This window comes from Anomaloglossus baeobatrachus, chromosome 4 (genome assembly GCF_048569485.1).
Source record: "Anomaloglossus baeobatrachus isolate aAnoBae1 chromosome 4, aAnoBae1.hap1, whole genome shotgun sequence".
Classification (NCBI taxonomy): Eukaryota; Metazoa; Chordata; class Amphibia; order Anura; family Aromobatidae; genus Anomaloglossus; species Anomaloglossus baeobatrachus.
The window spans coordinates 634065993-634354350 of record NC_134356.1 but is presented as its reverse complement, the minus strand read 5'-3'; the positions used below and the strand labels follow the sequence as shown (position 1 = coordinate 634354350).

Genomic DNA, 288358 nt, shown 5'->3' with positions numbered 1-288358 from the left:
GACCATCAACCCCAAAGTTCCGGTTTTAAATACTCGCGCTGATCAGATGAGTCCGGAAGCTCACAAGCGGCGCATGCGCCGGCTCACAGGCAAGTCCCACGAGACCGCCGCCGTCACGTCATGATTGCGCATGCGCGGGAGCGTGGACGCGTCGCCATAGCTCCCGCGCAGGCGCGAGACAGCCAGACGGCAGCGATCCAGCAGGGACGAGCATGTAAGCCGGCGCACGCGCACAGGGACCACCGGAGCTCACTGGGATCGTAACAAAATATGAAGGCGCTGTATTACAGGTACACGAGAATCAAAATTTGCAGAAGGTGACAGCCTAAACAGGCATCATGACGTTATTTATATTTCACAGGAAACATCCTTTTCATCTTCATTCATCCATGTGGATATCTTGTCACACTTCCACCAGTGATGGGTTTCTATCAAATTAACCTATAATCACAAAGAGTATAAATGAGTCTTTCCGGTATTTGGGATAGATGGACAGAGAGGAGTGCAAGTTAAAAAAGATTAAAAATGATAAGATTATAGGTGGTTAGGAAGAAAAAGGTGGTATCACAATCAAAGAGTGAGACGGAGGAGATATATGCAATTTATCTATCCCTACAGGATTCATCCATAGGGCTGCATATACCCTCATGTATATATGCACGTATGTACTCATATGCATTTCTTAGATAGTGTCACAAGAAGGGTGAATAACTAACGGCCTCATTGAGACCTCTATGGACCAGAGTGTCCAAGGTAACGATCCATTTCGTCTCGCATTGTGCTAGACGCTTTCTGAGGTCACCCCCCCTAATTCCTCCCACTACGGCTTCAATGCCTCTGATTTTGAGTTTGGAGGGGTCACAGGAGTGGTGAGATCTAAAATGTCTAGGGAGTGTTTTCAGGACACTTGGATCAACCTCTGATTTGGCCGCAGCAATGTCCTGACATGCTCCCAGACCCTAATGCAGAGCTCACGGGAAGTAAGCCCCACATAGGTCAGGGGGCATGTACACGTAGCGAAATATATCATGTGTGTGCTACCACACGTGATATATTTCGCTACGTGTGGTGGTCCCTGTGCGCGTGCGCCGGCTTACATGCTCGTCCCTGCTGGATCGCTGGCGTCTGGCCGTCTCGCGCCTGCGTGGGAGCTATGGTGACGCGTCCATGCTCCCGCGCATGCGCGATCATGACGTGACGGCAGCGGTCTCGCGGGACTTGCCTGTGAGCCGGCGCATGCGCCGCTTGTGAGCTTCCGGACTCATCTGATCAGCGCAAGTATTTAAAACCGGAACTTTGGGGTTGATGGTCAGAATACCTCTACCCCGATGAAGATTTTAACAGACTTTTTTCGAAACGTACGTCGCTTTTCCTGTAGTTGCCCCTGTGACCAGGCTGGGGCATACCACCCCACCATTAATCACCCCACCAATCTATTTTTGCACGTAACAACTCTTGGTCCTCTTGCTTATGTATCATGCTTTTGAGTTTGTGCCAATTGTGGGGGTTTATACTACATTATCCCCACATACAATTACGTTGTGCTCTTTGGAGTGTTTTTCTAATACATGTACATCATTGTGAATAGATTTATTTCATAAAATAACCACTTTAAAGGGAAAAAAACACCTTTCATAGAAAAGTTTGGAATAGTGAGTTGAAATGAAAAAAAAAAAATGCAAAGGGCGCCCTGCAACTAAAGGTCTTGTCCCGATTCACTTTTTTCATTCGAATCCATGTGTAACAAAACAAGAAAGTTTAGTAACACTACATGAGTTCAGAAGTGTCTACATCAAGACATTAGTCTCTTCCAGCCAATCAGTGACCTCAGCAACTTGTTCCAACTACATCGGATGAGCCACGGAGATCTGTGATTGACTGCAGCGATGTTGACGGGATGTCACAGCTGCAGCCAAGCAGCATAGAACACCACTGCAGTGAAGACCATGCTCAATCTGGTTTGGGACCGTTAGGCTATGTGCGCACGTTGCGTATTTTCATGCAGTTATGCTGCGATCTGCAACGCAGTGGAACTGCATGCGTCCTGCGTCCCCAGCACAATCTATGAAGATTGTGCAAATTCCATCCCCACGTTGCGTTTTAGAACAAAGCGTTTCGGCTGCTGCCAAGATGCTGCGTTCTGGCTGCTGCCAAGACGCTGCGTTCTAAAAAGCAACATGTCACTTCTTTTGTGCGTTTTGGTTGCAATGTCGGTCTCTCTCTCTGTCTCTCTATATCCCTGTCGGTCAGTCTTTCTCTCTGTCGGTCTATCCCTCTCCCCACTCTCTCATACTTACTAATCACTGACCGATCACCGGCGCGGTGCTGCACGGTTGTCACACTGCTCCGGGCCTTCTCCTGATTTGAAAATGCCAGCCGCTTATTCAATCTCGTATTCCCTGCTTCCCCCGCCCACCGGCGCCTATGATTGGTTGCAGTCAGACACGCCCCCATGCTGAGTGACAGATGTCTCACTGCAACCAATCACAGCCGCCGGTGGGCGGGTCTATGTAGTGCAGTAAAATAAAGAAATAAATAATTAAAAAAAAACGCCGTGCGGTCCCCCCCAATTTTGATACCAGCCAAGATAAAGCCACACAGCTGAAGGCTGGTATTCTCAGGATGGGGAGCCCCACGTTATGGGGAGCCCCCCACCCTAAAAATATCAGCCAGCAGCCGCCCGGAATTGCCACATCATTTATATGCAACAGTCCCGGGACTCTACCCGGCTCATCCAGAATTGCCCTGGTGCGGTGGCAATCTGGGTAATAAGGAGTTAATGGCAGCAGCGCAGAGCTGCCACTATGCCCTACGTTAATCATTGCAGGTGTCTATGAGACACCCGCAATGATTAATCTGTAAGTGAAAGTAAATAACAACAAACACCCCAAAAAATCCTTTATTTGAAATAAAAGACAAAAAAACCCCCCTCTTTCACCACTTCATTAACATCCCCAAATACCCCTCCAGGTCCGACGTAATCCTCACGAGTTCCCGCGACGCATCCAGCTCTGCTACATGAAGCTGACAGGAACGGCAGTAGGACACCGTGGCTCCTGTCAGCTCCATGCAGCAACTGAGGTTATCCGGGCTGCCAGCGGAGACGGCACTCAGGTTACCCGCGGCCACAGGTCTCAGGTGGAGGACTCCAGCTGGCCGAGGGTAACCTGAGTGATGGCACGATGATCGCGCGGCTCACTGCAATCACTCAGGGGATTTGCGGTCACCGGTGAGTCCTTCACGTGTGACCACAAATCAAGCCGCAGCACACACACAGAGCCGCACGATCACAATGAAGTCAGGTGAAGTTCATCCGAGTTCATTCTGATTGCGCGACTGTCTCCCGCAGCCAGCCATGCTCTTTTTACAGTGCGGTCCCACTCGGCTGCAAGTCTATGGGGATGCTGCGGAGCCAAATGGGACCGCACTGTCAAAATTGTGCGTTCTGAAAGCATCCAGAACGCATGAATTCAGCAGGAATTCTGCAGTCACAATGCGTCTCAGAACGCAGCTTTTCGGATGAGTTCTGAGACGCACATGCAGTGACTTACACGCTGCGTAATAGAACGCAGCGTGCGCACATAGCCTTAGGGTATGTGCACAGTCATTGTTTGCAGCATTTTGCAAGTAGCTTGTTTTTCTCCATTCAGAATGCTACGTTGTACATTACAAGCACAGTGGAAGGATTTATAGAAATCTTCTGCCCACGGTGCTTCTGTGGCGCCCTGGACAAGCCAGGGGCCACAGAGAACAACACCAACACACCCCACACTCCCGGTCAGGCACACCGAAGTCAGACAAAATCCTTGTTGCCTTCCTCCAGGGGCTGATGTCCACACCAGGGGGTGGAGCCAGGCGGTTGGTCTCCGCCCACCGAAGAGTTCTCAGTCCTGGAGGCGGGAAAACAGTGAGTTTTAGTTGAGTTGTAGAGGAGATAGAGTGAGGAGGAGGAAGGAGAAAGTGAAAGGAGGTGAAGTGGTAGAAGAGCAGCCTGAACTTGGTCCGGGTGTGTGGCCCGGACGGATCAGCAAGGTTGGCAGACGGTGGTGACCGTCTGCAGGAGTTTGTCGCAAGGACCGTGGACGGGCGGTGGCCCGGCGGTACCGGACCGGTACATAAAGAGAAGTCAGCACCATCTGGCAGGGGCTTACGGACCCCGGCAAGGCTAGGAGTCGCCGTGAATTTGCCAAATTCGTTAGCGAAGGGAACCTCCTGGGTTTCCCAGAAGCCAAGTCCCGACAGAAGGCAACAGTCCAACCAAGAGAGGGAAACACAGCCACCGCCAAGGCTACCGTTCCCAGGGCCAGAGCCTGCGGGCAAAAGGGGCTCCTCTGGCCCATATCGAAGCCGGGGAGTGGGTTACCGGTGGGAACCCATCGGAACCGTTACACTACATAGGTGCAGGGAAAGGCAGTCACCATCAACCTGCCGGGAGTGGTGCCGAGCCCACCTCCGAGTCCGAGAGGGCGAGTGAGCGTCCCCGCTATGAAGGAGACCCGGTGGTTTTCTACACCCCACGCACCGGTGGGAACGGATACCGGGCACCCCTGTTACCGCAGGCATGTCACTGCATGTTTGATATGCTGGTGGCGGAGGATGGGGCCGCCTCAGCCAAGGAATCAGAATGATGGCAGCGGAGTCCCGTTGCAATTGTCCCCCGTTGGGACTTTGTGTGTTGAAAGTACCGTTTGCAAGTTTTGAAAATGATAAGAAGTGAATGATACCGTGAAAGTTACCTGATTGACAACTTGATTGGAACCGGTCGTTGCCGGCAACTGGTCCCCGTTGGGACCCCCTTTTCAAATTATGCGTAGAAACTACTACGAACAGGCCCGAGAACTAGCAGGGTAACCACAAACTTGTGGCTTGTAAATAAATATGTTGTTGGCTTTACCGTTACCGCCTCCGGAGAGGCAGATTGGAGGAAGGGCCCGCAGTGGAGTAGGCTGGGGCCCAGCCACCACCGGAACCGGTGGCGATCCTCTGGAGGGGTTCAGGGGTTCCCCATGGACGTGGGTCCTCTGAAAAGGACAGAACCCGCTCGGGCAATCTGATGCAGGACTGGGGTCAAGGAGTGCTGCCCACTTGCTTAGGGGCAGCATCAGGGCCAGGTTGCTTGGGTGGGAGAGAGCGGAAGCCGTACCGTTTAGTAACGTTTAAGTAAGAGTACCTCCCAATGTGGGAAGATGTTATTATATTTGTAACTTGTTTTAACGTTTATCTTTTCCAGTTTGTGAAAATAAAACCGGTGATGGACGGGCAGCCCGCGGACGGTCTGCATTTTACTAAGGGGGAATGTGGCGCCCTGGACAAGCCAGGAACCACAGAGAACAACACCAACACACCCCACACTCCCGGTCAGGCACACCGAAGTCAGACAATATCCTTGTTGCCTTCCTCCAGGGGCTGATGTCCACACCAGGGGGTTTAGCCAGGCGGTTGGTCTCCGCCCACCGAGGAGTTCTCAGTCCTGGAGGCAGGAAAACAGTGAGTTTTAGTTGAGTTGTAGAGGAGATAGAGTGAGGAGGAGGAAGGAGATAGAGTTGGAGGAGAAAGTGAAAGGAGGTGAAGTGGTAGAAGAGCAGCCTGAAGTTGGTCCGGGTGTGTGGCCCGGACGAATCAGCAAGGTTGGCAGACGGTGGTGACCGTCTGCAGGAGTGGCCTATCGGAGTTTACCGCAAGGATCGTGGACGGGTGGTGGCCCGGCGGTACTGGACCGGTACACAAAGAGAAGTCAGCACCATCTGGCAGGGGCTTACGGACCCCGGCAAGGCTAGGAGTCGCCGTGAATTTGCCAAATTCGTTAGCAAAGGGAAGCTCCTGGGTTTCCCGGCAGCCAAGTCCCGACAGAAGGCAACAGTCCAACCAAGAGAGGGAAACACAGCCACCACCAAGGCTACCGTTCCCAGGGCCAGAGCCTGCGGGCAAAAGGGGCTCCTCCGGCCCATATCTAAGCCGGGGAGCGGGTTACCGATGGGAACCCATCAGAACCGTTACACTACATAGGTGCAGGGAAAGGCAGTCACCATCAACCTGCCGGGAGAAACAACACCGCAGCCGTCTGTGGGACCCGTCCATCCAGCCGTGTGTTTTACCAAGAACTGTGTCTTCATCATTGGCTGAGTGAGTACCACCGTGCCGTGCGGCACAGCGCTGCCCCCGCGACCCTGCACCTCACCAGGCCCCGCAACCCGCCTGCTATCCATCCCTACCTACCCCATCACCGGGCCCCGGGACAACCAACCCCCTACCCACGGAGGGGAGAACTAACATCAAAGCTGCTCCCTGTCACCGCTCCCGGGATCCCCGTCCAGAGCAGCGGTGGTGTCACAACCTCACCACAACCGTGGGTGGCGTCACAGGCAATATCCAAAACCCCCACAATCAATCCCCCTTTTCACTCACGGGCGAGGAACGCCGCTCGAGTCCCCGGGATCCGGCCCACCGCTCGAGCCACCACCGAGCAGCAGCCGCAGCAGCAGCGGCCGGACCCGAGCAGTGGGAGAGCGTAGCGTCACCTCCTCCGCCCGCGACATTTCTTTTCTCCACTCCGTAAACTGACATACGGCACGTCTTTCCAAGCTGCAGAATGTCAATTTCTCTTCCTGTGGCCAGAATGTTCTCCATAGGGACAAAAAAAAGAAAAACTAGGTAGCACACCGAACACTGATCGTAGGCATGGACTGCTGAATTCTCCTGCGGAGCACACTCACATTTCCACAAGCGGGCTGACATGCTACTGTACATGCAACCTAAGAGCTAACTTTGTAGTCTTCCACATCACTTAGTCTATGTGAAAAAAATGAATTTGAACACTTTCAAATCTAGTACTACTAATATACTAATCGCATATTGATAGATGACAGACTGAACATGAGTCAACAGTGTGATGCAGCAGCAAAAAAGACAAACACAATTGTGCAATGTATTTACAGAAGCACAGATCACGTGAAGTAATTATCACCCTCTACTCCTCTTTGGTCAGACCCTCATCTGCAATTCTGGGCACCTCGTCTTAAAAAAGACATCAACAAATTGCAGCAAGTTCAGAGAAGAGCAGCCAGAATGGTGAACGGTCTACAAACCATGTCCTATGAGTAACGGTTACTGAATTTGGGAATGTTTAACTTGGAAAAAAAAAGAAAACAGAGAGGAAACTTAATAGCAGTCTAGATTTTAGAATAAAAAACCTTTTGACAGTGAGGGTGATCAATGACTGGAACCACAAGAGGTTGTGAGTTCCCCTTCAATGAAAGTCGTAAAAAGGAGACTGGACAGACACCTGTGTGGGATGATACAGTATAGGGAATCCTGCTTTGAGCAGGGAGTTGGACCTGATGACCCAGGAGGTCCCGTCCAAGTATAACATTCTATGATTCTACTGCAGATAATCTACAGATACAGTAAAAATAAATCCCAATTCGCGTAGTGACATTGTTTTTAGCCAAGTGTGTCTATTTTAAAAATCTCCTAGGGACCTGGTCCTTTATTCCTCTAGAATTTAGCTTTCTCATAGAGAACAGGCTAAATCCCAGTGGGCAGAAGGACCTGATCCTTTTTTCCACTAAGAATTGTATTAAAACACTTATTGGAACCTGGTCCTTTAGCCCACTAGGAATTAGCCTTCTTATGTAGAGCAGTCTAAATCCCAGTGGCCAGAAGGACCCGATCCTTTTTTCCCCACTAAAAATCGTATTAAAACACTCATTAGGACCTGGTCTTTTAGCCCACTAGGATTTAGCTTTCTTATAGAGAGCAGGCTATATCCCAGTGGGCAGAAGGACCTGGTCCCTTTTCCCACTAAGAATTGTATTAAAACACTCATTAGGACCTGGTCCTTTAGCCCACTAGGATTTAGCTTTCTCATAGAGAGCAGGCTATATATCCCAGTGGCCAGAAGGACCTGGTCCCTCTGCCCACTGGGAAATATCTGGCTCTGGATAGAGAAAGCTAAATCCCAGTGGGCAGAGGGACCAGGTCCTTTAGCACACTGGGATTTAGCTTTCTCTCTATAGAGTCGGCCATTTCCCAGTGGGCAGAGGGACCAGGTCCTTCTAGCCACTGGGATTTAACCACGACCATTGGTGGATGCAGTGCAAAGTTTCAGTTTCTATTCCTGCTCCTGATGAAACCCATGAAAGGAGGAGTTACTACTAGAGAAAAAGAAAAAAAATGACAGACAAGCAGCTAAGAGAGCGACAGAGGCAGAAGAAGCAGACGGTTCTCTATTGAAGCAGAAAATGGAACAAGACTTCTGGTAGGAATAGTTTTTAGGTTATCACAATGTATCCCTGATAAATGCCCCCCCCCCCCCACCCCTCTCTCCACAACAACGCCATCACTCTTTGTTGCTTTCTGGAATAACCCTGATGGTCAGTGGGGGTCTCTGATGGGACAACAGCTTTAGAGAATTTCTCTTTTATGCCCCTTTCACATGTCAGTGATTCTGGTATGTTTGTGCTTTTTTTTTTCACGTACCAGAATCACTGACATACGCACACCCATTATAATCAATGGGTCTGCTCACACATCAGTGTTTTTTCACGGACGTGTGTCCATGTTCCGCACATGCGTGTCTGTGATTTCCGCAAAGAGACATGTCCGTTTTCCCCCAGCATCACGGATGTTTAGTTTCAATAGAAATCAGTGGGTCAGTGAAAATCACGGATGGCACATGGAGTAACATCCGTGTGTCATCCGTGTGCGTTTTTTTTTTTTCCCCAAAGAAGACTAACTTTGTTCTGCCCCTTTTTTAAACAAATGACTCGCCCACCCCAGGACTATGGGACACCCGGTGCCGGGCCGGACTAGTCTGGGGGTAGTCAGTGGTGGCGGGGCCTGACTCCGTGGCCCTAGTGGGTGTCAGTTTTGAGTATGGCTTCAGACTTGGGGTTTGAATAAAGTTTGTGTTCGTGACGCCACCTGTGGTATGTGGCTATTAAGCCGCCGCTGCTGTGTAAGGCCTCCGGGGTGATGATATGGCAGCAATGGTGGTACTGCTCCCCACAGGTGGAGCGGTGCCCCGGGGACACTGTTGGTGCTCGTGAGAGTCTATGGTGTGATGGAAGGCTAAGCAGATAAAATAACAGAGACCACTCCAAGGGTGCAGTTCAAGTTCTTTACTCACAATTCTTGTCAAAGCCGGCAGGAACCCTTGGACTGCTGGGACCACTGTCAGGGACCTCCGCCGTTTCTGGGTGATTCTTGGAGCAAAACCCGGTGCCCTTCTCTTAAGTGACTCTGTCTTCCGCTGTCTTCCTAAGCCTTGCCTTTTGTAGGATAAACCTGGCTTGGCCTCCACAACAGCCTCCAGGCTGGTGGGTCACCTGTCGGCTGATTACCCCTTTTCTAGAAGTTCTGCTGTGGGCTGTGGCCCGGGGAGTTTACAACTTTCCCTGGGCCTCGGTTTTTACTGTTTGGAGATGATTTTGCACTCCTCCGGTTTCTAGGGACCGTCCCCTGTTGCAGCTTGATCCCTCCACTGATGTTCCTGTGGAGCAGGCCACCGCAGCTCTACAGCTACCCGTGGCCCTGGGACCCCTTCTGTCTTCTGCTTGGTGTCACTTGGACCCTCTGAGTCCCAGGATCTTCACCAGGAAGCGTCTCTTTCTTCGTTTCAGCTCCTGACTGACTTGGAGCTCTCTTTCCTTTCACTTCTCCTCCTTGCCTGCCTCCTGCAGACCTCCTCCTCCTTCCCCACACTCTCTCTATCTCTATCCCCTCACACTAGACTTTCCTTTCTGTGTCTACCCTCATGTGGCTCCTCCCACCTCCCCAGTTGCTCTGATCTACCCTATAGGAGCAGGGATGGGTCTTACGGCCCCTCCCAGCATGCAGCATGGGAGGGTTTCTGCCACTATCCCTGGTCCCAGTGTGTTCCTAGCAATGGGTGTAGTGTAGATTTACCAGGGGACCGGTGTTCACTCCCTTCCTCACCCAGAATGGGCATCACACCGCTGGATGGGGTGCAATGACCTGTGGCGACGGAAGCCTCAGGGGCGCCACACTCCCCCACAGCGAATCCCAGCACGTCCTCGGGCTGAAAAGACAACAAAACATGTGGAAAAACTGCAAAAACATTTTTGTTATGCATAACAATAAAACAATTAAACATTTCTTCCCTTTATGGGAGGCACAAGTATTTGAACGTTGCAAACTTCTTATAAAGAAACTTCTAAGTGTGCACTTTCAGTCTATTGCACAGTTTGGGCACATCCCCCATAATTCTGGTAGGGGGCACAACTGGTGCAACTATATACATCTTGGCTACAACAAGTCCAGTAGCCTGGCAGTTCGTTCAGCTTCCTTAAGCTACAAAAACAACATACCAGCCACTAAGTCCAGTGGCCTGGTAACACATGACACATAAACATTCACTGGGGACCACATTCCAGTTCCGTGGCCCGGTACATATAAACAAGGGGGGTGACTTCTTCGAAAAGCACAAGGGGCAGTAAGGCAGGGCAGGGTGTCATCTTAAAAAAGAACATTAGGGCAGCACAAAAGGGACATCTTCACAAAGAATGAGGGGCAGACAGGGGCTATTTACAGTTCAGCATCTTCTTACTTCTTTACATGTAGGGATTCTTCTCCGGCTCCCCACCTGGCAGCAGGTAGACAGCGGTCAGCACAGTCTGCGTCTGCTGGTCTTGGCGGGCCGCGCCTGGCATGGCGGCGGCCTGTATTGGAGTCGCTGCTGTGACCGATTCTTGACGGGCCGCACCTGGCGTGGCTGCAGCCTGGGCTTGGCAGGCCGCATCTGCGGCGTGGATTAACGTCGCCGCTGCGACGGGATCTTGTTTGTCCGAGCGGGGTATCGCTGCTGGGGCCTGAGCTGGACGGGCCGGGCTTGGCGTCGCTGCTGCGGTGTGGATGGGCGTCGCTCCGGCGGCGAAATCTTGGCGGGCCGCACCTGGCGTGGCTGCGGCCCAGATCGGCGTCGCCGTGTCGGGCATCTCTCCAGGGACCGCGGGCATGGTAGCGGGGGTTGGGGCACTGGCGCCGGCAGGGGCATTAAATGACTCACCCCTCAGTAGCATCTCCGGTGTTCTGGCGGTCGCTGCTCCGCGCGTCGCTTGCCGGATCTGCTGCATCACCTCCGCCTGCAGCCTTTCACACCACTGGTCCATCTCCCAGCCCCACCAGTCAGCGGAGTCTAGCTCTGGATCGCTGCGTGTGGACGCCATTCTCTCTGCGTCTCCTTCTGCACGATCTCCCAGCAGCAGACTCGTCGCTTCTTCTAGTAGCAGACTTTTGATGTTGCTCAGCAGCAGTCTGGTAACTTCCCGCTCCTTCATCCTGTCAGCCATCCTCCCGACCTCAGCCTTTGGCTCAGCGGCGGTCACAGGCCTGATCCAGGTAAGCTCTTCCTGGCCTCCGCTTACAGGAGCCATCTTCTCTCTTCCTCTAGGCAGCATTCTTAGCGCGCCATTTTTCATCCGCTGCTCTGCATAGCGGGCACTGCTTCGTGCTCTTTCTGCCAAGACCAAGGGGGCGGGGCTTCTCTTCGCACCCTTTCTTCTGGCACGCCCCCCTTCTTCCCGCTCTCAGCAGCGCTAATGGCGGCGGTTTTCACTGTAAAACACACAGTTTTGTCACACGGTTCTTCAGGCGCACAGTACCCGGTGGTCGCCGGGCACGAAATCCTGTTCGTGACGCCAAAAGTTGACTCGCCCACCCCAGGGCTATGGGACACCCGGTGCCGGGCCGGACTAGTCCGGGGGTAGTCAGTGGTGGCGGGGCCCGGCTCCGTGGCCCTGGTGGGTGTCAGTTTTGAGTATGGCTTCAGACTTGGAGTTTGAATAAAGTTTGTGTTCGTGACGCCACCTGTGGCATGTGGCTATTAAGCCGCCGCTGCTGTGTAAGGCCTCCGGGGTGATGATATGGCAGCAATGGTGGTACTGCTCCCCACAGGTGGAGCGGTGCCCCGGGGACACTGTTGGTGCTCGTGAGAGTCTATGGTGTGATGGAAGGCTAAGCAGATAAAATAACAGAGACCACTCCAAGGGTGCAGTTCAAGTTCTTTACTCACAATTCTTGTCAAAGCCGGCAGGAACCCTTGGACTGCTGGGACCACTGTCAGGGACCTCCGCCGTTTTTGGGTGATTCTTGGAGCAAAACACGGTGCCCTTCTCTTAAGTGACTCTGTCTTCTGTTGTCTTCCTAAGCCTTGCCTTTTGTAGGATAAACCTGGCTTGGCCTCCACAACAGCCTCCAGGCTGGGGGGTCACCTGTCGGCTGATTACCCCTTTTCTAGAGGTTCTGCTGTGGGCTGTGGCCCGGGGAGTTTACAACTTTCCCTGGGCCTCGGTTTTTACTGTTTGGAGATGATTTTGCACTCCTCCGGTTTCTAGGGACCGTCCGCTGTTGCAGCTTGATCCCTCCACCGATGTTCCTGTGGAGCAGGCCACCGCAGCTCTACAGCTACCCGTGGCCCTGGGACCCCTTCTGTCCTCTGCTTGGTGTCACCTGGACCCTCTGAGTCCCAGGATCTTCACCAGGAAGCGTCTCTTTCTTTGTTTCAGCTCCTGACTGACTTGGAGCTCTCTTTCCTTTCACTTCTCCTCCTTGCCTGCCTCCTGCAGACCTCCTTCTCCTTCCCCACACTCTCTCTATCTCTATCCCCTCACACTAGACTTTCCTTTCTGTGTCTACCCTCATGTGGCTCCTCCCACCTCCCCAGTTGCTCTGATCTACCCTATAGGAGCAGGGATGGGTCTTACGGCCCCTCCCAGCATGCAGCATGGGAGGGTTTCTGCCACTATCCCTGGTCCCAGTGTGTTCCTAGCAATGGGTGTAGTGTAGATTTACCAGGGGACCGGTGTTCACTCCCTTCCTCACGCAGAATGGGCATCACACCGCTGGATGGGGTGCAATGACCTGTGGCGACGGAAGCCTCAGGGGCGCCACACAAACTTGATTACATTCTGGTGTGCACTTCCAGTGTGGAGTTCAGGATTATGAGAATAGGTGTTTTAACATTGAGCTGTGTCTTATCTTGCAAAAATGGCCCCCCGTGTGGACCCTGAACGGCTAATTGCGTTAGTGGAAACCCATCCAGTCTTGTGGGATACCCGGGTTGAGGGGTATCACAATAGATTAACCACAGAGCAAGCATGGCTTCAAATAGCCGAAGAACTATATACTGGGGGTGGATGGGCAAATTTGTCTACTACAAAGCGTACAAAGTTTGGTAAGTGGTGCCATGATTGTGCCTTTTTGTCAATTTTTTAATTGTTTAAATTATGTTTTAAAAATGTGATGTAAAATATTTTATGTTTAATCTTTCTTTATTAAAGTAAACAAGAGAAATTTACAGGAAGAAAAAAAAAGAAGATTCAAATACGTGATTACTTCATGTCAACTTACAGAGAAGAGTATAAGCCACATCCTAACTAACACCTCTTCTCTTACTATCATAAGGCACGCATGTAAAATATTTTAAAGAAGGGTTGTACATTAATATTGTCTGTCCCTTTCCCAGTAATGGCCATACATATCAGTTTACTCAGAACTATATTGAAATGTGTTTCTGACCTAAAATTAGTGTTTTTACATTGCTTTAAACACTATAAAAACAAAAAAAATTAATACAAGCTGGCTGTGTGTTTGCTAGCATGTATTGTTAGCCACATTTTCTGACATGTAAGCTTACACCATATGGCTATGTGCCCCGCTGCGGAAAATGCGCGGATTTTGCCGCGGATTTCTCGCAGAAAAGCCGCAGATTTCCCGAAAATCTGCAGCTCAGGCACTTCCCAGCCATTTCTATGGCATTTTGGAAATGCTGTGCCCATGCAGCTAGGACCCAGGAGGAGAGCTGAACAGGGTGTGCAGGCAGCTAGGACCCAGGAGGAGAGCTGAACAAGGTGTGCAGGCAGCTAGGACCCAGGAGGAGAGCTGAACAGGGTGTGCAGGCAGCTAGGAGCCAGGAGGAGAGCTGAACAGGGTGTGCAGGTCGCTAGGACCCAGGAGGAGAGCTGAACAGGGTGTGCAGGTAGCTAGGACCCAGGAGGAGAGCTGAACAGGGTGTGCAGGTCGCTAGGACCCAGGAGGAGAGCTGAACAGGGTGTGCAGGTAGCTAGGACCCAGGAGGAGAGCTGAACAGGGTGTGCAGGCAGCTAGGACCCAGGAGGAGAGCTGAACAGGGTGTGCAGGCAGCTAGGACCCAGGAGAAGAGCTGAACAGGGTGTGCAGGCAGCTAGGACGCAGGAGAAGAGCTGAATAAGGTGTGCAGGCAGCTAGGACCCAGGAGGAGAGCTGAACAGGGTGTGCAGGCAGCTAGGACCCAGGAGGAGAGCTGAACAGGGTGTGCAGGTAGCTAGGACCCAGGAGGAGAGCTGAACAGGGTGTGCAGGTAGCTGGGACCCAGGAGGAGAGCTGAACAGGGTGTGCAGGTAGCTAGGACCCAGGAGGAGAGCTGAACAGGGTGTGCAGGCAGCTAGGACCCAGGAGAAGAGCTGAACAGGGTGTGCAGGCAGCTAGGACCCAGGAGGAGAGCTGAACAGGGTGTGCAGGCAGCTAGGACCCAGGAGGAGAGCTGAACAGGGTGTGCAGGCAGCTAGGACCCAGGAGAAGAGCTGAACAGGGTGTGCAGGCAGCTAGGACCCAGGAGGAGAGCTGAACAAGGTGTGCAGGCAGCTAGGACCCAGGAGAAGAGCTGAACAGGGTGTGCAGACATCTAGGATGCAGAAGAAGAGCTGAACAGGGTGTGCAGGCAGCTAGGACCCAGGAGGAGAGCTGAACAGGGTGTGCAGGCAGCTAGGACCCAGGAGAAGAGCTGAACAGGGTGTGCAGGCAGCTAGGACCCAGGAGGAGAGCTGAACAGGGTGTGCAGGCAGCTAGGACCCAGGAGAAGAGCTGAACAGGGTGTGCAGGCCGCTAGGACCCAGGAGGAGAGCTGAACAGGGTGTGCAGGCATCTAGGACCCAGGAGGAGAGCTGAACAGGGTGTGCAGGCAGCTAGGACGCAGGAGAAGAGCTGAATAAGGTGTGCAGGCAGCTAGGACCCAGGAGGAGAGCTGAACAGGGTGTGCAGGCAGCTAGGACCCAGGAGGAGAGCTGAACAGGGTGTGCAGGTAGCTAGGACCCAGGAGGAGAGCTGAACAGGGTGTGCAGGTAGCTGGGACCCAGGAGGAGAGCTGAACAGGGTGTGCAGGTAGCTAGGACCCAGGAGGAGAGCTGAACAGGGTGTGCAGGCAGCTAGGACCCAGGAGAAGAGCTGAACAGGGTGTGCAGGCAGCTAGGACCCAGGAGGAGAGCTGAACAGGGTGTGCAGGCAGCTAGAACCCAGGAGGAGAGCTGAACAGGGTGTGCAGACATCTAGGATGCAGAAGAAGAGCTGAACAGGGTGTACAGGAAGCTAGGACCCAGGAGGAGAGCTGAACAGGGTGTGCAGGCAGCTAGGACCCAGGAGAAGAGCTGAACAGGGTGTGCAGGCAGCTAGGACCCAGGAGGAGAGCTGAACAGGGTGTGCAGGCAGCTAGGACCCAGGAGAAGAGCTGAACAGGGTGTGCAGGCAGCTAGGACCCAGTAGGAGAGCTGAACAGGGTGTGCAGGCAGCTAGGACCCAGGTGGAGAGCTGAACAGGGTGTGCAGGCAGCTAGGACCCAGGAGAAGAGCTGAACAGGGTGTGCAGACATCTAGGATGCAGAAGAAGAGCTGAACAGGGTGTGCAGGCAGCTAGGACCCAGGAGAAGAGCTGAACAGGGTGTGCAGGCAGCTAGGACCCAGGAGGAGAGCTGAACAGGGTGTGTAGGAAGCTAGGACCAAGGAGGAGAGCTGAACAGGGTGTGCAGGCAGCTAGGACCCAGGAGAAGAGCTGAACAGGGTGTGCAGACATCTAGGATGCAGAAGAAGAGCTGAACAGGGTGTGCAGGCAGCTAGGACCCAGGAGGAGAGCTGAACAGGGTGTGCAGGTAGCTGGGACCCAGGAGAAGAGCTGAACAGGGTGTGCAGGCAGCTAGGACCCAGGAGGAGAGCTGAACAGGGTGTGCAGGCAGCTAGGACCGAGGAGAAGGGTTGAACAGGGTGTGCAGGCAGCTAGGACCCAGGAGGAGAGCTGAACAGGGTGTGCAGGCAGCTAGGACCCAGGAGGAGAGCTGAACAGGGTGTGCAGGCAGCTAGGACCCAGGAGGAGAGCTGAACTGGTTGTGCAGGCAGCTAAGACCCAGAAGGAGAGCTGAACAGAGTGTGCAGGCAGGTAGGACCCAAGAGGAGGGCTGAACAGGGTGTGCAGGCAGCTAGGACCCAGGAGGAGAGCTGAGCAGGGTGTGCAGGCAGCTAGGACCCAGGAGGAGAGCTGAACAGGGTGTGCAGGCAGCTAGGACCGAGGAGAAGGGTTGAACAGGGTGTGCAGGCAGCTAGGACCCAGGAGGAGAGCTGAACAGGGTGTGCAGGCAGCTAGGACCCAGGAGGAGAGCTGAACAGGGTGTGCAGGCAGCTAGGACCCAGGAGGAGAGCTGAACTGGTTGTGCAGGCAGCTAAGACCCAGAAGGAGAGCTGAACAGAGTGTGCAGGCAGGTAGGACCCAAGAGGAGGGCTGAACAGGGTGTGCAGGCAGCTAGGACCCAGGAGGAGAGCTGAGCAGGGTGTGCAGGCAGCTAGGACCCAGGAGGAGGGCCGAACAGGGTGTGCAGGCAGCTAGAACCCAGGAGGAGAGCTAGGACCCAGGAGGAGAGCTGAACAGGGTGTGCAGGCAGCTAGGACCCAGGAGAAGAGCTGAACAGGGTGTGCAGGCAGCTAGGACCCAGCAGGAGAAATGAACAGGGTGTGCAGACAGCTAGGACCCAGTAGGAGAGCTGAACTGGGTGTGCAGGCAGCTAGGACCCAGGAGGAGAGCTGAACAGGGTGTGCAGGCAGCTAGGACCCAGGAGGAGAGCTGTACAGGGTGTGCAGGCAGCTAGGACCCAGGAGAAGAACTGAACTGGGTGTGCAGGCAGCTAGGACCCAGGAGGAGAGCTGAGCAGGGTGTGCAGGCAGCTAGGACCCAGGAGAAGGGCTGAACAGGGTGTGCAGGCAGCTAGGACCCAGGAGGAGAGCTGAACAGGGTGTGCAGACATCTAGGATGCAGAAGAAGAGCTGAACAGGGTGTACAGGAAGCTAGGACCCAGGAGGAGAGCTGAACAGGGTGTGCAGGCAGCTAGGACCCAGGAGGAGAGCTGAACAGGGTGTGCAGACATCTAGGATGCAGAAGAAGAGCTGAACAGGGTGTACAGGAAGCTAGGACCCAGGAGGAGAGCTGAACAGGGTGTGCAGGCAGCTAGGACCCAGGAGAAGAGCTGAACAGGGTGTGCAGGCAGCTAGGACCCAGGAGGAGAGCTGAACAGGGTGTGCAGGCAGCTAGGACCCAGGAGAAGAGCTGAACAGGGTGTGCAGGCAGCTAGGACCCAGTAGGAGAGCTGAACAGGGTGTGCAGGCAGCTAGGACCCAGGTGGAGAGCTGAACAGGGTGTGCAGGCAGCTAGGACCCAGGAGAAGAGCTGAACAGGGTGTGCAGACATCTAGGATGCAGAAGAAGAGCTGAACAGGGTGTGCAGGCAGCTAGGACCCAGGAGAAGAGCTGAACAGGGTGTGCAGGCAGCTAGGACCCAGGAGGAGAGCTGAACAGGGTGTGTAGGAAGCTAGGACCAAGGAGGAGAGCTGAACAGGGTGTGCAGGCAGCTAGGACCCAGGAGAAGAGCTGAACAGGGTGTGCAGACATCTAGGATGCAGAAGAAGAGCTGAAAAGGGTGTGCAGGCAGCTAGGACCCAGGAGGAGAGCTGAACAGGGTGTGCAGGCAGCTGGGACCCAGGAGAAGAGCTGAACAGGGTGTGCAGGCAGCTAGGACCCAGGAGGAGAGCTGAACAGGGTGTGCAGGCAGCTAGGACCGAGGAGAAGGGTTGAACAGGGTGTGCAGGCAGCTAGGACCCAGGAGGAGAGCTGAACAGGGTGTGCAGGCAGCTAGGACCCAGGAGGAGAGCTGAACAGGGTGTGCAGGCAGCTAGGACCCAGGAGGAGAGCTGAACTGGTTGTGCAGGCAGCTAAGACCCAGAAGGAGAGCTGAACAGAGTGTGCAGGCAGGTAGGACCCAAGAGGAGGGCTGAACAGGGTGTGCAGGCAGCTAGGACCCAGGAGGAGAGCTGAGCAGGGTGTGCAGGCAGCTAGGACCCAGGAGGAGGGCCGAACAGGGAGTGCAGGCAGCTAGAACCCAGGAGGAGAGCTGAACAGGGTGTGCAGGCAGCTAGGACCCAGGAGGAGAGCTGAACAGGGTGTGCAGACATCTAGGATGCAGAAGGAGAGCTGAACAGGGTGTGCAGGCAGCTAGGACCCAGGAGGAGAGCTGAACAGGGTGTGCAGGCAGCTAGGACGCAGGAGGAGGGCTGAACAGGGTGTGCAGGCAGCTAGGACCCAGGAGGAGGGCTGAACAGGGTGTGCAGGCAGCTAGGACCCAGGAGGAGAGCTGAACATGGTGTGCAGGCAGCTAGGACCCAGGAGGAGAGCTGAACAGGGTGTGCAGGCAGCTAGGACCCAGGAGGAGAGCTGAACAGGGTGTGCAGGCAGCTAGGACCCAGGAGGAGAGCTGAACAGGGTGTGCAGGCAGCTAGGACCCAGGAGGAGAGCTGAACAGGGTGTGCAGGCAGCTAGGACCCAGGAGAAGAGCTGAACAGGGTGTGCAGGTAGCTAGGACCCAGCAGGAGAAATGAACAGGGTGTGCAAACAGCTAGGACCCAGTAGGAGAGCTGAACTGGGTGTGCAGGCAGCTAGGACCCAGGAGGAGAGCTGAACAGGGTGTGCAGGCAGCTAGGACCCAGGAGGAGAGCTGTACAGGGTGTGCAGACAGCTAGGACCCAGTAGGAGAGCTGAACTGGGTGTGCAGGCAGCTAGGACCCAGGAGGAGAGCTGAACAGGGTGTGCAGGCAGCTAGGACCCAGGAGGAGAGCTGTACAGGGTGTGCAGGCAGCTAGGACCCAGGAGAAGAACTGAACTGGGTGTGCAGGCAGCTAGGACCCAGGAGGAGAGCTGAGCAGGGTGTGCAGGCAGCTAGGACCCAGGAGAAGGGCTGAACAGGGTGTGCAGACATCTAGGATGCAGAAGGAGAGCTGAACAGGGTGTGCAGGCAGCTAGGTCCCAGGAGGAGAGCTGAACAGGGTTTGCAGGCAGCTAAGACCCAGGAGGAGGGCTGAACAGGGTGTGCAGGTAGCTAGGACCCAGGAGGACAGCTGAACAGGGTGTGCAGGCAGCTAGGACCCAGGAGGAGAGCTGAACAGGGTGTGCAGGCAGCTAGGACCCAGGAGGAGAGCTGAACAGGGTGTGCAGGCAGCTAGGACCCAGGAGGAGAGCTGAACAGGGTGTGCAGGCAGCTAGGACCCAGGAGGAGAGCTGATCTGGGTGTGCAGGCAGCTAGGACCCAGGAGGAGAGCTGAAAAGGGTGTGCAGGCAGCTAGGACCCAGGAGGAGGGCTGAACAGGGTGTGCAGGCAGCTAGGACCCAGGAGGAGAGCTGAACTGGGTGTGCAGACTGTACAGACATGAATCAACACTATACCCTCTAAAACACATCCCCATCCCAACAGAAAACACACAGACACAATATTTGGCAGGTATCGGTCACAGCTTTACTTGGATATATAAATTTTTTATAAAATTTTTCACTCCGTATAAAATGTAAACATCAACAAACAACTTCGGAGGTGAGAAGGGATCTCAGACACACGACCGTGGACTTCCGCTCTCCCACCAAACTCCTGTTTAAACATGCCGCTGTGACTTCACTTGAGAAAATGTTATTAACTGTTGACAACAGAAAAGAGAATAATGTCATAAACAATGAAAACGAATAGCAACAGGGAGGGAGGGAGGGACGAGCTGCTGCCGGATCCTGGAAACCCCCAGGGGAAGAGGGGATAACCCCACCCCCGACTCCCTATATATAGGAAAGGGGCACGTGATATAATGGGGCTCAAACTCTAAGGAGGAGCTGGGAGGAGTCCCCTCCTCCCCAGGGAGAGCAGGATCCAGGGATGTGGATGAGGCTGACAATTACAACAGCAGCAGGATTAACCCCTTGCTGCACAGTCTGGGGCAGTATCGTTAACCACTACACCGCCCTCCAGGCAGCTAGGACCCAGGAGGAGAGCTGAAGAGGGTGTGCAGACATCTAGGATGCAGAAGGAGAGCTGAACTGGGTGTGCAGGCAGCTAGGACCCAGGAGGAGAGCTGAACAGGGTGTGCAGGCAGCTAGGACCCAGGAGGAGGGCTGAACAGGGTGTGCAGGCAGCTAGGACCCAGGGGAGAGCTGAACAGGGTGTGCAGGCAGCTAGGACCCAGGAGGAGAGCTGAACAGGGTGTGCAGGCAGCTAGGACCCAGGAGGAGAGCTCAACAGGGTGTGCAGGCAGCTAGTACCCAGGAGGAGGGCTGAACAGGGTGTGCAGGCAGCTAGGACCCAGGAGAAGAGCTGAACAGGGTGTGCAGGCAGCTAAGACCCAGGAGGAGAGCTGAACAGGGTGTGCAGGCAGCTAGGACCCAGGAGGAGAGCTGAACAGGGTGTGCAGGCAGCTAGGACCCAGGAGGAGAGCTGAACAGGGTGTGCAGGCAGCTAGGACCCAGGAGGAGAGCTGAACAGGGTGTGCAGGCAGCTAGGACCCAGGAGAAGGGCTGAACAGGGTGTGCAGACATCTAGGATGCAGAAGGAGAGCTGAACAGGGTGTGCAGGCAGCTAGGACCCAGGAGGAGAGCTGAGCAGGGTGTGCAGGCAGCTAGGACCCAGGAGAAGGGCTGAACAGGGTGTGCAGACATCTAGGATGCAGAAGGAGAGCTGAACAGGGTGTGCAGGCAGCTAGGTCCCAGGAGGAGAGCTGAACAGGGTGTGCAGGCATCTAGGACCCAGGAGGAGAGCTGAACAGGGTGTGCAGGCAGCTAGGACCCAGGAGGAGAGCTGAACAGGGTGTGCAGGCAGCTAGGACCCAGGAGGAGAGCTGAACAGGGTGTGCAGGCAGCTAGGACCCAGGAGGAGGACTGAACAGGGTGTGCAGGCAGCTAGGACCAAGGAGGAGAGCTGAACAGGGTGTGCAGGCAGCTAGGATGCAGAAGGAGAACTGAACAGAGTGTGCAGGCAGCTATGACCCAGGAGGAGAGCTGAACAGGGTGTGCAGGCAGCTAGGACCCAGGAGGAGAGCTTAACAGGGTTTGCAGACATCTAGGATGCAGGAGGAGAGCTGAACAGGGTGTGCAGGCAGCTAGGATGCAGGAGGAGAGCTGAACATGGTGTGCAGGCAGCTAGGACCCAGGAGGAGAGCTGAACAGGGTGTGCAGGCAGCTAGGACCCAGGAGGAGAGCTCAACAGGGTGTGCAGGCAGCTAGGACCCAGGAGGAGAGCTGAACAGGGTGTGCAGGCAGCTAGGACCCAGGAGAAGGGCTGAACAGGGTGTGCAGACATCTAGGATGCAGAAGGAGAGCTGAACAGGGTGTGCAGGCAGCTAGGACCCAGGAGGAGAGCTGAGCAGGGTGTGCAGGCAGCTAGGACCCAGGAGAAGGGCTGAACAGGGTGTGCAGACATCTAGGATGCAGAAGGAGAGCTGAACAGGGTGTGCAGGCAGCTAGGTCCCAGGAGGAGAGCTGAACAGGGTGTGCAGGCAGCTAGGACCCAGGAGGAGAGCTGAACAGGGTGTGCAGGCAGCTAGGACCCAGGAGGAGAGCTGAACAGGGTGTGCAGGCAGCTAGGACCCAGGAGGAGAGCTGAACAGGGTGTGCAGGCAGCTAGGACCCAGGAGGAGGACTGAACAGGGTGTGCAGGCAGCTAGGACCAAGGAGGAGAGCTGAACAGGGTGTGCAGGCAGCTAGGATGCAGAAGGAGAACTGAACAGAGTGTGCAGGCAGCTAGGACCCAGGAGGAGAGCTGAACAGGGTGTGCAGGCAGCTAGGACCCAGGAGGAGAGCTTAACAGGGTTTGCAGGCAGCTAGGACCCAGGAGGAGAGCTGAACAGGGTATGCAGACATCTAGGATGCAGGAGGAGAGCTGAACAGGGTGTGCAGGCAGCTAGGACCCAGGAGGAGAGCTGAACAGGGTGTGCAGGCAGGTAGGACCCAGGAGGAGAGCTGAATAGGGTGTGCAGGCAGGTAGGACCCAGGAGGAGAGCTGAACAGGGTGTGCAGGCAGCTAGGACCTAGGAGGAGGGCTGAACATGGTGTGCAGCTAAGGGTATGTTCACACATCAGGTTTTTGCTGTGCGGCACAATCCGGCGCTTTGCGGGAAAAACGCATCCGGGTTTTTTTTGCCGCCGGGTGCGGTTTTACCACATAGACTTTTATTAGCGCCGGATTGTGCCGCATGTACTTACGTTTGATCCGGTTTTTGCCGGATGCGGCAAAAATCGTCACTTCGGCGGCCGCACAGGACGCAGAGAGGAACGTTTTTTGCCAGCGGCAAAAAAATGCATAGCGCCGGGTGCGGTGCTGTGCGGCATGGTGCATACTGAAAGTCTATGCGAGTCGGATACGGTGTCATGCTTCAAACGCCGGAAGCATGTACCGTATCCGATTTTTACTTCTGAGCATGCCCAAAAGTGATATAAATTCATTGCTTGTCAGAAAATCAAACAATGAATCCCTCACTCTCTCTCAAACTCTCTCACTCACTGACTGACTCACTGACTCATTCACTCACTCTCACCCACTCACCGATCACCGGCGCGGGGCTGCACGGCTGTCACACTGCTCCGGCGGCTTCTCCTAATTTGAAAATGCCGGCCGCCCATTATTCAATCTCGTATTCACACCGGCGCCTATGATTAGTTGCAGTCAGACACACCCCGACGCTGAGTAACAGCTGTCACTACCAATCACAGCCGCCAGTGGGCGGGTCTATATTGTGCAGTAAAATAAATAAATAACTAAAAGAAAAACGGCGTGCGGTCCCCCCCCCCCAATTTTGATACCAGTCAAGATAAAGCCACACGGCTGAAGGCTGGTATTCTCAGGATGGGGAGCTCTACGTTATGGGGAGCCCCCCAGCCTAAAAATATCAGCCAGCAGCCGCCCGGAATTGCCGCATCCATTAGATGCGACAGTCCCAGGACTCTACCCGGCTCTTCCCGAATTGCCCTGGTGCGGTGGCAATCGGGGTAATAAGGGGTTAATCATGGCAGGCGTCTATGAGACACCCCCAATGATTAACCTGTAAATGAAAGTAAATAAATACATACACCCAAAAAAATCCTTTATTTGGAATAAAAGACAAAAAAAACACCCTCTTTCACCATTTTATTAAAATCCCCAAATACCCCTCCAGGTCCGACGTAATCCACAGAGGTCCCGCGACGCTCTCAGCTCTACTATATTAAGCTGACAGGAACGGCAGTAGAACACCGCCTCTCTCTATCAGCTCCACGCAGCAACTGAAGGGAGTCGCGCTGTCAGCGGTGATGTCACTGAGGTAATGCCGGGTTGTGTGTGGTGAAGATGCGTGCAGAGTAATGCCTGCGTGTGCGGTGATGATGCGTACTGGGTAGTGCAGGGGTGTGCGGTGATGATGCGTGCTGGGTAGTGCCTGCGTGTGCGGTGATGATGCGTGCTGGGTAGTGCCTGCGTGTGCGGTGATGATGTGTGCTGGGTAGTGCCTGCGTGTGTGGTGATGATGCGTGCGAGGTAGTGCCTGCATGTGTGCGTGTGGGGTTTCTCTCTCTCAGCATAAAACAAAAAAACGGATCCGTCGCATCAGTTTTTTCACAATCTGAGACGGATCCGTTGCATCAGGCACAAACCAGATTGTGCCTGATTGGAAAAAACTGATGTGTGAACAGCAGCTCTGCCAGGCAGGGGTTCAGTGGTCGGTAGCTGATAGAAGCATTGCAAATGCTTCTATCTTTTCATATTACCGGCCAGTGCTGTTCACCTGCAGGAGAGGACACAAGTGGTAAGTACACACTGTCCTCTCCCCAATGTCCTGATCTACCGTGGTGTGCCTGTAGCATTGAGATGCAAACACTGTTTGATTCTCAATGCTGCAGGGCAGGCACACACGATACATAAGGACACATGGGAGTCAGAGAAACACTGCCAGAGGATCTCACGCTCCGGCCGGGGGCGGGGGGAGGGGAATCAGCGCTGGGGAGATTCAGTTTTCATACCTTAGCAGCAGCACAGACCAAAGAGCAGACAGAGACTAGTTTCGGGCAGCGCGCTCCGCTCTGTTATGCTCACGTCACGTGTTAGGATGGTAGGAGGGAAAAGCAGCGAGGCAGGGAGAGAGTGGGTGGGCGGAGCCACGGGATACGGACCTCCCGCCCGGGGCAACGGGACAAACAATGCAAATCGTGATAGTCCCGCTGTATCCGGGACAGTTGGGAGGTATGGTGTACTTCAAAACGTAACCTCTTCTAATGTTTATCTTTAAGTTACATTAAAAATCAGGTATGATGTTGACACCTATCTGCCTGTTGGGGCTGTGCGGCTGATGCATTTTCTGCCCACAAAAAGCAGCTTATTAGGCTAACATTTCAAAAACCAAATATTGTTTTTCAGCCTCAAAACTCTGTAGACAAGGCATCATAATCAACATCATGCTGTTCTCTTTTGATCACACCCATGAAGTCAGTATAGAGGCGCCCGTGACTCCGCCATGATGTTGATAATGATGTTCTGTCTACTAAACAGAATGCTTCACTACAAACCAATGAAAAATGTAATTATTATTTGGTGGGTGAGTAGGAGTTTGTTGCTTAATCATCTGATATACAACACAGCAACAACCTACAGGTATGTTTCAACTTCATACCTTTATTTGCTTGCCCAATATTAAAAAAAAAATAAAAAATAAATTTGTCAACATATCCCTAGCCCACTCATTGACAAAGGTTGAGATATCCGTTGCCTCCTCTTAAAACATTTTGCACTGAGGCGTTGTATTGTTGGACACAAAAATTTTACACAAGTGCAAATTTTTAGAACAAAGTAAATTAAATGATGTCATTGTGGCAAAAGCTGACAACAGCTGAAGCAATAGTAACATCATGATGGAGAATATGGCCAACAGGTCAGCAGGTAGTTAATATATTTAAAGGGAACCTGTCATCAGAAATTTGGCTTTCAACCTAAATGTTTCCCCCTCTGCAGCTCCTGGGCTGCATTCTAGTAAGGTTTCTATACTTTTTGTGCCCCCTTTTAAACCAAAATAAATACTTTATAAACTTGTACCTTTCGGTTTGAAAATCTTGTAAATCATCCATGGGGGCGGGCCGTGTGGCGTCCGTTGCTGTATCTTACGCCGTCCCCCATGCTCCAAATCATCCCTCAGGACGCCGCCCACTGCGCCCGAGGTCCCGTGCACGCCGGGACACCTGGTGACGTGGTCGCAGGCACGAGAGTATGGGCGGCGCTGTGATTGCATCGCAAGTGCCCGCCCATACTCTCGTGCCTGCCCTTTCCCCACTGCCTCCAGTGTTCTGCGCCGGCCCGACGTCACCTCCTCCCCATTGTACCCTGCAGCAGGAAATAGATGGGAGGAGCGGAGCAGGCCACTACAGGAGAAGCGGAGAGGATCTGAGCGACGTACAGAGGGGAGAGCGCGCCCACGAGAGTATGGGCGGGCACTTGCGATGCAATCACAGCGCCGCCCATACTCTCGTGCCTGCAACCACGTCACTAGGTGTCCCGGCGTGCACGGGATCTCGGGCGCAGTGGCCGGCGTCCTGAGGGATGATTTGGAGCATGGGGGACAGCGTAAGATACAGCAACGGACACCAGACGGCCCGCCCCCATGGATGATTTACAAGATTTTCAAACTGAAAGGTACAGTTTTATAAAGTATTTATTTTGGTTTAAAAGGGGGCACAAAAAGTATAGAAACCTTACTAGAATGCAGCCCAGGAGCTGCAGAAGGGACAACATTTAGGTTGAAAGCCAAATTTCTGATGACAGGTTCCCTTTAACTTGCCAACGTTAACTTTGTAAAAAAACAAGCACTGCTTTTCCAGACTGTTTCTGTGTTTAAATTTGGTTAATATTAAAGCCTGTTTAATGTATTCTCTTTTTTTGGACAGTTGAAATATTGAAACGGCGCTGGCGCTCATTTAGGGACCAATATAGACGAGAGTTTAACGCTCTCCTTTCAACATCCAAGAAGAGGCCGTATATCTATTATCACAATTTGCAGTTTCTTCGTCCAGTTATGGAATTAAACCAGTAAGTGATTCTACATAGGTTGGCAATGTTTAAACCATTTAAAAAATTTAACTAAGTCTAAAATTTAAATGTATAAGGCTAGGTTCACATTTCCGTTGTTTTGCATCAGTCACATGCGTTGCTTGACGCATGTGACTGATGCATTGTACAATGGATGTCAATGAACAGAAATTCATTGTCGGACTCCGTTGTGTGCGGGGGGCGGAGTGTGGGGGGCGAAGTGCGGGGTGGGTGGAGCCGAGGGGGGCTGTGGAGCTGAGGACGTCAGTGCCGCGGTCTGCATGGTGAGACATGGTGACAGTGCCACGGTCTGCATGGGACAGGTGAGTGTGAGTGTGTACTGTGTGTGTATGTGTATACATGCGGATTGCGGGAGGGGGCGGAGCCGAGCGGGGAATTGTCGAGCTCCTTGCACACGTAACCAGGGTAAATATCGGGTAACTAGGCAAAGCGCATTGCTTGGTAACCTGATGTGTATCCTGGTTACGTGTGCAGGGAGCCAGAGAGAGCATGCGCAGCGAAATTCTACCGATTGCCCTGCTCCAAAATGTTACAAGCTGCGTTCCTTCCGCCCCGCGGTCAGTCGTTCCACGACTGATCAGTCGGACGGAGGATGCAACGCAGCATCATCAGTCACAATCTGCCGCTCATATAAGTCTATGGGAACAACGGAATCCGCCAAACGGATTCCGTTGTTTACCAGAGCAGCAGATTGTGACTGATTCTATTTAACGGAAGTGTGAACCTAGCCTTATGTGAAAACAAAGCAAAGGCGTATGTAATTCTTGGTGTATGTAATTTCATATGATCATATTTTTATTTTGCATAGGATAGATGATAATCTGGATAAATCAGAATCTGAGTCTGCTACAGCCGGACCCTCCACCCGTATTACCTCGCAATCAGAGACAGATACACAAGTGGAGGCAGAGACAAGTCAAGGCAACGAGCCACAAGTAGATGCAGATGCTGGAGAGGGCCCAAGTGGAGCTGCTGTCAACACTAGACAGCCAGCAGGTCAATTGGCATCCGATTCTGCATCCCAAGTCCCAACCCAACGTGTGCTCCCTAGGCCCAGTGTTGCTTTATTTAAAATTCGACGGATGCGACGTTCAAAGGAGATTACCTCTCTGCCAGACTTAATAGAAAGCCGTGTTCTCCATATCCTAAATAGTCAAAACCCTGAAACAGATGCCGAGCAGTTTTGCAGGTCCCTTGGCCCACATCTCACTTTGGTTCCAGCCAACCGGCAGGTCCGAGTAAGGGCAGGTATTCTGCATCTGCTTGAGGCCAGCCAGGAAGGGAATGACCCAACCAATGTTCTAAATATGCTAAGACACTGGTGGGATGAGCAGCAGGCAAGCTATGAGACCACCGTGGCCACCAGCAATTCACCAACTCATCATCATTCTGCTGGGACATCTGTCCCAACAACAACTGGCCAGACATATGGCCTTGAGCAGCCCATGACATCCTATAACCCACAACAATCTACTGCTGGCTCTTTAACTGGGCAGCAATTGCCTGCGCCAGCCATTTCCCAGCAACCTTCTGCTCCCACCTACTTGCCTTTGTCCCAGTAGGAACGGCCAGGCCAATATGCTAATTATGGCTCATCATTTCAATACAACCAACAACCCCCCCCCTCCTCTGCCATCCTCCTACTATGGAGAAGGAAAAAGCTGTGGAGAGAAAGCACAAAAATAGGGTCTTACCCCAGTATGTACGGGGTGGAGGGGGGGGGTGAAACTACTCACCAAGTGTCGTTGTGAAAGTCACAACAACTGTAATCGCATGTAGTATTTGATCATAGGCTGCAGCCACCCAATGGCAGATAACAGAGAACACAAGAGAGAGGGGTGTTAGATACTGTGCCAAAAGATCACTTGGACAGATGTTCAGATTAATGTATCTTTTTGAGATCTGAACATCTGTCCAAGTGATCTTTTGGCACAGTATCTAACACCCCTCTCTCTTGTGTTCTCTGTTATCCTCCTACTATGGTTCATCTAGAGAATCATATAATTACCCACACTCTGTTGTTCCTTTATCCCACATGCTACAGACAACCACACATGTTACCCAACCCACAACCACCCAGAGCCAACGTACTCAAAGGGCCACAAAGTCCACCCCGAGCAATCAGGCCTGCTCCCAATCACAAACTGAGTGATTGGCTTAGTCACTAAAATATTGTAGTTGACTTCTTGCAGTTATTATTTAATGTTTATCAAAATCCCAATAGTTTGTTTCTTCTAACTCACATTTCATACCCAAAATTAGGGAGGAAAGTGAGGGGTGCGTTTTATAATCAGAATGTAGCTTACCGGGGGTGGTGGAGAGAAGTTGCACGTGTCTGGGGAAATGGTTGGGGCGACTGTGCAAAGGCTGTAGTGGATGGGCTTGTGATGCTGCTGCAACTGGTCCTGGGGCTGCGGCAGCTGGGCGGGTTTGGTGTCAGCTGGTGCAGGGGCTGTAGCCCTGTGGGGCAGCCAATAATGACTTCAAATAATGTTGCCAGGAGTCAGTGCGTGCACAGATGGAGCTCTTGGCTAAAGTATTTTTCAGCACATGCGCCACCTCCGCTCCATTCATCTGTCAGCAGTGGACTTAATAAGAAGGTGTGCAGAGGTGGCGCTTAAGCATATGATATCTCTGCTTGCTATAGAGCCAAGAGCTCAATCTGCTCACGTGCCGACTCCAGCCGCCATTTCTTTGAAGCCCTCTCCGCCCACCAATGCTGCAGCCCAAGCCCCAGCACAGCTGCTCAAGCACCATCACAGCTTCCCCTTCAGCCACCACTTCACCAGCACAGCTGTCAGTTTGTTGAACAGCATGTGGGAGAACCACTGCCCTTGCAACCTGTGACCCCAAGCGACCACCGCTGCCACCTCCTCCGGTAATACACCACCAGACTATAAGACAAAACCCATTCTTTTGTTTAGAACCTTTTATAGTTTGATTTTGTGGAGCATCATATAACCTAATGTGTATTTTTTAAAAAAAAAATATGGTAATACCATTTTTGTTTGGTTATGTAACCAAAATATTAGTGGTGCATTTGAGTTTAAATGTTTTTGTTTGAATAAAAAAATTTGAGCAAATTTTTTGACGTATGGCTTTATATCTAAATTTTTGTGTAAAAAAAAATGTGGCCAAAATATTTTGGGGCAGAGGTAGGCCAACATTGCCCTCTGTCATGGGGCCATTATAACAGGAGAGGCCTATGTGACGGAAAGTGCCAGAACATGTATAATGGAAGCAAGCAGCTTCTTAGGTTTGCAATGACTAAATTTGTCTTGGAATAAAAAAAAAAAGAAGGAGGATGTGCTGGATAGCACCTGGTGGTAAGGCAGAACTGGGATAATGCCCGAAGGCTAATCACCTTAGAAGGTTGTGCACCCTTGCACAACCTCGGATAATGAATTCAAAATCCACAGGGGCACGCAAGGATCCCGGGAAGCCGGTGCATGTCAATTCCTTCCAGGCTGGCCATGGGGCCACGAGCAAACGGACATCACCGCAGCTCATGAACAGCCGGAGCAAGCCAGAGCAAGCTCAGAACAGCCAGAGCAAGCCCAGTATCAGCAAGTGTGGGTCCTAGTAAGTAATGTGTGGCACTTATGTGACGCCCTGGCACAGCCAGGTTGTCACAGAAAGAGTTAATCCTCCTTGGTAATCTGATCTCACACCGGTGCAGCCAGACAAAGCACAGCCCCCAGGGTAAGAGAAAAGCAGAGGAGAGGGGAGGGGCTGGAGCAGAGAGTGTGTGGAGAGGAGACAGGACGGAAGTCTGAGGTGGTAGCTCCCAGTCTGGGAGTGAGGTGAAGCGTGCTCTGAAAGGGCCGGGACAGGCCGTAGTGAGGAAGGGGCCAGAACAGGTAGCCGGAGCAGGGCGGTGGCCCCTCGGTACCTGGGTACCCGGATCACTACAGGAGAGTGGATTCCCCGTTCCCGGCTGAGGAGAAAGAGGAAGAGAGTGGAGAGAAAGACACTTGGCTGCAGGGAAAGAACAACAAGGGCTGCTGCACCGTGTGTGGGACACTAACACCCCCGTACCGAAGGCTGCGGACACCGGCAATTCCTAGTTTACCAGTGACTCCGTGTGACTTTCTTGTGAGTACACCCGTGCCCTCGGGCACCGCACTGCGCCCTGCTCCCTGCCTACCCCATCACCGGGCCCCGGGACAACCAACCCCCCCCTACCCACGGAGGGGACATAACAACTACGCTGCTCCCTGTCATCGCTCCCGGGATCCCCGTCCAGAGCAGCGGTGGTGTCACAACCTCACCACAACCGTGGGTGGCGTCACGGACAATCTCCCTTACCCAAATCCCCTTTTACTGTGGAGCCTGGGATCACAGACCGGGTCACGCCACCGTGATACCCACAGAACTGACCCTGTGGCCCGGATCTGAGTACCCCTGGTCCCCGGGCGACACACTTACTTACTTACTTACTTACTTACTTTGCAGAGCAGCTCCTGCCAATAATCCCACAAGCAGATATTACAAGTGAAGGTAATGGGGTGACGGTCAATTAGGAGTGCTACGAAACAGGATGAGTAGGGGAATTACAATAGATGGACTTTTTAATAATTTAAATCCCTCTAATAGCCAGTATAAAGTCCTTGTATTTTGAGTCCCCTAGTCCTCTTGTTTTCTAGCGCTCCTAATAGACCGTCACCCTGTTACCTTCATTAAATTTGTCTTGGGACAGGGCAACGCATGCCTTTGGTTTATCCACCCATATTAAGCCACCTGCTGGGATTAACCATTATCGCCATGTGGTTTGGTTATTTTTTAAAGATAAACAAAAAAAAACATGGTCAATACAATTTTTTAATATTTTTTCATAAAAATTAGTCTAACAATAAATGATTGTGATAAAAATCATGAGGTATTTGTTGATTTCTGTGTTTAACATTGGTCAAACAAGACCCTTTAAATAGAAAAACACAAAATCTTAAGCTCGCAACCCACGTCAAGGGTCCTCATTTTCTTGCGAGTCCCTAACTAAACCAAATTTGTGAAAATAAAAAAGCCAAATCAAAAAGGAGACACAAAAAGCCTAAACTTTTAAAACAATAATTACAGATTCTCCTGCAATTGCCATGGTACAAAGCCCTCGGGCAAAACAAAATAATCTGCAAAAATATTCCGGACATGAAGACCAGAAGGGCTTTCTTGTGTACCATGTTGTATGTCCTGTTGTAAGGGCATGTTTAACTCCCTCAACGACTCCTCATCAGCCAAGAATTGATCCTAGAGACAACAAAAATTATGAAGAAGAACAGCTGCCTTCAAGGCAGCTTTGACATTTTCAGGATGCATTTGAATTGTGCTCAGGAAAAGACGCCATTTCGAGGTAAGTATCCCAAAAGCACACTCCGCAAAACGACGGCTTTGGTCAGTCATTGGTTAAAAATGCGCTTGCGGGTGTCCATACCTCTACGTGGAAATGGCCGAAGGACATGTTTCGAGAGCGCAAATTCCTCATCAGCAACCATAATAAAGGGTTCAAGCAGCCCAGAGGTCTGTGGAAGTGCACGTGGCTGTGGAAGGGCAAGGTTCATGTCATTAAGACGACGTGCAAACCTGGAAGCACGAAAGATGCGAGCATCAGACGCACACCCATAGGCACCGATATCTGCAATTACAAAACAGTATTTACTGTCAGCCAAAGCCATAAGAATAACCGAAAAATACTTTTTGTAATTGAAGTAACGGGATCCTGAATTTGGTGGCTTTTTAACACGAATGTGCTTGCCATCTAGTGCTCCAATACAGTGTGGAAATTTTGCTGCTTCCATGAAACCATGGGCAATCCTCACCCAGTCATGTGTGGTTGGCTGAGGCATCACCCAGCTCTTGAGATTGTCCCAAATTACATCACAGGTATTGCGCACAATCCCAGATATAGTTGATGTGCCAAGGAGAAACTCAAAATGGAGTGAAACAAAAGAATTGCCAGTTGCGAGAAATCTGAAATTGTTAAAAAACAAAAAAATATATAAATTAGAAAAACAAATGCAAAAAAGTAAGTTAACCCCTTCAGCCCCAAGCCTATTTTGACCCTAAAGACCAGGCCATTTTTTGCAATTTTGACCAGTGTCACTTTATGAGGTTATAACTCTGGAACGCTTCAACGGATCCCGGTGATTCTGAGACTGTTTTCTCGTGTCATATTGGGCTTCATGTTAGTGGTAAATTTAGACCGATATTTTTTGCGTTTCTTTGTGAAAAAAACGAAAATTTCGCGAACATTTTGAAAATTTTGTAATTTTCAAACTTTTAATTTTTATGCTCTAAAACCAACGAGACATATGACACAAAATAATTAATAAATAACATTTCCCACATGTCTACTTTACATCAGAACAATTTGGGGGAAAAAAAAAAAATGTAAGGAAGTTATAGGGGTTCAAAGTTTATGAGCAATTTCTCATTTTTACAACAAAATTTACAAAGCCACATTTTTTAGGGACCACATCACATTTGAAGTGATTTTGAGAGGTCTACATGACACAAAACACCCAAAAGTGACACCATTCCAAAAACGGCACCCCTCAGGCTACTCAAAACCACATTCAAGAAGGTTATTAACCCTTCAGGTGCTTCACAGTAACTAAAGCAATGTGGAAGGAAAAAATAAACATTTTACTTTTTGCAACAAAAATGTTAATTTAGCCTCAAATATTGCATATTCACAAGGGTAGTAGGATTAAATGAACCCCCAAAATGTGTTGGGCAATTTCTTCTGAGCACGCAGATACCTCATATGTGGCGAGAAAACACTGTTTGGGCGCACGGCAGGACTCGGAAGGGAAGGAGCGCCATTTGACTTTTTGAACAGAAAATTAGCTAGAATCGTTAGCCGCACCATGTTGCGTTTGGAGAGCCCCTGAGGTGCCGAAACAGTGGAGCTCCCCCATATGTGACCCCATTTTGGAAACTAGACACCTCATGGCATTTATCTAGATGTTTATTGAGCACTTTGAACCTCTGGGAGCTTCACAAAAGTTAATAGAGTTGAGCCGTGCAAATAAAAATTTTTTTTTTTACCACAAAATTGTTACTTCAACCAGGTAACTTTTTTTTTCACAAGGGTATCAGGAAAAATTGCACCATAAAATGTATTGTGCAATTTCTCCTGAGTACACAGACATCTCATATGTGGTGGAAATGAAATGTTTGGGCGCACAGCAGGGCTCAGAATGCAAGGAGCTTCATTTGACGTTTCAAACGCAAAATTGTCTGGGATAATTAGCATATTCCATGTTGTGTTCGGAGACCCCCTGAGGTGCCGAAAGAGTGGAGCTCCCCCACATGTGACCCCAGTTTGGAAACTAGACCCCCATGGCATAGAAAAAAAAATAGGGCGCACACACAAATGTTCTGCAAAAAAGGGGGGGGGGGGGACTAGGTGGGATGGAAAAAAGAAGTCCTGTCCAAAGTCGAGTACGACTGCAGGACGATTGCTGATCAGGTACCTAATTGTACATGTTTTATTTGGGGTGCACAAAAAAAAGCAAAAACTAGAGCAACAATTACGTACCTGATCAGCCAATCACGTAGCTGTTCAGCAATTGGCGGCAGGCAGGTGGGGGAGGAGGGGGGGGGAGAGGGAGTGGGAGATGCGATTGGGGATAGTTAGAAAAGAGCCACGAACAATACTTACAGGATGGATCAGAACAGCGGCAGATTGGGGGGCGGCAGATTAGGAACAGCGGCATATAAAGGGAACATCTGTGAATGTGAGATGGCGGCGGCTGGGATAGGGTGGGGGCGGATGGGAGAGTGCGCAGTGGATGCAGGAGCGGCAGAGGATGGGGGGAGGGGGGATGGGAAGGAAGGGGAGTGGGAGGTGAGATTGGGGATAGTTACCCTACAGGATGGATCTAGGCAGCAGGATCACAGGAGATGAAGGAGGCAGCAGATCGGGGAGGGTGAGAGGTGGGAGAGGGAGCGCAGCGCAGATCACGGGGGAGACAGGTGAGCAGAGCATAGATCACGGGGGTGAGAGGTGAGGGAGCGCAGATCACGGGGGAGACAGGTGAGCAGAGCACAGATCACGGGGGTGAGAGGTGAGGGAGCGCAGATCACGGGGGAGATAGGTGAGCAGAGCGCAGATCACGGGGGTGAGAGGTGGAGGGAGAGCGGACAGCAGATTACGGGGTGACAGGTGAGGGAGCACAGATAACGGGGGTGACAGGCGAGGGAGCACAGATCACGGGGTGACAGGTGAGGGAGCACAGATCACGGGGGTGACAGGGGAGGGAGCGCAGATCACGGGGGTGACAGGGGAGGGAGCGCAGATTACGGGGGTGACATGTGAGGGAGCACAGATCATGGGGGTGACAGGGGAGGGAGCACAGATCACGGGGGTGACAGGGGAGGGAACACAGATCACGGGGGTGACAGGTGAGGGAGCACAGATCACGGGGGTGACAGGGGAGGGAGCGCAGATCAAGGGGGTGACAGGTGAGGGAGCACAGATCACGGCGGTGACAGGGGAGGGAGCACACATCACAGGGGAGGGAGCACAGATCACGGGGGTGACAGGGGAGGGAGCACAGATCACGGCGGTGACAGGGGAGGGAGCACACATCACGGTGGTGACAGGGGAGGGAGCACAGATCACGGGGGTGACAGGGGAGGGAGCGCACATCACGGCGGTGACAGGGGAGGGAGCGCACATCACGGCGGTGACAGGTGAGGGAGCGCACATCACGGCGGTGACAGGGGAGGGAGCGCACATCACGGCGGTGACAGGGGAGGGAGCGCACATCACGGGGGTGACAGGGGAGGGAGCGCACATCACGGCGGTGACAGGGGAGGGAGCGCACATCACGGGGGTGACAGGGCAGGGAGCGCACATCACGGGGGTGACAGGGGAGGGAGCGCACATCACGGCGGTGACAGGGGAGGGAGCGCACATCACGGCGGTGACAGGGGAGGGAGCGCACATCACGGCGGTGACAGGGGAGGGAGCGCACATCACGGCGGTGACAGGGGAGGGAGCGCACATCACGGCGGTGACAGGGGAGGGAGCGCACATCACGGCGGTGACAGGGGAGGGAGCGCACATCACGGCGGTGACAGGGGAGGGAGCGCACATCACGGGGGTGACAGGGGAGGGAGCACACATCACGGGGGTGACAGGGGAGGGGGCGGGTAGCTGACCACGGGGGTGAGAGGTGGGGGGAGTGTGCAGCACATCACGTAGGGGAGGGGGCGAGCAGCACATCACGGAGGGGAGGGGGCGGGCACCGATCACGAGGGGGAGGGGCCGGGCTGCAGATCAGAGGGAGCGGTGGCACTGTGGCAGAAGGAGGGCGGCGGCAGCGGATCGGGAGGTGTGGGGGTGAGGGTGCGGGCAGCAGATACGAGGGGTGGGGGTGCGGGCAGGAGATCGGGGAGACAGGTGGCAGATCACGGAGGGCAGCGGCGGCGGCGGATCGGGAGGCTTTTCGCCGGTTTCATACAGTGCAACGGCAGCGCGGCAATTTCCGGGTCCCATGCTCCGGTCTCATAACAGCATGGGACCGGAGCTTGTCGCCCTGCCATTGCACTGTGTACACTCACTGTGCTGGCGTGCTGCAGGGACGACAAGTGAAGCTGATGGGGGCGGTCACCGGCAACAGGTCCACTGTGATTGGAGAAATCGGTCACAAGGCCGATCTCTCCAATCAGAGCTACTGGAGCTGGGGGAGGGTGATCCAGTGAGGTCACCCAGCTCCAGCCAATGGCCAGTGCTACAGCTGCACTGGCCAGGGCTGGATTTCAATGTTTCAGTCATTTTAAATGGCTGGAACATTACAGTGGCTGTGATTGGTTGAGCGGCGTTCGTCAGCCAATCACAGCCTCCGTATGTCCGGGGAGGAGGCACCACCCCTCCTGAGGTCAGGAACAGGTCCCCTCCTCCCCGAATCTGCGGTTTTTGTTAGCCGATCGCAGTCACCGGAGGCTCCGGTGCCGCGATTCCGCCATGACGGAAAGATCCGTCCTTGGTCGTGAAGGGGTTAATAGGGGAAGTCAGTTGAAAAGACTGTTAACAAATACAAAATGAAACAAAATTAAAAAAATATTGCCTTGAATACAGGGAGGCAAAAAGACGTGCCAGTATAAAACTAGAATTTTTACCCTAGCCGTGGAATCACCAGTAGGCTTGCAATTTGTTTTTTTTTTTGTTTTTTTTTTAATTGTTTGGATAAAATAAAACACCACTACAATTTGTTGACTTGATGCAAATTTTGACCCAGTAAATGGAAAACATGCATGAACAAGATCCAAATAACTTGATGGTTTTGACTTAACTGATCCCTTTAATTATGAACAAATGTTTTTAAAAAAACCCACACAATATCCTTTAAAAAAAAAATTGAAAAAAAAGACAAACCCATAAAGGGACAAATCTAAACCAAAAATATTGGCTTAAGTAGTTATTGAGTTTTGTAGGCCCTTTTCAAAAAATGAGTTTGAGCGTGCACTAAACTTTTACATTTTGCAAGATTGCCTGAGCATTGCACAGGCCAGAAGTAAATCACCTGCACATGAGACGGTCACACCACCTGGTCTACATTAGGTTCTCAAATTCATTTTAAAAATTTGGCTAAGGATGGATAGAGTTAGGCTAGTTTCAGACTTGCGTTGTTTTGACGCAAACGGAATCCGTCAGTAATGTAGTACAGTTCATTTATTTACAGTGGAAGCGCGTTACTATGCTGCGTGTGTGTGTCATGCAGTACCCGTATGTGTCCACACGATGTCACGCTTCCACTGTAAATAAATGAACTGTACTACATTATTGACGAAACCCGATTCCGTTAAAATAGCGCAAGTGTGAAACTAGCCTTAGTGATAAGGCATCCCAAAGCCAGACTAAATTTAATCCCTTTAAATTGTGGTGAAGATATCAGCACATACTAGTTTTATGAAAAATGTAAAGGTGCACAGTGGATCACTGGGTGTCTAATCTTTGCAAGCCAACTTGCCACATAGTTAATTCCCATATATGTTCAACATTCACTGTCTTGCACTGAAACAAAAGCCATCTGGAAACAAAGAGTTTATCAGATGAATTTGGGCCCAAAACATCAGATTGGAAGGTCAAGTGTAATGATTAAGCTCCCCCTTGATGACCATGCACTTATTTTTATTTGAGTTAGGCTACTTTCACACTTGCGTTGGACGGCGTCCGTTGCTATCCGCAGCCTTGAGGAATTACGGTAACCATTGCAGGAAACCGTTATATGCCTCATAGACGTCTATTAGCTACGGATAGCAATGGATGGTCTTGCATTGCATCCGCCCCGCGGCGCATCAGTTGTTTTGACGCTGACCGTCAGTGACCGTCGGGCGGATGGAACGCTGCATGTAGCGTTTTTCTGCACTTCAAAAAAACGCAACCTGCAGGATTCCGTTGGTGTCCGTTGTTTTTATAATGGACGCCTATGGTGGCGGATTCCGTTAGAATCCGTCATTTGACGGATTCCGTTAACGCATCCGTCTTTACACAACTGCGCATGCTCAGATGTGTAAAGTCAAGGAAAAAAACCTATAACGGATTGCGTTATTTTGTACGATCCGTAGCATCCGTTGTGCCACTATATGCAACACATCCGTTACATCCGTCACACAACGCAATGCTACGGATCCCGTCCAACGCAAGTGTGAAACTAGCCTAAGACATTCAATGTTGAATGTGTACCTTTAAAATTGACAAACAGACCCAGTAGGTATTACATTTTGAAAGGCAATATGATTTTTTTTGTTGTTAGCTTTGATGTTCAGCTGACATCTCATTTTCAAGGTGGCAGTAGTTGCTAGAAAATGTAACAAATTTTCTATCATCCAAAAACACAAATCAAAAAACCCACCCAGAAGGAAAAAAAAAAGGTAAAAAGCCAAAAAAAAGTGTGGTTAGAAGTAAAGTATATCCTGCAAAACCAGGATAAAATAAGCCCCCACCCACACAAAAACTAAACATAGTGCAAACATGGCACAATGTTCAAGATGTACATACCTCAGAGTCACAAGCAGACACTCCTCAGGAGAAATGCTTAGTCGCATGCAAGTATCTTGCCGGACAAGATCAGGGCGCAAAAGATCAAGCAGTTCATCAAAACTATGAATTGACAGGCGACAAAAAGCATGAAACTTCACAGGAAATTTGCGAAGTTCACCATACAATGTGTGGAAATGGCCATATGCTTCACGTTGCAAGACTAAGGGGTGAACCCATAGTCTTTTGGGCTGCTGAGGTTGTCCCCTAATCATATTGCGCCAAACCAGGGCCGTATTTGCCACTAGGCAGCCGTGGTCCCGTGCCTAGGGCGGCACGTTGCGGGGGGCGGCACTTTCTGGCAGCAAAAAAAAAAAAAAAAAAAAAAAAAATAAAAATATATATACATTTTTTTTTTTTTTACATCCCCGCCCCCTGTCCCTCCCTCCGTTACACTCGGCTGTGTTCCGGGGGGGGGGGGGGGTGTTGGCAGGGAGGACAGGCGCACTTCTGCTGTCTATTTAAATACATGGCGGGCGCCAGGCATAGTGAGCTGACTAACCCCGGAAGTTCCATGGCCTGCACTTCCGGGGTCAGAGGCGCGCGGGCGCGACAGTCAGCTCACTGCCCCGTGCTGCAGCGTCCAATCCTGCAGATGACACACGCCGCGGAGGAGGACGCGTCTGCAGCTGGAGCAAGCCAGAAGAGGAGCCAGCCAGAGCAGGGCGGCGGGCACCGGAGCAGGTAAGGCAGAGGCAGAGCCTAGAATGTATGGGCTCCTTACAGGTTAGTTGATGATCGTTGCAAATTGCGATGCCTCTTTTTGTCCACTGTAATCATGCAAGGGGAGGCTGGGAAGAGAGAGAGGCTGGGGGGAGGCTGGGAAGAGAGGGAGGCTGGGAAGAGAGAGAGGCTGGGGGGAGGCTGGGAAGAGAGAGAGAGGCTGAGGTTGGGAAGAGAGAGGCTGAGGGGAGGCTGGGAAGAGAGAGAGTCTGAGGCTGGGAAGAGAGAGAGACTGAGACTGGGGGGAGGCTGGGAAGAGAGGCTGAGGCTGGGGGGAGGCTGGGAAGAGAGAGAGGCTGAGGCTGGGGGGAGGCTGGGAAGAGAGAGAGGCTGGGAAGAGAAAGAGGCTGAGGCTGGGGGGAGGCTGGGAAGAGAGGGAGGCTGAGGCTGGGGGGAGAGAGGCTGAGGCTGGGGGGAGGCTGGGAAGAGAGGGAGGCTGAGGCTGGGGGGAGAGAGGCTGAGGCTGGGGGGGAGGCTGGGGGGAGAGAGAGGCTGAGGCTGGGGGGAGAGAGAGGCTGAAGCTGGGGGGGAGGCTGGGAGAAGAGAGGCTGATTCTGGGGGAGGCTGGGAGGGGGAGGCTGATGCTGAGGGAGGCTGATGCTGAGGGAGGCTGATGCTGGGAGGGGGAGGGGGAGGCTTGGAGGAGGGAAGCTGATGCTGAGGGAGACTTGGAGGAGGGAGGCTGGGGGAGGAGGGAGGCTAAGGCTGGGGGAGGCTGATGATGGGGAAGGCTGGGAGGAGAGAGGCTGATGCTGGGGGAGGCTGGGAGGGTGAGGCTTGGAGGAGGGAAGCTGATGCTGAGGGAGGCTTGGAGGAGGGAGGCTGATGCTGAGGGAGGAGGGAGGCTGATGCTGGGGGAGGCTGGGAGGAGAGGCTGATGCTGGGGGAAGCTGGGAGGGTGAGGCTTGGAGGAGGGAAGCTGATGCTGAGGGAGGCTTGGAGGAGGGAGGCTGATGCTGAGGGAGGCTGATGCTGGGGGAGGCTGGGAGGAGGAAGGCTGATGCTGGGGGAGGCTGGGAGGAGGGAGGCTGATGCTGGGGGAGGCTGGGAGGAGGGAGGCTGAGGCTGGGGGAGGCTGGGAGGAGAGAGGCTGATGCTGGGGGAGGCTGGGAGGGGGAAGGTGAGGCTTGGAGGAGGGAGGCTGATGCTGAGGGAGGCTGGGAGGAGGGAGGCTGATGCTTGGGGAGGCTGGGAGGGGGAGGGGGAGGCTGATGAGGAGGGAGGCTGATGAGGAGGGAGGCTGATGAGGAGGGAGGCTGATGCTGGGGGAGGCTGGGAGAAGGGAGGCTGATGCTGGGGGAGGCTGATGCTGGGGGAGGCTGGGAGGAGGGAGGCTGATGCTGGGGGAGGCTGGGAGGAGGGAGGCTGATGCTGGGGGAGGCTGGGAGGAGGGAGGCTGATGCTGGGGGAGGCTGGGAGGAGGGAGGCTGATGCTGTGGGAGGCTGGGAGGAGGGAGGCTGATGCTGTGGGAGGCTGGGAGGAGAGAGGCTGATGCTGTGGGAGGCTGGGAGGAGAGAGGCTGATGCTGTGGGAGGCTGGGAGGAGAGAGGCTGATGCTGTGGGAGGCTGGGAGGAGATAGGCTGATGCTGGGAGGAGGGAGGCTGATGCTGGGGGAGGCTGGGAGGAGGGAGGCTGATGCTGGGGGAGGCTGGGAGGGGGGAGGCTGATGCTGGGAGCAGGGAGGCTGATGCTGGGGGAGGCTGGGAGGAGAGAGGCTGATGCTGGAGGAGGCTCATGCTGGGGGAGGCTGGGAGGAGAGAGGCTGATGCTGGAGGAGGCTCATGCTGGGGGAGGCTGGGAGGAGAGAGGCTGATGCTGGAGGAGGCTCATGCTGGGGGAGGCTGGGAGGAGAGAGGCTGATGCTGGGGTAAGCTGGGAGCAGGGAGGCTGATGCTGAGGGAGGCTGGGGGGAGAGAGGCTGATGCTGGGGGGAGAGAGGCTGATGCTGGGGGACGCTGGGGGGAGAGAGGTTGTTGCTGGGGGAGAGACTGTTGCTGGAGGCGGGGGGAGAGAGGCTGCTGCTGGGGGAATGGGAGAGAGGGACCAATGCTAGAGACAGAGGACAAGGGTTGAGGGATACAGCAATGACAATATCGATGGGGGGGGAGTGTAAGGACTCAGAATAAGAGGGGGGCAGCATTGGGAGCTCATTATGGAGAAGGGGCAGCATGTGTGGGCTCAGTATGGAGTGGAGCAATGTAGGGGAGTCAATATCAAGAGTGGGGTAGTGTGTGTGTGTGTGTGTGGGTCTCAGCATAAGCGCTAGTGTGGTGGTCTTAGTATGATGAATGGGGCAGCATGGAGGTGTCATTATGGAAAAGAGGAAGGCAGCATTAGGAGCTCATGGAGAGGGGCAGCATGCACGGGACACTGTGAGGAGGGGGCAGCATGCACGGGACATTGTGAGGAGGGGGCAGCATGCATGGGACACTGTGAGGAGGGGGCAGCATGCATGGGACACTGTGAGGAGGGGGCAGCATGCATGGGACACTGAGGAGGGGGCAGCATGCATGGGACATTGTGAGGAGGGGGCAGCATGCATGGGACATTGTGAGGAGGGGGCAGCATGCATGAGACACTGTGAGGAGGGGGCAGCATGCATGGGACACTGTGAGGAGAGGGCAGCATGCATGGGACACTGTGAGGAGGGGGCAGCATGCATGGGACAATGTGAGGAGGGGGCAGCATGCATGGGACATTGTTAGGAGGGAGCAGCATGCATGGGACATTGTGAGGAGGGGCAGCATGCATGGGACATTGTTAGGAGGGAGCAGCATGCATGGGACATTGTGAGGAGGGGGCAGCATGCATGGGACACTGTGAGGAGGGGGCAGCATGCATGGGACACTGTGAGGAGGGGGCAGCATGCATGGGACATTGTGAGGAGGGGGCAGCATGCATGGGACACTGTGAGGAGGGGGCAGCATGCATGGGACACTGTGAGGAGGGGGCAGCATGCATGGGACAATGTGAGGAGGGGGCAGCATGCATGGGACACTGTGAGGAGGGGGCAGCATGCATGGGACACTGTGAGGAGGGGGCAGCATGCATGGGACATTGTGAGGAGGGGGGAGCATGCATGGGACACTGTGAGGAGGGATCAGCATGCATGGGACACTGTGAGGAGGGGGCAGCATGCATGGGACACTGTGAGGAGGGGGCAGCATGGTGTGAGGTCAATGTGCAGATCACATTTCATAATTGAGGAAGGTGTGGTGGGTATAATTTATAAGGGAGGGCAGTGTGTAGTTTATTAGGGGCAGTGTGACAGTCACAGTATATAAGTGGGGACGGTGTGGTGGGAATATTTTATACTCATGCTATGTTTTGATGTGCCCGTGGTGATCCCCATTGGGGGGGGGGGTTAGTGCCCTTCGTTTCTCATTGATACTTTTTAGGCTATGTGCGCACGTTGCGCAAATACATGCAGTTACGCTGCGCTTTGTAGCGCAGCGTAACTGCATGCGTCCTGCGTCCCCTGCACAGTCTATGGAGATTGTGCAGGGGCCGTGCGCACATGGCGTTTTAGAGCGCACCGCTTCAGCTACTGCCGAAGCGCTGCGTAAAAAGAAGTGACATGTCACTTCTTTCCTGCGCTTTGCCGGCAGCTCCTGCTCTGTCTATGGGAGGAGCTGCAGGCAGAGCGCATGGAATCGGCGCTCACTATGGACATTTTCTGCAGCGATTAGAAGCGCACATGTGCTCTTCAGATCGCTGCAGAAATTTCTGCAGTGAACTGTACGCAACGTGCGCACATAGCCTTAAAGTGTTTTACAGAGTAGATCTGCCTTAAACAGATGTCGTGTGCGAAAACTCAGTTTTACGTTGTCAATAAGGGGCGTGACCACTTAAAGTGCCTAGGGCAGCACGAAGGCAAAATACAGCCCTGCGCCAAACTCTTATTCGCCGAGACACCAACCAGCACAACCACATCAATGCCTCATTTGAAAGTGACATATCTGCAAAGCAGCAAGTACCGAAAACACCACCAACACACAAATGTTAACTGAAATGACCAGGTGAAAGCCTCTGGGCAGGTCTTTAAACACTAATTCCTAATTTCATACACATTTTCTAGATAAAACACTAAATTACAACATCATCCGTTTTTTTCTGGCACCGATTTCACGAATGACACACGGACGTTAAAAAAACGGACTCACGGACAGCACACGGATGACACACGGATGACACATACGGACACACGGACGTATAAAACGGACCATGAAAAACGTCCTATGAAATCACTGACGTGTGAAACGGGCCTAAGTTAATACTTTGTAGCGCCACCTTTTGCTGCGATTACAGCTGCAGTGGCTTGGGGTATGTGTCTATCAGTTTTGCACATCGATAGACTGAAATTCTTGCCCATTCTTCCTTTGCAAACAGCTGGAGCTGAGTGAGGTTGGATGGAGAGCGTTTGTGAACAGCAGTTTTCAGCTCTTTCCACAGATTCTCGATTGGATTCAGGTCAGGACTGTGACTTGGCCATTCTAAGCCTTGGATACGTTTATTTGTGAACCATTCCATTGTAGATTTTGCTTTATGTTTGGGATCATTTTCTTGTTGGAAGACAAATCTCCATCCCAGTCTCAAGTCTTTTGCAGAATCCAACAGGTTTTCTTCAAGAATGGTCCTGTATTTGGCTCCATACATTTTCCATCAATTTTAACCATCTTCCCTGTCCCTGCTGAAGAAAAGCAGGCCCAAACCATGATGCTGCCACCACCATGTTTGACAGTGGGGATGGTGTGTTCAGGGTGATCAGCTGTGTTGCTTTTACGCCAAACATATCGTTTGGCATTGTGTCCAAATAGTTTGATTTTGGGTTCATCTGACCAGAGCACCTTCTTCCACATGTTTGGTGTCTCCCAGGTGGCTTGTGGCAAACTTTAAAAAACACTTTTTATGGATATCTTTGAGAAAAGGCTTTCTCTTTGCCACTCTTCCATAAAAGCCAGATTTGTGCAGTGTATGACTGAATGCTGTCCTGTGGACAGACTCTCCCACCTCAGCTGTAGATCTCTGCAGTTAATCCAGAGTGATCATTGGTCTCTTGGCTGCATCTCTGATCAGTCTTCTCCTTGTTTGAGATGAAAGTTTGGATGGACGGACGGGTCTTGGTAGATTTGCAGTGGTATGATTCTCCTTCCATTTCAATATAATCGCTTGCACAGTGCTCCCTGGGATGTTTAAAGTTTTGGAAATCTTTTTGTAACCAAATCCGGCTTTAAACTTCTCCACAACAGTATCACGGACCTGCCTGTTGTGTTCCTTGGTAATGATGCTATCTGCGCTTTAAACAAAACACTAAGGGGTACTTTGCACGCTGCGACATCGCAGGCCGATGCTGCGATGCCGAGCGCGATAGTACCCACCCCCGACGCAGCAGCGATATCCTTGTGATAGCTGCCGTAGCGAACATTATCGCTACAGCAGCTTTACATGGACTCACCTGTCCTGCGACCGTCGCTCTGGCCGGCGACCCGCCTCCTTGTTAAGGGGGCGGGTCGTGCGGCGTCATAGCGACGTCACACGGCAGGCGGCCAATCGGAGCGGAGGGGCGGAGATGAGTGGGATGTAAACATCCCGCCCATCTCCTTCCTTCCACATATCCTACGGAAGCCGCGGTGACGCCGGTAGGAGATGTTCCTCGCTCCTGCGGCTTCACACACAGCGATATATGCTGCCGCAGGAGCGAGGAACAACATCGGACCGTCGCATCAGCGTAATTATGGATTACGCCGACGCTGCACCGATGATACGATTACGATGCTTTTGCGCTCGTTAATCGTATCATCGAGCCTTTACACACTACGATGTCGCATGCGATGCCGGAAGTGCGTCATTTTCAATTTGACCCCACCGACATCGCACCTGCGATGTCGTAGTGTGCAAAGCCCGCCTTAGACTATCTCAGAGCTTCCCTGATGAAGCTGTTCGCAGCGATACGCGTGGGGCCGGCCACGCTCCCCCTGGTGTTGCCATGACTCTCATTCCATGCTCCATACTGGGTAGTATATTTTGACTGACCTACTAGGTGATGACTACTTACTGCATGACCCTCACTGTGTTATCATCAGATTCCATTGTTTGACTCTGGTGGATTATGCCCTATAGGACACCTGGGACACCATTGATACCCTTTGAATGGCTCACTATTTATAGCTTGTTCATGTGATTATTCAGGTCCCACTACTAGGGATATATTATATCTGCACATTGTGTATTCATGGTCTGATAATTCCTTACCTATAATCCTTGAGGGTACATGTGCTGTCATTATTCACCTGTTCTACATCACCAAATCTATGAGTTATGCAATAATCATTGATAGATATAAAGGAGGTATAGACAATTAATCCTGGTTATATATACGAAGTTTTTTTGCATGACTCCATGTATGGCTATCTTTTTCCACCTGATCCCAGAGGGAACGTGTTTGTACCTGTGCTATTCTGCACATTTTTAATTGGTTTTATGACAATGTTTTTCTTGTTGTGTGTGTTTTTGGACCTAATAAAATTGCATTTATACTAGTACATGAACCAGTCACTGACTATTTTTACATGATTGGGTTGCGCACCGGTTATGCATGAGCTTTCTGCTTTTTCCCCTTATCACAGAGCAGGTGCATTTATACGGAGACTTGATTACACACAGGGGCTTATATTTATCATCATCAGTCATTTAGGACAACATTGGATCATTCTGAGATCCTCAATGAACTTCTCGAATGAGTTTGCTGCACTGAAAGTAAAGGGGATGAATAATATTGCACGCCCCAATATTCAGTTTATTATTTTTTAAAAAAGTTTAAAATAAGCAATAAATTTCGTTCAACTTCACAATTGTGTCCCACTTGTTGTCGATTCTTCACCATAACATTAAAATTTTTTTGTTTATGTTTGAAGCCTGAAATGTGGGAAAAGGTTGAAAAACTCAAGGGAGCCTGAATACTTTCGCAAGGCACCGTATATATATATATATATATATATATATATATATATATATATATACAGTACAGACCAAACGTTTGGGCACACCTCATTCAAAGAGTTTTCTTTATTTTCATAATTCTGAAAATTGTAGATTCACATTGAAGGCATCAAAACTATGAATTAACACATGTGGAATGAAATACTTAACAAAAAGGTGCAAAAAACCTGAAAATATGTCTTATATTCTTGATTCTTCTAAGTAGCCATCTTTTGCTTTCATTACTGCTTTGCACACTCTTGGCATTCTCTTGATGAGCTTCAAGAGGTAGTCACCGGAAATGATCTTCCAACAGTCTTGAAGGAGTTCCCAGAGATGCTTAGCACTTGTTGGGCCTTTTGCCTTCACTCTGCGGTCCAACTCACCCCAAACCATCTCGATTGGGTTCAGGTCTAGTGACTGTGGAGACCAGGTCATCTGGTGTAGCACCCCATCACTCTCCTTCTTAGTCAAATAGCCCTTACACAGCCTGGAGGTGTGTTTGGGGTCATTGTCCTGTTGAAAAATAAATGATGGTTCTACTAAACACAAACAGATTGCATAGCATGCCGCTGCAAGATGCTGTGGTAGCCATGCTGGTTCAGTATGCCTTCAATTTTGAATAAATCTCCAAGAGTGTCACAAGCAAAGTACCCCTACACCATCACACCTCCTCCTCCATGCTTCATGGTGGGATCCAGGCATGTAGAGTCCATCCGTTCACCTTTTCTGCGTCGCACAAAGACACGGTGGTTGGATCCAAAGATCTCAAATTTGGACTCATCAGACCAAAGCACAGATTTCCACTGGTCTAATGTCCATTCCTTGTGTTCTTTAACCCAAACAAGTTTCTTCTGCTTGTTGCCTGTCCTTAGCAGTGGTTTCCTAGCAGCCATTTTACCATGAAGGCCTGCTGCACAAAGTCTCCTCTTAACAGTTGTTCTAGAGATGTGTCTGCTGCTAGAACTCTGTGTGGCATTGACCTGGTCTCTAATCTGAGCTGCTGTTAACCTGTGATTTCTGAGGCTGGTGACTCGGATAAACCTATCCTCTGCAGCAGAGGTGACTCTTGATCTTCCTTTCTTGGGGCGGTCCTCATGTGAGCCAGTTTCTTTGTAGCGTTTGATGGTTTTTGCCACTGCACTTGGGGACACTTTCAAAGTTTTCCCAATTTTTCAGACTGACTGACCTTCATTTCTTAAACTAATGATGGCCACTCGTTTTTGTTTATTTAGCTGCTTTTTTCTTGTCATAATACAAATTCTAACAGTGTATTCAGTAGGACTATCAGCTGTGTATCCACCAGACTCCTGCACAACACGACTGATGGTCCCAACCCCATTTATAAGGCAAGAAATCCCACTTATTAATCCTGACAGGGCACATCTGTGAAGTGAAAACTATTTCCGGTGACTACCTCTTGACGCTCATCAAGAGAATGCCAAGAGTGTGCAAAGCAGTAATCAAAGCAAAAGGTGGCTACTTTGAAGAACCTAGAATATAAGACATATTTTCAGTTGTTTCACACTTTTTTGTTAAGTATTTCATTCCACATGTGATAATTCATAGTTTTGATGCCTTCAATGTGAATATAATTTTCAGAGTCATGAAAATAAAGAAAACTGTTTGAATGAGAAGGTGTGTCCAAACTCTTGGTCTGTACTAATATATATATATATATATATATATATATATATATATAGAGAGAGAGAGAGATATCATATATATATATATATATATATATATATATATATATATATATATATAGATAGATAGATAGATAGATAGATAGATAGATAATGTGTGTTTTTTTGTTTTGTTTTTTTTTTTACCATCCTCTCACCGAAAAATAGTGTTTACTTAGTCGTTACTTCGGTCTCGGAGTGGTTAATCGGACATGGGAGGATCTTGTTTGCGGGGTGTGGGTACAGCAGTCTATAGGGCATGTCAGTGTTTTACTGAATGCACCCTGACTGCTGTGCCCTGTAGTAAGGGGTTAAGTTCCCTCTCATGTCCGATTCTCCCTCCTCCCCTTCCAGGGGTGTTATCCAATGGGAATGTTCCCATGATCCCACTCTTTCCCCTATAAATATTCTCCCTCTTCCTGGTTCCGGTCTCTCCTCACCTTGTGAGATCCGGACGCTGCTGTCGTTCCCGGTGAGAGATGGCTGACATGCTGGACAAGGCTGTCAGGGACAGGATCAGGAGGGAGGCTGACGCGTGGCTTGCTGCTATTATAGGTGAGCAGCGTTCCCCTCCTCCTGAGGCTCAGACATAAACTCCGGCCGGCCGGCGGCCTGCTTGTCTAAGCCGCCCACCGGAGCGTCTGAGTCACACACTGCGCACGCGTGCGGGGCGGGCGCGCGCCCCACGTGCCCGCGAATCACGTGCGCGCCGTGCACGTTCCCACGCTCAGTAACGCCCACATGCCCGACCACAGTAACACGCGCGGCGGCCGCAAGCCTCTCCTGTCCTACAGGCAAAGCGGCGCCGCTGTAATTAATAAATCAAATCCCTGCGCTCCGGAGGCAAGGCTTAACCCCATCCTTGCTGCTTCAGCCCAACACTCCACCTGTAATAGCGCCCCCACACACGGCCATGGGAGGAAATAATAGCTGCAGATCCTCCTCAGCAGAGGAGTTTGCTAGTAGTATGCAATTATCTACTCTTACCTCCCCTGCCACAATGCACTAATGGAGAAGCAGGCAGGGTGGGGGCAGCTGCTCCCTCAACTACAATGTTATCTCCCAGTTGTCTCTTCAACACATAGACATGAGTGGGGGAATGACTTCGCCCCCTGCGGCGGCAACAGTGATGGCTCTGGCTCCTGCAGCAGCTGCGGTGATGGCTTTGCCGCTTGCTGCTCCTGCAGCTACTGTTGGGATGGCTTTGCATCCTGTTGCTCCGCAGGTGCTGGCATTGCCCCCAGCGGCACCAGAGGGGATAGCCTTGCCTCACGCATCACATACAGTGTCGACCTTGCCCCCGAAGCTGCAGAACCTACCCCGGGTCCTCCCTGTCCACGATGCAGCGGGTGCTGGAAGCACGGCCCATGGTAGGCGACGCCTGGGCGCGGACACCGCTCCGCTGCCTCCAACTCCTCTGACTCCTCACATTCCCGTAGCCTATATAGACGCAGGCGATCCAGTAGGGATCGCGATCGCCGCTCTGCCTATTCTGAGCGACGGTCCACATCCTCTCGCAGAAGCCGTCGGTCTCGGTCATCAGGATGGCGTTCGCCATCAACCATGGCTGATTCATCCGACGACTCCAGGACATCCAGCAGGCACTCTCGTCGCAGATCATGCCGCAAGAGAGATGCCGAACCCTATGTGGCTCAACCACATGCCGCCGGATCGGTAGCGGCTCAACATATATCGGTGAATCCCACGGATGCTCCAGCGGTCGGTGAGTACAATTATACTAGGGCTTGGGGAGGTGCCGATGTCGCGGGCGAGGAGGAGGGTGTCAGCACACTACGCTCACCCCCACTGCTCGGGTCCGGCGGCTGCTGCTCAGTGGTGGCTCGAGCCGTGGGCCGGATCCCGGGGGTTTCTCGAGCGGCACTCCTCGCCCATGAGTGAAAGGGGTTTGTTGGGTGTGGGGATTGTTTATTGTCCGTGACGCCACCCACGGTTGTGGTGATTTCACCACCGCTGCTCAATATGGGGATCCCGGGGATGGTGATGCGGAGCAGCCAGGTGTTGTGTTGCCCCTCCGTGGGTAGGGGTTGGTGATCCCGGGGCCCGGTGATGGTTGGAGAGGTGCAGGGCCTGGTGGGCGCAGGGACGCGGGGGCAGCGCTGTGCCTTGCGGCACTGTGGTACTCACTCAGCCTGAGACGTTGACACAGTTTTACGGTAAACCACACGGCTGGAAAGACGGTTCCCACGGACGGCTGCACTTGCTCTCCCAGTAGGTGACGGTGATGTCCCTTTTCCTTGTCCCCCATTGTTCTATGTTGGTAGCGATGGGTTCCCACCGGTAACCCGCTCCCCGGCTTCAAGCTGGACCAGGGGAGCTCTACTCTTTGCCCGCAGGCGCTGGCCCTGAGAAACTGGTGCCTTGGCGGTGGCGGTGTCTCTCCTACACTGGTTGGGCTGTTGCCTTCAATCGGGACTTGGTTGTTGGGAGATCTACGTCCCCTTCACTGACGGATTTGGCAAATTCTGGCGACTCCAAGCCTTGCCGGGATCCGAGAGGCCCCTGCCCTGGTGCTGACTGTCCTTCGGAACACTGCTCCAGACCACCGGGCCACTACCCGTCCGCGGTCCTTCCAGGAACTTCCAAACGGTCCCACTCCAGACAGTCACCGCCGTTGCTGACCTTGCTGACCTGTCCTGCACACAGCTGGACTACTTCAGGCTTTCTCTCTATCACCACTCTTGCTTTCCTCCTTTTCCACTTTACTTCCTTCTACTTGCAACCTCTTAGTTGCCCTGCCTGGGCTAAACTTCACTCCTTCCACTTCCTCCTCCAAACTCTATCTGCTCTTCACTCTAGCCCTGCCTGGGCTAATCTGCCTGGTACTTCCTGCCTCCAGAGCTGTGAACTCCTCGGTGGGCAGAGCCAACCGCCTGGCCCACCCCCTGGTGTGTATCATCAGCCTCTGGAGAAAGGCAACAAGGATTTTTGGTTAGCTTTGGTGTTCCTACCTGGGATGTAGGGTGTGGTGGTGTGTGACCTGTGTCCCCTGGCTTGCCCAGGGCGACACATTCCCCCTTAGCAAAATGCAGACCGTCCACGGGCTGCCGTCCAACACCGGTTTTATTTTTCTGTAAAAGATAACATGGTAACGGTAACATAAATACATTTTTAATAAATCTTCCCTTAACGGGAGGCACTTTTACTTTAACGTTGCATAACGGTTTACGGTTACGGTTTACGCTCTCTCCCACCCAAGCAACCTGGCCCTGATGCTGCCCCTAAAGCCCAGGCAGCACCCCTTGACCCACAGTCCAGCACACGGTACCCGAGCGGGATCTGTCCTTCCCTCCAGAGGGTAGCCACCGGTTCCTTTGGTGGCTGGGCCCCAGCCTGCTCTGCTGAGGGCCCTCCCTCCAACCTGCCTCTCCGGAGGCGGCATTGCGGAAACGGTAACGGCAAACAACATATTTACAAGCCACTTAACGTTTGTGGTTGCCCTGCAAGTTCACGGGCTTGTCCATGGATAGTTCCCATGCAAAAACTTTTTAAACGGTCCCCACGGGGACAACGGTGCCGGCTCCGGCCGGTTGCAAATCACACAGTCAATCAGGTGAGGTACTCGGTATCATTTTCATCATTAGCAGAACTTTCAAACTTTTTTTAACAACAGTTCACACAACTTTCTGACGGTCCCAACGGGGACGGTGCAACGGGCATCCGCTGCCCTACTCCAGACTTTCAGGTGACGCAGCTCCATCCCCCTCCACCAGCATATCCAACATGCATTGACACACCCGCGGTGACAGGGGCACCCGGTACCCATTTCCACCGGTACACGGGGCATGGACGACCTCTGGGGCTCCTACACAGTGGAAACGCTCACCTGCTCCTTCAACTGCAACAGCGGACCCGGAGCTGGGGCAGGAGTCGTCATCTCTGGTTCCTGCGTCAGGCGGGTTACCGCCAGCTGCCGCAGCCTCCTGGTCTCCAGCATCCAACACTTCAGCCCCTTCTGCGGTAGCATGGAGCAGCAGAGTAGGCGAGCTTATACTGAGGCGCCCCATGAGTAACGGCAAGGGCGATGCATAGGCCGAGACTAGGCCGGGCCCCTCAGCCGCAGCGGCCGGTCCAGGTAGGACATAGGGACGTGGGTCACCAGTCGACTCTGCTACATCCATTCCCCCTCCGTACTTCGGGGTAGTCGTAGTCAGCATCTCCACCTCGCTGGTCCACTGCTCCATCATCTGGAGGATTTGTTCCTGTTGACGCTGGTGGAACTGAATCACCCGGGCCCTCATCCAGGCCACGGTCCCGGGCTCAGGATCTGGCACAGTCTCTACTGGGACTTCGGGCACCACGCTGTTAAGAGGCCACGGTTCTAGTGGTTCCCCTTGGTGCACTTCAGGACCGTCTTGGACGTCTGCAGCCGGCTGGTCCGCCGGAGCGGCTGGGCAGGGTATCGCTACCGGTTGGGCAGGTAGCGGGCCTAATGGTGGGGCGGCAGCAGCTATCACGGGTAGCGGGGAGAGAGGCAGGGTGAGCGGAAGCCGGCCGGGCCCCTCAGCTCCAATGGCCGATCCCTCAGGAATACAGGGGCGTGGGTCGCTTACCCGCTCCTCCAAATCCTCTTCTGCCTCGCGTCTCCACATAGCAGCCACCCCATCCGCCATGTCGGTCTCCCACTCCTCCAGGAGGAGTTGCATATGGGCCTGCAGACGATTACTCAGCGGGACGGTCCGGTCCCTCAACCACGTCGCCGTGCCGGGCGCGGGGGCTTCCTCGTTGGGAGTTGGGTTGTACATCTTGGCAATCGTGCCTTCCAGGAACCCGGTATTGCTGCAGAGTCCTGGCGTCCCTGCTTTTATAGCTGCAGCTACATGCGTCCAGCCGCCATCGCGTCCCCCTTAGCTCTTTTCGGCCCCTCCTCTCTTGGGGCGGGGTTTTGGCCTTCGCGCCTCTACTACTCGAGAAGACGCTCGAGCGGGAACTTTTCGCGCCAAAGATGGCGGCTTCTGAAATTTTTCTGCCGGATACCTCCGGCGGTAACAAGGCGCACCTCTACCAGACGGCAGAGCGGTAAGATCCTGTTCGTGACGCCAAGTTGTCGCGGGCGGGGAGGAGGGTGTCAGCACACTACGCTCACCCCCATTGCTCGGGTCCGGCGGCTGCTGCTCAGTGGTGGCTCGAGCCGTGGGCCGGATCCCGGGGGTTTCTCGAGCGGCACTCCTCGCCTGTGAGTGAAAGGGGTTTGTTGGGTGTGGGGATTGTTTATTGTCCGTGACGCCACCCACGGTTGTGGTGATTTCACCACCGCTGCTCAATATGGGGATCCCGGGGATGGTGATGCGGAGCAGCCAGGTGTTGTGTTGCCCCTCCGTGGGTAGGGGTTGGTGATCCCGGGGCCCGGTGATGGTTGGAGAGGTGCAGGGCCTGGTGGGCGCAGGGACGCGGGGGCAGCGCTGTGCCTTGCGGCACTGTGGTACTCACTCAGCCTGAGACGTTGACACAGTTTTACGGTAAACCACACGGCTGGAAAGATGGTTCCCACGGACGGCTGCACTTGCTCTCCCAGTAGGTGACGGTGATGTCCCTTTTCCTTGCACCTTTGTTCTATGTTGGTAGCGATGGGTTCCCACCGGTAACCCGCTCCCCGGCTTCAAGCTGGACCGGGGGAGCTCTACTCTTTGCCCACAGGCGCTGGCCCTGAGAAACTGGTGCCTTGGCGGTGGCGGTGTCTCTCCTACACTGGTTGGGCTGTTGCCTTCAATCGGGACTTGGTTGTTGGGAGATCTACGTCCCCTTCACTGACGGATTTGGCAAATTCTGGCGACTCCAAGCCTTGCCGGGATCCGAGAGGCCCCTGCCCTGGTGCTGACTGTCCTTCGGAACACTGCTCCAGACCGCCGGGCCACTACCCGTCCGCGGTCCTTCCAGGAACTTCCAAACGGTCCCACTCCAGACAGTCACCGCCGTTGCTGACCTTGCTGACCTGTCCTGCACACAGCTGGACTACTTCAGGCTTTCTCTCTGTCACCACTCTTGCTTTCCTCCTTTTCCACTTTACTTCCTTCTACTTGCACTTCCTTAACTCCTCTTAGTTGCCCTGCTTGGGCTAAACTTCACTCCTTCCACTTCCTCCTCCAAACTCTATCTGCTCTTCACTCTAGCCCTACCTGGGCTAATCTGCCTGGTACTTCCTGCCTCCAGAGCTGTGAACTCCTCGGTGGGCGGAGCCAACCGCCTGGCCCACCCCCTGGTGTGTATCATCAGCCTCTGGAGGAAGGCAACAAGGATTTTTGGTTAGCTTTGGTGTTCCTACCTGGGATGTAGGGTGTGGTGGTGTGTGACCTGTGTCCCCTGGCTTGCCCAGGGCGACACACCGATACTACAGCTATGTCATTAAAAACTCTGTTAGCCCATTTAATACCCCAAGTAAAAAAAAAAAAAAATATTCTGGTTAACCCTTTATTACTCTGAAATCAACCTGAAAAGAGAGATACGAGCCCCCTCCTAGGGCTGATATACATAAGGATACATTATTTTGCGGTATCCCTCCCCCCTTAGACTCTCACCTTGACCCAGAGAATGTAAAAAAAAAAAAATTTGGGCAAATGATTATATAGACATTTGGTCGCTTGTTTCCACTGATCAATTACTGTAGACAAGGAGAGGGTTCTGCTGAACGGCCTTTTAAAAAAAAAAAAAAACAACAAAACCCCAGGGTTGCAAATACTATTAATAATTGACTGCAAGCCTTTTTCGTATTAGGGTGTGCATGGGTCAGAAACATCCTGACCGTTGTCCTGAGCTTTTTATATATGTTGACTTGTTAAAGCTACGGACATGATGACTCCTAAAGTCCCCTTTCATGTCGCGGCCCCTGGCAGCTCGGCCGGTTCCAGTTCAGTGGCCGTGCGTAGACCCAGCGGCACTGCCGATTCTTTGGTCTCTGCAGATATAAGCTTGAATGCTCTACCTGCGAAGGCCCCCATGGAGCAGAAAAATGCTCCCGCCTTCGGCAAAATTGCCAACAAAGTCGTCAAATTCACCTGAAAATTGAGACACCAGTGAGCGTATCAGAGACGGGGCTGTGGCTCGATCGGTACCTCAATAAAGAGGCGGCAGCTCAGCTGCACTTCGGCTTCACTTTTGGATTCTTTACCCCCTTTTTAACCTTAACAGACAACTCGTTTTTGTCCGGAATCTAAAGTCGGCGACGGAACTCCATGAGGTTTTGCTTGATAAACTAAACAGCGAGTTAGATAAAGGCAGGTTTAAGGGACCCTTTAAGGTGATACCTTTTTTACAACTTTCGGGTGTCTCCGTTTGGGGTCATTCCTAAGAAAGAAACAGGAAAATTCCGTCTAATTCATCACCTGTCTCACCCGAGAGGTTCATCCGTCAACGATAGTATACTTGAATTGGACACGTCAGTCATGTAGGTCTCTTTTGACAAAGCTATGGGTTTAGTTCGGCAAGCGGGGGGGCGCTGATGGCCAAGTCAGATATTGTGTCGGCTTTTCGCCTCTTCCCGATCCACCCTGATTGCTACCAGTTGTTGGGATGTTTTGCAGACGGTTGTTATGACTACGATACGTGCCTTCCTATGGGATGCTCAATCTCTTGTTCCTATTTTGCGCTATTTAGTTCTTTTTTGGAATGGGTTGTACAAGTTGAATCCGGTTCTCAATCCGTTACTCATTATCTTGATGACTTCTTTTTGTAGGCCCCCAAGATTCCACTCACTGCCACTTTCTATTACATACGTTTTGCAGCTTGATGTCAAGATTCAGTGTCCCGTTGTCAAAGGAAAAAACAGTCGGTCCTTTGCCGGTCCTTTCTTTTCTTGGTATTGAGATAGATTCAAATGCGATGGTTTTTTCATCTCCCAGATGACAAGGTATTGAAGCTGCGCTCACTGATCATGGGGTTTTTGTTCGGTCCGTAGAGTGACCCTCCATCAGATGCAATCTTTCTTGGCCCTTCTAGTATTGCCTGTCTCATCATGCCAATGGGTCGAGTTTTTCCCGGAGGTTATCACTGGTTACAAAAGGCGTTTGGCTTCCCCATCTCCGTACCAGGATTACATCCCGCCTATGGGCTGATTTGTTCATTTGGAACGATTTTGTATCCAGGTACAATAAGCAAACTTGTTTCTAGGATAACTTTGTCCCCAATGAAGAGCTATCACTCTTTTCCGACGCATCTGGATCGTTGGGTTTTGGTGTTATTTCCGGTGTTCAATGGTGTGCTGAGCATTGGCCCCAATCTTGGCACGCCAATGGTCTCGTGTCCAATCTAACGCTCCTCGATTTATTCCCCATTGTGACAGCGGTCGCCATTTCGTGCCCGCCCTTCAGAAATAAACGGATTTGATTCTGGACTGACAACATGAGGGTGGTGTACGCGATAAATCACCTGACTTCATCCTCTTTGCCAGTTACAAAATTACTTAAATTTTTGTGCTTCAAGTTTTGAGCTCAATATTTGGTTCCGGGCTCGCCATGTGCCTGGCAGGTGCAACACTATCGCCGACTCACTTTCCCGTTTTCAATTTCAGAAGTTCCGACAGCTCTGTCCTTGCGCCCAAACAGAGGGAATATCGTGCCCACACAGCATATGGGATCTGTTGGAATGCAGCTGATGCCGTTGGTGACGTCTTCAGGGGCCTCGGCTGGCTTACGGTAAGGCATGGGAGGAATGGTTAGTTTTTTCGCAGCAAATTACACGGTTTCTACATTTGATTCTGCTAGATTCGATGTTACCTGCCAGTACCTGTATCACCTGAACTATCTGTCGGGGCTTGCTTTCCATTTCAAACTACGAGGTTGGTTGGACAATTCTAAATTTTTTATAGTCCAACAAGCAGTTAAGGAGTGGGGCAGGGGGCAGCCTAGAAGGGAGCGCAGAAGGCCAGTTTCTTTTAGCCTTCTTCCTAGTATCATCTGACACATCTCCGCCGTTTGTCCTCCTCCTTTCGAGTCTGCTCTTTTCTCTGCTTCTTTTGCTATAGCCTTTTTGGCGCATTGCGCATTGGTGAGTTGCTTTCTCCTGCCGGAGGCACCCACGGGGGCCTTCGGCACGACGACATCACATCGGGTAATGGGGGTTTAAGGATAAGAATTCGGCAATCTAAGACTGATCAAACTGGGAATGGCTGCTGGTTATTTTTGTTTCTATTCCTGGCCCAGTGTGCCCTGTTAGACTGATCCGTAACTACATCACTTTGCGCCATGGTAACTCTTCATTCTAGTCCATGAAGACGGTTCCCCTCTGACGAGATTCCAATTCTTAGCGTTTTTTTCGTAAATGTTTAACGTTTCTGGGTCTGCCCGCCAGCGAGTTTGGTACTCACCCCTTTGGATAGGGGCGGCGACTGAGGCCGCTTGGACGGGATTGTCCAATGCATAGGCCGGTGGTGTTCTGCATGTTTTGCGAAATGTATTAGTCCGGTATTATTGCTTCTTTAATCAATTACTTAAACAGGTTTGCCTTATTGTATACGTGTCACTAACAGTTTTTTCCTTTTAGGCGCGGCTAAGTCTGTAATTTGGTTACTGGGCCACTCCTATATTTGGCTTCGTGGCTTCGAGGTGAATTGGAGAGGCATCAGGGGTCTCATATGGGCTCAAGTTATACCTGAAGTTGTGGAGATTGCCAGGTCTGCCTTAACTCCAGTGGTCCTCGTCATTCACGCCGGGTGAAATGACCTCGGTTCCCGCCACAAGATGGTATTGAGCAGGCTTTGTTCTTTATGGGTGGGGGACAGAGCACAGTCCAGGGCCTCTGCTCCTCCGTGGCGGTTTTGAGCCAAACAGTTGTTTGGTTACGAAAGCTAAAGTGCGCCGGAAGTCCGGCCTGGCACAAAGTTTCGTTTGAAAGTATTGATTAATAATGGTTAATTGTGCTGTGACCGACCTCCATCCACAATAAAAGATGAGAGTTGTTTAATTTTGATAAAGCTCTCCTAATAAAGTTTGTATTTTGGTTACTTTGGTCTCGGAGTGGTTAATCGGACATGGGAGGGTCTTGTTTGCGGGGTGTGGGTCTCAGCAGTCTATACATATATGGGTGTGTGTATATATATAGAATTTGTCTCCTTTACTGGAGAGACAATTTACATATAGATGTTAATATGAAATAATAATATAAATAATAAAGTATTGGTGGATGCAGTGCAAAGTTTCAGTTTCTATTCCTGCTCTTGATGAAACCCATGAAAGGAGGAGTTACTACTAGAGAAAAAGAAAAAAAACGTCAGACAAGCAGCTAAGAGAGCGACAGAGGCAGAAGAAGCAGACGGTTCTCTATTGAAGCAGAAAATGGAGCAAACATTCTGGTAGGAATAGTTTTTAGGTTATCACAATGTATCCCTGATAAATGCCCCCCCCCCTTCCCTCCACAGCATCGCCATCCCTCTTTGCTGCTTTCTGGCATAACCCTGGTGGTCAGTGGGGGTCTCTGATGGGACAACAGCTTTATAGAACTTCTCTTTTAATGGAATTTTGCTGACAGATTTCCATCCCACAAAAAAAAAAACTAGATCAAAGATTTATTAGTATTACTTTTGCAGTGCTGAAGAACCGTGGTGTTAAAGATACAAGGTCAGGTCGGGAATTTCATGGCCCGATAATGGCAAAATATTCGGACCCCCCCCCCACTGTAGACTCCACTCATGCTCTACCCCAGCTCTGCCTTCACTCCTCGAACCTTCCACAATCCCACTGCCTACTACAAAAATTCTACTTCTGCATCACATCCTCACAAATCACACATTAACAGTTCCCATCTAACTCCATATCATGTACATAGCCATTAGCTTTTATATTATTATTAATAATAATAATAATAATAATAATAAATAATATAATGCACCCCATAGTCCTCCATATATAATACGTCAAACTACATAGTTCTCCATATATGATAATCTACCGCCCCATAGTCCTCCCTATATGATTATGCACTCCCCATAGTCCTTCATATATGATAAGGCACTCCCCATAGTCCTTCATATATGATAATGTACCTCCCCATAGTCCTCCATAGATGATAATGCACCCTCATAAGCCTCCAAATAGTATAATATACCCCACAGTCCTCCATATGATAATGCACCCCCATAGTCCTCCAAATTGCATAATGCACCCCATAGTCCTCCATATATGATAATGCACTCCAATAGTCCTCCATTTATTATAATGCTTCCTCCATAGTTCGCCATTTATCAAAATGACCCACCATAGTCCTCTATATATTATAATGCACCCCCCATAGTCTTCCATGTATTATAATGCACTTTCCATATATGATAATGCCCCCCTTAGTCCTCCAAATAGTATAGTGCAACCCATAGTTTTCCATATATATACCTTAATCAATCTCTCATTACTCAGTAGTCTCAGCATTTCTTTTCCAGCCTCTCCCTTTACTCAGTAGTCACAGTATTTCTTTTCCTGCCTCTCCCCTTACTCAGTAGTCACAGTATTTCTTTTCCTGCCTCTCCCCTTACTCAGTAGACGCAGCATTTCTTTTCCTGCCTCTCCCCTTACTCAGTAGTCACAGCATTTTTTTTCCAGCCTCTCTCACTATTCAGTAGCCACGCCATCAGGGCCGCCATCAGGGCATTACAATCATTACGGGGCCTGGTGAAGGGGGGGGGCTGAGCCCGAGGTAATTACTTTACACTTAATTAATATTCGGCCCTGCCCCCACCTCTTCACCAAGCCCCACTATGCCTAACTCGGCCCACCACCAGCTCCCCTGGCCCCGCCCCCCACCTCTTCTCTGGACCCCACTGCAGTTACCGCCACGGTTGCCAAAGTAGGGGGACCGGCAGAGTCTGATATCTTCAGTGACAGCAGACGCTGCCAGCCGGCCTGCTTTTCTTCATAAGGTTTGTACTGCACATGCGCTAAACTGGCTGCCATGCGCAGTACAAACAAGAGCTCACTGGAAAAGAGGATCCTGCAATCACTGCCAAGGGCACCAGGATAGCGAGTATGATCTTTGTGTCTCTGCTTCCTGTTCCCGGCTCATACACATCACCATAGTGCATATACAGGTCCACACTATAGCCTGTATTACAGTGTGTCTGTATATAGTGTGGATCTGTGTATACAGTATGGTGCTGTGTATACACTATATACATCCCACAGCCTCCATAGTATATGCAGCCTCTATTGTATATGCAGTCCAAAGCCTCTTGTGTATACAGGCTCAATTATATATGCAGCTTCTATTGTATATGCAGACCACAGCCTCTGTTGTGCATTCTGCTTCTATTATATATGCAGCCTTTATTGTATATGCATGAGTACAATTGCTTTGGCAAATCAAATGAGAAGGGAAAAATTTGATTAAAAAAACTCGCTATTTATTGATAAGGCATACGTGAAACAAAAAGGTCCAACGTTTCGACCCTTTAAGGGTCTTTATCACGGACATATGATCTAGACAAAGTAAAAGGAGACATAACATAGTCAATTCCAACATGTGTAAAGCAAAACAATACATAAAGATAAATACACCAATAATAATACAGGATATTAATCGACAAGTGGGTACATGAACACATGTATACAAAAGAATTTCCACGTCTTCCATACAGAATAATGATCTGAGGGATCATAGAATGAGAGTAAGGCCTAGTGACTTCCTGCATACGCCGCTCGCTTTCTTGGTTTGATCTCACCACTATATACTGGGTAAAGCATTATTTTATTTCCTCTTAGCCCATGTTCGATTATCGTTCACTAGAGCTCACAATGTGTATTCTATGTACGTTTCTATAGATTATTCCTCGACACTTGAGATACTCTGGCTAAGTCTCATTAGACACTGGAGCAGTGATGGCGAACCTATCGCATGCGTGCCAACCGGGGCACGCAGAGCCCTTTCTGCCGGCACGCGCGCTGTCGCCTGACCCTGCCGCTTTGAACTGCTGGCGCGGTCGCGCTGGCAGCTCAAAGTTGTGTTGCAGCGGAGGGACACTCCTCCTCTCCTAGGCCGCAGGTCTGTTGCCTAGGAGACGGAGGAGCGTCAGTAAGTGGCGCCGGCATAATGACATCTTCTGGCCACGCGGGAATTGAGGAACCAGCGGCGCGCAGCAGTGGAGCGGGTGCTGGAAGGTGAGTTGTGGGGTTTTTTTCGTTTTTTTTAAACTCGTGTGTGGCTGTGTCAAGGTGAGCACGGGGGAAACATACATGCCAGCACGGGGGAGGCAGTGCCAGCATAGGGGAGACATACATGCCAGCACGGGGGAGACATACATGCCAGCACGGGGGAGGCAGTGCAAGCACGGGTGAGACATACATGCCAGAACGGGGGAGGCAGTGCCAGCATGGGGGAGACATACATGCCAGCACAGGGGAGGCAGTGCCAGCACGGGGGAGACAGTGCCAGCACGGGGGAGACATACATGCCAGCACGGGGGAGACAGTGCCAGCATGGGGGAGACATACATGCCAGCACGGGGGAGACATACATGCCAGCACACGGGGGGCAGTGCCAGCACGGGGGAGACATACATGCCTGCACGGGGGAGGCAGTGCCAGCACGGTGGAGACATACATGGCAGCACGGGGGAGGCAGTGCCAGCACAGGGGAGGCAGTGCCAGCACGGGGGAGAGAGTGCCAGCACGGGGAAGACATACATGCCAGCACGGGGAAGGCAGTGCCAGCACGGGGGAGACATACCTGCCAGCACGGTGAGGCAGTGCCAGCACGGGGGAGACAGTGCCAGCATGGGGGAGGCAGTGCCAGCACGGGGTAGACAATGCCAGTACGGGGGAGACATACATGCTAGCATGGGGGAGGCAGTGCCAGCATGGGGGAGGCAGTGCCAGGACGGGGAGACATACATGCCAGCATGGGGGACGCAGTGCCAGCACGAGGGACGCAGTGCCAGCACGGGGGAGGCAGTGCCAGCACGGGGGAGACATACATGCCAGCACGGGGGACAGGGCTGTATTTTGCCTTCGTGCTGCCCTAGGCACTTTAAGTGGTCGCGCCCCTTAGTGACAACGTAAAACTGAGTTTTCGCACACGACATCTGTTTAAGGCAGATCTACTTTGTAAAACACTTGAAAAAGTATCAATGAGAAATGAAGGGCACTAACCCCCCCCCCCCAATGGGGATCACCACAGGCACATCAAAACATAGCATGAGTATAAAATATTCCCACCGTCCCCACTTATATACTGTGACTGTCACACTGCCCCTAATAAACTACACACTACCCCTAATATACTACACACTGCCCCTAATATACTACACACTACCCTCCCTTATAATTTATACCCACCACACCTTCCTCAATTATGAAATATGATCTGCACATTGACCTCACATCATGCTGCCCCCTCCTCACAGTGTCCCATGCATACTGCCCCCTCCTCACAATGTCCCATGCATGCTGCCCCCTCCTCACAATGTCCCATGCATGCTGCCCCCTCCTCACAGTGTCCCATGCATGCTGCCCCCTCCTCACAGTGTCCCATGCATGCTGCCCCCTCCTCACAGTGTCCCATGCATGCTGCCCCCTCCTCACAATGTCCCATGCATGCTTCCCCCTCCTCACAATGTCCCATGCATGCTGCCCCCTCCTCACAGTGTCCCATGCATGCTGCCCCCTCCGCACAGTGTCCCATGCATGCTGCCCCCTCCTCACAGTGTCCCATGCATGCTGCCCCCTCCTCACAGTGTCCCATGCATACTGCCCTCTCCTCACAATGTCCCATGCATGCTGCCCCCTCCTCACAATGTCCCATGCATGCTGCCCCCTCCTCACAATGTCCCATGCATGCTGCCCCCTCCTCACAGTGTCCCATGCATGCTGCCCCCTCCTCACAGTGTCCCATGCATGCTTCCCCCTCCTCACAATGTCCCATGCATGCTGCCCCCTCCTCACAATGTCCCATGCATGCTTCCCCCTCCTCACAATGTCCCATGCATGCTGCCCCCTCCTCACAATGTCCCATGCTTGCTGCCCCCTCCTCACAATGTCCCATGCATGCTGCCCCCTCCTCACAATGTCCCATGCATGCTGCCCCCTCCTCACAGTGTCCCATGCTTGCTGCCCCCTCCTCACAGTGTCCCATGCTTGCTGCCCCCTCCTCACAATGTCCCATACATACTGCCCCCTCCTCACAATGTCCCATGCATGCTTCCCACTCCTCACAATGTCCCATGCATGCTTCCCACTCCTCACAATGTCCCATGCATGCTGCCCCCTTTTCACAATGTCCCATGCATGCTGCCCCCTCCTCACAATGTCCCATGCATGCTTCCCCCTCCTCACAATGTCCCATGCATGCTTCCCCCTCCTCACAATGTCCCATGCATGCTTCCCCCTCCTCACAATGTCCCATGCATGCTTCCCCCTCCTCACAATGTCCCATGCATGCTTCCCCCTCCTCACAATGTCCCATGCATGCTTTCCCCTCCTCACAATGTCCCATGCATGCTTCCCCCTCCTCACAATGTCCCATGCATGCTGCCCCTCCTCACAATGTCCCATGCATGCTGCCCCCTCCTCACAATGTCCCGTGCATGCTGCCCCTCTCCATGAGCTCCTAATGCTGCCTTCCTCTTTTCCATAATGACATCTCCATGCTGCCCCACTCATCATACTAAGACCACTACACTAGCGCTTATGCTGAGACACACACACACACACACACACACACACACACACTACCCCACTCTTGATATTGACTCCCCTACATTGTTCCACTCCATACTGAGCCCACACATGCTGCCCCTTGTCCATAATGAGCTCCCAATGCTGCCCCCCTCTTATTCTGAGTCCTTACACTCCCCCCCATCGATATTGTCATTGCTCTATCCCTTAACCCTTGTCATCTGTCTCTAGCATTGGCCCCTCTCTTCCATTCCCCCAGCAGCAGCCTCTCTCCCCCCACCTCCAGCAGCAGCCTCTCCCCCAGCATCAGCCTCTCTCCCCCCAGCCGCCCCCAGAATCAGCCTCTCTCCCCCCAGCCTCCCTCAGCATCAGCCTCCCTGCTCCCAGCTTACCCCAGCATCAGCCTCTCTCCTCCCATCCTCCCCCAGCATGAGCCTTCTCCAGCATCAGCCTGTCTCCTCCCAGCCTCCCCCAGCATGAGCCTCCTCCAGCATCAGCCTCTCTCCTCCCAGCCTCCCCCAGCATCAGCCTCCCTGCTCCCAGCTTCCCCCCAGCATCAGCCTCCTTCCTCCCAGCCTCCCCCAGCATCAGCCTCCCTCCTCCCAGCCTCCCCCAGCATCAGCCTCCCTCCTTCCAGCCTCCCCCAGCATCAGTCTCCCTCCTCCCAGCCCCCCTCCTCCAAGCCTCCCCCAGCATCAGCCTCCCAGAGCATCAGCCTCCCTCCTCCCCCTCCCAGCCTCCCCCAGCATCAGCCTCTCTCCTCCCAGCCTCCCCCAGCATCAGCCTCCCTGCTCCCAGCTTGCCCCAGTATCAGCCTCCCTCCTCCCAGCCTCCCCCAGCATCAGCCTCCCTCTTCCCAGCCTCCCCAAGCATCAGCCTCCCTCTTCCCAGCCTCCCCCAGCATCAGCCTCCCTCTTCCCAGCCTCCCCCAGCATCAGCCTCCCCCAGCATCAGCCACCCTCTTCCCAGCCTCCCCCAGCATCAGCCTCCCTCTTCCCAGCCTCCCCCAGCATCAGCCACCCTCTTCCCAGCCTCCCACAGCATCAGCCACCCTCTTCCCAGCCTCCCACAGCCTCAGCTACCCTCCTCCTAGCCTCCCCCACCCTCCTCCCAGCCTCCCCCAGCATCAGCCTCCCCCAGCATCAGCCTCCCAGCCTCCCCCAGCATCAGCCTCCCAGCCTCCCCCAGCATCAGCCTCCCAGCCTCCCCCAGCATCAGCCTCTCTCCTCCCAGCCTCCCTCCTTCCAGCCTCCCCCAGCATCAGCCTCCCTTCTCCCAGCCTCCCTCCTCATCAGCCTCCCTCCTCCAAGCCTCCCCCGCCCCGCCACCCCTAGCATCAGCCTCTCTCCTCCCAGCCTCCCCCAGCCTCAGCCTCCCTCCTCCCAGCCTCCCCCAGCCTCAGCCTCCCTCCTCCCAGCCTCCGCCTCCCTCCTCCCAGCCTCCCCCAGCCTCAGCCTCCCTCCTACCAGCCTCCCCCAGCCTCAGCCTCCCTCCTCCCAGCCTCCCCCAGCCTCAGCCTCCCTCCTCCAAGCCTCCCCCCAGCCTCAGCCTCCCTCCTCCCAGGCTCCCCCAGCATCAGCCTCCCTCTTCCCAGCCTCCCCCAGCATCAGCCTCCCTCAGCATCAGCCTCCCCCAGCATCAGCGTCCCCCAGCATCAGCCTCCCCCAGCATCAGCCTCCCTCTTCCCAGCCTCCCCCAGCATCAGCCTCCCTCTTCCCAGCCTCCCCCAGCATCAGCCTCCCTCCTCCCAGCCTCCCCCAGCATCAGCCTCCCTCCTCCCAGGCTCCCCCAGCATCAGCCTCCCTCCTCCCAGCCTCCCCCAGCATCAGCCTCCCTCAGCATCAGCCTCCCTCCTCCCAGCCTCCCCCAGCATCAGCCTCCCTCCTCCCAGCATCAGCCTCCCTCCTCCTAGCCTCCCCCAGCATCAGCCTCATTCCTCCCAGCATCAGCCTCCCTCCTCCCAGCCTCCCCCAGCATCAGCCTCCCTCCTCCCAGCCTCCCCCAGCATCAGCCTCCCTCTTCCCAGCCTCCCCCAGCATCAGCCTCCCTCTTCCCAGCCTCCCCCAGCATCAGCCTCCCTCTTCCCAGCCTCCCCCAGCATCAGCCTCCCTCCTCCCAGGCTCCCCCAGCATCAGCCTCCCTCCTCCCAGGCTCCCCCAGCATCAGCCTCCCTCCTCCCAGCCTCCCCCAGCATCAGCCTCCGTCTTCCCAGCCTCCCCCAGCATCAGCCTCCCTTCTCCCAGCATCAGCCTCCCTCCTCCTAGCCTCCCCCAGCATCAGCCTCCCTCCTCCCAGCATCAGCCTCCCTCCTCCTAGCCTCCCCCAGCATCAGCCTCCCTCCTCCCAGCATCAGCCTCCCTCCTCCTAGCCTCCCCCAGCATCAGCCTCCCTCCTCCCAGCATCAGCCTCCCTCCTCCTAGCCTCCCCCAGCGTCAGCCTCCCTCCTCCCAGCATCAGCCTCCCTCCTCCTAGCCTCCCCCAGCATCAGCCTCCCTCCTCCCAGCATCAGCCTCCCTCCTCCCTCAGCTTCCCTCCTCCAAGCCTCACCCTCCCCCTCCCAGCCTCCCCCAGCATCAGCCTCCCTCAGCATCAGCCTCCCTCCTCCCAGCATCAGCCTCCCTCCTCCCAGCCTCCCCCAGCCTCAGCTTCCCTCCTCCCAGCATCAGCCTCCCTCCTCCCAGCCTCCCTCAGCATCAGCCTCCCTCCTCCCAACCTCCCCCAGCATCAGCCTCCCTCCTCCCAACCTCCCCCAGCATCAGCCTCCCTCCTCCCAGCATCAGCCTCCCTCCTCCCAGCCTCCCTCAGCATCAGCCTCCCTCCTCCCAACCTCCCCCCAGCATCAGCCTCCCTCCTCCCAGCCTCCCTCAGCATCAGCCTCCCTCCTCCCAACCTCCCCCAGCATCAGCCTCCCTCCTCCCAGCCTCAGCCTCCCTCCTCCCAGCCTCCCTCAGCATCAGCCTCCCTCCTCCCAGCCTCCCTCAGCATCAGCCTCCCTCCTCCCAACCTCCCCCAGCATCAGCCTCCCTCCTCCTAGCCTCCCCCAGCATTAGCCTCCCTCCTCCCAGCCTCCCCCAGCATTAGCCTCCCTCCTCCCAGCATCAGCCTCCCTCCTCCAACTCTCCCTCAGCATCAGCTTCCCTCCTCCAACCCTCCCCCTCCCAGCCTCCCCCAGCATCAGCCTCCCTCAGCATCAGCCTCCCCCAGAATCAGTCTCTCTCCTCCCAGCCTCTGCCTCTCTCCTCCCCAGCCTCAGCCTCTCTCTCTCCCCAGCCTCCCCCCCAGCCTCAGCCTCTCTCTCCCCCCAGCCTCCCCCCCAGCCTCAGCCTCTCTCTCCCCCCAGCCTCCCCCAGCATCAGCCTCTCTCCTCTCAGCCTCTCCCCCCAGCCTCCCCCCCAGGTTCAGCCTCTCAGCCTCTCTCTTCCCCCAGCCTCAGCCTCTCTCTCCCCCCAGCCTCCCCCCCAGCCTTAGCCTCTCTCTCCCCCCAGCCTCCCCCCCAGCCTCAGCCTCTCCCCCCCCAGCCCCAGCCTCTCTCCCCCCAGCCTCAGCCTCTCTCTCCCCCCAGCCTCAGCCTCTCTCTCCCCCCAGCCTCTCTCTCCCGCCAGCCTCTCTCTCCTGCCAGCCTCAGCATCTTTCCTCCCAGCCTCCCTCTCCCCCAGCCTCAGCCTCTCTCCCCCCAGACTCAGCCTCTCTCTCCCCCCAGCCTCTCTCTCCCGCCAGCCTCAGCATCTTTCCCCCCAGCCTCCCTCTCCCCCAGCCTCAGCCTCTCTCCCCCCAGACTCAGCCTCTCTTCCCAGCCTCCCCCCAGCCTCAGCCTCTCTCTCTTCCCAGCCTAAGCCTCTCTCGCTTCCCAGCCTCAGCCTCTCTCTCTCTTCCCAGCCTCCCCCCAGCCTCAGCCTCTGTCTCTGCCCAGCCTCCCTCTCTTCCCAGCCTCCCCCAGCCTCAGCCTCTTTCTCTGCCCAGCCTCAGCCTCTTTCCCCCCAGCCTCCCCTTGCATGATTATAGTGGAAAAAGGCATCGCAACGATCATCCACTAACCTGTAAGGAGCCCATACATTCTAGGCTCTGCCTCTGCCTTATCTGCTCCGGTGCCCGCCGCCCTGCTCTGGCTGGCTCCTCTTCTGGCTTGCTCCAGCTGCAGACGCGTCCTCCTCCGCGGCGTGTGTCGTCTGCAGCATTGGACGCTGCAGCACGGGGCAGTCAGCTGATTGTCGCGCCCGCGCGCCTCTGACCCCGGAAGTGAAGGCGATGGAACTTCCGGGGTTAATCAGCTCACCATGCCTGGCGCCCGCCATGTATTTAAATAGACAGAAGTGCGCCTCCCCTCCCTCTCAAACCCCCCCCCCCCCCCCCGAACACAGCCGAGTGTAACGGAGGGAGGGACGGGGGGCGGGGATGGAAAAAAAAAAAAAAAAAAAATTTTTTTTTTTTTTGCTGCCAGAAAGTGCCGCCCCCCGCAACGTGCCGCCCTAGGCACGGGACCACAGGTGCCTAGTGGCAAATACGGCCCTGACGGGGGAGGCAGTGCCAGCACGGAGGAGACATACATGCCAGCACGGGGGCGGCAGTGCCAGCACGGGGGAGACAGTGCCAGCACAGGGGAGACATACAGTCATGGCCAAAAGTTTTGAGAATGACACCAAAATTATATTTTCACATGATCTGTTGCCCTCTGGTTTTTAATTGTGTTTGTCTGATGTTTACATCACATACAGAAATATAATTGCAATCATATTATGAGACCAAAAGGTTATATTGACAGTTAGAATGAGTTAATGCAGCAAGTCAGTATTTGCAGTGTTTACCCTTCTCCTTCAGGTTGCTCTGCAATTCTCCCTGGCATTCTCTCAATCAACTTCTGGACCAAACCCTGACTGATAGCTGTCCATTCTTGCATAAGCAATGCTTGCATTTTGCCAGAATTTGTTGGTTTTTGTTTGTCCACCCGTCTCTTGATGAATACCCACAAGTTCTCAATGGGATTAAGATCTGGGGAGTTTCCAGGCCATGGACCCAAAATCTCTATGTTTTGTTCCATGAGCCATTTTGTGATCACCTTTGCTTTATGGCAAGGTGCTCCATCATGCTGGAAAAGGCATTGTTGGGCACCAAACTGCTCTTGGACAGTTGGAAGAAGTTGCTCTTGGAGGACATTCTGGTACCATTCTTTATTCATGGCTGTGTTTTTAGGCAAGACTGTGAGTGAGCCGATTCCCTTGGCTGAGAAGCAACCCCACACATGAATGGTTTCAGGATGCTTAACAGTTGGCATGAGACAAGACTGGTGGTAGCGCTCACCTCTTCTTCTCCTAATAAGCTGTTTTCCAGATATCCCAAAGAATCGAAAAGGGGATTCATCTGAGAAAATGACTTTACCCCAGTCCTCAGCAGTCCACTCCCTGTACCTTTTGCAGATTATCAGTCGGTCCCTGATGTTTTTTCTGGAGAGAAGTGGCTTCTTTGCTGCCCTCCTTGAAACCAGGCCTTGCTCACTGAGTCTCCGCCTCACAGTGCGTGCAGAAGCACTCACACCAGCCTGCTGCCATTGCTGAGCTAGCTCGGCACTGCTGGTAGTCCGATCCCGCAGATGAAACAGTTTTAAGATACGGTCCTGGCGTTTGCTGGTCCTTCTTGGGCGCCCTGGAGCCTTTTTGGCAACAATGGAAGCTCTCTCCTTGAAGTTCTTGATGATGCGATAGATTGTTGACTGAGGTGCAATCTTTGTAGCTGCGATACTCTTCCCTGTTAGGCCATTTTTGTGCAGAGCAATGATGGCTACACGTGTTTCTTTAGAGATAACCATGGTTAACTGAAGAGAAACAATGATACCAAGCACCAGCCTCCTTTTAAAGTGTCCAGCGGTGTCATTATTACTTAATCATGACTGATTGATCGCCAGCCCTGTCCTCATCAACACCCACACCTGTGTTAATGGAACAATCACTAAAACAATGTTAGCTGCTCCTTTTAAGGCAGGAATGCAATGATGCTGAAATGTGTTTTGGGGGTTAAAGTTAATTTTCTTAGCCAATATTGACTTTGCAAGTAATTGCTGTTAAGCTGATCACTCTTTATGACATTCTGGAGTATATGCAAATTGCCATTAGAAAAACTTAAGCAGTGGACTTTGTAAAAATTAATATTTGTAGCATTCTCAAAACGTTTGGCCATGACTGTACATGCCAGCACGGGGGAGACATACATGCCATCACGGGGGAGACATACATGCCAGGATGGGGAAAACATGCATGCCAGGATGGGGAAAACATATATGCCAGTATGGGGAAACATACATGCCAGGATGGGGAAACATACATGCCAGCATGGGGAAACATACATGCCAGGATAGGGTACATTTACCAGAATGGTGGAACATGTCGGGATGGAGTACATTTACCAGGATGGGGAACATGCCGGGATGGGGTACATTTACCAGAATGGTGGAACATGTCGGGATGGGGTACATTTACCAGGATGGTGAACATGCCGGGATGGGGTACATTTACCAGGATGGTGAACATGCCGGGATGGGGTACATTTACCAGGATGGTGGAACATGCCGGGATGGGGTACATTTACCAGGATGGTGGAACATGTCAGGATGGGCAATATTTACCAGGAGGGGGGAACGTGTTGGGATGGGGAACATTTGCCAGGAAGGGGAACATTTTACCAGGATGGGGGAACATGTTAGGAAGGGGGATTTTTACCTGGATGGGGGTACATTTACAGTGCTGGCCAAAAGTATTGGCACCCCTGCAATTCTGTCAGATAATACTCAGTTTCTTCTTGAAAATGATTGCAATCACAAATTATTTGGTATTATTATCTTCATTTAATTTGTCTTCAAAGAGAAAAAAAAATAAAAATTGTCATAAAGCCAAATTGGATATAATTCCACACCAAACATAAAAATGGGGGTGGACTAAAGTATTGGCACTGTTTGAAAAATCATGTGATGCTTCTCTAATTTGTGTAATTAACAGCACCTGTAACTTACCTGTGGCACCTAGCAGGTGTTGGCAATAACTAAATCACATTTGCAGCCAGTTGACATGGATTAAAGTTGACACAACCTCTGTCCTGTGTCCTTGTGTGTACCACATTGAGCATGGAGAGAAGAAAGAAGACCAAAGAACTGTCTGAGGACTTGAGAATCCAAATTGTGAGGAAGCATGAGCAATCTGAAGGCTACAAGTCCATCTCCAAAGACCGAAAGTTCCTGTGTCTACGGTGCGCAGTGTCATCAAGAAGTGTAAAGCCCATGGCACTGTGGCTAACCTCCCTAGATATGGAAGGAAAAGAAAAATTGACGAGAGATTTCAACGCAAGATTGTGCGGATTGTGGATAAAGAACCTCGACTAACATCCGAACAAGTTCAAGCTGCCCTGCAGTCCGAGGGTACATCGGTGTTAACCTGTACTATCCATCGGCGTCTGAATGAAAAGGGACTGTATGGTAGGATACCCAGGAAGACCCCACTTCTTACCCCGAGACTTAAAAAAGCCAGGCTGGAGTTTGCCAAAATTTACCTGAGAAAGCCTAAAACGTTTTGGATGAATGTTCTCTGGTCAGATGAGACAAAAGTAGAGCTTTTTGGGAAAAGCCATCAAGATAGAGTTTACAGGAAAAAAAAAGAGGCATTCAAAGAAAAGAACACGGTCCCCACGGTCAAACATGGTGGAAGTTCCCTGATGTTTTGGGGTTGCTTTGCTGCCTCTGGCACTGGACTGCTTGACCGTGTGCATTGCAACATGAAGTCTGAAGACTACCAACAAATTTTTGCAGCATAATGTAGGGCCCAGTGTGAGAAAGCTGGGTCTTCCTCAGAGGTCATGGGTCTTCCAGCAGGACAATGACCCAAAACACACTTCAAAAAGCACTAGAAAATGGTTTGATAGAAAGCACTGGAGACTATTAAAGTGGCCAGCAATGAGTCCAGACCTGAACCCCATAGAACACCTGTGGAGAGATCTCACAATGGCAGTTTGGAGAAGGCACCTTCAAATCTCAGGGACCTGGAGCAATTTGCCAAAGAAGAATAGTCTAAAATTCCAGCAGAGCCTTGTAAGAAACTCATTGATGGTTACCGGAAGCGGTTGTTCGCAGTTATTTTGGCTAAAGATTGTGCAACCAAGTATTAGGCTAAGGGTGCCAATACTTTTGTCTGGCCCATTTTTGGAGTTTTGTGTGAAATGATCAATGATTTGATTTTGGTTTTATTCTCTTTTGTGTTTTTTCATTGCAAGCAAAATAAATGAAGATAATAATACCAAAGAATTTGTGATTGCAATCATTTTCAAGAAGAAACTGAGTATTCTCTGACAGAATTGCAGGGGTGCCAATACTTTTGGCCAGCACTGTACCTGGATGGGGAATATTTACCAGGATGGGGGAACATTTACCAGGAATGGGGTATATTTACCAGGAATGGGGTACATTTACCAGGATGAGATACATGTCGGGATGGGGGAACATTTACCAGGATGAGGAATATTTACCAGGATGGGGCCATGATGAGGACAAATATACCAGAATGTAGGAAATTTATATATATATATATATATATATATATATATATATATATATATATATATATATATATATATATATATATATATATATATATCATGATGGGGGACATGTTTACTAGGAAGTGGCCCAGGAAGGGGGACATAACTACACAATGAAAGGGGATTGTAGCAACTCGTACGAATTTATGGGATTTCAAGATATTCAGACTTTGAAATGTAGATGTGGATTGGGTGAAATCTGATTGCATTCCATGCTAAAATCTCTGTCTAATATTGTTGCGGGCGGAGGAGGGGACGCCGCGCTCCCCCACTGCTCGGGTCCGGCTGCCGCTGCTGCCGCGGCCGCTGCTGCTCGGTGTCTCGAGCGATGGGCCGGATCCCGGGGACTCGAGCGGCGCTCCTCGCCCGTGAGTGAAAAGGGGATTGGTTTTGGGGATTTATTGTTGTCCGTGACGCCACACACGGTTGTGGTGATTGTGTGGACACCACCGCTGCTCTGTATGGGGATCCCGGGAGTAGTGGTATGGAGCAGCTAGATGTTGGCCCTCCCCTCCGTGGGTAGGGGGTTGGTGGTCCCGGGGCCCGATGATGGGGAGTTAGGATGGTTGACAGGCGGGTTATGGGGCCTGTTGCGGTGCAGGGACGCAGGGGCAGCGCTGTGCCGCACGGCACGGATGTACTCACTCAACCCAAGGATGATGACACAGTTCACGGTAAACAAGCGGCTGGTTGGACGGGTCCCTCGGACGGCTGCGGTGTTGAAGTTCCCTGCAAGTTAGCGGTGACTGTCTCTTCCCTGCACCTAAATACGGTTGTTGGTAGCGATGGATTCCCACCGGTAACCCGCTCCCCAGCTTGGATATGAGCCAGAGGAGCCCCTCTCTTGCCCGCAGGCGCTGGCCCTGAGAAACTGGTGCCTTGGTGGTGGCAGTGTCTCTCCAATATGGTTGGACGGTTGCCTTCAATCGGGACTTTGGCTGTTGGGAGACCTGGAGGTCCCCTTCACTGACGGATTAGGCAAATTGTACGGCGACTCCAAGCCTTGCCGGGATCCGAAAGGCCCCTGCCAATGGTGCTGGCTTCTCTTTGTGTACCGGCCCGGTACCGCCGGGCCACCACCCGTCCACGGTCCTTACGGTAGACTCCAATAGGCCACTCCTGCAGACGGTCACCGCCGTCTGCCAACCTTGCTGTCTCAGTCCGGGGCACACACCCGGGCCAACTTCAAAGCTCTGTTGCTGTCACCTTCTCCTTCACTTCAACTCCTTTCACTTGCTCCTCTACCACTTCCCTCTCACTTCCTTCAACTCTCAAACTAATCTGTCTGGTTTTCCCGCCTCCAGGACTGTGAACTCCTCGGTGGGCGGAGCCAACCGCCTGGCCCACCCCCTGGTGTGGACATCAGCCCCTGGAGGAGGGCAACAAGGATTTTGTGTTCTGACCTTGGTGTGCCTGCAGGGAATGTGGGGTGTGTGGTGGTGTCATGACCTGTGACCCCTGGCTTGCCCAGGGCGTCACAATATGCTGCAATTTTTTCCAGAAAGATCAATCTAACTGCTGTGTCTGGAAAGGGCAGTGGGAGAGGCTGAGCTTCAATGTGTGGTAAGCATGCATGAGCGTGATGCCCCCTGCTGAGGAGAAGACTGCAAAGGTAAGGTTAAAATCCATTATTTACATAATAGGATTGGTTGGCACTTCGGAAAAAAAATTGGGTCTAGGGCTACAGTTTGGGCACTCTGCCTGTGAAAGGTTCGCTATGACTGCACTAAAGCCTTTGCCTATTCATTCCTAAGGTATGCCTTTGACGTCTTACGGTTGTAACCTGGGTGTGTATTCTATTCATTTCCCTAATCCCCGTATGTTCATGTGCCTTAGGCATATATTTCAAAGATCAACATATACAGTACCTCCTGTAGAGATAGTATATGCACACGTACTTGAATAGGTATGTGTGGAGACACGGGGGTCAGTGGCTGCTCTTGTCCTCTGGCCCGGCTGCCTTTAGAAAGACAGCATTGCCCATAGTGAGAACTGTGAACTCATTGCCATAGAGGTAGGGCTGCAATTTTTTCAGGGCCCAGACTATGGCCAGGCATGCTTTTTCTATGGTGGCGTAAGCCCTTTCTCGGTCCAACAGTTTCCGGGAGAGGTAAGCTATCAGATGTTCCTCACCATTATCCCCTACTTGGTAAGTACAGCTCCTAGTCCTGTGTCCGATGCGTCTGTTTGGATGATGAACCTGCGATGTCAGGAGCAGACAGGACTGTGCGGTTCCGATGTGGGGTCCGACTTGATGCGAGGCCCCGGATCCTATATGGCACTGTGCTGTTATGCACTGTGTGGGCAGGGAAGCTTGAAACTTTCCCTGTCCAGGCGGATTCTGGAAAACCAACGTGAAGTATGATCTTCCCTAAGGTCCTGCCGCCCTGCGTGGCGTCAGTTCCGAGGGGAGCAGGTTCACTCTCCTCACGGCAACCGTGTGACCTTTCTCCTCCTTCCCACCGTAGCACCTGTGAGGCACGTCTGTGCCGCTGCTCTACTGCTGGAGAACTCACTAACTGTTGTTTTGGCTCCTGACTTCCCCTGCTGGCTGCTCCTCCTCCCTCCCAGGTCCTAAGCTAGTGGGGGGGCCCCTGTTGAGGACATCCTATAAATGCCACTCTGTCGGCGACCACTTTATTACCCTACCCTAGGCCAATCCCCAGTGGGAACAGGGCAAGCTGGTGTGTATTTGAGTGTGTAATGTGGTGAAACTGATACTGACCGCCTCAGGAACCGGGTTTAGCATTACACCCAATGTTGGGTGCAATACTCTGTGGCGACTGAAGCCTCAGGGGCGCCACACATCCTCTATCGTAAATGCAGCTTACAGCCTATGTTGTGTATGCAGCATCTATTGTTTATGCAGCCTCTAATGTATATGCCGCCTCTATTGTATGTGCAGCCTCTATTGTATATACAGCCCACAGCCTCTATTGTGTATACAGCCAGCACACTCTATTGTGTATGCAGCCAGAACCTTTATTGAATAAATAGCCCACAGCCTGTATTGTGCATACAGCCCACAGACTCTTGTGTATGCAGCCTCTATTGTGTAAACAGCCCATAGCCTTTATTGAGTATATAGCCCACAGCCTCTATTGTGCATACAGCCTGCATGCTCTTGTATATAGCCCACAGCCTTTATTGAGTATATAGCCCAGAGCCTCTATTGTGCAGACAGTCAGCAACAGCCTCTATTGAGCATACAGCCTGGGCCCTACTGCATTTACCGCCGTGGCTGCCGAAGCAGTGGGGCCGGACCAGTCTGATATCTTCAGTGACAGTAGATGCTCTTTACACCATTAGGTTTGTACTGTGCATGCGCTAAATAGGCTGCCATGCGCAGTACAAACAAGAGCTCACCAGTAATGAGAATCCAATCACTGTCAAACGTGGCAGGATGGTGAGTATGATCTTTGTGTGTCTGTCTTCCTATGCCCGACTCACATACACATCATCATACTGTATCCTGTATTACAGTGTGTCTATATCTAATGTGAATCTGTATACACTATACTATATACACCCCACAGCCTCTATTCTGTATACAGCTTCGATTGTGTAATACAGCCTGCAGTAGCCTCTATAATATATACAGCCAGTGTACTCATGCATCGCCCCGAGAGGGGCCCGGCTGCTTCCTCCGCTTGCTCGGGCCGAGCCGCTCGAGGTCCGGGCTCGGGTGGTCGGTGGCACGAGCGCCTCCGGACCGGGGGCCACATCACTCTTGTTAAGGGAGAGGCAGTGGGGATGGTGGTTTTGTAATGGGTCGTGACACCACCCACGGGTCGTGGTGACGGGGGATGCACCACCGCTGCGGCTGAAGTGATGGCAGGCTCGTCCGGGATCAGTGTTGCGGCCGCAGCCGAGATGTTAGCCCCTCCGTGGGTAGGGGCGGTGTGTCCCGGGGCCCGGTGGTGGGGGACTGAAGGGGTTTTGACGTTGTTGTTGGGGTGCAGGGCGCCATGCCGCGGTGTAGTGTGTCAGCCAGGGCACGCAGAGCCCTTTCTGCCGGTACGCGCGCTGTTGCCTGACCCTGCCGCTTTGAGCTGCTGGCGCGGTCGCGCTGGCAGCTCAAAGTTGTGTTGGAGCGGAGGGACACTCCTCCTCTCCTAGGCCGCAGGTCTGTTGCCTAGGAGACGGAGGAGCGTCAGTAAGTGGCGCCGGCATAATGACGTCTTCTGGCCGCGCGGGAATTGAGGACCCAGCGGCGCGCAGCAGTGGAGCGGGTGCTGGAAGGTGAGTTGTGTTTTTTTTTTTCGTTTTTTTTAAACTCGTGTGTGGCTGTGTCAAGGTGAGGGGAGACAGTGCCAGCACGGGGGAAACATACATGCCAGCACGGGGGAGGCAGTGCCAGCATAGGGGAGACATACATACCAGCACGGGGGAGACATACATGCCAGCACGGGGGAGGCAGTGCAAGCACGGGTGAGACATACATGCCAGCACGGGGGAGGCAGTGCCAGCACGGGGGAGACATACATACCAGCACGGGGGAGGCAGTGCCAGCACGGGGGAGGCAGTGCCAGCACGGGGGAGACATACATGCCAGCACAGGGGGAGGCAGTGCCAGCATGGGGGAGACATACATGCCAGCACAGGGGAGGCAGTGCCAGCACGGGGCAGACAGTGCCAGCACGGGGGAGACATACATGCCAGCACGGGGGAGACATACATGCCAGCACGCGGGAGGCAGTGCCAGCAAGGGGGAGACATACATGCCTGCACGGGGGAGGCAGTGCCAGCATGGTGGAGACATACATGGCAGCACGGGGGAGGCAGTGCCAGCACAGGGGAGGCAGTGCCAGCACGGGGGAGAGAGTGCCAGCACGGGGGAGACATACATGCCAGCACGGGGAAGGCAGTGCCAGCACGAGGGAGACATACATGCCAGCACGGTGAGGCAGTGCCAGCACGGGGGAGACAGTGCCAGCACGGGGTAGACAATGCCAGTATGGGGGAGACATACATGCCAGCATGGGGGAGGCAGTGCCAGCATGGGGGAGGCAGTGCCAGGACGGGGAGGCGTACATGCCAGCACGGGGGAGGCAGTGCCAGCACGGGGTAGACAATGCCAGTACGGGGAGACATACATGCCAGCATGGGGGACGCAGTGCCAACACGGGGGAGGCAGAGCCAGCACGGGGGAGACATACATGCCAGCACGGGGGAGGCAGTGCCAGCACGGAGGAGACATACATGCCAGCACGGGGGCGGCAGTGCCAGCACGGGGGAGACAGTGCCAGCACAGGGGAGACATACAGTCATGGCCAAAAGTTTTGAGAATGACACCAAAATTATATTTTCACATGATCTGTTGCCCTCTGGTTTTTAATTGTGTTTGTCTGATGTTTACATCACATACAGAAATATAATTGCAATCATATTATGAGACCAAAATGTTATATTGACAGTTAGAATGAGTTAATGCAGCAAGTCAGTATTTGCAGTGTTGACCCTTCTCCTTCAGGTTCCTCTGCAATTCTCCCTGGCATTCTCTCAATCAACTTCTGGACCAAACCCTGACTGATAGCTGTCCATTCTTGCATAAGCAATGCTTGCATTTTGCCAGAATTTGTTGTTTTTTGTTTGTCCACCCGTTTCTTGATGATTGCCCACAAGTTCTCAATAGGATTAAGATCTGGGGAGTTTCCAGGCCATGGACCCAAAATCTCTATGTTTTGTTCCATGAGCCATTTTGTGCACACCTTTGCTTTATGGCAAGGTGCTCCATCATGCTGGAAAAGGCATTGTTGGGCGCCAAACTGCTCTTGGACAGTTGGGAGAAGTTGCTCTTGGAGGACATTCTGGTACCATTCTTTATTCATGGCTGTGTATTTAGGCAAGACTGTGAGTGAGCCGATTCCCTTGGCTGAGAAGCAACCCCACACATGAATCGTTTCAGGATGCTTAACAGTTGGCATGAGACAAGACTGGTGGTAGCGCTCACCTCTTCTTTTCCTAATAAGCTGTTTTCCAGATGTCCCAAACAATCGAAAAGGGGATTCATCTGAGAAAATGACTTTACCCCAGTCCTCAGCAGTCCACTCCCTGAACCTTTTGCAGAATATCAGTCGGTCCCTGATGTTTTTTTCTGGAGAGAAGTGGCTTCTTTGCTGCCCTCCTTGAAACCAGGCCTTGCTCACAGAGTCTCCGCCTCACAGTGCGTGCAGAAGCACTCACACCAGCCTGCTGCCATTGCTGAGCTAGCTCGGCACTGCTGGTAGTCCGATCCCGCAGCTGAAACAGTTTTAAGATACGGTCCTGGCGTTTGCTGGTCCTTCTTGGGCGCCCTGGAGCCTTTTTGGAAACAATGGAAGCTCTCTCCTTGAAGTTCTTGATGATGCGATAGATTGTTGACTGAGGTGCAATCTTTGTAGCTGCGATACTCTTCCCTGTTAGGCCATTTTTGTGCAGAGCAATGATGGCTGCACGTGTTTCTTTAGAGATAACCATGGTTAACTGAAGAGAAACAATGATACCAAGCACCAGCCTCCTTTTAAAGTGTCCAGTGGTGTCATTATTACTTAATCATGACTGATTGATCGCCAGCCCTGTCCTCATCAACACCCACACCTGTGTTAATGGAACAATCACTAAAACAATGTTAGCTGCTCCTTTTAAGGCAGGAATGCAATGATGCTGAAATGTGTTTTGGGGGTTAAAGTTCATTTTCTTAGCCAATATTGACTTTGCAAGTAATTGCTGTTAAGCTGATCACTCTTTATGACATTCTGGAGTATATGCAAATTCCCATTAGAAAAACCTAAGCAGTGGACTTTGTAAAAATTAATATTTGTAGCATTCTCAAAACTTTTGGCCATGACTGTACATGCCAGCATGGGGGAGACATACATGCCATCACGGGGGAGACATACATGCCAGGATGGGGAAACATACATGCCAGGATGGGGAAAACATGCATGCCAGGATGGGGAAAATATACATGCCAGGATGGGGAAAATATACATGCCAGGATGGGGAAACATGCCAGGATAGGGTACATTTACCAGAATGGTGGAACATGCCGGGATGGGGTACATTTACCAGGATGGTGGAACATGCCGGGATGGGGTACATTTACCAGGATGGTGGAACATGTCAGGATGGGCAATATTTACCAGGAGGGGGGAACGTGTTGGGATGGGGAACATTTGCCAGGAAGGGGAACATTTTACCAGGATGGGGGAACATGTTAGGAAGGGGGATTTTTACCTGGATGGGGGTACATTTACAGTGCTGGCCAAAAGTATTGGCACCCCTGCAATTCTGTCAGATAATACTCAGTTTCTTCTTGAAAATGATTGCAATCACAAATTATTTGGTATTATTATCTTCATTTAATTTGTCTTCAAAGAGAAAAAAAAATAAAAATTGTCATAAAGCCAAATTGGATATAATTCCACACCAAACATAAAAATGGGGGTGGACTAAAGTATTGGCACTGTTTGAAAAATCATGTGATGCTTCTCTAATTTGTGTAATTAACAGCACCTGTAACTTACCTGTGGCACCTAGCAGGTGTTGGCAATAACTAAATCACACTTGCAGCCAGTTGACATGGATTAAAGTTGACTCAACCTCTGTCTTGTGTCCTTGTGTGCACCACATTGAGCATGGAGAAAAGAAAGAAGACCAAAGAACTGTCTGAGGACTTGAGAATCCAAATTGTGAGGAAGCATGAGCAATCTCAAGGCTACAAGTCCATCTCCAAAGACCTGAAAGTTCCTGTGTCTACGGTGCGCAGTGTCATCAAGAAGTGTAAAGCCCATGGCACTGTGGCTAACCTCCCTAGATATGGAAGGAAAAGAAAAATTGACGAGAGATTTCAACGCAAGATTGTGCGGATTGTGGATAAAGAACCTCGACTAACATCCGAACAAGTTCAAGCTGCCCTGCAGTCCGAGGGTACATCGGTGTTAACCTGTACTATCCATCGGCGTCTGAATGAAAAGGGACTGTATGGTAGGATACCCAGGAAGACCCCACTTCTTACCCGGGGACATAAAAAAGCCAGGCTGGAGTTTGCCAAAACTTACCTGAGAAAGCCTAAAACGTTTTGGATGAATGTTCTCTGGTCAGATGAGACAAAAGTAGATCTTTTTGGGAAAAGCCATCAAGATAGAGTTTACAGGAAAAAAAAAAAGAGGCATTCAAAGAAAAGAACACGGTCCCCACGGTCAAACATGGTGGAGGTTCCCTGATGTTTTGGGGTTGCTTTGCTGCCTCTGGCATTGGACTGCTTGACCGTGTGCATTGCAACATGAAGTCTGAAGACTACCAACAAATTTTTGCAGCATAATGTAGGGCCCAGTGTGAGAAAGCTGGGTCTTCCTCAGAGGTCATGGGTCTTCCAGTAGGACAATGACCCAAAACACACTTCAAAAAGCACCAGAAAATGGTTTGATAGAAAGCACTGGAGACTACTAAAGTGGCCAGCAATGAGTCCAGACCTGAATCCCATAGAACACCTGTGGAGAGATCTCACAATGGCAGTTTGGAGAAGGCCCCCTTCAAATCTCAGGGACCTGGAGCAGTTTGCCAAAGAAGAATGGTCTAAAATTCCAGCAGAGCATTGTAAGAAACTCATTGATGGTTACCGGAAGCGGTTGTTCGCAGTTATTTTGGCTAAAGATTGTGCAACCAAGTATTAGGCTAAGGGTGCCAATACTTTTGTCTGGCCCATTTTTGGAGTTTTGTGTGAAATGATCAATGATTTGATTTTTGTTTCATTCTCTTTTGTGTTTTTTCATTGCAAGCAAAATTAATGAAGATAATAATACCAAAGAATTTGTGATTGCAATCATTTTCAAGAAGAAACTGAGTATTATCTGACAGAATTGCAGGGGTGCCAATACTTTTGGCCAGCACTGTACCTGGATGGGGAATATTTACCAGGATGGGGGAACATTTACCAGGAATGGGGTATATTTACCAGGAATGGGGTACATTTACCAGGATGAGGAATATTTACCAGGATGGGGCCATGATGAGGACAAATATACCAGAATGTAGGAAATTATATATATATATATATATATATATATATATATATATATATATATATATATATATATATATATATATATATCATGATGGGGGACATGTTTACTAGGAAGTGGCCCAGGAAGGGGGACATAACTACACAATGAAAGGGGATTGTAGCAACTCGTACGTCTTTATGGGATTTGAAGATGTTCAGACTTTGAAATGTAGATGTGGATTGGGTGAAATCTGATTGCATTCCATGCTAAAATCTCTGTCTAATATGCTGCAATTTTTCCAGAAAGATCAATCTAACTGCTGTGTCTGGAAAGGGCAGTGGGAGAGGCTGAGCTTCAATGTGTGGTAAGCATGCATGAGCATGATGCCCCCTGCTGAGGAGAAGACTGCAAAGGTAAGGTTAAAATCCATTATTTACATAATAGGATTGGTTGGCACTTCGGAAAAAAAATTGGGTCTAGGGCTACAGTTTGGGCACTCTGCCTGTGAAAGGTTCGCTATGACTGCACTAAAGCCTTTGCCTATTCATTCCTAAGGTATGCCTTTGACGTCTTACGGTTGTAACCTGGGTGTGTATTCTATTCTTTTCCCTAATCCCCGTATGTTCATGTGCCTTAGGCATATATTTCAAAGATCAACATATACAGTACCTCCTGTAGAGATAGTATATGCACACGTACTTGAATAGGTATGTGTGGAGACACGGGGGTAAGTGGGTGCTCTCGTCCTCTGGCCCGGCTGCCTTTAGAAAGACAGCATTGCCCACAGTGAGAACTGTGAACTCATTGCCATAGAGGTAGGGCTGCAATTTTTTCAGGGCCCAGACTATGGCCAGGCATTCTTTTTCTATGGTGGCGTAAGCCCTTTCTCGGTCCAACAGTTTCCGGGAGAGGTAAGCTATCAGATGTTCCTCACCATTATCCCCCACTTGGTAAGTACAGCTCCTAGTCCTGTGTCTGATGCGTCTGTTTGGATAATGAACCTGCGATGGAAGTCAGGAGCAGACAGGACTGTGCGGTTCCGATGTGGGGTCCGACTTGATGCGAGGCCCCGGATCCTATATGGCACTGTGCTGTCATGCGCTGTGTGGGCAGGGAAGCTTGAAACTTTCCCTGTCCTGGCGGATTCTGGAAAACCAACGTGAAGTATGATCTTCCCTAAGGTCCTGCCGCCCTGCGTGGCGTCAGTTCCGAGGGGAGCAGGTTCACTCTCCCCACGGCAACTGTGTGAACTTTCTCCTCCTTCCCACCGTAGCACCTGTGAGGCACGTCTGCGCCGCTACTCTCCTGCTGGAGAACTCACTAACTGTTGTTTTGGCTCCTGACTCCCCCTGCTGGCTGCTCCTCCTCCCTCCCAGGTCCTAAGCTAGTGGGGGGCCCCTGTTGAGGACATCCTATAAATGCCACTCTGTCGGCGACCACTTTATTACCCTACCCTAGGCCAGTCCCCAGTGGGAACAGGGCAAGCAGGTGTGTATTTGAGTGTGTAATGTGGTGAAACTGGTACTGACCTCCTCAGGAACCGGGTTTAGCATTACACCCAATGTTGGGTGCAATACTCTGTGACGACTGAAGCCTCAGGGGTGCCACACATCCTCTATCGTAAATGCAGCTTACAGCCTATGTTGTGTATGCAGCATCTATTGTTTATGCAGCCTCTAATGTATATGCAGCCTCTATTGTGTATGCAGCCTCTATTGTATATGCAGCCCACAGCCTCTATTGTGTATACAGCCAGCACACTCTATTGTGTATGCAGCCCAGAGCCTTTATTGAATAAATAGCCCACAGCCTGTATTGTGCATGCAGCCCACAGACTCTTGTGTATGCAGCCTCTATTGTGTAAACAGCCCATAGCCTTTATTGAGTATATAGCCCACAGCCTCTATTGTGCATACAGCCTGCATACTCTTGTATATGTGGCGCCCTGGACAAGCCAGGACGTCACAGAAACTGCAACAACACACCCCACACCCCGGTTAGGCACACCAGTCACACACAAATCCTTGTTGCCTTCCTCCAGGGGCTGATGTCCACACCAGGTGGGGCGGAGCCAGGCGGTTGGCCCCGCCCATCGAGGAGTTCACAGCCCTGGAGGCGGGAAAGGAGTTTCAGTTTAGTTTGACCGTTGAGGAAAGTGGTAGTCGAGGAGCTGACTGACCGTGTCCGGGTGTGTGGCCCGGGCACATACAGCAAGGTTGGCAGACGGTGGTGACCGTCTGCAGGCGAGGCCGATTGACGCACAACCGTAAGGACCGGGGTCGGGCGGTGGCCCGCCGGTACTGGATCGGGGAGCGAAGAAACGCCAGCATCACTCGGCAGGGCCTACGGACCCCGACCAGGCTTGGAGTCGCCGTTAAACCGGTCAAATCCGTCAGCGACGGGAACCTTCGGGGTTCCTCAGCAGCCAAAGACCCGACTGAAGGCAACCGCTCAACCGTGAAGGGAAATACAGCTACCGCCACAGCTAGAGTTCCCAGGGCCAGAGCCTGCGGGCAAAGAGGGGCTCTTCTAGCAACCACACCGCTGGGGAGCGGGCTACCGGTGGGAAGCCATCGGGGCCGACAACACACCAAAGGTGCAGGGAGAGACAGTCACCGCTAACCTACCGGGAGTGACCACCGCAGCCGTCTGTGGGACCTGTCCATCCAGCCGTTTGTTTGACCAGAGACTCCGTGTACGTTACTGGCTGAGTGCGTACCACTGTGCCGTCTGGCACTGCACTGCCCCGCAACCCTGCACCTCCCCAACTCCCGCCATCCACCTTCCAGTCCACACCACTGGGCCCCGGGACCACCAAACCCCCCTACCCACGGAGGGGAGAGAAACACCTCAGCTGCTCCCTGTCATCGCTCCCGGGATCCCCGTCCAGAGCAGCGGTGGTGTCCCATTATCACCACAAACCGTGGGTGGCGTCACGAACTCAATCCCCAAACCAAACCAACCCCTTTCACTCACGGGCGAGGAGCGCCACTCGAGTCCCCAGATCCGGCCCACCGCTCGAGCCACCGAGCAGCAGCAGCCGGACCCGAGCCGCGAGCGCGGTCGAGCAGCGGCGCACCTCCCGCCCGCGACAACTATAGCCCACAGCCTTTATTGACTATATAGCTCAGAGCCTCTATTGTACAGACAGTCAGCAACAGCCTCTATTGAGCATACAGCCTGGGCCCTACTACATTTACCGCCGTGGCTGCCGAAGCAGTGGGGCCGGACAAGTCTGATATCTTCAGTGACAGTAGATGCTCTTTGCACCATTAGGTTTGTACTGTGCATGCGCTAAATAGACTGCCATGCGCAGTACAAACAAGAGCTCACCAGTAAAGAGGATCCTCCAATCACCGTCAAACGCGGCAGGATGGTGAGTATGATCTTTGTGTGTCTGTCTTTCTATTCCCGACTCACATACACATCATAATATTGTATCCTGTATTACAGTGTGTCTGTATCTAATGTGAATCTGTATACACTATACTATATACACCCCACAGCCTCTATTCTGTATATGTCGCGGGCGGAGGAGGGGACGCCGCGCTCTCCCTACTGCTCGGGTCTGGCTGCCGCTGCGGCTGCTGCGGCCTGCTGCTGCTGCTCGGTGGCTCGAGCGATGGGCCGGATCCCGGGGACTCGAGCGGCGCTCCTCGCCCGTGAGTGAAAGGGGATTGGTTTTTGGGATAGTTTATTGTCCGTGACGCCACCCACGGTTGTGGTGATTTGTTGACACCACCGCTGCTCTGTATGGGGATCCCGGGGACTGATGACAGGGAGCAGCAAAGTTGTTGGTTCTCCCCTCCATGGGTAGGGGGTAGTTGTCCCGGGGCCCCGTGATGAGGTGGGTGATGCAGGGCTTGGTGGGGTGCAGGGACGCGGCTTGCCTTGCGGCACTGTGGTACTCACTCAGCCTGAGACGTTGACACAGTTCTCGGTAAAACACACGGCTGGAAAGACGGTTCCCACGGACGGCTGCACTTGCTTTTCCCCAGTAGTTGACGGTGACGGTCCCTTTTCCTGCACCCAATGTTTCTGTGTTGGTAGCGATGGGTTCCCACCGGTTACCCGCTCCTCGGCTTCAATCTGGGCCGAAGGAGCCCTACTTTGCCCGCAGGCGCTGGCCCTGAGAAACTGGTGCCCTGGCGGTGGCGGTGTCTCTCTCCAACGGTTGGACTGTTGGCTTCAATCGGGACTTGGTTGTTAGGAGACAGAGGTCCCCTTCACTAACGGATTTGGCAAATTCACGGCGACTCCTAGCCTTGCCGGGATCCGAAAGGCCCCTGCCAATGGTGCTGACTGCTCTTCGTATACCGCTCCTGTACCGCCGGGCCACCACCCGTCCGCGGTCCTTCCAGCAACCTCCAAGCAGTCTCCCCTGCAGACAGTCACCGCCGTCTGCTGACCTTGCTGTCTCAGTCCGGGGCACACACCCGGACCAACCTCAGGCTTGCTTAACTGTTCCTTTGCAACGTCTCTACTCTTACTCGTCCTTTACCACTTCCTTCTACTTCACTCCTCTAAACTCAACTGTCTGGTTTCCCGCCTCCAGGGCTGTGAACTCCTCGGCGGGCAGAGCCAACCGCCTGGCCCACCCCCTGGTGTGGACATCAGCCCCTGGAGGAAGGCAACAAGGATTTTAGGTTAGCCTTGGTGTTCCTAACTGGGGTGTAGGGTGTGGTGGTGTTATGACCTGTGACCCCTGGCTTGCCCAGGGCGTCACATATACAGCCTTGATTGTGTAATACAGCCTGCAGTAGCCTCTATAATATATACAGCCATTGTACTCACACATGCAGGAGTTTTTCCAAGAGTGGTGGTGGAACTGTGGAATGCTAGCGGGATGGAGGCGGAACTGGTGTGGAGTCAAGGGGGCCCAAAAATTTTGCCAGTATGGGGCCCTGAAATTCCTAGCGGCATCCCTGCACAGCATTTCTTTTCCAGCCTCTCCCCTTACTCAGTAGACACGGCATTTCTTTTCCAGCCTCATTGTCCCGCCAGGACAATTAGACCCTGTTTGTGAGGGGCTTCCCCTCTCTTCTGGGCTCCAGTGCTGCTATACAGTATGTCCACCACTGGATACACCCATGAAGAGAAAAGTACAAATGTATTTGTCATAATCCATTTAAATGGCGGCAACTACAGGGTGCTGATGGGCAGGGTTGGACTGGGGTGTCTGCTGCCCACCAGGGGAATTGACTCCAGGGGCCCTCCCTACAGCTACATGCAAATACATATTAGCCGCTATGTTCGTTATAGTGGAGCACTGACTGTAAAGCACAGGCGGCTCCTGCACATCTTCTGTGCACCATAACTGGTGTACAATTATAGTAGTTTGCAGTAGAGGGTCTTTGGTGACAAGTTATCACCAATCCACAGGTTAGGTTGGTGATAACTTATTGATCATTTGAACCAGACCAGTGGAAACTGCACCGATCGGAAGAATAGGGAACTTTTATCCCTGACAGGGAACTTGTATCCCCATTATATAATGCAGCGGCAGGTGGCGTGTGTGAATGCAGCTCCATTCATCCTCTTTGGGGCAGTCAGAAAAAGACAAGTATAGCACACGGCAGCCACTGAGGGAATGAATGGATCAGGGGTCGAGTCGGACATTAGCTCCAGTGTAATGGGGATAAAAGTTGCATATTTTACAGATCGGTGCAGGTTCCAGCAATCAGACCCCGACTGATGAATAAGTTATCACTTAGGCCACGTTTACACATTCAGTATTTGGTCTGTATGTTACCTCAGTATTTGTAGCCAAAATCAGGAGTGGGTAAAAAATACAGAAGTGGTGCCCGTATCTCGATTATACTTTTTCTCTGATTTTGCCACTCCTGGTTTTGGCTTCAAATACTGAGGTAAAAAACTCACCAAATACTCATTATGTGCACATGGCCTTAGAAAAGGTGATTACTTGTTTTCACCGGAGAACCTCTGTAAGTAAATATTTGCTGCAGTGTAATAATCACAGGACAGGGAGGGGTTAAATGTCCAAGTACAGTTAGGTCCAGAAATATTTGGACAGTAACACAAGTTTTGTTATTTTAGCTGTTTACAAAAACATGTTCAGAAATACAATTATATATATAATATGGGCTGAAAGTGCACACTCCCAGCTGCAATATGAGAGTTTTCACATCCAAATCGGAGAAAGGGTTTAGGAATCATAGCTCTGTAATGCATAGCCTCCTCTTTTTCAAGGGACCAAAACTAATTGGACAAGGGACTCTAAGGCTGCAATGAACTCTGAAGGCGTCTCCCTCGTTAACCTGTAATCAATGAAGTAGTTAAAAGGTCTGGGGTTGATTACAGGTGTGTGGTTTTGCATTTGGAAGCTGTTGCTGTGACCAGACAACATGCGATCTAAGGAACACACAATTGAGGTGAAGCAGAACATCCTGAGGCTGAAAAAAAAAGAAAAAATCCATCAGAGAGATAGCAGACATGCTTGGAGTAGCAAAATCAACAGTCGGGTACATTCTGAGAAAAAAGGAATTGACTGGTGAGCTTGGGAACTCCAAAAGGCCTGGGCGTCCACGGATGACAACAGTGGTGGATGATCGCCGCATACTTTCTTTGGTGAAGAAGAACCCATTCACAACATCAACTGAAGTCCAGAACACTCTCAGTGAAGTAGGTGTATCTGTCTCTAAGTCAACAGTAAAGAGAAGACTCCATGAAAGTAAATACAAAGGGTTCACATCTAGATGCAAACCATTCATCAATTCCAAAAATAGACAGGCCAGAGTTAAATTTGCTGAAAAACACCTCATGAAGCCAGCTCAGTTCTGGAAAAGTATTCTATGGACAGATGAGACAAAGATCAACCTGTACCAGAATGATGGGAAGAAAAAAGTTTGGAGAAGAAAGGGAACGGCACATGATCCAAGGCACACCACATCCTCTGTAAAACATGGTGGAGGCAACGTGATGGCATGGGCATGCATGGCTTTCAATGGCACTGGGTCACTTGTGTTTATTGATGACATAACAGCAGACAAGAGTAGCCGGATGAATTCTGAAGTGTACCGGGATATACTTTCAGCCCAGATTCAGCCAAATGCCGCAAAGTTGATCGGACGGCGCTTCATAGTACAGATGGACAATGACCCCAAGCATACAGCCAAAGCTACCCAGGAGTTCATGAGTGCAAAAAAGTGGAACATTCTGCAATGGCCAAGTCAATCACCAGATCTTAACCCAATTGAGCATGCATTTCACTTGCTCAAATCCAGACTTAAGACGGAAAGACCCACAAACAAGCAAGACCTGAAGGCTGCGGCTGTAAAGGCCTGGCAAAGCATTAAGAAGGAGGAAACCCAGCGTTTGGTGATGTCCATGGGTTCCAGACTTAAGGCAGTGATTGCCTCCAAAGGATTCGCAACAAAATATTGAAAATAAAAATATTTTGTTTGGGTTTGGTTTATTTGTCCAATTACTTTTGACCTCCTAAAATGTGGAGTGTTTGTAAAGAAATGTGTACAATTCCTACAATTTCTATCAGATATTTTTGTTCAAACCTTCAAATTAAACGTTACAATCTGCACTTGAATTCTGTTGTAGAGGTTTCATTTCAAATCCAATGTGGTGGCATCCAGAGCCCAACTTGCGAAAATTGTGTCACTGTCCAAATATTTCTGGACCTAACTGTATTTAATCTCTATTGAAAATAAAGAATCCTCCCCATATTGATATCAGAGAGAAAAAGTGACCTCCATACACAACACAATCCACCATACTAGACCAATAATGCCAAATACAAGGGGGAAATACTGTCACGAAGAGGTAATATTTAGCTCACCCTGAGGTCCGTCCACTCTCCTTGGCGGTATGGAAGCAAATGATCCCGCTGGTGCCCAGCGTTGAAACACAGATAAATTGAAGATGATCCAGCTTCCAGCTTGTAGTTAAAATCCAAATTTTTTATTGAAAAAAACTTTTTTGATAAAAACACAATTCACACTATCCAAACTATTATATGATACCAGGTCTAGGAAAAATTGTAATGAAATACTGTCATATCATGACCAGACAACATATTACCACCACATAGTGACTGAATACAGCCACATACAAGAGAGAAATACCACCACACCGTGACCAAACATATTACCACTTCATAGTGACCGAATACAACCACACACAAAAGAGAAATATCGCCACACCGTGACTAGATAACATATTACCAACATAGTGATCAAACACAACCACATACAAGAGAGTAATACCACCACACCATAATTAGACCACATAGTAACCAAATATTACCACATACAAGGGAGAAATACCATGACACTATGACTAGACTACACAATGACCAAATAATACTACATACAAGACACAAATACTACAAAACCATGACAAGACCACATATTACTACTACACAATGACGAATACTACAATAAAGGATCATGAATAAAAACCACAATGCTAATAATAATATTACCATCAATACCATTATACACAGAAGCTCTGTATATATTGTCAGTGTACAGGTTATACATTGATTGATCACCAGTGACATTATACACAAGAGTTCTGTATATAGGTAATATAGTGATCACCAATGACTTTAATTAGTGACATTATACACAGGAGCTCTGTATATAGTGTACAGTATAGTCTGTGTGTACATGTAATACACTGACTTACCAGTCATGTCTCTAGCTGAAGTTCTTCATCTCCACTTTTCCTCTTCATCCGGCACTGACCGCCATCACTTCTTCCTGCCATGACGCGACTCTGCAGAAAATAACATACAGTCACCTATATCTGATCACTCCCAGGGCACATGCCACACTCTCCAAAATAGGGCCACAAAGTGCCCCTTTCCATAATGTTCCCCCAAAACGTGCCCTTTCTATAATATCTCTCTGCATAAATTCCCCCCCGCTCCTCATTACACTATGCTGCCTTTCACAATTCCCTTCCTAATTGCCTCATAATGATGTATTGTGAATTTAATATAATATTTTGTGTTGTTTGCTTGATCCCTTTTAGTCCTGCATATCTTTTTGCCTATTTGATCTTATGTCTATGTTTTGTGGTGGAGGCGATCCTTATAGGGGAATGATGCCCTCCTAAATACTCCTTCTATGACCCATCCTTTCCTATTTCCGGCTAGGCAAAAAAGTATTTGCCCTAAAATGACGGATTTTAATTATTTTTTTTAATTACCGTACTATCAGAAAGACCTGGTCATTGAGTAGCTAAAATAAGTTATGGTATTTAACAATTTTAATTTTATGTTTTGCAACAGGGGACGTGTTCCTATCTGCCCTCTCTGCGATGGAGAGATGAAGGATTCCATCAGTAAATCCTGTGGACACAGCTTCTGCGTGGATTGTTTTGATAGATATCGAGCTTTAAAGGGGAACGTTGGAGGCAGTTGTCCGTCATGCATCAACCCCAGAGGAATAAATAAGGTTAGAGCTGTTTTGGGAAGACAAAAACACACTTTCTCGCTGTATTATTGCTCCATGTGTACAGACTCACAATAGGCCCTCTACAAAATTACATAGGGCTTTTTCCTACCTACCTATATAGGCCTTTGATTATATATGGTGGCCTACAAAGGTTTTTTTATATAGATCTCCATATGAATCCAACAGAAAAAATGTGGCATATATAATCAGACTTTAAAATTTATAACGGTAACATGGGTAACAATATCTATATACATACAATGTATGACAGATGCCGTAAGTGCACAAGCCCTACCCTAATCACTTACATGCTTTTTAGCACTAGATGTTAACCATGTAGCCTACACCTTTAAAGGATATTAAAGATGAATGTAATAAAATGGCTCCCGTCACTTAATTCAATCTGCAGCCCATCCTAGTCGTATATCAGGACAAGCTGCTGTCTAAGAAATTCAGCTCCCAAGATCTATGTCTCAACTGACAGAGGAGCTGTATCATCATCACACATATCCTATGAGAATGGTTGGAACAGGAGAAGAAATACATCTTCTCCTTGGCTGATTGCGCACTGAAGAAAAAACTCTTTTGTGCTCAATCAGCTGAGGAGATTTAATACTTCTCCTTGGCTCACTGAAGTATGTGTGCTTACTATGCTGCTTCTCTGTCAGTCGAGACATACAGTGGGCTGCTGTCTGAGGAAACATAGCTCCCAAGATCTGACACTTAGGCGGGCTTTACACGCTGCGACATCGCTAGCAATTGCTAGCGATGTCGAGCGCGATAGCACCCGCCCCCGTCGAACATGCGATATCTGGTGCTTGCTGCTGTAGCGAACATTATCGCTACGGCAGCTTCACACGCACATGCCTGGTCGGCGACGTCGCTGTGACTGCCGAATTATCCCTCCTTCAAGGGGAAGGTGCGTTCGGCGTCACAGCGATCGTATCCGCCACTGTCGTTTGTGCGTCACGGGCAAATCGCTGCCCATGTCACACAAAGTCGTTAAACTCCCATCACACATACTTACCTGCTTAGCGACGTCGCTGTGGGCGGCGAAAATCCACTTCCTGAAGGGGGTTGGTCGTTCGGCGTCACAGCGACGTCACACAGCGGCCGGCCAATAGAAGCGGAGGGGCGGAGATGAGCGGGACGTAAACATCCCGCCCACCTCCTTCCTTCCGCATAGCCAGCAGGAGCTGCGGGACGCAGGTAAGCTGTGTTCATCGTTCCCGGGGTGTCACACGGAGCGATGTGTGCTGCCCCGGGTACGATGAAAAATCTGTGCAAATAAGATTAAACGATTTTTTAAAAATGAGCGACGTGTACACGATACACGATTTACAACCGATTAAGAGTCACTCTTAGGTGTCACACGAGACGATGTCGTGAACGATGCCGGATGTGCGTCACGAAAACCGTGACCCCAACGACATATCGCACGATAGATCATCTCGTGTGACGCCCGCATTAGTCTCAACATACCAAATATCCTGACAATGCATACTGTTTTGTGGCTGGCTTGTTAGTATTGATCTGAGTTGGCAACACAGAGTTTGCTGTCATTATGCACATAGCGCAATGTCAGTGCACAGGGATTAAGCCCAGCCCCTCAAACGAGCATCACAGATGACGCTTTGTTTCAGGGATGGGGCAGAGGCTGTGGCAGTGACCGCAGCCTCTGCCCTCTGATGACGCTTCATTTGAGTATCCCAGTATGCACTGGAATTCTCAAACAAATCGTCATTACATCTGTAGTAGGGAAAAAAATACGATAACAAATGGTATAGTCAGGGAACAATAGGAAATTTTTAATATAAGCATATTAGAAGTTAGGTCCCAATAAAAAATTGGCTCACCCTTTCTTTGTACCAGTGCACGAGTCCTGCCATGAAGCAAAGTCCAGTTGAAAAATAGCTATTGGAAAACGTCCAACACTGACGATTCCATAAAACATTAAAACAGCTTCAAACATGGGCTAAAAAGTCTACAAGTCACAATGAATACAAGGAGTAAAATTGAGCTCAAACACCTTTCAGTAGTGAAACCTTATTCATTGATTCAATGATCCATCCCTTTTAATACAGCTATTATCCCAACATTTGAGGAAATTTAGTAATTACAAGAATTTCTGATTATGTCAGTAGATTTTTTTGTTGAAACACAATTATTTTATCTTCAATAAGAAGTTTTTCCTTCAGGTTTGTGGAGCTCAGATGGGTGCAGAGTTCTCATCATCAATCACTAACATTCATATGTCAGCCTGGGAGAGTGAACATATTTTTCGACGCCAATCACTTCTCCACCAATATCAGGTGGTTGAGATGACCTGCTCCTGATATGGGATGGACCGAGGGAATTTGCGTTGGAATTTATTAATTGTTTGAATATGAACAATATAAATTTGAAATCTCATGTAATTGTCGAAAAAAACACCAATTTTCTGGATGTCTCATTAACTATGTTAATGGGTATTTTAGTGTGACGCCCTGGAAAAACCAGGTAGTCACAGAAAGAGTTAATCCTCCTTGGCAGCTACACAATCCCTACACAGATGTACACTAGCCAATCAGGCCCTACTCACCCCCTCCCCAGGAAAAAGGGAGGGGGGAGAGAGGAGCTAAGGAAGCGAAGAGAGTTTTAGTTTCAGTTGTGCAGTAGTCAGTGAAGCGCTGACAGGGGAAGCTTGGAGCTCCCCGGGAGAAGGTGGTAGCCGGGGTTGGAGCCCTGGACTACCGGACTAGGTGGCTGTGAGGGCCACAGGCGACGAAGATCCGGTCGTGGGGATCCTGAGGCGACCGAAACAGGGTTGTAGCCCGCCGGTGCTGGGAGAGGGACCCGATCCAGAGGCCGTTCAAACGGACTAGTCCAGACAAAAAAGAGACAGACGGAGTGTGGAAAGAAGGGACCTGGCTGTACATCTGGGTGTGGGACCCGAAGACACCCGCCAAATGTGACCGGCCATTTGGCAAGTTGGTTGACAAAACAGACTCTGTGTTTCCTGACCCTACACATGAAAGCAGCCTCATCCAATACCAGGACAACCAAATTGCAAGTGTGCTGATCCCTGCAAGCCCTGCCACCACCACAACTCCCAATTGAGCCCCGGGACTACAACTACCCTACCCATGGACGAGATCCCACCTTGCTGCCCCCACACCATCAGTCCCGGGCACGGTCCCCAGAGGCAGCGGCGGTGCCACCATCTCATCACCGCAAACCACGGGTGGCGTCACAGACAATCTCCCTTTACATATTCCCCTTTGGTTGAGGAGCCTGGGATCACGGACCGGGTCACGCCACCGTGATACCTCTAGAAGCGACCCCATTGGCCCGGTTCTGAGTACCCCCTATTCCTGGGCGACACATTAGTTTCCCCATATTGTAAAAAAAGTGCCCCAAATTCCACCTTGCACACTAATTCTTTCCTTTAGGGGAGTTTCATAGATTCATGAGAAACTCATCAACAGATTCGATTCAACTTTTCAAAAAAGAAAACAGCCTGCACCGGATTACAACAGAGAGGTTATCCAAAATGGATGCTGAATAGGGCAGGTTTAATCATTGATGGTGTTAGTGTGGTGCCCCTGACCTGGTCAGGCACCATAGAGTACTGCACTGATGCTGGGACAGTGCTTCCAGGTAAATCCAAAGGCTGGAATAGGGTGTGTACGCACAGACACATAGCAACCAGGTCTCCCACACCTTAGAGGGCAGACCCAAGAGGGGACGTTCCTCCACATCTCAGCTAGGGGTGTAGGGGAGGGGCTGGAAGCTAAGGTGACAGTGGCTGTCAGGAAAGTAGGAGGAGTTAGCCAGTCTGAAGCAGTAGGCGCAGAGAAAGGAGAAAGAGAGACGCGCGCTGACACGCTAGTCAGACCCTGCCCGTGTAGTAGCCGTTGGCGGGGAGAATGGTCACCAGCAAGTTGGACAGAAAGACGCTGAGGAAGTTAGTTGGTCGTGTACGGAGACTTTTGGTGACTAGGCACACACGGGGAACAGGTCCCTAGAGTAGACGTCCATTTACTGATCTGTTAAACCTGCCGGTGGGAAGGACCACAAGTCCCACACCAACCAACGAGAGTCCGAGCATCAGCAGCAACGAGGGGGCCCATAAGGAGGATCGAGCCTGGAGCCATCTTCCTTGGTCCATGCCGCCAGCAAACGGGCCAAAAAGGGGAGAAAAGGCAGTAGCGACTTCCCTGGATGAATCCCACGGTCCTTCAAGTCAGGGGTTATCCGAAACAAGAAGTGCTAGGAAGGCAAGTTAACGGTTACCCTTAGCCCGGCCTAAAGGATACCTGGTTCCTCCTGGTTTATCTCAGCATCGCCCGGGTTACCTCACAATACCATCTTAAAGTGAGTAAACAAGTTGAAAGACTTTCTGGACTGCGACTGAGTTATTCTGCGACCTGTTGTTCTACACACCTGAGCCCCTGGGGCTAGCCTCACTCACGGGAGGCCACACCACCAGACTGAAGACTCCATCAGCCCCAGACGCTCGTTAAACCTGAAGTGGCGGTCACCCATAACCCTGACCACAAACCGTGAGTGGCGTCACAACTCCCATGTAAATAAACCTGATTTACCTGTGGCCAGAGATACCAACAAGTGGAGACACCACGGCTTCCCTGCAGGTGGATAGATGTCCCTGGGAGCGGTGGGCGACACATTAGCAGAGATTCTATGCTAAGTGAAAAGGAAAACAGCCACAAAAAACTTAGGAATGATTATGTCGCACCAGTGGCGTAGCTAGGGTTTCAGCTCAGGGGGGGCAAAACATCTGAGTGGGCCCCTTACCAGGTAACCATGATAACTACTGTGGTGCAGACTAATCGTGGGTATAGTGGAACCTCGGCAGATGACACTGATATTACCGCTATATGGTGACTATATAGTGGTAGATATCGGTGCTGCAGCAGATACAAGAGATCACAGTGCAGTTATAGATGGTGACTTACAGCTGACGTTCTTTAGGATGGAATTGTTCACCTTTTCTGTGTTTTCCATCTGGCCCAGACCGACATGACGACTTCTTCCAGCCACAAGTCATCTACAGAAATTACAACAAAGACACATTTGACTCCTCACACTACCGGCACCGAACCCCATCTAATCCCAACCTGCACAAACCCCTCATCCTGCCGTCACCCCAATACTGAGCCACTGCTGCCGTGTGTGTCCCTATTACTGCACCTGCTGTGTGCACAAATAACGTGCTCCTCTTACTGCCACACATAGTAATGCCACCACTGTGCCCCCACATAATAATGCCACCACTGTGCCCCCACATAATAATGCCACCACTGTGCCTCCACATACCACCACTGTGCCCCCACATAGTAATGCCACCACTGTGCCCCCAACATGGTAATGCCACCACTGTGCCCCCACATAATAATGCCACGACTGTGCCCCCACATAATAATGCCACCACTGTGCCCCAACATAATAATGCCACCACTGTGCCTCCACATAATGCCACCACTGTGCCTCCACATGGTAATAATGCCACCACTGTGCCCCCACATAATAATGCCCCCACTGTGCCCCCACATAGTAATAATGCCACCACTGTGCCCCCACATAATAATGCCCCCACTGGGTCCCCACATGGTAATAATGCCACTACTGTGCCTCCACATAATAATGCCCCCACTGGGTCCCCACATGGTAATAATGCCACCACTGTGCCTCCCACATAATAATGCCCCCACTGTGCCTCCCACATAATGCCCCCACTGTGCCTCCCACATAATACCACCACTGTGCCTCCCACATAGTAATGCCCCCACTGTGCCTCCCACATAGTAATGCCCCCACTGTGCCTCCACATAATAATGCCCCCACTGTGCCCCCACATGGTAATAATGTCACCACTGTGCCTCCCACATAATAATGCCACCACTGTGCCTCCCACAAATGAATGCCACCACTGTGCCCCCCACATAATAATGGCCCCACATGGTAATAATGCCACCACTGTGCCTCCCACATAATAATGCCACCACTGTGCCTCCCACATAATAATGCCACCACTGTGCCCCCCACATAATGCCACCACTGTGCCCCCCACATAATGCCACCACTGTGCCTCCACATAGTAATGCCACCACTGTGCCTCCACATAGTAATGCCCCCACTGTGTCCCCACATGGTAATAATGCCACCACTGTGCCTCCACATAATGCCACCACTGTGCCCCCACATAATGCCACCACTGTGCCTCCACATAATAATGCCACCACTGTGCCTCCCACATATTAATGCCATCACTGTGCCTCCCACATTTTAATGCCACCACTGTGCCTCCCACATATTAATGCCACCACTGTGCCTCCCACATATTAATGCCACCACTGTGCCTCCACATAATAATGCCACCACTGTGCCTCCCACATATTAATGCCACCACTGTGCCTCCCACATATTAATGCCATCACTGTGCCTCCCACATTTTAATGCCACCACTGTGCCTCCCACATATTAATGCCACCACTGTGCCCCCCATATAATAATGCCACCAGTTCCCCCCCACATATTAATGCCACCACTGTGCCCCCCACATATTAATGCAACCACTGTGCCCCCCACATATTAATGCCACTGCTGTGCCCCCCACATATTAATGCCACCACTGTGCCCTTTACATGGTAAAATGCCTCATTTGTGCCCTCTAAATGGTAACATTTCCCCCTAGAAATTATTCATGAACTGTGTAAGTGCCCTCATATTGTTCCTAGAAAGTAATAGAGCCCACAGTGTGCCTTTGACGGTCACAATACCCTGAGTGCCCCAATAACAATAATGGTTCCTAAGTGTCCACTTAACATTTAATAATGTCCCTCCCATGTACAGTTTGACTATACACAGTATGAAGCCCTTATACCTCCTCTATACACAGTATGATGTTCCCATGGCTCCCCTATACACAGTAAGATGCCTCTACCCCTCCCCTATACACAATATGATACCTCTACCCCTCCCCTATACACAATATGATACCTCTACACCTCCCCTATACACAGTATAATGGGCCTATAGCTCCATACAGACACCTGTGTACAGCCGTATACACATACACCTGCGTACAGCCGTATACACATACAGACACCTGCGTACAGCCGTATACACATACAGACACCTGCGTACAGCCGTATACACATACAGACACCTGCATACAGCCGTATACACATACAGACACCTGCGTACAGCCGTATACACATACAGACACCTGCGTACAGCCGTATACACATACAGACACCTGCGTACAGCCGTATACACATACAGACACCTGCGTACAGCCGTATACACATACACACACCTGCATACAGCCGTATACACATACACATACACACACCTGCATACAGCCGTATACACACACATACACAGATATAGTCACATAGAAGCGAATACATATTTGAAAACATTCACATACAAATAATCATACACATAGACAGACAATCCTATTCCCTCAGACACACAGACACATACTGGGGGGCTTTTTACTTTTGATGATGGGGGACACTTCTTCTCTTCTCTCTCGTGCAGCCACAGACTTGTTAGATGGTAAATCCTGTAGGCTAAAGGACCTGTGATGACGTCACGCCCATGTGATCAGAAGGGGCGGGGCCTCAGCAACGCAGCTAATAACAGAAAGAAACTCCAGGACCCAGGTGCCCTGGAGTTCTTTATAATAGAAGCAGCGGTCTGAGGTAAGACCTCCAGATGGGGGGTGCAGGGGGGCGCAGGGGGAGAGGGGGATGGGAAGCCTGCATGATTATAGTGGACGGGAGGAAACATGGCCACGCCCACTAACAAAGCCGGTCACGCCCACTACACAGGCAGCTCCTAACTACTGGGATGTAGCCTAGCCTCCTCGGCTGGATGGAGGCAGCGCACGCTGCATGACATCATTATATCAGACGTGGCCGCGCACTGTGCACTGCACCATGCGGCCGGTCAGCTCAGCACTGTCTGCGCCTGTCAGTTTGCCCGGGCACATCACAGTCCAAGAGACACGGCCGCGCGCAATTTACTGTGCACGGCCATGTGTGTTATAATGACATTATGCAGCAGGCTCTCAACAATAGCTGGGAGAGCAGCCTTGGGGGCAATTGTCCCCCCGCCCCTGCCCGGCACTGAGCGATGACGTCACCACGCTGGGACTCTGTGTCCTGCGTGTGTGCTGTCATCAGCAGCAGTGCAGGGAGCTCATGTCTCCTCCACACTGCTGCAGAGGTGAACTATATTGGCGCGCTGTGAACGCTGATATAGTTCGTGGTATCGCAGCTCTGGGTGGGCCCCCTCTGAGCACGGGGCCCGGGGCGGCCGCACACTCTGCCCCCCGCTAGCTACGCTACTGTGTCGCACCCAAGGATATGGGGTACTCGGCTTCGGGCAGTGTCTCTCTTGGGAATGTCACCAGTCTCTGGTAAGTGGTCCCCGTGGTATAGAACACTGGGGGTCCCTGGTCTGTGGTTTGGCCACTTCTGTCCGCCTGACGGTAGCGTGAACTCTGTGGAGTTGGAGTCTCTGGTCCTGTCCCCACTTCTCCTTTTGCTACTGAGTCTTCAGATTCTTTAGGGTCAGAAAGATCCTTGATGGTCCCCTTTGCTGTGCATGTGTTAACAGGTCGGCTTGAAGCTCTTTCCTGTCCTAGGGTCCTGTACCAGTTGGTGCGTAGTTCCGGGAGTACTCCACCGTACACCACTGGCAACCACTTCTCCTGGACACCAGGTCACCGTTAACCCGAGTCATTGACACACACCACAAGGAGGGTAAGCCACAAAAGGTCATTGCTAAAGAAAGTTTGGGATCAAAAGGTGGATAAGCAACTGGGATAACCGCAGCCTTGATAGGATTGTTAAGAAAAGGCCATTAAAAAATTTGGGGGAGATTCACAAGGAGTGGACTGCTGCTGGAGTCAGTGCTTCAAGAGCCACCATACACAGATGTATCCAGGACATGGGCTACAAGTGTCACATTCCTTGTGTCAGGCCACTCATGACCAATAGACAACGCCAGAAGCGTCTTACCTGGACCAAGGGGAAAAAGAACTGGACTGTTGTCAGTGGTCCAAGGTGTTGTTTTCAGATGAAAGTAAATTTTGCATTTCATTTGGAAATCGCGGTCCCAGAGTGGAGGAAGAGTGGAGGCCACAATCCAAGCTGCTGAGGTCTAGTGTGAACTTTCCACAATCAGTGATGGTTTGGGGAGCCATGTCATCTGCTGGTGTAGCTCCACTGTGTTTTATCAAGATCAAAGTCAGCGCAGCCGTCTACCAGGAAATTTTACAGCACTTCATGCTTCCCTCTGCCGACAGGCTTTTTGGAGATGGAAATTTAATTTTCCAGCAGGATTTGGCACCTTTTGTCCACACTGCCAAAAGTACCAACACCTTGTTTAATAACCACAGTATCACTGTGCTTGATTGGCCAGCAAACTCACCTGACCTTATCCCCATAGATATTGAGAAGAGGAAGTTGAGACACCAGAGCCAACAATGCAGACGAGCTGAAGGCTGCTATCAAAGCAACCTGGGCTTCCATAACACCTCAGCAGTGCCACAGGCTGATCGCCTCCATGCCACGCTGCAGTGATGCAGGAATTCCTGCAAAAAGAGCCCCGACCAAGTATTGGGGCATTTACTGTACAGACTTTTCAGTAGGCGCCAACATTTCTGAGTGTAAAATCATTTTTTCAGTAGGTCTTATATAATATTCTAATTTTCTGAGATAATGACTTTTGGGTTTTCATTGGTTGTGTAAGCCATAATCATCAACATTAACAGAAATAAACAAATTAACTAGATCCCTCTGTGTGTAATGACTCTATATAATATATAGAAATAGATCCCTCTGTGTAATATATGTAGACATAGACATATAGACATAGATCGCTCTGTGTGTTATGACTCTATATAATATATAGGAATAGATCCCTCTGTGGTAATGACTCTATATAATATATAGAAATAGATCCCTCTGTGTAATATATGTAGACATAGACATATAGACAAAAAAAGAAAAAAAGGGAACCAGCACGATCTGAAATTGGCATGCATCAAATAAAAAGTGAAAATTCACAAATTTATTCCAACTGTACTATGATAAAAAAATGAGATTTTTAGCAAATAATTGATCAATTCTTTGAGCCACCCCTGCCAACATCACGGCAAATCTCAATAGGGGGGTCCTACTCTACATTCTGTATTTCATGTGCCATGCGGCCTCCTAGATAAAGTTAAAAGCAGAACCATAATAGAGCACACATACCTGTAACCTGTATATATAACCGCTTCTATGTTGCAAAAAGGCACTTGTGGATAGAGACCAGCCCAGGTCCCAGCATGTGGAGCAAGCTCTACACATACCAGGGCTATATCAGAACTGATCCTCCCAGTGTCAAACAGCAACCATTGATAAAGGCGGACCAGATCCAAGAATGGTGCTTAATTAGCATTGCCTGTGGAAAGGGGTGAGGTAACTGAGTCTGAACAGCTACCAACAGGAGGAATATATTGCAAACCAAAATCAGGCGTGCATGGTATGGTGTTGGTCAGACACCAGATTTGTAGCATAACTACGGTCAAAACAGAGAAAAAAAGGGAACCAGCACGATCTGAAATTGGCATGCATCAAATAAAAAGTGAAAATTCACAAATTTATTCCAACTGTACTATGATAAAAAAATGAGATTTTTAGCAAATAATTGATCAATTTTTTGAGCCACCCCTGCCAACGTCACGGCAAATCTCAATAGGGGGGTCCTACTCTACATTCTGTATTTCATGTGCCATGCGGCCTCCTAGATAAAGTTAAAAGCAGACATAGACATAGACATATAGACATAGATCGCTCTGTGTGTTATGACTCTATATAATATATAGGAATAGATCCCTCTGTGGTAATGACTCTATATAATATATAGAAATAGATCCCTCTGTGTAATATATGTAGACATAGACATATAGACATAGATCGCTCTGTGTGTTATGACTTGGTATACTATATAGGAATAGATCTCTCTGTGTGTAATGGCTCTATATAACATATAGGAATAGATCCCTCTGTGTGTAATGACTCTATATAATATATGCATTTCCCTTTTTGTATTGAATTACTGAAATAAATTAACTTTTCTTCATCGTTCCTTATGGGAGACCCAGACCATGGGTGTATAGCTTCTGCCTCCGGAGGACACACAAAGTACTACACTAAAAAGTGTAGCTCCTCCCTCCTAGCCTATACACCCCCTGGATCACCAAATACAGTCAGTTCAATGCTTTGTGTTCAGGAGGCACACATCCACACATGCATTCTCATCTGATTTTCATTTTTGGAAGCGTTTGAAGAAAAGCGGGTCCAAGCCTGGACTCCCGGCATGTCCCTTCTCACCCCACTGTGTCGGCGGTGCTGTTAAGGTTGATTTCAGGGCTGGAGCCCTTTCATGCCGCACTCCTTCACCATCCCCTCAGGCTCTGGCTTGAAGTGGGAGCCAACACGGTTCTCCCTGCCTCGCAGGAGACCGGTCTCCATCCGCAGCCCGTATGGATCCTGCTGGACGGAGCGTTCATCCCTCAGGGACATGGCCCTGCGTCTCACAAGCTAAGTACTGAGACGTTATTACCACAGAAAGTGGTCTTTCCAGGGGTCCCTTGTACTTTATTTGTGGGGGAGAGTGTGTTATGTGACTGTGTTAACATTTCCGGCCGGTTCTCCAGTTTTCACTGGAGAACCGCGCCGATGGTGCCTGCGCGCTGGCCGCATGTTTAAATCTAGGCCCCGGCTTCGCCTGAGGCCTAGTTTCGATTTCACTGCCCCTGCATGTCAGTCATGCAGAGGGACAGTGCGGCTCCGCCCAGCGGCTGTTCAGCACAGGGAAGGGACACTCCTCACTGAGGAAAGATTCCCTCCCCTGTATACCTCATTTGCCCTCCGGATCCCGCTCTCAGAGTAGGCCCCGCCCCCTCTCCTCGCTCCGGCGCCATTTTACCAGCGTTTTCATGCATGTCTGCATAATCACATTGTGACACTGGGGGCCTGGGCTGGGGGATCTGGAGGGCACAGAGATGTTTCTATGTAAACGGTCTGGCAAGCCACAACCTCCGGTTGTGGAGCTGCTTATATACTCTGTTTATATACTCTGCTGGGGGTCATTCTGGCCAGAGCCCCCACTTCTGCAGCATGTCTCACATCAGAGCAAGGCTGCAAGGCTGTTCTTAATATGCACTGCATGAAGGCTCGTACTGCCTGTACCGAGCACATAACCACATTGTGATGCCTGCTCTAACATAGTGGTGCCGCAGCCTGGAAGTTCATCCCCAGTGGTCCCTCTGGCTGCTCCGGCTCCGGTGGCTGAACCCCCGGCTTGGGTTGAATCCCTCTCTCCAGGGGACAGCTGTCCCGGACACTGCTGAGCATGCATCAGCCCCCTTCTCAGGGCGCTTCTGCTGCCACGGCTCGCTCAGCAAAGCTCACGGAGGATTCTTCATCTGGTCTCAGACCCCGTCCTCCTAAAATGGAGACGCAGGGTCCCCTTTCCTTCCTCGTCCCGCGGCTCTGATTCACGAGCTGACTCGCAGGACGGGGAGGATGCCTTTACTAGGGGCTCGGACGCTACTCCATGTACCATTTTGTCCGAAGGTGACGCAGATGCTAATCATTTGATTGCGTCCATTATATTTGTACTGGACCTCAATCTGCCTGTATCAGGGGAGCAACCCCCTCTAGCAGAAAAGCATCAGTATACCTTGCCTAAGAGAACGGGGAGTGTGTTCTTTAACCACTCCAGTTTTTTTCAGGCCACTGTGACCAAACCCAGAGCCTGTCCTGACAGACGCTTCCCAAAGCGTGGTTCTGATGACTGTTCCCCTTCCACCAGAGGTGGTCAAGGAGTGGGCTCATTCACCATAGGGGGACCCTCCGGTGTCTAGACTTTCAGCCCGGACAGTTGTATCAGTGGCTGATGGCACTTCTCTAAGCATTCCACTGTCCGCCAGGTTGACCTTCTGGTCAAATCTGTATAGGAGGCGGCGGGGGCCTCGTTCTCCCCATCTTTTGCAGCAGTGTGGGCTCTCAAAGCCATCTCTGCTTCTCTAGAGGAGATGCATTCCCTCTCCAGGGACTCTATGCCTGAAATGGTTGCCTTAACCTTCAGGCTTCAGCTTTTTCATCCTGCCCTGTCTGCCATACTGGAGCTCTCACCGCACTGCGGTGTCTTCGGCTAATTCCCTCGCTATCCGCAGGCTCCTGTGGCTTCGAGAGTGAGGCAGATGCTTCTTCAAAGAAGTTCCTTTCTGGGCTCCCTTTTGCTGGGACCAGACTATTCAGTGAATAACTGGATGAAATTATTAAGAAAGCGCCTGGCAGGAAGAGTACTTCCATGCCACAAACCACGAAACCTGTCCAGGGCAGGAACCAGTTGAGGTTTCGTTCCTTTCGTTCCTCCAACTGGTCGTCCTATAAGCCCTCGGCCTCGTCCACTATCTCAGCCAAGGACCGTGGACCAACTGGCGCACGAAGCCGCGTCCTCGGAAGACCGCAGGAGCTGCTGCCACTAAGGCAGCCTCCTCTTGACTATCTGGCCGCGCCAGTAACGTCCTTGGTCGGTGGCAGTCTCTCCCCCTTGGCGACGTGTGGTTTCAACACGTCTCCGATCAGTGGGTGCGGGATATCGTCTCCCACGGCTACAGGATAGAATTCTCTTCCAGCCCGCCAAACAGATTTTTTCTGTCAACTCCCCCCTGCTTCAAGGCCGCCGCCTTCTCGCAGGCCGTGGCATCCTTGCAGGCCAACGGAGTAATTGTACCGGTTCCCGACTGGGAACGGTTCTGAGATTTCTACTCAAATCTCTTCCTAGTCCCCGAAAAGGACGGAGCCTTCCGACCTGGATCTCAAGTTTCTCAACCAGCAGTTCAGGTGCGGCATTTCGCATGGAGTCTCTGCGATCAGTCATTGCCTCAATGACCCAAGGAGATTTCCTGGCATCCATCGACATCAGAGATGCCTATCTGCATATGCCAATTGCAGTTTCACACCAGCGTTTGCTACGTTTTGCAATCGGGGAGGAACATTTCCAATCGTGGCTCTTCCCTTGGGGTTAGCCACGACCCCTCGAGTATTCTCAAGGCCATGGCAGCAGTGGTTGCGGTTCTGCACCTCCAGGGGTTGGCAGTGATCCCGTTTTCCTGGACGGCCTTCTAGTCAAGGCATCATCCAGTGCAGACTGTCAGCGGAGTACCTCGCTCACTCTCGCCACTCTAGCCAATTCAGGTGGCTTGTCTTTCTGTCCAAGCCCACTCTGACTCCGCTCACGTACCCAGGGATGCAATTCGAGACTCTGCCGCCACTTGTTAAGCTGCCCTTAGTCAAACAGCAGTCCCTCCTCTGGCGGTGCGCTCTTTGCTGAGGCTCCGCCGTCATTCCTTTAGGCACCTAATGCAGGTGTTGGGTAAGATGGTGGCGTCAATACAAGCGGTTCCCTTGCCCAGTTCCTTCTGCGTCCTCTGCAGCTGGACATTTTCCGCTGTTGGAACTAGCGGACTTTGGCTCTGTCGCCACAGACCAGGGGCTCCTTTCTGTGGTGGCTTCGGCCCCTCTCTCTTCAGAGACGCTCCTTCCTGGCTACGTCCTGGGTGATCCTCACCAAGGATGCCAGTCTATCCGGCTGGGGAGCAGGATATCTCCACCACGGAGCGCAGGGCTCTTGGACTTCGGCCGAATCAGCCCTCTCGATCAATGTGCTGGAAATCAGAGCTGTGCTTCTAGCTCTCTTAGCCTTTCACCTCCTGTTTGCGGCCAAGCACATTCGAGTCCAGTCAGGCAACGCGACAGCGGTTGCCTACATCAACCACCAGGGCGGGACACTCAGCCGCCTGGCAAGATTGGAGGTTCAACGAATCCTTCCGTGGACGGAGGACTCCAAGTCCTCCATATCCGCAGTCCACATCCCAGACGTGGAAACCTGGGAGGCAGATTATCTCAGCCGTCAAACCGTGGACTGAGGCGAGTGGGTTCTGCATCCGGCAGTGTTTCGGTCAATCTGCCGCAAGTGGGGCTCTCCGGACGTGGATCTTCGCTCCCATGATCCTCAGGCTTTTGCAGCAGACGAGCTGGTTCAATATTGGTCCCAGTTTCGTCTGTCTTACGTGTTTCCCCCTCTAGCTCTTGCCCAGAGTCCTGCGCAAGATCAGAATGGAGGGCCGTCGGGTCATTCTCATTGCTCCAGACTGACCCAGGCGAGCTTGGTACCCTGGCCTGCTCCGTCTGTCCGTAGAGGTGCCGTGACATCTCCCGGACCGTCCAGACCTTCTTTCTCAAGGTCCGTCTTTCCGCCAGAATTCTGCGGCTCTCAGATTGACGGTGTGGCTCTTGAGTCCTGGATCTTGACGACTTCTGGTATTCCTCTTGAAGTCATCTCCATTGTGACTCGGGCTCGGAAGTATTCCTTGGCCAAAATCTTTCACAGGACCTGGTAAATTTTCCTGTCCTGGTGTCGCTCTTCCGGCCATGCTTCTTGGCCGTTTTTCTTGCCGACCCTCCTGTCCCTTCTACAGGCCGGTCTGCAGCTAGGACTATCCCTCAATTCCCTCAAGGGACAGGTCTCGGCTCTGTCAGTGTTGTTCCAGCGGCGTATCGCCCGGCTGGCTCAGGTGTGCTCCTTCATGCAGGGCGCATCTCACATCTCTCCGCCTTACCGGCGGCCCTTGGAGCCCCGGGACCTTAATCCGGTCCTCACGGCTTCTAGAAACCCCCCTTTGAGTCTCTTAGGGCGGTTTCTTTATCTTGTCTTTCACAGAAAGTGGTTTTTCTAGTGGCCATAACTTCTCTCGGGAGAGTCTCTGATTTGGCTGCACTCTCTTCGGAGTCGCCTTTTTCTTTTGTTTTTTTTATCAAGACAAGGTGGTTCTCCGTCCGACTCCGGACTTTCTCCCTAAGGTGGTTTCTCCTTCCACCTTAACCGGGACATTTCCCTGCCTTCCTTTTGGTCGGCTCCTGTTCATCGCTTTGAAAAGGCGTTGCATTCTCTGGATCTGGTGCGGGCGCTCCGGATCTATGTGTTTCGCACCGCTGCTCTTAGGCGGTGCACCTCTCCTCTGTGCTGACCACTGGTCGGCGTAAGGGCCTCTCGGCTTCTAAGCCGACCCTACCTCGTTGGATTGGGTCGGTCTTTTCCGATGCCTACCAGTGTACTCATGTGCCTCCCCCGCTGGGGATCAAGGCACACTTGACCAGAGCTGTCGGTGCCTCTTGGGCTTTCGGGCACCAGGCTTCGGCTCAGCAGGTCTGTCAGGCTGCCACTTGGTGCAGTCTGCATACTTTTTCGAAGCACTACCAAGTACATGCTCATGCTTCGGCAGATGCGAGCTTGGGCAGACGCATCCTTCAGGCTGCTTTTGTGAAGTTAGGTTTTGCCTACTTCTCAGTTTTCTGTTTATTCCCACCCATGGACTGCTTTGAGATGTTCCATGGTCTGGGTCTCCCATAAGGAACGAAGAAAAAGAGAATTTTGTTTACTTACCGTAAATTCTTTTTCTTATAGTTCCGACATGGGAGACCCAGCACCCTCCCTTTGCCTGTTGGCAGTTTTCTTGTTCCGTGTGTTTTCACCGGCTATTATTGTAGACAGAGACTCCGGTTGTTCCGGGTTTTGCTCTGTTTTTACTTGTGCGTGGATGTCCTCCTTCAGCTTTTGCACTAAACTGGCTGTATTTGGTGATCCAGGGGGTGTATAGGCTAGGAGGGAGGAGCTACACTTTTTAGTGTAGTACTTTGTGTGTCCTCCGGAGGCAGAAGCTATACACCCATGGTCTGGGTCTCCCATGTCGGAACTATAAGAAAAAGAATTTACGGTAAGTAAACAAAATTCTCTTTTTTGATGATATTCTAATTAATCAAGATGAACCTGTATATATAAGTCTGTTAAAAGTTCATATTTTGGTAATCCTAATTGACCTCAAACAGGAAAGGTGTATTCTGATTTCATGTCAGATAGTGAGAAAAACCTGCAGATGTCTCTTTTTAGAAACTGCATGCAAACGCCTGGTTTCAACTGTAGATATATATACACACATACAAGGGGCGTTCATTAAAGATTTCCCCTAACCCACTTCTATTTGTCACAGAACGCTGAGATTGCACGTGTGTAATGATAGAAGTCTCTATAGGTTATGTGACAATTTGCAAATCTGAATTGATGATGGACTTTCTTCTTCAGCTGCTGAAGTGGTGTGAGGTGTGATAATGGGGCCAAAGCAATACAGAGCAGTCATCAAGTGGAAATGTGTGAGCAGCCAGGAACCCAAATACATTCTGCATATAAAGATGGTCTTGGAGGATTTTTTTCCATGGACCCCACACTAATCTTGACATTTTTGGGATAGGTGGCGTATGGTCACACTGAAATTTTCCAAAATGGCAGCCTCCACTTGCTGGACGATGTGAATGGGGTCACCCTGGAATTGGAGTCACTTCCACCAAAGTTTAACCAGATTTGAAATGACGATGCTAGTTCTTGACTGGATCATATGATGGCGAATCTTCACACTAAACCTCTTTCATCTCAGTGAACGTCTCCCATGGGGTACAGCCTCAAGAAAAGGAACTTGATGACGGCTCTGCATTCCACAGGTGTCACATCTCCACCGGAGTCCGCTCCTGTGACTTCTGCTTCGATCTCCAGGTGGCACCATGTTCCCGCCGTGGACAGTGCTGGTGATGGGAGAGGAGAAAGTACCAGTAGCTCTGGTGGGCACAGGTTCCATTCATCCACTAAGCTGGGTTTCCCTGGGACCTGCAGTACCACTGGCTGACTGTGGTGGTGTGTGTCTTCCAGCTGAAGTTACCACCTTTCAGTCACATCCAATGGGAAGGCACGACACCCTTCTTATTCCTCCTCCAGTCTGCTGGTCCCCAGCAGATAGTCTAGTTTTTCCTGCTTCTCCCTGCTGTGTATATTGATTCCTCTGTTATGACCCCGGCCTGCTCTCTGACTACTCTCCTGCCTGCTATTTTTGTACCTCGCTGCCATCTCCGGTTTTGACCTTTGCATGGTTTCCTGACTACACTCTTGTCTGACGATTTTATCTCTTTTCTGTATCTCCTGGTTTGACCCTACCTGATGGCTACTCTTCTTGGACTGCAGCCTTCCACAAGTAGCGATCTCCGGGGGCCTGTAGTAATTCCAAATCCCTGTACAGTGGTTTAAAGGGTTTTGATGTTCTCGGTATCCTGCTTAGTGGGCGTCTAGCCCAGACCTGGGCAAGGGGCGGCCTGCGGGCCACATCCGGCCCGCCTACTCTCTGTGACTGGCCCGCTTGGTTCAGGGTGTCCTTGCTGGCCGGTCAGTGATGAGGGCAATCTGACCTGTTGTCCGGAGCGCCAGGCTTCGGGAGGCCCGTGGTCAGATTTCCCTCATCACACGCTGCGTTGCGGGCAGGGAGCGATCCTGCAGCTCCGCACAGTCAGTGCAGGCAGCGGAACACAGGAATCTCTCCTCTGTTCCATGCCCGACACCTTTCTCTGTGACACGCGCGCCCTGATATCGTCAGTGCGGCGCGCGCGTGTCATTTGAAAAGTTCCCGCCCGATAGGAGAAGAAGCTGCAGCAGCCGGGGCCCGTACGGAGAGAAGCAGCGGCGGGAGCCCGTAGAAGAGAAGCAGCGGCAGGGGCTCCTAGGAATACAGCATCGGCGCAGCCTGGGCATGTAAAAGAGAAGCCGCTCAGCGGGGGGGTGAGAAAGGAGGTGCCTGAGGAGGGGACAATAAGAAGAGAGAGGTGAGTGGTTACTAGTAAACTGCGGGGACAATGGGGGGCGGGGGGTAACTGTTGACAAATATTTGGGGTGTAGTGGTGTAGTATATGGGAATGTAGTTTTACAGGTGTGGTATATGGGGGGGTGTAGTATATAGTGGTGTAGTTTTAGAGGGGTGTAGTGGTGTAGTATAATACAGGTGTATATAAGGGTGTAGTGGTGTAGTATAATACAGGTGTATATAGGGGTGTAGTGGTCTACTATAATACAGGTGTATATAGGAGTGTAGTGGTGTAGTATAATACAGGTGTATATAGGGGTGTAGTGGTGAAGTATAATTAACAAATGTATATAGGGGTGGTAGTGGTGTAGTATAATACATTTGTATATAGGGGTGTAGTGGTGTAGTATAATACAGGTGTATATAGGGGTGTAGTGGTGTAGTATAATACAGGTGTATATAGGGGTGTAGTGGTGTAGTATAATTAATTAACAAATGTATATAGGGGTGTAGTGGTGTATAATACAGGTGTATATAGGGGTGTAGTGATGTAGTATAATACAGGTATATATAGGGGTGTAGTGGTGTAGTATAATACAGGTGTATATAGGGGTGTAGTGGTGTAGTATATAGTGATGTAATTTTATAGGGTTGTAGTGCTGTAGTATAATACAGGTGTAGTATATAGGAGTGTAGTATAATACAAGTGTAGTATATAGGGGTGTAGTATAATACAAGTGTAGTATATAGGGGTGTAGTGATGTAGGTTATCACAGGTGTAGTATATAGTGATGTAGTGGTGCAGTTTATTACAGGTGTAGTATATAGTGATGTAGTATATTACAGGTATATATAGGGGTATAGTGATGTAGTATATAGTGGTATAGTATATAGAGGTGTAGTTTATTACAGGTGTAGTGTATAGGGATGTATATTACAGGTGTAGTATGTGGCGGGTGTAGTGATGTAGTATATGGGGATTGTGTGTGTATGTATGTATACATTGTGTGTATGTGTATATATATTATCCCCATGGGAAAATTAATTGCCCACCCCTGGTCTAGCCTCTAGCCTGTCCGTGACAGCCATCCTGAGACTGTGGTTCCAGTCAGACTTTACAACTGGGTCCATTATCACACCCCACACCACTTCAGCACCTGCAAAAGAAAGACCGTTATCAGTTCAGAGTTGTAAATTGTCAGGTAACCTATAGAGACTTATAACACATGTGCAGTTTCAGGGTCCTACGATAAATAGAAGTGGGTCAGGGGAAATCTTTAATGAACGCCCCTCGTATGTGCATTGCTAGTTTGCCAGTGGACTGGTGTTTGTATTTCTTTGACTATTTAATCCAGTTTTTTACATGTGCACTTTTCCATAAAAATGATAATTGTTTTAGACATTAAAACTCATTCTCTTTTTTTGATGTTCACAACACAACTGTCTACAGGAGGAGGAAATCCCCTATTTTAGAAATCAGAGGGGTCCAGAGAGTGGAACCCCAGATATGAAAAGAAATGAAAAAATGTTCTAGTTAGAAGTCTTAAAAGTGATGAAGAATTAGATAAAGTGGTTTTCATCCATGAAATTGACATATTATCTAACCCTAAAATTTGATTTTAAAAAGTAAAAGTTATGAAAACTTACATGTTACTTCTTCAGCCCATGCAGCTTGTGAGTGTCAACGAGAATGGTCTCATTCTAGATGAGAAGGTCCTGCAAAGATGTTTCCTCAGTGGGGGGATTGAACAATACCCTGTTTTCCTGATAAGTGTGATTGGAGAGAGGCGTACAGGAAAATCTTTTTTAATGAATTACATTATGAAAGCCCTTCAAAACCAGGTGAGTGGACATAAGTTTTCAAGTGGGTTGCGGATGATAAGGCCGTAATTTAGGTTGATGCAATCTAGTCATGCATCCCTCTTAAACTGTCTGCAGTCCAAATTATGAGTCACTTGTGGTAGCATGCATGACCACACTTTCACACACACCAGAGAGACGTACTCGGATATGAATAGAAAGTAAGACTGATTTATTTCCGGAAGTTGTACAAATATATATAACCTTATTGGCTAGGTGCCAAGAATACGTAACACGTCTCCTATTGGATAAAGTAGAACAGCTTATACTGTGATATACAATTTACTGTAATGTGCTTGGTTCCTCATTTATATTAAGCAATGTCAGCATGATTCACTGGTCACAAGAATAGCCCAGACTGTCTGTCTGAGTCTTATGCCAAGAGATATGTGGGGTACAGTTCAAACAACATCTTAAATCTTGTTCTTTATGGATATCTCCATGTAACTCCTATATACTCATAATAATGATAATCTTGTCCATAACAGTCCCCCCTTTGGAGATAGCCAAAAAGTCTTTCCTTACTTTTCCCGAGTCTATTGATCTGTCCTAATGCCGATGGTTACCTCACTCACATACGAGATACCCCATCCCTTGTGGATGAATCTTCCCACCCAACAGACTATGCATAGGAAGCCAGATCCTGACCGTATTCTCTAGACTGTCCTCATGGCTATGTTCCGCTGGCACACATTATTCAGGAAGGGGGAACGTGGCAGTAGTCCTTTAATCGACTAATATTTATCAGGGTTGGGTTCACTCAGAGTCTCATGCTCCTCAGTCCTCAGGCGGTAATGGTGGGACATCAAAGGTGGGATGTAGAGTCGTCTTCCAGTCCACATGCTTAGATATCATCATCCTGGCACAAAGTATCGAGTAGGAGAGGGAAGACAGCCATCTCCTGGTCTCAGGCAGGTCCGACATCTCTTTGTAGTGGAATGCATGGATCTTCCTCCGAAAGAAAAAGAGTGAGAGAAGAGAGAGAGAAAGAGAGAGAGAAAGATTGAGAAGAGAGGGAGAGAGAGAGAGGAAAAGAGAAAAGAGAGAGGAAAAGAGAGAGGAAAAGAGGAGAGAGAAAAAGAAAAGAGAGAGAAATCTAGATCTGGTTGGATCTGGAGGAGAAAACTCAAAAACGTGTATTAGGCACATGTTTAAACAAACAACAAGCTTAGTTGAAGTATCTGGGGGTACTTCTAAACAGGATTTCATAGGGTCACTAGGATTCATAGGGTCTCAACCTAGTGATCCCTGCTGGGGTGTGTCTGACACTGAACAATGCAAGCGAAGACTCTCATGCCCTTGCCTTCTACACTGCCCCATCCTCCCAACCTTCCCTCTATTCTGTGGCTGGTATGGGGTGTGTAGAGTCAGTTCTGTGTCTAAGGCCTGCCATATCTCTTTGGCTGGCAGTGAAAGCAGGTCACTAGCCACTTCCTATGGTCTCCGGGAGCCCACAGCTGCACCCTATCTCAGTCCTCTTCTTCTTCTGGGACTTGCTCTTGTAGGGTCAGGACAACGTTTTCTCAAGACTTTCCATCCTTCCTTTCTTCTTCACATCTGGGTCATTCGAAAAGCACAGATTGACTGACTGTTTCTCTCGTAAGTGGTCTTGGGGCTTCTTTGGATGTTCTGTCAGTGAGGGCACTTCTTACTGCTTCCCTTGACTCCTCCAATGTAGGCCCCAACCCTGCTCACCGCGACTCTGTCTGGCAATAGCAAAGCTTCCATCCGTTCTTCTATGGCCTCATGGCGGCGTACAGTTCCATTGGCAGTGATCAAGTCTCTTGTCTTCCATACAGAGTAGATGCTGGCTGCCATCTTGCAGGCTTCAGCGAGAGTACATACATCTGCTTCTTCACAGACAGGCATGCGGGTAGCGACTGCTCTATCAGCACAGAGTCTTCTGCTACCAGCACCATACCCATGTGGAACCGTCTTCTTGATGCACATCTTGATCCATCCGCAAAGGAGTTAAGTCAGGGTCCAAAGGTGTATCCGTCACTGTATCGAATCCAGAGTTTCTTCAGCTATGCCAGAGTCGACTACCTACCTGGCTGGAAAAGGGAACTAGGTGGGAAGGGGGGACTAGGTGGGGCCCAACCTGAAATGACGTCTGGGCAGGCTAGGGAGGGCGTTTGGTGGGCAGGGGGACAAACTACACAAGTCCAACCCTCTGAGGATGACATATAGGGTGGTGGGCATTGCTTTCTAATGGGCTTGGCCACTTCCTGAGGAGCCATTTTCTGAGCTGGTGCAATATAGAAATATCTACCATCTCTATCCCATTCCTCTTTCCAGGCCAATCTTTTAACGTCCTTTGACGTTCTATACCATGCTTCAGCATCCATAAGGAGATCTTTATCTTTCATGATCCCTCGCTTGTTTAACAAAACATCTTTCCATTCCTTCTCGTTCGCTTACTAATTCTTCTGCCGTTAACTTGACAGGTGTGGACTGATTAGACCCCATGCTTCAAGGGTATACGACCCAAAACTAACACGTCAATCTGGATGTCTGCTCTGCCGTAATCCACTTCCTCTTCTGGACCAGCGATTTTACACATCCACAGAATACACAGAATTTCTACCTCAGTCCACAAACCACAACACAAACGGGCTGTCCTACCAGGAAGTGTCACGTGGGTGATAGATACTAAATTCACCCTCACTATCTCTTACTTCATGTACTAGTAACCTCTGTTCACACTATATACACCTTATTCTAACGGTCCGTCCAGAACATCAATAATACTGTTTAAAACCAAAGTCACGGGATTCTGCCAATGTTCCTCCTACCTAGGATCGTAGAGAACATCAAATTCCACCGGATACAGTCAGGATCTCACCATGACGCTGTACCGGCCAAAACCAATCCCCCTATCGTCTCCTCTCTGTGGAAGACGCACCAGGATTCTGCCAATGTTCCTCCTACCTAGGATCGCGGAGAGAACATCAAATTCCACCAAATACAGTCAGGATCTCACCATGACGCTGTATTGGACAAAACCAATCCCCCTATCGTCTCCTCTCTGTGGAAGACCACCAGGATACAGTCAGGACTCTTACCATGACACCTGTACCTGCCCTTCAGTCTTATCAATTACTGACTATCAACCGGACACGTTACGTTACACACCCGTGTATACTCTATATACTCAAACAGAATACTTCAAAGGTACATTTTTCCTTTTTTTTTTTCTTCACTCAAAGACAGCTCTCACTACATTACGTGACACTTCCTCTTTTTCCCGTAAACCAGCAAGTACTCCACCTGCTGCAAATAGACAGACATTTCAACAGGTAGACACAGGTCAAAACAATGACATAACAATAAGGACACTATATACACCATCCAGGTGGCTGATCTCACCTGCAGATATAACCATATATATTCATATATGCAGCGTATATAACAACTTCCTCATTTTCCCTTGCAGTTAAGTCAGAGAAAAATAAAACACAGAACTTCTGCTTTTCTCCTAGAGCAGACAAAAACCACATTACATTTCATGTGATTTACAATTACATTACATAAATTACAGACAGCTTAAGGTGAACCTGACCACCTTGGTGTGAGATCTCTTAGGACGGCTTATCTCATGCGAGATGGCGGTCATTAGGTGTCTAGACTGGGACAGCCCAACCCCCCCTTCGAAATGCAAGTACACGCATGAGGTTTGCAAGGTGAGATCATACAAATTTTCTCACCTGCGTTTGGAGTGTGCACCTCCACCTCCCGTGTAGTTGCCTATCGACTGAAGGTGTCAGCACGGCTGTCCGCCATCCAGAGCTCTGTCCTAAGGTACGTTGGGCGCCAAATGATAAGGCCGTAATTTAGGTTGATGCAATCTAGTCATGCATCCCTCTTAAACTGTCTGCAGTCCAAATTATGAGTCACTTGTGGTAGCATGCATGACCACACTTTCACACACACCAGAGAGACGTACTCGGATATGAATAGAAAGTAAGACTGATTTATTTCCGGAAGTTGTACAAATATATATAACCTTATTGGCTAGGTGCCAAGAATACGTAACACGTCTCCTATTGGATAAAGTAGAACAGCTTATTCTGTGATATACAATTTACTGTAATGTGCTTGGTTCCTCATTTATATTAAGCAATGTCAGCATGATTCACTGGTCACAAGAATAGCCCAGACTGTCTGTCTGAGTCTTATGCCAAGAGATATGTGGGGTACAGTTCAAACAACATCTTAAATCTTGTTCTTTATGGATATCTCCATGTAACTCCTATATACTCATAATAATGATAATCTTGTCCATAACACGGACATCACAGTTGTACATGTTACCTGATGCCTGAAGGCCCCCATCTGTCACATATGATTATGTCAGTATTATAAATGGCACAAGATAAGTTGTTCACCTGTTACAAATATTGTGTTAGGGCTTAATATAGATTTTGCCACTGGCCCTACCATATATACAGTCCCTGACAGATGTTCTGTCACTTATCCATGTTATGTAAATAAAAGCTTATAACCTGACTTTAAATTCATCCATTGGTTTTATAAATTACTCTTTTGGAAGCTGAAACCCTCCCACATTTGGTTTAGTTTATGAAAATAAAGTTGCTGCAAAGCTTAAATATTGATCATTTAATGAACACAGAAAGGTCAGATTTTGGCAAGACAAAAGTTTTGTCGCTTTGTCATATAATGCACCCAATCCTAGTTTACATCCTCACCTGTGCTCACTAAATGATCGGTTAATTAGTGGGTGTGTATAAAAAGAAACCCAGCACCCCAGACCTTCAGTTGAACTGCAACTTGACCTCTGACAACATGCCAAAAATCCACCCTGTGACCAAAGCCTTGATTATCAAGAGGCTGAAGAACAGATCCACTGCAGAGGTGGCTGGCACCTTTACTGTGTCTCAGCGTCAAATACAAAGAATTAAAAAAGATCTGAAGAGACTGGAGATGTTTTTGACAAGCTCAGGTCCAGCAAACCCCGCAAGACAACTGCTCAGGAGGAACAATGTTGGTTAGAAAAACCAAAGCCAGACCCTCTTTTGGAGCAGAACTCCAAAAGGCCTGGCCACCTCAAGTCCCTGTGTCAACTAGAACAGTTTGTAGGATTCTGTCTCAAAATGGCCTCCATGGTCGAATCAGTGCCCAGAAGTCAGCACTAAACAAAAGGCAATTAAAAAACTGTGTGGCATTTGCCAAGTCCCACAGCCTGCTAAACAGATGGACGCTGGAAAAGTGGCAGATGGTGTATTTCTCTGATGAATCTTCAGTTGAATTACACCACAGCCACCGCAAATACTGCAGGAGACCTACTGGAGCTTGTATGGATCCAGAAAACAGATAAGTTTGGTGGTGGAAAGATCATGGTCTGGGGTTACATTCAGTATGGGGGAGTGCGAAACATTTGCAAGGTGGAAGGCGATATCAATAGCCTAAAATATCAAGAAGTATTAGCTACGTCTTCCATTCCCAATCATAAAAGGGGTCAAATTCTGCAGCAGGATGGTGCTCCATCTCATACATCCATCTCTACAACAACGTTCCTCCTGGCAAAGAAGATCAATGTGCTCAAGGACTGGCCAGCCCAGTCACCAGACATGAACATCATTGAGCATGTTTGGGGTAGGATGAAAAAGGAAGCTTGGAAGACAAAACCAAAGAATTTAGATAAACTCTGGGAGGCGTGTAAGATGCATTCTTTGCTATTCCTGATGACTTCATCAATAAATTGTATGAAACATTGTTGAACCGCATGGATGCAGTCCTTCATGCTCATGCAAGTCACACAAAATTTTAAATATGGTTCTAATAGGACCGCAAATTCATTCACCAATGTTATGCAACATATCTTTGTATTAGAAGTTAATTATTTGTTTGAATTTCACATTACTTTCTGTGGGCGACAAAACTTTTGTCTTGCCAAAATCTGACCTTTCTATGTTCATTAAATGATCAATATTTCAACTTTGCAACAACTTTATTTTCATAACCTAAACCAAATTTGGGAGGGTTTCAGCTTTCAAAAGAGTAATTTATAAAACCAATGGATGAATTTAAAGTCAGGTTATAAGCTTTTATTTACATAACATGGATAAGTGACAGAACTTCTGTCAGGGAGTGTACATATCTCTCACAATCATTCTTGACCCAGTTGGACATGTGGGAAGCTGACTCAGAAGATCAGGAATATGTCCTGGTTTCAATTGTATTGGCACAACTAGAACACTGATATGTCGCGGGCGGGGAGGGGAAGCTGCGCTCACCCACTGCTCGGGTCCGGCTGTGCTGCTGCTCGCTCGGTCGGTGGCTCGGGCGGTGGGCCGGATCCCGGGGACTCGAGCGGCGCTCCTCGCCCGTGAGTGAAAGGGGTGGTTTGGTTTAGGGATATTGTCCGTGACGCCACCCACGGTTTGTGGTGAGGTTGGGGCACCACCGCTGCTCTGTACGGGGATCCCGGGAGCGTTGACAGGGAGCAGCTGAGATGTTTTCTCCCCTCCGTGGGTAGGGGGATTTTGGTGGTCCCGGGGCCCGGTGGTGGAGGTCGGAAGGTGGGTTGCGGGGCTTGGCCGGGTGCAGGGTCGCAGGGCAGCGCAGTGCCAGACGGCACGGTGGTACTTACTCAGCCAGTAACGCACACGGAGTCTCTGGTAAAACAAACGGCTGGATGGACGAGTCCCACAGACGGCTGCGGCGGCCACTCCCGGTAGGTTGGCGGTAACTGTCTCTCCCTGCACCGGTGTTCTGTTCTCGGCCCAAATGGCTTCCCACTGATAGCCCGCTTCCCAGCGGTATGTTGGCTAAGGGAGCTCTTCCTTTGCCCGCAGGCTCTGGCCCTGGGAGCTCTATCTCTGGCGGTAGCTTTATCTCCCTCACGGTTTGGACGGTTGCCTTCAATCGGGTCTTTACTGCTGGGAAACCCTGGAGGTTCCCGTCGCTGACGGATTTGACCGGTTTTACGGCGACTCCTAGCCTGGTCGGGGTCCGTAGGCCCTGCCGGATGGGGCTGGCTTCTCTTCGCTCCCCGTTTCGGTACCGGCGGGCCACCGCCCGTCCCCGGTCCTTACGGTTGTGCGTCAATCGGCCTCTCCTGCAGACGGTCACCACCGTCTGCCAACCTTGCTGTCAGGTGCCCGGGCCACGTACCCGGACACGGTCAGTCTGTTCCTCCACTACTACTTCCTCACTCTCCAACTCCTAAACTCAACTGTCCTCCTTTTCCCGCCTCCAAGACTGTGAACTCCTCGGTGGGTGGAGCCAACCGCCTGGCTCCTCCCCACCTGGTGTGGACATCAGCCCCTGGAGGGAGGCAACAAGGGTTTGTGTCTGACATTGATGTTCCTAACCGGGGTGTAGGGTGTGTTGTTGCAGTATCTGTGACGTCCTGGCTTGTCCAGGGCGCGACATTCCCCCTTGGTTAAACGCAGACCGTCCGCGGGTTGCTCATCCATCACCGGTTTTATTTTTGTTAACTGTAGAAAAATAGAAAACTGTAAAACACATATAAAACACAAGCATTCTTTATAAACTTCCCTTTATGGGAGGCACTTTCTTTTAACGTTACTAAACGGTAGTCAATTTTTATTAAACGGTAACGGCTTCCGCTCTCCCCCCCGCCCAAACAACCTGGCCCTGATGCTGCCCCTAAGAAGTGGGCAGCACCCCTTGCCCCAGTCCAGAACCAAATTGCCCGAGCGGGTACGGTCTCTTTCAGGGGACCCACGTCCATGGGGGACCCCTGACCCCCGGAGGATCGCCACCGGTTACGGTAGTGGCGGGCCTGGGCCATCCATTTCCTCCAGGCCCATCCTCCCAAATCAGCCTCTCCGGAGGCGGTCACGGTATCAAGCCAACAAATATATTTACACTCCACAAGTTTGTGGTTGCCCTGCGAGTTCTCGGGCTTGTCCGTAAGAAGTTCCTTACGCAACGGTTGCAGAAAGTCCCTACGGGGTCTAGTTGTCGGCAACGGCCGGTTCAATCACGGTGTCAATCTGGTAAACTTCTTCAGTTGATTTCTTTCATTTTCCTTATCATTCAACAACATACAAGAACATCACAACGATGCTGGGGGGTCCCAACGGGGACAACTTGCGGCAATGGTGGACCGCTGCCATCACTTCAGATCCACGGCGTCGGTTGGGGGAGGGGGTTGGGCTGGTACTCGGGCCTCATATCTGCCCCTCAGCTTGGCGTCCAGAGCAAACCAACCCCTCTCCCCGCAATGCCTAGTGTACTGGACCAAATCCCCTGGCATCAGGTTACGGCCCGGGTGGTCCTCCGGTAAGTGGGCATTGACGTCCCATCGGGCTATAAAGACTTCGGCCTCCAGGCCCGACTTATATATGAATCCGTACCCCCGACGGATATCAAACCTTCTCACTTGCTCCTCGTAGATAATAATAATAATAATAATCTTTATTTCTATAGCGCCAACATATTCCGCAGCGCTTTACAATTCAGGAGGAACATATACATATCATATACATAAACATATACAAACAAGTAACAATTATAGAGGATACAATATTTAAAAGGAAAAATGGCAACCCTGCTCGTGAGAGCTTACAATCTACAATGAGATGGGGGGAGGGGCAAGGTACAAGTGTTTATTTAAAATGACAATCCAGCCAGCTCAGGGGGATAGATGATGGCTTCCTGGACCAGTTGGCCAGAGCCTTGAGATGCATTTGGGTGCCATGGAGTTTGACGTGGGGTTATGTTCTGATCGGGCCCCGTACACGGAAGGTGGCCTGGCGGAGGCTCTCCTTTCCTCTAATCGTGCAGGCTACCAGCTCCGCCTTTCTCCTCTCTCTCTCCGCGATTTCCTGGCCCAGTGGGGTCTGTTCCCTGTCCCAGTAAGGGGCTACTGCGGGCCCCTGCGCACGGGTCGGGCCCCGCGAGACCTCCTTCACAGTGCCCACCACGGGCGTTCTGGGCGGCAGGTCTCGCGGTGTCATGGCCTGGGGCGCTGCCTCGCAGCGGCGACCCGGCGCAGCCTCAGCCAAGGCGTGGGGGATGGGCACAGGGATCGTCTGCCGCTTAACCTCCGCTCCCTCCTGCACGGAACGGCCTGCCGGAATCGGTACGGCATCGGGCACGGTTGCTGCGGGGGCCTCCGGTATAGATCCGCCGATGGGCTCGGCTTTTGGCAACTTCCAAGGAAGCGGTTCCTGGCAGTCACGGACCTCGGCTGCAGGTCGGTCCGCTTCGGCGGATTTGCTGGGTGCCACTACCGATTGCGGTGGTAGCGGGCCTAGTGGCGGTGCAGCAGCAGCCAACACGGGTAGCGGGGGAGGTAGCAGGGCGAGCGGGTGTAGACCGGGCCCCTCAGCCGCGATGACCGACCCGCTAGGGGTACAGAGATGTGGGTCACTTACCCGCACTTCCAGAACTCCCTCCACCTCGCGTCTCCGTATGGCCGCCACCGCATCCGCCATGTCGGCCTCCCACTCCTCCAGGAGGAACTGCACGCGGATCTGCAGCCGTTGTTGTAGCTGAGCGGTCCGGACCTCCACCCACGCCGCGGTCCCGGGCACGGGGCTACAGTGCTGCCGGACGGTTGGTGCATCGCTGCGGCGGCCTGTTCCAGGATCCAAAAGATGGCCGCAGGGTCCTGGCGTCCCTGCTTTTATAGCCGCGGGCTACATGCGGCCAGACGCCATCCGTCCCCCCTTGGTGTCTTTCCGGCACCTCCTCTTCAGGGGCGGAGCTTCGGCTTTCACGCCTCCACTGCTCGGGAAGACGCTCGAGCGGGGACTTTTCACACCCAATATGGCGGCTCTCGAAAATTTTCGGCCGGACACCTCCGGCGGGACACAAGGCGCACCTCTACCAGACGGCAGAGCGGTAAGATCCTGTTCGTGACGCCAAGTTGTCGCGGGCGGGGAGGGGATGCTGCGCTCACCCACTGCTCGGGTCCGGCTGCTGCTGCTGCTCGTTCGGTCGGTGGCTCGAGCGGTGGGCCATATCCCGGGGATTCGAGCAGCGCTCCTCGCCCGTGAGTGAAAGGGGTGGTTTGGTTTAGGGATATTGTCCGTGACGCCACCCACGGTTTGTGGTGAGGTTGGGACACCACCGCTGCTCTGTACGGGGATCCCGGGAGCGTTGACAGGGAGCAGCTGAGATGTTTTCTCCCCTTCGTGGGTAGGGGGATGTTGGTGGTCCCGGGGCCCGGTGGTGGAGGTCGGAAGGTGGGTTGCGGGGCTTGGCCGGGTGCAGGGTCGCAGGGCAGCGCAGTGCAAGACGGCACGGTGGTACTTACTCAGCCAGTAACACACACGGAGTCTCTGGTAAAACAAACGGCTGGATGGACGAGTCCCACAGACGGCTGCGGCGGCCACTTCCGGTAGGTTGGCGGTAACTGTCTCTCCCTGCACCGGTGTTGTGTTCTCGGCCCCAATGGCTTCCCACTGATAGCCCGCTCCCCAGCGGTATGTTGGCTAAGGGAGCCCTTCCTTTGCCCGCAGGCTCTGGCCCTGGGAGCTCTAGCTCTGGCGGTAGCTTTATCTCCCTCACGGTTTGGACGGTTGCCTTCAATCGGGTCTTTACTGCTGGGAAACCCCGGAGGTTCCCGTCACTGACGGATTTGACCAGTTTTACGACGACTCCTAGCCTGGTCGGAGTCCGTAGGCCCTGCCGGATGGTGCTGGCTTCTCTCTGCTCCCCGTTTCGGTACCGGCGGGCCACCGCCCGTCCCCGGTCCTTACGGTTGTGCGTCAATCGGCCTCTCCTGCAGACGGTCACCACCGTCTGCCAACCTTGCTGTCAGGTCACGTGCCCGGGCCACGTACCCGGACACGGTCAGTCTGTTCTTCCACTACTACTTCCTCCCTCTCCAACTCCTAAACTCAACTGTCCTCCTTTTCCCGCCTCCAGGACTGTGAACTCCTCGGTGGGTGGAGCCAATCGCCTGGCTCCTCCCCACCTGGTGTGGACATCAGCCCCTGGAGGGAGGCAACAAGGGTTTGTGTCTGACCTTGATGTTCCTAACCGGGGTGTAGGGTGTGTTGTTGCAGTATCTGTGATGTCCTGGCTTGTCCAGGGCACCACAGATACAGTTGAACACAATTTTGGAACAGGAGCCCTTAGGCTGCTTTCACACCTCCGGTTTCTGCAATGCGGCACAATACGGCACTTTGCAGGAAAATCGCAACCGTTTTTTTTTTGCGGCCGGTTGCGTTTTTCTGCATAGACTTTAATTAGTGCCGCATTGTGCCGCATGGGCTCGCGTTCGGTCCGGTTTTTGCCGCATGCGGCAGATTTAGCCGATGCGGCGGCCGGATGGAACGTTGCCTGGCACGTTTTTTCGTGCGGCAAAAAAAAACCGCATCGCGCCGCATTAGGCCGATGCGGCGCATTTTTCAATGCATGCCTATGGCAGCCGGATGTGGCGCGATGCGGCAAAAACCGCATCCGGCCACCGCATGCGGTTTTTGCCACTGCGCATGCTCAGTAGCATGCCGCAAGCGGCAAAAACCGGACGGGCCGCATGGGAAAAACGTATGCAAAGGATGCGGTGTTTTCACCGCATCCGTTGCATAGCTTGCACAGCCGGATTGAGCCGCACTGCTCAAGCCGGATGTGTGAAAGCAGCCTTAGCTTCCTGCTCCACCATAAAGCCTATGAGTGATCTCTGCTCTTCTATGAGGCTTGACACAGAGAGCACAAAAAGGTGAGGGCTCTTCAACTCCTCACACAGTATAGAGAGGCACAGGGCTGGGGAAACGGGGCTATGTGAATATTTATTTTTCTAGGGGGTGTTCTATGGGGGTATCATTATGTATATGGGACATCCTTCTCTAGGGGTTAAGCAGGAGGGGCATTTGCCGCAGCGGGTGCCATCAGGCCACCTGAAGCGACGAGCCGAGGTGTCTTCCTGGCAGCTCCATTTTGCCACACCCTGTAGTGGGATTTGGCTTTTCTCCAAGCCAGTAGGGGTGTATATGGGGGTCAAGTGATGGGGAAGAGGGGACTGCAATAGCACCGCCCTGAGGCACTATTGGCAACACAAGGTATTTGAGAGAAACCTTGTTTCTCAACATAATATCGATGTGGCCAGTAATGAAAATGGATGAACCACTCTTTAAGTAAAGTCCATTTATATATGTTGTCACTGTTGTCATTGTCTTATATAATTCAGGCACATTATTCCCTAAACCCTGTTATATGTGGCCATTAATGAAAACGGGTGAACCACCTCTTTAATTCAAAAAAGTTCTATTCATATGTCTTTTATTTTTCTTTTTAGGAGAGAACTAATGCATTTGGTCTAGGAGCCGAAGACGAGATATTGAAAGGATTTTCTTGGAAGCCTGGCCCAGACACAGTTACTAATGGAATTTGGATATGGAGTAAACCCTTCATTGTAGAGCAAAATGGGGAGAAAGTAAGTGATTTGCTTTCTTTTGCAAATGATAAAATACACCCATTCTTAGCTGTAGGCAGACTCCAGTGGGCCAAAGAGGCTTTAGCTGTCCTTGGCCTTTGTGTAGTACTGATATGTAGCTTCCGCCTCCCAAGCTAATGTAAGACTTCAACTTCAAGGAATGTATTTTACAGGGTAGAGGATAAATTAAGTCCCTGACCAATTGGTAAAAGTGTTGCCAGATCTGAATAGGAATCCTGGTTGGAATCAAGTAATTTGGAACTGTTAATTCAAGATACTGCCAAGATTCATAAGGCATTCGGCAGGGGTGTAGGCAATGCATTATTATTATTATTTATTTTTTGCAAGGTATGGCCGTTTATAGGGACATGTCACCAGATCAAAAGTACCCAGTTTTCACTCCTATTTTATTACCGCTGGTCCCCTGAGTTACGGTAATTCATTTTTTAGCTTTTTTAAATCCTTCATATGGTTCCAGAGATATGAGCCTTTTTTGTTTAGTCCCACTTTTTAAGATCTTTTAAAAGGGAGGTGGCTCACAGGGCGATTATGTAGAGCTGCCTCAAGACACCCCCCCCAAAAAATGCTGTGAGCCACGCCCCCTTGATAAAGACCATAAAAAGTAGCACTAAGTAAAATGTCTATATCTGTGGAAACTAATGGCTGATTTATAGTGATGGGCGAACTTGCAGATATCCAGGAAAGGCAGGACTAACTGGACTTAAAAAAAAATTGGTTCCGGTCCAGAATTGATCCTGAAAATCTGGCCAGATGCTGGTCCCCCTTATAAGTCTATGGCTACCAGAATCCGGCACTTAAAAATGGTGGTAGAAGGGATAGGGGGATTAGAGCAAGTGCGCTATACTTACCGAGTCTCCGCTGCGGCTGTAACTGCTTCCAGGCTCCTCACTCTTTTTCTGGGGCCACTCTGTAGCACCCCTGAGACCATAAGGGTGCTACAAGGTTCTGCATCCCCACAAGGATGCAGGGCCTACCCCCTTAGGGACCCAGAACCCCAGTGCTGATACCAACAAAAACCCAGGTAATCCCAGTTTTCCCCAACAATCCCCCATACAATGGTACCCAGCTAGGGTGGGACCAATGGATGGCTGCCTAGAGGTGGAGCCAATCCAGTCCACTAGTTGACCAGGTGGGAGAGGCAGACTGTGGAGAGTAGTCAGTTGAGAGTTGACAGGCGAGAGTGAAGGTGGAAGCAAAGTGACGGCCTGACTCGGGTTGACGGTGACCTGGTACCCGGGAGAGTAGTTGCCGGTGGAGTACTCCCGGGACTACGCGCCGACTGGGTACAGGACCCTAGGATAGGAAAGAGCTCCAGGCTGACCTGTTAACACCTGCACAGCAAGGGGACCATCAAGGACCTTGCTGACCCTAAAGAATCTGAAGACTCAGTAGCAAATGGAGAACCGGGGACAGGACCAGAGACTCCATCAGACAGAAGTGGACAAACCACAGAACGGGGACCCTCAGTTGTTCTATGCCACGGGGACCCACTTACCAGAGACAGGTGCAGGGGAAGAAGGTACCAGAGAACCAAACTGGCACTGGGACGAAGGGGACCTAAAGGCGAAACCAGCCGGCCTCGGGCATTCATCCAACATTTACCAGCAGTGAGTAAACCGGTTGCACTAAACACCTGTGTGTACTACCTTCTTCCGACGCCCACTGCACCATACACCCTCTGGGGCAAAACCCTACTTAGGTCCACCATTCTAGCTGCCAATACCACCAGCCCCAGTAGAGACATTCTGCAGCGGCGGCTCCCAAGTGGCGTCACATGTGAACAATATGTTATTCTCCCCTGTAAATATCCCAATTACAAAAAGGGCCCAGGACACCGAACCGTGATATTCCCAAGATTGACACTGCTTGGAACCGAGTATCCCATATCCCTGGGTGCTACAATTCCGTTACCTGCATACATATTCACTACTTCCCCGACTCACCGGCAGTCCTGGCGACTGTGATTGGTACAGTCAGATGCACACCCAGTCTGTGTGACAGTGTCTGGCAGCGTGCAATCACAGACCCTGTCTGCACGTCACTATCGTCTTATAAAAATAAATAAAGAAAGAGATTGTTGTAGGGTCCCTCGTATTGTGATACCCAGCACAGATAAAGCGTACGGCCACAGGCCGCATCCCCCAGCCATGTGCTTATCTTGGCTTTGTATCAAACTAAGAGGAACCGCATGTGGCTTTTTAAAAAATTGTTATTATTTAAATAAATTACTTAAAAAATGGTGTGTTTCCCCCAATTTTGATACCCAGCCATGATAAAGCCCGACAGCTGGTGGCTGATATTTTCAGGTTGGGAAGATCCATGCTTATTGGACCTCGCCAGCCTTAAAATAGCAGCCTGCAGCCACTCAGGATTGTCGCCTCCATTAGATATGACAATCCTGGAACTTTACTCGGCTCTTCCTGATTTCCCTGGTGCTGTGGCAATCGGGCTAATAACAGCCCACAGCTTCCAATAAGCCCTAGATTAGTAATGGGAGGTGTCTATGTGAACCTACTTTTACTTATCTGTAAGTGAAAAGAAATAATCACAAACACAGAAGAAATCCTAATGGATGCGACAATTCTGGGAGGCTGCTAATTTTAGGCTGGGGTGGCCCAATAAGCATGGGTCTCCCTACCTTGAGAATATCAGTTACCAGCTGTCGGGCTTTATCATAGCTGGGTATCAAAAATAAAAACCCCACATGCTCATATGCTTTATCTGTGCTACATATATGAAAGGACACTAAGACAATTTTATTTTTTTATTTTTATACCACAATATAGACCCGCAGACAGGGTCTGTGATTGCAAGCAGTCAGATGCTGTAACACAGGCTGGGAGTGTGTCTGGCTGCAACCAATCACAGATTCTAGGACTGCCAGAGGGCAGTGGAAGCATTGAATATGTATGAGGATAAACAGCGGCCCCAGAAGAAGAGTGGATGGCCCCGGAAGCAATTACAGCCAAGACGGACACTTGGTAAGTATAGAGCGCTTGCTTTATTTTTATTTTTCCTTTTTTTTTTTATTTTCCGAGTTGCCGGATCCAGATATTAGCCGGAGTCCCCTGAGAACTCTGGGTCTGGGTTTGGCAACAGAATACTTTTGAAACCAAGCGGATCTGGACTTTTACAGTCCTGGTCCGCCCATCACTACTGATTTATAAAAGACATAGAAAAAGAGTAACCCCGGCACACTACAACTCCCAGAAAAAGGCAAAATGCAATAAAGTTGTATGCAATATTTTTATTAATACAATAGTTCCTTGAATGTTTTTTCAGAAAAAATGAGTGTGGTCCAACAAACATGGACGTTTCGGCCACAGGCCTTCGTCAACATGGACTATTATCTGACAAATATACAAAGATTACAGTCAAAAATACATTCATAAATGAGAAAAAGGTTTTAAATGCCTTCCAACATCATTTTTAATAACAGACAAGGACGTGCTGATAGGGTAGAAACATATTGTGACATATAGTGAAACTGACCCCATATGTTCATGAACTAGTAGATACAGGTGAATAAATGGTGCATACTCCAGGATGATTGTATTGTGAATTTTGCCAGTTGTGAAAGTGTGTCCCCAGCATCATCTATGGAAATCCGACCAAGGGAAAGAAAAGTGGAGATAAAAAGAACAAGATAAAAGGAAGGAGGAAATGAAGAGCAGGAAAGCAGAGACAAGAAAAAAGAAACGAAAAAAACAGGATAAAGGGAAAACATGCAGAGTGGAAGCCAAAATGCAGGGCCACTGATATATTACTCACCGTGCAAAATCAAATGTACGCAAACATTCAGTTGAGAGGCTAGTAATCATGGGAATGAATCGAGTCTCACATGTATTTCACTACAATGAAAAATATGTATTAGTAAAACATAATATAAATGTGTGATATATGTGAGAATAATCCCTGATACATATTAATTATATGCATAGAAAAGTGAAGTACCTGCGTTAGTTTGCATACCCACAGATGGAACGGTATATGCGTCAAGGGTATTCAGAGCTAGTATACGGATTCTACACTGTGTATAACAGTAAATGGTGCTACGGGGTCAAACCCTAATAGAGAAAATCATACCTCATGTTAGGGACCACAGTAAAGGAAAATTTACTTGCATAGTATCACGGAAGGATTTACCTATATGTATGGTGCCACCAAGGAGCAGCCTGCGCTTGGTCACATAACATAAGGGGATAACCATAAACTGGTGCTTGAATTGAGTCCTGGCTTCACTTGGAAAGAACTACAAGTACATCAAATGGCATGTGTATATGTCGCGGGCGGGGAGGAGGGTGTCAGCACACCGCGCTCACCCCTTCTGCTCGGGTCCGGCAGTTGCTCCTGGTGGCTCGAGCTGCGGGCCGGATCCCGGGGTGTCTCGAGCGACACTCCTCGCCCGTGAGTGAAAAGGGGGGGGTGTTTGTTGGGATTATAGTTCGTGACGCCACCCACGGTTGTGGTGATGGCACCACCGCTGCTCAGTGTGAGGGTCCCGGGGATGGTGATGGGAGCAGCCAGGTGTTGTGTTGCCCCTCCGTGGGTAGGGGTTGGTGATCCCGGGGCCCGGTGAAGAGATGTGAAGTGTAGGGCCTGGAGGGCGCAGGGACGCGGGGGCAGCGCTGTGCCTTGCGGCACTGTGGTACTCACTCAGCCTGAGACACGGACACAGTTTGTACGGTAAACCAACGGCTGGTAGGACGGTCCCACAGACGGTTGCACCTGCACTCCCGGTAGGTGACGGTGACGTCTCTCTTCCTTGCACCTGTTTGACTGATGGTAGCGGTGGATTCCCTCCGGTTACCCGCTCCCCGACTGCAATCTGGGCCGGAGGAGCTCTACACTTTGCCCGCAGGCGCTGGCCCTGGGGAAACTGGTGCCTTGGCGGTGGCGGTGTCTCCCCGGTAATGGTCGGGCTGTTGCCGTCAATCGGGACTTTGTTGCTGGGGGATCTGCGTCCCCTTCGCTGACGGATTCGGCAAATTGGGCGACTCCTAGCCTTGCCGGGGTCCGAGAGGCCCCTGCCCTGGTGCTGACTGTCCTTCGGAACACTGCTCCAGACCACCGGGCACACAGCCAACGGGGTCCTTCCAGGAACTTCCAAACGGTCCCCCTCCGGACAGTCACCGCCGTCGCTGACCTTGCTGTTCTAGCCCTACACACAGCTGGGCTCTCAGGCTTCTCCTTCTCTCTGCTCTGTCACCACTTCTTGCTTTCCTCCTTTTCCACTTTCCTTTCCTTCACTTTCACTTCTGGTTGTTTCCTCTAGCCCCTGCCTGGGCTAAGCTGCTTCTTTACTCAAGCTCTTCCCTGAGCTGACTGCACTCTTGCCCTCCCCGGGCTTTCTGCCTGGTTACTTCCTGCCTCCAGAGTTGTGAGCTCCTTGGTGGGCGGAGCCAACCGCCTGGCCCACCCCCTGGTGTGCATCACAGACTCCTGGAGGGAGGCAACAAGGATTTCTGGTTAGCAGGTGTGCCTACCTGGAGTGTGGGGTGTAGTGGTGTTGTTATCTGTGTCCCCTGGCTTGCCCAGGGCGACACATTCCCCCTTAGCAAAATGCAGACCGTCCGCGGGCTGCCGTCCTACACCGGTTTTATTTTTTCTGTAAAAAGGGGATAACAGGGTTAAACAAAACATAAGCATTTTCAATCAACTCTTCCCAAGACGGGAGGCACATTTTACTTTTAACGTTTCAACGGTGTACGGTCACGGTTTCCGCTCTCTCCCACCCAAGCAACCTGGCCCTGATGCTGCCCCTAAAACCCAGGCAGCACCCCTTGACCCACAGTCCAGCACAAGTCACCCGAGCGGGATCTGTCCTTCCCTCCAGAGGGTAGCCACCGGTCCCCTTGGTGGCTGGGCCCTGGCCTGCTCTGCTCAGGGCCCTCCCTCCAACCTGCCTCTCCGGAGGCGGCCTTGCGGAAACGGTAACGGTACCCAACATATTTACAAGCCACTAACGTTTGTGGTTGCCCTGCAGAGTTCACGGGCTTGTCCATAGCTAGTTCCCATGCATTTTTAAACTTTTAACGGTCCCCACGGGGACAACGGTGCCGGCTCCAGCCGGTTGCAAATCATCAAAATAAATCAGGTGACTTCTCGGGTAATCATTTTCATTATCTTTGCAGAACTTTCAAACTTTTAAACAAACTAAGTGCTGGTCCCAACGGGGACGGTGCTGCGGGCCTCCATTGCCCTACTCCGGTCTTTCAAGCGCTGGGGCTGCTGGCAAGGGGTAGAGGTCTGCGCTCGCTCGGGCCTCCAGGCCCCTCCTGAGGTTAACGTCCAGCGCAAACCATCCTCGCTCCCCAAAGTGCCAGGTATACTGCACAATATCTCCCGGCATCAGGTTACGGCCGGGATGTTCTTCAGGCAGGTGAGCATGCACGTCCCGCCGGGCTACAAACACCTCAGCCTCCAGGCCCGGCTCATAGATGAACCCATAGCCCCGGCGGACATCAAACCGCCTCACCTGTCCCTCGTGCAGCGGTCCCCGGTCACGGAAGGTCGCTTGCCGGAGATTTTCTTTCTCACGGATCGCTCTGGCCACCAGCTCGGCCTTCTTCCTCTCTCTCTCGGCGATCTCCAGGCCCAGCGGTACCGGCTCCCTATCCCAGTACGGCGCTGCTGCCAGCGCCGGCGCACGGGTCGGGCCCCGCGGGACATCCAGAACGTTACCCACTGTCAGGAAGGTGGGTGGCGTATCCCGCGGTGTCATGGCCTTGGGCGCTGCCTTGCAGCAGCAACCCGGCGCTACCTCAGCCGAGGTGTGGGGGATGGGCTTAGGGGCTTTCCGCTGCCGGGCCTTCGGCTCGGAGCGGGTCTTCGGCTCCGGCGCGGGGGGTTTCTCAGGGGATGCCTCCGGTTCGGTCTTCGGAGTCTTCCACGGCAACACCGCTGACCTGCTGCGAGCTCCGGCTACAGGTTGGTCCGCTTGGGCGGGGACGCTGGGTACTGCTACCGGTTGCGGTGGTAGCAGGCCTAGTGGCGGGGTCACGGCCTCCGGGACGGGTGGCGAAGGAGGCGGCGAAGGGAGAGGGCTTGGACCGGGCCCCACAGCCGCGATGACCGGCCCCTCAAGGGCGTCGGGACGTGGGTCACTCACCCTCCCTTTCTCCGCTTCCTCCTCGCGTCTCCGCACGGTGGCTACAACGTCCGCTATGTCGGCCTCCCACTCCTCCATGAGGAGCTGCATCTTCACCTGCAGCCGTTGGTAGAGCTGCGCGGTCCGGATCTCTACCCACGCCGCGGTTCCAGGCGCGGGGGGCACGGTGTCACGGGACGGCATCCACATGACGGCTGGTTCGTTTGTTTCCAGGAACGGGATGTTTGCAGAGTCCTGGCGTCCCTGCTTTTATAGCGGCGACTACATGCCGCCAGCCGCCATCGCGTCCCCCTTAGCTCTTTTCGGCCCCTCCTCTCTCGGGGCGGGGTTTTGGCCTTCGCGCCTCTACTGCTCGAGAAGACGCTCGAGCGGGAACTTTTCGCGCCAAAGATGGCGGCTTCTGAAATTTTTCTGCCGGATACCTCCGGCGGTAACAAGGCGCACCTCTACCTGACGGCAGAGCGGTAAGATCCTGTTCACAGCGCCAAGTTGTCGCGGGCGGGGAGGAGGGTGTCAGCACACCGCGCTCACCCCTTCTGCTCGGGTCCGGCAGTTGCTCCTGGTGGCTCGAGCTGCGGGCCGGATCCCGGGGTGTCTCGAGCGACACTCCTCGCCCGTGAGTGAAAAGGGGGGGGTGTTTGTTGGGATTATAGTTCGTGACGCCACCCACGGTTGTGGTGATGGCACCACCGCTGCTCAGTGTGAGGGTCCCGGGGATGGTGATGGGAGCAGCCAGGTGTTGTGTTGCCCCTCCGTGGGTAGGGGTTGGTGATCCCGGGGCCCGGTGAAGAGATGTGAAGTGTAGGGCCTGGAGGGCGCAGGGACGCGGGGGCAGCGCTGTGCCTTGCGGCACTGTGGTACTCACTCAGCCTGAGACACGGACACAGTTTGTACGGTAAACCAACGGCTGGTAGGACGGTCCCACAGACGGTTGCACCTGCACTCCCGGTAGGTGACGGTGACGTCTCTCTTCCTTGCACCTGTTTGACTGATGGTAGCGGTGGATTCCCTCCGGTTACCCGCTCCCCGACTGCAATCTGGGCCGGAGGAGCTCTACACTTTGCCCGCAGGCGCTGGCCCTGGGGAAACTGGTGCCTTGGCGGTGGCGGTGTCTCCCCGGTAATGGTCGGGCTGTTGCCGTCAATCGGGACTTTGTTGCTGGGTGATCTGCGTCCCCTTCGCTGACGGATTCGGCAAATTGGGCGACTCCTAGCCTTGCCGGGGTCCGAGAGGCCCCTGCCCTGGTGCTGACTGTCCTTCGGAACACTGCTCCAGACCACCGGGCACACAGCCAACGGGGTCCTTCCAGGAACTTCCAAACGGTCCCCCTCCGGACAGTCACCGCCGTCGCTGACCTTGCTGTTCTAGCCCTACACACAGCTGGGCTCTCAGGCTTCTCCTTCTCTCTGCTCTGTCACCACTTCTTGCTTTCCTCCTTTTCCACTTTCCTTTCCTTCACTTTCACTTCTGGTTGTTTCCTCTAGCCCCTGCCTGGGCTAAGCTGCTTCTTTACTCAAGCTCTTCCCTGAGCTGACTGCACTCTTGCCCTCCCCGGGCTTTCTGCCTGGTTACTTCCTGCCTCCAGAGTTGTGAGCTCCTTGGTGGGCGGAGCCAACCGCCTGGCCCACCCCCTGGTGTGCATCACAGACTCCTGGAGGGAGGCAACAAGGATTTCTGGTTAGCAGGTGTGCCTACCTGGAGTGTGGGGTGTAGTGGTGTTGTTATCTGTGTCCCCTGGCTTGCCCAGGGCGACACATATAAGTAGTAAACTATGACCATGATAGTATACAATATAACTGCGTGGGTAGAACCAATTACCTGCTAGGAAGCAGTGAAGTAAGGAAGCTGTAACAGCTGGTGAGCATGCCTGCATGTGCTGTGTCAGTATGATTGTTCTATGGTAAAAGTGAACAATCATTAACATTAAAGCCTGAAAGGGAATACTACATACAGAATGCATTTCCAATGTTTCCAATACCTATGTTATCCGGCAGAAGGGGAAAATTGAAGCCGGTAGAACCGGAAGTGCATTTGCCCGGACCTTACAATGATAGAGGTAATGGAACATATGATTATCATAATCAGAGAATATTAAGAGCAAAGGAAAGAAAAAGAGAGAGGTCGGCTGCCACTACTTACAAAACCGCTGCTGGACGTGTGTTCTGTGACAAGTCACCTGCACAGTGAACTATGTCCAGTGTGGAAGCGGTTTAAAAGGAAGTGAGGGCGGGTTTAGGAGTGTAATTTCCTGTATTTGGAACACAGGAAGTCGGGACTGTGGAACGCACACCGCGCATGCGCAGTGCGCGTTCCCGGCCCGACTTCACTGGCAAGTGTCATAGTGGCTGGATCATGTGATAGGGAGGGGAAATTGCTGGGAGAACACACAAACCGTGCACACTATTGGGTGGAAGCCGAACTGGCTCATCCTAGGTGCCTAGTTAGTAACAGGAACGGTGCACAAAGTCCATGTGAGTATAGATAAGTGCCCACTTGTCAAATAATTAGCGTTTCTGCAAAAAAGAGAAATCAATATCAACATATGGGTAATTTAAAAGCATAAGTGAGAAAAACATATATTTACAAGCAATTTATATTGCTTATCTATACTCACATGGACTTTGTGCACCGTTCCTGTTACTAACTAGGCACCTAGGATGAGCCAGTCCGGCTTCCACCCAATAGTGTGCACGGTTTGTGTGTTCTCCCAGCAATTTCCCCTCCCTATCACATGATCCAGCCACTATGACACTTGCCAGTGAAGTCAGGCCGGGAACGCGCACTGCGCATGCGCGGTGTGCGTTCCACAGTCCCGACTTCCTGTGTTCCAAATACAGGAAATTACACTCCTAAACCCGCCCTCACTTCCTTTTAAACCGCTTCCACACTGGACATAGTTCACTGTGCAGGTGACTTGTCACAGAACACACGTCCAGCAGCGGTTTTGTAAGTAGTGGCAGCCGACCTCTCTCTTTTTCTTTCCTTTGCTCTTAATATTCTCTGATTATGATAATCATATGTTCCATTACCTCTATCATTGTAAGGTCCGGGCAAATGCACTTCCGGTTCTACCGGCTTCAATTTTCCCCTTCTGCCGGATAACATAGGTATTGGAAACATTGGAAATGCATTCTGTATGTAGTATTCCCTTTCAGGCTTTAATGTTAATGATTGTTCACTTTTACCATAGAACAATCATACTGACACAGCACATGCAGGCATGCTCACCAGCTGTTACAGCTTCCTTACTTCACTGCTTCCTAGCAGGTAATTGGTTCTACCCACGCAGTTATATTGTATACTATCATGGTCATAGTTTACTACTTATACACATGCCATTTGATGTACTTGTAGTTCTTTCCAAGTGAAGCCAGGACTCAATTCAAGCACCAGTTTATGGTTATCCCCTTATGTTATGTGACCAAGCGCAGGCTGCTCCTTGGTGGCACCATACATATAGGTAAATCCTTCCGTGATACTATGCAAGTAAATTTTCCTTTACTGTGGTCCCTAACATGAGGTATGATTTTCTCTATTAGGGTTTGACCCCGTAGCACCATTTACTGTTATACACAGTGTAGAATCCGTATACTAGCTCTGAATACCCTTGACGCATATACCGTTCCATCTGTGGGTATGCAAACTAACGCAGGTACTTCACTTTTCTATGCATATAATTAATATGTATCAGGGATTATTCTCACATATATCACACATTTATATTATGTTTTACTAATACATATTTTTCATTGTAGTGAAATACATGTGAGACTCGATTCATTCCCATGATTACTAGCCTCTCAACTGAATGTTTGCGTACATTTGATTTTGCACGGTGAGTAATATATCAGTGGCCCTGCATTTTGTCTTCCACTCTGCATGTTTTCCCTTTATCCTGTTTTTTTCGTTTCTTTTTTCTTGTCTCTGCTTTCCTGCTCTTCATTTCCTCCTTCCTTTTATCTTGTTCTTTTTATCTCCACTTTTCTTTCCCTTGGTCGGATTTCCATAGATGATGCTGGGGACACACTTTCACAACTGGCAAAATTCACAATACAATCATCCAGGTCCTGGAGTATGCACCATTTATTCACCTGTATCTACTAGTTCATGAACATATGGGGTCAGTTTCACTATATGTCACAATATGTTTCTACCCTATCAGCACGTCCTTGTCTGTTATTAAAATGATGTTGGAAGGCATTTAAAACCTTTTTCTCATTTATGAATGTATTTTTGACTGTAATCTTTGTATATTTGTCAGATAATAGTCCATGTTGACGAAGGCCTGTGGCCGAAACGTCCATGTTTGTTGGACCACACTCATTTTTTCTGAAAAAACATTCAAGGAACTATTGTGTTAATAAAAATATTGCATACAACTTTATTGCATTTTGCCTTGTTCTGGGAGTTGTAGTGTGCCGGGGTTACTCTTTTTCTAAGTATAATTTTTACCCTAGAGCACCTACTTATCAGTGACGCGGGGCTTCTCTCCTTATGATTTACAAAAGACAGGTAACAGAATACTTAGCGGCGCAAATGGAATAAAATAAGAATTTTTTTCACGCTTTTTCACCTGGCAAAGGACCTCTTTAAAAAGGTGGTCCGGTATCTAAAATGTCCTTTCTAAATATACAACCTTACACCTAACCACTTTTGTAATTTACTTTAATATAAAATACTCTATAATTCTCCTGCCTCAAACGAATCATCATTAGGAGACGGCACTGGTGTCACACTGCTTCTGTCTCCTACCCCTGAAGGTGTTTTGTTTCACATTTATAAGCTGCAGTGGAGATAGAAGCAGACTGCCGGCGCTGCACTCACTTTTCCCAAAGCTTCTATTAGCGCTTTGGATCCAGGATGTCGTCAGAGGGTGATGATGCAAGAAACTGTAATATCTCCAGCACTGCCCCAGGATGACATCCTGTTCCAGGAGGGCGAGTTTCTCCAGAGAAGTGAGTGCAGCCCCAGCCTCCTGCATTTGAAATCCTCTCATATAAAATGTCACAGGAATTGAAGTAAAAAAAAAAAACATTTAAAGATTAGCTAGATAGGGAAAAATGTAAGAAATTGTATAATAAAGATAATACAAAAGTGGTTAGGATGTATAAATAGTGATTTAGAAAGGACATTTTTGGTACTGGACCACTCTTTTAAACTTTAATATTGCCTCTTTTACATTTATCCCTGCAGATCGCTGTATTTCTGGTGGACACAGAAGGTTCCATGGATATAGACGTTGAAAGAAAATCCAACATAAAGATGTGCATGTTAACCATGCTCCTCAGCTCGTACCTTGTAAGTAGCCATTAGAATACCAATAGTAGTGTTCATCATTAGCTGGTTTATGACAAGGCTAGTATTCGTTTTTTGAATTTTTGTTCTTACGGCTTTCATTATGAGCTGCTTAGTGTAGTTTTGATAAAATCACTGTTTAATCAGCAGTAGATTATCATTACACGACTACTTGGCGTGCTGCAGGTAGTCCAGCATATTCATGAACTCTGTATAACTGCTAGATCTGCAGCAGAGAAAACAGTGATTTTATCAAAATGACAGGAAACAGCTCAGTAAGTGACACATCGCTGGAATCAGGATGTCTGTGTCTACATTATGCTGCTCTCAGATGGCAAAGGAAAAACCTGGTGACAGATTTCCTTTAAGGATAAGGGCTTGCTCACACTTGCGTAAAAAATGGACGAGTGCAGCGCGAGAAAATCTCAAGTTGTACTTGGATCCATGTTAGTCAATGAATCAGAGCAGATCTGCGATTTCTTTTTTTTTCCTCTGCTGTTTTCAGTCTCAGGACTGACTCAGCAAAAAACTACTGACAGATTCCCGTTAAAAGCCTGAAGCGTTTCTTGTGCTAATGTCACTCGGTATTGCGCTCTAAACTCACCGAGTGTCATGGTGACTTCTGTCCCTGTTCACACTGCAGAGTCTAACACGTCACACTATGGGTGTCTGGTGCTTTTTCTTTATCGTTCCTATGGGAGACCCAGACCATGGGGTGTATAGCTACTGCCCCCGGAGGACACACAAAGTTACTACACTCAAAACGTGTAGCTCCTCCCTCCCAGTATATACACCCCCTGCTAGCCAGTCCTAACCAGCGTTGACTACGTTTTGACAATCGGAGTGGTCCAATTCGTGGCTCTTCCCTTGGGGTTAGCCACGGCCCCTCGAGTATTCTCATTGGGGCAGCTGTGATTAGGGTCCTGCACCCCTAGGGATGGCAGTGATCTTTTGCCCTGGACGGCCTTCTTGTCGGGGCTTCATCCAGTGCTGACTCTTAGCAGAGTGCTTCGCTCACTCTCGCCACTCTAACCTATTCGGGTGGCTTGTCTTTCTGCCCAAGTCCACTCTGACTTCGAACCAGAGGTTCTCAGGGACGCAATTCGAGACTCTATCGGCACTTGTGAAGCTGCTCTTAGTCGATCAGTAGTCCCTCCGCTGGCGGTCGGCGTCGTTCTATCAGACACCATATACAGGTGCTGGTCAGACGGTGGCATCAATGGAAGCGATTCCTTGCCCAGTTTCCCCTGCGTCCTCTGAGACTGGATGTTTTCCGCTGTACAAGCGAACTCCCTCCTCCCACGGGGTGGTGGCTTCGCCATTGACCAGAGGCTCGTTTCAGTGGTGGCTTCGGCCACTCTGTCTCAGGAGCGCTCCTTCCTGGCCCCGTCCCGGGTGAGCCTCACCAGGATGCTAGTCTATCCGCCTTGGGAGCAGTATATCTCCACCGTGGAGCGCAGGGCGCTTGGACTCTGTCCGAATCAGCCCTCTGGATCAATGTGCTGGAAATCAGAGCTGTATTTCTAGCTCTCTAAGCCTTCACCATCTGTTGGCGGCTAGGCACATTCGAGTCCAGTCGGACAACGTGACAGCGTTTTTCCTACATCAGCTTCCAGGGCGGGACACTCAGCCGCCTGGCAATCTTGGCGGCTCAACATTCTTCAGTGGACAAGGGACTCCTAGTCCACCGTATCCGCAGCCCACATCCTAGATGTGAAAACTGCGAGGCAGACTATTTCAGCTGTCCAACCGTGGTCCACAATCCTCAGGTTTTGCGGTAGACACACTGGTTCATGTTTGACCCCAGCTTCGTCTCTTTACGTATTTCACCCTCTACCTCTTGTCCAGAGTCATGCGCAAGATCAGTAAAGAGGGCCGTCGGGTCATTCTCATACTCCAGACTGACCCAGGCAGGCTTGGTACTCTGACCTGCTCCTTCTGTCCGTTGGGTTGCCATGGCATCTTCCGGACCGTCCAGACCTTTTCTCAAAAGGTCCGTTTTTTCCATCAGAATTCTGGATTCTCAGATTGACGGCGTAGCTCTTGAGTCCCGGATCTTGGCGACTTCTGGTATCCTTCCTGAAGTCATCTCCGCTATGACTCGAGCTCCAAAGTGTCCTTTGACCTTTTTGGCCTTGCCGACCCTCCTGTCCCTTCCACAGTCCGGTCTACAGCTAGGACTATCCCTCATTAAGGGACAGGTCTCGGCTCTGTCAGTATGTGCCAGCGGCGTATCGTCCGGCTGGCTCCGGTGCGCTCCTTTAAGGGCGCATCTCACATCATTCCGCCTTTCCGGCGGCCTATGGAGCCCTGGGTCCTTAATCCGGTCCTCCCGGTTCCCGGAAACCCCCCTTTGCGCCTCTTCGGGAGGTTTCTTTGTTTCATCTTTCACAGAAAGTAGTCTTTCCAGTGGCTATATTTTCCCGCCAGAGAGTTCTGGCTGCACTCTCTCGGAGTCACCCCCTTTTTTTTGGTCTTTTGCATCAAGACAAGGTGGTCTCCGTCCGACTCCGGACTTTTTTCCCTAAGGTGGTTACTGCTTCCACCTTATCCGGGGCAATTTTCCTGCCTTCCTTTTGTCCGGCTCCTGTTCATCGCTTGAGGAAGCGTTGCATATCCTGGATCTGGTGCGGGCGCTCCGGATCTATGTGTCTCGCACCGCCGTTATTAGGCGGTGCACCTCTCTCTGGTGCTGACTGCTAGTCAGCGTAGCGGTCTCTCGGCATCTAAGCCGACCCTGGTTCGTTGGCTTAGGTCGGCCATTTCGGAGACCTACAAGTGTACTCAAGTGCCTTCCCCGCCGGGGATCAGAGCACATTTGATCAGACCTGTCGGCGCCTTTTTGGGCTTTCAGGCACCAGGTTACGGCTCAGTAGGTCTGTCAGACTGCAGCTCGAATTAGTCTGCATACTTTTTCGAAGCACTACTCAAGGCATGCTCATGCTTTGGCAGACGCGGGCTTGGGCAGACGCATCTTTCCGGCGTCTGTCGCCCATTTGTGAAGTTAGGTTTGCCTGCTTCTCAGTTGTCTGTTTATTCCCACCCATGGACTGCTTTTGAACGTCCCATGGTCTGGGTCTCCCATAGGAACGATAAAGAAAAAGAGAATTTTGTTTACTTACCGTAAATTCTTTTTCTTATAGTTCCGTCATGGGAGACCCAGCACCCTCCCTATTGCCTGTTGGCAGGTTTCTTGTTCCGTGTGTCTTCACCGGCTGTTATTGTTGTAGACAGAGGTTCCGGTTCTTCCGGATTTTACTCTCTCTTCTTGTGGGTGGATGTCCTCCTTCAGCTTTTGCACTAAAGTGGCTAGGACTGGCTAGCAGGGGGTGTATATGCTAGGAGGGAGGAGCTACACGTTTTGAGTGTAGTAACTTTGTGTGTCCTCCGGGGGCAGTAGCTATACACCCCATGGTCTGGGTCTCCCATGACGGAACTATATGAAAAAGAATTTACGGTAAGTAAACAAAATTCTCTTTTTTAGTTGCACAGTCAGACTGAGGCTTCAATCAGTTGTGGGCTTATTAGTGATCAGACTACCAGGCGTTCATTTCTGCAACTCTGTGGATTGCTGCTAGGGTCACAGATTACAGGACACCTCCGCACTATTAAGGATGGTGGAGCCTGTTCCCCCATGCCGATTATAGCTTCATTTGCAATACCAGTCCTTATGCTGTGGTGATCTTGTTCTGGTGATCTCCTGTGCGTTATTTGGTGTGTTGTGGAAATATTCTCATTGTCTGTTTATTTCCTCCTGAGCACATATTGTCTTACCTCTGTGTGTGTGTTCAGTGAGTTTGAGTTTTGGCTTTACCCTGTCTGTCTATTTGTGTAGGATACAGCACTCCTGTCCCAGCCCTCCCCGGGGGTGGAGGAGAGGGGGTATAGACCAGGGCTTTTCAGGACCTAGGGTTAGGAAGGCTAACCAAACATTGCCGCCATTTTTATGTATCTTTGAGAACTGGGAGAGCTATGGCCACCCAAGCCCTAGGGCCAGTGTAGGTGCCCATGTTCCTAAGTTACCTCGTTACACTCTATGACAGCTAAACACAGCTCATGTAGGTTTGGGGGGCCGACTCCTGCACAGGGGTCCACTTTCACCTGTTTCCCTGTAGGCCAGTTGAAGCCTGCAGATGGGCTTTTGAGGGGATTTTTGCCATGTGGTGCTCATACTTGATGCTGCATAAATCGAAATGGTGCAAAAAATGTGTTTCTTTTTTTCCCTCCATTTGCATATCAGTAACACGTCGACCTGTCCTGTGATTTCCATAATTCTACAACTTTTCCTTCTTGGTTATGTAATTTCATTGTTGAGTGTATACCTAAAGACACATGCATATACATGCATATACAGTTGAAACCAGAGGTTTACATACACTACCTAAAAAGACACATCTGCAGGTTTTTCTCATTATCTGACATGAAATCAGATTAAACCTTTCCCATTTTAGGTCAATTAGGAACCAAAGTTATTTATTTTTGCCAAATGTCAGAATAATGAGAGAGAGAGTGTTTTAAGGCATTTTTATTACTTTCAGCAAAGTCAAATATTTACATACAGTAAGAGTACTATGCCTTTAAACAATATAGTTTAAATATAATAATATACTGTATAATACTGACACACCCCAATAGGTTTGCAAACTTGGCAGATGAAGGGGATGTCATTACAGGGGTAGCATTGCTGCAGCAAGGCATGACCTCTGAATGCCAGAGGAGTGTCTGCTCCAGTAAGGGGGGGAATAGGAGTGCAGGGCAGGCAAGACAGGTACTGGTAGTGGGGGACTCAATTATTAGGGGGACAGATAGGGCAATCTGTCACAAAGACAGGGATCGCCGAACAGTGTGTTGTCTTCCTGGCGCTCGAGTTCGGCACATCGCTGATCGGGTTGACAGATTACTGGGAGGGGCTGGGGAGGACCCAGCGGTCATTGTACACATTGGCACAAATGACAAAGTTAGAGGTAGGTGGAAGGTCCTTAAAGATGATTTCAGGGAATTAGGTTGTAAGCTTAAAGCAAGGACCTCCAAGGTGGTATTTTTGGAAATACTACCTGTGCCACGAGCCACACCAGAGAGGCAAAGGGAGATCAGGGAGGTTAACAGGTGGCTCAGGAATTGGTGTAGGAAGGAGGGTTTTGGGTTCCTGGAGAATTGGGCCGACTTTTCAGTTGGCTACAGATTCTATGCTAGGGATGGGCTGCATCTTAATGGGGAGGGTGCAGCTCTGCTGGGGCAGAAGATGGCTAGAAGGTTGGAGGAGTGTTTAAACTAGGAATGGGGGGTGAGGGTATTCACTTTATAGAAGGGGAATGTAGTGCAGATAGTGACCAGGGCACAAGTAATGAAATTGGGGGTGGTACAGGGGGAAGGGTTAGGACAGTTAATACAGTAAGCAGGAATACAGGTACAGAGTCATACGTAACGTGCATGTACACTAATGCCCGAAGCCTCACAAATAAGGTGGAGGAATTAGAATTAATATTGTTGGAAAAAAATTATGATATAGTGGGGATATCAGAGACATGGCTGGATGAGAGCTATGACTGGGCTGTTAATTTACAGGGTTATAGCCTATTCAGGAATGACCGTACAAATAAGCGAGGGGGAGGTGTGTGTCTATATGTAAAATCATCCTTAAAACCCATCCTGCGTGACAACATATGTGAGGGTACTGAGAATGTAGAGTCCCTATGCGTGGAGATAAGGGGGGGGGAATGAATAATAAAATACTGATAGGGGTGTGACATAAGATGCCGAATATTATGGAAGAGGTAGAGAATCTCCTCATAAAGCAAATTGATAAAGCAGCGAGTCTCGGAGAGGTAATTATTATGGGGGACTTTAACTATCCTGATATAAATTGGGGAACAGAAACTTGCAGTTCCAGCAAAGGAAATAGATTTTTCGTTTAATATTTCTTTATTATTTCAAAAGTTTTCATATAACAGAAGATAAGAAATGCATAAGGGTCTTTCATGTTACCCAATGTTACAGCATATGAAGATTATAAAATAACCTATGTCTTGAAGTCTCGTAAAACGTATGGTACTATGAAATGTATCGCAAATCATGTGGAAGGTAAAATCTGTAAAACATCCTATAGAACATCTTAATTTTAACATGTAATAATCTTCTATCTTTATATTTATTCCGTGTAAAGTGTTAAAGGCAACTCCTTCTGTATAGTCTGGTTCAATAGGTATGAAAACATGACCCTATGTATATCAATTAGGTGAGAAAGAGATATAGAGAGAGGGAGAGAAAGATAGGTAGAGAAAAAGGGAAGGAGGGGAAGACATGGGGAAATGGGGGGGGGGGGGGAGAAGGTCTGTATTGTGATGCCGCGCCACTCCTGTGTCCGGGAGCCCATCCCGGCTTCTTGAATATTTATTGTGATAGAGCGCCTGTGAGTAACCAGGTTTGGAATTGCTGTGTTTCTCTATACTGAAGCCACGGGTACCAAACCGAGAAACACAAGGAGTCTTTCCCTTCGTCAAACGCTCTCAACTCCTCCAGACGCCGCAGGCTATCCATAGCCTCTACCCAGTCTGCTCTCCTCAATGTACAGGGGGATCTCCAATGCCTCGGTATGATTTGCCTCATTGAAATCATAAAGTACGAGAGCAAGCCTTTCTTCGCCTTGGAGACTGCCCCTGTATACATTGATAAGAGGGCCACTTCCGGTGAGGGTGTCACTTCCGTGTGATGTAAATGGTTATAGAGAGCAAAGACATCTTTCCAAAGACCCTGTATCCCTGGGCAGGTCCACCAGATATGTAGCATTGTGCCCACTGAGGTCTTGCACCTCCAACAGGCGTCAGATACCTCTGGGAACATTTTATGTAGTCTGGCGGGTGTCCTATACCACCGTGAGAGGATTTTATAATTGAGTTCCTGCATTCTACAAGAAATGGTGGATTTATGTGTTAGGTTAAATGACTTACACCATTGTGCCTTGGGAAAAGTCTGGCACAATTCTGTTTGCCAATGTCTAACGTAGTCAGGCAAGTCGTCTCCTCCACCCCCCTCGGGCACTGCTATGTTGTAGATTATTGAGACTATGTGAGGGGGTGTTTCTCTAAGGAAGCATAGTTTTTCAAATGGAGTCAGATCCTTATGTATCTCAGATCCCGGAGCCAGAGAATCTATGAAACTACGTAGTTGTAGATATTGGAACCAGTAACCTGGTTCCCATGGCCGGTCTCCAAGCAGGGATATCAGTGGTTTGCATCCCTGTTGGGTAATTACGTCTTTAACTCGTGGAATCCTTCCCATTGGCGTTGAAATCAGTCTGGGATGAGGTTCGTGAAACCAGCATTGAAACGCGGGGTTGCCCACCAGAGGCGTCATAGGACCCGGTTCTCCTGTCAATCTATATCGTCTATTGGCTGTCCTCCACGCTGTAGCCAGGGACAAGAGGATCGGGGAAACTCCCAGGGTCCCAAGGTTAGTTCTAGATGACAACCAGAAGATTCCGTGTGCCATATTCGGGCATAGTTCACATTCAATCTCCACCCACAATTTTCTGTCTTTACTGTGCAGGAGATCCAATATGCAACCACCCACCGCTGCTGCGTGATAAGCTTTAAGATCCGGGAGCCCCGCCCCTCCGTCCCAGCGAGATTTAGTCAGCATTGAGTATTTCAGTCGGGGTTTGGTGCCACGCCATATAAAATTGCTGATCATCTTCTTTAACTTGAGGAAGACATTTTCTCCTAGGTTCAGTGGGATAGTTTGAAACAGGTATAGTATTTTAGGTAGGACATCCATTTTAATTGTATTGACCCTGCCGAACCAGGAAATGGGGAGGTTATGCCATGCTATGAGGTCTTTGTGGATATTTTTTAAAAGGTCTGGGAAATTGTAATTATATAGATCTTGGTGGTTGGGAGAAACCCTGATCCCCAGATATTTAATGTAATTGCTGGCCCACTTAAAGGGGAAGGCGGGTTTGAGAGTATTCTCTTCTACGGATGGTAGCGATACATTTAAGATCTCTGTTTTTTGTAGGTTTACTTTAAAATTGGAGAGTCTGCCAAAGATCTCAAACTCCTGCAGTATGTTGGGCAAACTAGTCTTCGGCTGTGTCACATATATCAAGAGATCGTCCGCAAATAGTGCTAATTTATGAGATGTTTGTCCTATCTGTATCCCTTTTATCGAAGGGTTTTCCCTGAGTGCATTTGCTAAGGATTCCATTACCAGGATGTATAGGTATGGCGATAGGGGGCATCCCTGTCTGGTACCGTTTCTAATATTAAATGGAGCTGACAGGCGTCCGTTCACGCCCACTTGTGCCGTTGGTTCGTGATATAATGCTTTTATCCATTGTAGTAAGCGCGAACGGACGCCGATTGCCTGCATCGTGGCTTCTAAAAAAAACCAATGGACTCTGTCAAATGCCTTTTCGGCATCTACTGTCAAGAGGCACATTGGGATTTGACGCTGACGTGCCTGGGCCACTAGGGACAGGGTTCTAATAGTGTTGTCCCGTGCCTCCCTCCCTGGGACAAATCCCACCTGGTCTTTGTGGATTAGTTTGGGTATGAGGGGGCCTAGTCTCAGGGCTATCATTTTAGAGTACAATTTAATATCCACATTTATTAGTGAGATAGGTCTGTAATTAGAGCAGGTCAGTGGGTCCCTGCCAGGCTTGGGGATTACAGTTATTCGGGCTTGGAGTGTCTGTTTAGGGAACTGGCATGTGTTGGTTATGGAATTGAAGGCTTTCAGCATTATAGGGCTGCAGGCCCCTCCACATATTTTGTAAAACCGGGGGGTGAACCCATCAGGACCAGGGCTTTTACCCACTTTAAGGGTTTTAATGGCATCGCTTAGCTCTGTGTCTGAGAAATCCTCGTCTATGTCTTCAGCTACCGCATCTTCAAGGGGGTCTGGGGCATATTTGTTTAAGTATTCCCAAATGTCGCGATGTCTCGCATCAGGTGATGGGGTATGTGGGGATGGGATGTTATAAAGTTTTGTATAGTAGTTTCTGAATTCTTCTAATATGTCAGGGGTGGAATGTATCTGGGTACCTGTCTGTGAGTTTAACGCTAATATTGGGGTTTGTGCCTGTCTGGGGTGAAGGGTCCTGGCTAACAATCGTCCACTTTTATCTCCAAACTCAAAGATATTCCTACGAAATTTATCTCTGATACACAGTGATTTTCGGTCAAGGATAGATAATATTTGGTGGCGGATAGTAGAAATTTCCGTTTTAATGGTGTCACTGGATTTGGTTTTGTTTATCGTTTCTTTATGGCCTAGTTGTGCTAACAGTTCTTTTAGTTCCCTTGCACTTTCTTTTTTAATTCTTGATCCATGGGATATGCAGACCCCCCTGATCATACATTTCAACGCTTCCCATTTGACCGGGGCAGGTGTGGGATCTGCCATATGATCTATTTTGAAGTTTGCAATGGTTTTATGAATATCCTCCAGGCATTGTTCATTCTTGAGCAGGTTGTCGTTCAGTCTCCATGTGTGTCCCACCCCCCCCATATCTCTCACCCCAATTTCCCCATATACTGGTGCGTGGTCCGACCAGAGAAAAACATCCATTGAACAACCCGGGGATTTGTCTAGCAGGTCGTGGGATATGAAAATGTGGTCTAGTCTGGTGTAGCTATTATGAACTGTGGAATGAAAACTGTAGTCTCTGACTCCGGGATGTAAGACCCTCCAAAGATCGACTAGTTTAAGGGATGTTAGTTCTCGTTTTAATCTGCGTAGTGCCGAGGAGGGGATTGCAGACCTACCAGAGGACGAATCCATGGCTGGATCCAGCACAAGGTTGAAGTCTCCTCCCAAGATGATACAGGTGCCACCCGCAAACTCTGCCAGCTTCTCCAGAGTCTCCACTCCAAAGGATACCTGGTCCTGATTTGGGAAATAGATGTTAGCGATTGTATAAGTATTATTCAGGAAAGATATTTTAAGAAATAGCCAGCGTCCCTCCGGGCTAGTGAGCGTGTCGAGAACTGTTGGCTGGAATGTCTTGTGAAAAGCAATGGAAACCCCACATGCCTTCTTGTTGGGGTGTGGGCCATGGAACCATGTCGGGTAATTCTTGGTTTTACAGTTGGGAGTGTTGGAGGCTATGAAGTGTGTCTCTTGAAATAGGGCTATTTTAACTCCCTTCCTGTGCAGGCGATATAGGATCTGACTTCTCTTTTCGGGTTTATTTAAGCCTTTAGTATTGTAAGTGCAAAAGGTGAGGTGCGACATCACAGAAAAGGGTAGGCAGGGTATAGGGAAAACCAAGGGGAGAAGAGAAAGAGCAGAGATAAGATAGTGGTGAAAGGTAAAATTAGATAAGCTAAGTAGGACTAGGGTGCCTACTGATCTTAGGTATCTACTGGTAGACTATTGTCTAATGTGGCACTCTGCCACGTCCCTAATAGAGGTGCGGGAAAGCCTACGGTCTTTCAGGAACTCCCTTCTGCGGAGAACGCCCACAAGTAATATGAATAACAATCAACGTATACAGTCTAGTAGTGATTAATCACTTTTCCATTCCCCTCCCCCACACCCCCAATTACTTGGTGTGTTTTGGGTATGGATCGCACATCGGGAGGAGAACACGAGGCTATCAACTCAATATAAAATGCCATTAAACCAGAGCTCAGTATCAGATCCAGATGTAAAGAATGAAAGGGGGAGCAACAGATTGAGTGAGACAATAAAAAAAAAAAAAAAAAAAAAAAAAAAAATAAATATGAAGTGGTGTAGGGCAAAGGACCAGGGGGGAGGACGTGGGGAGAAGTGGGAGGACGGAGTGTAGGAGGCGTATGGAGTGGTGTATGTAGAGAGCATGTCTAAGAGGGGGGGAGAGGAAGGAGGTAGAAATTAGTGTAGGGCATGTGTCCTTTGTAAGTATGTGTGCTGGGGAGGGAAAATGGGTTGAGTAGAGTTAGTTTGTAGGAAGTAGTGCGCTCATAGAAGGTGTGTGAAGAGGAAGACGCAAGGTGGGAATGATACGAAGGAAGAGGTATAAGGGGAGGGGAGAGGGGGCGAGTGGAGGGGAGTAGGGAGAGAGAGAAGGAAAGAGAAGAAAAGAAGAAAAAAAAAAAAAAAAAAAAAAAAAAAAAAAGGGGGGGGGGACTAGGAAAGTAAGCGTGAGGAGAGAAGATACTGATACATGACGCTCTATGAACAGGTAAGCAGTCCAATACAATCAATTTATATCTCGCCTCCTGGTTTTCCAAGAAGTTTTTGTCCTTTTCTTTGGATGGTCAGCGATATTCAGCGGTGTATATCACGGGGGGATCCTCCACCCCTTCTCTTCTGGACTTGTCGCCAGTGCTCTCTTGGTGGTAAGGGTGCAGGGCCCCCCGGGGTTGGCCAATCTGGCAGGCTGATCATAGGCAGTTCAAAAGTCCCTAGGAAGTTGGGGAGGTCTCCCAAGGACCGGAAGACCGCCGACTTCCCATTTTTCTTTGCTGTGAGTTGGAACGGATATCCCCAGCGATATGGAACATCCTTATCTTTGAGGGATTGGAGTAGTGGTCTTAAGGCCTTGCGTAGTTGCAGTGTCCTCCGTGCTAGGTCTGGTAGGACAATCAGAGGTGTCCCTTTATATGTACCCGCTCCTTTCTCTCTGCATCTTTGTAGTATGGCAGGCAATAGATTTTTGATAACAATGAAAGATAATTACCTTTCACAAATGGTACAGGACCCCACAAGAGGGGGAGCACTACTAGACCTTGTACTAACCAATAGGCCAGACCGCATATCAAATATACAAGTTGGGGGTTACTTGGGGAATAGTGATCACAAAATAATAATGTCGCGGGCGGAGGAGGGGACGCCGCGCTCTCCCTCTGCTCGGGTCTGGCCGCTCCTCTGTGGTGGCTCGAGCGGTGAGCCAGATCCCGGGGCCTCTATCGGCGCTCCTCGCCCGTGAGTGAAAAGGGGTTTTTTGATATGTTGGTGGGGGAGTTAGTAATTGTCTGTGACGCCACCAGTGGCGTAACTACCGCGGTCGCAGCGGTCGCCATCGCGACCGGGCCTGGGCGGTTTGGGGCCCGCGGGGACCCGGCAGATCAGCAGCCAGCTCCTCTCAGTGAGAGAGAAGCTGCGCTGATCTGTCACAGTGCACGCGCCCACTATATGACCCGCTGCCGCCCCCGACACCGGGCCCTCCTGCCCGATGTCAGCGGCGGCACCGGGGCCCCCTTCCCGCGTCACCGCGCACAGTAATAATGAAGCATAGAGCGGCCGGCGCCGCTCTGCATCATCATTCTCCCCCTGTGCCTGCGCGGTGACGTCACTCCTGTGCGACTGCTGTGCTGAGTGCACAGAGCGCAGGGAGGGAGGATGCCGACCGCAGCACCGGGAGAACGAGGAGAGAGGAGGACGAGCAGCAGTGGAAGGAGGAGAGCGGTGAGTACTTGTTTTTTTTTATATATATATATAAGTGAGTACACGGTGGTCAGAGGCCTGGAGTGGGGAGGCTGCATTATACTGTACATGGAGGCCTGGGGTGGGGAGGCTGCATGATACTGTACATGGAGGCCTGGGGTGGGGAGGCTGCATGATACTGTACATGGAGGCCTGGGGTGGGGAGGCTGCATGATACTGTACATGGAGGCCTGGGGTGGGGAGGCTGCCTGATACTGTACATGGAGGCCTGGGGTGGGGAGGCTGCATGATACTGTACATGGAGGCCTGGGGTGGGGAGGCTGCCTGATACTGTACATGGAGGCCTGGGGTGGGGAGGCAGCATGATACTGTACATGGAGGCCTGGGGTGGGGAGGCTGCATGATACTGTACATGGAGGCCTGGGGTGGGGAGGCTGCCTGATACTGTACATGGAGGCCTGGGGTGGGAAGGCTGCATAATACTGTACATGGAGGTCTGGGGTGGGGAGGCTGCCTGATACTGTACATGGAGGCCTGGGGTGGGGAGGCAGCATGATACTGTACATGGAGGCCTGGGGTGGGGGGCTGCATGATACTGTACATGGAGGCCTGGGGTGGGGAGGCTGCATGATACTGTACATGGAGGCCTGGGGTGGGGAGGCTGCATGATACTGTACATGGAGGCCTGGGGAGGCTGGCAGCATTATTATAGATGGAGGCCTGGGGAGGCTGGCAGCATTATTATACATGAGGCCTGGGGAGGCTGGCTGCATTATTATACATGGAGGTCTGGGGAGGCTGGCTGCTATATTATACATGGAGGCCTGGGAGGCTGGCTGCTATATTATACATGGAGGCCTGGGGAGGCTGGCTGCATTATTATACATGGAGGCCTGGGGAGGCTGGCTGCATTATTATACATGGAGGTCTGGGGAGGCTGGCTGCATTATTATACATGGAGGCCTGGGGAGGCTGGCTGCATTAGTATACATGGAGGTCTGGGGAGGCTGGCTGCATTATTATACATGGAGGTCTGGGGAGGCTGGCTGCTATATTAGACATGGAGGCCTGGGAGGCTGGCTGCTATATTATACATGGAGGCCTGGGGAGGCTGGCTGCATTATTATACATGGAGGTCTGGGGAGGCTGGCTGCATTATTATACATGGAGGCCTGGGGAGGCTGGCTGCATTATTATACATGGAGGTCTGGGGAGGCTGGCTGCATTATTATACATGGAGGTCTGGGGAGGCTGGCTGCTATATTATACATGGAGGCCTGGGAGGCTGGCTGCTATATTATACATGGAGGCCTGGGAGGCTGGCTGCTATATTATACATGGAGGCCTGGAGAGGTTGGCTGCATTATTATATATGGAGGCCTGGTGAGGCTGCATAATAAACATGAAGGACACCTTATACATTGAATATAGAGGTGTAATATACATAGAGGTCTATGAGGCTGCATTATACTGGAGGTCTATAGGGCTGCATTAAAATGGAGGTCGGGGGGGGGGCTGTATAATACAAAATGAAGGGACACCTTATACATGGAATATAGGGGTGAATTATACATGGAGGAGTATGGGGCTGCATAATACCATCTGAAGTTTTATGGGGTTGTGTTATAATACATATAGGACTATGGGGGCTACATTATAATATATGGAGGACTATGGAGGCTACCTTATACACGGACTATGGAAGTGCATTATAAAACATGGAGGACTATGTGGTGCAGTATAATATATGGAGAACTATGGGGTGAATTTTAATACATGGAGAACTATGGGAAATGCATTATAATTGAAGGGCTACTTTATACATGGAGGATTATGGGGGTGCATTATAATATATGGAGGGCTATGTATCTGCATTCTAATATATGAAGGGTTATGTGGGACCCTTTATACAATTATTTGGAAGGCTATGTGGGGGCTGTTATAGTATTTTGAGAACTTTATACAGGGGGGACAAAGATACAAGTATGGGATGGAAATGTTTTGTGCTGAGGGAAAAAGGCTCTTTCCCTCAGCAGCCAACTTTCCCATGCTCTGCTATACATCTCTCAGCACCCAGCTTTCCCATGTTCTGATATACATCTCTCAGCACCCAGCTTTCTCATGCTCTGATATGGGAAAGCTGGGTGCTGAGGACAAGATAAATATCAGAACATAGGAAAGCTGGGTGCTGATAGAGGGATTTCAGGGTGCTGTGGGTGAGAGCCAAGTGTCAGCGTCATTATCCTGTACCCCGAGTGTCAGTGTCATTATCCCCTACCCCAAGTGTCTGTGTATGTGGAGGGGGGGCCCAGGTCTAAACTTTGCACGGGGGCCCATCCAACTCTAGTTACGCCACTGGACGCCACCCACGGTTGTGGTGATAGGGTTGACACCACTGCTGCTCTATACGGGGATCCCGGGAGTTGTAACAGTGAGCAGCCAAGTTGTTAGTTCTCCCCTCCGTGGGTAGGGGGTTGGTTGTCCCGGGGCCCGGTGATGGGGTAGGGATTGATGGTAGCAGGCGGGTTGCGGGGCCTGGCGAGGTGCAGTGTCGCGGGGGCAGCGCTGTGCCTCACGGCACGGTGGTACTCACTCAGCCTGAGAAACGACACAGTTCACGGTAAAACACTCGGCTGGGAGGACGGTTCCCACGGACGGCTGCTATTGCTCTTCCCCGGTAGTTAGCGGTCACTGTCTCTTTCCCTGCACCTAGTACGGTTGTTGGTTCCAATGGGTTCCCACCGGTAACCCGCTCCCCGGCTTGGATATGGGCCGGAGGAGCCCCTCTTTGCCCGCAGGCGCTGGCCCTGAGAAACTGGTGCCTTGGCGGTGGCGGTGTCTCTCTCATACGGTTGGACTGTTGCCTTCAATCGGGACTTAGTTGTTTGGAGACCCAGGAGGTCGCCTTCACTGACGGATTTGGCAAATTGTACGGCGACTCCAAGCCTTGCCAGGATCCGAAAGGTCCCTGCCAATGGTGCTGACTTCTCTTCGTGTACCGGTCCGGTACCGCCGGGCCACCGCCCGTCCACGGTCCTTTCGGCAACTCCAATAAGCCACTCCTGCAGACGGTCACCACCGTCTGCTAACCTTGCTGTCTCTGTCCGGGGCACACACCCGGACGCAGTCTCACTGTTGCTCCACTGCCACTTTGCTCCTCTCACTTCCACTGTCAAAACTAATCTGCTTACTTTTCTCGCCTCCAGGACTGTGAACTCCTCGGTGGGCGGGACCAACCGCCTGGCCCACCCCCTGGTGTGAACATCAGCCCCTGGAGGAAGGCAACAAGGGTTTCTGGTCTAGCTTAGGTGTACCTAGCCAGAGTGTAGGGTGTGGTGATGTAGTTACCTGTGACCCCTGGCTTGCCCAGGGCGTCACATTCCCCCTTAGCAAAAAGCAGACCGTCCGCGGGCTGCCCGTCCAACACCGGTTTTATTTTTCTTTTTTAACTGAAAATAGAAAAAAAACGGTAAACAGGTTTACAGTTAAAATAACTTCTTCCCACATCGGGAGGTACTCTTACTTAAACGGTTGCAAAACGGTTTCAACGGTTACGGCTTCCGCTCTCTCCCACCCAAGCAACCTGGCCCTGATGCTGCCCCTAAGAAACAGGCAGCACCCCTTGACCCCAGTCCAGCACAAGTTGCCTGAGCGGGTTCTGTCCTTTTCAGGGGACCCACGTCCATGGGGAACCCCTGAAACCCCCAGAGGATTGCCACCGGTTCCGGTGGTGGCTGGGCCCCAGCCTGCTCCACTGCGGGCCCTTCCTCCAATCTGCCTCTCCGGAGGCGGCAACTGCGGAAGCGGTAACGGCAACTTATTTACATCCCACTAAGTTTGTGGTTGCCCTGCAAGTTCTCAGGCTTGTCCATAAGGAGTTCCTTATGCAAAAACTTTAGACAATGGTGCCGGTAACGACCGGTTTCCAATCAACTGTCGACAATCAGGTAAATGTTCGGTTAATCATTTCACTTATCATTCTTTTTGCTGAACTTTCTAAACTTTCAACTTTTTCAACACACACTCCCCCCCCCCCCCCTTTTAAAGGACAGTTTCCCTGTACCTAAGTGGGGGTCTACCTAGGTTGGGACGAGTGGACCTCCGGGGTCCGGTGTCAGTGGTGACAGGCAGCGGGGGAGAAGGAACAATCAGTTCCTCTTCCCTGTCGTCGTGTGGGGCAGGCGGAGGCATAGGGGAGTTGGGCACAGGTTCATCCCTGGGCACTGGCACTGGCTCACGGTTGACCGCCTCCATCACTTCTTCATCCACGGGTTGTGGGAACACTATCACTGGAAGAATCACCGCGCCGTTCTGTGTAGGCCAGTCTGCTGGGAAGTCACCCATCACAGTGTGGATTACCTCTTTTGCTTCCTCTGTCGGTTTAGGAACCGGAACTTCAGCCGCTGCCCTCAATGCTGGTGGGCACCTCTTCAGATGGTCCCGGGAAACTGTGGTCAACGTGCCCCCTTGGTCTCGACTGATCTGGTAGGCCTTCCCACCTTCCCATTCGGTGGGCTGTATGATATATGGGGTTTGCTCCCATTGATCATCCAGTTTGTGGGTCCTCCTCTTCCGCTTCAACACTACATCTCCGGGCTGGAAAGGGCCAGCAGCCGCCTTCTGGTTGAAGTGCCGCTCCTGCTGCTCCCAACTCCAACTCAAGTTTTTCTCAACATGGTCCTGAATCTGTCGGTACTGCGCCCTCCGCCGGGTGTCCCATTCAGCTGTCGAAGGGAGTGCTTCTGGGGCTTCCAATTCCATCTCCAGGTCCACCGGCAGTCGGCCGGGGCGAGCCCTCATGAGGTATGCTGGGGTGCACTTCGTTGAGCTGGAAGGGATGTTGTTGTACATGTCGACCAAGTCGGGCAGCTTCTCTGGCCACAAGTTCCGCTCTTCTAGCGGCAACGTTTTGAGGAGTCCAAGGACCAAGTGGTTCATCTTCTCACACATGCCGTTGGTTTGGGCATGGTAAGGCGTGGTCCGGATCTTCTTGCAGCCGTACAGCTGACAAAACTCATGGAACACCTCCGCTTCAAAGGCCGGGCCTTGGTCAGTGAGCACCTTCTCAGGGTATCCATGTGGTCGACAGAAATAAGCTTGGAATGCTCTAGCGGCGGTACGACCGGTTAGGTCTTTGACTGGAACAACCACCATGAACCTTGAATAATGATCTACTATGGTGAGAGCGTAAGTGTACCCACTTCGGCTGGGGGTCAGCTTCACATGATCCAAGGCGACCAGCTCCAGCGGTTGATGTGTAACGATCGGATGTAGGGGCGCCTTCTGGCTGGCCTCGTCTTTCCTTCTCAGTGTGCACGGGCCGCACTCTCGGCACCAGGCCTTTACAGACTCCCGCATCCCGCTCCAAAAGAACCGCTCTCTCAACAGCATCTCCAGTTTCTTCCATCCGAAGTGTCCAGCACCGTCATGGTATGCCTGTAGAACGGTGGGCACATTAACTTGGGGAATCACCAACTGGCGGATTTTCTCATGAGTCTTTGGGTTAATTAGCTCACGGTACAACTTCCCTTGGTGTAGATACAGCCGAGTCCGCTCTTTCCACAGGCTTTGGGCTTCAGCTGGGGCGGCAGGGTCTATTCCAACAGCGCCTTGCTCCACCAGGATCTTGACTAGGCGGACAGCGGGCGCCTGGTTTTGAGCTTCCTGCCACTCCTGTCCGGGCAGCGGGTCCAGGTTCACTCGTTGTTGGTGGACATGCACCTTCTCAGTTGGTGGCTGATGAAATGCAGGCAACTCGATCTCTTCGAGGTCGTCATCCTCGCACCCTTCTTCCGACAAGTGAGGCATCCGAGAGAGTGCATCAGCATTAACGTTGGCACGACCGGCCCTGTATTTGATGGTGAAGTTGTAGTTGGCTAGTCTGGCCACCCACCGCTGTTCTAACGCGCCCAGCTTGGCCGTGTCCAGGTGGGTCAGCGGGTTGTTATCCGTGAAAGCGGTAAATTTTGCTGCGGCCAGATAATGGCGGAACCGCTCGGTGATAGCCCACACCAGCGCCAGGAGCTCGAGCTTGAAGGAGCTGTAATTCTCAGGGTTCCTTTCAGTCGGTCGGAGCTTTCGGCTACCATAAGCAATCACTCTTTCCTTCCCATCTTGGACCTGGGATAAGACGGCCCCTAAGCCCACATTGCTGGCATCGGTGTAGAGGATGAACGGGTGGCTGTAATCAGCATACGCTAGGATCTCCTCCCCGGTCAAGGTTGCCTTCAGCTGGTGGAAGGATTTCTCATGCCTCTCTTCCCACACCAGCGGGGCTCCAAGAGGTCTACCACCTTTGGTCTGTCCCACGAGGAGGTCTTGCATGGGGGCAGCCATCTTCGTGTACCCTTTGATGAAGCGACGGTAGTACCCCACCAGACCCAGAAACTGCCTTACCTCCCTCACTGTGGTTGGTCTCGGCCAGTCTTGGATGGCAGTGATCTTCTCGGGGTCGGGGGCGACACCTTCTGCACCCACCACATGCCCCAGGTACTGCACTCTGGGTTTCAGCAGATGACACTTGGAAGGCTTCAACTTCATCCCGTACTTGGCAAGAGACGCGAACACCTCAGCCAGGTGCTCCAGGTGGGCCTCATACGTCTGGGAGTACACAATCACATCATCTAGGTATAACAGGACGGTCTCGAAATTCAGATGCCCTAGACAGCATTCCATCAGCCGTTGGAAGGTTCCAGGGGCGTTGCACAGCCCAAACGGCATACTATTGAATTCACATAATCCCATTGGAGTGGTGAAGGCAGTTTTCTCCCGGTCCTCGGGTGCTACGGCTACTTGCCAGTACCCGCTGGTGAGGTCGAGGGTAGAGAAGTAGTTTGCGGTTCTCAGTGCGGCCAAGGACTCTTCAATACGGGGCAGTGGGTAAGCATCTTTATGCGTTATTTGGTTAATCTTCCGGTAATCCACACACATCCGCATGGTGCCATCCGTCTTCTTAACCAGTACCAACGGGGCGGCCCAGGGACTACAGCTGTCCCTGATAACCCCTGCCTCTTTCATGTTCCTTAACATGTCCTTGGCACATTGGTAGTGTGCAGGGGGAATAGGCCTGTACCTCTCTTTGATAGGGGGGTGTTCACCGGTGGGGATATGCTGTTGGACCCCTTTAATCTGCCCAAAGTCTAGGGGATGTTTACTAAAAACTTGCTCATACTCCTGTACCACCCGGTATACCCCTTCTTTGTGATGTGTAGGGGTATCGTCAGTGCCTACATGTAGTTGTTGACACCACTCGTCTAACTCCCTTTGGGGCGGGTGAGTGCTGGCAGTCGGTGGTGAGGTAGGAGGAACTGTCTCGTGGATGGTGTGGGGATCCAGAGTGAGCAACTTGGCAAGTGTAGCATATCGGGGAAGCCTGACTTCCTCCTCCCCACAGTTCAGCACCCTCACAGGCACTCTCCCCTTCTTTACATCTAGCACCCCTCGGGCGGCCATTACTGTGGGCCAGTGCTCGGAGGGCATGGGCTCTATCATGGCGGGGTAGTCACGCCCCTGGGGTCCTACTGCTGCCCTACACCAAATCATCATCTCACTCCTGGGAGGCACAATCAACGGGGCAACATCCATCACTCTTACCCCACCAATCTCTCCTCCTGTTGAGTTCACATGTTGGCGGTACATTAATGCTCGGATCTCACGCTGCACAGCTCTCTGTCGGCTCCCTGCCGCCGTGGCGGCCAGCTGCTGCAGTAAGGCCAACACATCACTCATACAGTGCTCCATCACATTGGTCCCTAGTACTATCTTCGGGTTATGATCGCTGGGTTAATTCATTATCACAATCATACCCTGGTGTTGCAGTTCAGCTCGCCCCACGGTCATGGCCACTTGTTTGTATCCCACCTGGGTCAATGGGAGTCCATCAGCAGCAATCAGTGTTATACTAGTATCTGGGGGAGCCAGCTCGTCTGTCCCCCAATACCGTTGATACAATGTGTATGGTATGGTGGTTACCTGTGATCCAGTGTCCAGGAGAGCCATCACCGGTATGCCGTCCACAGCCACGGGGATTTGGGTCGGGCTCCGATATACCGGTCCCGCCAGTCCGGGGGGGCCATGGGGTTCTACTGCTGAGGATTGGCCCGTGGCCCCAGGGGTTGTTCGTTTAACGGGCACTGTCGGAAGTAATGGCCAGGTTTGCTGCACTTGTAACAGATTGGGGGTCTGTTCCGTAGATCATTAGCCCTTCTCCGCTGCATCCAGGGAACATCCTCAGGGCTGTCGGCGAGCTGTATCTTTGCCGGAGGCTGGGATCTGGTCAGAGGCTGGAGTGCGGTGAGAATCTTGGCAAGGTCTCCATCCATGCGGCGGACCTGGGCAGCCAGTTCTTCTACTGTGCTGCTTGGAGCTGTAGGTACTGGAGATGCTGGTAGGGCAGGGGCCACCACAACGGGGGCTGTCTCAACTGGCCAGGGGGCGGGTTCCAAGACTTCCGAAGCTGGGGTTGCAGAGCTTTAATGGCCCGTTCCTTTAACACAGCAAAGTCCACATCAGGGTGCTCTAGGGCCCACAGCCGGAGCTGTTTGCGATCCTCGGGGGGATCTCATCCCCTGCACAAATTGCTCTACCAACATTTTGTTGCTGTCCGCCTCATTGATGGTGTCTACCCGCTTTAGTGTGCGGAGGGCGGTGTGCAGACGTAAAGCGTAGTCCCGAATACTGTCCGCAGGTCGTTGCCGGCATTGGTAAAACTGCATCCTCAGCTCGGCCTCGGTACGGGTCTCAAAGGCAGTCTGTAGTTTCTCAAAGATGGTGGCTACAGAGGACCGGTCCCCCTCGGCCCAGGTCTCCGCCTCCTGCTCAGCCGCGCCGGTTAGCTGCCCCAGCACTACCGCTGCACGTTGCTTATCAGTCAGGGGGTATAATTCTAAGAGCGGGCTAAGCTTCTTCCGGAAGACCTGTAACGGATCAGGTTTTCCGTTGTACTGCGGCAGCCAGGTAGCTCTGGGCACATAGGGCAAGGAGAACGACATCACCTGAGCGAGAGCTGGGGCCGCGGCACCCCCCGCCAGCGCGGCAGGGACCTGGGCAGGCCCGTTCCCATCCACGGGTGCCCCGGCGGCTGCGACCGCCGCTCCTCCAGCGGCTCCGTCGGGCGCAGATATCTTGTTTCCGTCCCCCTTAGCCTCTTTCCGGCTCCTCCTCTATCGGGGCGGGGTTTTGGCCTTCGCGCCTCCACTACTCGAGAAGACGCTCGAGCTGGACTTTTTCGCGCCCAAGATGGCGGGTTTTCAAATTTTCCGGCCGGACACCTCCGGCGGTAACAAGGCGCACCTCCACCAAACGGCAGAGCGGTAGGATCCTGTTCGTGATGCCAAGTTGTCGCGGGCGGAGGAGGGGACGCCGCGCTCTCCCTCTGCTCGGGTCTGGCCGCTCCTCTGTGGTGGCTCGAGCGGTGGGCCAGATCCCGGGGCCTCTAGCGGCGCTCCTCGCCCGTGAGTGAAAAGGGGGTTTTTGATATGTTGGTGGGGGAGTTAGTATTTGTCTGTGACGCCAACCACGGTTGTGGTGATAGGGTTGACACCACCGCTGCTCTATACGGGGATCCCGGGAGTTGTAACAGTGAGCAGCCAAGTTGTTAGTTCTCCCCTCCGTGGGTAGGGGGTTGGTTGTCCCGGGGCCCGGTGATGGGGTAGGGATTGATGGTAGCAGGCGGGTTGCGGGGCCTGGCGAGGTGCAGGGTCGCGGGGGGCAGCGCTGTGACTCACGGCACGGTGGTACTCACTCAGCCTGAGACAACGACACAGTTCACGGTAAAACACTCGGCTGGGAGGACGGTTCCCTCGGACGGCTGCTATTGCTCTTCCCCGGTAGTTAGCGGTGACGGTCTCTTTCCCTGCACCTATGTACTGTTGTTGGTTCCAATGGATTCCCACTGGCAACCCGCTCCCCGGCTTGGATATGGGCCGGAGGAGCCCCACTTTGCCCGCAGGCGCTGGCCCTGAGAAACTGGTGCCTTGGCGGTGGCGGTGTCTCTCTCATACGGTTGGACTGTTGCCTTCAATCGGGACTTAGTTGTTTGGAGACCCAGGAGGTCGCCTTCACTGACGGATTTGGCAAATTGTACGGCGACTCCAAGCCTTGCCGGGATCCGAAAGGTCCCTGCCAATGGTGCTGACTTCTCTTCGTGTACCGGTCCGGTACCGCCGGGCCACCGCCCGTCCACGGTCCTTTCGGCAACTCCAATAAGCCACTCCTGCAGACGGTCACCGCCGTCTGCTAACCTTGCTGTCTCTGTCCGGGGCACACACCCGGACGCAGTCTCACTGTTGCTCCACTGCCACTTTGCTCCTCTCACTTCCACTGTCAAAACTAATCTGCTTACTTTTCCCGCCTCCAGGACTGTGAACTCCTCGGTGGGCGGGACCAACCACCTGGCCCACCCCCTGGTGTGAACATCAGCCCCTTGAGGAAGGCAACAAGGGTTTCTGGTCTAGCTTAGGTGTACCTAGCCAGGGTGTAGGGTGTGGTGATGTAGTTACCTGTGACCCCTGGCTTGCCCAGGGCGTCACAATAAGTTTTCATATATTCTTTAGTAAGATGTATAGTAGAGGGCCTACAAGGACACCAAACTTCAGGAAAGCAAATTTTAAACGGTTGAGAAATGATCTTAGTGCAGTAAACTGGGATGATGTACTAAGTAATAAAAGTACACAAAGCAAATGGGAGACATTTATGAGCATCCTGAATAGGGCTTGTGCAGAAAATATACCCTATGGGAACAAACATGCTAGAAATAGGAGGAAACCCCTATGGCTAAATAGAGCTGTAAGGGAAGCAATAAAAGAAAAACAGAAAGCCTTAAAAGAATTAAAGAGAGTAGGTAGTGATGAGGCATTATATAATTATAGAAAATTAAATAAAATATGTAAAAAGCAAATTAAGTTAGCTAAGTTTGAGACAGAGAGACTCATTGCGAGAGAAAGTAAAAATAATCCTAAAATATTCTTTAACTACATAAACAGTAAAAACCTGAAAAGCGATAGTGTTGGCCCCCTTAAAAATAGTCTTGGTGAAATGGTGGAAGGGGATGAGGGTAAAGCCAACCTGCTGAATGACTTTTTTTCTACGGTTTTTATACAAGAAAATGCCATGGCAGATGACATGACCAGTGATACCATAAATTCACCCTTGAATATTACCTGCTTAACCCAGCATGAAGTATGCCGCCGCCTCGAAATCACTAAGGTTGACAAATCTCCGGGCCCGGATGGCATACACCCCAGAGTACTACAGGAATTGAGTTCTGTGATAGATAGACCATTATTTTTAATCTTCACAGATTCCTTAATAACAGGGTCGGTACCGCAGGACTGGCGCATAGCAAATGTGGTGCCAATATTCAAAAAGGGGACAAAAACTGAGCCGGGAAATTATAGGCCGGTAAGTTTAACCTCTACGGTTGGTTAAATCCTTGAGGGTTTCTTGAGAGATGCTATACTGGAGTATCTCAAGAAAAATAACCTTATGACAGAGTATCAACATGGGTTTATGAGGGATCGATCCTGTCAAACTAATTTGATCAGCTTCTATGAAGAGGTAAGTTCAAGCCTGGACCAGGGAAATGCAGTGGATGTTGTGTATATGGACTTTTCAAAAGCTTTTGATACGGTGCCACACAAAAGGTTGGTACATAAAATGAGAATAATGGGGATAGGGGAAAATATGTGTAACTGGGTTAAAAACTGGCTCAGTGATAGGAAACAAAGGGTGGTTATTAATGGTACGTACTCGGACTGGGTCTCAGTTCATAGTGGGGTACCACAGGGGTCAGTTTTGGGCCCGCTTCTTTTCAACACATTTATAAATGACCTTGTTGGGGGCATGCGGAGTAGAATTTCAATATTTGCAGATGATACTAAACTCTGCAGGGTAATCAATACAGAGGAGGATAATTTTATATTACAGGGAGATTTATGTAAATTGGAGGATTGGGCTGAGAAGTGGCAATTGAAGTTTAATGTAGATAAATGTAAGGTCATGCACTTGGGTAGAGGAAATAACATTTATGATTATGTACTTAATTGTAGAACACTGGGTAAAACAGACACAGAAAAAGACTTGGGTGTATGGGTGGATGGTAAACTTCACTTTAGTGGACAGTGTCAGGCAACTGCTGCCAGGGCTAATAAAATAATGGGATGTATTAAAAGAGGTATAAGTGTTCATGAAAAAAATATAGTTCTACCTCTGTACAAGTCACTAGTGCGACCGCACTTAGAATACTGTGTACAATTTTGGTCACCGATATATAAGAAGGACATAGCTGAACTGGAGAGGGTGCAGAGAAGAGCCACCAAGATTATTAGAGGAATGGGTAGGCTGCAACACCAAGACAGGTTATTAAATTTGGGGTTATTTAGTTTGGAAAAACGAAGGCTTAGGGGGATCTAATCACAATGTATAAATATATGAGGGGACAGTACAGAGACCTTTCCAAAGATCTTTTTACACCTAGGCCTGCGACTGGAACACGGGGGCATCCACTACGTCTTGAGGAAAGAAGGTTTAATCATAATCACAGACGAGGATTCTTTACTGTACGAGCAGTGAGACTGTGGAACTCTCTGCCGCATGATGTTGTAATGAGTGATTCACTACTAACATTTAAGCAGAGCCTGGATGCCTTTCTTGAAAAATTTAATATTACCAGTTATGTATATTAGATTTTATGACAGGGTGTTGATCACCTGGGGTGCACATCTGAAACACACTGCTTCTTTGTGTAGCATCATGGGAAAGTCAAAAGAAATCAGCCAAGATATCAGGAAGAGAGTTGTGGACTTGCACAAGTCTGGTTCATTCATGGGTGCAATTTCCAGATCCCTGAAGGTGTCTTGTTCATCTGTAGAAACAATTATACGCAAGTACAAACAAGATGTGAATGTCCAACCATCATAGCTCAGAAAGTAGATGGGTTCTGTGTACCAGAGATGAACATGCTTTGGTCACACATGTGCATATCAACCCAAGAACAAAAGCAAAAGACCTTATGAAGATGCTGGAGGAAGCTGGTAAGATTGTGTCATTATCCACAGTGAAACGAGTACTGTATCAACATGGGCTGAAAGGCCGCTCTGTCAGGAAGAAGCCATTACTCCAAAAGAAAGCCAGATTAATGTTTGCAAATGCACATAGGAACAAAGACCTTAATTTTTAGAGATATGTTCTGTGGTCTGTCGAAACAAAAATTGAATTATTTGTCCATAATGACCATTGCTACAATTGGAGGAAAAAGGGAGAAGCTCTGAATCCTAAAAACACCATCCCAACTGTGAAACACGGGGGTGGCAGCATCATGTTGGGGGGTTGTTTTGCTGCAGGAGGGACTGGTGCAGTTCACAAAATAGATAGCATTATGAGGAAAGAAGATTATGTGGCAATACTGAAGCAACATCTCAAGGTATCAGCCATTAACTTAAAGCTTGTGCACAAATGGGTCTTCCAAATGGACATTGACCAGAAGCATACTGCCAAACTGGTTACAAAGTGGCTTAAGGATAAAAAAAGTTAATGTTTTGGAGTGGCCATCACAAAGCCCTGATCCCAATCCTATTAAAAATTTATGGGCAAAGCTCAGAAGGCCGATGCGAACAAGGTGACCTACAACATGGCTCAGTTACACCAGTTCTGTCAGGAGGAATGGGCCCAAATTCCTACCAACTATTGCGAGAAGCTTGTGGAAGGAGATCCAAAACGTTTCACCCAAGTCATACAGTGTAAGGGCAATGGTACGAAATACTAATGAAATGGAGGGAAACTTTTGACTTTGTAGAAAGTAATAAAAATGTCTTAAAACATTCTCTCTCTCTCATTATTCTGGCATTTGGCAAATATAAATAATTTTGGTTCCTAATTGACCTAAAACAGAAAAGGTTTATTCTGATTTCATGTCAGATAGTGAGAAAAACCTGCAGATGTGTCTTGATAGAGAGCAGAGGGAAAAACCTGCAGATGTGTCTTGACAGAGAATGGAGGGAAACTTCTGGTTTCAACTGTACATAAAGGCAGATATATATCCACACACTATCAATGATATACAGTGCCTTGAAAAAGTATTCATACCTCGTGAACGTTTCCACATTTTTTCTTGTTACCCTCACAAACTTAAATGTATTTTATTTGGATTTTATGTGATATACCAACACAAAGTAGCATGCATTTGTGATGTGTAAAGGAAATGATTCATGGTTTTCTAAATATTTGAAAAAGATAAATCAGAAAATTTGGATGTGCATTTGTATTCAGTCCCCTATGAGTTTATAATTTTTAGGATCACCTTTTGCTGCAATTACTGCTGCAAGTCTTTTAGGGGATGTCTCCACAAGCTTTGCTCCTCTAGATGCTGACACTTCCCTTTCAGTACTTTTACATAATCAAATTTATTATATTCTACAACTTCTCCCATAAAAATCAAGTCTTCAATGGAAGAAGAGAAAAGTTTTGGCTTTTGGAAAAAGAGGAGGGAAATAATGAAGTTCAAAAAATTGAAAATTGCTCTTGAAACTTAACGCATAGTCACAGGTCTTGCTTTTGTATTTTTGTTTAGGTGTACAATATGAGCGCAACCGTAAAAGAAACAGATATCGATTACCTCGAGGTGAGAAGAAAAACTCTATGTTGGTAACATCAATGATTTCAACATTTTTGGAAATTGCTCGCATATGTGGTAATATCTTCTACTATTTCCTAGATTTACTGCAGTGGAGTCGGCAGCGATAAATTACATAAGTTGAAGGTATAGTATTATTTTATGGTAATTGACAAGTTTGCACAAACTCATTGAGATACAGTTCCTTTCAAAGGTATATAACAAATTTTTAAGGTAACGTGACGGCTTCCCCAGGACCCCCAACCCGCCACCATGTATTTTTTGCTAATATTATACCGTTCCAAACAAGCCCATTTTATTGTCTTATTGATTTCTTTATATGCCAAAGTGGGTGGCAAGTCATGGGGGCATGATGACCTTATTACTGGGATGACTGCACTTGATGAACCATACCTGGTGATCTGTGCATGATGACCTGGACCCTAATGATGACTGGAGTTCCGTGGATGATGACCTGGACCCTGATGTCCTGTGCCTGATGACCTGTACCCTGATGACTGGAGTCCTTCCAGTCCCGGCTGCACTTGTGTGCGATGTCTTGTGCCTGTTTTCCAACATCTGATGACCTGAGCATGATGACCCGTGCAGGAAACTCCTTACCAGCTCCTGTCTGTCCACCGTCCCCCATTCAGACGGTGCTTCCTGTTTCTGCTCTGTTTGTCCTGCCAGTGCCTGTCCTGTTTCTGCCCTGCTAGTTCTGCGGTTACCCACCTTAGCTGCCACAGTCCCGGTTACTGCCCTGGGAGTGGCACCTGGCATTCTGCCTTGAGGCGGGTGCTTAGTAAAGCCCCTCCCTCTAAAGGGTAAGCCTTTGGCACCCTTGAAATTGTTCCAGAAAATAAATCTCACAGAAAATTTATTACAGTTACGCATGTGTGCCATCTTTGTGCCAGCAGCCGGTGCTGCTCAGATCCAGATCTACGGTGCAGCTCGAGGGGTTCTCCGGACCCGGGGTCGCGCGGACACTCCGAATAAAAAGGGACGTATTTATACGGGATTGTTTGTAAGATGTCTGTGACGCCACCCACGGTGTGTGGTGAGATGTAGCACCACCGCTGCCGATGCGGGGCTCCCAGGGACGTTGGGCTGGCAGCTGGATGTTAACCCCTCCGTGGGTAGGGATGGATGTCCCAAGGCCCAATATCTTTGTGCTGAGGATGGTGATTGCAGGGGCCGGCGCACCCGGCCAGGTTGGGGATATTACTCACGGTCGAATAAAGCACACAAGTCCTGTGGTAAACCAAGGTGATGGTGGCCAGCTGCCGCAGACAGGTGTATCTGATCCCACACCCGGGTTGGTAGTCAAAGTCTCTCTCCTCTGCACTCAGTGTTTTGTAGGTAGGACTTCCCTGTGTGAAACATGGGAGTCCGCTCCCGGTCCTTTGGTTGGCAGCCGTGCCCGTCTGACGTTGACCCTTGGGATCTACGGGCCCTGGCGGTTGCCCTATCCCTCTCTGTGGGTGGTTGTCTACTTTTCTGGACTTAGGTTGGGACAGGACCTAAAATCCTGCCCTCAATAGGTTAGCTAGGCCGTCGGTGCCGGTCCTGGCTTCAGAGTCCAAGTACCCTCTCTGTGCACACGGTTTCCGGGTCGGTTCTCCGGTGTTGGTACCGGCGGGCTCCAATCCTGCCCTGGTCCACCTCAGATCTCCGGCTGCCGTCTTCCCGTCTCCTATAGACTCTGGCTACCGTCTGCCACCTAGCCAAGGTGTCAGGGCTCTGACCCTGGCACCTGCCAGACTTCACTCCCCACTTGAACTCTACCTTAACTGATCTGCTCTGTTTTCCCGCACCGGGCTTTCCAGACCTCTAGGTGGGCGTTCCATATCTGCCTGGTCCCGCCCACTGGTGTGTCCGTCCTTCCCTGAGGGGGGTGACTAGGGTTTCAGGTCGGCTGATTTAACCCTTTGTGGGATAGGTGTTATGCGGGGGCCTACATGTTCAACTACCTGGTTTTCCAGGGCGCTACACATGTTTTCTTATACACGTTTATTTCCTTTGTGTGTATTGGAACAGCAAAAGAATCAGAGATAAAAAGGCAACTTGGACATATGTGATGCCCTGGCGCCACCAGGTGTCGCACACCAAGTAGCCCCCCACATAACACCACCCCTCAAAGGGTTACACCAAGCCGACAAAATCCTAGTCACCCCTCAGGGTAGGAAAGGCACACCAGTGGGCGGGACCAGGCAGAAGGAAAACACCCACCTAGGGGTCTGGAGAACCCGGGGCGGGAAAAGTAGTAGTTGAAGTAGTAGAAGTGGAAGTTGACGTTGTTATGGAGTTCGAAGTAGCTGGCGTTGGGGTTGGAGCCCTGGCGTACTGGCTAGGTGGCAGACGGTGGTCCGTGTCTGTCAGGAGACGGGAAGATGGCTGCCGGAGATCCGAGGTGGACCGGGACAGGGTAGGAGCCTACCGGTACAGACACCGGAGAACCGACCTGGAAACCGTGCACAGAGGGGGTATCTGGACCCTGAAGCAAGGACCGGAACCACCGGCTTTGTTAATTTACCAGTTGAGGACAGGATTATAGGTCCTGTTCCACCCAAAGTCCCAAAAGAGCAGACCAGCAGCCCACCGCGGGGGATAGGGCATCCGCCAGGGCCCCTTTAGCTCCCACGGGTCAGTGTCTGCGGGCAAGGCTCCCACCCGTAGTTCTGGGAGCAGACTCCCGTGTGCCATACCGAGAAGTCCAAAGAGAACTAAAAATAGTGCAGAGGAAAGTGACACAGACCATCACCCCGGGTGAGGAACCAGAATACACCTGGCCGTGGCGGCCGGCCACTGGAACTTTGGTTTACCATTGGACTTGTGTGATTCCTTTGACTGTGAGTACACCAGCATCCAACGGTATGACCGGGCGCACCGGCCCCTGCAACCACCATCCTCAGCATAGAGAAACTGGGCCCCGGGGCATTCATCCATACCCACGGAGGGGTTAATATCCAGGTGCCATCCCATCGCCCCCGGGTGCTCCCCAACAGCAGCGGTGGTGCTACATCTCACCACACACCGTGGGTGGCATCACCAAGTGTTCACGGAAATCCCCGTACATATACGTCTTCCCTTTTATTTGAAGTGTCCGCGCAACCCCCGGGTCCAGAGGATCCCTCGAGCCACACTGTGTATCCGGATCCGAGCAGCCCGGCTATACAATATGGCTTGTATTCTTTCACAAACGCTAGAAAAATTATAACAAAATCATGTTTAGTTTTATTTGGCAAATTTTCTTCTTTTATTTTATTACAGTATTTTGACTTCTTGATTCGTAATTGGTATGACCCAAACAATTGTGGAGCCAAAGATGGTGAATCCCATTTTCAAGTATTAATTGAGGTTTGCAATTTTATATTAACTCATCATTTTATTCACTTTATATTTATTTTCCTATACCATAAAATCCCATTATTTTTGTGCACAGTATTGAAAAAAATAAATGTGAATAGTTTAGTATTTGTTTGTATTGCAATTAGTTCCTGATGATGTAGAAGGAGCAGCAATCTGTCCTAATTTAAGGTGAATCTACACCAGGGGTTTCAAACTCAGCTGGGTGTACGAGAGGCGATCCAAAAGTAATCATAATCAATAATAAACACAATGAATATAGAAAAAAATATATATATTTTTCTACATAGTCTCCTAACAAGTCTATACATTTAGTCCATCTCTTTTCTAAACTTAGAATTCACTTCGAAAAAAATTCTTGATCTTGACCCTCAAAAAAATCCCCAACTGCGGTTATCACGTCGCTATTGTCGTCAAATTTCTTGCCCCGGAAATGTTCCTTGAGGCGAGGAAAGAGAAAGAAGTCACTGGGGGCTAGATCTGGCGAATAGGGGGGGTGTTCCACCAGTTCAAAGCCCGCTTCTTGAATGGTTGCCATGGCAACTGCAACTTTGTGAGCCGGCACGTTATCTTGGTGAAACAGCACTCCAGCCCGCAGTTTGCCGCGCCTTTTCTCCTTGATAGCCTCTCGCAATCTTCTTATTTGTTCTGCGTAGTAGGAGCCCGTAATAGTGGTTCCCTTCTCCAAATAGTCCACTGTGACGCCCTGGGCAAGCCAGGGGTCACAGGTCACAACACCACACACACCCCACATTCCCTGCAGGTACACCAGCCAACCTACAAATCCTTGTTGCCTTCCTCCAGGGGCTGGTGTTCACACCAGGGGGTGGAGCCAGGCGGTTGGTGTCCGCCCACCAAGGAGTTCACAGCTCTGGAGGCAGGAAGAACCAGCAGTTGAAGTCTAGCTGAGGGCTAGAGAGGAGTGTAGCTCGGGAGGGAGCTAGAGTGAAGTGAAACATCAGTGGAAGTGACAGAAAGCCTGAAGTTGGTCTGTGGCTGTGTGCCCAGACGGAGTCAGCAAGGTCAGCAGACGGCGGTGAAGGTCTGCAGTGGGACTGTCTGGAGGTTGCTGGAAAGACCATGGAGGCTGTGTGCCCGGGGGTCTGGAGCAGTATACAAAGGGCAGTCAGCACCAGGGCAGGGGCCTTTCGGATCCCGGCAAGGCTTGGAGTCGCCGTAAATTGCCAAATCCGTTAGTGAAGGGGACGTAGATCTCCCAACAAGCAAGTCCTGATTGACGGCAAAGGTCCAACCACAACGGGGAAACACCGCCACCGCCAAGGCACCAGTTTCCCAGGGCCGGCGCCTGCGGCAAAGTGTGGAGCTCCTCCGGCCCAGATTGTAGTCGGGGAGCGGGTAACCGGTGGGAATCCATCGCTACCAAACAGACATTTCAAAGGTGCAGGGAAGAGACCGTCACCGCTAACTGCAGGGAATCGCAGCATCGTGAACCGTCCGAGGGACCCGTCCAACCAGCCGTTTGTTTACCGAGAACTGTGTCGTGTTTACTGGCTGAGTGAGTACCTCAGTGCCGCAAGGCACAGCGCTGCCCCTGCGCCCCTGCACCTCACTGGGCCCCGGGATCACCAACCCCTACCCACGGAGGGACAACACAACAACTGGCTGCTCCGCTTCACCATCCCCGGGATCCCCATATAGAGCAGCGGTGGTGTACACTCAATCACCACAACCGTGGGTGGCGTTACGGACAATAAATCCCCAAAACACCCAAACCACCCCCCTTTTCACTCACGGGCGAGGAGTGCCGCTCGAGAACCCCCGGGATCCGGCCCACTGCTTGAGCCACCACTGAGCAGCAGCAGCTGGACCCGAGCAGTGGGGGTGAGCGTAGTGTGCTGACACCCTCCTCCCCGCCCGCGACAACTTGGCGTCACGAACAGGATCTTACCGCTCTGCCGTTTGGTAGAGGTGCGCCTTGTTACCGCCGGAGGTATCCGGCTGAAAAATTTCAGAAGTCGCCATCTTTGGCGCGAAAAGTTCCCGCTCGAGCGTCTTCTCGAGCAGCAGAGGCGCGAAGGCCAGAACTCCGCCCCGATAGGGGAGTGGCCGAAAAGAAGCTAAGGGGGACGCGATGGCGGCTAGCTGTATGTAGCCGCGGCTATAAAAGCAGGGACGCCAGGACTCTGCAGACTTACTGGGTTCCTGGAAGGCACGATTGCCAAGATGTACAACCCAACTCCCAACGAGGAAGCCCCCGCGCCCGGCACGGCGACGTGGTTGAGGGACCTGACCGTCCCGCTGAGTAACCGTCTGCAGGCTCATATGCAACTTCTCCTGGAGGAGTGGGAGACCGACATGGCGGACGTGGTGGCTGCTATGTGGAGACGCGAGGTTGAAGAGGAGTTGGAGGAGCGGGTAAGCGACCCACGCCCCTGTATTCCTGAGGGATCGGCCGTTGGAGCTGAGGGGCCCGGCCGGCTTCCGCTCACCCTGCCTCTCTCCCCGCTACCCGTGATAGTTGCTGCCGCCCCGCCATTAGGCCCGCTACCTGCCCAACCGGTAGCGATACCCTGCCCAGCCGCTCCGGCGGACCAGCCGGCTGCAGACGTCCAAGACGGTCCTGAAGTGCACCAAGGGGAACCACTAGAACCGCGGCCCCTTAACAGCGTGGTGCCCGAAGTCCCAGTAGAGACTGTGCCAGACCCTGAGCCCGGGACCGTGGCCTGGATGAGGGCCTGGGTGATTCAGTTCCACCAGCGTCAACAGGAACAAATCCTCCAGATGATGGAGCAGTGGACCAGCGAAGTGGAGATGCTGACTACGACTGCCCCGAGGTACGGAGGGGGAATGGATGTAGTAGAACCGACTGGTGACCCACGTCCCTATGTCCTGCCTGGACCGGCCGCTGCGGCTGAGGGGCCCGGCCTAGTCTCGGCTTATGCATCACCCTTGCCGCTACTTATGGGGCGCCTCAGTGTAAGCTCGCCTAATCCGCTGCTCCGTGCTACCGCAGAAGAGGCTGAAGTGTTGGATGCTGGAGGCCAGGAGGCTGCGGCAGCTGGCGGCAACCCGCCTGACGCAGGAATAAGAGATGACGACTCCTGCCCCAGCTCCGGGTCCGCTGTTGCAGTTGAAGGAGCAAGTGAGCGTTCCCACTATGTAGGAGCCCCAGTGGTCGTCCATGCCCCGTGTACCGGTGGAAATGGGTACCGGGTGCCCCTGTCACCGCAGGCATGTCAGTGCATGTTGGATATGCTGGTGGAGGGGGATGGAGCTGAAGGCCTGGAGTAGGGCAGCGGAGCACCGTTGTCCAGTCCCCGTTGGGACCACCACAGTTTGTTTGTTTAAAAGTGTTTAAAAGTTTGAAAGATGATGAAAAATGATGATACCGTGAAAGTCACCAGATTGTCTTTGTGATTTGCAACCGGCCGGAGCCAGCACCGTTGTCCCCGTGGGGACCGTTTTAAAAAGTTTTGCATGGGAACTATCCATGGACAAGCCCGTGAACTTGCAGGGCACCCACAAACGTTAAGTGGCTTGTAAATATGTTGTTTGCCGTTACCGTTTCCGCAGTGCCGCCTCCGGAGAGGCAGGTTGGAGGGAGGGCCCTCAGCAGAGCAGGCTGGGGCCCAGCCACCAAAGGAACCGGTGGCTACCCTCTGGAGGGGAAGGACAGATCCCGCTCGGGTACCGTGTGCTGGACTGTGGGTCAAGGGGTGCTGCCTGGGCTTTAGGGGCAGCATCAGGGCCAGGTTGCTTGGGTGGGAGAGAGCGGAAACCGTAACCGTAAACCGTTTGCAACGTTAAAGAAATGTGCCTCCCGTTTTGGGAAGAGTTATTATTAAAAATGTATATTACCGTTTACCATGTTATACCCTTTTACATTTACAGAAAACAAAAAGGAAAATAAAACCGGTGTTGGACGGGCAGCCCGAGGACGGTCTGCGTTTTGCTAAGGGGGAATGTGACGCCCTGGGCAAGCCAGGGGTCACAGGTCACAACACCACACACACCCCACATTCCCTGCAGGTACACCAGCCAACCTACAAATCCTTGTTGCCTTCCTCCAGGGGCTGGTGTTCACACCAGGGGGTGGAGCCAGGCGGTTGGTGTCCGCCCACCAAGGAGTTCACAGCTCTGGAGGCAGGAAGAACCAGCAGTTGAAGTCTAGCTGAGGGCTAGAGAGGAGTGTAGCTCGGGAGGGAGCTAGAGTGAAGTGAAACATCAGTGGAAGTGACAGAAAGCCTGAAGTTGGTCTGTGGCTGTGTGCCCAGACGGAGTCAGCAAGGTCAGCAGACGGCGGTGAAGGTCTGCAGTGGGACTGTCTGGAGGTTGCTGGAAAGACCACGGAGGCTGTGTGCCCGGGGGTCTGGAGCAGTATACAAAGGGCAGTCAGCACCAGGGCAGGGCCCTTTCGGATCCCGGCAAGGCTTGGAGTCGCCGTAAATTGCCAAATCTGTTAGTGAAGGGGACGTAGATCTCCCAACAAGCAAGTCCTGATTGACGGCAAAGGTCCAACCACAACGGGGAAACACCGCCACCGCCAAGGCACCAGTTTCCCAGGGCCGGCGCCTGCGGGCAAAGTGTGGAGCTCCTCCGGCCCAGATTGTAGTCGGGGAGCGGGTACCCAGTGGGAATCCATCGCTACCAAACAGACATTTCAAAGGTGCAGGGAAGAGACCGTCACCGCTAACTGCAGGGAACCGAAGCACCATGAACCGTCCGAGGGACCCGTCCAACCAGCCGTTTGTTTACCGAGAACTGTGTCGTGTTTACTGGCTGAGTGAGTACCTCAGTGCCGCAAGGCACAGCGCTGCCCCTGCGCCCCTGCACCTCACTGGGCCCCGGGATCACCAACCCCTACCCACGGAGGGACAACACAACAACGGGCTGCTCCGCTTCACCATCCCCGGGATCCCCATATAGAGCAGCGGTGGTGTACACTCAATCACCACAACCGTGGGTGGCGTCACGGACAATAAATCCCCAAAACACCCAAACCACCCCCCTTTTCACTCACGGGCGAGGAGTGCCGTTCGAGAACCCCCGGGATCCGGCCCACCGCTCGAGCCACCACTGAGCAGCAGCAGCCGGACCCGAGCAGTGGGGGTGAGCGTAGTGTGCTGACACCCTCCTCCCCGCCCGTGACACCACCATAATAATTCCTTCAGCGTCCCAAAAAACGGACGCCATAACCTTCCCTGCTGAGCTTGACACTTTGAATTTCTTTGGCGTCGGTTCGTCGGCTCGTTTCCATGTCATCGATTGTTGTTTCGTTTCGGGATCAAAGTGGTGGATCCAGGTCTCGTCCATGGTCAAAAACGTGACAAAAATTCTCCTTGTCTGCTTGGAACTTTTCAAGATTTGCTATTGAAATGTCAACTCGTTTCTTCTTTTACTCGTCGGTTAACATTTTTGGCACCCAACGCGCGGAGACGTTTCTCACATGCAATTCTTTTGCAAGGATTCTTTGAATACTGCCATATGAGATCCCTGTGACTTCAGGTACATGCCTGATAGTCACTCTTCGATCTGCCAATACAACTTCTTCAACTTTTTTCACGTTTTCTTCATTGAGGGACGTGGATGGGTGTCCTTCACGATGTTCATCTTCCGTCGATGTTCTTCCCAGCTAAAATTCCTTGGCCCAGCGTGCAACTGTGGAAAATGGAGGAAAAGAGTCCCCCAATGTTTCCACCAAGTCGCTGTGTATGTCTTTGGTAGTCATTTTTTTCAAGCAGAGGTATTTGATGACAGCTCTGAGCTCGTTTTTTTCCATTTTGATGTTCACTCCTCGGCAGTTCATATTCAAATGAATGTAGCTCCCGGGAATCGTGGCCTATTTAAGTGATTTTTTTTTTCCTGGACTAGTGGGTACCTAAGAGAGAAGAAAACATTTTATTTTAATCTCTGTGTGCAATAGAAATAACCGATCATCATTACTTTTGGATCGCCCCTCGTATGGGCCGCACATAGAAAAAAAAGAAATTGCGAAGGGCCGCATTCCTTGCAGGACCCAGTTACATTTTAGTGATTCCATTTATTTTTTTTCTATACACCTTTTGGGTCACTTTTTTGAACAGTTTTTCTTGTTTATTATGACAAATCTGCACATTTTTGTTTGTTTATGTAAAAAAAAGCATTTTTAATGGCAAAAAAAAAATTATGCATTGATTTTGTTTTTTAAATTTTATCACCTTCTTGTAATATTGTTTTACAATTAATAGCATCATGTAGTAATATTAGCCAACATCTTGTAGTAATGTCCCCGTGCTGCAGTAATGTCTCTCATCCTGTAGTACTGGGCTCAATAGTACAGTAGTATTGTACCCATCCTTGTAGTATTGTGCCCATCCTTGTGCCCTGTAGTATTGTGCCCATCCTTGTGCCCATTCTTGTAGCATTGTGCTCATTATTGTGCCCTGTACTATTGTGCTTATCCTTGTAGAATTGTACCCATACTTGTGCCCTGAAGAATTGTGCCCATCCTTGTGCCCTGAAGTATTGTGGCCATCCTTGTAGTATTGTGCCCATCCTTGTGCTCTGTAGTATTGTGACCATATTTGTGCCCTGTAGTATTGTGCCCATCTTTGTGCCCTGTAACATTGTGCTCATCCTTTTGCCATGAAGTATTGTGGCCATCCTTGTAGTATTGTGCCCATCCTTGTGCTCTATAGTATTGTGACCATATTTGTTCCCTGTAGTATTGTGCCCATCTTTGGGCCCTGTAACATTGTGCTCATCCTTTTGCCCTGTATTATTGTGCCCATTCTTGTAGTATTGTGCTCATCCTTGTGCCCTGTAGTATTGTGCTTATCCTTGTAGTATTGTGCCCATCTTTGTGCCCTGTAGTATTGTGCTTATCTTTGTGGTATTGTGCCCAGTAGTATTGTGCCTATCCTGTAGTATTGTGCCCATCCTTGTGCCCTGTAGTATTATGCCCAGTAGTATTGTGTCCATCCTTGTACCCTGTAGTATGGTGCTCATCTTTGTAGTATTGTGCCCATCCTTGTGCCCTGTAGTATTGTGCCCATCCTTGTAGTATTGTGCCCATCCTTGTGCCCATCCTTGCAACAAACACCCTCAGGCATGCAGCCTGCGGGCCGCGTGTTTGAGACCCCTGATCTACACTATTCATTAGAGGAGTTTTCCCTGAACAAAGTTCATTTTAGTCAATAGGTTATTATTATTATTATAATAAGTTATGAAGCTTAACTTTTAATATGTAATTATCCTAAAATTTAAACCAAGGTTGTGCACTGACAAACAACATACATCTACCCCAATCCATTAAAATTGGGACATGATGAGGGTAGACAGTGATCCAATACCTCTTCTGCAACTCATAGTGGTTAACAGTTGCTAATTTAAGATAAGAACCTGACTAATCCGATACCTCTACCTTTTTAAGAAACTATGAATATATGCGAGAAATAAATGAAACGATCTCACCGGTCTCCTGGAGGTTCTGTTATATCAATCCCTTCCTTTTGGGCTCAGGTCCTCCATACCTTGGAATTAGATGGTCTGTCGGGGGGAATTCATAAGGACCTATTAGAACCTATTTTGTATTAGCCCTAGCACCCCACAGAACTCCTACCCTAACAAGTACAATCCACAGCTACTTCCTATTCTAAGTGCCACCCGGTGCGTTAAGAGGAACCGCATACGATTTATTTTTTTTTAAATATTTAAATAAATAATTTTAAAAAACAGGGTTCAATCCCTCCAATTTTGATACTCAGCCATGATAAAGCCCAACAGCTGGGGGCTGGTATTCTCAGGCTCGAGAGACCCATGGTTATTGAGCCCCCCAGCCTAAAAATAGCAGCCTGCAGCCACCCAAGATTGCCACATCCATCAGATGCAACAATCCCAGCACTTTACCTGTATTTTCCCGATTGCCCTGGTGTGGTGGCAATCGGAGTAATAAGGGGCTAATCACAGCTCACAGCTGCCAGTAGGCTCTAGATTAGTAATGAAGAGGGTCTATGAGACTCCCCTATTAATAATCTGTAAGTGAAAAGAAATAAATGCAAACACTGAAAAAACTGCTTTATTTGAAATAGACAAAAAAGCATCCTCTTTCACCAATTTATTAACCCCCAAAACACCTCTGAAGGTCCGGCGTAATCCACACAAGGTCCAACAAAGATCCTGGCTCTGCTACATCTGAGTTTACAGTGCGCGGCCAAATAACATGACTGTAACTGCAGGCAGAGAATGAACCACGGTGATCAGTGGTGACATCACTCAGGTGAGCTGCAGCCACAGCTGAAGGTTCCCAATGCCCTCCACCTATGACCGCAGGTAACCTGACCTCAGGGGATTTCAAAGAACGCAGTGACTTCACCTCGAGTTCACAGACCTGCAGCTCGTGCATTTTTTATAGCAAGAGATGCAGATTTGGTGCTGAAAATTTTACACTGTAATCCTGCACCCAATATACACCTCCTGGCAAAAAAAAAATCACATCGCTATCAAATATGTTATGATGCAGTTTTGATGCGATTTTTTTTGCCAAGAGGTGTAGATTGGGTGCAGGAATATGTTGTAGATATTTCAGCAACAAATCTGTGTCTCTTGGCAACAAAATGCAGAAAAATGTTTTTTACATCGTTTTGGTGCAATTTTCTTCCAGGAGGTGCAAATATTCACCTTCTGGCAAATAAAAGCATCATAATGCATGCAATAGTGAGGTGATTTTTTTTTGCGAGGAGGTATAGATTGGGTGCAGGAATATGGTATAAAAATGTAGGCACCAAATCTGCATTGCTTGGCAAAAAGCTCTGCAGTTTTCTGCCAGGAGATGCAGATCTGTGAGGTCATTGATGTCCCCTGAGGTCATGCTATCTACGGTCATAGGTCATAGGTGGAGGGCCGTGGGAAACTCCAGCTGTGGCTGCGGATAACCTGAGTTATGTCATCACTCATTACTGAGGCTCAGTCTCTGCCAGAAGTTACAGTGGGCAGTCATGTTCTATGGCTGCTCATTGTACCATCAGATGTCCGCTGTCTATGGCTGCTCATCATGGGACCTCGTGTGGATTACGTCAGAACTGGGTATTTTAGGGGTTATTAAAGTGGTGTGTTTTTTATATTGGATTTCAAATAAAGGATTTTTTCAGTGTTTGTGTTTATTTACTTTCACTTACAGATTAGTAATGGGGGTCCCATATATGCCTCCAATTACTAATCTAGGGGTTAGTGGCAGCTGTGAGCTGCAATTAACCCCTTATCACAAGGCCAATCGGTAAGAGCCGGGTAAAGTGCAATCTTGGGTGGCAGCAGGCTGCCATTTTTAGGCTAGGGGAGCTCAATAACCATGGATCTCCCCAGCCTGAGAGTACCAGCTCCCAGCTGTCAGGCTTTATCATGCCTGGGTATCAAAATAGCAGAGGAATGGAAGCTGGTTTTTAAATGATTTATTTAGATAATTAAAAAAAAAAAGCTGCATGCAGTTCTTAATTTGATATAGTCAAGATCAACGCATGCTGGGGGCTGCAGCCTGTAGCTGTATGCTTTATCTGTGCTGGTACCAATAGATCGGGGGACCTTATGCCAATTATTTTATTTATTAATATTTATTTATTTATTTATTTATGTTATACCATGATATAGACCCGCACACAGCATCTGTGATTCCAACCAATCACAGACACTGTCTCTGGGCAGAAAAAACAAAAAGCCAGCACCAAATGTGCACTTCAGCACTAAACATTCCAAACTGTACTTATTATAAAAATTTTAAGATTTTTGGCAAAAAATTGCAATTTCTTGAGCTGCCTCGCCACATCACGGCAAATCTCATTTGAGGCAGTCCTACACTAAAATATTTTTATAAAATGTGCCATACGGCCTCACATATGAATAGTAGAACTGCTCTCAGCAGCACTCACCTGGTCTATTTCAATCCCGTACCCATGACTGTCTAGATTTTGGCGGTTGGTGACTGTTCACATTAAGTCATCAGGCTTTGTCCACAGGCTATTTACTTCATGCAGCATTTGCTTGGACCTGTCCCGCCCACAGCCATGACTCAGTCATGGGTACGGGATTGAAATAGACCAGGTGAGTGCTGCTGAGAGCAGTTCTACTATTCATATGTGAGGCCGTATGGCACATTTTATAAAAATATTTTAGTGTAGGACTGCCTCTAATGAGATTTGCCGTGACGTGGCGAGGCAGCTCAAGAAATTGCAATTTTTTGCCAAAAATCTCAAAATTTTTATAATAAGTACAGTTTGGAATGTTTAGTGCTGAAGTGCACATTTGGTGCTGGCTTTTTGTTTTTTCTTCACTGTCTCTGGGCAGGTCTGACAGCAGCCAATCAGAGACGCTGGTGGCTGGAGAAAGCAGTTATTATGTATGAGGATAATCAGCGGCCCCGGAAGTGACCTGCAGACTTTTCATTCTAAAGCGAAAAACCACGTTAAGCATTACACAATTGCCACTGAAATTACTGGACTGTCCATGTAATGTACCAACATATTGGGTCCTTCACTGTGATATACGCTCTTTCTAGAGAGTCTAGATGAGAGTCCTAAACCGGAAACTCTGTTAACGTAAAATTACCTTATAGGGTATTTAAAAATGTGAATTTGAAATTAGATATCCCTCTACTATACACCATCTAAGTTTATGACTATATTTTTTTGCAATATTTTTCTATACAGAAAATGAAGAAAAGATATAAGAATTGCATATTTTTAGAAGTTCTTAATCAGTGTTCTTCTAGATGCTCCTTGATGCCATATCCAGGCAGCGAAATCACTTGTGGAATGAATGGGAGACTTAAAGGTAATTGTCATTGTACTGTTTGCATTATTCTTTTGCTATCTACCCTAGATTAAGGGTACCTTCACACTTAGCGATGCAGCAGCGATCCGACCAGCGATCTGACCTGGTCAGGATCGCTGCTGCATCGCTACATGGTCGCTGGTGAGCTGTCAAACAGGCAGATCTCACCAGCGACCAGTGAACAGCCCCCAGCCAGCAGCGACGTGCAAGCGACGCTGCGCTTGCACGGAGCCGCCGTCTGGAAGCTGCGGAGACTGGTAACTAAGGTAAACATCGGGTATGGTTACCCGATGTTTACATTAGTTACCAGCGCACACCGCTTAGCTGTGTGTGCAGGGAGCCGCGCACACTGAGCGCTGGCTCCTTGCTCTCCTAGCTACAGTACACATCGGGTTAATTAACCCGATTTGTAATGCAGCTACATGTGCAGAGAGCAGGGAGCCGCGCACACTGCTTAGCGCTGGCTCCTTGCTCTCCTAGCTACAGTACACATCGGGTTAATTAACCCGATGTGTACAGCAGCTACATGTGCAGAGAGCCGGAGCCGGCAGCACAGGCAGCGTGAGAGCTGCGGAGGCTGGTAACTAAGGTAAATATCGGGTAACCACCTTGGTTACCCGATGTTTATCTTAGTTACCAGCCTCCGCAGCTGCCAGACGCCGGCTCCTGCTCCCTGCTCGCTTCATTTGTCGCTCTCTCGCTGTCACACACAGCAATCTGTGTGTCACAGTGGGAGAGCGCCTTTGAAGAAAACGAACCAGGGCTGTGTGTAACGAGCAGCGATCTCACAGCAGGGGCCAGATCGCTGCTCAGTGTCACACACAGCGAGATCGCTAATGAGGTCACTGCTGCGTCACAAAAAGCGTGACTCGGCAGCGAGCTCGCTGTGTGTGAAGCACCCCTAAGGTTAGCCAGGGTCACGAGCAATAAGATGCTTAGATAAATGACAAGAGAGAACACTATGAAAAAAGGGATGATGCAACACATAACAAGAGAGGACACTATGTAATAAGAGATGGTGCAACACATCCAGTCATGGCCAAAAATAGGAATTACTACTTACCGGTAATGATGTTTCCAGGAGCCAACATGACAGCACGGTAGGAGTTGCTCCTTTGACCTTTACAGGGACAGGAAAACGCAAGAGGTTAAAAGCCCCTCCCCATCCCCCTTTCCTCAGTGTTTTGTAAAGTACCACACCAGGATGGGAGATAACACCATTTTATTAATGCAGAACGTACAACACACGGTACACAATCAGACGGGAGGGAATAAGCGTGCTGTCATGTTGGCTCCTGGAAACATCATTACCGGTAAGTAGTAATTCCTATTTTCCAGGACGCCACATGACAGCACGGTAGGAGAATGCCAAAGTAATCCCTATGAGGGTGGGACCACAGCCTGTAGAACCTTCCTACCGAACAACGTTTGTTGATCAGTGAGAAGATCTAGTTGATAGTGCCTACAAAACGTGTGGGGACCAGACCACGTCGCTGTACGGCAAATTTGTTCTATGGAAACCCCCGCCCTTTCCGCCCATGACGTAGACAGAGCCCTGGTGGAGTGAGCCCTAAGATGAGTGGGGGGTTCGTGACCCGCGGACTGGTAAGTAGCCGAAATAGTAGACCTAACCCACCGAGACAGAGTTGCCTTAGACACCGTCTTCCCTCGTTTTTTTCCCGCAAATTGCACAAAAAGGGTTGAATCTATACGCCAGCTCCGGGTAGCTTCCAAATAAGCCAGTACCACTCTTCTGACATCCAGAGAGTGAAGGGATTCTTCTGTGCGGGTGGAAGAGTCGGAACAGAACGCCGGCAAGACCACCTCTTGTTCTAGATTAGTCACGGACACCACCTTCGGCCGGAACTTTGGATCAAGCTTCAAAATGATTCTGTCAGGCTGGATCTGGAGATATGGAGGACGAATGGATAAAGCTTGTAGTTCTCCAATCCTCTTTGCGGTGGTAATGGCCACCAAGAAAGCCGTTTTAAAGGACAATTGTTGAATTGAGACGTCATCCAGAGGCTCGAACGGAACCTTGCATAGTCCATTAAGAACTAGACCCAGATCCCATGGAGGAACTGTGGAACGAATAGTAGGCCGCAATCTCTGAAGGCCTTTGACAAACCGGACAATCCAAGGATGGGAAGCGAGGGAAGTATCGAAGAACACACTGAGTGCCGAGATCTGGACTTTAATAGTACTGGGTTTCAGGCCCTGGTGGAAACCTTCTTGAAGAAAATCAAGGATCCGAGGAATATCCGGACGGGCACTGTCCCTCGGTTCCTCACCTAGGAAGGCACAAAACCGAGTCCAGATCCGCCGATAAATCGTCTGGGTAACCAGCTTCCTACTGGCTTGCAGGGTAGTAATAACCGCAGCGGATAAGCCCTTGTTCTTCAAGAATCTCCCCTCAGGATCCAAGCAGACAGATGTAGATTGCGAAGATTCTGGTGGAACACCGGACCCTGGCTGAGCAGATCCTCCTGTAGGGGAAGGAGAACTGGTTCGTCCACCGCCATGTTGTTCAGGAGCGAGAACCAGCTCCTTCGCGGCCAAAATGGAACAATGAGGATGACTGTGGCCCTGTCCTGCCGGATTTTCTGAAGGACTCTGGAAATCAATGGAATAGGGGGGAAGGCGTATGCCAGCTCCATGACCCACGGATGAGACATCACATCCACTGCTGCCGGTCGGTCGTTGGGATTGAGGGAGAAGAAATTTTTGCACTTCGAGTTGTTCCTGGATGCGAACAGGTCCCAATGAGGCGTCCCCCACCGGGCAATCAGCGACTGGAACACTGCGTTGTTGAGACACCAACCTGCTGGGTCGAGCCGGTGTCTGCTGAGATAATCCGCCAGACAATTGTCTGATCCCTTCAGATGAACAGCCGAGATGGACAGAACAGAGGTCTCGGCCCAGCGGAAGATGAGGTGTGCCAAAGCTTGCAACTGGTGATGTCTCGGGCCGCCCTGGTGCCTGAGGAACGCCACCGTTGTTACATTGTCCTAGAGGATACGGACATGTTGACCCAGGAACAGGTGCTGTTTGCTGCTGAGGGCCTGCCAGACTGCGTTCAACTCCCGGTAGTTGGAAGAGTAGGCCATCAACCGGGTTGGCCATGTCCCCTGGAAAGAAACCTTGCCCACATGTGCCCCCCAACCTGTTTGGCTGGCGTCGGTAATGAGCGTAACTGATGGCGAGTAGTCCCAATGAACTCACACCGATAGATGCTCCTTGTTTGTCCACCATTTCAGACTGTGTCGGAGCCGCACTGGAAGGATGATCTTGCGGTTCAAGGTGGTGTGGCTGGTCAGCGAGCAGTGGCGACCCACTGGTCTTGAAAGGATCAGCTGTTGAAGCGGTCTTGAATGGAACTGGCTCCACCGTACACATGGGATACAGGATGTCATCAGACCCAACACTCTCATAGCCTCCCGGATAGTGCACTTCTCCTGACTTCGGAAGGCTCGTATCCTGCGTTGGAGTAATCTTACCTTCAGGGCCGGTAAGAATGACATTCTGGCGTCCGAGTCCAGAAGTATGCCTAGGAAGACCTTTCTGGATTCCGCCAGCAAATTTGATTTGCGAATGTTCACCATACACCCCAGACTCTGGAGTTGGAATAGAGCGATCCCCACTTGGTGGGACAATTCTCTTGGGGTGGCTGCAATGAGGAGGAGATCGTCTAGGTATGGAACGATGGTGACACCCAGTGTTCTTAGGTGGGCCACCACCTCTGCCATAACTTTTGTGAAGGTTCGGGGAGCGGATGACAGGCCAAAAGGAAGACACCGGAACTGGTAGTGATAGATTACGCCCTGTTTTTCCAAAGCAAATCTCAGGAATTTTTGACAGGCGGGGTGTATAGCTATGTGATAATATGCGCTTGATAGGTCTATTGTGGCCATAACCGAGTGCTGACTGATGAGTGGGATGGCTGATCTGATGGATTCCATACGGAATTTTTTGTAGCGAACAAACCGATTCAGGGGCTTGAGATTGATAATGGTGCGCACATCTCCCGACGGTTTTAGGACAGTAAAGAGACTGGAGTAGTGGCCCCTGAAGCGTTCCTGATGAGGAACCGGACGTATTGCTCGGGTACGTAACAGAGTTTGTACCTCGGACCAGAGATGGCAGGACGAGTCTGGGGAGCGAAATTGTGTGACAAGAAACCTGTCGGGGGGTACCCGAGAGAATTCTATCAGGAGCCCTCCTGATACCACTTGGAGAACCCAAGGATTGGACGTGATACGTTCCCATGCCGCTTGGAACTCCACCAGACGTCCGCCCACCTTGGCGTCAGGATCGATTTTGGTTTTTTCTAGTGTCAAAGGAAGGATTCCTCTCTTTTCCTCCTTTATAATAACTCCATCTACCCGTTTTACCCCTACTTTTGTAGTCAGTATTCCTAAAGGAACGAAACCGACGGGTAGGAGGTCCCCGACGAGATCTTTCCTCGGGGAATCCCCCTTTCTTATCAGATGCTTTTTCTAGTATATCGTCAAGAGCGGGACCAAAAACTCTCACACCTGAAAATGGGATAGCACACAATTTGTTTTTAGAGGCGCAATCCCCTGATCACGTTTTTAACCATATGGCCCTGCGGGCAGAATTAGTTAATGCTTAATTTCTGGCAGAAAACCTAATTGATTCCGCTGAAGCATCTGCCATAAATCCTGTGGCAAGCTTCAGGAGGGAAATAGAATCCTGAACAGTCTCCCTGGAAGCCCTATCCACCAACAGGGACTCTAGGTCATCTAACCACCTGGACATGGACCTGGCCACTGAAGTAGCCGCAATGTTAGTCTTAATAGTGGTGGCTGCAGCTTCCCATGCCCTTTTCAGAAGACCGTCTGCCTTTCTGTCCATTGGGTCTTTCAACCCAGATGAGTCCTCAAATGGGATAGCAGTCTTTCTAGCTACTTTAGCCACCGGGACATCGATTTTAGGTACATCTTCCCAATCCTTAATATCATCCGGTTCAAATGGGAGGCGAGCCCGAAATTCCCTGGGAATTACTAACTTTTTCTCAGACTCCTGCCATTCCTCCATTATCATTGCTCTGACATGGGGATTGACAGGGAACACTCGATGGCGTTGAGACCTGAGTCCACCGAACATTTCGTCCTGGACAGACCGCGGTTTCTCCTGCTCCTCCACCATCATTGTCTTTCTGACAGCTCGAAGCAGTTCATCCGTATCACAGGAGGAAAAGAGATACCGACTGCCCTCCTCTGGAGCCGGACCTGCCGTCTCCTCTTCTAACTGAGAATCAGAGTCATAAGAAATCTCTCCCTCTTCTGAAGAGATCCCCAAGTCCTGTCGCTGTCGTTTGTGAGGCATGTCTCGACATTCCTGGTGGGATGATGTACTGGCAATGACCGACTGCACTTCCTCGCGGATCATAGCCCTCATGTCCGTCAGCAGGGAATTTTGTTCACTGGAGACCAATTCAGCTATACAAGGGTCACATAACTGTTTTGTACAGGACTCTGACAAATGGGCATGGCAGACTGCACATTTTTTTGTCCTGACAGATTTCTTCTGAGCTCTCTTAGAAATAGTGCTGGTGCGCGTTGTGGAAGAATCCTAAAATGAAGGGTAGACTGAATTAGGGACTACCCTTATGATCCCTGGTCCGAACCCAGGTACACCTGCACTTACATGACCCTGGGACTCTGCAGGGGCTCCAGCATCTGACCGGTCATCCACATCCATGACAAGCGAAATCCACAATACTGAGCCATTCCCCGGTCCCCCGGTTTTATTACCTGTTTTGGGCGACGTCAGAGTCCATTCCCGCCTTCAGTGTTCCATCCGGGATCACCTACTGCGTTCCAGGCCATCGCCATATTCCGTACCCGGAAATGCAGCGATCTCCGCACGGCGCATGCGTCAGCGTGCGTGTCACGCTGGGACGCATGGCCTGCGCAGACCCGGAAGTGCCCCATGGCCGGCAGTAGACGGCGGGCTGCCGAGAGCCCTCACCTGAGGGAAGCGGCTTGGTGCCAGGAGATCTCGCTCCACCGGCCGGCTGAGGGACCTCTGCAGTAGAAGTGTCAGCCACGGGTTGCTTGACCGGCAGGAAGGAGAGAGCAAGCCCCCCCGATCCGCCTGGACCCCGTACCACCGACGGTAAGACTTGCGTCCGTCCTGTACAGGGACAGGAAAAACACTGAGGAAAGGGGGATGGGGAGGGGCTTTTAACCTCTTGCGTTTTCCTGTCCCTGTAAAGGTCAAAGGAGCAACTCCTACCGTGCTGTCATGTGGCGTCCTGGAAAGTGTTATTACTCTTGAAATTGTTCCAGAAAATGAAGTATTTCTCCTACAAAATTATTGCAATTACACATGATTTGTCATCCAAATGTTATTTTCTATTGTATGTATTGGAACAACACAAAAAAACAGGAAAAAGGGTAAAACGGACTCAAGTTCGGAACAAATACCCAAAAATGGTCATGACAAAATGTTGGCACCTTTCCAAAATTGTGGGTAAATATCCCTGTTTCAAGAATGTGATGCTTGCTCAAACTCAGCTGTGGCAAGTAACAGGTGTGGGCAATATGAAAATCACATCTGAAACCAGATAAAAGGGGAGAAGTTGACTCAATCTTTGGATTGTGTGTCTGTGTGTGGCACACTAAGCATAGAGAACAGGAAGAGGAGAAGAGAACTGTCTGAGGATTTGAGAGCCAAAATTGTTATAAAATATCAACAATCTCAAGGTTACAAGTCCATCTATACAGAACTAGATGTTCCTTTTCAACTTTGCACAACATAATCAAGAAGTTTACAACCCATGGCACTGTAGCTGATCTCCCTGGATATAGTCGGCAGAGAAAAATTGATGAAAGGTTGCAACGTAGCATAATCCAAATGGTGGATAAGCTGCCCCAATCAAATTCCAAAGAAAATTAAGATGTTCTGCAGGCTGAGCGTGCATCAGTGTCAGAGGAAACTATCCATCTATATTTGAATGAAATGAAAGGTTAAGGCAGGAGACCCAGGAGGACCCCACAAGGCATCATTAAATCTAAAGATTACCAAACGATTTTGGGTTGCAAAGTGGTGCCCAATGTCAAAAAGCTGGGTTCGTGTCCTAGGTCATGAGTCTTCCATCATGACAATGACCCAACATAGTTCAAGAAGCCCCCAGAAATAGATCAAATACTCATTTACCCCAATAAAAATATTTTATTATTCAAAACAAATATAAAAACACCCACACAATTAGAAAATGCTGGTAATATAATCACAATGTGTACACGATACAAGGTAGGGGGGTGTAAAAAATCACCCTAATTCTTTCCCTCTTGATAATGTCCCTACCTAACGATGGAGATGCACTATAAGATAGAAGGTGCCCCAGAAGCACCCGGGGATATGGGGTACTTGGTTCCGGGTAGTACAGGTTTTGGGGAATTCACGATTGTGGCCGTCACCCGGTTCCGTGCCCTGGACCCTTTTTGTAATGAGGGGATTTGTGAATAGAGTTATTTGTGACGCCACTTGCGGTGTTGCGGCTAAGTGTAGGGAGCTGCCGCTGCAGAATATCTCTACTGGGGCTGATGGTATGAGCAGCTAGTATGGTAGTCCCTTAGCAAGTAGGGTATTGCCCCAGCGGGTGTATGGTGCAGTGGGCGTCGGAAGTAGGAGTCCATACAGGTATTCAGTGCAACTGGTTTACTCACTTTTCGGGTGCTAACTGGTTGCCCGAGGCCAGCTGGTTTTGCCTCCAGGTCCCCTTCGTCCCAGTGCCAGTCTGGTTCTCTGGTACCTTCTTCCCCTGCACCTGTCTCTGGTAAGTTAGTCCCCATGGTATGGAACACTGGCGGTCCCCGGTCTGTGGTTTCTCCACTTCTGTCCGCCTGATGGTAGCGTGAACCCTGTGGGGTTGGAGTCTCTGATCCAGTCCCCGATTCTTCCTTTGCTACTGAGTCTTTGGATTCTTTAGGGTCAGCAAGGTCTTTGATGGTCCCCGTTGCTGTGCAGGTGTGAACAGGTCGGCATGAAGCTCTTTCCTGTCCTAGGGTCCTGTACCCCGTCGGTGTGTAGTTCCGGGAGTACTCCACTTTACTCTACTACTCTCCTGGGTACCAACCAGGTCACCGTCAATCTGAGTCAGGACGTTGCTCAGTCACACACGTTCTCTCTGTGTCTGCTCCCTTTCACTGCAGACTCCTCTCCGTTCTCACTATTGTCTTCCTGTGTCCCGACTACTACCAACAGTCTGCCCCGCCCACCTGGTCACTTAGTGGACTGGAGTGGCTCCACCTCTAGGCGGTCATCTATGGTCCTACCCTAGCTAAGTACCATTGTGTGGGGGATTGTTGGGGAAAACTGGGATTATCTGGGTTTTTGTTGGCAACGACACAGGGGTTCTGGGTACCTAAGGGGGTAGGCCCTGCATCCTGGTGGGGGTGCAGAACCTTGTACCACCCAGAAGGGTTCAGGGGCGCTACACCCCCTACTCCACAATGGTTTCTCCTGTTCGGACCCTATACTCACCCTTCCTAAACCTTATTCATCTAGTCATATACCATGATCATACAAGGAGATAAAGTAAGAAAAAGATATAGAGGAAAGGAAAGGTCTCTTAGATCTTAATCATTAAATATATAGCACACATTCACCGCTAAATTAACTATTTATGATAGAGGTATACAGCCCAGGATCAGAAAACCTTTTGCCACCAAAAAGAGGCTTCTTTGGTTGGCCACAATACCCCCAATGGCCACCATCAATAAGCATACATTACTGGGGTCCACTGGGACAGTGCCAATATAGATAAATAATAATAATAGACAACCTTGTGCCACCAAAAAGACTCCTTTGGTTAACCACACTACCTCAATGGCTATACAGTGGAACCTTGGTTACCGAGAACAATCCGTTCTGGGACTGTGCTTGTTAACCAAGTTACTTGTTAGGCAAAGCAAGATTTCCCATAGAAAGTCATTACAATGCAGACAGTTCGTTCCACAACATGTTAAATTTCCCATCCTGGTCCCCTATTGTGTCATTCCACACATGTGCAAATACACACAAACATGTACAAGCACACACACAAACACACACAAACACACACAAACACACACAAGCACGCACGCACACGCACATATTATATGCTCACCTTACCTTCCGTTCCATCGCCGGTCTCCTGGGACTTGCTGTTCTCTGGTGCAGGCTCTGTATCGGGTTACCATAACGATGAGGGAGGAACTTCCCGGCCAGAGCGCTGACGTCAAAGGCAGAGCCGCTTGCCTCTGATTGGCCAGCGCGCTGCCTTCAGTAGCGGCTACAGGAAGTTCCTGCCTCGTTGATATGGATGCCGATACACAGTGTGGACTGGAGCGCAGCGGCGAACTACAGGACCCAGGAGGCCGGCGATGAAACGAAAGGTACACATATTATGTTATATTATATGCTCACCTTACCTTCCGTTCCATCGCAGGCCTCCTGGGTCTTGTAGTTTGCCGCTAGGACGTCGCGATGTACCCGGGAACTACAAGAACCATGAGACCGGCGGTGGAACGGAAGGTAAGGTGAGCATAATACTGTATGTGCGTGCGTGTGTGTTTGTGTGTGTTTGTGCGTACATGTGTGTGTTTATGTGGACTACAAGTGCGGGTCAGAGTGCGGTGGATGTACGGAACCGGAAGTGTGTGCGGTGAGGATTTCGCTCGTACAGGAAAGCTTTCTCGTAAAGCGGGTTACAAATTTACAGAAAGCTTTGCTTGTTAAGCGAAATTCTCGTTAAGTGGGTTACTCTGCAAGGTACCACTGTAATTAAATATTTTTATTGGGGTAAATGAGTATTTGATATATTGTTTAATGAGGACCCCTTCAGTATCTTTGAATATGATAAAGAGTTCTGAAGTGGCAGCAATGAGTCCGAGTCTAAATCCCATTGACACCCGTGGAAAGATCTTACAATTGCTGTTGGGAGAAGACACCTTCAAATTTGAGAGACCGGGAGCAGTTTATAAAGAAGAGTCCAAACTTCCTGAGAGATGCAAGAAGCTTGTGGATGGTTATAGAAAGAGATGGATTACAGATATTTATTCTAATGGGCCTGTAAGCAAATATTAAGTTGAGGGTGGCAAGTTTTGTCTGGTCCATTTTTGGAGTTTTGTGTGAAATTATATCCAATTTGCCTTTTCTCTCCTTTATTTTTGTTGTTGTTGTTATTGCAATACACACAAAGGAAATAAACGTGTAATTGCAATAATTTTCTGGGAGAAATAATTCATTTTCAGGAACAATTTCAATATGAGTACATATTGCTAATCCTTTCCTAACCGTCACTGTATCTAGTAGCATATATAAAGAGATCTTTAGAAAAAGTATTTCTAAAGATCTTTTATCATTTGCTAATGAGGCCAGCGACTTGTTGCAAGGGCGTTTTTTCCCTTGGCTAGTCAGCCCCCTTAGCATGTAAGCACACCCATGTGGGCGTACTAACATGCTAATGGATGCGCTGCATCAGATGCATGGTCGCGCTCACCTCTCGTCTGCCACCACTGGATTTCGGCTCAATGCACATAATAAGAAGTCCCAGACTTCATGTCATGCCTACTGCCGTATGAAGCTGGATGTACACGTCCCGGCTTCAAACTGGTGTAGTGTGCATGACCGCGGAAGTCCTAATCTTGCACATTGAACCGAATACCAGCGGTGGTAGCTGAGGACCATCCTCTGACGCTGCGCATTCATTAGCATGTGAGTACGCCCACATGGGTGTGCTAACATGCTAAGAGGGCCGACTAGCCAAGGGAAGTAATGCCCTTGTGGCTAGTCCCTGGCCTCATTAGCATATGATAAAAGATCTTTAGAAATACTTTTTCTATAGATCTCTTTATCTATGCTAGTGTATACAGGGACGGTTAGGCAGGGATTAGCAATATACACCTACAACTGCTCATGGTTCTGGGTGCATATTTCACCTGACAGGTTCCCTTTAATTAGCCACTGTCCCACTCCCCCTGGAACAGCTCTGGGTGCATATCTAGAATCCCTGTGTAACTGTTCCAGCCTATAGTAGCATTGATAAAGAGATCTTTAGAAAAAGTATTTCTAAAGACCGTTTATGAGATGCTAATTAGGGCTGTGATTAGCCGCAGGAGTGTTAGGGGTACTTTGCACACTACGACATCGCAAGCCGATGCTTGCGATGTCGAGTGCGATAGTACCCGCCCCCGTCGCAGCAGCGATATCTTGTGATCACTGCCGTAGCGAACATTATCGCTACGGCAGCTTCACATGCACTCACCTGCCCTGCGACGTCGCTCTGGCCAGCGACCTGCCTCCTTCCTAAGGGGGGCGGGTCGTGCGGCGTCACAGCGACGTCACACGGCAGGCGGCAAATAGCAGCAGGGGGGCGGAGATGAGCGGGACGTAAACATCCCGCCCACCTCCTTCCTTCCGCATAGCCGGCATGAGCCGCGGTGACGCAGGTAAGCTGATGTTCCTCGCTCCTGCAGCTTCTCACACAGCGATGTGTGCTGCCGCAGGGGAACGAGGAACAACATCGTACCGTCGCTGCCGCGCAATTATGAAAATGTCGGACACTACACCGATGATACGATTACGACGCTTTTACGCTCGTTAATCGTATAAAAAGCGCTTTACACACTACGATATCGACAGCGACGCCGGATGTGCGTCACTTTCGATTTGACCCCACCGACATCGCAGCTGCGATGTCGTAGTGTGCAAAGTACCCCTTAGTTCCCCGACTAGTCAGCCCACTTAGCATATTATCACTCCCCTAAATTAACCACATGGTCACTGGTTACCACCATATTGTACTAATCTTTTGCTATTTTCCTAGATATGAATAAAGAATTCCAGGAGAGTTTGACAACGTATTTATCAGACGTTATGGAGAGAGTCCAGCTCAGTATTGGATCTGCTGATGGGATAAAAACACTCACATGTTCTGATTTGGCTCAGAAGATGCTAACGGTTTGTATCACAGTTATCTATAATCAACCCTTCTTATAGAATGCACAGCTGGTAAAATTGACCAACATTATTGAGGGCCCGATTTCCTGCACTATAATGGGGAGGTGCTCCTGCAAACTCGAATCATCCGTGGATCACATCGAGGTCGAGGACCAAACTCTCTAGCAGCAAAAATGTCAGACCAGGTGTTCTGCCTTCGTCCACGTGTGAGCTGTGTGGACTCCGGCATACAGCTAACCTTCATCCACTGTTTCAATAAACAGACTGTGTTGCCTTTAAGTCTTTATTTATTAAATGATGATGGATAGATGGATGATCATAAGAAATGGATGATTGATTGGTAAAAACTATAACAAAGGATACAAATCCATATCAGTACAGGCATATCACAAATAACAGAATGACATACATAGTAGTACTGGTATTTACAGAATCTGCATAACATAGAGAGCAATGCATATGACTGAACACAACATTTACACTGCTGAAGCTGCCCTACACCTGCTCTGCATGTATCACAGCCTATGCAATCTGAGTAGATCCACTGCCACTTCACAGTGCCTACATAACAACTGTACACATATTCCAACACAAATATGTAGTCTAGTACAATGATTCCTACCGGGATCCATTAGTCAGGAGGAACGATTGAAGAAAAGGTACTGGAGCCAACCATAGCACCTCTGAATCCTATGGAGGCATCAAGACATCTGCGTCTCCAACTCAGTAAGGGAAGGGAAAAAGGGGCAGTCCAAGGAAGTATCTTTTCCTTAAAGCAACAGGCTCAAAACCACAGAAATACTGTAGAGAGGTATGAGGAAAACATAAGAAAGCCAACAGTGACCTCTTGTGGGCAACAAACGATATTACCCTTATCCTATTTAATGAATAGGAGACAGAACACTCCCCGCTTGGTGTTAACCAATGCCACTATTGGACTCCTGAGGGGATAACAACAACACAAGTTCAGTGACTGGTCTGGTGAACAGTTTGTTCTCTCCGAGCTTGCTCACTCTGACCTCTACCTTGCGTACTCTCCCATCCTTGCTGGGAAAGGGTTTGGTGACTAGGCCGAGTGGCCACTCATTTCGGTGTGATTGACTGTCCTTTACAAGTACCACATCGCCAAGTCTGATGTTTGGATGGTCTTTCTGCCATTTTGTTCTGGTTTGCAGAGTGGAGAGATATTGTTTCCTCCATCTGTCCCAAAAGGCATTGGACACGTTTTGTACTTGCCTCCATTGTCTTCTGTAGAGGTCTTTCTCGGTGAATTCTCCAGGTGGAGCTCCTGGGACACAGGTTTTCTGTGTAAGTAACATGGCAGGAGTAAGAACTGTTGAGTCTCCAGAATCTCCAGAAAGAGCTGTCAATGGCCTAGCATTCATGATAGCTGTAACTTCGGCCAAGAACGTAGTCAAGCTTTCGTGGGTAAGTCTGGTGTTTGCTTGCAAGAGGATAGAATCTAGAATCTTGCGTGCAATTCCTATCATTCTTTCCCAGGTGCCTCCCATGTGCGAAGAGTGTGGCGGGTTGAAGGTCCAGGTGCATCCTTGCTCACCTAGGTACCTCTCTACATTTGTAATGTCTAGATTGGAAGGGATTTGGAGTTCTCTTGCTGCTCCAATAAAGTTCGTGCCTCTATCAGAACGAATGTGCTTCACAGGGCCTCTGATAGCGATGAAGCGTCGAAGTGCATTTATGAAACTTGAAGTGTCCATAGATTCTATTACTTCGATATGAACAGCTCTGACAGACAAACAGGTGAATAGAACTGCCCAACACTTTGCTTCGGCATGGACCTTCCTAGTGCGTCTTGTAGCTACGGACCAGGGGCCGAACACATCCAGTCCAACGTTGGTGAAAGGGGGTTCAGTACTGAGCCTGTCAGGTGGAAGATTAGCCATCTTCTGGTTTTGAAACATGCCACGAAGTTTGCGACACGTAACGCAGTTGAAGATGAGTTTGCTCACGCTTCTCTTCGCTCCGACTATCCATAGTCCAGCCGTTCGTAGACTCCCTTCGGTAAACAAACGACCTTGATGTCTCACCAAGATGTGATGATGTTGAATAAGCAAGGTTGTGACATGATGACGTCCGGGAATTATTACCGGGTGTTTCTCTGAGACTTCTACCTTAGCTTCTTGAATGCGGCCACCTATTCTCAGCAGCCCATCTTTGTCAATGAACGGGTCGAGTTTCCTCAACGCACTGTCTCTTGGAATGGGTAGTCCTTTGTCGAGATTGTCTATCTCCTTGTTGTAGGCTTCATTTTGTACAACATGGAGTATTGTAATCTTGGCTTTCTCTAGGTTGGGAGCAGTAAACGCATGCTTGCAGTGATGCCAACCTTTACTGCATCTCTGATTTGTTGGTAGTTCGGACTTGTAAAACTGAGTCACGTGTAGTAAAAAAGCGATGGCTCTAACAAGTGAGTTCCAGGTTGAGAATCTACTGAACCGATGAGATCCGAGGTGACGTCCTGAAACCACTGTATGAAGAGCTGACACTTGAGGACGAAGGTCTTCATCGACATCTGGATCCACCAGTTCGAATGTATCGGGCCTGCTGGTGTAGGATGTTGTTCGGTACAGGAAGGCAGGGCCTGTGAACCATGTAGTGTCCTTAAGGTGACTTGGTGCAACGGATCTAGTCGCATGGTCGGCGGGATTGTGATGAGTAGATACGTAATTCCACTGATCAGGGCGAGTTGATCTTCTTATTCTCAATACCCGGTTGCTGACGTAGACATAGAAGCGTCGTGTTTCGTTGCAGATGTATCCTAGTACCACCTTGCTGTCAGTGTAGAACTCTGCATCTTTGATCTCCTGATTCATTCCATCTGAGATAAGTTCAGCCAGCTCTACTGCAAGGACGGCAGCACAGAGTTCCAGTCTAGGTATCGTGTGTTCACGGAGTGGCGCCAGTTTTGTCCGACTCATGACGAACCCAATATGGATCTGTTCATTCACATCGGTGGTTTTAAGGTATACTACTGCTGCGATTGCTTTGACTGATGCATCGCAGAAGATACAAAGTCTTTGAGATTTGACTTCTGTGGATGGCACAGGAGCGTATGGTCGGTTCACATGAAGATCGGTCAAGGCCTCTAGAGACTTCCTCCACTCTGCCCACAGGTCTGCTTTTTCTGCCGGAAGTGGATCATCCCAATCAGATGTCTCTTGGGTGAAGTCTCTTAGCATCATTTTACCTTGGACGGTAACTGGAGCTACGAATCCCAGAGGATCGTACAAACTATTCACAAAGGAAAGGACACCTCTACGTGTGAAGGATTTTTCTTCTTTGTTGATCTGAAAGGTGAAGGCATCTGTCTTCAAGTCCCAAAGTAGTCCTAGGCTCCGTTGCATGGGAAGAGAGTCGATGCTCAGGTCTATGCCCTTCAGATCACTGGAATAGTCTTGAGAGGGAAAGGCTTCCATCAGTTCTCGGCTATTGGATGCAATCTTATGCAACCTTAAGTTGGACTGAGCGAGCATTTCTTGAGCTCTTTTTAGAAGACTGATTGCTGCCTCGTTTGTGGGTGTGGATTTTAAGCAGTCGTCTACGTAGAAATCCTTTTCCACAAAGGATCTAACATCCGACCCGTACTTCTCTTCACCTACTTTGGCGGAATTCCTGAGACCGTAGATAGCCACGGCAGGGGAAGGACTGTTCCCGAAGATATGTACCCTCATCCGGTACTCTATGATGTCTTTATCTGGGTCGTTGTCACGGTACCAGAAGAACCTCAGGTAGTTTCTGTGTTCCTTTTTGACGAGAAAGCAGTGGAACATCTGTTGGATGTCAGCCATAAATGCCACCGTATCTCTGCGGAAACAGAGTAGAACTTCTAAGAGTCTGTTGTTGAGGTCTGGACCAGATAGTAGGACATCATTCAACGAGACGTCTTCGCACTTGGCACTTGAGTCGAACACCACTCTTATTTGGCCTGGCTTTTTAGGATGGTACACTCCGAAGATGGGTAAGTACCAGCGTTCCTCGGAGTCTTGTAGTCTAGGTGCGATCTCTGCATGGTTATTTCGGAATATCTTCTCCATGAAGGTAAAGAAATGTTCTCTCATCTCGGGAGACTTCTTGAGCTTGTGTCTGAGGGAGACAAATCGACTGTAGACCTGTTCCCTGTTGTTGGGTAGGCGTTGTCTCCGTGGTCGGAATGGTAAGGGTGCCACCCAGCTGTTCGACTTGTCTTTGGTTATTTCTTGGTCCATGATATCCAAGAACATCCTGTCTTCTATGGACATTGCTGTTTTGTTGTCCTCTTTGGTCCTGTGGAAGACTGTACAGCCTATGTGGTCTTGTTCGCCCTCACAAGCGTGGTCTTCGTTGGAAGGAACTGCGAAAGGACATGGCAGAGGAGTACTGCTTGGTAATTCCTTTACCAACAGACTGTTGTGACATGGTCGGAAGAAAGACGGACGTCCATTTTCTAGTGTGTTGGTGAGCATACTGTTGACTGAGGCTGGCTTGTGTGCTCCTCCTAGACAGACATCTCCTATTACGACCCATCCTAGGTCAAGTCTCTGCGCATATGGAGCGTTCTGGGAGCCGTTAATGGACTCTCTAGCCTTATGCACACGTAGCATGTCTCTTCCAAGGAGTAAGGCTATTGGAGCTTCTGAGTCCAGTTCTGGAATCAGGTGAGCTATACGCTTCAGATGGGGGTGATGAGCTGCTACCTCTGGTGAAGGTATCTCGGACCTGTTGTCAGGAATCTGGTTGCACTCCAGTATGGTAGGTAATGATAGGCAGGTCTGGCCATCTATGGATTCCACCTTGTACCCGCTTGCCTTCCTCCCCGCCGTCTCAACGGTACCTGAACATGTCTTCAAGGAGTAGGGCGAACCGGGGCCTGCAATGTTGAAACTGCTGAAGAAGATGGACTTGGCAAGAGACCTGTTGCTCTGATCGTCCAAGATCGCATAGATCTTAATTGCTTTGTCCCTGCGGCCTGCTGGGTAGACTCTGACAAGGCAGATTTTTGAACAGGACCTTCCTCCTGTGAGTCCTTTACAGATCTCCGTACATTGAGAGGTAACCACCGTGGTGTCTTCATCAGTGTTCTTCTGTTTTCCATCGTGTTCTTCTGCTTGCGGCAACGCTCGTGTAGGTGGTCCAGGGTGTAAGGCTGTATTGTGATCCGTGCTGTCACATTCTGCACATTTCACGCTAGCTTCGCAGTTCCTGGCCATGTGCGATGTTGCAGCACAGCATTTGAAGCAGATGTTGTGTTCCTTGAGGAAGCCTTTGCGATCCTCTAGAGACTTCTCCCTAAAGGCTCTGCATTTTAGTAGAGGATGTGGTTTCCGGTGTAGAGGACACTGTTTACTGATATCCTGGGGTTTGTTCTCTTCTGGAGGATGCTTACTCTCTTTGTGAGCAGGACCTGAGGAGACAATGTTAGTTTTGTGGACCGCCACGGGTGTCCTACTGGGTTTGACACCGGGGGCGGTGGTACATGACAGAGTAAAATCAAAACTAGGGTCATTTCTGATTTTAGCTTGCTGAGCTACAAAACCTACAAATACGGCAAAAGGAGGGAATGGCGCGTTATGTGTTTGCTTATACCGTGAACCGTGTGAGACCCACTTTTCTTGTAGATTGTAAGGAAGTTTTTGCACTATCGGATTGACACCCCTAGCGGTATCCAAGAATGCCAATCCGGGCAAATCTCCTTCCTCTTGGGCAACCTGTAACTCTACTAAGAGATCGCTTAGCTCTCTTAGCCTTTGAAAGCCTTTGGGTCCTATCTTAGGGAAGTCATCAATTCTTTTAAACAGAGCATTTTCAATAACTTCTATGGACCCATAGCATTCATCAAGTCTCTTCCACACCAAGTGTAGACCTTTGGGTGGGTTTTTAATGTTAATGTCTCTTAGTCTTTTGGCGTGTTCTACCGATTCACTACCAAGCCATTTTACCAGGAGGTCTAACTCCTCACTACAAGAAAGGTCCAAACCTCTTATGGTGTTCTGGAACGAGGCTCGCCACGACCTATAATTCTCGGCACGATCATTGAACTTTACAAGTCCTTTTGTGACCAGATCTCGACGAGCAAAGAACTTTGAAAAGTCCATGGTGGCTTGGTCAGTGCTGGTGTGAGCCGGTGTATGGTCGTGTCTATTGTGTGGTGTATCACCAAACCTGTAGGGTGTTTCCGCCTTCGGAAAGTCAGCATAGTACCTCCCCGGAGAGGAAGGTGTCTCTTTGTGGAAAAATGGTGGTTGTACCTTCCGCCCTGTGGAATAGTAGTTTTGGTGAACCTCCTCGTGCTGTACACTCTCTTGCTTGAAGCGGTGTAATTCAAGGTTGGATGGCTGGCCGTCTGCGTAGTCTGTTTGGTGAAGCACATCTGAGCTGTCATCTATCCTGGAGTATTGGTAGATGTATTCTGCGACGCGCTGTGCTGGATCCTGCTGGTTTAGGTCCGGCCCAAGAACATCGCTACGTCTTCCTTCGGGTTGCTCTGCCGCTTCCAGGAACTCTGCCTTGGCTATTGCGACCGCTGTCTCCTTTTCTACGGCAAGTCTTTCTAAAGTCAGTTGCAGACGTGCATTCTCTGCTTCTTGTTCTGATTGCAGACGTGCACTCTCTGTCTGTTTTAGTTTGAGTTGCATTTCCTGTTCAGCGAAGGAGGACCTCACTTTAGCTGCTTCGGCCTCAGCGCGGGCGACGGCAGCAAGCTCCCTAATTGAGGATTTAGTAGAGCTTGCCCGTGACCTTGTCTTCAGGGAAGACGCTCGGCTGACAGACATTGTGCACTTGGCTGCAGACTATTTTAGCGGGAAACAGAGTCTATTTGCGGACGGCCTTCCGCGTGGTGGAGAGTGGAATGGTGGTTTCTGGCGTACTGCGGTCTAGTCACTGCGGCTGTATGGTGGCTGCTGCGACATCCATATGCGGTACAGCGTGGATGTTAGCGGTCCCGTACTACAGCCTGCGACCGGCTATCTTTACTGGAGCTGGACTGCGCTCTTGTTCTATGTAGCTGTATGGCGGCTGCTGTAATACCCGTGTGCCGTGTAGCGTGGGTGTTAGCTGTCCCGTACAGTTCGTACAATCGCTGCCTGCGACCAGCAGCCCGTTTTTACTGTTCTGCCTTCGTCCACGTGTGAGCTGTGTGGACTCCGGCATACAGCTAACCTTCATCCACTGTTTCAATAAACAGACTGTGTTGCCTTTAAGTCTTTATTTATTAAATGATGATGGATAGATGGATGATCATAAGAAATGGATGATTGATTGGTAAAAACTATAACAAAGGATACAAATCCATATCAGTACAGGCATATCACAAATAACAGAATGACATACATAGTAGTACTGGTATTTACAGAATCTGCATAACATAGAGAGCAATGCATATGACTGAACACAACATTTACACTGCTGAAGCTGCCCTACACCTGCTCTGCATGTATCACAGCCTATGCAATCTGAGTAGATCCACTGCCACTTCACAGTGCCTACATAACAACTGTACACATATTCCAACACAAATATGTAGTCTAGTACAATGATTCCTACCGGGATCCATTAGTCAGGAGGAACGATTGAAGAAAAGGTACTGGAGCCAACCATAGCACCTCTGAATCCTATGGAGGCATCAAGACATCTGCGTCTCCAACTCAGTAAGGGAAGGGAAAAAGGGGCAGTCCAAGGAAGTATCTTTTCCTTAAAGCAACAGGCTCAAAACCACAGAAATACTGTAGAGAGGTATGAGGAAAACATAAGAAAGCCAACAGTGACCTCTTGTGGGCAACAAACGATATTACCCTTATCCTGTTTAATGAATAGGAGACAGAACACCAGGCTTTCTTCTTGAATATGTAGCTGCTTGCAGAGTACCTTAATTACAGATTTTAGGCAATGATTTCTAGGGATCCCCCCACTGAAGAGGGAACCATATTATAGGAATAAAAGGGAGCAAGAACCAAAAAACAATGCCAGATTGTTTCGGCTCTTCTGGTGAGGCGGATCGTCCAAGATCAAGATCCAGATCGACACAGGTGAGGCATGCAGGAAAGAGGTAGTACGGGTACTGAAGGCCGCAGGCAGACAGGAGAACAGGAAACAGGTAGCAAAAGCAGTGGATGCCACAGGCAGACAGAACACAAGAAAACTATAAAACAAATTAATACTAAGACACAGGTATGTGTCTTGGTAGGCCTTAAATAGGCCATGCAGACGTTCTCACGGAAGCACGCTGGCCACCTGCAAAGCGTGGGGCACAACAAAGTTCAGCCGACTGGGGTGAGGGAAGCAAAGCCGGGATCTGGGACACGTGTGTCACACAGATTCAGGAGAACAGTGGCAATACGCCACGTAAAATAATTATGACAACCCATCTAATTCACACATGCAAAGAAATCAAAACATAGATGTCCATAAATTGTCATTTTCAATTGCAATAATGAGAAATTACACAGGGAAAGAGTATTGAACACACTTACCGAAATGTATTTAAAGTTAACCTGTCAGGTACAATATGCACCCAGAACCACGAGCAGTTCTGGGTGTATATTGCTAATCCCTGCCTAACCGTCCCTATATACAGTAGCATAGATAAAGGGATCTATAGAAAAAGTATTTCTAAAGATCTTTTATTGTATGCTAATGAGCACAGGCACTAGTCACAAGGGTGTTATTTCCTCCAACTAGCCGCCCTCTTAGCATGTTAGCTCACCCACAGGGGTGTACTAACATGTTATTCAAAGCAGCATCACCAGTGGTGACCCGAGTACCTGTGTTCGCTGTGACCGCGCTTCTGAATGCCGGGCACTTCCAGTCATGTGCAGTAGATCCCTTTGTAGACGGGACGCGGACACCCGGCTTCATACTGCACATGACCGAAAGTGCCCAACATTCAGAAGCGTGGTCATAGCAAACACAGGTATTCACGTGGCTGCTGGTGACGCTGCATTGAATAGCGTGTTACCCATATCTGGTGAGAAATTAATGTCCATACTACCTTTAGAAATAATTTATATTTACTTGCAAATTTAGTGACATGTTCAATAATTATTTTATGCAATGTATATGTACCACCCCCATGGCAGCAGCCGAGCTGCTCAGATCCGGGTTATCAGTGGCTCAAGGGTCTCCGGACCCGGGGGTCGTGCGGCCACTCAAATGAAGGGGGTATTTACAAGGGATTATAAAGTTTGTGATGCTACCCGTGGTGTGTGGTAAGTAGGAGTAGCACCACTGCAGTTGGAAGTACCCGGGGATGATGGAACAGGGCAGCAACGTCTTTGAATCCTCCACGGGTAGTGAGGAATGCCCCGGGACTCGTTGTGTGTTGAATAAGGCCGTGGGATGCAGGGATCACTTTTGAACTCACTCAGTCCATTAAGCAGACACCGACAACCGAGTAAACCAAATCTCTGGACACCGCTGCCGCTGAGGGGAGCTAGTTCGGGTCCCATCCCCAATGGTGCTGCCTGGTGATCTGTGACCTGCCTCCTGGCACTACGTTTACTTTTCTGGTAGTCCCGGTAGTGTGAAACTTGCCAGGTCCCGCTCCCCACTGTGGCTAAGTGTGGGAGCTTGCTCTCGGGGCTCACGCTTGGGATTTTCTGGACCGTTTTGAATGGAAAGTCCTATCCCCCTCGTTGCGCTAGTGCCCCGATTTTGGAGCGGTTGGGAACGAATCTTGAAGGCTCCGTTCTCCACGGGTAAATTATCGGGTTGCATGCAGCTACTCCCCGACCTAGGGTCCACGTACCCCATCGTGCCTTAGTCCCAGCTCGGTTATGGTGCAAGACCGCCGGCTGTCCTGCTCCACAGACCTGAGCCCCTTGCCACAATCCCCTGCAACCGGGGGTCCAACTCCTCTAGGCCCAGACCACCGTCTGCCACCTAGATAGTCTCCTTATGGGATTCCCCGCTCCCAACCTCCTTGGAGCTCCGCACAGCTCGAGGGCTACTCTCCAACTCCTCTCTCCTACTACTACCGCTCTATTGACTACACTTCTCACCTCCCCTCCCTGACCACCCAGCCGTCCACTGGTGTGCCTGGTGAGTGTGGTGCAGGGTGTATCTAGAATTTGATTAGCTGATGTAGGCAACACCATTTGGTTAGGGACCCATAACTAAGAGGGAGGTGGATACTGCACGGGAGGGTAGATTATGCATTACCCTGTGATGACCTGATAGTCCAGGGGCGTCATATATATAATTTTTTGTTAGGGGGAGGGGTGGTACCTTCACAGTCCTTATAACCCCCTCATTGTTCTCCGTCTACTTCATATTTAACAGATCATTATGCTTCATATCACGTTAGTGACATTTAGAGCAAATTTATAGTAAAAGGTTGAGATTTGTAATACTGAGGGCAAATGTAAGATATTGAGAGGACAGTTTCCAAGGGTAATGGGAATAAGGAGCTTATCCACCAAAGTAAAAACATCCAGTTTATTGTGCCCACATGAAAATCATACGCGACAAAAATATTTTAAAAAATATAACACCAGGGAGCCCGGCTACCAGGAGGAAATTAACTTTATTCCTCCTGGCTGCCTCAGGCTTTCAGCCATAGAGTGGCGGCAAGACTCCATACTGATACACTGGTGAGCCAGCTGTCAGTCAGTGCCCAGGGCCATCACTCACTATGTACTGATTGGCGATTGAAGTCGCACCGGCCCACCTCTGTGATTGAAAGCCAGAAGCTGCAGGAAGGAATAAAGTTAATTTCCTCCTGGTAGCCGCCTCTCAATGCAGCGACTGCATGGCTTTAGAATGGGATTAACCTGCAGATGAACTGCATATCTGCAGGTTAGTAGCATGCTTTTTGGCATGACAGGCTCCATTTTAAGAGGACAAAAACAATTCAACCCAGTGACTCAAAAGTGACATATTCTCTCATCAGCAGTGGCTTTATCTTCTGTACAGGAGACTACTTTGTGTGCTTCACATGTGTTTGAGTCCATTCTCACTCATAAATCACTGGGAATTTGTATGTAAAAATTACATAGGTTAAGAATGTTATACACAATTCATTGTATGTTCTTTTTTTTCAGGAGTTTTTCCCCTACATTAATGAAATGAAGTGCAATATCTCCAGTCCGTCAGAGGTGAGGGGAATTTATATAATAATTCTAGTGCCCAGAATTGCCCGGTATAGTAACTAAGTGTCTCTCTGTCTCTCTCTGTTCCCATCTCTGTCTATCTTCTTCTTGGTCTGTCTTTGTCTGTCTGTCTCTCTCTCTGTCTGTCCCTCTCTGTTTGTCTTTCTCTCTGTCTTTCTCTCTGTCTATCTCTTTATCTCTTTGTCTCTGTTTCTCTCTGTCTGTCTCTCTCTATCTTGCTGTTTCTCTTTATGTTTCTCTCTGTCTCACTCTGTGTCTCTCTGTCTCTTTTTGTCTGTCATGTCTGTTTCTGACTCTCTCTGTCTGTCTCTCTCTATCTCGCTGTTTCTCTTTGTGTTTCTCTCTGTCTCACTCTCTGTGTCTCTCTGTCTCTTTTGTCTGTCATGTCTCTTTCTGACTCTCTCTGTCTGTCTCTCTGTGTCTGTCTCTCTCCCTGTCTGCCTCTCTCAGTCTCTCTCTATCTGTCTCTCTCTGTATCTGTCTCTCAACTGAAATCATATTACCTCACACATAAGCTTCTTATACTAATAATGTCCTTTGTTGCCTATAGTAATCAATCACAGCTCCTATTAATGACCTGTAGCTCCCAGCTCCATTGGCTTTAATGTAAGCAGGTTTAGTGGCGAATAACTGTAAAGCGCGGGGTTAAATTTTCCTCACAAAACATAGTCTATGACGTTCCCTGAGTCACATGGGGCGTCTGTGCAAAATTTTGTGATTGTAAATGCAACGGTGTAGATTCCTTTAGCGGACATACACACATACATACATACATACACACATACACTCAGCTTTATATATTAGATATCTAATATGAGTCTTTTATGTCATCAAACAAATCTATTTGCAGAAAATATAAACATTTCATTAGTGAATTCTACATTACACTACTTTAATTTACACTGAGTAAGGCTTTGGTTCCACTTGCATTTTGCATGGACGAGTACATTCCGATAAAACATCAGATTGCACTCGCACCAGTGCAAAACTATGAGTGTCCTTCTGCTATTGAGTGCTCATGCCATATTGGCATGAGAAATGAATTGCAGCATGCTGCGTTCGGCAGCGAGTCTCGGCTCACATGCACCCCCCATACAAATCAATGGGTGCAAGTGAAACACCGCACTGCGCTCGTATGTAATCCGACTGCAGTGCGATGTACGCAAAGACAGGCCGCAGAGGAGATGGGTAGAAAGTGCTCCCTCCTCCTCTCCTCCACAGCTGTGATCCGATCGCAAGATCAGATCACAGTTGCATGGCCCTCGGCCAGGGCCAGACTGGGACTCGCATTCAGCCCTGGCATTTGGGGGTACACAGGTCACTTTTCGCGTGGTGAATGTGTAATATCTTTGTGCACTTGTAGATTGTGTAACACGACCATATAACATGTAGTCACGGCTATGTCCAGTATTACAGCTCAGGCCTATTTATTGCTGTAAGTAGCAGGACCTGGTGAAGCCGCTATTTTCCCTCCAGAGCTGGGTCTCGCAGATAATGAAGAGGACGCTGCTCTCCACATAACGCTGCGGTCACATAGCTGATGGGCAGGGATACAAAATCACATCCCCCTGAACTAATATTGATGACCTATTCTACAAAGAGGTGATCAGGGAAGCTGCTGTTGTCACTGATGATAATTTTGGACACATACCACTTAGGGAAGGTGCAATGACATTTTTTGGGGGCAGATCCCACCATGGAAACCACTATGAAAAATCCTGGAATGACCATCTGCATCTCCTCGCTGTGCACAGGATCAGGATTTTGAGGATTTTTTACCCACTTCAGGTTTCTAACACCACCAAGTGATTAAAAGAAGTGGCCGCTCCATTCTTCTGGTGTTTGTCATTCGGAAAACGTTCTGTATTTTACTGCAGATCAATGGGCAGGCTCGGAAGATGCCGGAATCTACAACTCCAGCTTGTCCTTAACAATGGTAAGGAGATGCTGGGAGTTGTTGTTATCAGACTGTGGACCATAAAGGAACCACAATACTGATAAGACGCAGCAATATCACAAATAATCATTTACATCCAGGTACTTTTATAGGTGACATCTTCTGAGTCGATCCCATCCTTTTTGTCTCCACGCAGTACAGACGCCATGATGAGGTTTTGTGCCCACCATTCGTCTCTGAAGACCTCCATCTTTATTCTTCAGCAGCACTTCCCCACACAGCATCTTTAAAAATAAAAGGGCTGGATGATTTCCTCAGTACACAAAACATTGTTGGTTATAAATGACTTAGTGACTAAATGTAGAACTGGTGGAGGAAGGTTGAACTAGATGGACCTAGGTCTTTTTTCAACCTAAGTAACTATGTAATTATATTGCCCCATAAATATAAATATCTCCCATGCTGTGCCCCTGAATAAATAATTGCTGTGCTTCCTTCAAAAAATACCCCCCCACACACTGCCCTTATCCAAAATACCTCCCACACTGCCTCTCTCCTTAATATATCCTCACGCTGCTGTGACGCCCTGGGCAAGCCAGGGGTCACAGGTCACAACACCACCACACCCTACACCCCAGTTAGGAACATCTAAGCTAACCCAAAATCCTTGTTGCCTTCCTCCAGGGGCTGATGTTCACACCAGGGGGTGGGCCAGGCGGTTGGCTCCGCCCACCGAGGAGTTCACAGCCCTGGAGGCGGGAGAACCAGGCAGTTGAAGCCAGACTAGAGTCGAGTGAGGGAAGTGAAAGTGTGAGGAGGAAAACAGTGAAGTGGTAGAGGAGTGAAGCTGAAGTCAAGTAAAGTGAAAGAAACAGTTAGTAAAGCCTGAAGTGAGTCCGGCTGTGTGCCCGGACAGTGACAGCAAGGTCAGCAGACGGCGGTGATAGTCTGGAGGGGGACTGCTCGGAGGTTGCTGGAAGGACCGCGGACGGGTAGTGGCCCGGCGGTCTGGAGCAGTATACAAAGAACAGTCAGCACCAGGGCAGGGGCCTTTCGGATCCCGGCAAGGCTAGGAGTCGCCATAATTTGCCAAATCCGTCAGTGAAGGGGACGGCTGTCTCCTAACAACCAAGTCCCGATTGAAGGCAACAGTCCAACCGTAACGGAGAAACACCGCCACCGCCAGGGCACCAGTTTCTCAGGGCCAGCGCCTGCGGGCAAAGTAGGGCTCCTCCGGCCCATATCCAAGCCGGGGAGCGGGTTACCGGTGGGAACCCATCGCAACCATCATCACTTTAGGTGCAGGAAAGAGGGACCGTCACCGTCACCTACTGGGGAAAGCAAGTGCAGCCGTCCGTGGGAACCGTCTTGCCAGCCGTGTGTTTTACCGAGAACTGTGTCATCGTCTCAGGCTGAGTGAGTACCACAGTGTCGCAAGGCACAGCGCTGCCCCCGCGTCCCTGCGCCCACCAAGCCCTGCATCACCCACCTCATCACTGGGCCCCGGGATCACCAACCCCTACCCACGGAGGGGCAACACAACAACTGGCTGCTCCATATCATCCTTCCCGGGATTCCCATACAGAGCAGCGGTGGTGTTAACAACTCACCACAACCGTGGGTGGCATCACGGACAATACACAATCCCCACACCCAAACAACCCCCTTTCACTCACGGGCGAGGAGCGCCGCTCGAGTCCCCGGGATCCGGCCCATCGCTCGAGCCACCGAGCAGCAGCAGGCCGCAGAAGCCGCGGCAGCCGGACCCGAGCAGTAGGGAGAGCGCGGCGTCCCCTCCTCCGCCCGCGACACTGCCTCTTTCCATAATGTCCCGATACACAGCTTCTCTCCATAATGTCCCCTCCAAACTCCTCTCTTTATAATATACCCCCACACTGCCTCTCTCCATAATATCCCCCCATATTGCCTCGTTGTTATTATTATTATTATTTATTTATTTATATATTCCCCCCAAAGTGCTCTTTTGTAATCCCCCCCACACACAATACAATGCACCCTCCATTACCCCTCCCCTCCCCCCACACACACACACAATTCAATGCACCCCCATTAACCCCTACACACACATACACACACACAATAGAATGCACTCTCCATTACCCCTCACCCCACACACACAATACAATGCACCCTCCATTACCTCTATTCCCACAAACACACACACATTACCCCTCCCCCCACACACAATACAATGCACCTTCCATACCCCCTCCCCAGACATAATACAATGCACCCCCCATCACCCCCTACAGACACACAAATTAAACTACCCCATCACTACACACTCCTACCTCCCCCCCTCCCTCGGAATACAGTAACCACCCCTGCCTGTCACAAAGCAGTGTTCCTTCACAAATGTTCCCGTTATGTGTCCTCAGCCCCTCCCCACACATCTCCGTTAATTAAACCTGTTACTTCGGCTCCTCCATGGAGCGCTTACCGCTGCATCGAGAGTGGCGCCCGCAGCACTGCGATGATGTCAGCAAGGTGCTGATCTCATCACGTTGCTGCACGTCGGGGGTGGGGCCCAGTCCCGGCGCACTGTTTAAATGTATTTACGTCTGAAAGACGCAAATACATTTGAATGAGAATTAGGAGGAAGCTGCGTTTGCCAGCACCGCCGCGCTCCTCAGCAGTGTGTGCATGCCGGGGACACAGCACACAGCAGGACTGGCACAGCACAGCGCGCTGCCTCCTGGTCCTGCTGCAGCTAGTGTGCCTGGCCTGCACACACTGCTAAGGAGCGCGGCGGTGACTGCAGATACAGCGGCCCACTACAGCCTCCGGCCCACTACAGGGACCGGCCACATCTGGCATTTGCCAGAATTGCCCAACGGTCAGTCCGGGCCTACCCTCGGCTCACACTCGCAGCAGAGGGTCATTAGCATATCGCTTCCAATGCTCTTGCATTGGAAGCTCTGCGCAAGTGGAACTGAGGAATACCACTGGTTACTCGCCTGTCTTGGCTCCAGGGCCAGACCAGGCTCCCTTAACCTATGGACACCGCACTTTCCAATGGTTATTATGAGATCTAGAAGTTGTGAACCAATCTCCATCAATACCCATTGTCTTTTAACCCCTTCACGGTATGACTATTTTCCATTTTCATTTTTATCTTTCCTTCTTCCAAGAGCTATAACTTTTTTTTAATTTCCCATCGACAAAGCCATATGGGGCTTGCTTTTGCTGGATGAGTTGAACAACTCAATGACACCATTCATTTTATCACGTGATGTACTGAAAAGCGGGAAAAAAAATCTAAGTGTGGCAAAATGGCAAAAAAAGTGCAGTTCTTCAATTTTTATTATGGAAAAAGCTCATTTCTGCAAAAAAAAAAAATGTATTTACAAGGTTCACTATACAGTAAAAATTACTAAGCAATATGACTAGAGGTCAATACTATTACAACAATATGACATTTTTTATTTATTTTTTTTACTTTAGTGATGAAAAAAGTCAAAAATGTGCAAAAAAAATTCACACATTCATGGGTGAAAGTGTTAACACCCTTAAAATTGTTCCAAAAAATGAAGCGTTTCTCCCAGAAAATTCTTGCAAATACATGTTTTGTTTTACCCGTTTATTTCCTATGTGTGTATTACAACAACCAAAAAAAAGGCAAGTGACCGTATGTCGTCATTTTTGAAAAACCTGTAACATTTTCAATTTTTGGTCAATTGAGTTGAGTGATTGCTTATTTTTTGTGCCCTGAGCTGACAATTTTATTAACACCATTTAGGGGTAGATACAATGTTTTGATCGCCCAATGCATTTTTTTGCAGTGTTGCAGCAGATGAAAATCGTAATTCTGGAATTTGTATTTTTTTTTTTCTCATTACACCATTTACCGATCGGGTTAATCAATTTTATATTTAGATAGATCGGACTTTTACAGATGTGACGATACCAAATATATTTATGTGAAAAATGGGGTGATTTAAATCACAGACTGGTTTCCACTGGAAACCAAAAAATTGTTCCAGCTCACCTGTTCAGGAGACACCAACCTTGGAACCGTGCAGGGAAGAAAAAGTCGGCAAGACTAAATCAGGAGGGTCAAAGGAAAAATATCCAGTGGCTTGATCCAAGAATTTTTCTTAAAAAAAATGTTTTTATTGAATTACAAGATTAAAAAGTCCAAATGGTCACATGGAGTAAATATGTAGACATAGGACGCGTTTCGAACTTCTAGTTCTTATTCATTATTTAATCTTGTAATTCAATAAAAACAATTTTTTAAGAAAAATTCTTGGATCAAGCTGCTAGATATTTTTCCTTTGAACCTCCTGCTTTCCACTGGAGTACTGTCATGACAGGCATGGTGGTGTTTAGAAGACCCCCAGCCTTCATGGCAACACCATTCGATGCCCTGTGATAGCGTCACATGAGCGATAGCCTGATGCGCCTCCTTGTCGGCGCAGCAAATGCCACTGTCAGAAATTGATAGAGAAATCTAACAGGTTAATAACACACAGCTCTGCAATATAAAAACGCACAAACACACATCTTGCTTTTGTCCTGCTCCTTTTCTATGCTGCCTAAATACATAACCTAGGAATGTCACCGGCGCGGGCCGGATCATCAGTCTATATGCAGAGAATTGGAGGAAGGACCTGTTTGGGCCAAACCCCTTACCTCCTGGGACAGTGGGACGGCTCCCCAAATTTGGGACAGTCTCGCTGTATCCAGGACAGTTGTGATCAGCGGCGGACTGGAGTACCTGGGGCCCACCAGGAAAAATCAATCTTGGAGCCCACCAGCACCATGCAGTTACTGTACTGTATATAGCAGGGGTGGGATTCAAATTTTTAACAGGTTCTCTGTAAACCCTGCCCATTTGAAAACCACACCCATTCTGTAACCACACCCATTCTGTTAGCCACACCCATTTTCACGCAATTTCCTCAACCAAACAATACAAGTAATTTAAAGTAAAATCTCCTTCCCCTCCTATACCGTCACTCTCCTGTCCAGCATCAGTTGTTCCAGTCACTGTCAGTCATATTGTATTAAATGATTTTTCTACAGTTTTTTTAAAAATTATTACTAAAGGAGCCCTGCTAAAATTGGAATGGACGACCTTCCCCATACAGATCCCATCCCATTATGGCCTCTTTCCCCTGCAGATCCCATCCCATTATGGCCTCTTTCCCCTGCAGATCCCATCCCATTATGGCCTCTTTCCCCTGCAGATCCCATCCCATTATGGCCTCTTTTCCCCTGCAGATCTCATCCCATTATGGCCTCTTTCCCTTGCAGATCCCATCCCATTATGGCCTCTTTCCCCTGCAGATCCCATCACATTATGGCCTCTTTCCCCTGCAGATCCCATCCCATTATGGCCTCTTTTCCCAGCAGATCCCATCCCATTATGGCCTCTTTCCCAGCAGATCACATCCCATGTGCTGCTTTTCCCATATAGCTGCCATCTTATGTGGCCCCTCTCCCCATATAGCTGCCATCTTAATGCGGCTCCTCTCCCCATATAGCTGCCATCTTAATGCGGCTCCTCTCCCCATATAGCCACATATAGCTGCCATCTTATGTGGCCCCTCTCCCATATAGCCACATATAGCTGCCATCTTAATGTGGCCCCTCTCCCCATATAGCCACATATAGCTGCCATCTTAAAGTGGCCCCTCTCCCCATATAGCCACATATAGCTCCCATCTTATGTGGCCTCTCCCCATATAGCCACATATAGCTGCCATCTTATGTGGCCCCTCTCCCTGCATCTTCGGCTCACTGAGCGCTTACCTGCTCCAAGCACCGGTGGCCTCTCCTCTGTCTTCCGTTCTCCGAAGCTCTCTGCACACTAAGGGTATGTGCGCACTAGGTGTTTTTTTCACACCGCGATTTTTGTGCGTTTTTGCTCACTGCTTTTTTATGCGTTTTTTTATCAGTGAACAATGCCATTAAAGATTGTTGAAAAAAAAGGTCTGATGTCATTTCCTTCTTCAATATGTTCTTCATTCTCCACTAGTATATGCAGGAGAGCAGACAGCAGCTGCAGAACTACAAGGCTCAGCATGCTCCATCCAGGACTGTATGCAGGAGATTTTTGCCCTCCAAAACAATGACGTGGGCTTCACCATATTTTTGTATGCTAGCCAGGTACAGGAGGCAGCTATGGGCTGCCCCCAACCCCCAGCTGCCTATTTGTACCCGGCTGGGAACCAAAAATATAGAGAAGCCCTTTTTTTTTTTTATTTCGTGAATTTCATTAAATAATTTAAAAAAAAAAAATGACGTGGGCTTCGCCCAATTTTTGAGTCCGGCCAGGTACAACTAGGCGGCTGGGGATTGGAATCCACAGTCCAGGGTGCCCAAGCTTTCTGGGCACCCCCTCTGCGAATTGCAGTCCGCAGCACCCCAGAAAATGGAGCTTTCATAGAAGCGTCATCTTCTGGCGCTGTATCCAACTCTTCCAGCTGCCCTGATGTTGGGTGGCTCGCTGGGTAATAATGGGGTTAGGGCTAGCTGTATATTATCAAGTGGCCCTAAGCCCAAAATTCATGATGTCACGCCAATAGTAGACATGGCCACCATGAATTTCTAGTAAAGATAAAAAAAACACAACACACAGAAAAATATTTTTATTAGAAATAAAACACAACACAATTAGTGACTCCATCTTTATTGAAATAAAGAGCCCCCCTCCTCTGCAGTAATCCTGGGTCAAGGGTCCCGTGCTGTCCAATCTGGATCCAATATCCTCTGATCGGTTTGCTGGAAGGCAAAATGATCATATGATGTGTCAGGATCAAGGATGTGAATTCTGTTAAAAAACCGGGTTGAGGTGACAAATGCAATGCCAGTATATAATGATTGGAGCGAAAATAGGTGCAAAAACATATTATGGATTTATTCAGATTAAGAGGTGAGGTTACAGTCATTACAGAAAAGTTACTGTCTTGGCTTGAGTTAATAGATGGATAGACAGATAAGCAGAGAGAAAAAATAACAGTTCATTTGCCTTACATCGCTGTGGTGTGTAAGCCGTCTCTCTCTCTGGATGGTCTGGTCGGGTTTGGTGAGTCCGTCTTTCTCCTCCCTCCTTCTGCTCACCCTTTGAAGTCTGGTCTGCTTTTATAACCCAAACCCCACCTCCTGATTGTCCTTATCTCTTTACATGGTATTACAAGAAGTAACTATCCTTATTTTAGTTGAGCATTATGTCATGTCACGTGGTTCGTTTTACCCGCGAAATAAATGACTTGCGCAGTAGAGACTTGTAACTAAACCTACTTCAACTTATATATAACTCTTTTGAAGCTCGCTGAACTCTGACCTTAGTGTAACAGAAAGAACATTCTCAAAGCTAATTTCAGTTCTAGCCCAAATTCCAAACAGAATATAGCTCTTCGTTGACAACTTTGATGAACAATAGCAGATGGCTTTGGTTCTACCTTGTCAAATCCTTGGTTAGCATTTTCCAACTCACAGACATCCTTAAAGGGGATGGCGAAATACACATATTTTATGAATATATGTATATTCAAGTTTATGAATCAAATCTCCATAAACTCACTATTTTACAGTCCCCCCTTTTTATGAAGTTTGATGAACCCCGGGAAACCCTAACTCAATCGTGTCATCATTCGTATCACATACATTCTTGTTGAAAATTCTAGACCAATATTTGACTTGATAAACCAATCTGCAACTTTCTGTCAGAATGTCATCTTGCGATTTAACATTCCTCTAAGAATGTTATCTTCCTTTTTCATTTCTATTTTTATATTCCTATATATCTTCTGAATTCTACACATCACAAAAACTTGATATATAATACACATCAAAACTAATAAAAATATGATTATGATGGGATTAAATAAAACATTTCCAACCGCTGACTGAAAAGATGACTGAGACCAGGAATGTACCGATTTGCTAAAACTCTTCCACCAAGTTTTACCTGACATTCCATTCCATTCGTGTTCAATATCACTTAATTCACCTTGTTCATGCCTGAATATAATTTCTGCTTCCTTTAACTGTTTCGTTAATAAATCTAACAAACCCTTATCTTTCTTTATTTCACTTGTCCACATATCCCAAGGAAAATCATTTATCTGTGATAAATTGAATTGTATGGGAAATGCCGTTAAGTTTCTCTTTCCTATAGAAGTGATATTAAAACTTCCTTCCTTCTTTGAAAGAGATCTCACATTTCCTTCTATACAATACAAACCCATAGGTAGGTTTTCCTTATGTACACAAGTAGAATAGAAAACAGAAACCATCTCTGTCTCAGACATGACCTGGAAACAAATCTTATTTGGACTTACTGGAGACACCAAATCATGTAGTGTCTGTACAGTCTCTATTCTCGCATGACAAGAAGAATGATTATGAAAACATGAATGATAAATCACCTTATCCTGTCCAGGTAAACACATCACCTTAGAAACAAAATGCAAACATGAAGAAATGTCTACTTGTTCAGTGTTCACTCCATCAAATGCAAAATCTGTGTACTGCAGTTGATAGAACACTTGTTGTGTGTTACTCACAGGTATACCCAAAACTGTAACAGGAACAATAGTTCCCTCTCTTCCGATCACTGGGATTAGCGATGTGCCAACACAAATGTTTCGTTCACATCCTAACCACTTATTTACCCACAAATCCGTATGATTCAATGCAAAATCATACTCTACAGGTAAATTTCGCAGTATTCCCATTGGAGTAATTCCACTCTGTAAAGCTTGTGCAATCAACTTCAAATTAGAAGAGTACTCTACCTGTATCTCCAGGCACGCTTTAGCTACTTGTGTTTCGTGTGTGCTTTCCACGAGAGCTAATGTAGCATCCTGTAGATGTGACACGGAAGACCCTAGTACAGCAGCTGTATTCATTACCATCTTTCCAAGAAGTTGATTCAAACTCTTCTGAACCTTTACACCTTTTCCTCCAATAAAACCAATATTATCCAAATCTGACTTAAGCGTCTGTATATCTATGGCATTAGTCAGACTTCCCACTGTCCCAATTCCTCCCAGAATTCCTTCTAACACTCCTCTCTTACTCCTAGCCTGAGTTGTTCTTCTCCCAAACCATTGTTCTATCCCCATCTCCATGTTTATGAGATGTGATTGACACTGAGGAAACCTGGTAGAGATCTTCCAATGAGACATATTGAAAGTCCATACCATTGTCATAAATTCTCCATCCCTTAATAAGGACTTAGACTGAAATTGATTAATTTGGAAAGGAGTAGACGGCATGAATCTCGTGTCTGTGCATGCACTATCTGCTGCTGACCAAATATTCACACGAACGTCTTTACAATGTCTGTAATGTGTCTTTGTTTCAACGCAACACTGGTAAATTCCAGAGTCCCTGGAAGATGGATTCTCTATGGAAAAAATGAAATTATCATCCATCCATCTGATATTACCAATCTGACCTCTGTGAATGACATTAGTTGGACTGTTTAAAAACTTCCCAAAAATGATGAATTTTTGGTCCATGTCAACAAAGACTCAGAAGGCAATTTCAACCTTGTGTTACATTTTAACATTATGGGTAATGTATTTTCTTTGTTATGTACTGTCTGTGGTGAAACCCTTATTTCCGGAACTATAGTGTTAGTAACGGTAAACACTACAGATACCTGAACTTGCACAGGTTCCTGTGTTATCTGGAAATTCCATGTTTTGACCCAATCTTTATCTCCTTCTGTAATGGAGAGTAAAGAAGGATCCAGAATTTTCCCAAAAACCTGAGTTTTTATCAAAATTTCTGTTTTGGATCTTCCAAACTTTCCCCTTGCAATCATGTCATTTGTAATATCACCGGACCATACAGCAGGTTCATCACCTCTGATCTCTATGTTCCAGTATAGTACATCTGTAGGAGAACATTCCCATGTACCCGTTTTATTATTGTGTACATATTCTCCTTGTAATTGTGTGAATCTAGTTTTAGGTCCTGCAATAGCATGTAAGATTATGTCTGTGTCGTGTATGAAATGTAATTCAATGCAACATTTTGTTCCATATCCCATGCAGATATTCCCTGTTATCTCCACAGAATCATCCGTGATGTTCTCTGTCAGTAAGTTCCTTGTCTCTGATCCTCTCGGTCTTCGAGAATGTTGAATCTCTCTAGTCCGTTCATTCACATCATTGGCGATTGTTCCTTGATGTAACATGTAAACAATGACGAAAATAAAGCAAAGCAGCAGGAAAGTAGATCCCATCACGTAGAAGCTTGTCTTGAGCTTGGGAAGATGTTCTTTCTCCAGAAGGCTTGATGTCATCTTTCCTTCAAAGTCTTTAGGTTCCTTATTCCAGTTCTTATAGGAATCCATTTCTTCCTGGAAAGAAATGCAGTATCATTATTTTGTCACAAATATTTTGCACTGGTCAACGTGAACCCACACTTTTTGTGTTTTCCGGGTCTTTTTTACCACATTTGACACTCGGTGCACAAGAATCATGACTTGTCCCATAGTCTCAAGGACTTCAAAAGGACCTTCCCAATTACACTCCCATGGACCACTCTTGCGAAAGGTTTTGATCATCACTAGAGCACCTTTCTTGAATTTGGACTCATAGGGTGGCTCCATTTTCTGCATTCTCGATGCCGCATATGGCAGAATCGCTTTCAGGTTCTCCTGCAGCGATCTCAACCATTGGGACCTTGAGATAGCATCTTTTTGTGGAGTGGATAAAAATGGCTCATGTGGAAACCACAATGGCATTTTTCTTCCCGTCATCAACTCAAACGGAGTGAATTGAGTTGTAGAAGAGATTGAACCTCTTATACTCATGAGTATGAAAGGTACCTTGTCAACCCAAGTGTTACCTTTGTCCAAAAGCATCTTTGCAATTCTGGACTTGATTGTTCTATTCATTCTTTCCACAATTCCCGCAGATTGTGGATGATAGGGTCATGAAATTGCTGTCGTGCCCCTAGAATAGCACAAGCAGTTTGCATGATTTTACCTGTGAAGTGGCTACCTCGATCGGAGGTAATCATCCTTGGGATCCCCCAAGTACAAAAGACATGTTGTACCAATTCCCTTGCTGTGGACAAAGCATCATCTTTCCTAACAGGTAATATTTCTACCCATTTTGAGAACACATCTACCACAATCAATGCATACCTGAGACCATGTTTACCTGAGGGTAAAGGACCAATATAGTCTATCTGCAGTGTAGACCATGGACCATCTGCAGGTGCGATTCGTAGAAGTGGTGGCTTCTGTCCTTTAGGTCTTGGATTTATTTGGGCACAAATGAGACATGATAGTACAACACTTTGAACTGTTTCGTCCATTTTTTCCCAATAAAATTTCTCCTTGAGAATGACTAACAATTTCTGTTGTCCCAAGTGACCTAAACTCTCATGGTTGTATCGAGTGAATTCTACCTGTAGATGTTTTGGTACAACGGGACGCAATTCTCCATTTGAATTGTGACACAAAACCCCATTTTCACAGATAAAAGGAGGTTTTGGATCATCCTGAGAAGTAACAAGAGAAGGATCTTTTCTCTGTTCTTCTGCAAATGAAGGTATGTACGTGTCTGCTCTCTGAACCGCTGACATCTCAGAAGGTTCAGAGTCAAACACTTCCTCTCCTGTCAGGGCAGCTTCTTTGGCTAGAGCATCTGCGGTTGCATTTCCTACAGATAACTCATCATCAGATCTTTGATGTGCAGCGACTTTCACTATAGCAAATCTATTTGGGGCCCTAGATGCCATCTCAAAAATTGATTCTAGAGTATCGCGATGCACCAAGGCTTTGTTGGACGAGTCCACGTAGCCTCTCCTTTCCCAAACAGGCAGGTAATCGGTTAGGGATCTGACAACATAGGAGCTATCACTGTAGATTACCATTGGAGTTTGATCATCAGCTTCATTCAGCTGTAGGACCATTCTTACCGCTTCTATCTCTGCCCTTTGAGCTGAGAAATGACTCGGTAACTTGTGTTTTACCACTTGTCCTCGCTTGGAATAGAAAATTCCATATCCTGTGTGATAGTGTCCTTCCAGAAAAAATCTAGAACCGTCTACAAACACAGGTTCATCTGCGTCTTCCGACTGTCGTCTGAAGAGAGATGGACTTGGTTCATGGAACGTTTCTATGCAATCATGGGTTTGTCCTTCATACTGCATCAATTGAGGAAGAACATACTTGGCCTTATAATCTACCTCAATTTGATTTGGAGACAATGAGAGCAACCAATGGGCAAATCTCTGATTTGACACACCTGGGATATTTTTCTCAAAGAGAAGTTTCAGTGTGGAATGTGGCGTTTGGAGAATAACCTTTTGGAACCCGATGATGTGTTGAGTGATTTTTATCGCAAAATACACTCCCACCAGGTGTCTTGCGCACACCTCAAACCCCCTCTCAACAGGTGAGAGAAGCTTAGAGAAGTAACCCAAGATTCTCCATTCCCCCCCTTGCAGCTGCAGCAAAACCACAGAGATACTTGTCTCTGAAGTGTGTGCTTGAAGCGCAAAAGGTGCGTTCTTTTCCACCATACTTAACGCAGGTGCGTGTTGTAGATCATGTTTCAATTGTGTGAAGGCTTTTTCCTGTTCGACACTCCAGGGACCAAAATAATCATCATTGTCACCTTTTAAAAGATCATACAAAGGTCTGGCTTTGTCAGCAAAATTTTCAATGAAATCCCTTGAGTAATTTACAAGTCCTAAAAAATGTCTTAGTGCCTTGTGTGATGTTGGAATTGGAAGAGATGCAATTGCCTCTATTCTGTCCTGTAGGGGTCGCCGTGTACCTGGACTTAGCAGAACTCCTAAAAACCTGACCTCAGTCTGCATCAGCTTGACCTTTTTGGTATTCAGTTTTAAACCTGCATCATGCAGCAGCTCAAACAATTCTGCAAGCAAAATCAAGTGCAACTCCTCATTCTCCGTACTCAACAAGATATCGTCCACATATTGCAATAAACATTCCGGACGAGAAAATTTCGACAAAACGTTCGCTAGCGCCTGATGAAAAATGCTTGGCGACATACTTGCCCCCTGAGGAAGCCTACAGCATACGTATTTTTGATCCAGGTGGTTGAATGCAAGCTTATATTGACAACTTTTCTCAATCGGTATACTGAAGAAACCATTGCTGATATCCAATACTGAGAAATACCTTGCCTTAGCATCCAATCTCGACATCATGTCATGTGTATCAGCTACAATCGGTGCAACATTGGGAGTAAACTTATTGAACATCCTCAAGTCCAACAACATCCGATAGCTACCATCGCTTTTCAGAACACACCACAATGGATTGTTACAAACAGAATTTGCCTTACGTATTACACCTTGAGCCAACAATTCCTGTATAATCTTAGACATCGGAGCAACTGACTCCGGAGGCAACTTATACTGACGCTGTGGAGGTGGGTCTCGGCCTTCAATTTTGACAACAACATCCTTCATTGTTCCAACCTCATTTCTGTACTGAGCCCATAAAGAAGGAAACCGCTGTACTAACTCAGTCAATACTTCATCACCACCAGTTTCAGGCCACAAATGATCTGCTGACACTACATCGGTCAAACAAATGGTCCCGACATGACTATACTCATTTGGATCAATAACTACCGCCTTACAACCGTTAGAGTATTTCCAAACTGTTTTGTTACCCAAATCAATAATCCAGCCATGCTTTTCCATAAAATCAGTGCCAATTATATTCTCAGTATCCTGACAACACCAAATATCCATTTTCGTTTTCAAAAAACCAGGTATTTCCAAAGAAACATCCTGCGCTAAAGTCACCTTTGTTCCATTTTTACCACTGAAACCAACAATTGTACATACAGGGGAATCTGGCTTTAAATGTAAATCAACATTTGTGACACTCAATTGCGCCCCTGTATCAAGGAGAAATGTTACTTCCTGACCTTCAAGATTTACCTTTAAAAATGGTCGACCACAGCTATCCATTGAAACTCGAGTAACGAATTCCAGTGGATGGAGCCTGGGGACCGGCTTTGCGAGTCAGGAGGATGGAGAAGGGAGAAGAGCAGCAGGTGTCTTGCCCCTTCCATCCAATCCCTGTATGGTCATTTCCCTTATTTGTCTGGTAAGTGGTGCATATGGTGATTGGTTATTTCTGTTGTCAGTATGAGTGGGCGTGTATGGTGATTGGTTATTTCTGTTGTCAGTATGAGTGGGCGTGTATGAAGGTGGAGGTGCTGAAGATGAGGGAGGTGCACTGGATGTGTTTGGCATCAGTCCATTTTCCTTACCCAGCCTTTCCTCAACCCCCGCCCTCAGGAATTTCTTGCATTCCCACTTCAGGTGTCCGGGTAGGCCGCAGAAAAAGCAATGAATTGTGCTCTTTCTGTTACCCCCCCCTGAATTCTTGTTTTTAGAATTCAACACCGTTTTTTTGTTGTTTTTGATCTGTTTTTCCTGGGATACTAATGTGTCAGTGGTCCCTTCTATCATGGCTATTTTTGATTTTACCTGATTTTGCTTCATTCGTCTACGTATTCTATCAATAAATGACGTGGCCTCTTGTAGACTGTCCATCCTAGAAGCTATTTCGAATGAAGCAGGGTCCAAATATTTAAACTTTTTAACAAAGGCCTTGACCATGAAAGGCGGTTCTTGATCAGATCCGATTTCCATTATCATTCTATAGGCCTGTTCAAATTTGACTACAAAGACAAATGGATCCTCCTGTATGTGTGTTTTAAGGTTTTCTAACAATTCGACTGTTGGGGTAGACTCTCCTGTGGTAAAGAGAATTAACTGTCTCAGCCTATCTTCCTTTGTGTCATGGATCAGGTCATTGTGTTCGTCTTGCCTAGGTGTTGCTTGTAACCTTTTTGCCATGTGGGAGGGAAGCCATACCCTAAAAATCTTGTTTCTCTGTTCATTTGTTAGATTATATTTATCGGAATGTGACTCAAAAATGTCCGCATTATGGAAGGCGTCCATTTTATCATCATATTTGGGTATGTCTTTAATGATTTTCATTAATTGGTCATGGATTTTAATGTTAAGACGGGCGGCCTTATCATGTAACTTCTTTTTCCGAAGTTCCTCCTCATTCAGAGTCTCGTCCTCGGCTGTATTCAGCCCGTCCGGTACGTCTGAACCTGAAGCATGTGGTGGGGAAGCATCTGTCTTGTTCTGTCTCGTAATAACAGATACATATTTAATATCTTTCCGTAGTTTTGATATTAAATCTGCTCTTGTTTTCAACTGATCCTCCAGATGTTCGATATGTTCTGCTAATATCGAACAATTTGGACAATCTGTTGTGTCTGCATCTGTGACGTGTGTGTCTGTTGTATTGGGTGTGTCTGTTGTAATGGGTGTATCAGTCACCATGCAGATAGTGTGTGCATATGGCTGTGCCCCACCCACCATGGAGTTGTAAGTGTATACCATACCCAATACATTCTGTATCTTTTTCTGTAACCGTTTCACAGTAAAAAACTTCTTATCTAACTTAGCATTCTCAAGTTCACATTGCCGGTACAAATTTGGCCATAACTGTGCGTCACTATGTGTATGGTCAAATGTATACTCTACATGACAGTTACTAGAATAATCATGAATAAAATCCATTTCTCACCAATATGTGATGCTTGTCCTCGAATGGCTCCAACCGTCTATGGATGGATGGTCCTGGAATGGAAGTCCTCAGATGTCCGTCAAGGCTTTGACACATACGACCTCCGTGCAGCTTGTCACGTTAAACCTCTCTTAGGTTCGTGATATGGACACCGTGTATCGTCTTTTGCCTGCAGCTTGGACAGAGATTACTCACAAAACTCACAGACCCCCCTTCTCGGACAAAGGGCAGGGAATGACGTGAGAAAAAAAGAGTCCTAATCGCTGTGAATAGGCAGTGTGAAAAAAATCACCTCGCACAGAAAACAGCTGTGCCTCTCAATCATTCAGGCTGATGCTCGCCAAATATGTTAAAAAACCGGGTTGAGGTGACAAATGCAAAGCCAGTATATAATGATTGGAGCGAAAATAGGTGCAAAAACATATTATGGATTTATTCAGATTAAGAGGTGAGGTTACAGTCATTACAGAAAAGTTACTGTCTTGGCTTGAGTTAATAGATGGATAGACAGATAAGCAGAGAGAAAAAAATAACAGTTCATTTGCCTTACATCGCTGTGGTGTGTAAGCCGTCTCTCTCTCTGGATGGTCTGGTCGGGTTTGGTGAGTCCGTCTTTCTCCTCCCTCCTTCTGCTCACCCTTTGAAGTCTGGTCTGCTTTTATAACCCAAACCCCACCTCCTGATTGTCCTTATCTCTTTACATGGTATTACAAGAAGTAACTATCCTTATTTTAGTTGAGCATTATGTCATGTCACGTGGTTCGTTTTACCCGCGAAATAAATGACTTGCGCAGTAGAGACTTGTAACTAAACCTACTTCAACTTATATATAACTCTTTTTTTTTTTTTTTATCATAAAGGTTTTTATTGAGTTTTCAGAAAAATACAAACTTCTCATACAACAACATCAAGAACAGGAGCATTGAGTAGCAAGAGGTGGAATAGCCTCGAGCCATTATCAGAATATCAATCTGGGACATTAAATACCCCTTACAACAACAACCTGAACATAGGAGCAGGGAGGGAGGGGGGAAAGAGAGGGGGTGGGGGAAGCAGCTCTACAAGATATTCTTAGGCATAATCAATTTATTTATGGTGTAGGTGTCGGTATCTGGGGGAGGGCCGTTGCATAAAGGGAAGTGGCCCACGGGTGCCATTGTTTAAGTCTCGCCGTTCTCTTCTCTAGGTTGGGGGCCAAGTTGGTTTCGTATAGCCAGTGTAGGTTGATCCTCTCAATTAGATCTCTTTTTGTAGGGGGGCTCACCGACCTCCACTTGTATGCCACACAGTACCTGCCAGCTATGAGAATGTGAGAAATGATGTTTTTTAAAAGATCCGGGATCCCATCTAAGCCAATGTGTAGCACCGCTAAGGTTGGGTTTGGAGAAAGGCGGAGACTAGTAACCTCATGGATTAGATTGAACACCTCCTGCCAGAAGTTAGATAACTTAGGGCAAAACCACCACATATGACATAAGGTGCCCCTGTGGTTGCAGCCCCTCCAGCACAGTGGTGACATATGTGGGGAAAAAGAAGCCAGTTTAGTAGGGGAGTTGTACCACCTCAGATGAACCTTTTTTAATTGCTCTATATGATTGAGACAAGAAGAGAACTTGTGGATCCATTTTGAGGCCGCGAACCATTCTTGCGGCGGAAGCGGAGAAGCTAGATCTTTTTCCCATTTGAGCATATACGGCAATTGTTTGTCCGGTTGTGGGGAGTTTAGCATATTATGGATATGTGAAAGGCCTTTGATTTTGCTATTTTGAAAGAATTTTTTAATTGAGGCGTGGTCAGCTGTCGTGGGAGCCGGGAGATGAGGAGCGGACTGAAGAAAGTGACGTATTTGAAAAAACTGGAATAGACTGTGTCGGGGAAGGTTAAATTTATCACACATTTCTGAGTACGGGAGTAGGACGCCTTCTCTATAGAGATCTGCTAGGGTGATTGGACCTCCACGTGTCCAGGCGGCAAGATTCAAGTTCGGAATGAAGGCTTCTAGCGATCTAAGGGGAATGCTGGGACCTAAAGCATGTGACACTGGCTTGCTCCACAAGGACCAAGCTTTCTTTAGAGCTGCTGTGGTGGGTAGAAGGTCGCCGGGGGGCGAAGGGGTTAGGAGCAGGGAGTCTATGAATTGTTTAGGGGAGTGGACCTGTGCCCAGGTGTACTCAATCTGTAACCATCTTAAGTCTGAATCATTCCTCCACCAATCTCGAGCCGGTTCCAGGATAGCGGCTCTGTGGTATGTTAGAATATTAGGAATACCCATTCCTCCACCACTTAGTGGGGCATGCATGCATCTCAGGGCTATTCTAGGTTTTTTCCCAGCCCATATAAATTTACTCATTAGCGAATGAATTTTGGTGAGATACCGTTGCGGAATTGTTAGGGGCAGGCACCGAAGTAAGTAGATAATTTTTGGGAGGCAGATCATTTTAAAGGTCTGCATTCTCGCCACCCAAGAGAGCGGGAGAAGAGAAAGGCGAGTAAGTTCTCTATCCAGTTAGGTGTGCAGGGTCAGCAGATTTTTCCGGATCACGGAGTGTAGCGGGGCCAGTATAATACCCAGGTAGGGGATACCCTCGTCTTCCCATTTGAAAGGGTAAAGATGAGAAAGAGTGGCTCTAGTTGAGGCGGGCAGGAAGAGCGGAAAAATTAAGGACTTGGTAATATTAAGCTTGTAATACGAGACTTGAGCGAAGGAGGACAGGATCTCCATTACGTGTTTTAGGGACACCTCTACATTAGTGCAGGATAAAATCACATCATCCGCATATAGACTGATCACATGGTTTGTACTCCCCACTCGAATCCCCGAGATCCGAGGGCATTCACGGATAGTCTGCGCCAGAGGCTCTATAGCAAGGGCATAGATGATAGGGGAGAGCGGACACCCCTGGCGTGTCCCATTGGATAATTCAAAACTCCGAGATATAAATCCGGATGCCAGAACTCTGGCGTTAGGGTTAGAGTATAGTGCCATTATGGCGGTAAGTATGGGGCCTTCAAATCCAAACTTGGCCAGTACAGATTTCAGATATCCCCAGTGCACCCTGTCAAACGCCTTCTCTGCGTCCAAGGACAGGAATACACTGGGGATTTTCCTCCCCTCAGCCACCGCAATCAGGTCCAGCATACGTCTCGTCCCATCTTTCGCCTGCCTCCCCGCCACAAACCCCACTTGATCCGGGGAAATCAGTGATGGAAGGACTTTATGTATTCTAGCTGAGATTATTTTGGCGTATAATTTTAAGTCGCAGTTTAGGAGGGATATTGGCCTGAAGTTTCCTGGTGATGTAGGGGGTTTTCCTGGCTTTGGCAGGGTAGTTATAATGGCCTCTAGATTATTTGGTGAAATATCTGCTGTGGTTCGCCAAGAGGAGAAAAGTCTCAGGAGGAAAGGAGACAGGGTTTCAGTGAATTGCCTATAATAGGAGTTAGTGAGGCCGTCTGGGCCTGGAGCTGAATTTCTTTTGGCTGTGATCACCGCCTGGCGAACCTCTTCCAGGGAGAAAGGGGAATTTAGTTGCTCTAGATGTACTGTAGATAACCGAGGAAGATTAATATTGTTTAAGAAGGAATTAATTGCCGATTGGGTAGGCTTTGGGGCAGTGGGGTCATTTTTAAGGTTGTAGAGAGACTGATAAAAATCAGCGAATGCATTGGCTATTTCCGTTGGGTTGCGTATTGTGGCATTAGAACCCGTCACGAGGTATTCAATTTTGTTTTGCATTTCTCGTTTTTTAACCCTCCTGGCTAGTAAGGCACCCGCCCTGTCACCCATCATATAGTACCGCTGTTTGAGGGATCTTAAATTTTTCTCATAGTCTACCATCAGCAATTGGCGGAGCTGTGTTCTTAGTTTCCTGAGTTCGTCAGATGTTGACATGTTTGGGGCAGATTTATTGTGGGCTTCTAAAAGCGCTATGTGGGACAGTAGAGCTTTGGAAGTTGCCTGACGCCTCCTTTTCTCCCTAGTGGCAATTTTGATGAATGACCCCCTAATAAAGGCCTTGTGTGCAGACCATAGCGTTTCCTCTGTCACCTCCTTGTTGTCATTAAATTTAAAAAACTCTGTGAGGTCGGCCTGCAACTCCTCAGAGAGTTGTCTACAGGCCAGGAGGGAATCATTCATGCGCCACCGGGTAAAAACGGGCGTGCGGCTTTGCTCCTGGACTGTCAGGTATATGGGGGCATGGTCCGACCAAGCTATAAGTCCAATTTTTGAATCTGAGCAATCCAAAATAAGTGAGCTTTCAACCAGAAAGTAGTCCAATCTGCTGTATGAGGTGAACCGAGGTGAGAAGAATGTGTAGTCCCTCTCATTTGCATGTTGGTATCTCCATATATCATGGAGATGCCTTTCTGAAATTATTGTGCTCATTTCCTTCCTCTTTACAGCAGTATTGGAGCAATCCAGAGTGCTGGACATTAACATGTTAAAATCCCCGCAGATTATTTGCTTACCCTCTGTAACGGATGAAAGCTTGGAAAGAAACCTCCGCAGAAAGCTGATCTGACCAGAGTTGGGGGCGTAAAGGGTTGCAATAGTATACTTAGAGCCATTTATGGAGCAATTAATAATGGCGTATCTACCTTCAGGGTCTAAATGTTGGGAATGTAGTGTGAACGCAACAGTATTTTTTACACAAATGAATTCTCCAGCCTTTTTTTTTTCCCACAAGCCAGCAGTATGAAAGGAAATTTAGCATTATTTAACCTGTGCGAGTCCCCCTGGAGGAGATGAGACTCTTGACCACAAATCACGTCACATTTGGATTTAACCACTTCCCGCCAAAACATGGATCTCTTGGCCGGCGAGTTCAGGCCCCTAACATTTATAGACATACAGTTCAGTACCATTGTACATGAAAAAAAATCCCTTGCCTAGAGCTGATGGGGGAGAAAGGAAGGTTAGGCAGGAAAGAGGTAACACTGACAACATTAACATCACTAACATTACTGATGTAGGGAGCATCAGTCCACATAGAAAAAAGCCCAAAAAGGGGGCCTGCGGTATGGTGGAAATGTACCGCCATGGGGGCTCAGGGTCCTGGTTGAACAGAACCAGCGGACCTTAAAAGTAGCAACTAAGTCTCAGCCGCGACTCAGACATATCACATAACTCACGCGACGGACCAATCTTCATTCACTTTATCCCTTTGGGATGATCCTGTGGCTCTTGGAGATCTGGCCGGGAGATTTGCCATGTTCCATGAGGATAGGAGCTTTGCCAACTGTTGTGGGGAATGGCAGACGTGGGTGTTTCCTGCACGGAAAAGCAGGATCTTTACAGGGAAACCCCATCTATAGGATATAGCTTCATCCCTGAGAATTTTGGTATAAGGGGCAAATTCCCTCCTTTTTGCCAGGGTTCCTGCAGACAGATCCGGAAAAATGGACAGGTGCCGGAATTGCTCAGACAGAGGCGGCCTCCTTCTCAGGGCTTGCAGCAGGGCTTCTTTGGTCTTGTAAAAGTGCAGGCGAGCCAAAGTGTCCCGGGGGGCATCAGCACTGAGGGATTTAGGCTTAGGGACTCTGTGTATTCTGTCCACCAGGAAATCAGTTGCAGACAGGTCTGGGAGCAGCTCCTGCAGCAAGGAGCCTAGAAAGCTCTGCAGCCCCTTGTCTGGTATGGCCTCTGGAATTCCTCTGATTCTTATGTTGTTTCTGCGGGACCTGTCCTCTAAATCCAAGACCTTGGTATGGAGCTTTTGCACTTGTTCCTCCAGTGCTGCATTGGCATCAATGAGGCTATTGTGTGACTTTGTCAGCTCCTGCATTTTAGTTTCAATGTGTGCTGTGCGACTGCCTATGGCAGTGATATCTCCCCTCAGCTCAGCCACCATATCTTTCCAATCCTGCTGCAGTGATGAGCGGAGGGCACTGAGCAGTTTCTGCATGGTACCTTTGGTAAGCGGTATATCTGCAGCGTCTGTGTCCAAGTCTGGGCCTGCTGTGGATCCCCTCCTGGATGAGCGTGAGGAAGCTGTGGAGGAGGATGCTGCTGCCATTTTCCCTCGTCCCGTGCTGGAGAAGAAGTCTGTAACTTTCGCCGGGGACGGCTTCTTCTGGGACTTTCCCCTTGGCATGCCACGTTCCTGGGTACCTCCGCAGCACTTTCCCCCCGTGTGCAGAGAGATTGGTGCCACTGGTGAGCCGCAGTGAGCCGGTTAGGAGTCGAGGTGGCTGGAGCTCAGCAGCTAGGTGACCGGTGCCATTAGCAAGCAGGCCACGCCCCCCATATATAACTCTTTTGAAGCTCGCTGAACTCTGACCTTAGTGTAACAGAAAGAACATTCTCAAAGCTAATTTCAGTTCTAGCCCAAATTCCAAACAGAATATAGCTCTTCGTTGACAACTTTGATGAACAATAGCAGATGGCTTTGGTTCTACCTTGTCAAATCCTTGGTTAGCATTTTCCAACTCACAGACATCCTTAAAGGGGATGGCGAAATACACATATTTTATGAATATATGTATATTCAAGTTTATGAATCAAATCTCCATAAACTCACTATTTTACAAATTCCATGACACATCAGCTGATTGTATAAAAGCCGTTTATACAATCAGCTGATGCATCAGTGCAAAAAAAAAATAAAAAAATACACACTTCAGTGCAGACTCCTGTCAGACCGATCAATGCAGGACCCGGCAGTAATCAGCTAATGAAGTCTCCTGACGGCATCAGCTGATAGTTTAGCCGGCCGGGTAGTAAAAAGCCGGCGTCACCGCTGTCACTGTCACTGTCAGCTGATTCCGTCAGGTGACCGCATCAGGTGATCAGCGCCAGGTCCTGCAGCTATCGGAGGTGTCCCGGCCGTCTGCACACACCCGGAGCAGGGGTGGCGGTACCGGGAGAGGAGCTGGGAGCGGACATGGCACCGGGAGGCTGCAGACAGGTGAATATGACATTTTTTTCTCTACTGTTCACTTTTGACTTCGCAGCTGCTTCCATCTCCCGCCCGTACATGGCAGCGCACGGGAGATGGAAGCGGCGGTGCCGGTACCGGGTGGATTCACACTTCTGTGTTTACCAACAGAAGGAATCCTCTTCCTGTACACGTCACTGTACTACCCACCCCTTGCGTTTAGAGCCGCGTTTTTAGTCATAGAAACGCAGCTATATTTGCAATTTGTGTTTTTCATTGCTTTTTTGAACATCTCATTGAACTCAATGGGTGGAAAACGCAGTGAAAAACGCAGGAATAATTGACATGCTGCGTTTTTGTGGTGACCACAAAAACGCAGCTACAAAGAAGCGCTGTGTGCAGACAGCACTTCTGAAAAACCCATAGACATTGCTGGGGAAGCAATGTCACATAGTTTTCTGCAAAAAAACGCTGTAAAAAACGCCGCTAAAAACGCAGCAAAAACGTCTAGTGCGCACAGGGCCTGACGCTGACAGACAGCAGGAGGAGGAGCTACCTCCCCACATTGCCGTGACCTCTGCAGCGTCAGCACGTCGCTGCGCGCTGGGTCAGGGTCCACTGAACCCGGAAGTGCGGTGCATACGGAGGTACAGGGATTAATTTGTGTCAGTGTCTTAAAGAGACACTAACACAAATGAATACAGGGAACTGGATCGCTGGAGCTGTTTCTTGCCGGTTCTAGGAACCGGCTGCTATGTTAACAACCGGTTCTCCAGAACCGGACATAACCGGCTGAATCCCACCCCTGACTGTGCAGACATTTCGATGGAATAAGGGTTAATGTTACTGATCTGATTGCCCACAGTCTCCACATGCCCAACCGCCCCTCCCCCCTCCCGGGGCCCCTGCTTGCCCTCCCGCACCCTCCTCGGGGCCCCTGCTCGTTCCCCGGGCCCCTGCACCCCCCCCGGGACCCCCGCCTTCTATACTCACGTGCTGCTGCTCCTGCAGCCTGGCCTGGGGTGACGCCGGGTCCATCCTCCGCAGCGCGATGCTGCCAGCACCTGCACAGGAAGGAAGCAGTCATCACTCTGAGACTGCCTCCTCCTGCAGTGTCGCTGGCTGCGCAGATGAGTCAGAGCCGCGCGGCACTGACAGTGACAGCAGGCAGAGCAGGGAGATCGCGCTCCCTGCTTGCCGCTGCAGAGGGAATGGGATTGTCACTAATCATATCGGCAATGTGCCGATATGATTAGTGAAATTACCGGCCGGGGGAGGGCCTCTCACACATATCCATAGGTGCCCAAGGGGGGTAGGGGGGCGGGGCCTAGGGGGCGTGGCCATCAATAGCTGGGCCCACCGGGGGTTCTCCCGACCTCCTGGTGGGCCAGTCCGCCCCTGGTTGGGATGCAGGCTATAATGAGGCAGATGGAGTCACTTTAGACATCTTTTTCTATATGCACCAAAGCACAGTTGACTACACTTTTGTGAACCACTAAAAAGACAGACCACACCAAAACAGAGGCCATACAGAGTTCGAAGTCTCGCTATCAACCTCATTCTAGTTAATGGTTTATAGATGGTTCCATCTGTATTACATATTTTGGGGATTTTCATGGTAACCCCAATGTAAGTGCTCAGGGCAGAGCACAGGATAAAGTTGGAGTTTTCATAATGGGGTCGCTTGTGTGCTGTTTTGGCACTTCTGAAGCTTTCCAAAAATCAAATCTTGCTGCTTCCCTTCCGTGCCATGTGCCCAAACAGGAGTTTCTTTACGATTACACAACAATTTGTGGGGTAAAACCAACATTTTAGTCACAGAATCACTGAGATATGTGGAAGTGTTCTAGACTTATTAATACATAAAGTGAGGTTTGTCATATTTTAAATATTTGGCCTGGTCACGAAGGTGAAAACAGGCTTTGCTGAGAGGAGGGTAATAAAAATTGATGTTATGTGCAAAATGGTGTACTAGAAATGGTTTCTGTGGCATCAGAGAAAATTCTTTTACATGCCATTGTAATATGTTTACCATTTTATTGTCAGATGTTGATCATGAAGGAGAATCAGGAGACCATGCAAGAAATAAAGAATGAGTTTCAAGATTTTCTCAATAATTGGGTGAGTTTGTTTAACCACTACATCTGAAAACTCTCCTGTCAATATCTTACATTTGTCCCCAGTGACACACATCTGAATCTTGTACTATAAATTTGCTTTCAATGTCACGTATATATATATATATATATATATATATATACATATATATATATATATATACACACATATATATATATATATACATATATATATATATATATACACAGTGGAACCTTGGTTAATGAGAACAATCCGTTCTGGGACTGTGCTTGTTAACCAAGTTACTCGTTCAGCAAAGCAAGATTTCCCATAGGAAATCATTGCAATTCAGACAATTCGTTCCACGACTTGTTAAATGTCCCATCTTGGTCCCCTATTGTGCCATTCCACACATGCACAAACACACACAAACACACACAAGCACGCATGCACACGCACGCACATATTATATGCTCACCTTACCTTCCGTTCCATTGCCGGTCTCCTGGGACTTGCTGTTCGCTAGTACGGGCTGTGTATCGGGTAACCATGACGACGAGGGAGGAACTTCCGCACCCAGAGCGCTGACGTCAAAGGCAGGAGTTGCTTGCCTCTGATTGGCCAGCGCGCTGCCTTTGAGTAGCGTCTGACAGCGGAACTTCCTGCCTCGTCGCGCTGCCTGCCGATACACATCCTGGAGTGGCGAACTACAGGACCCAGGAGACCGGTGATGGAATGAAAGGTACACATATTATGCTCACCTTACCTTCCGTTCCATCGCCAGCCTCCTGGGTCTTGTAGTTCGCCGCGAGGATTCCTCCCTCGTCGTGATGCACCGGCGAACTACAAGAACTATGAGTCCAGCGATGGAACGGAAGGTAAGGTGAGCATAATACTGTATGTGTGTGCGTGCGTGTGTGTTTGTGTGTGTTTTGTGCGTGCTTGTGTGTGTTTGTGTGGACTGTAAGAGCGGGTCAGAGCGCGGTGGATGTACGGAACCGGAAGTGTGTGCGGTGAGAATTTTGCTCGTACAGCAAAGCTTTCTCGTAAACCGAGTTACAAATTTACAGAAAGCTTTGCTTGTTAAGCGAAATTTTCGATAAGTGGGTTACTCGTTAAGCGAGGTTCCACTGTGATATATATATATATATATATATATATATATATATATATATATATATATATATATACAGTGCCTACAAGTAGTATTCAACCCCCTGCAGATTTAGCAGGTTTACACATTCGGAATTAACGTGGCATTGTGACATTTGGACTGTAGATCAGCCTGGAAGTGTGAAATGCACTGCAGCAAAATAGAATGTTACCGTATTTCTTTTTTTTTTTTTTTAAATTGTGAAAAGTTTATTCAGAGGGTCATTTATTATTCAACCCCTCAAACCACAAGAATTCTGTTTGGTTCCCCTGCCTAAAGCATTAAGAAGTATTTCAGGCACAAAGAACAATGAGCTTCACATGTTTGGATTAATTATCTCTTTTTCCAGCCTTTTCTGACTAATTAAGACCCTCCCCAAACTTGTGAACAGCACTCATACTTGGTCAACATGGGAAAGATAAAGGAGCATTCCAAGGCCATCAGAGACAAGATCGTGGAGGGTCACAAGGCTGGCAAGGGGTACAAAACCCTTTCCAAGGAGTTGGGCCTACCTGTCTCCACTGTTGGGAGCATCATCCGGAAGTGGAAGGCTTATGGAACTACTGTTAGCCTTCCACGGCCTGGACAGCCTTTGAAAGTTTCCACCCGTGCCGAGGCCAGGCTTGTCCGAAGAGTCAAGGCTAACCCAAGGACAACAAGGAAGGAGCTCCGGGAAGATCTCATGGCAGTGGGGACATTGGTTTCAGTCAATATAATAAGTAACGTACTCCACCGCAATGGTCTCCGTTCCAGACGAGCCCGTAAGGTACCTTTACTTTCAAAACGTTATGTCAAGGCTCATCTACAGTTTGCTCATGATCACTTGGAGGACTCTGAGACAGACTGGTTCAAGGTTCTCTGGTCTGATGAGACCAAGAACGAGATCTTTGGTGCCAACCACACACGTGACGTTTGGAGACTGGATGGCACTGCATACGACCCCAAGAATACCATCCCTACAGTCAAGCATGGTGGTGGCAGCATCATGCTGTGGGGCTGTTTCTCAGCCAAGGGGCCTGGCCATCTGGTCCGCATCCATGGGAAGATGGATAGCACGGCCTACCTGGAAATTTTGGCCAAGAACCTCCACTCCTCCATCAAGGATCTTAAGATGGGTCGTCATTTCATCTTCCAACAAGACAACGACCCAAAGCACACAGCCAAGAAAACCAAGGCCTGGTTCAAGAGGGAAAAAAATCAAGGTGTTGCAGTGGCCTAGTCAGTCTCCTGACCTTAACCCAATTGAAAACTTGTGGAAGGAGCTCAAGATTAAAGTCCACATGAGACACCCAAAGAACCTAGATAACTTGGAGAAGATCTGCATGGAGGAGTGGGCCAAGATAACTCCAGAGACCTGTGCCGGCCTGATCAGGTCTTATAAAAGACGATTATTAGCTGTAATTGCAAACAAGGGTTATTCCACAAAATATTAAACCTAGGGGTTGAATAATAATTGACCCACACTTATATGTTGAAAATTTATTAAAATTTAACTGAGCAACATAACTTGTTGGTTTGTAAGATTTATGCATCTGTTAATAAATCCTGCTCTTGTTTGAAGTTTGCAGGCTCTAACTTATTTGCATCTTATCAAACCTGCTAAATCTGCAGGGGGTTGAATACTACTTGTAGGCACTGTATATATAAAATGTGTTAAATGTCATATACAATTATGGCTAAAGGTGTTGGCACCCTTGAAATTGTTCCAGAAAATGAAGTATTTCTCCAAGAAAATGATTGCAGTTACATATTTTGTCATACAGGTCTATGTCCTTTGTGTTTATTGGAATGACACAAAAAAAAAAAAAAAATGCAAATTGGGCATAATTGCACACAACCCCCCCCCCAAAATATGCCATATTTTAATGCACTCCCTTTGCAATAAATACCTGCATTCAATCGCTTCCTATAACCATCCACAAGCTTCTTACACCTCTCAACTAGAATTTTCGACTCTTCTTTTGCAAACTGATCCAGGTCTCTCATATGTGAAGGCGTCTTCTCTTCTCCCAACAGCAATTTTAAGATCTCTGCACAGATGTCAATGGGATTTAAATCCCGACTCCTTGCTGCCACTTGAGAACTCTTCAGCACTTTGTTTCCATCCATTTCTGGGGGCTTCTTCTCCTTCTGAAAGACCCATGACGCAAACCCAGCTTTCTGATACTGAGTCCTACATTGCTACACAAAATTCTTTGGTAATCATCAGATTTCATAATGCCTTGCACACAGCAAGAGACCCAGTGCCAGAGCCACCAAAACAACCACAAAACATCTTTGATCCTCCATCATATTTCACTTTAGGTAATGTGTTCTTTTCTTTGTAGGCCTCATTCCATTTTCGCTTAAACGGTAGAATGATGCGCTTATCAAAAAAGCTCTGGGTCTCATCTGTCCACAAGATGCTTTCCCACAAGGATTTTAGGTTAGCCACATATAATTTGACAAACTGCAGTCTAGCTTTTTTATGTCTCTGTGTCAGCAGTGGGGTCCTCCTGGGTCTCCTCCATAGTGTTTCATTTAATTCAAATGTTGACGGATAGTTCGAGCTGATATTAATACACCCTGAGCATACAGGACAGCTTGAATTTCTTTGGAATTTGACTGGGGCAGCTTATCCACCACCCAAACTATCCTGCGTTGCAAACTTTCATCAAAGAATGTAGACTACTTGGAACTGTGAACAAAGGAACATCAAGATCTTTGTAGATGGACTTGTAACGTTGAGATTATTGATATTTTTCACCTATTTTAGTTCTCAAGTTCTCAGACAGTTCTCTTCTACTCCTTTCTGTTTTCCATGCTTAGTATGGCACACAAAGACACATAATACAAATATTTAGTTAACTCCTCTAGAATTTATTCACATTTATTCTTCACAATGTTATGACAGACAAGGCCTTCCTGTCCTATCTTTCTCTTAGTGTAGGGTATTGCTTCTCATCCTGTCCCCCCACTATCTTGGTTCTTGTCCTCAAGCTCCAACATCTGTGCCTCCTTTCCCCCTCACTCCTCACACCCTTATTTGACCATGGCCTGTTGGTTCCGGACTTCTCGAGGTTACCTGACTGGCCCTAGCACCGAGGACATGTCTTCTCATGCCTAAACCCCACTTAGAAATGGCACCTTTCAAGCCTTCTCACTTAAGACCAACCTCTTGCCAACTGTCACTCCTCCCCTGTCCATCATCCAATACAGGATTGGCTTACCACTCCTCTAACTCGACCACTAGCTGGCCGATTGTTGTATCCTTGTGCCCCACAAGTCACCCAAATATTAACACCTACATTTATTGTATTCAACAGTACATACAAACACACCTTATTTACACGATGGGGCGTAGCCCTCCTGCTACACATCTCCTCACTTAAATATGGTCATCCCCTGCCATAAAACCTTAATATACACATATACAAGTATTTTAAACTAATAAAATTGCTACTTTAAAGACCACACAGTTTATGGCAAGAGGCCAGAGTTCATTTCACTCCTGCAGGTAGCGAACGAGGTATAACTTTAAAACAAGTAGCCGCCTGTAGGCAACAGTCCTTTCCTGCCATTGTAGGGGATGTCCATGCGCCTGCCTGTTCCTGACAGAGTGCAAAACAGCCCTGGATCCTCTCCCTAGGGTCCATATTTTCCTTCCACTCACTTCTCTGTCGAGGCCAGTCCATTGTTGTACAACATTGCCCAAGAACACCGAGTATGGACATTGTCCATGGGGCAAGGGGAATTGTCTATGCGGCAAGGGGCAATGTCCATGGCAGAGGGCAAACAATTCCCTCCTGGCTTTGAGTTACACATTCCAGCATAGGCGAGTGTAAGGTGCGCAAAACAACTGGAAGAGAGGAAGCAAACAAAAAAACTTTGGCCACTCTGGGCCAACTTCAGGGTGTTTGGTCTCCTGACCAATCCCCTCTGGAATACTAGATAGTCTCCTAATCTTTAGTGCAACAAGCACAACTGGTGACAGTTCAGATCTAGCTTCTGGTTACCTACATACTAACAAGCACTGTGGCCATACTCACGCCTTTGGACTTGACCACCTTGGCACATATGGCCAAATGGGCTCCCTGTGCGACATTCACCACCGCCGGGGGACCCACAGTTTCCTAGGTCTCGGCCCAGGACTCCAGCATGCTACTGGGGAAGGTGGCTTCAATTTTCCCACATGGATAAGGGGTCCGCAGGGCCAGCGATGTCGAGGGATTATCCCCATGTACAAACCTATTGATCTGCAGCACTTCCCGGACGTCTCCCTCAACCAGTGTGTGGACGACTGCAACTGCATACCAACCCCAGGGCCCGTCCTCCTTGATGAAGTAGACCCGGTCTCCTCAGTTTAGAGCAGGACCTTCACGCACCAACCCGGCGTTAACTTACACCATTGTACTAGTCAACTCTTCCTGAATGAAACCGTAGCCCCGCTCACATTCCAGGTGATGTATCACCCCATAGGTAATGTGGCCCCAATGGCACTGCCTGGGAGTGCCAGCTGAGTCCGAACCCAAGCCTCCCACTTCTTCCCATCAATGACTCTGGCCACCCACCTATTCTCTGCGGGATGTGGGGCCTGGGGACTCTTTGGCCACATAGCATCGGGGTAGAGGCCTTTCAGTGGGGGGCTCATGCACAGTCGACACGGTCGGTGGTGACTGCAGTTTCAAGGGCATCTCCAGGTCCGGCGTCTCTCTCTTGGCTCCTGGCTGTTTCGCCACCCACAATCCCTTTATCTGTTGGATCCTCTCTCCACAGCTGATTGGGGGCCGTAACCACGACAGTCACCTTGAATGGTGGGGCTTGTTCTTCAGTGGCCGGCAACTGATGGCACAGGTTCCGCTCTCTTGTGACCTCCTTCCATAGCTGCAAATCTCCCAGCTTCCCTTTCTTTGCCTCTGCGGTCATCTGGGTAACCCAGTCTTGCCAACTCTTCTGGCCACGGCAACTATGGGCCCACAGACCGTACTAGCAGCCTTCCCTCTGTTCTTTTGGCTCAGTCCATCTCGCTCTGTGCTATCCACAGAAATGGAGCAGATACAGCTGGCAGTCTCTATCTTATGGTCCCCGCTCTCCAGGGCAGAGCCCTCTTTGGCTCCTCCTCCCATTTCTCCAGAGCTGCTGCACGTTCCTCATCAGCTTTTTTTTTTGGAAGGGAGGGCTCTCTCTACTTGGTACATCCATTGGGGGCAAGCACCACTCAATGTCAGGTTTCCAGGTTTTCCAGTTCTCTTTTGAATGAGCTTGCCCTCAGTTAACATGGAGTTTTAAGGTTCTGTTGCCCTACTTCCTGTCCAGCTGCTTAAAAGGCCGCCTCTCAGCCCAGTCCAGTGCCTGAGTATACTGCTTGCTGTGTGCTCCTGCGTTGCTGCTGCTAATCCTGATTGCTTTTGGATCCTCCTAAAGACTACCGACCGACCGACTCTGGACCTTACCCGGTTTATCAAGCTGTGCCCGGATTCCGTCTGCCATCTTCGGTCAGCACTCTGCCCGGTTCTCTCTGGTTCGTAACCACTCTGGACATTCATCCCGTACGGACACTCCTGGACTTTTACCGCTTGCCCCTTGTGTCCCGGCTGCTGCGCATTTAGGCCTTCCGGGGTGATTGCCGGACAGTCCCTGTATAGGGGTTCGCTCTGGTGGTCTCCCTGGGGGAGTCCGGTGCGTGGCCCCGGGAATTCCCTCCGCTCCGTTTCGGGAAGGTATTGTGTGTATTTGTATTGCTGTGTTTGTTCCGTTGTTATCTACCGTGGTTACAGATTATAAAACATCTTGTATCAAAAACTCGTCTCTGCTGATCATTGCCCTACGCTATCGAAATCCTCAGAACATATAATAAGTATTACATTATACTCAGGCCCAAAAAAGAGGATTTCGCTGGGGCAATGACTGAGACACGAGGAGTAGATCAGCTCTTTTCTATGATTAACTCCTTGCAGCAGGAGATGGAGGTGGTGCAGACTAAACTTAGAGATGTGGAGGCACAGCTGGGTCATGATCACCAGGTACTGGGTCCGGCTATACAGGATTTGCAAGTCAGAGTGGAGGCTCAGGAAGCCGGCCCCACTACGTCCGTATCAGCTGCCGGTATGCCTAGGTTACCCCCATTCCGTTTCAATGGTGACCGTGGTCAGTTTCGTGGATTTGTGAACCAATGTATACTGTTTTTTGATGTACATGCTGATTATTACCGTTCTGACCGGTCCAAAGTGTTATGTATAATCATGTTATTAACCTCACGAGCACTGGCTTGGGCTAATCCTATGATAGAGAACCGAGACATCCGTTTAAATCACCTAGATGATTTTCTGACCGCAATGGCGCAAATGTTTGATGATCCGAATCGCCGTGCTACCGCTGAATCGGCTCTCCTTTCCTTACGTCAGGGAAAGCGTTCTGTCGTTGAATACGCCACTGAATTTAAGAGGTTAGTGGTAGACACCGACTGGGGAAACAATGCATTATTGTCTGTTTTCAGAAAGGGGTTGTCCGGTACCATCAAGGACGAGTTAGCTCGTTCCGAATCTCCAGGGGATTTTGAACTGTTTCTCCAGCACTGTGTGCGTATTGATACCCGCTTGACGGAACGTAGACAGGAAAAATGGGCGGCTGTAAACCGGGTAACCAACTTTACATTTCCTTCCAGAGAACCCGCTCTCAGGACGCCACGGGAGGCCGAGGACGTTCCTATGCAAGTAGACTCTCTGCAAAAGCGAGAGACCAATGAACGTCGCGAACACCGGCTCCGTGAGCGTTTGTGTTTCTATTGCGGTCAATCGGACCATTTCTTGATCGACTGCCCGAAACGTCCGAATCGCCCAAATAAGGTATTGGCAGCCATGGCAGAGTGCGACAACACGGACGCAGAGTCCGATATCTCTGAGGCAAGTGGACACTTGGATGCGGTATTTCCCTTGACTGTAATGTCAACCTCACCGAAGGACTCGGAAGGGAAATATACCCATTGCTCGCTCCCCATTCAGATCCGGTGGGAGGGACAGCTAATACCTACCTCTGCAATGATAGACTCTGGGGCAGGGGGAAATTTCATGGACTCTTCTTTTGCCAGGAAACACGGTATCCGGACTCAGCAAAGATCCTCACCGGTTACCATGGAGACGGTAGACGGATCTCCGTTAATCTCTGGACCAGTCGATCGGGAAACCGTACCGCTAGAATGCGTCATGAAGCCAGGTCAGCAGGAGACCCTTGTTTTCATGCTAATTTCATCTCCTCATTTTCCGATTATTTTAGGTATTCCGTGGCTACGGTCTACAAATCCGGTCATCGATTGGGAAACTAAGGAAATATCCTTCCCACCGCAGAATATTCCGACCATTAGTCCAACTGTTCCGGTTCCAGTACCACCAAATACGGAGAGCACTGTACAGGTACCTGTTTTACCCCCGGTTTACCGTGACTTCGCTGATATATGCGACAAAAGAAAAGCCGACGGACTTCCCCCGCATAGACCGTATGATTGCCCCATAGACTTACTCCCAGGGGCGGAGATTCCGTTTGGTCATGTCTACCCGTTGGCGGCACCTGAGCTAGCAGCACTAAAAGAGTATATTGATGAAAGCCTAGCCAAGGGATTTATTCGTCCGTCTACCTCCCCCGCAGGGGCACCCATCTTTTTCGTGAAAAAGAAGGAGGGGACTCTGAGACCCTGTATTGACTACCGGGAACTGAATAAAATAACCATCCGGAACCGGTATCCGTTACCGTTGATTCCTGAGCTATTGGAGAGGGTCCAACAGGCAAAAATATTCACCAAATTGGACCTCCGTGGGGCATATAATCTGCTTTGTATACGTCCTGGAGACGAGTGGAAGACCGCGTTCCGATGTCGGTACGGACATTTTGAGTACCTAGTGATGCCTTTTGGACTTTGTAACGCTCCCGCGGCATTTCAACATCTAGTTAACAATATTTTTAGGGATATCATGGACCAATTCATGGTGATCTATCTGGACGATATCCTAATCTTTTCTGATTCTCTACAGGAACACCAGGAGCACGTCAAGACCGTACTTACCCGTCTGAGGGAAAACCACCTGTACATTAAGCTGGAGAAATGCGAGTTCCACTGCTCACAAATACAATTCTTAGGTTATGTCATCTCTCCTCAGGGACTAAACATGGAATCTAGCAAGATACAAGCCATTCTGGACTGGCCGGAACCGGGAAACATCAAGGAGGTACAACGCTTTGTCGGTTTTGCCAACTTTTACCGACGCTTTATCCGTAACTTTTCAGAGATTGTCCGTCCCATCACTCTGTTAACCAAGAAAGGACAGAAGTTTGTGTGGTCCGCCCAGGCCCAGGAAGCATTCCATCGTCTCAAGGTATGTTTTACCTCAGCGCCAATATTAGTCCATCCGAATCCCGCACTTCCCTTTATCGTGGAGGTCGACGCTTCCGACTATGCATTAGGGGCCATTCTTTCTCAAAGGACCGGGGACAAGAGTCTCTTGCATCCGTGTGCCTTCTTTTCCCGCCAGTTGTCCCCTGCAGAAAGGAACTACGACATTGCGGACAAGGAATTATTGGCGATTATTTCCGCTTTCAAGGAATGGAGACACCACTTACAGGGAGCCGCGCAGCAAGTGATAGTACTCACGGATCATCGTAATCTGGAATTTCTTAAGTCTGCCAGGTGCCTGTCTCCACGGCAAGCCCGTTGGAGCCTATTTCTTAACCAATTCAATTTTGTCGTTACATACCGTCCAGGTTCACGTAATGGGAAAGCCGATGCCTTGTCCCGAATCCACGCCGTGGACTCCGTGCCTGGAACCCCGTCTCAGACCGTGTTATCGGATGCCAATTTCGTTGGTGTAATCCAGGACCAGGACTTGTGGAAGGACATCAAGCTGGCCTATGATGGTGACGTATTTCTTGCTGCCCCCCCGAATGATGTAACGCTTGTTCTTCGGAATGGTGTGTGGTTGAGAGAGCGACGCATTTATGTCCCGGAGGCCGTAAGACTTCGGGTTCTCAAGTTGGTCCATGACTCCGTGTTGGCTGGTCATAGGGGGGTACAGAAGACGCAAGAATTTCTGAGCCGTTTTTTCTGGTGGCCTACTTGCTTAAAGGATGTGAAGGACTATGTCCACTCATGTGTGGTTTGTGCCCGGTGCAAGGTCCTTCGTGTGGCTCCTACGGGACTCCTCCAACCGTTACCCGTGCCATCTCGCCCTTGGGGGTCTATCTCCATGGATTTTATTGTGGAGTTGCCAGTCTCAGGCGGACACAATACCATTTTAGTGGTGGTAGATCGATTGACTAAAGCTGCTCACTTCATTCCGTGTACCGGTCTTCCCTCAGCCGCAGAGACAGTGGATTTGGTTATCCAGAATGTATTCCGATTGCATGGGGTACCAGACGAGATCATCTCTGACCGGGGCGTGCAGTTCACGTCTAGATTCTGGAAGGGGTTTTGTACGGCACTCCAGATTGATGTCTGTTTGTCTTCTGCATACCATCCTCAGACAAATGGGCAAACCGAACGGACGAATCAAACCCTGGAACAATACCTTCGATGTTATGTCAGCCATCTCCAAGACGATTGGTTGAAGATGCTTCCGTTGGCGGAGTTCTCATATAACAACACTCAGAGCAGCTCCACTAAGGTAACGCCCTTTTTCGCTAACTTGGGTTACCATCCGAATGTTTTGCCTAGGTCACCGGTTGCGGTTTCGGTGCCAGCGGTGGAGGACAGATTGACAGAGCTACGACAAAATCTGGAGGTTCTGAAGGACACTGTGGCTACGGCCCAGGAGCGTTACAAGAGGTCGGCCGACACTCACCGGAAACCGGCACCCTTGTACAAGGTAGGGGACTCTGTATGGTTGTCCACCAAAAACCTGAGATTGGGTGTTCCTTCGCAGAAGCTGGTACAAAAATTCATCGGTCCATTTAAGATCACCGGGATCGTGAGCCCTGTGGCCTGTCGGCTACGGTTGCCGCACCATCTAAAGGTACACCCGGTCTTTCATGTGTCTCTCCTCAAACCTGTCTCCCCTAATACGTTTCGTGGTCGTGTTGTGCCTCCTCCTCCGCCTGTGATGGTCGACGGCGAGGAGCAGTTCGTGGTTGAGGACATTATTGACTCCCGGCTCCATCGTCGTCGGCTTCAATATCTGGTACGTTGGCAGGGGTACGCCCCCGAGGACGATTCCTGGGAACCGGTGGGTAACATTCGGGCACCCCGGAAGATCGCTCAGTTTCATCGACGGTTCCCGGACAAGCCGGGCCCTGATCCGTCCTGAGGCCGTCTCTGGGGGGGGGAGTAATGTCAGGTTTCCAGGTTTTCCAGTTCTCTTTTGAATGAGCTTGCCCTCAGTTAACATGGAGTTTTAAGGTTCTGTTGCCCTACTTCCTGTCCAGCTGCTTAAAAGGCCGCCGCCCAGTCCAGTGCCTGAGTATACTGCTTGCTGTGTGCTCCTGCGTTGCTGCTGCTAATCCTGATTGCTTTTGGATCCTCCTAAAGACTACCGACCGACCGACTCTGGACCTTACCCGGTTTATCAAGCTGTGCCCGGATTCCGTCTGCCATCTTCGGTCAGCACTCTGCCCGGTTCTCTCTGGTTCGTAACCACTCTGGACATTCATCCCGTACGGACACTCCTGGACTTTTACCGCTTGCCCCTTGTGTCCCGGCTGCTGCGCATTTAGGCCTTCCGGGGTGATTGCCGGACAGTCCCTGTATAGGGGTTCGCTCTGGTGGTCTCCCTGGGGGAGTCCGGTGCGTGGCCCCGGGAATTCCCTCCGCTCCGTTTCGGGAAGGTATTGTGTGTATTTGTATTGCTGTGTTTGTTCCGTTGTTATCTACCGTGGTTACAGATTATAAAACATCTTGTATCAAAAACTCGTCTCTGCTGATCATTGCCCTACGCTATCGAAATCCTCAGAACATATAATAAGTATTACACTCAACACAAGTCACCTCCTAATTCCCAGCCTTTAAGCTCTCTTTCCACTGTACCACCCACGATGTATGGTAGTTGTTTCCTGGCCCAGGCCATGTCTTGCCATCTTTATTTTCACAGCCATAGTAGTAGTTCCTTAGACTCAGGCATCTTCCTCCAGCCCTTTCACTTGGGTTGTGCTGGGAACGACCCTGCTTGCAGCGCCATTTTTAGGAGGGCTCCAGGCCGCTCAGGCACCACATGCCTTCACCAAGGAGACTCTGTGTGCAGGTTTGAATTCGGGTGGGGTGCATAACACTTAGTAGTTTCATTAGGCAGGTGTCCATTACCCCGCTGGCAGTCATGATCATAGACAGTTAGTAACACACACAACACTAGAGTTCGCTTAGGCAACCATAATTTCTTTACCTTGATTCTTCATACCTTTATGACAGACATGCTATTCTTCACCTTTCTTTCTGTTAGTGTGGGGTACACTTTCGTCCTGTTTCCCGTACTATCTTCATCCTCATTTTCAAGCTGTGGTGTCTGTGCCTCCTTTCCCCCTCACTCATCACACCCTCATCCGACCCTGGGCTTTCGGCTCACCCCGGTGGGCTTGGAGAGTTGTCTGGCTGGAGAGTCGTAGGCTTCAGCCCTCTTGAGGTCACCTTAGGGCTCCGTGAATGGCCCCTGCACTGATGTCACATCTTTTCACAACTGAACCCCACTTAGAATTGGCACCTCTTGAGTATTCTCACTCAAAACCACCCTCTTGCCAACAGTCACTTTTCCCCTGTCCATTGTCAAATCCAAGATTGGCTCGCCGCTCCTGTAACCTGACCACTAGCTGGCCGACTGTTGTAGCCAACTCTGCTACGTGAGATGCCACAATTCACCGAAATATCAACACATACATCAATCGTATTCAACACACCAGCTTTACACGTACATGTAGCCCTCTGCTACACACACACACACACACACACACAAACACAAAGGAAATAAACATGTGAATGACAAAACATGTAATTGTAATAGTTTTCTTGCAAAAAACTTTCATTTTCTGGAACAATTTCAAGGGTGCCAACACTTTCGCCCATGATTGTACATATAAATATGTCACATAATAAATGACACAAAAGGCCGCTTTACACGCTGTGATATCGTTATCGATATCGCTAGCGTGCTTGCCCACCCCCATCGGTTGTGCGACATGGGCAAATCGCTGCCTGTGGCGCACAACATCGCTCAGACCCGTCACACGGACTTACCTTCCTAGCGACGCCGCTGTGACCGGCGAACCGCCTCCTTTCTAAGGGGGCGGTTCGTTTGGTGTCACAGCGACGTCACTAAGCGGGCGCCCAATAGAAGCGGAGAGGCGGAGATGAGCGGGACGTAACATCCCGCCCACTTCCTTCCTTCCTCATTGCTGGCGGGCGCAGGTAAGGTGAGGTTCCCCGTTCCTGCGGTGTCACACATAGCGATGTGTTCCGCCGCAGCAACGACGAACTATATCGTACACGCAGCAGCAACGATAATTGGGAATAGGGGGGCATGTCACCGATTAGTGTTTTTGCGACGATGCAAAATTGCTTATAGGTGTCACACACAACGACATCGCTAAAGCGGCTGGATGTGCGTCACAAATTCCGTGACCCCAACGAGATCGCTTGAGCGATGTCGTAGCGGGTAAAGCGGCCTTAAGAACAACATGATAACAAACTAATACTTCATCATCTGTTCCTCTACAAAACACTCATTGCTTTCTCGCTGATTGTCTCCATAGCCCATGTGGAAACTAAGAATTGGAAATCAGATTGCTGAAAAGATTGCAGAACTTCTCCAGAAATTTGACAGCTTATACCGGCATATAAACGAAGATGATCGCGAAGACCAGTTGAAGACTCTGGGGAAATATTTGGTTACAGAAGGAGACAAGTTCTGTAAGAGGCACAATGTTAAACTCTGCTTGCATGGGATTACGGCTGTGGTGGGCTTTGCAGCTCTGCCTTTGGCAGGTCTTTTTGCCGCTGCTCCGGCAACAGCAGCGGCGAGTACATTTACACTTGAGTCCCTTTTAGGTGGGGCATGGTGGGGTGCTCGGGCTGCAGCACCGGCAGCAAGTACATTTTCAACCACATCCATTATTAATGGGGCTACAGTCGTGGCTCAGGTTGGTTTGGGTCTGTTGCGTAGATTTATTTAGTGAAAATACAGTAAGAAGGGGATTTCCAGTCATGGTGAAACATCGCCAACTTTCAGCTGCTCTCCATAGGTCCCAATTCTCTAACCCTTGCTAGGGGAAGCCGCATCTGACCATCCACCTCCCCTAATGCACTCACCACCTATAGACCTGGCAGGGGCTTCTGAACTCAATCTCCTTTCCCTTCATGCAAAACGGCAATTTTTTTTTTTTACTGTATGTCTTTCTCATCATTCTTTAGGAAGACAAGTGTGGCGCTCAGCGAAGTTTTCCTAATCATGGGCAGCTCCCTATCAGGCCTATGTATGAATTAAAGGGGCTATCCACTACTGGAAAAACACAATCTTATTCCCTTCAGGCCCTATAAAAAAAATCTACGGTATACTCCTCTCCTGCAGCGGCACCGTTCTAGCGACGTCAGCACTTCTATGTCTGGTATCGTTGTGTCACATGACTGCTGCAGACAATCAGCTACTGCAGCAACTACATAAGCTGAAGTCGACCAGTGACTGCTCATTGGCTACAGTGATCATGTGACATAGTGTTAGATGATTCCGTCAAGAATAGCGGTGTGGACAGTACTGAAACGGTGGTGCCGCTGTGTGAAAAGTGACCATTGTTTTGGTCTTCCATGAGTCCCCGAGGTGATTATGCCGGGGTTGACCAGTGGTAATCAGCGTTGGTGATGTTACATCCATACTGATGCACAGCGATTAGACAGGTGACAATATAGGTGTCACTATAGCCATGTTATTACAGAATCATTTTTTTTTTTCATTTATCTTACTAGTAGAGTTGGTGGGAATCGATTCACATGTCCCAATCCTTTAGGCATGACAGCAGTCCGTGGGCACTGCATGGCATCACCACTTTTTATCTGCCGACATCTCCAGCTCCTCTATTGATTAAATCAGAATGCATATATAATAATTGTATGGAGTTCAAAAGCAAACTAACAACCTACAGAAATAACTCCACTAAATAGTTAATAAAAAAAATGTTTCCATCCTTATTCAATACATTTATAAGCAGAAAAACACATTAAAAGACAAAGGAGAAATAATACAGAATTACACCCAGCGGTAATAGTTGTTAAAATTACACTAAAAATAGAAGAAAATTGAAAAAAATCCCAACCCCTGTAGTGGTTAGGAGATTTAATAGCCAAATTTCAATAATAGATGGAAATCAGAGTAGTACCAATCCTGACCACAAGATGGCAGCAGCGGTTTCACATTTACAGCACAACAGCCAATTCCTTGCTAACCATAGATATTAGATTAGCCAGACCCCAATGGACCTAATTTACACATCAAATAGTATAAGACTAAAGGAGTAAGTTCCCTGTCCAAAGTCAAAGTCCAGCAATTAGCTATATATATATATATATATATATATATATATATATTATAGTTACCTTGGGGGTAACCCTTGATGTATGTTTCACATGGTCTCGCTTCCTCAGAAGGCGTGAAACGTACGTTAAGGGGGTCCCCATGGTAATTATATTATCCTCTTTATCTCTGTTTGGCAGCATGTGGTGGACAATGGATACTTTTTAGTATTCCATTGTTTGTTAATTATGTGCACGATTCAGTCGGGATTTATTTGTTTATATAGCTAATTGCTGGACTTTGACTTTGAACAGGGAACTTATTCCTTTAGTCTTATACTATTTGATGTGTAAATTAGGTCCATTGGGGTCTGGCTAATCTAATATCTATTGTTAGCAACAAATTGGCTATTGTGCTGTAAATGTGAAACCCCTGCTGCCATCTTGTGGTTAGGATTGGTACTTCTCTGATTTCCATCTATTATTGAAATTTGGCTATTAAATCTCCTAACCACTACAGGGGTTGTGATTTTTTTCAATTTTCTTCTACTGTTAGTGTAATTTTAACAACTATTACCGCTGGGTGTAATTCTGTATTATTTCTCCTTTATCTTTTAATGTGTTTTTATGGTTAATGTATTGAATAAAGATGGAAACATTTTTTATTAACTACTAGCTGTACTACGCGGGGCTTCGCCCGGGTTAATAACTATTGTTAACAAAATAGAATGTATTAACAAACATTTATTCTGCACACAAACACCACAAAACAGATAGAAATGTAGTTCTTAAAAGGCAAAAACTAAGTTAATAGAAGCATTTCACAACATATATTTCAACACCACAGATATTCCGCACAGATTTAACTAAATTGGCCAAGTAATGTGCTCCGTCTGTCTCTTTCCCCGTCTGCCTGTCTGTGTCGGTCTCTTTTTTGTCTGTCTCTATCGCTGTTTCTTTCCCCATCTGTCTTTTTCCCCGTCTGACTCCCCGTCTCTTTGTCTGTGTCTTTTCCTGTCTGCCTGTCTCTCTCTGTCTATCAAGGTCTGTGTCTTTCCCCATCTATCTTTGTCTGTCTCCTCCTTCCCTGTCTGCCTGTCTCTGTCCCTGTCTGCATGTCTGTCTGTCTCTTTCCAGATCTGTCTCTTTCCCCATCTGTCTCTATCTCTCTGTCCATCTCTCTGTCTGTCTGTCTGTCTCTCTCCGTCTCCCTACCGACATCTTATTACCTCACATATAAGCTTCTTATACTATGAATGTCTTTTGTTCCTATAGCAACCAATCACAGCTCATACTAATAACCTGTAGTTCCAGGCTCCATTTACTTTAATGAAGGCATGTTTTTTGGAGAGTAACTGTAAAGCGCGGGGTTAAATTTTCCTGTCAAAACATAGTCTACGATGTTCCCTGGGTCACAGGAGGTGTCTGTGCAAAATTTCGTGATTGTAAATGCGACAGTGCGGATACACTTTTCGTTTCACTTTTTCCCCATTATGTAGATAGGGGCAAAATTGATTGGTAAATTGGAACGCGCGGGGTTAAAATTTCACCTCACAACATAGCCTATGACGCTCTCGGGGTCCAGACGTGTGAGTGTGCAAACTTTTGTGGCTGTAAATGCGATTTGGCAGATGCCAATCCCGGACATATACACACACATACATACATACATACATACATACATACATACACACATTCATTCACACATTCATTCAGCTTTATATATTAGATTTAGTGGAGTTATTTCTTTAGGTTATCAGTTTCCTCTATTGATTATCTAGCAATCTCATCGTTGCGGTGTGACGCTCATGTAACGTTGCACCAGGCCGGCTAATCAAAAGAACAGCTGCGATTGGCGCCAGTAAAGAGGCGGTGCTCCCTCTCCAGTGCAGCGGCCACAGACCACCATCATAGCCAAGGGACTGGAACATGCAAATAAATCCACACCGACTCTACTTACTACATATGTGGTGAAGATCATTCTTAGAGCTTAAGTATATACATATTATCTACATGTGTGCGCCATTCACATCATATCATTACCTGTATCTTTCTCGAGACCTGTCATTATGCACAAGCTTATATGGATTTCTATGCTAATGATTCTGTAAGGACTTAGATGTAGAAGTTCTATACTATATGGTTAAACTTATGATATATAACATTAAAGGAGCACTCCAGACAAGAATGATCTACTGTGATGTGCCCGGTGCAGGGAGAGACCCAAGCATGGTCCTTGTCCTCGTTGTCATCCTCCGCACCCCTATGCCCTACACTTGGAAGAGCAAAGTTTTGCCTGGAGTGTTCCTTTATATACTGTACGTATTATTTTGAGTGTGTAGGTTGGAATACTATAATATTTACTAATGTACAGCACAAAGCCGAACTAATCGTTTTGAGAACCAAAAATGACTGGAGCGCCAACATCGGATTCTCATAGAGCTGGGTGTCCATACATATCCGATAACATTAGGTCACACTCATTTTGAGTAGTACGGGTTTATTTTTACACATAGCTCATGGACCAATTAATCTCTTGGCCTTTGCACATGTCTTTTTTAATGTGAACTGATTGCTTTTTTGGGTTTTTTTAGGCAGGCAAGCAAACAAACAAAAAAAAACAAACAAAAAACACACATGTCCTAGTTTGATATGTTTGGTGGATAAAACTCACCAATGTAATTCAATGGCTCGCATGAAAGAAAGACAGAAAACTCATGGATGTCATCTATGTACCGTCCATATTTTACTGATTAAGCGGTTAGGAGGAGTTAAAGGGAATCTGTCATCAGATTTTTGCTCCCCATCTGAGAGCAGCATAACGTAGGGGCAGAGATCCTGTTTCCATCGATATGTCACTTACTGAGCTGTTTAATGTCATTTTTGATAAAATCAATTGTTTTCTCTGTAGCTATACAGAGCTCATGACTATGCTGGACTACCTGCAGCACACCAAGTAGTCCGGTAATGATAAGCTACTGCTGATTAAACAGTGATTTTATCAAAACTACACTAAGCAGCCCAGTAAGTGACACATCATTGGAATCAGGATCTCTGCCCCTACGTTATGCTGCTCTCATATTAGAGGGCAAAACCCTGGTGACAGATTACCTTTATGTATTTTAATTAATAAATAAAAAAAAAAAAGAAGTGATACAATAAAGATTGTAAAGACTGACACGATCCATAAATGGATGAACAACAATAATAAAAAAAAAAGACAATTATTCACTTATGTGAAAAAAAAAAATGATGTGAAACTGGAATAAGTGTTGATTTATTATGGAATGTGTTTTTGGCTCTTGCTGTACCCAATGTATCTGATTATAATAAAAGATATTATATATGAATTATAAATCCTGGTTTTTTTTATACTTTGTAATGATACTTTACAGACCGCGCCAATAGGTATGCTCATGTGGATACGCTTCAAAATCCATATTAAAAAACAAATAGTTCATACAATTTTTTGAAGTGGAAAAAAAAAAAAGACATGGTTTTCAAAAAAAACCCCATGTAAGTGTATGTGTACACAATGTCGTTTATATGCCGGCGCACACACAGAACGTTTGAAATGGAAGACACTTGAAGGAAACACCAGAGGTATAAGTCTTCAGACTTGAGAGTCAAGTTTGGAGTGGATTCGACAAGAAATCTGCATCAAAGTGGTGATTTTTTTTTTTTTTTTTTTTAACCCCATGGCGCAGTTTTAACAACCTTGTTCGGGAAAAAAACCACCACAAAAAAAAAACCTCCCTGTGAGTAGCCATCTGGGTTTCTTGTTACAGTCAGATGGGAGCTTATTCAAAGAGGAATTGAAGCAGTTTTGGGTGAAGATTTTGGGGAGGATTTACTGCAAACACTAGACTAAAAAATTGAATGTCATGCAGTGTTCGGCTGGGTGTCATGGCGGCGTCGGACTCTGTTCACACCAGAGTCTGACAAACAACCTGAGGTCTCTAAGGCACTGCGTTTTTTGCCGCGGATTTGCCTCAGTTTTTGCTGCAGAAAACGTGCGGTTTTTGTTCATAACCTTTCTGCAGTCCTTCCCCAGCAAATAGATCAAGGTAAAAAACTGCAGGGACCAACCCGTGGAAAAAACGCAACAAACATAACCACATGCAAATTTGGGTGCGTTTTGGTGCACTTTTTGGAGAAGGTGCGGAATTCTGCTAAAGGGTGAGGATTTTTCTTAAGAAAAAGACATTTCCCAGTGCGCACAGAGCCTGAGGGTATGTGCGCACGTTGCTTTTTACCTGCTTTTTACCTGCTTTTTTGCTGCTTTTTCTTCTGCGCTGTTTAATGCCAACATGGATGTGTTCTTCTATTCAAGCATAGTCTATGGGAATTTGGGTTTCTTGTTCACACTATGTTGTTCAAAATGCTGCCTTTTTGTGGCAGAAATTTGGTCAAAAACTCAGCTTTGCAGTGCAAAACCCAAATGGCAAAAACAATTGACATGTTGCTTCTTTGAAAAGCTGAGTTTTTGACCAAAGTTCTGCCACAAAAAGGCAGCATTTTGAACAACATAGTGTGAACAAGAAACCCAAATTCCCATAGACTTTGCTTGAATAGAAGAACACATCCAATTTGGCATTAAACAGCGCAGAAGAAAAAGCAGCAAAAAAGCAGGTAAAAAGCAACGTGCGCACATACCCTCAGTTGGCTTTTGTTGGGCGTCGGACTAGAGAGCAGTGAAGCTAAAACAGCCAACAGGAGTTAATTCCTGCTGGCTTTGTGAACTTCTGTTAGGCTGGAGTTTAACTTGTATATGACTCTAGCGAGTCTCACATCGAATCCTGTCAGGAGTAGACCGCTGCATGTATTTCTATGCAGCTGTTACATTCGTGTCCGGAGAGCGTCAGGCTGTGCCGGGTGATGTGATGGGAGACTCGCACGAGTCATACACAAGTGGAACTCCGGCCGAAGTGAGAGCTGTGGAGGTTTTTCACCCGTTTGTGGTATTTGTGGGGTTTGCGTCTCCACTCCTGGCCCTCTCTTCGGGCGGGGGAGAGTGGGTGTTAGATCAGGGTTCAGACAGAAGTTAGGGTCACGCTGGCGGCTCAGACCTGGATACCATCAAGCCTACCTCTGGGATAACGGACAGCATAGGATCCCTTGTCTGAGGGTCAGTGTAGGGGTCCCTGCTCCAGTTTGCCCAACACCTTTGTGACATTGAATGTGTATGTACCCTTAGGCTATTCTCAGATTTTTAGAGCAGGTATATTTAAAAGAAGGGAATTTTGTTACTTACCGTAAATTCCTTTTCTTCTAGCTCTTATTGGGAGACCCAGACGATTGACGATTGGGGTATAGCTACTGCCCTCTGGAGGCCACACAAAGCACTACACTAAAAGTGCAAGGCCCCTCCCTCTCTGGCTATACCCCCCCGTGGTATCACGGGTACTCCAGTTTTAGTGCCAAAGCAAGAAGGAGGAAGCCAACAACTGGTTTAAACAAATTAACTCCGAGTAACATCGGAGAACTGAAAAACCGTTCAACATGAACAACATGTGTACCCGCAAACAGCAAAAAACAATCCCGAAGGACAACAGGGCGGGTGCTGGGTCTCCCAATAAGAGCTAGAAGAAAAGGAATTTACGGTAAGTAACAAAATTCCCTTCTTCTTCAGCGCTCTATTGGGAGACCCAGACGATTGGGACGTCCAAAAGCTGTCCCTGGGTGGGTAAAGAAATACCTCATGTTAGAGCTGCAAAACAGCCCCCCCCTACGGGGATGTCACTGCCGCCTGCAGGACTCTTCTACCTAAGCTGGCATCCGCCGAAGCATAGGTATGCACCTGATAATGCTTGGTGAACGTGTGCAGACTCGACCAGGTAGCCGCCTGACACACCTGTTGAGCCGAAGCCTGGTGCCGTAATGCCCAGGACGCACCTACGGCTCTGGTTGAGTGGGCTTTTAGCCCTGAAGGAACCGGAAGCCCAGCAGAACGGTAGGCCTCTATAATTGGTTCTTTGATCCATCGAGCCAAGGTGGCTTTAGAAGCCTGCAACCCCTTGCGCGGACCGGCGACAAGGACAAAAAGTGCATCGGAACGGCGCATGGGCGCCGTGCGGGAAATGTAGATCCTGAGTGCTCTCACCAGATCTAGCAAACGCAAGTCCCTTTCATACCGGTGAACCGGATGAGGATAAAAGGAAGGCAATGATATATCCTGATTAAGATGAAACGAGGATACGACCTTAGGGAGAAACTCCGGAATGGGGCGCAGCACAACCTTGTCCTGGTGGAACACCAAGAAGGGAGCCTTGGATGACAGAGCAGCCAGCTCAGACACTCGCCGAAGCGATGTGATCGCAACAAGAAACGCCACTTTCTGTGACAGGCGAGAAAGAGAAACTTCTTTGAGAGGCTCGAAGGGCGGCTTCTGGAGAGCCACTAGTACCCTGTTCAGATCCCATGGATCCAACGGCCGCTTGTACGGGGGCACAATATGACAGACCCCCTGCAGGAACGTGCGCACCTTAGGAAGACGTGCTAGACGCTTCTGAAAAAACACGGATAGTGCCGAGACTTGCCCTTTAAGGGAGCCGAGCGACAAGCCCTTTTCCAACCCTGATTGCAGGAAAGATAGAAAAGTGGGCAATGCAAATGGCCAGGGAGACACTCCCTGAGCAGAGCACCAGGTTAAGAAAATCTTCCACGTTCTGTGGTAGATCTTAGCAGAAGTTGACTTCCTAGCTTGTCTCATTGTGGCTACCACTCCCTGGGATAATCCTGTTGACGATAGGATCCAGGACTCAATGGCCACACAGTCAGGTTCAGGGCCGCAGAATTCTGATGGAAAAACGGCCCTTGAGACAGCAGGTCTGGACGGTCTGGAAGCGACCACGGTCGGCCGACCGTGAGATGCCACAGATCCGGATACCACGATCTCCTCGGCCAGTCTGGGGCGACGAGTATGATGCGGCTGCAATCGGATCTGATCTTGCGTAGTACTCTGGGCAAGAGTGCCAGAGGCGGGAATACATATGGGAGGCGGAAGTGCGACCAATCTTGCACCAAGGCGTCTGCCGCCAGCGCTCTTTGATCTCGCGACCGCGCCATGAATGCCGGGACCTTGTTGTTGTGCCGAGACGCCATTAGGTCGACGTCCGGCACTCCCCATCGGCGACAGATTTCCTGAAACACGTCCGGGTGAAGGGACCATTCCCCTGCGTCCATGCCCTGGCGACTGAGGAAGTCTGCTTCCCAGTTTTCTACGCCCGGGATGTGAACCGCGGATATGGTGGATGCTGTGTCCTCCACCCAATTCAGAATGCGCCGGACTTCCTGAAAGGCTTGCCGGCTGCGCGTCCCTCCTTGGTGGTTGATGTATGCCACCGCTGTGGAGTTGTCCGATTGGATTCGGATCTGCTTTCCTTCCAGCCACTGTTGGAAGGCCAGTAGGGCAAGATACACTGCCCTGATTTCCAGAACATTGATCTGAAGGGTGGACTCCTGCTGAGTCCACGTCCCCTGAGCCCTGTGGTGTAGAAACACTGCTCCCCACCCCGACAGGCTCGCATCTGTCGTGACTACTGCCCAGGATGGGGGCAGGAAGGATCTTCCCTGAGACAATGAGGTGGGAAGGAGCCACCATTGCAGAGAGTCCTTGGCCGTCTGGGAAAGAGAGACTTTCCTGTCTAGGGAAGTCGTCTTCCCGTCCCATTGGCGGAGAATGTCCCATTGAAGTGGACGCAGATGGAACTGCGCAAAGGGAACTGCTTCCATGGCTGCCACCATCTTCCCTAGGAAGTGCATGAGGCGCCGTAAGGGGTGCGACTGGCCCTGAAGGAGCGATTGCACCCCTGTCTGTAGGGACCGCTGCTTGTTTAGCGGAAGCTTCACTCTCGCTGCTCGAGTATGAAACTCCATGCCAAGATACGTTAGTGACTGTGTCGGTGACAGATTTGACTTTGGAAAGTTGATGATCCATCCAAAAGTCTGGAGAGTCTCCAGCGTAGCCTGTAGACTGAGTTGGCATGCCTCTTGAGAGGGTGCCTTGACAAGTAGATCGTCTAGGTAAGGGATCACCGAGTGTCCCTGAGAGTGCAAGACTGCTACCACCGCCGCCATGACCTTGGTGAAGACCCGTGGGGCTGTCGCCAGACCAAATGGCAGAGCTACGAACTGAAAATGGTCGTCTCCTATCACAAAACGTAGAAAACGTTGATGTTCTGTAGCAATTGGCACGTGGAGATAAGCATCCTTGATGTCTATTGAGGCAAGGAAGTCTCCTTGAGACATTGAGGCAATGACAGAACGGAGGGTTTCCATCCGGAACCTCCTGGCGTGCACATGTTTGTTGAGCAGTTTTAGGTCCAGAACAGGACGGAATGAGCCGTCCTTTTTTGGCACCACAAAGAGATTGGAGTAAAACCCTCTCCCTTGTTCCTGAAACGGTACAGGAACCACTACTCCCTCCGCTCTTAGGGAGTCCACCGCCTGCCGCAGGACATCTACACGGTCTGGGTGTGGGGAGGTTCTGAAGAACCGAGCTGGAGGACGAGAACTGAACTCGATTCTGTACCCGCGCGACAAAATGTCCGTCACCCACCGGTCTTTGACCTGTGACATCCAAGTGTCGTAAAAGCGGGAGAGCCTGCCCCCGACCGGAGATGCGGAGGGAGGGGACTGGAAGTCATGAGGTAGCCGCTTTGGAAGCGGTTCCTCCATTTGCTTTCTTGGGGCGTGAATGAGCCCTCCAGGAATCTGAGTTTCTTTGCGTCCTCTGAGTCCCTTTGGACGAGGAGAATTGTGTTTTGCCCGAACCTCGAAAGGACTGAAACTTCTGCTGCCACTTTCTCTGCTGAGGTTTGCTTGATCTGGGCTGGGGTAAAGAGGAGTCTTTACCCTTGGACTGTTTAATGATGTCAGCCAATGGCTCGCCAAACAGTCTTTCTCTAGACAAAGGCAAGCTGGTTAAACATTTTTTGGAACCAGCATCTGCTTTCCAGTCCTTTAACCACAATGCCCTGCGCAAAACTACCGAATTGGCAGACGCCATTGAGGTGCGGCTGGTAGATTCTAGGACCGCATTGATAGCGTAAGACGCAAACGCGGACATCTGCGAGGTAAGGGACGCCACTTGCGGCACCGCTGGATGTAAGATAGCATCCACTTTCGCTAAACCAGCTGAAATAGCTTGTAGCGCCCATACGGCTGCGAATGCTGGAGCAAACGACGCGCCGATAGCTTCATAGACAGATTTTAACCAAAGGTCCATCTGTCTGTCATTGGCATCCTTAAGTGAAGCGCCATCCTCCACTGCAACTATGGATCTAGCTGCAAGTTTGGAAATCGGGGGATCCACCTTTGGACACTGGGTCCAGCGCTTGACCACCTCAGGGGGGAAAGGATAACGTGTATCCTTAGAACGTTTAGAGAAACGCTTTTCTGGATGAGCATCGTGTTTCTGGATTGATTCTCTGAAGTCAGAGTGATCCAACAGAGCACTTAATTTACGCTTGGGATAGAGGAAACGAAATTTCTCCTGCTCTGCCGCTGCCTCTTCTGCTGAAGGGGTTGGGGGAGAAATATCTAACAGCCTATTGATGGCTGAGATAAGATCGTTTACCATGGCGTCCCCATCCGGGGTATCCAGATTGAGAGGGGTTCCAGGATTAGACTCCTGATCACTCTCTTCAGACACATCACAGGGAGACTGATTGCGCTGAGACCCTGAGCAGTGTGATGACGTTGAGGGTCTTTCCCAGCGAGCCCGCTTGGGGTGGCTGGGGCAATCATCTGAGTCATCATACTCATCCTGAGAGGCCGGGGACCCCCTTGCAGTCTGGATTAAATCCAACTGCGGAGGGTTAGAGGACATAGACCTCGCCGTGTCCATAGACTGAGCCCCAGGCATGGATTGCAAAGTTTCCAGGATTTTTGCCATAGTCACCGACATATTAACCGCAAAAACTGCAAAGTCTGACCCTGACACCGGGGCAGGACTTACAGGCGTCTCAGCCTGGGTCACTATCTCTCCTGACTCCGGCTGGCGAAGCAGCACCGGATCTGAGCATTGCACACAATGGGGGTCTTTGGAACCTGCTGGTAGAGCAGTCCCACAAGCAGCACACACAGTGCACACAGCCCTAGCCTTGGCAGCTTTGCGTCTTGTGGATGACATGCTGCTGCTTCCTCAGAGCGATCTGGGGTATTCAGCCAGGAAGCGACCTCACAGTGCAAGAAATCAATAAATCTCTATGTCCAGTGACACAATACACTAACATACACTGAGGCACTAGAGGGGCCAGCTGAAAAGCCGCTTACCGCCCGCTAAAGAGCGGGTGTGTGGTCTTCCAAAGCCCCTCAGTCTAGGTCTCCCAGAGCCTTGCGTCCTTCTTCCAGCCAGCCATGCATGTAATGGCTGCCGGCGTCCTGAGGGAAGAAGGGGGGCGGGCCCTGGGCGTTCCTGACCAAGAGCGGGAAGCCTGCTCCCTCTGTGCCTAGTGTGAGGGCTGGAGCATGTAAATCAGGCTCCAGCCCTCCTCGCTGCCGTGAAACAGCGTCTCTCCCCTACCCTGATTGACAGGGTGGGGGCGGGAACGATCGGAGCTGCCGGCGTCCTAGGCCCAAAAGCCGGGGACTAGAGTTATAAACGCCGCCGCCGTAAAAGCGCGGACGGCGGATCCCCGGCGCACCACAAGTCACAGCAGCGCCGCCCGGTCCAGTGAGGGTCGGCGCTGCGTTCCCAGAACACAAAGTCCCCCAGATGACTGTAGGAACACCAGCTCAGTGTACGGTCCCCGGCGCACTACAACACCCAGCCAGCCCGGAGTGTGTCTGTGCCTGCCGGGGACACAGAGTACCTGTATGATGCAGGGCCCGGTCCCTGATGGTACTCCTGCTCCGTATCCATCAGGTTCTGATGGGTCTGTGGATGGAGCCCGGCGACAGAGCTTTGAGGCCGGCAGGATCCCACTTCCACAGAACCCCCAAGGGGATGTGGAAGGAAAAACAGCATGTCAGGCTCCAGCCCTGTACCAGCAATAGGTACCTCAACCTTACAACACCATCCAGGGGTGAGAAGGGAGCATGCTGGGAACACTATATGTGTCCTCTTTTCTTCCATCCGAACTAGTCAGCAGCTACTGCTGACTAAAATCTGTGGAGCTATGCATGGAATGTCTGACCTCCTTCGCACACAAAGCTAAAACTGGAGTACCCGTGATACCACGGGGGGGTATAGCCAGAGAGGGAGGGGCCTTGCACTTTTAGTGTAGTGCTTTGTGTGGCCTCCAGAGGGCAGTAGCTATACCCCAATCGTCAATCGTCTGGGTCTCCCAATAGAGCGCTGAAGAAAAATCCTTTTAAAAAAACCCCCCACCTAATTTCCTGGAAAAACATCCTTTCTTTGTCGCTCCATTGGGAGACCCAGACAATTGGGGTGTATAGCTTCTGCCTCCGGAGGCCACACAAAGTATTACACTTTAAAAAGTGTAACCCCTCCCCTCTGCCTATACACCCTCCCGTGGACCACGGGCTCCTCAGTTTTATCCTTTGTGTGGAAGGAGGCACACATCCACTCATGTATTCTCATACTTAGTTATGTCGGTTGGAAGAAAAGAGGGCCCCCACGGGGCCCCCGGCATGTTCCCTTCTCACCCCACTATGTCGGCGGTGTTGATAAGGTTGAGGTACCCATTGCGGGTACGGAGGCTGGAGCCACATGCCGTCTCCTTCACCATCCCTTATGCGGCTCTGGGAGAAGTGGGATCCAGAGCGGTCATCCATTTGCTGGGACCGTGCTCCATCCGCAGCCCCTGGTGGAACCTGCCGGACCGGAGCCTCTTCAACCTCAGGGACCGGGCCCTGCAACTTAAAGGTACTCTGTGTCCCCATAGGGGACTGTGCAGGGAGCGCACCTTCTTCCCGGAAGCCGCGGTAGTTGTGAAATTGAGGAGGCCGGTGGACTTCCGCGCCGACCGTGCCTGCTTGTCGGGCGCGGCCTCAAATTTAGTCCCCGGCTTCACCGCGGCCTAGTCGCGAAAATCCCGCCCCCGGGCCTGCCTGTCAGGGGTAAGGGCGGGATTACCGACATGACGTCGGATGTGAGGGCTGGAGCATCCTGCATGTCTTCCTCCCCCCTCACTGACCACTGTGGGGAGCCCAGATTCCCGCTCTTTGCTGGCGCCGCCCTCGGCCCCACTCCTCCCCTGAGAGCTCCGGCGGCCATTTTCTGGCATTCTGCCGGTGGATGCTTCTCAGTGAAGCAGCTCCGGGGGATCCACGACAGGGAATCTGGAGGACACACTCCGCTCGTTAGCGGTCGGTAAGCCACACCGGTCACCCGGTGCTGGTCCCCCTAGGGTGCCGGAATAGATACATATATATATATATATATATATATATATATATATATATATAAAATAGATATATATGTATCTGTTCGGTCAGGCTGTATACCCTTTTCCCATATACCCTCAGTGGTCACTCTCCTAGGAGACAACAGCATGTCGTCCACAAGGAGCAAAGCTACTAAGGCACAGGTTTTTTTCGCGGCCTGTACCTCTTGTGGGGCTATGTTACCTGCGTGTTCCACCTACCCTCACTGTGAGCAATGCTCGACTCCTGCCTCGCTTGCTCAGCCGGAGCCTCGGGCACTGGTGGGCCCGTCGGCTCATGTAGACCCCCCTGCTCCCCCTGAGCAGGCTGCAGGGCCAAGTATCGGCGCTCTCCGTGTTTTTTCAAAAGCGTCTAGCCAGGCTTCCGCAGGTCCGCACGTTCCTGCAGGGGGTTTGCCACATGGTCCCACCTTACAAACGTCCGCTGGAACCCTGGGATCTTAACAGGGTTCTGTCGGCTCTTCAAAAACCACCTTTCGAGCCGCTGAGGGATGTCTCTCTCTCACGTCTTTCGCAGAAGGTGGCCTTCCTAGTGGCAGTCACATCACTTCGGAGAGTGTCTGAGCTCGCAGCGCTGTCATGCAAAGCCCCCTTCCTGGTTTTTCACCAGGATAAGGTGGTTCTGCGTCCTGTCCCGGAATTTCTCCCTGAGGTGGTATCCCCTTTTCATCTCAATCAGGATATCTCCTTGCCTTCCTTTTGCCCTAATCCAATTCACCAGTGTGAAAAGGATTTGCACTCTTTGGATCTAGTGAGAGCACTCCGATTCTACGTGTCTCGCACGGCGCCCCTGCGCCGTTCAGATGTGCTCTTTGTCCTTGTCGCTGGCCAGCGTAAGGGCTCTCAGGCCTCCAAGTCAACCTTGGCTCGGTGGATCAAGGAACCGATTCTCGAGGCCTACCGCTCCCTTCAGGGCTGAAAGCCCATTCTACCAGAGCCGTGGGTGCGTCCTGGGCATTGCGGCAGCGGGCTACGGTTCAGCAGGTGTGTCAGGCAGCTACGTGGTCTAGTCTGCACACTTTCACGAAACACTATCAAGTGCATACCTATGCTTCGGCAGACGCCAGTCTAGGTAGGCGAGTCCTTCAGGCGGCGGTTGCCCACCTGTAAGAGGGGGCCGTTTTCGGCTCTTTTTATCGAGGTATTCTTTTACCCGCCCAGGGACTGCTCTTGGACGTCCCAATTGTCTGGGTCTCCCAATGGAGCGACAAAGAAAAAGGGAATTTTGTTTACTTACCGTAAATTCCTTTTCTTCTAGCTCCTATTGGGAGACCCAGCACCCGCCCCTGTTCCCTTCGGGCTGTTGTTCTTTTGTGTACACATGTTGTTCATGTTTAATTGTTCTTTTGGTTCATGGTCTTCAGTTCTCCGAACATCCTTCGGATTGAATTTACCCTAGACCAATTTATAAGTTTCCTCCTTCCTGCTTTTGCACCAAAACTGAGGAGCCCGTGATCCACGGGAGGGTGTATAGGCAGAGGGGAGGGGTTACACTTTTTAAAGTGTAATACTTTGTGTGGCCTCCGGAGGCAGAAGCTATACACCCAATTGTCTGGGTCTCCCAATAGGAGCTAGAAGAAAAGGAATTTACGGTAAGTAAACAAAATTCCCTTTATTCATTTCATATGAAATCCAAAAGGAGTTTTTTGGACATTTAATTTTTTTTCCTTGAACAGGTTTTAAACATTATCTTGTGGGACAATTATGTATTTAGTGTGTATGTAGTGTAGCATTGGTAATTAAAATAGAACTTTTATTGTTGTCAATTAAAATATATCAAAACACCTAAAACATGTGATACCACAGGTATTTTAGCACTAAATTCAATATGGATGTACACAAGATAGATCCCAAGGGAGTTATTTATTAGAGCCCGTACTTTCTCATTAAGGCCCCCAATATACTCATGTGCATCCAAATACATTTAAAGTGACACTGTGCAAAAAAACAACCGTTTCTCCTCCATAATTGCACTTTTGGCCAAAGAGTATCACTCTTATAAAGTGGCTATGTGCAAATAGAATATGAACAAATGACCATTTTAAAAGTTCACTATGGACATTGGTATACAACAATAAGGGCCGTTTCACACTTGCGTTCTTTTGACGGAAATGGGTTCCGTCACACATACAGTACAGTTCATTTATTTACAGTGGAAGCGCGACATCATGTGGACACATGCGGGTACTGCATGAAACACACAACCCGCATGGTTTCGCGCTTCAACTGTAAATAAATGAACTGTACGGCATATGTGACGAATCCCGTTTCCGTCAAAACAACGCAAGTGTGAAATGGCCCTAAGAAGGAGCAGAACAGTTTAAGTGACAAAAGTGCTAAATACGTTGCAATCAATGGTAGCAATGGGATTTATGCTCACCACCTATCCCACCACAAACCAATGAGACTGGTGTTACCTTACAATTAGTAGGGGGTGTGTGACCTTTTACACACCACACATTACCTCGGGCAACACCAGTAATACTCAACGTCCTCCTTCCCGACACATTTCCTCAGTAGCGACTCATCAGGGGAGTTGGAGGCTATACTGTCAGAGGCATGTTGAGTTGCCAATTGAAAATCAAGTGATACCTTTATACGTGTGAGACTTATGTAACCTATTGTACCGCCCACCTCATTATTTAGTCCACACCGGCAAATCATGCTGAACGCAGGATTTCCAGTTCGCATGTTAGGCTAAGTTCACACATCCTGTGTTTTCAATCCGTCAGGTCCGTCAGCAACGGATCAGTCATTTTCAAGATGTCAACTGATGCAACTGATGTGTTTTTCACAGGATTCCTTTCACAGGAATCCTGTGAAAAAACCGATCAGTTGCGTCCGTTACATCCGCTGTGCGTCCGTTTTTTGACGGATCAGTCATGATCCGTCTGTGTTTGGGACAGCCCAGTGGGCGTGCCAAGCATGCTGGGCATGCTCAGTAGAGCATGACGGAATCCTGCGCAGGATTCCGTTGTAAGACGGATTACAACGGAATCCTGCACCATAGACATACATTGCAAGTGTGGCGGATGGCGACGGATTCCTGCGCGGCGCGTTAATTTTGACGGCCCAAAAAACGTTACATTCTGCGTTGCTCCCCGTTCAGCGGTCAGTCAAAAACGACGGACCGCGACGCAGCGGATGCAACGCAGGGTCATCAGTCGCAATCCGTCGCTAATATAAGTCTATGGGGAAATACAGGATTCCTGCAAAAAATTTTGCAGGGTACCGTAATTCCCCAAGGCGACGGATTGTGACTGATGCAAAACACAGGATGTGTGAACTTAGCCTTAGTGGGACACACGCTGTGCGTGCCGCAATCAGGGGGCGATACTTTCATCTCAACGAGATGGAAAAAAAAAGTGAATTAAAAAATTGCAGGGCATCATCAATTCAATACGAATCGACACCTTGCATACAGAAATGCTATGATTAGAAGGTGAAAAACTCACAAGGCTGCGGACGTGAAGTGATACCTCATGGAGACCTTCCTACAAGTCATTGGGTATGGTGGCTGCATGGAATGGCCTCCACGCTCACCTGACCTGACCCCATTGGACTTATTTCTGTGAGGTCCCATCAAACAGCAGGTGTATGCGACCCCTCCACCAACATTGCAGGACCCACGACGACATATCACAGATGCTTGTGCAAAGGTGTCACCTACCATTTAGATACAGTATGTTGTTGATTTGTATTGAATTGATGACGCCCTACAATTTTTTAATTCACTTTTTTTTCTCTATCGCGTTCCGTTTTCGAGATAAAAATACTAACTCCGTTTGTTTCCACCGGGTGGCGCTATAGGTGGTTTCATTGCATAGCGCATGGCTACTTTACTATACCTAGACACCACTTCTATGCCTATAGCTGCCACCATTATCAAGTTAATGGCGGTGAACAGTATATTACAGTATATAAGTGGACACACTGTATATACAGTGCCTACAAGTAGTATTCAACCCCCTGCAGATTTAGCAGGTTTGATAAGACGCAAATAAGTTAGAGCCTGCAAACTTCAAACAAGAGCAGGATTTATTAACAGATGCATAAATCTTACAAACCAACAAGTTATGTTGCTCAGTTAAATTTTAATAAATTTTCAACATAAAAGTGTGGGTCAATTATTATTCAACCCCTAGGTTTAATATTTTGTGGAATAACCCTTGTTTGCAATTACAGCTAATAATCGTCTTTTATAAGACCTGATCAGGCCGGCACAGGTCTCTGGAGTTATCTTGGCCCACTCCTCCATGCAGATCTTCTCCAAGTTATCTAGGTTCTTTGGGTGTCTCATGTGGACTTTAATCTTGAGCTCCTTCCACAAGTTTTCAATTGGGTTAAGGTCAGGAGACTGACTAGGCCACTGCAACACCTTGATTTTTTCCCTCTTGAACCAGGCCTTGGTTTTCTTGGCTGTGTGCTTTGGGTCATTGTCTTGTTGGAAGATGAAATGACGACCCATCTTAAGATCCTTGATGGAGGAGCGGAGGTTCTTGGCCAAAATCTACAGGTAGGCCGTGCTATCCATCTTCCCATGGATGCGGACCAGATGGCCAGGCCCCTTGGCTGAGAAACAGCCAAACAGCATGATGCTGCCACCACCATGCTTGACTGTAGGGATGGTATTCTTGGGGTCGTATGCAGTGCCATCCAGTCTCCAAACGTCACGTGTGTGGTTGGCACCAAAGATCTCGATCTTGGTCTCATCAGACCAGAGAACCTTGAACCAGTCTGTCTCAGAGTCCTCCAAGTGATCATGAGCAAACTGTAGACGAGCCTTGACATGATGCTTTGAAAGTAAAGGTACCTTACGGGCTTGTCTGGAATGGAGACCATTGCGGTGGAGTACGTTACTTATGGTATTGACTGAAACCAATGTCCCCACTGCCATGAGATCTTCCCGGAGCTCCTTCCTTGTTGTCCTTTTGGTTAGCCTTGACTCTTCGGACGAGCCTGGCCTCAGCACGGGAGGAAACTTTCAAAGGCTGTCCAGGCCGTGGAAGGCTAACAGTAGTTCCATAAGCCTTCCACTTCCGGATGATGCTCCCAACAGTGGAGACAGGTAGGCCCAACTCCTTGGAAAGGGTTTTGTACCCCTTGCCAGCCTTGTGACCCTCCACGATCTTGTCTCTGATGGCCTTGGAATTCTCCTTTGTCTTTCCCATGTTGACCAAGTATGAGTGCTGTTCACAAGTTTGGGGAGGGTCTTAATTAGTCAGAAAAGGCTGGAAAAAGAGATAATTAATCCAAACATGTGAAGCTCATTGTTCTTTGTGCCTGAAATACTTCTTAATACTTTAGGGGAACCAAACAGAATTCTTGTGGTTTAAGGGGGTTGAATAATAAATGACCCTCTGAATAAACGTTTCACAATTTAAAAAAAAAAAATAAAAAAAGAAATAACATTCTTTTTTGCTGCAGTGCATTTCACACTTCCAGGCTGATCTACAGTCCAAATGTCACAATGCCAAGTTAATTCCGAATGTGTAAACCTACTAAATCTGCAGGGGGTTGAATACTACTTGTAGGCACTGTATAATATATATAACATTTCAAGAAAAATACTCCACCTCGGGAAAACAAAAACCCTTCTCCAGTAGTTTGTTTTAAAAACTGATCTATTTTTCCAGACTCTAAACCTGAGGATAAAGGAAATCTGTCACCATAGTTCTGCAATGTAATCTGAAAGCAGCATGATTGGGGTCAGAGACCATGATTGCAGCAGTGTGTCATTTACTGGGTTGTTAGGTGTAGTTTCAATAAAATCACTGTTTTATCAGCAGGAGATTATCACTACCGGTCTGGTTGTCTCATGCCATGTAGTCCTACTTTGTATGACCACACCTTTACCACTGATTGGCAGCTTCCTGCCTATGCAGCATGTACATAGATATCTGCCAATCATTGGTGAGGGGCGGGGTTATTTAGGGCTCAACATTCAGAGAACTGGTAGCTCTGAAGCAGAGACAACAGGAATTTAATCAGACCAGTAAGTGACACATTGCTGGAAAAAGGGTCTCATCCCCTTCAGATTACATAGCAAAAAAATGGTGACAGATTCCCTTTAACAATTTCTAAATACTTTTTAAATGCTTTTAGTGATTACCAAAGAAAGAAACGGTTTCAGTTACTGCAATGTTTATTTAGAACATGGCAACAAGTATTAACACTAAAAAATATTACAGAGGATAAAAGCAAATATAAAACACAGAGGATAGTAAAAGTATAAACAGTATATACAGGGATAGACAGATCCTACACATCGTGAATGAGTCCGATCCTGCGTGTATTTGGCGGCCAGATACCTTTCTGTGGTGCTGATGGTGTCTGTCTCTTTGTGTCCCAGCGGAGGCAGAAAAGGATGTCTCCTCTCAGGCGACAGCACCATCTTAAAGGGGTTATTTTGTTGACTATCGCCCCAACAAAATACAGGTAGTTGATTCCTCCCTCCCCTGATGAAGATTGAACACCCCCAAAAAAAAAACATCGAAACGTACGTTGGGCGTTTTCCTGAGGTTCCCTCCCGTGACTGATTGTTGACAATGCTTTTTCTGTGTGGCAGCTTGCCTGCAGCTTTAAATTGTATGTATATTGATGCATATGGGACTCTGAAGTTATAGGCCGTTTGGGGCACAGCTCAATATGGTACATATAATATGATTAATGACATCGTTTTGTATTCTGTAAATGGCTTATTCACTGAGAATCCCTAATGAATTGCATTTGATACCTGGTCCGGGTACTTTTTAAGTGCTTTTAATGGATGTTCACCTCATGTTTTAATAAAAATGTTGTATGATTTTGCACTATAAAAACTCTATTCTCATTTTTTTGCATTATTAAGGTAGTTGGTGACTACCTGACTGTTGTGCCTGGCACCGATCTCTGCCGGCACAGACCGCTCCTGACGGCGATTCAGCGGCTTCTACTGACATCACAACACATTCTCCTCCTCGGTTGATGGGACGTGACTGCTGACGTCATGCTGATTGACATCCGGCTTCCTGCTGCCTAATTGCCAGGAGCCGTCAGTCAGCATGATGTCAGCAGTCATGCCCCGTAGACAGAGCAGCACGGAAGAGGAATAGCTGCTCTGTTGGTCTAGTGCGGAGAATCACCGGCAAGAGCAGTCACTGACAGCCCTGAGGCAGTGCTATGCTGCGGTCACGTCCGTCTCCCTGTTTTTAGAGACCAGTGACAGTCTTTGGATAGGAGCCTCTCATCTGGCTCGCTACATCTAAATGGGTGTAGTTTCTTTTGATACTGAAATGGTTAACGCCCGTTTCACACATTCGGCATTTTTCTGGATGTCGGATCCGGCACGCATGCAGTACAGTACATTCATTTACAGTGGAAGCGCGATACCATGCGGTTGTGTGATCATGCACAACCGCACTTGTCCGCATGGTGTTACGCTTCTACTGTAAATTAATGTACTGCGCTGCATGCGTGCCGGATCCAGCGAAATACCAGATGTGTGAAACGGGCCTAAATGTCAGTTTTTCTCTTGCAGCTTTCCCAAGCAGTTTCTAGTCGAGTGCTTCAGCTGCACTTACTTTGAGGTCACGCCCTTCAGGTTTAAATAGTGGTGTTACCCAGCAATCCCTGCTGAAGATACAAAGTCATTTAGTCTCTGCCCGTCTTGGAGGAAGGTTCTGCTGAGGAAGATTCCTGTTCTCAGGCATTATCATTACCCTACCTTGTGTCAGGTTAGTGCAGCAGTGAGGCTTAGTTTACCTCACCTGCCCTCCACTAGTCAGGGTATCTATAGGGTCTAAGGTTCCTGTTCGGCGACAGTTGTGGAGACTGTATAGAGACTGGCTAGGAGAGTAGGCACAGATGCAGGTGAGGATAGGAGGTGTCCCACCATTCCCTCTCACTAGTTCCAGGGCCTCCCGCTGTTTTTGTGTCCCCCGGTGTCCCCTTTTAGTTGAATTTTTGCGTGGTCTGAACGCCCCCACCATGCTTGTCTTACCAGACAAGTGTGACAGGTGCCCTTTAGTTCTCAGGCCCATAGTAAAAAAAAAAAAAAAATATCTATAGTATAGTCCTGGATAACCCCTTTAACATTCTTGATTACGCTGCCTAGTTTCACATACATTTTGAGGCCTAAGGGTGAGGTATAATTTTTGTTTTTATATATATTCCCATAAATAAACTTTGATCCATATTCTTGGATAGGTTTGCCAACTAAAAATGGCTATGGGCAGTGGTTCCTTTGGGGCATAGGTATTTTTTAGGCTACAGTCACACACCCATTTGCTGTCAGTATTTTTCACGAACGCTTCACTGAGCCATAGGGTTCCATTAAGCCAACAACATTTTTTTAAAAAAAATGGCTCAGTGTCTCCGGTCCGTGAGACTCCGAGCATATCCTATTCTTATTTTTAGGATCAAATTTGGACATTAAAGCCTATAGGGATCCGTATAAAATCGAAGACACTTTATACTTCGGATTTCCATCCGTTTTCACTGAACTATTAATAAAAATTGAAAAAAAAAAAAATTCAGACAGACAGTCTATGTGCTTTAGTGATTAAATAAAAAAAAAAAAAAAAAAAAAAAAAAAAAAGTGGAAGCAACAGAGCTGACACCTGAGGAAGCAAATCGTTTCGCTTGTGAATGCAGCATTACCGCGTATTGGCTGGAAATATCTACACGGCCGTTTGGTGTATTGTTATATCATGACTGATTCTACGTATTATTGCAATATTCGGTCTGGCCTTAGTTCAGCAAGTCTTAAAAGGGATGGTCTCGGATTCAGTCGTCTTCCCGTGCTCCCAGCCTAATGATGAAGACAAAGGTCCAAAAGCCTGAACTGAAGATGATTCATTAGGACAGAAGCTACAGGAGCCCAGGGGTGTCCAATTTATTTATATATTTTACAAATTTGCTAAAAATAACACTAAAAGCAACTAATATAGTATTGGTATGACAGTTGGTGCCCAGAAGATTCTATGGAAAGGGGAGGAGCAAGAGACATCCCATTACTAAGATAGATGTCAGTTGGTGCCCACAACATTCTATGGAGAGGGGAGGAGCTACAGAAATCCCATTACTAAGGAGATGATAGTTGATGCTCATAAGATTCTATGGAGAGGGGAGGAGCTACAGAAATCCCATTACTAAGGAGATGATAGTTGATGCTCATAAGATTCTATGGAGAGGGGAGGAGCTACAGAAATCCCATTACTAAGATAGATGTCAGTTGGTGCCCAGAAGATTCTATGGAGAGGGGAGGAGCTACAGCCATCCCATTACTAAGATAGGAGACGTCAGTCGGTGCCCAGAAGATTCTATGGAGAGGGGAGGAGCTACAGCCATCCCATTACTAAGATAGGAGACGTCAGTTGGTGCCCAGAAGATTCTATGGAGAGGGGAGGAGCTACAGAAATCCCATTACTAAGGAGATGCCAGTTGGTGCCCATAAGATTATATGGAGAGGGGAGGAGCTAGAGACACATTTTGCTGCAAGTTCTTCTGAAAACAGTTATATTTTAACTTTTTTTCTACCACAGATTTAACCCCTTCACGATTCACCATACATGTATGGCGCGAGTCGGAAACGTGTGTATGGAGTGGACCCACAGGGTGAGTTCGCCCCATATTGGTCAGGTAATGACAGTTACAGCAGAACCTGTCGCTAACAATGGTAGGTGGACATCTGCCCATGATTGTTAACCTGTTAAAGCCCGCTGTCAAACTCTGACACTGTCATTTAACACATGGCGGTGTGTCATTTTAACTCCTTCACAACCAATGACTGATATATCAGTCATGGATCGTGTGAGGTTAATCCCCGCCCCCTGCCGTGGGCAGGTCACGGCGGTACGCGCACATATCAGCGGTTTTCAACAGCTGACATGTGTGCCTGCATGTTACGAGTGGAATCGCATTCCACCCGCAACTTTTAACCCTTTACATCTCGCTGCCAAAGTCTGGCAGCGAGATGTATATGCGCGCGGCCATTACTTTCACTTACCGCTGCCCCTACCGGAAGTCACATGCATGATTGCGTGACTTTTGGTAGTTGCCATGGTAGCACAGGGTCATGTGATGACGCCTGTAGCTAAAATGAGTCACTTTCTCTCATAGTGCCAGCACGGAGAGTAAAGCAGCATATCTGCAGATCCCGGCTCTGTAGCTGAGATCTACTGATAGGGGGCTATATAGATCAACAATCCGATCGTTCTGCCCTAGGGGGACTAGTTAAATATAAAAAAAAAAAAAAAAAAAAAAAAAAAAAAAAAAGTTCAAATCACCCCCCTTTCACCCCATTAAAAATTAAAGGGTTAAAAAAAATAAAAAAATACACATATTTGGTATCGCCGCGTTCAGAAACGCCTGATCTATCGAACTGTAAAATCAATTAATCTGATCAGTAAAAGGCGTAGCGGCAAAAAAATTCCAAACGCCAAAATTACGTTTTTTGGTCGCCACAAGTTTTGCGCAAAATGCAATAACAGGCGATCAAAACATAGCATCTGCGCAAAAATGGTTCCATTAGAAATGTCAGCTGAAGACGCAAAAAATAAGCCGTCACTGAGCCATGCACCGACCCCGACCTGAGGCATCACAACGACACATCAGTTTTGCCATATAGTGAACAAGGTGAATAAAACATCCCAAAAACTATTGTGCGATCACACTTTTTTTGCAGTTTTTCAGTACACCATATGGTAAAACTTATGGTTTCATTTAAAAGTAAAACTCGTCCCGCAAAAAACAAGCCCTCATATGGCAAGATTGACGGAAAAATAAAAAGGTTACGGCTCTCGGAAGAAAGGGAGCAAAAAAACAAAAAAAAAACAAAACGCAAAAACGGAAAACGTCCTAGAGCTGATGGGGTTAAGAGAACTTGCAGTAGAGTGTCTATGATGGGCTCTAGCTCCACCCTCTGCCTCTAGCTCCTCCTCCCCACAGAACATTATGAGCACCAATTGTCACCCCTTATCTCAGTAAGGCAAGTCTGTCTTCAAGGAGCACAAATTATACGTCTTATCTGTGAATTGAGATTGAAAGATCAATCCTAGAGGGGAGAAAAGCAAATCTCTCTAGTAAGATTCATATATTACAAAAGTTACTTACTTTAAAATTTACTATTGGTTTATGAAATAAAAACTAGTGATGAGCGGGCACTAGCATGCTCGGGTGCTCAGTACTAGTAATTAGTGATGAGCGAGCACTACCATGCTCTGAGCAGTTGGATGGGCGCGACTTGAATACCCGAATATAATCAAACGCAATGGGGAACTCGAGAATTATTCTGGGAACATTTCTGGAAAAATGCTGGAATTCCCCATTGACTTCTATTATGCGAGCGTCCGACTGCTGGGTACGAGTACCGAGCACCTGAGCATGGTAGTGCCCGCTCATCACTAGTTTACGAGTATCAAGCATGGTAGTGCCCACTCATCACTAGTTACAAGTACTGAGCATGGTAGTGCCCACTCATCACTAGTTACGAGTACTGAGCACCCGAGCATGGTAGTGCCCGCTCATCACTAGTTTACGAGTACCAAGCATGGTAGTGCCCACTCATCACTAGTTATGAGTACTGAGCACCCGAGCATGGTAGTGCCCACTCATCACTAGTTTACGAGTACCAAGCATGGTAGTGCCCACTCATCACTAGTTATGAGTACTGAGCACCCGAGCATGGTAGTGCCCACTCATCACTAGTTATGAGTACCGAGCACCCGAGCATGGTAGTGCTCGCTCATCACTAGTTACAAGTACCGAGCATGGTAGTGCCCGCTCATCCGTAGATACGAGTACCGAGCACCCGAGCATTGTAGGGCCCACTCATCACTAGTTACCAGTACCAAGCACCCGAGCATGGTAGTGGTCGCTCATCACTAGTTACAAGCACTACCATGCTCGCTCATCACCAGTAAAAACCAGTTACACTATAACCTCTGTAGTGAAAAATGCCTTTGTGAAGTCCCTACATGTCCGCTCCCTTCTCTCAGATTAGTAAAGGTAGACTTGTCCATAAATGATTTTGGGCACTTGCTGCCGGCATAAAATGTGTTCTCAGATGTTTTAGCAGCCCAGAACTTTCTGTGAAGCTTTTGTCACATTCATTACAAGCATAGGGCCGCCATCCTGTGTGAATCCGCTGATGGCGCACCAGATGGGACCTCTGAATAAAACATTTTTTCACAATGAGAGCACGAGTATGGCTTCTCCCCAGTGTGGGTTCTTGAGTGAGTGAAGAGTTTGGACCTCTGAGCGAAACTTTTGCTACATTTGTTGCACACGTTTGGCCGCTCCCCTGTGTGTGATCTCTGATGTCTCACAAGGTGCAACTTACATATGAACCTCTTGTCACAGTCACTACAGGCAAATGGCTTCTCCCCAGTGTGCGTCCCTCTATGTATGACAAGCTGGGAGCTTTCTATAAAACGTTTCCCACAGGAATATGGCCTCTTGCCTGCATGGATTCTCTGGTGTCTTTATAGATTTGAGCTACGGTGGAAGCATTTTCCGCAGTGCATTTGTAGGGTCTCTCAGTGAGGTGGGATTTACGTTCAGACATTACTTCAGAGCTTGGCGCTTCTTGACCCAATCCACGTCGTTCCTTCAGACACATTCATAACCTGTAGATTAATTTTTGTCTGTCATGTAAAGTCTCTTGAACAATAGACCGAAAGCTAAACTTCATCGCGTTTTTAGACTTGTAGCTTAAGTTCCTGTTCGCCGCACACAGAACTTTCCACTTTCCAATATCTAGTGGACACATCGGTGTCTGAACCAGAGTTCGGCTCCTCTTTGATTGTGATGGGGAGCACATCTGCAACAGAAAACAAGAAGGTTCTTACATGAAATTTGTTTTATATACGCCACATGCCGGGAGAAGTCCAACCACCCAGGGAGGGGTCTTCCTGTAGAATAGTTGGGAGGACACAGTATCATTATATGGCGTCTCCAAAAGTGCACATAGATAGGGCGCCAGTCACACAGGTACGTGTAGTGCATAGTGTCCGGCTTACAGCTTATTGATGACACCCATACTATTAGATCAGTCGGGCTGTCCAGCCCTATATAAGTGCACCCCACAGGACAAACACCCCAATTTACCCAGCAATAAAGCGCCTGGCTGCGCCCTGTAAGTAAGGAGACATTTGCAATAAAAAGAGGACGTCGTGTGAGTCATTACACTAAATTGACATATCTGTGAGAAGCCTTATCTGTGTACACAAGTAATACTAGGAACCTATGTGTGGACGTCATTAAACTTAATATTTGCAGAATATGGTAATCCATACCTTCACTGGGCAGCGCACCACCGCCTTCTGCCTATTCCAACCATTGATTGGCTGCATTCTGTGTACACTGTACATAGGCAGAAAGCTGCCAATCAGTGGTGTGGTGGGGTTATATAGAGCTCAGCATTCAGAGAACTGATAGATCTGCAGCAGAGAAAACAGTCTAATCAAAACTGCAGCAAGCAGCCAAGTACACCGACGAGGAAAGGGGTATCAATGTTTTGAACCTTTGACTTTCAGGCGCCATATCTCACTATCCGCTACAGCTTTGAACGTGAGACTACCTTCATGTTATAAACCAGGAGTGGGAACCTCCGGCCCGTGAGCCAAATGTGGCCCACGATGACCTTTTCTGCAGCCCCCGGTCACATTCCGGGGACCGCAGTGCTCAAGCGGCAGCCGCGTCTTGCTGGCTGCTGGCCCTGTAAACCTCCTCGTGTGCTTCAAACACACGCAAGCAGTATTCATCACTGAATGCTACGTGTGCATACACTGAAGGATTAGATCGCATGAGGACGTACTTTGGGGCAGGGCTAGCATGTGATGAAAAGGAGGTGCAGCCCCATCATCCCCAGTACTATTTGTGCCCCCAGGGATGTATATACCAGTACCTCTCAGTGATGTATATGCTAAAGCCCCTCCTGTGCTGTGTCTATCTTGTGATGTATATATGCCCCCCAGCCCCTCCAGGGACGCATGTATGCCCCCCAGCCCCCCCAGGGGCGCTTGTATGCCCCCCAGCCCCCCCAGGGGCGCTTGTATGCCCCCCAGCCCCCCCAGGGGCGCTTGTATGCCCCCCAGCCCCTCCAGGGGCGCATGTATGCCCCCCCAGCCCCTCCAGGGGCGCATGTATGCCCCCCCAGCCCCTCCAGGGGCGCATGTATGCCCCCCCAGCCCCTCCAGGGGCGCATGTATGCCCCCCCAGCCCCTCCAGGGGCGCATGTATGCCCCCCCAGCCCCTCCAGGGGCGCATGTATGCCCCCCCAGCCCCTCCAGGGGCGCATGTATGCCCCCCAGCCCCTCCAGGGGCGCATGTATGCCCCCCAGCCCCTCCAAGGGACGCATATATGCCCCCAGTCACTCCTGTGATCTATATGCCCACACTTGCCCCTGTGATGTATATGCCCCCAGCCCCTCCTGTGCTGTATATACAACAGACCTAGCGTCTCCTATGATATTTATGATTTACAAAACTTATTATGACAAAGAATTGACTGTGCTCCAGACCGAGAAACCTGGAAAAGCAGTTGTGAAAAGCAACGTGATCAAAATCACCGAACATCACAGCAGCACCAAAGAGAAACAGCTCCAGCCAGCACAGTAGGGGTGAGTTAATTGCTTGACCAAATGCAGCAGGGTAATTTTTCAGTTGATGATTTTGAGTGGCCCCTCGAACGATGTTGTAAATTTCCACATGGCCCAAGGCAGAAAAAAGGTTCCCCACCCGTTATAGACAGTCACATTTGCTATCTCATACATAAATGTTTAGTTATGCAGATTCTTGTCATGTCACTGCATTGTTAATGTTCTGCTCCAAAAAAAAAAAAAAAAAATATCTAAATTATTATTTTTTAAATTCACCTTTGGCTTTCAAGACAGTCCTTCTGGGCTCGCCATCAGATTCAAGTATGTCCTGACCGAAATCTGATCCCAGGTCTCTTCGACACGGTCCCAATGTTGGTGCACACTGATCGGCTCACTTGGGTATGTATACAGATTTCCTTCAGTGTTGGATTGGGTTGAGGTCTGAACTGTGGGAACAATCCAGCTCCTCTACTACATTGTCATGAACCATTTCTTCTCTAATCTCGACTTATGCTTTGGGTCAGTGTTCTGTGGGACACTGTCATTCTTCTCATACCCATAATACCCGAGTGTAAGAAGTAACTCATCTCGTAGGATCCTCACATATAGCTCAGCATTGAGACCATCATCAATCCTGGCCAAGTATCCAACGTCTTTGGCTGTGAATCACCCCCATATCATCAGGCTTCCTCCATCGAACTTGACAGTTCCTTCAATTTCTCGATCCGTTAGCGCCTTGTTCCCTTGTTTCTTCCAGACCCATTTACCCCCATCAGAGCCGTCTATTGACTTTCGTCTCATCGCTCCAAATCACCCGTTTCCAATCTTCTATTCTCCACTTTTTATACTTCTTTGTAAACTCGAGCTGACGCTTCTTATGACGATATTGAAGTCGAGGCTTCTTCACCTTTTTTCGGGCCACCATTCCAGACTTGTGTTATGTGAGTCACACGGTGTTTGCACGGACGTCTGTGATCTCACTATTATGAAGCAGATGAGCCGCCTCCACTGCCAGGTTTGTCTCCCCAAAACTGATAGACCTTGTGATGAGGTGACTTGTTGACGCCAATATTTTGCCTGGACATCACCTCTTGGCTTTTAAATGGATGGATGTTATTTCTTACCTCTTCCAACGGTCATGGCCTCACATGATGCAGTTTGGCAGTTTTCTTGGTCTATACACCGCTATCGATGAGCTGGATGATGCGGTTTCTTTTTTCTTGGGAAATCTTCTTCATGGCTGCTCCTTGATTTGATCCAGTGACTTTTCTCTTGAGAATCAACCTAATAACACACTGAGCTATTAGGGAATGTGAGAACAGGTTGTAATTTGTAGTATACAGGAAGAAAAAGATTTTTCAAACACCAAGAGCAAAACAGTAACAATGCAGTGACATGACAAGAATCTGCATAACTATGCATATGCTAAATAGATGCAAGTCACAATTATGCATGAGATAGCCAAGATGATGGTCTATAAAATAAGGGTCGTCTCACGCACGCTCAAAGCTGTAGTGGATGATGAGATATGGAGCCTGAAAGTCAAAAGTTCAAAACATTGTTACCCTTTTGCTTGTCAATGTAAGTAACACATCGCTGAAATCAGGGTCACCGTCTCTACATTATGCTGCTCTCAGATGGGGGAGCAAAAACCTGGTGACAGATTCCCCTAAACAAAAAAAAAACCCCAAAAAAAAAAAAAAACCACACACAATCTAATAATATAGCAACATGATACAGGACTAGAGGCCCTGATTCCAGCGATGTGTCACTTACTGGGCTGTGTACTGTCATTGTAATACAATCAATGTTATCTAGTATACTGTGCACAGAAAGCTGCTAATTAATGGTGGTGGCTGGGTTACAAAAAGAGGATAACTATGAGGCAAAAGACACCTAGTCCTGTAGTGATAATCTCCTGCTGATAAAACACTGATTTTTTTTTTTTGCCCCCAACATTCTAGGTGACTGTATATAAATGGGGTCTCACTGAGGAGACCTCACCAGTTTTGTCTCAATAAAGGGGCCACGGTGAGAGCTTTGTTGCCGGGTCCCACCTGTGCAGACGAGGCCAGGGCCGAGGAAACTGCTCAGAAGAAGGGAACCTGAGATGCTGACTGTGCATTTGACAAGAAATGTGAAATGTTTTATTTGATCTACAAGGTGAGACATGGAGGAGACAAAAATGGAATATCTTGATACATACCGGACGAGGGAGCTCTATCCAGAATGTCATCTCCCATTGGTTGACAGTCTTTAAAAACCAGAATTGAATTTAATAGCGTGTGATCTGTCTGGGTCCCTACATCTCGATATTCAATTTCTGACCACGCTGAATCCTGAAGATATTCGTCCTCAACTTTTATTATCCTAAGTGATCCATTATCAAAGCCCGTTGCGTAGTCCTGAAACATGTCTTCTTCGGCTTTTAGCCTGTCCATGATTGGAAGATGATGGAAGCTGTTGGTGGTCGAATCAAAACGTCTTTTTCGGTTTTTGTCTCGGTCCTTCCTCAAATTTTCCTCGATGATACATTCTCCTTCTGTGACGACGGGAAAGATGGAGGGAACGGCGTCGACTCTTAACGACCTCCCGCTGGTGTTGATGATGTAGGAATCGATGGTGAAGTGGCACGAGCACAGACGATATTTGTTCTGTTTGTTCTCGTCAAATATCTTCTGGGCCAAAGCGTTAAGATCTTTAAAGGTCTGTCCGGTCTGCTGCAGCCATGCTTTTATTCTGGAGACATTCTTCGGAAAGGGGTGCAAAATGGCCTGGTAGTTCTGGCCCGCTTTCCCCCTTTTTCCAGTATTGCTAACACATTGGTTTACCAAGCAGCTAGGCATGATTATGGTAAAAAGTGCCCTATATAACAAGAGAAAAAAAAACAAAAAACAGATTTGTAACATGTACCAAAATGTTATAGAGGTCATTATAAGGTTTTAAATAAGATCCCTCGTTATCCAACAGCGTAAGGTAAAAACTAGAGCGAGCGCAGTGCCGTGTGTGGTGTTAATCAATAGAAAGCCACAGACAGGTTGGATTAACTACCAACCCCTCCATAAAGGGGCAATGTGTGAACCGTCATGTCGTAGACTCATACAACTTACTACAGTGGAACCTTGGTTTACGAGATCAATCCCTTCTGGGACTGTGCTTGTTAACCAAGTTACTTGTCTATCAAAGCAAGATTTCCCATAGGAAATAATGGAAGCTCAGAAAATTCATTCCACAACTTGTTCAATGTCCCATCCTGGTCCCCTATTGTGCCAACACACACAGACACACCTCACTTTACCTTCCATTCCCTTGCTGGCCTCCTGGTTCTTGTAGTTCGCCGGTACAGGCTCTGTATCGGGTAACCATCGCAACCGATGCCAGAGATTCCGCTGCCAGCGCGCTGACATCAAAGGCACAAGCCGCTTGCTTCTCATTGGTCAGCGCACTGCCTTTGAGAAGCGGCTGACAGCGGAAGTTCCTCCATCGTCGCGATGGTTACCGGATACACATCCTGTACGGGCGAACTGCAAAAACCAGGAGGCCGGCGACGGAACAGAAGGTAAGGTGAGCATATGTGTGTTTGTGCATATTTGTGCGGAATGTAAGAGCGGGTCAGAGCGTGGTGAAAGTGCGGAACCGGAAGTGTGTGCGGTGAGTATTTGCTCGTACAGCAAAGCTTTGCTCGTAAACTGAGTTACAAATTTACAGAAAGCTTTGCTCGTATAGCGAAATACTCGCAAACTGAGGTTCCACTGTACTAGACTTCAACTATCGCAGGTGCCTGGATCTTTGGATATCTATTCTGTTCTTGGATCCCAGCAGGTCAACGTCTGACTTGTGATAGCAATTCATCCTTCTGGTTAAAGGGGTGGTCCACTACAAAGCATAGTGGCTACATCAATGTAAAGCTGTGACAGAATGCTTTTTTTAAATACCTTCGGTTGTCCATTCTGCCTGTGAGCGGCGCTATGGCTGTTCGTTCATCCCCCATCATGTGACCGGGGCTGATGTCCGGTGATGTCACGTAAACGTCCGAAATTGGAAGGTGACCCAGTGTTACCGGTGAGGGTCCCTGTCACCAGATTTGTGTGTGGACCAAGACTACCACTTTCACTAGCACTGCATTCCATGAAGGTGTATATGATCCGCTGACTCCCCTTGTATACCCCCAAAAACCTTTTTATATTTATCTGCGCTGAATATAAATCTGGATAGTCCAGTCCGATGGGCGTTCTTGTTACGTTGTCTATCCCTCCTCTTCGAGCTGATTTTCATCCTTTTCCTCTGATTGACGTTGATGATGCCTCTGTGTCATCCACATAGCCCAGGATAATCTGGTGCCTGCACAGAGACATCGCCGATTAGCGCATGAGCACTTTTGTTTTAGGCTCTACCCGCAGTAGGGCAGGGTAAAGTGCTCATTCACTAGTCGGCGAGGTCTCTGTGCAGGCACCAGATTACCCTCGGCTAAGTGGATGACACATAAGGCATCATCCACGTCAATCAGGGGAGAAAGACAGCAGTCAGCGGAGGGGGAGGGGCAGGCACCACAGCAAGGACGCCCAGCAGACCAGATTTACATGCAGAGAAGGAAACTATAAAAAGATTTTGGGGTATACAGGAGGGAGTCAGGGGATGATATAATCCTTTATAGAATGCAGCACAGGCGCTCTTGAAGGTGCTAGTCATTGTTCATACATGAAAAATTTGGTAACAGGTTCCCTTTAACTGCTTCAGGGTTTGGAAGAAGTAACATTTCCATTCTTCATTCTTTGTTTGGAAGCCGCCTGCTCTTTTATAGTTAAAGGGACTCTGTCAGGACGATTTTGCTATGTAATCTGAAGCCTGCATGCTGATTACAGCCCTGCATCTCTTATCACAAAGTGTGCTTTTGTTTACCTGCAATGTTAGTGTAAGCCTCTTAGCTTTATCATTAGCGGGTCTCAGCAGAGCATGAGCTCTAGTCCGACTCCGGCCCCTTCTGCAATTAGCAGTTTCGGTCTATAGAAATGTACACTGAAAGCTTGGTGTGGGTAGCTCTCAGAGCTCTGCTACATGCAAACAATTATATCTTTCGCTGTGTCAGAACGGCTGCAGCCAGTAATCTAAGTGATACATCGTTAGATTCAGAATCTCTGCCTACATCATGCTGCTCTCAAATGAGGAAGCAAAATCTGCTGACAAATTCCCTTTAAATGCATAAAAGGGAAAAAAAAAGCTGCCAAAAGACACCAAAAAAAAAAAAAAAAAAAAAATTGATAAAACCTTCAGAGAAGATTCTTCATATCCTCCATCCTGTGTGACCACAGAAATTGGAGGTAATCCGAGTGCAGTCTGATGATTTCCATGCATCCGTAGACTGCTATTTTCAGCATGCTGAATCGACATGAAGAAAAAAGTGCTGGTCGTCCCTGCCCCATAGTATAATATTGGAGCGAGGGCTGTCCGATATAATATCCGATAGCACTCGTCCGAGGTATACAGTAATGTGAGCGAGCCCTTTACATGCTGCACCTATCAGATGCCCAGCGCCCCTGCCCTCAACGCGACTGTGTGGTGCCGCCATGACGGTCTCGGTTGCTGCAGTGTTTGCTCTCCTAAAAAACTTGGAGATTGGAAATCTCACTAGATCGTACAACGCTGAAGTATTGTCTGAAACAGTACGAATAAACAATGTTAAAAAGGTAAAAAGAAAATAGCTCATAAAAGTTTAAAAAAAAAAAAAATCACAACTCCTTTCCCAAAACGATTATCACACTGATTACATGTTTCCCATGCAGATATGCTCTGCTACAGTCCGACCTATTTGGCATCGCCACGTCCAACAGTCTGACCTATTAAAATGTGAACAATGTAATCATTACAGTAACTGCCAACCCCCCCCCCCCCCAAAAAAAACCAAACCAAAAACCCACCAGAGTTAGTTTTCCCAAGTACCACACCTTCACCCCCCTACCCTCTAAAAATGCAATAAAAAGTGATTAAAAAAAACTTGTACGCGTACCCTGAAATACCAGCAATGACACCTACAAGTTCTATATTTTATATTTTTTTTTTAACAACTAGAGTGTGTGTGTGTGTGTGTGTGTGTGTGTGTGTGTGTGTGTGTGTGTGTGTGTGTGTGTGTGTGTAAGGCCGGGGCCACAAGGGGATTACTACGATCCCCTCGCATGACACTCGGCTCACGCTGGCAGTACAGAGTGTCATGCGAGTGTCCCTGCAACTGAGAGCCGATCATGCGAGCGGACCTCAGCTGCGGGGGGTGGGCCGGCTCTGATGGGGGGTGGGCTGGCTCTGATGAGGGGCGGGCCGGCTCCGAGGAGGGGAGGGAGGGATTTCTCTCCCTCCTTCGCCGGCTATTGCAATTCTCACTCTGCACGCGCGGTACACCGGTGTACCGCGAGTGCAGTGCGATTTTTCTCTCGCCCCATAGACTTGAATGGGTACGAGAGAGTCTCGCCTTACAATCGCAGCATGCTGCGTTTGTTTTCTCGGTCCGATTGTTGCTGAAAAAATAATCGCTCGTGGGTGCTGACACACAGGCTAATATTGGTCCGAGTGGAACGCGATGTTTTATCGCACTCCACTTGCACCGATTTTCATGCCATGTGGCTTAGACCTTATAACAAAGACCACATATATTCGGTATCAGTCATTATACTGTTCTGGACATTTCGTGCACAATGGATGTCCTACAAAACAGAAAGCAAAACAAACCCAAACGCGTTGGAACTGTATCTTTCTTCATCATTTCACCCTGCTTGAAATGTGGTAAATAAATGGTGGAATTCTAAATTACAACTCGTTCTGCAAAAAGTTATGTCTTCTGGGAGAAGGGAAGGAAGAGAGGAAAGGTTTAAGGCGATGTACACACCCATAGAGGGAACCTGAATGGCATTCTATGCTCTCCAACTCCACAGCATTCATACCTTTACGCCCAAATTCCCTCCCTAACCAGCCCTGTATAACTATTTACTAATATTAATGTTTAAAGGGAACTAACCATCTAAATTTTCATATATAAAGTAAAGCCGGTGCTATACTGGCACTAGGATGCTGAATGTAAGCAGAGCTTTTGTTCAGAGATTGGATGTTTCAATTTAGAAATATGTCCAAGTAAAGTTCCAGCAATGCACTGATTTGATTGACAGGTGCAACAGGAAGGGGATATGTGGGTTGGGTCTTGCTATTTCTGCCCCTGTCTAGCCTTCCTCTCCCTGTCGCCGTCATAGATGTTATTTCAGGCGCAGGCAGGCAGACAGGGGCGGGAATAGATAGCAAGACCCGACCAACATATTCTCTTCCTGTTGCACCTGTCAATCAAATAGCAGTGCATTGCTAGAACTTTACTTGCACATACAGTATAAAACCTCCAATTACTGAACAAAAGCTCTGCTTACATTCAGCATCCTAGCACCAGTATAGCACTGGCTTTACTTTATATATGAAAATCCTACTGGTTGGTGCCTTTTAAAAAGTGACTTATAAACATCTACTGTCCCTATGCTAATTATGGCCTTGACTAGTCGCAGAGGCATTGTTTCCCCAGACTAGTCAGCCCTCTTTCCATAAGATCACTCCTCTGTGGGTGAGATAACATGATTTCCACCGCCAGCTAATGGAAATCCTGTGGCTCATTTCGGCAGTGTCGGTGTGCCTCAGAAGCAGAGTGTACGTGTCCGGCTTCATTAGGCGCACTGTGCATGACCAGAAGTTCAGAAGACATGTCCATGAGCAGTCTTCTGTAGTGATGGGTAGTTCGTGAGTGAGTAGTTCAAAATGAACTAATCTTCAGAGTGAACTAGTTCATCTAGTTCACCATCCTGACAGAGATTAGTTCATTATGAACTAGAGTGGGAGGAGACAGACAGTGATCCTCATACAGCTCCAGGAGGCTCCTGCTCTCACACTTGAAGGTAGTAAAACACTAGCACACATCAAATACAAATATAATAGTAATAATAATATTAATAAAAACTGAAATTGCACAGTAGACAGACACAGCTCATATGTGTGTATGAGAGAGTTTTTCTGTGTGTGGTTTATGCTCCTCACCTGTCTGTGTGATAGGATCAGCCTCCTGTAGAGGATCAGTCTCCTGTAGAGGATCAGCCTCCTGTAGAGGATCAGCCTCCTGTAGAGGATCAGCCTCCTGTAGAGGATCAGCCTCCTGTAGTCTAGAAGATCAGTCTTGCTAAAAACTTTACCACTGTCTCCTGTTCTGTTCTCAAAATGGTGAATGCTGAACTGCTCCTCAGCTCCCTCATCCACATTCATTATGAGTCAGTACTCTACACTACCACATGGGGCGCTGCTGGGCTCAGTGAGATGCATCAGATTGAACTAGACTGTCCTGAGTCATTCTCAGTAGAACATTTAGTTCAGCAGCTCATCTAGTTCATCTAGTTCACAGGTCACATGATGCATTTCCTGTCAGCTCATAGGACAGGGTGGAGAGAAATACTGAACTAAACAGCAGTGTGAGGAGACAGAGAGTGATTCCTCTACAGCTCCAGGAGGCTCCTGCCCTCACACTTGCTCTTTATAGCTCCTGATGCTGGAAAAGAAGGGAGTAACACTATACCACACATCAAATATAAATATAATAGTAATAATAATATTAATAAATACTGAAATTGCACAGTAGACAGACACAGCTCATATGTGTGTATGAGAGAGAGTTTTTCTGTGTGTGGTTCATGCCCCTCACCTGTCTGTGTGATAGGATCAGCCTCCTGTAGAGGATCACCCTCCTGTAGAGGATCAGCCTCCTGTAGAGGATCAGCCTCCTGTAGCCTAGATCAGTCTTGCTAAAATCTTTACCATTGGCTCCTGTTCTGTTCTCAAAATGGTGGCTGCTGAACTGCTTCTCAGCTCCCTCATACACATTCATTATGGGTCAGTACTCTACACTCTACACAGGGGGCGCTGCTGGGCTGAGTGAGATGCATCAGACTGAACTAGACTGTCCTGAGTCATTCTCAGTAGAACATTCAGTTCAGCAGCTCATCTAGTTCATTTAGTTCACAGGTCACATGATGCATTTCCTATCAGCTCCTCAGGATAGAGTGGAGAGAAATACTGAACTAGATGAACTAAATGAGCTAATCTTATGAACTAAGGCTGGTTTCACACTACGTCTTTTTAACATCCGCTGAAAACGTTTTTTTAGCGGAAGTACGGATCCTGCTTTTACAGCAAATAACGTATGCAAACGCATATGTTATTTTGCAGGATCCTGCACTGGATATTTAGGGGCGGGCATTGGAGTCATGTGATCGGGAGTGAGGGGAACTAGACTGGGAGCCGGCATCTGACAGCTGCAGACGCTGGTAACCAAAGGTAAACATCGGCCTTGGATACCCGATATTTATCTTGGTTACGAGTGTCTGCAGCTGCTAGGAGCAGGGCTGCCTGCACACGTAACCAACGTAAACATCGGGTAACTAAGATAAGTGGTTACCCGATATTTACCTTGGTTACGAGTGTCCGCAGCTCTCAGGCAGGGGAGAGAGGGAGGGGAGGAAGGGGGAAAGACAGAGATAGAGAGAGAGGGGGTGAGGGAGGGAGTAGAGAGATAGACAGATCACGCGAGACTGGTTCTGGGCATGCTCAGTACTTTCTGGGCATGCTCAGTACAAAAGCAGGATCCTGTTACAACGCAACTGAACGCATTCTGCTAGGCAGGATCCAGCACTCATTGAAATGCATTGCAGCTCGCGGCGCAATGTGAAGGATCCTGTGAGATGCGTTATTTTGACAAAGCAAAAAAACGCTACATGTTGCGTTTTTGAAACATGTCAAAATAACGCATCTCACAGGATCCTGCGTCTAACGGACGCAAACGCATGCAAACGCAGGTGGACGCGAGTCCATTGAAAATGCATTGCAGTGAAAACGGATTTGCACAGGATCCGTACTTCCGTTAAAAAAACGTTTTTAACGGATGTTAAAAAGACGTAGTGTGAAACCAGCCTAATCTTTTCAGTGAACTAGTTCATGGTGAACTAAGGCTAGTTTCACACTACGTCTTTTTAACATCCGCTGAAAACGTTTTTTTAGCGGAAGTACGGATCCTGCTTTTACAGCAAATAACGTATGCAAACGCATATGTTATTTTGCAGGATCCTGCACTGGATGTTAGGGGCGGGCAAAGGAGTCATGTGATCGGGATTGAGGGGAGCTAGACTGGGAGGAGGCTTCTGACAGCTGCATACGCTGGTAACCAAGGTAAACATCGGCCTTGGATACCCGATATTTACCTTGGTTACGAGTGTCTACAGCTGCTAGGAGCAGGGCTGCCTGCACATAGCAGAGCCGGGCTGCGTGCACATAGCAGAGCCGGGCAGCGTGCACATAGCAGAGCCGGGCAGCGTGCACATGAGAGAGAGAGAGAGAGAGAGAGAGAGAGAGAGACCGACCGACCGACCCTGTCCCTGTACCGGGCATGCTCAGTAGAGAATCAGGATCCTGTTATAACGCAACTGAACGACTTTTGGTAGGCAGGATCCAGCACTCATTGACATGCATTGCAGCTCGCGGCGCAATGTCAAGGATCCTGTGACATACGTTAATTTGACAAAGCCAAAAAACGCTACATGTTGCGTTTTTGAAACATGTTAAATTAACGCAAAATGACGGATCCTGCATCTAACGGACGCAAACGAATGCAAACGGAAGTGGACGTGAGTCCATTGAAAATGCATTAAACACAAAACGGATTTGCACAGGATCCGTACTTCCGTTAAAAAAACGTTTTCAACGGATGTTAAAAAGACGTAGTGTGAAACCAGCCTAATCACCAAAATGAACTAGATTTCCCATCACTAGTCTTCTGAACTTCTTGTCACGTGTGCCTAATGAAGCCATGAAGTGTCCACCCTGCTTCGGAGGAGCACCGACACTGCTGAAATGAGCTGCACACATGCGTGAGATTTCCATTCACTGGCGGTGGAAATCACGTTATGTCACCCATAGGGCAGTGATCATATGGAGAGAAGGCCGACTAGTCTAGGGAAACAACGCCTCTGCGACTAGTCAAGGCCATACTTAGCATAGGGACAGCAGAGGTTAGAAGACACTTTTGTAAAACATTGATATGAGTGAATGGCGTTATACAGGGCTGGATAGGGAGGGGGAAGGGTATACAGCCATCCATGCCGCTGGGGTGGAGGCGCAGAGGACCTGACAGCTTCCCTGTAACAGCACAAGGAGCGTTATGTTTCTTCCCCTCCCTGGTTCCAAGCTCTCTGCTTCCTGGTCACAGACAGAGGCGGCAGCTCCGCTCCAGGTGACACAGGTGGGGGCTGTGACTACAGAGCCCTGTGCACACCTGCGTCCTATCCTCACACCCGTCTACACAGGTCACACACAAGCGCTGCACGTGCGGGGCCCCGGGACCCCAACGTGAGCGACACACTTTACCTGAAGGCAGATGAAAGAAATCCTACTGGGCTAAAGGACCTTCGATGATGTCATGAACATGTGATCAGTCACGTGTGTGGGAGGTGTCAGCTTTTATGTTCAGACTGTGCTGCGTTGCTATAGGACCTTTGATGATGTCATGAGCACGTGATCAGTCACATGTGGGAGGAGTCAGAGCTCAGGCTTGTGCTGCAGGAGACGCCAAAGTACCTATGTGATGTCATGAGCACGTGATCAGTCACACGTGGGAGGAGTAAGAGCTTAGCTTTGTGCTGAAGGAGGCGCCAAAGTACCTCTGATGATGTCATGAGCACGTGATCAGTCACCTGTGGGAGGAGTCAGCGCTCAGGCTTGTGGTACAGGAGGCGCCAAACTACCTATGTGATGTCATGAGCACGTGATCATTCACATATGGGAGGAGTCAGAGCTCAGGCTTGTGCTGCAGACTTGAGGCTCGGAGACGCGGCCAGATCCACAGTAGTGTTGGCGAAAGGAGGCGTGGCAGGAGAGGAGGGGGCGGAGGCTGCGCATGCTCAGTACGCGATGCTAATGCGCGACTGTCGATCATTTAGCCGCTAGTGTGCTGCAGGAGGCGCCAAAGTACCTCTGATGATGTCATGAGCACGTGATCAGTCACATGTGGGAGGAGTCTGCTTCAGTCTCCTTGTGTCAGAGAACGCAAAGAGCAGGACAGGAACCTCTAGTGCCACCTAGTGGAAGTAGGAGTCACAGCCAGAAGAAACCCTTCAGTGCTCTCTGCTCCCTCCTTCCCTATATCCTGCTCCCATTCCTTCATTTTTCCTCCTCCCCTCCCTCATTATGGCTACTGAAAACAGGAGGAAAAACAAACAAAAGGTCTGGTGATTAAGGGTTAAAAAAAAAAAAAAAAATAATCATGCACCCTGAAGCATCACCAATAAAAAACATAACTGTTCCATAGCTTCCAACTTTAGGGAAAGAGGGACAAAGTAGCAGAAAATGTTAGGCCACGCCCCTAACCACACCCATTCAGCAATGCCAATCATTCTTTTATAAACAATACTTTTTATAAGATCTACATAGATTTATTTCTAATAAGTAGTAAATGTAAATATAAATACAATCTTGGTGTTATGCTTAAATTAGAATATTTTAACCCCTTCCCTCCAGTGATTTTCCATTTTTCCATTTTTTTTTCCCTCCCATTCTTCTGAGAGTCGTAACTTTTTTATTTTTCCGTCAACCTTGCCATATGAGGTTGTACTTTTGAATGAAACCATTAATTTTACCATATAGTGTACTGGAAAATGGCAAAAAAAAATTGTAAAAAAAAAAGTGCGACTCCATGATTGTTTTTGGGATATTTTAATCACTGTGGTCACTATATGGTAAAACTGATGTGTGGGTGTGATGCCTGAGGTCGGTGCGAGTTCGTAGACACCAAACATGTATAGGTTTACTTTTATCTAACGGGTAAAAAAAATTCACAAGTTTGTAAAAAAAAATAAAATAAATGGCCACTTTTTGCGCCATATTCCGCGATTCGTAGTGTTCTAAATTTCGGGATCTATGGCTCAGTGACGGCTTATTTTTTGCGTCTCGAGCTGCTGTTTTTAACGGCATCATTTTTGCGTAGATGTTACGTTTTGATTGCCTGTTATCGCATTTTGCGCAAAATAAGTGGCGACCAAAAAAAAATGTAATTTTGGCCTTTGGATTTTTTTGCCGCTACGCTGTTTGCAGATCAAATTAATTGATTTTATATTTTGATAGATCGGGCATTTGTGAACATGGCGATACCAAATATGTGTATTTTTTAAACCTTTTAATTTTCAATGGGGTGATCTGAACTTTTAGATTTTTTTTAAATTTTTTACAACTTTCTTTTTTACTTTTTTAAAATTTTACTAGTTCCCTTAGGGGGCTACAACAATCAGCAGTCTGATCATTTGTTCCTTTCTGTGGATCACAGCTACACAGCTGAGATCTGCAGAAAAGCTGCTCTCCTCTGAGGCTGGTGTCAGACGTCCGTGTTTCAGGTACGCGTGACATCCGTTTTTAACACGGATGCCACACATACCCATGTTATTATTTGCTGTTAATCACACGCCTGTGTTTTCACACGAACCGTATGACCTCTCATGACCACGCACATGCAGGCATGTCCGTTTTTTCGCTGATAGCACTGGTATCACACGGATCGCACACTGATGTGATCCGTGTGACACGTACCGGGGAAAACACGGGTCTTTTTAATAAAAAGATTTTCTATATTCACCTCTCTGCAGCGCTGCTACCTCCCGCTCCTGACCACCACTCATTATACTCACTGAATATTCAGTGCCCTGTGGAGCTGGAAGCGGGGACAGCGCTGGGGACTTCAGTGCCGGGGACCGCATCGCTGGGTGAGTGTACAGCAGAGAGTGTGTGTGTTCAGTGTATACATGCATGTGTGCTATGTGTGTGTAAGTGCTCGGTGTATATGTCGCGGGCGGGGAGGAGGGTGTCAGCACACTGCGCTCACCCCTTCTGCTCGGGTCCGGCGGCCGCTGCTCAGTGGTGGCTCGAGCCGTAGGCCGGATCCCGGGGGGTCTCTCGAGCGGCACTCCTCGCCCGTGAGTGAAAGGGGGTTTGTTGGGTGTGGGAATTGTTATAGTTCGTGACGCCACCCACGGTTGTGGTGATTGCACCACCGCTGCTCTGGATGGGGATCCCGGGGATGGTGATGGGGAGCAGCCAGGTGTTGTGTTGCCCCTCCGTGGGTAGGGGTTGGTGATCCCGGGGCCTGGTGATGGTTTGTGAGGTGCGGGGCCTGGTGGGCGCAGGGACGCGGGGGCAGCGCTGTGCCTTGCGGCACTGTGGTACTCACTCAGCCTGAGACACGGACACAGTTTGTACGGTAAACCAAACGGCTGGTAGGACGGTCCCACAGACGGCTGCACCTGCACTCCCGGTAGTTGACGGTGATGTCCCTTTTCCTTGCACCTATGGTTGACTTGTGGTAGCGGTGGATTCCCTCCGGTTACCCGCTCCCCGACTACAATCTGGGCCGGAGGAGCTCTACACTTTGCCCGCAGGCGCTGGCCCTGAGAAACTGGTGCCTTGGCGGTGGCGGTGTCTCTCTGCTTCAGGTTGAGCTGTTGCCTTCAATCGAGACTTGGTTGCTGGGGGATCTACGTCCCCTTCACTGACGGATTCGGCAAATTTGGCGACTCCTAGCCTTGCCGGGGTCCGAGAGGCCCCTGCCCTGGTGCTGACTGTCCTTCAGAACACTGCTCCAGACCACCGGGCACACAGCCAACGGGGTCCTTCCAGGAACTTCCAAACGGTCCCACTCCAGACAGTCACCGCCGTCGCTGACCTTGCTGATCTGGCCCTACACAAAGCTGGACCCTTCAGGCTTTCCTTCTCTCTTGTCACCTCACTTGCTTTCCTCCTTTTCCACTTTTCCACTTTCACTACTTGTTTACTCCTTTCTAGCCCTCAGCTAGACTTCACTCTTGCCCTGCCTGGGCTTAACTGCCTGGTCCTTCCTGCCTCCAGCACTGTGACCTCCTCGGTGGGCGGAGCCAACCGCCTGGCCCACCCCCTGGTGTGAATCATCAGCCTCTGGAGGAAGGCAACAAGGATTTGTAGTTTAGCTGTGATGTGCCTACCTGGAGTGTGGGGTGTGGTGGTGTTGTGACCTGTGACCCCTGGCTTGCCCAGGGCGTCACATATACATGTGTCTGCTATGTGTGTATATGTGCTCAATATGTGTGTGTGTGTAGTGAGAACCTGGAAGTCAGAGCATCGCGGGGACAGCATCGGGGACTCATCACAGTTCCTAATGAACTCTGATGAACCCGTGAAGCTGTAGAGCGGGTCTCGCGCGGGGGGGGGGTCATCAGAATGTCATCAGAGTTCATTGGGAACTCCAATGACCTCCTGGATGTCACTGTGCTGACTAATACTCACCTGTCCCCACGGTTGTCCTTGGCAGTGCTGTCCCTGATGCTGTCCCCGCGATGCTCTGGCTCCCAGGTCCTGAGTGCGGTGAATAATCGATGAACATAATGAGCGGCAGTCAGGAGCGGGAGGTCACAGGTAAATATGGAAAATCTTTTTATTTCACAGACACGTGTTTTCTCTGGTACCTGTCACACGTATGCAAATACGGATGTCACACGTGTGACACATGTCTGACCATAACCATGCGTGTGACTGGTACCTGATTAAACACGGACGTCTGAAACCGGCCTAACACACAGCTTTCTGCCGGGTGTAAGAGGCAGTGAGTTACGATAGCTACAGTAGCCATCACATGACCCTATGCTACCATGCCAACCATCGGCTCCGCATGATCACGTCACGTGACTTCCAATGGCGCCGGGTAAGTGAATGCTTACCGCGGCACACTGTTTCATCTCCCACTGTGACAGCGAGATGCAAGGGGTTAACAGGCACAAGTGGGTAGCGGATCCACTCGTGCCTGATAGCCGCACATGTCAGCTGTTTAAATCAGTTAACACGCGTAGGGATTGCTGCCGGCTGTTCGCGACAGCCGGCGGGGATTAACCTGACACGATCCATGATGTACGTCATGTGTCGTGAACAGGTTAAACTACAAAACTCTATTTTAAAGCAGAAGTCACCTAAATTTGCACCCTGTACAACACTGCAGACTTCATGACAGATCCACTCTATTTGATAAAATCATGAGAAGCATTACCCCAGTCTACCACCTGATATGACAGAGTGTGGAGGGCAGTCTACCATCCGATATGACACTGGGGTGTGGAGGGCAGTCTACCACCCTATATGACACTGAGTGTGGAGAATGCTCTACCACCGGTATGACACTGAATGTGGAGGGCAGTGTACCACCCAATATGACACTGAGTGTGGAGGGCAGTCTTCCATCCGATATGACACTGAGTGTGGAGGGCAGTCTACCATCCGACATGACACTGAGGGTGGAGGGCAGTCTATCATCCGATATGACACTGGGGTGTGGAGGGCAGTCTACCACCCTATATGACACTGAGCGTAGAGGGCAGTCTACCATCCGATATGACACTCCATCCGATATGACACTGGGAGTGTGGCGGGTACTCTACCATCCATCATGACACTGAATGTGGAGGGCACTCTACCACCTGAAATGACACTAAATGTGGAGGGCACTCTACCATCCGTTATGCCACTCACTGAGTGTGGAGGGCACTCTACCATCCGATATGACACAGTGTGGAGAGACACGAGTACTAGGCAGCAGAGTTAAAGGGGTCGTCCACTACTTAGTCAAATAAAACCAGTCCGTACGCACCTCCAGTGCAGGCATTGTTCCAGCATTGTTAGCGCCTTGTCACATGTGGCTGCAGACAATCAGCGTTGTGCCACTCTCACTTCCTTCACATGTAATGTACATCAGGAAGCAGGAGAGCAGCAGCCGTTCTCATTTCTTCTGGATGTCAGATTTGTCCGAAGAAGAGAAAGTGAAGCAACTGCAGGGGTCACATAGCATAATGTCATGCGAGTCCCGGGAAACCTGGCGCCGACGTCTCTGGAACTGTGTCAGTAAGAGAAGTGAAAATAGGGTGTCCAGGTAGTGGATAACCTCTTTACATTCGTATCTGGCCCTTTAATGTGGCCCTTTACATGGCAAGCCCGCATTATTCCCCGCAGATGTCTGCTGCTCTGATCAGCCAACATGTGCAGTTAACAGGCACGGGTGGATCAGATATCAGAGATCTACCTGTGCCTGTTATCCAGCTAGATCGTGCCGTCATACTCTGACAGAACAATCTAAAACCCACTGGTGGGGAACGTGCTGTTGACAGAAAAATAAACAAGTTATGGCTTTTGGAAGAAAAGGAGGAAAAAAAGAAAATGAAACCTGGAAAATCGCCAGGTGGTGAAGGGGTTAATATGTAATAAAATTCTTTTAGGTCTTAAAGGGGTTGTCTAGGCTTGAGGTTAGGCTAGAGTCATATTTGCGTGTGACTTGCACGATGATCACATCATATTGCCCGAATCGGCCACCTGCTTTCCTGACAGGAGTGTGCAGCTGCATAGATATACATGAAGATGACATGCTCCTGCCAGGAGAGCCAGCGGCCAATCCGGGAGATGTGATGTGATCCTCGCCCGAGTCACACAGTCACACGATCATGAAAACTTGGTACCATCATCTTCCAGGAGAATAGGATGAGTGGTATCCGTGTGTCATCTGAGTGTTATGTGAGTGGTGATTTTTTTCTCCGTTTGCTGTCAGTGTGCAATCCGTTTTTCTCTATCGCTTCATTGGGGGACACAGGAAACCATGGGTGTATGCTGCTGGGACTAGGAGGTGACACTATGCAAATAAGAAAGTTGACTCCTCCCACACAGTATACACCCACTGACCGGAGCTGAGGAGATCAGTTTTTGCTTAGTGTCCGAGGAGGTTGGACACGCAGGGGCTGCTCACAGCTCCTCAGGTTTGTATTGTTGTGTTTTATTAATCTTTTCCCTTTGTTTTTCAGACACAGCTCGTCGGGCGACAGAGTGTAATCGCTCACCCTGCTCTCCCCCCTAGAGACCGGTCGCACAGAAGTGGGGTCCGTCCGCCACTTCCGTTGTCCTCCGTGTCTGTCTGGCAGGACCCTACCCCCCTAACACTCTCAAGACTGTTTGGGGGGCATCTGCACAGAGGGACAGGCGGATGGTCCTTGTCCCCCTCCCCAAACTCTCTCGCTCCCGAGCCTGATTGTGGGGTAGGAGGACGAAGACCGTACCAAGGATGGAGAGGTACCCTTCCGGTCTCCCCTCGACTATGCCCGGGACGACCGTCGAGATGTCTTCTTCGCTCGTCTTCACATGAAGGGTGTCATTTTTAAACCAGCAGACAAGGGGGGTAACGTGGTAGTGTGGCCTGTGGACCTCTATGAGAAAGAGGTCTTCAGACAGCTCCACGACCCCCTCTGCTATCAACAACTCCCTAAGGATCCCACGGAATGCTTTCAAAATGAATTATATGATATACTTGATGAAGCTCTTGAAGTGGGAGTCTTACCCAAGAAAGTATGGGAAGGTTTAAAGATCAAATTTCCTTGTGTACCAACGTTATATCTATTACCTAAGGTACACAAGGACCTAAAGAACCCCCCTGGGAGACCGATTGTCTCAGGGATGGGCAGTCTGGTGGAACCTGTATCCAAATTATTGGATCACTTTCTAAAGCCCATAGTCATGGAATTACCATCTTATGTAAGGGACTCCACTGAAGTCTTACAAAGACTAGATGGGATACACATGGACGAGGACATGTTCCTCGTCACATGTGATGTGGAGTCCCTGTACACTAGTATCCTTCATCCCCTGGGACTCTCGGCACTAAGATTTTTCCTAACTAATAGGGATATGGAGAATGATCTTGTTGACTTTCTTCTTACTGTGATGAAATTTATCCTCTCCCACAATTATTTTGTTTTCAAGGATCGCTTTTTCCTACAGAAAAGAGGCGTAGCGATGGGGGTGGCATGTGCCCCATCCTACGCTAATCTTTTCATGGGAATGTGGGAGAGGGAATTTGTGCAAAACAGCGAGGCAATGTTTTCTGGTTCAGTGGTGCTCTGGCTAAGATTCATAGATGACGTTCTATTCATTTGGCAGGGCTCCAGAACAGTGTTGGAAGAATTCCTGAACCATTTGAATAACAACTCGTGGAACGTCAAATTAACATACTCGGTCAGCAAGACCAGAATCAGCTTTTTGGATTTGGATATCATGGTGGACAACCAGGGAGACCTACACACCAACATACATCGTAAGGAGACAAGTGTCAATTCATTTTTACACGCTAAGTCAGCTCACCCTTCACATGTAATACGTGCCATTCCTACTGGCCAATTTATCAGAGCGCGACGCATCTGTGACAGAGTTGAGGACTTTGAACAACAGGCAGGAGATCTCCAGACAAGATTTCTCCAACGTGGATATAGGAGTAAATACATTAACCAAGCCTACCAGCGAGCGAAAACTGCGGAGAGATCAACACTTCTTATTCCTCATCACAAGGGAACCTCTGATAACAAACTCCGGTTCATCACCACCTACCACTCCAGATGGGCGGAATTAACAGATGTCATTTCAAGACATTGGTCCATCCTAAAACAAGATCCTTATCTGTGTAAAATTG

The 288358-nt window shown here is 49.2% G+C and overlaps 1 protein-coding gene, 1 long non-coding RNA gene and 2 pseudogenes across 2 annotated transcripts; 2 read left to right on the top strand and 2 right to left on the bottom strand.

Moving 5' to 3' along the window:
* Positions 1-8173: 8173 nt before the first annotated feature.
* Positions 8174-27995, top strand: LOC142301968 (uncharacterized). Its single transcript, XR_012752913.1, has 3 exons — positions 8174-8257; positions 26016-26157; positions 26987-27995. It is a non-coding gene; the product is annotated as an uncharacterized LOC142301968 (long non-coding RNA).
* Positions 27996-31422: 3427 nt separating this feature from the next.
* On the bottom strand, positions 31423-38439 carry LOC142302720 (uncharacterized; annotated as a pseudogene).
* A 19411-nt stretch (positions 38440-57850) lies between these two features.
* LOC142301967 (RING finger protein 112-like) lies at positions 57851-241553 on the top strand. The gene is made up of 13 exons (XM_075343031.1): positions 57851-57912; positions 90044-90209; positions 110626-110805; positions 123065-123202; positions 135528-135632; positions 162565-162615; positions 162709-162753; positions 165877-165963; positions 176610-176733; positions 188573-188706; positions 199743-199796; positions 226228-226302; positions 240110-241553. The coding sequence occupies exons 1-13, from the start codon at positions 57896-57898 to the stop codon at positions 240527-240529; spliced, it is 1596 nt and encodes a 531-aa protein (XP_075199146.1). The 5' UTR covers positions 57851-57895; the 3' UTR covers positions 240530-241553.
* A 24469-nt stretch (positions 241554-266022) lies between these two features.
* LOC142304220 (uncharacterized) lies at positions 266023-280266 on the bottom strand (annotated as a pseudogene).
* Between the last annotated feature and the right edge of the window lie 8092 nt (positions 280267-288358).

What these genes read in the sequence shown, in the direction of transcription:
- LOC142301967 (XM_075343031.1), top strand. An exon ending in ATATCTCCAGTCCGTCAGAG is followed by an intron (nt 199,797 to 226,227) that starts GTGAGGGGAATT and finishes TTTTATTGTCAG; the next exon opens with ATGTTGATCATGAAGGAGAA. An exon ending in AAGATTTTCTCAATAATTGG is followed by an intron (nt 226,303 to 240,109) that starts GTGAGTTTGTTT and finishes TTGTCTCCATAG; the next exon opens with CCCATGTGGAAACTAAGAAT.